The sequence below is a fragment of the Ornithorhynchus anatinus genome, chromosome 4 (genome assembly GCF_004115215.2).
Source record: "Ornithorhynchus anatinus isolate Pmale09 chromosome 4, mOrnAna1.pri.v4, whole genome shotgun sequence".
Lineage (NCBI taxonomy): Eukaryota > Metazoa > Chordata > Mammalia > Monotremata > Ornithorhynchidae > Ornithorhynchus > Ornithorhynchus anatinus.
The window spans coordinates 60,500,285-60,783,398 of record NC_041731.1 but is presented as its reverse complement, the minus strand read 5'-3'; the positions used below and the strand labels follow the sequence as shown (position 1 = coordinate 60,783,398).

General features: G+C 47.3%; 5 protein-coding genes and 3 non-coding genes across 14 annotated transcripts; 4 read left to right on the top strand and 4 right to left on the bottom strand.

Annotated features, from left to right (window-relative positions):
* Window positions 1–49,820: 49,820 nt before the first annotated feature.
* Window positions 49,821–82,295, bottom strand: POP1 (POP1 homolog, ribonuclease P/MRP subunit). The gene is made up of 16 exons (XM_029063954.2): window positions 82,145–82,295; window positions 76,131–76,332; window positions 74,470–74,637; window positions 74,062–74,237; window positions 72,668–72,916; window positions 71,278–71,365; window positions 69,118–69,305; window positions 68,145–68,416; window positions 67,911–68,004; window positions 66,792–66,903; window positions 65,274–65,393; window positions 61,253–61,368; window positions 57,575–57,766; window positions 56,805–56,959; window positions 51,656–51,982; window positions 49,821–50,706 (listed from the first exon to the last, which is right to left on the bottom strand). The coding sequence occupies exons 2-16, from the start codon at window positions 76,273–76,275 to the stop codon at window positions 50,082–50,084; spliced, it is 3,027 nt and encodes a 1,008-aa protein (XP_028919787.1). The 5' UTR covers window positions 76,276–76,332; window positions 82,145–82,295; the 3' UTR covers window positions 49,821–50,081.
* A 1,619-nt stretch (window positions 82,296–83,914) lies between these two features.
* LOC100074817 (2-iminobutanoate/2-iminopropanoate deaminase) lies at window positions 83,915–105,684 on the top strand. Of its 5 annotated transcripts, none has more exons than XM_007672289.4 (6): window positions 83,915–84,103; window positions 97,100–97,205; window positions 99,438–99,492; window positions 102,065–102,149; window positions 103,253–103,308; window positions 104,949–104,970. In XM_007672289.4, exons 1-5 carry the CDS (start codon window positions 84,039–84,041, stop codon window positions 103,263–103,265), a joined length of 324 nt encoding a protein of 107 aa, XP_007670479.1. In that variant the 5' UTR covers window positions 83,915–84,038; the 3' UTR covers window positions 103,266–103,308; window positions 104,949–104,970. The 5 variants fall into 5 exon arrangements, with proteins under 5 accessions (XP_007670479.1, XP_003431369.1, XP_001506391.1 ...); XM_003431321.5 differs by lacking the exons at window positions 102,065–102,149; window positions 104,949–104,970 and adding exons at window positions 102,178–102,246; window positions 105,134–105,684 and having other exon boundaries at window positions 83,917–84,103; XM_001506341.6 differs by lacking the exon at window positions 102,065–102,149 and adding an exon at window positions 102,178–102,246 and having other exon boundaries at window positions 83,917–84,103; window positions 104,949–105,684.
* Window positions 105,685–109,861: 4,177 nt separating this feature from the next.
* On the top strand, window positions 109,862–124,686 carry LOC100074929 (2-iminobutanoate/2-iminopropanoate deaminase-like). Its single transcript, XM_029061976.2, has 6 exons — window positions 109,862–109,990; window positions 116,298–116,403; window positions 118,818–118,872; window positions 119,798–119,866; window positions 120,525–120,580; window positions 124,045–124,686. Exons 1-6 carry the CDS (start codon window positions 109,926–109,928, stop codon window positions 124,099–124,101), a joined length of 408 nt encoding a protein of 135 aa, XP_028917809.1. The 5' UTR covers window positions 109,862–109,925; the 3' UTR covers window positions 124,102–124,686.
* Window positions 124,687–126,418: 1,732 nt separating this feature from the next.
* On the top strand, window positions 126,419–133,953 carry RPL30 (ribosomal protein L30). The gene is made up of 5 exons (XM_029061938.2): window positions 126,419–126,491; window positions 126,598–126,649; window positions 129,276–129,421; window positions 132,201–132,331; window positions 133,845–133,953. Exons 2-5 carry the CDS (start codon window positions 126,629–126,631, stop codon window positions 133,892–133,894), a joined length of 348 nt encoding a protein of 115 aa, XP_028917771.1. The 5' UTR covers window positions 126,419–126,491; window positions 126,598–126,628; the 3' UTR covers window positions 133,895–133,953.
* On the top strand, window positions 133,494–133,626 carry LOC114811734. Its single transcript, XR_003759430.1, has one exon. It is a non-coding gene; the product is annotated as a small nucleolar RNA SNORA72 (small nucleolar RNA).
* Window positions 133,954–136,032: 2,079 nt separating the features above from the next.
* MATN2 (matrilin 2) lies at window positions 136,033–278,387 on the bottom strand. 3 transcript variants are annotated; one of them, XM_029063440.2, is made up of 18 exons: window positions 277,642–278,387; window positions 267,620–267,787; window positions 229,426–229,995; window positions 222,014–222,136; window positions 205,545–205,667; window positions 194,454–194,576; window positions 186,417–186,539; window positions 179,711–179,833; window positions 173,776–173,898; window positions 169,588–169,710; window positions 165,118–165,240; window positions 158,593–158,715; window positions 150,359–150,772; window positions 145,120–145,272; window positions 140,329–140,400; window positions 140,038–140,169; window positions 138,977–139,075; window positions 136,033–136,736 (listed from the first exon to the last, which is right to left on the bottom strand). In XM_029063440.2, exons 2-18 carry the CDS (start codon window positions 267,756–267,758, stop codon window positions 136,681–136,683), a joined length of 2,742 nt encoding a protein of 913 aa, XP_028919273.1. In that variant the 5' UTR covers window positions 267,759–267,787; window positions 277,642–278,387; the 3' UTR covers window positions 136,033–136,680. The 3 variants fall into 3 exon arrangements, with proteins under 3 accessions (XP_028919273.1, XP_028919275.1, XP_028919274.1); XM_029063442.2 differs by having other exon boundaries at window positions 140,038–140,112; window positions 277,642–278,384; XM_029063441.2 differs by lacking the exon at window positions 277,642–278,387 and adding an exon at window positions 277,522–277,591.
* LOC114811454 lies at window positions 146,574–146,711 on the bottom strand. The gene has a single exon (XR_003759157.1). It is a non-coding gene; the product is annotated as a small nucleolar RNA SNORA7 (small nucleolar RNA).
* On the bottom strand, window positions 226,022–226,159 carry LOC114811784. The gene has a single exon (XR_003759480.1). It is a non-coding gene; the product is annotated as a small nucleolar RNA SNORA7 (small nucleolar RNA).
* Window positions 278,388–283,114: the final 4,727 nt, after the last annotated feature.

Here is a 283,114-nt window from a genome sequence, read left to right as displayed (position 1 = left end):
ACGGTAAAAATTGTTTCCCATAGGGTTTTAAAAAGTGATACTGTCTTTGAACCTTAGACACCACCTCAAATCACCTCAAATTTTGGGAAGCAAATTTCCTGAAATTATAATCTATACTATCCTTTCCCAAACTTTTTGTATCCTGTGTCAAAGAGGCTGCAGTGTGGCCCATTGGAAAGATCCTGGGCCTGGGAGACACAGTATTTGGCTTTTAATGGCAACTTGGCCACTTGTCTAATGTGTGACCTTGGATGAGTCACTTAATTTTTTCTGTGCTCCAGTTTCTTCATCTATAAATTGGGTATTAAATGCCTCTTCTCCTTCCCTCTTAGACTGTGAGCCCCATGAGTTATGGGGTGTCTTTTCCACCTGCTTATCTTGTATTTGACCCACTGCTTGGCACATGGTAAATTTTTAACAAATACCATTACTGTTATTTTTTATTATTATTGATGATGATAATAATAGTAAATTAATGGAATTTCCAACTGCCATGTGCAGTTTGGCTGCAGGGAGTTCCTGGGGATTTTTGAGCAAACCTCCCCTTTCCTTTCCCATCTCTGCTAGAAGAAGAAACTCCTTTAATTGCTTCTGGGAGTTTCCCAAGGTGCCTAAAATTCCTAAATGGAGGGAAGGGTGAGAGTCCTTTGTCTCCTCTCCCCACCTCCTAATAAATGGGTCACCTCCACCCTTCTACTATTAGTCAACCCACGGAATATCACCCAGCCAATTTTCTCCTCTTAGATAAGACCTGTTCCTTTAGGGAGTCTTGTCTTTTGCTGTCTAGTCATCTCCCACCCATAGTGACACCATGGACACATTCATTCATTCATTCATTCAATAGTATTTATTGAGCGCTTACTATGTGCAGAGCACTGTACTAAGCGCTTGGGATGAACAAGTCGGCAACAGATAGAGACGGTCCCTGCCGTTTGACGGGCTTACGGTCTAATCGGGGGAGACGGACAGACAAAAACAATGGCACTAAACAGCGTCAAGGGGAAGAACATCTCGTAAAAACTGATGGCAACTAAATAGAATCAAGGCGATGTACAATTCATTAACAAAATAAATAGGGTAACGAAAATATATACAGTCGAGCGGACGGGTACAGTGCCGTGGGGATGGGAAGGGAGAGGTGGAGGAGCAGAGGGAAAAGGGGAAAATGAGGCTTTAGTTGCGGAGAGGTAAAGGGGGGATGGCAGAGGGAGTAGAGGGGGAAGAGGAGCTCAGTCTGGGAACGCCTCTCGGAGGAGGTGATTTTTAAGTAAGGTTTTGAAGAGGGAAAGAGAATCAGTTTGGCGGAGGTGAGGAGGGAGGGCGTTCCGGGACCGGGGGAGGACGTGACCCGGGGGTCGACGGCGGGACGGGCGAGACCGAGGGACGGCGAGGAGGCGGGCGGCGGAGGAGCGGAGCGTGCGGGGTGGGCGGTAGAAAGAGAGAAGGGAGGAGAGGTAGGAAGGGGCAAGGTGATGGAGAGCCTTGAAGCCTAGAGTGAGGAGTTTTTGTTTGGAGCGGAGGTCGATAGGCAACCACTGGAGTTGTTTAAGAAGGGGAGTGACAGGCCCAGATCGTTTCTGCGGGAAGATGAGCCGGGCAGCGGAGTGAAGAATGGACCGGAGCGGGGCGAGAGAGGAGGAAGGGAGGTCAGAGAGAAGGCTGACACAGTAGTCTAGCCGGGATATAACGAGAGCCCGTAACAGTAAGGTAGCCGTCTGGGTGGACAGGAAAGGGCGGATCTTGGCGATATTGTAGAGGTGAAACCGGCAGGTCTCGGTAACGGATAGGATGTGTGGGGTGAACGAGAGGGACGAGTCAAGGATGACACCGAGATTGCGGGCCTGCGGGACGGGAAGGATGGTCGTGCCATCCACGGTGATGGAGAAGTCTGGGAGAGGACCGGGCTTGGGAGGGAAGATGAGGAGCTCAGTCTCGCTCATGTTGAGTTTTAGGTGGCGGGCCGACATCCAGATGGAGACATCCTGGAGGCGGGAGGAGATGCGAGCCTGAAGGGAGGGGGAGAGGACGGGGGCAGAGATGTAGATCTGCGTGTCATCTGCGTAGAGATGGTAGTCAAAGCCGTGAGAGCGGATGAGTTCACCGAGGGAGTGAGTGTAAATGGAGAACAGAAGAGGGCCAAGAACTGACCCTTGAGGAACTCCGACAGTTAAAGGATGGGAGGGGGAGGAGGCTCCGGCGTAGGAGACCGAGAATGATCGGCCAGAGAGGTGAGAGGAGAACCAGGAGAGGACAGAGTCCGTGAAGCCAAGGTGAGATAAGGTATGGAGGAGGAGGGGATGGTCGACGGTGTCAAAGGCAGCAGAGAGGTCAAGGAGGATCAGAATGGAGTAGGAGCCATTGGATTTGGCAAGAAGGAGGTCACGGGTGACCTTAGAGAGAGCAGTCTCGGTAGAGTGGAGGGGACGGAAGCCAGATCGGAGGGGGTCTGGGAGAGAATGGGAGTTAAGGAATTCTAGGCATCGATTGTAGACGACTCGTTCTAAGATTTTGGAAAGGAAGGGTAGTAGGGAGATAGGACGATAACTGGAGGGGGAAGTGGGGTCGAGAGCGGGTTTTTTTAGGATGGGGGAGACGTGGGCGTGTTTGAAGGCAGAGGGGAAGGAGCCCTTGGAGATGGAGTGGTTAAAAATAGAAGTTAAGGAAGGGAGGAGGGCAGGGGCGACGGTTTTAAGAAGGTGAGAGGGAATGGGGTCCGAGGCGCAGGTGGAGGGGGTGGCACTTGCGAGGAGGGAGGAGATCTCCTCTGAGGATACTGCAGGGAAGGATGGGAAAGTAGGGGAGGGGGTTGTTGGGGGGGAGGGGAGAGGCGGAGGGGTGACTTTGGGGAGCTCTACACATCTCTACAAGAACACCCCACCTCCATCTGCTATGGTTCTGGTAATTTATCCATAGAGTTTTCTTGGTAAAAATACGGAAATAGTTTACCATTGCCTCCTTCTGCGCAGTAAACTTAAGTCTCCAGCTTCGACTCTCTCCCATGCCGCCGCTGCCCAGCACAGGTGAGTTTTGACTTGTAGCAGATTGCCTGCCACTCTCTAGCCGCTGGCCAAGCTAGGAAGGGAATGGACAGGCCTCTGCTTGACTCTCCCTCCCATAGTCGAGACTGGTAGAGGATTGGAAATTCTCTAGGTGTGACTCTGAGAGGGAATCCTTTAGGGAGTGGATTATATAAATTAGTCATGTTTGGGATAATCTGTTTTTAACTGCCAATATAAAAAAATATTTCTTTTCTAAGATGCTATCTATGAACGGGGAGCCTAAGTAGGTGGGTGCTTACCTTTAGCATTCTGATCTGAAGAAGTAGGTTCTCATTATTACTAAAATTGCATGAAGAAATTGTTTTTTGCTCTGAAGGATGTGCGTCACACTTAGCAAGAAAAAATCTTTTTCCTAGCTGGAGAGATTGAGATTCCAGTTCTTCCCACTGCATTGTTAGAAAAAAAAAGTCATCTTCCATCATATATCAGTTGTTACAAATGCTTAATAATGGTAGCTTTTATTAAGCACTTGCTATGTGTCAAGTAATATACTAAGCTCTGGGTTGGATACACTGCCCTGCCACACAGTAAGCACGATTGAATGAATACAGATAATCAGATCAGACACAGTCCTAGTGGGAGGGAGAACAGGTCTTTAATTTTACAGATGCGGTACCTGAGGCATAGAGAAGTGACTTACCCAAGGTCACCCAGCAGACAAGTGGAGGAGCCAGGATGAGAACCTAAGTACTCTGACTCCCAGGCCCATTTTGTTTCCACTAGGCTTCACTGCTTTACTGCATTAGCATGGCCTACTGGATAGAGAACAGGCTGGGGAGTCAGAAGGACTGGATTCTAAGCTGGATTTACCACTTGTCTACTCTGTGACTTTGGGCAGGTCACTTCACTTTTCTAATGCCTCAGTTACCTCATCCGTAAAATGGGATTTAAGACTGAACCCCATAAGGGACAGGGATTGTGTCCAACCCAATTTGCTTGTATCCACCCCATTGCTCAGTACAGTGCCTGGCACATAGTAAATGCTTAGCAAAAACCACAAATAATTATAATAATTATCATTATTTTTATCCTTAGCAAATGACAAGTGAATAATAAATACGTGGAGAGTTTGCTTTTTCAACGAAAGATGTTAATAATCTTGAACTGCTGCCCTTGCAAAATGATTGTAAATAGGGAAAGAAATTCACCATTAAAATTTGCACATAGGGGTATTGAGCTCGAATATCAGTGAGACGTGTGAGAAAGGGGTGGAATTTTAAACTGAAGGAGGTATGTGAGTTCTGTTACAAGGCAAAATCCTCTAATCCCTGCCCCACAATTTGTATGTGAATTAAAATATCAGATTTAACCCAATGGTGTTACTTTCCTGGGGTTGTGATCCAGAGACAAATTTTCAGATGAGGAATATTTTCAATATGACATACCAAAAATAATTGCAATCCCAGGGTAGGCAAAAAGCTACTCTGTAAGGGTTTTAGAAATCCACTTCCACAAGCCTCCAAGTATTGAAAGGGAAGATTAAAATGAAATCTGTTCCAATCTTGGAAGAGACATCATGTATGGACTGCAGGATTAGCTGTAGTGCTTAGTACAGTGCTTGGCACATAGCAAGTGCTTAACAAGGAGTTGAGTGATCGGGATATGTAAGGATTTTGGCTCACCCTTTATGGTTTCTCTGTTTCTGGATTGTCTTTTCCTATTTAAACTAACAGAGAACGAATGTGCACGAAGCAGTGTGGTTTAGTGGATAGAGCACAGGCCTGGGAGTCGGAAAGACGTGGGGCCTAATCCCGGCTCTGCCACTTGTCTACTGTGTGACCTTGGGCAAGTCACTTCACTTCTCTGGGCCTCAGTTACCTCATCTGTAAAATGGGCATTAAGACTCCGAGCCTCATGTGGGACAGGGATTGTGTCCAACCTGATTAGCTTCTGTATACCCCAGAGGTCAGAACAGTGCTTGACATATAGTGAGCACTTAACAAATACCATCACCATCATCAGAAACAGTGGAAGAATGGTCTGGGATTTCGGTTTTGAAATAATGGAGTCTTTGCTTAAAGGAAACTAAAAGGGGGGTGGAATGGCATCATTATTTTGGTAGAGCTTTTCTCTCTCCTCTAGCTTAGCCTCTCAACCCCGTTCTTCTGGAATGGCCTCCCTGAACCCAAGTTCTGCATTTGAGGACAAGCTTTAGGGATGAGTAATAAACTAATTCCCCTTTAGCAGATTAAAATATAAGGCTTTTTACCTTCTGGTTATTTTCCAAGTGCGTGCTCTCTGTCCCTACAATTTTACACCCCTCTTACTAGTAGAACCAGTTAAAATGAGGAACTTACCATAAGCGGTGAGCCAGCTCGCTTTGGGCAGGGAACGTGTCTGCCAACTCTGTCGTATCGTATCACCGCAAGCGCTTCATACGGTGCTCTGCACGTAGTAAGCACTCTTTAAATACCATCGATTTAACTTCCCTGCATCCTGGAGAGAGTGTTCTGCAGCTCAGAGAGCATATGGGGTCCTACAGACGTGATAGGTTAGCAGTATCGATCAATCAGTTGTATTTGTTATTAGATTATGAGAAGCAGCGTGGCTCAGGGGAAAGAGCCTGGATGCGGGAGTCAGAGGTCCTGGGTTCTAATTCCAGCTCCGCCACTTGTCAGCTGTGTGACTTTGGGCAAGTCACCTCACTGACCCTCAGTTACCTCATCTGGAAAATGGGGATTAAGCCTGTGAGCCCCATGTGGGGCAACCTGAGTACCTTGTACCCCCCACCCGGCGCTTAGAACAGTGCTTGGCACATAGCACTTAAATGTCATCATCATTATTATTATTATTATTATTGAGCATTTACTTTGTGGGGAGCGCCGTACTAAGTGCCTTCGTTCAATTCAGTCATATTTATTGAACGCGTACTGTGTGTAGAGCATTTGGGAGAGGACAGTATAACAATAGACACATTCCCTGCCTACAACGAGCTTACAGTCTAGAGGATGAGATTACAGTCTGGAGGTTAGAGGTAAATGCTTGGAAGGGTACAATGCAGCAGAGTTTGTAGACATTCTTTTTGCACAGCAAGATCCCAGTCTGGAGGGTAAGACAGATGTTACTGTGAATAAACAAACTATGGATAGGTACATAAGTGCTGTGGGGCTGAGGGAGGAGTGAATAAAGGGTGCAAAGCCAAGTATAAGGGTAATGCAAAAAGATGGGGGAGAAGAGGAAATGAGGGCCTGGTCAGGAAGACTGCTTGGAGGAGATGTGTATTTTGTTGCTCTTGGCACAAAGGGCAACAGCAAGGGATAGCTCCAATTTTTCCAAGACCCAAATCACCCTTTGACTAATCAGTTAATCATATTTATTGAGCGCTTACTCTGCACAGAGCACTGTACTAAGCACTTGGAAGATTACAATTTATCAGAGTTGGGGGACATGTTCCCTGCCTACAGTGAGTTTACAGACTAGAGAAACCCCCCCCACTCATAGAAGTAAATTACTCTCAGAGCCCCCTAAATCCTACCCAACATAATGATCCTTCTGCAGCTCCCCCCAACTCTACCTCCCCAACCTACCAGAAGTTTTATTTTTATTTTTTTAATGGCATTTAATAATAATGTTGGTATTTGTTAAGCACTTACTATGTGCAGAGCACTGTTCTAAGCGCTGGGGTAGACACAGGGGAATCAGGTTGTGCCACGTGAGGCTCACAGTTAATCCCCATTTTACAGATGAGGGAACTGAGGCCCAGAGAAGTGAAGTGACTTGCCCACAGTCACACAGCTGACAAGTGGCAGAGCCGGAAGTCGAACCCATGACCTCTGACTCCGAAGCCCAGGCTCTTTCCACTGAGCCACGCTGCTTCCCCAGATTTGTTAAGTGCTTACTCTGTGTCAAGCACTGTTCTAAATGCCGGGGTAGATAGAAATCAATCTGGTAGGAAACAGTCTCACATGAGGCTCACAATCTAAGTAGAAGGGAGAAACAGTTGTAGAGGGTAGAGCCAAGGCCTGGGAGTCAGAAGGTCATGGGTCTAATCCCGGCTCTGCCACTTGTCTGCTGTGTGACCTTGGGCAAGTCACTTCACTTCTCTGGGCCTCAGTTCTCTCATCTGTAAACTGGGGATTGAGATGGTGAGCCCCACGTGGGACAGGGACCGACCAACCTGATTTGCTGGTATCCACCCCAGTGCTTAGTCGAGTGCCCCGCAAATAGTAGCGCTTAAAGAGCACAATTATTACTACTGCATCCCCATTTTTACAGCTGAGAAAACTGAGGCACAGACAAGTGGTGGGGTGGGGATTAGAATCCAGGTCCTCTGATTCCCTGCCCTTGTTGCACCACTTGTCAGTCAGCTTCCCACTCAGCAGACAGTCACCAAGCCGAACCCCAAGAACACCTGCTCCAGGAGAGTTTCCTGAACACCGGGATTCACTGCCGTGGCTCCGCCCCTTACCAGCTGTGTGACTTTGGGCAAGCAGCGTGGCTCAGTGGAAAGAGTCCAGGCTTTGGAGTCAGAGGTCATGGGTTCGAATCCCGGCTCTGCCACTCCTCAGCTGTGTGACTGTGGGCAAGTCACTTCACTTCTCCGGGCCTCAGTTCCCTCATCTGTAAAATGGGGATTAACTGTGAGCCTCTCGTGGGACGACCCGATGACCCTGTCTCTACCCCAGCGCTTAGAACAGTGCTCTGCACATAGTAAGCGCTTAACAAATACCAACATTATTATTATATAGTAAGCACTTAACGAATACCATCAGCAGGAGCAGCAGCAACCTCTTAGGGGCAACTGGAGCCTCGGTGGCTTGTAAGTAAGCCCACACCTCTGCTTATTGCTGTCTCTGATTACTTAGAGTCTGGAAATGGTGGGACTCAAGGGAGAGAGAGAGCGCTGTGACCCAGAAATGGTTAGGCCTAGAAATCCTGCAGCTTTGGGGTGCCGGACCCCTCCCGTCTTGCCGAGCCAAGCGAGAGGATTAGTTGCCGGGGATCCCGCTGAACCCGGAAAATACTGTTTTAATAAGGAGGGATGAATCCTCTCCCGTGTCGGGTCTTGTCGAGCGTCAGCGAGCGACAGCCCGAGGCTGTGACCGAAGGTAACGATCCCGGGGAACGCGCCCCAAAATTACACCGAGTTCTAGGCAAGATGGCTTTCTGTTCCAGGAAAGAATCTCCTAACTGGAGGAATTGGCAAGGGTACTCCGGCTTTGGTGGCTTAACTAAGTCAATCAGTTCCTAATGGATCCCAGCTCTAATGGACCGAAGCCACTTTACACATTTGAGAGGATAAGGCACAGATACACGGGATAATCCTTTCAGTATGTGCTAGGCCTACCTTGGGATCCTGTTCTCCGTCGTTCTAATTTGAAAACCATCTTCAGCAGTTTCCTAGGGCACCGGGCTACGTGCTCTCCGCCCTAAGGCCCTCTAAATACGAAACACCAGCGGAAAAGACCAGAATCTCCGTCTGCCTTTCATTCGGTCCAGAGGGCCCCCTTCCCCGGCTGGAGTCTTCTTGTCTGACTTATCCCTTCTCAAAGATCACGGGCCTGGGAGTCAGAGCATATGAGTTGTCATCCCGGCTCTTTCACGTGTCTGCTGTGCGATCTTGGGCAAGTCACTTTCACTCCTCTGGCCCTCAGTTCCCTCATCTGCAAATTGGGGATTAAGACTGTGAGCCCCACGTGGGACAGGAACTGTGCCCGACCTGATCACCTTATCTCTACCCCTGCGCTTAAAACATTTAGTCAGTCGTATTTACTGAGCGCTTACTGTGTGCAGAACACTGTAGTAAGTGCTTAGCACTGTACTAAGTGCTTGACACATTAGTAAGCCCTTTAATATCACAATCATTACTATTATTATAATTTAGTAACTCTGGCCTTGTCCTCCACGGTAATCTAGAGGCCAAACTTGTAATCCTTATTTTTGCACCTTTGAAGACTAACCTGATGTACTTGGAATTATGTACATAAGTGGAAAGAGCACGGGTCTGGGAGTCGGAGCACGTGCGTTCCAAACCCGGCTCCGCCACACGTCTGCTGCGTGACCTTGGACAACTCACTTCTCTGGGCCCAAGTTACCTCATCTGTAAAATGGGGATTAAGACTGTGAGCCCCATGTGGGACAGGGACTGTGTCTAAACTGCTTAGCTTGTCTTTGTACAGTGCTCTACACGTAGTAAGTGCTCAATAAAAGCCACTGATCAATGTACATATCCGTAATTTCTATTAATATGAATTTAATAATTCATATTAATGTCTGTTTCCCTCTCTTGATGGTAAGGACAGGGAATATGTCTACCAACTCTTATACTGTACTCTCCCAAGCGCTCAGTACAGTGCTTTGCACACAGTAAGTGCTCAGTAAATGATTGATTGAACTAACCTTACAGCCTTCAGTGCCGTACTTAACATAATTCAAATACACCTTCCTCAGCTTCTCAGTTGGAAGTGTAGTTAGCTGGCCTAGAATATCTTCCCTTCTCATATCAGACAGATAATTGCTGTCCCCCACTTCAAAGCCTTACAGAAGGCACATCTCCTCCCAAAAGCCTTCCCTGACTAAGCCCTCCTCTTCTCTTCTCCCACTCTCTTCAATATCGCCCTGACCAGCTCCCCTCATTCATCCTCCCTCCCAGCCCCACAGCATGTATGTATATATGTGTAGTTTATCCATTTATGTCTATTTATATCTGACTCCCCCTCTAGACTGTGAGCTCACTGTGGGCAGGGAATGTGTCTGTTGTGTATTGCACTCTCCCAAGCGCTTAGTACAGTGCTTTGCACACAGTAAGCGCCCAATAAATACGATTGAATGAATGAGTGTAGGAATCGAAAGTCCGAGGATCGCCTTGTTTGCTTGTTGAAAAGGATGACCCATGGGCCTTGCCTAACCAGACTGCTTTCACAATACATGCCAAATGAATAAAATGTTGGTGTTTGCTAAGCGCTTACTATGTGCGGAGCACTGTTCTAAGCACTGGGGGAGATACAGGGTCATCAGGTTGTCCCACATGAGGCTCACAGTCTTAATCCCCATTTTACAGATGAGGTCACTGAGGCCCAGAGAAGTGAAGTGACTTGCCCAAAGTCACACAGCTGACAAGCGGCAGAGCCGGGATTAGGACCCATGACCTCTGACTCCCAAGCCCGGGCTCTTTCCAATGAGCCACGCTGCTTCTCCTGTATATCAACCAAACTCTCCCGAAGAACCGCATCCTTAAATAATGATTGAAATATTTGGAAGGTACTAGGATTTGGGTTTTTTGTTTGTTTGGGGTGGGGGGGTGTCGATCAACTTACCAAAATGACTTTGAGTGTAGTGATGGGACAACTTCACCCACAAAATTGCTAAAAAAAAATCAAGAAAAATCAACAGTTTATACACAGTGAAAAATAGACTTAGGGACGATTTTGTAGGGCAGAAACTGAAGACATTAGGGGAAATGCCCTTCTTGATTTGGTTTCATTAAAACAAAAGATTGAGATGATTATAGGTAGGTAAATCAATGATAGCTTTCGAGTGCTAAGTCTGTATAGAGCACTGTACTAAGCACTTGGATGAATACAATAAAATAAGCTCCTTATGGGCAGAGAACATGTCTGCCCATCTCTGCCATATTGTGATCGCCCAAGTCTTTAGTACGCTGTTCCGAACACAACAAACTCTCAATAAATACCGTTGATTATTACGTGGCCCCGATCCTTGCCCTCAAGCAGCAAATTAATGGATGGATGGAAATATTAGTAAAAATTCCCAGAAAGTGCAAGCATATAGCATTCTAAGGAAAATAAAGAAAGCACCTGCTCTGAAATGAGCTTAGAAAGGATTTGGTGGTTACCGAGATTAGAGAATCCAAGAGATAAGGAAGCCCTTTAAACAACATGCTAAACATTAAATCAGCCAGAAAAGGAGCAAGGCAGGGGGCTGGGGGTGGGGGGAGGAAATGATCTAGTTGAATGTTGTCAGCAATACCTGTTTTAGAATTAGTAGGTTCTAGGACGGTGGCTGGAAGCTTTTAAAAGGAAGAATAATTATAATCATGGTACTTGTTAATATGTGCAAAGCACTGTGGTAGATACAGTTAATCAGGTTGGACACACTCCCTGTCCCACATGGGACTCACTGTCTCAATCCCCATTTTACAGATGAGGTAACTGACCATCTGCATTGGAGAGTTCAGGTTTAGATAGATATTAAATTCCTCAATGATCATGTCTACCAACTCTGCTGTTCCCTCCCAAGTGTTTATTACGGCGCTTTGCACACAGTAAGTGCACAATACCATTAATCGATCCATAGCTATCCCTGCCTGATGAAATCCCAGGACTGATGAGCAATTTTCCTCATCATCAACTAAGATATGAAGTCCTCACTGGGAATGGACTTAGTAAAATGCCAGGCACATAGTAAGTGCGCCCAGCCTCCTGTCTCCCTCACTTCAGTCTATTCTTCATTCCGCTGCCTGGATTATCTTTCTACAGAAACGTTCGGGGCCTGTCACCCCCATCCTCAAAAATCTCCAGTGGTTGCCCATCAACCTCCGTATCAAACAAAAGCTCCTCACTCTTGGCTTCAAAGCTCTCCATCACCTGGCCCTCTCCTACCTCACCTCCCTTCTCTCCTTCTACAGCCCACCCCGTACGCTCCCCTCCTCTGGTGCTAACCTTCTCAATGTGCTATTGATACCCGTTTACTTGTTTTGTTGTCTGTCTCCCCACTTCTAGACGGGGAGCCTGTTGTTGGGCAGGGATTGTCTCTATTTGTTGCCCAGTTGTACTTTCCCAGTGCTTAGGACAGTGCTCTGCCCATAATAAGTGCTCAATAAATACGATCGAATGAATCACAAATACCATTTTTTTTAAAAAACGGGCACCAGGCACTTTCTCGGTGTCGCACAGAAGTTAGAGCAGCTGAGCTCTGAGCCCCTGAGTTTAGCTTTAGCCACTCTGACCTCAAGAGTTCAGCGTGTGGGAAAGAGCCTCACATCCCAACGGTCATTTATTTTCCCGTTAGGACACAGGTCCCACCTTCAGGGATACCACAGGTAATAAGCAAAAATTGCCATCTTGTTCCACACTCAATGGAGAAAATCTACTTTCAAGGCAAACAATAGGACAATGCAGGAGCCAGGCCAGAGACATAGCTCATTCGCTTCCCTTGACATTACATATGCCACTTTCTAAAGCAAACCACCTGTTTCCTGCCCGAGCTTAAGCCCCCAAGCCTTTCCAGAGTTGCTCTGAAAGAGAAATTCATCCAAACCACTGTTGGAGAATGAGGGGCATAGCATTTTTTTTTTTCAATCCACATTTGTTGTGCTCATAGTTGTTCGCTCAGGAACGATGTGGAATCCGGGCTCATTTTCCACTGAAAGAAGGGAAAATAAAGACAGCACCAAATAAAAATAGATTCCACGGTGTTTCCTATTTATTCAGCTCCTCCTGCCCCAAAGCCTAGTCAGATGTCGCCATCGAATATCTGGGCAGAAGGCACCTTTCAAAAGAAAAAAAAACATGGAAAGAAGTGCCTTGGCTTTTTTCCTTTTCTTTTAAGTATTTGTTGAAGGGTTTCTATGTGCCAGGCACTGTTCTACGTACTGGGTTACAAGATAATCAGGATGGACACCATCCATGGAGCTCACAGCTTCAATCCCCATTTTCCAGATGAGGTAACTGAAGCACAGAGAAGTGACTTCCCTAAGGTCACTCAACAGATCCATGGTAGAGTCAGGATTGGAACCCAGGTCCTCTATCTCCCAGGCCCATGCTCTTTTCACTAGACTGCCCTGCTTCTAAATTACTTGCATCCCATTTTCATGTCTAAATGAATTGGACTTTCAGATTTTGTCATGTTCAATCTTAGTAGACAGGGAATGTGTACTTTTCCAATTGCTTAGTACAGTGATCTGCACAGAGTAAGTGCTCAATAAATGCTACTGATTGATTGATCGATTGAAAGTAGTGTGCTAAGAGCAGTCAAGCTGGAATCTAATCCTGATATTCTTCCTGATCGTGCAAACTTGAGACAGTCCTGACTATCTCTGCACCAAAATTTCACATCTGAAAAAAGGAACAGTACCAACATCAACCTCTGTTAGATGTAATAATGATGATAATAATAATAGTAATAATAATATCTGTTAAGCATTTAGCATGTGCTAAGCACAATAATTAGATCAAACACAATCTTTGTCCCACATGGGAGAATCCCAGTCTAAGTGGAAGGGAGAACAGGAATTTAATCCCCCTTTTCCAGATGAGGAAATGAAGGCACGGTGAATTTGAGTGACTTGGCCAAGGTCACCCAGCTGGCAAGTGGAGAAGTCTGGATTAGAACTTAGGTCCTCTGACTCCCAAGCTCTGTACTCTTTCCACTAGGCCACGTTGGTTCCCACAGTGTGGCTTAGCGGCAAGAGCACGGGCTTGGAAGTCAGAGGACGGGGTTTCTAATCCCGCCTCCACCGCTTGTCTGCTGTGTGGCTTTGGACAAGCCATTTCACTTCTCTGGGCCTCAGTTACCTCATCTGGAAAATGGGGATTAAGACTGTGAGCCCCACGTGGGATGACATGATTATCTTGGCACATAGTAAGCGCTTAACCAATACCATATTTATCATTATTATTATTATTATTATTATTATTATGAACAGCCCATGTAAAATGGCTTTGAAGAGGGAGTACTGAGCATCCTCAACTTGGTTTCAAGTTATATTGTTTCAACTTTACAACACTATCCAGTAGGCAAATGTAGATCCAGGGGAGCACGTGGGAGCTGGTGGGGGAAAGGAGGGCCAAAGTTTAAAGAAGACTGCAGGGTAAGGAAAGTGGTAGGGCCTAGAGAGGATGAGGAGGCAGAGGAGAGAGGGTAACCTGATCACCAGTGAGAGTCAACGGATCTGTTTCACTTCTTTTGTCTCTCTCTCAATCTAAATGCATTAAGATTAGAAGCAGCGTGGCCTAGTGGAACAAGTACGGGCCTGGGAGTCAGAAGGCCTGGGTCCTAATCCCAGCTCTGCCACTTGCCAGCTGTGTGACTGTGGGCAAGTCACTTAACTTCTCTGTGCCTCAGTTACCTCTTCCGTAAAATGGGGATGAAGCCTGTGAGCCCCACGTGGGACAACCTGATTCCCCTGTGTCTACCCCAGTGCTTAGAACAGTGCTCTGCACATAATAGGAAGCATTTAACAAGTACCAACATTATTAATCCCCACTTTGCCACTTGCCTAATGGAGTGACTTGGGAAAAGCCACTTAACTCCTCTTTGCCTCAGTTTCCTCAACTCCAAAATGGAGATTCAATGTCTGTTCTCCCTCTTACTTAGACCATGTGGGACAGGGACCGTGTCCAACTTGAATAACTCGTATCTACCCCAGTGCTTAGAACAGTGCTCGGCACATAGTAAGCACTTGATAAATGTAATAATAATAATAAATGTAGTCTTGTAAATAATAATAATAATGTTGGTATTTGTTAAGTGCTTATTGTGTGCCAAGCACTGTTCTAAGCGCTGGGGTAGCTACAGGGTAAGCAGGTTGTCTCACGTGAGGCTCACAGTCTTAATCCCCATTTTACAGACGAGGTAACTGAGGCCTAGAGAAGTGAAGTGACTTGGCCACGGTCACACATCTGACAAGTGGCAGAGCCGGGATTCGAACCCATGACCTCTAACAGTAACAATAATAAACGGTAAAGTCAGGATGTCAGATCTTTGTTAAGGGAGCACTCTCCCTTTTATGCCAATGTTCCTATGAGAAAGTTGGTTCTGACATAATAAAAGTAGTAATAATGATGATGGCATTTGTTAAGCGCTTACTATGTGCCAAGCACTGCTCTAAGCGCTGGGATCATACAAGATTATCAGGTTTTTCCACATGGGGCTCACAAGTATTTCAACTAAAGACAGTTTGCAGCAACCAAATGGGTCCCAAAAGTCTGAGGCATTTCCTAAGCCTACCAAAATACAAAGCAAATAAATAACAATCATGATATTCGTTAAGTACTTACTACGTGCCAGGTTCTGGACTGAGCGCTGGGGTGGATACCAACGAATTGGATTGGACACAGTCCCTGTCTCCCAGTCTCAATCCCCTTTTACAGATGAGATAACTGAGGCCCAGAAAAGTAAAGCGACTTGCCCAAAGCCACATGGCAGACGAGTGGCAGTGGCAGGATTAGGACCCATGACCTTCTGACTCCCAGGCCCACCTTCTATCCACTTCATCAAATGAGCCACCTCCATGACAGCAAAGACAACCCCAGAGTCCAATTAACGGGGAGCCTATAGCAAACAAAGACCATATAACCACCAAATCAGCCAACAGATACGGTCCTCCCCCATCACAGGAGCCTCAGTATTCGTTCAGACGTATTTATTGAGCGCTTATTATGTGCAGAGCACTGTACTAAGCACTTGGGAAAGTACAATACAACAATAAGCAGACGCTCTCGGTAGATGAGAGTGACGCGATCTGGGGAACCGTAATCTAGGCAGATTGCTAATTCTTTAAAACAGACAATTTTATATCCCTACTTGAAACCACTGGGCAGGCTGTGCCTCCGATGGCTGTTTGTTAAACGCTGATCTTCGGCATCTTCATGCGTGATATGTGCCTAATAGATTTCTTCATCCGGTGATCCCCGGACCTCGTGGAGGGTTATTTGGGCCATATAAAAAAACCTAATAATGGAAAGAAATGCTTATTCTTTGATCGAGGACGTTCTTAGCTACCAAAGAATTTGTTCTTCTAATTTATCAACAACATTCTGGCACTAAACCGTGGCTTGACTTTTTATGAGCGGCGGATGCTTCAGAAGAGAGTGTTTTACTTTCCGTAACGAAGGAAAGGAGAGAAATTTGTTTCTCAAGCTGCGTGAGACTAGCCATGTTCTTTCCACAAGTCCAGTTAAAAAACTGCTGTAGAAGACGCTTTTCCTATTGAAAAGCTTCCCACTGGTCATAGAAAAATGAAGTGGGGCTTCATAGCACCTTTATAGACAATCCCTGCGGGGGAAAGGCAGAAATTCTTGCTCTAGTTTTTCATCTGAGGCACAGCGGTCAAGTGACTGCCTCGTGGTCACACAGCAAATGGGTGGCAGACCAGAGGTGAGTCTGCACCCTTCCCAGACTTCCCTGGAGGAAAGAGATAATAATAATAATGATAATAATGTTGGTATTTGTTAAGCGCTTACTATGTGCAGAACACCGTTCTAAGCGCTGGGGTAGATCCAGGGTAATCAGGTCGTCCCACGTGAGGCTCACAGTTAATCCCCATTTTACAGATGAGGGAACTGAGGCACGGAGAAGTGAAGTGACTTGCCCACAGTCACACAGCTGACAAGTGGCAGAGCTGGGATTCGAACCCATGACCTCTGATTCCCAAGCCCGGGCTCTTTCCACTGAGCCACGCCGCTGTCATGGAGTTGTTTCTGCCATCCCTCAGTTTCCCCTCCAAGCATATGGGGCCTCCCACCTGGCCCTAGCTGAGAGGAAGAGTTACCGGGGAGGGCCAGGGTGCTGTCTGCAACAGGACCTCCGGCCAATCAATCAATCAATCAATCAGTGGAATTGATTGAGAAGCAGCAAGGCTTAGTGGATAGAGCACGGGACTGGGAGTCAGAAGGACCTGGGTTCTACTTCCCGCTCTGCCCCCAGTCTGCTGTGTGACCTGGGGCAAGTCACTTCACTTCTCTGGGCCTCAGTTACCTCATTTGCAAAACGGGGATAAGAATGCGAGACCCACCTGGGACAGGGACGGTGTCCAACCTGATTAACCTGTATCTACCCCAGCACTTATTTTAGTGCTTAACACATAGTAAGGGCTTAACATATACCATAATCATTAGTATTATAATATATATTATAATATTAATAGAATATTATAATAGTCATTATTATTGAACACTTAACTGTGCGCAGAAAACCGTACTAAGTGCTTGAAAGAGAACAACGCAATACAACAGAACACGGGATACAACAGGATACCACATAATGAGCTTACAGTGTCTCCAGGGTTGTGGGAAATAGAGCAGATGCAACTGCGGATCCTGCTGCACTGCAATTCCCAGCTCGCAGAAGGGGTGGGACCGGGAACTTGTTAAACAAGCAAGAAACCGCACCGACCCGCTTCGCCGGTTCTGGGCCTGCTTTCCCCTGTCCCAGCTTGGACAACCGCTCTCTTGTGGGAAAGTGGGGGTAAAAAAAAATAAAGGCACCATCTGCCTTTGGACTGGAAGCCGATACTGCTGAGAGAGAGGTTCCTTCTATGTGTAATCAATCAATCATGGCATTAACTGAGTGATTACTGTGTGTGCCGGATGGTTGGGAGAGAACAAGACAATAGAGTAAGTAGAAAAGATCCTTGCCTTCAAGGCGTTTATAATCGAGTAGCTGAGATGGGCATTATAAGAAATAATAATAGTATTTGTTAATCAGGCACTATATGCCGAGCACTATTCAAAGCAGTGGGGGAGATACAAGGCAATCACGTTGTCCCAAGTGGGGCTCACAGTCTTCATCTCCATTTTACAGATGAGGTAACAGGCACAGGGAAGTTAAAAGGCTCGCCCAAGGTCACACAGCACAGCCGGGATTAGAACCCACATCCTCTGACTCCCAAGCCCGCGCTCTTGCCACTAAGCCACACGAGGCAGCAAGAGCGCATAAGGATAAGCGCGTATTAAGTTCTGTGGGGACGGGCTACGAGTCAAAGTGCTTGAGGGGATGAACTGAAGTGCACGGGTGATGAAAAGGGTGAGGAAGTGAGAAATTAGTCAAAGAAGGCTTCTTGGAAGAGATGTGATTTTAGTAGGGCTTTGAAGGTGGGGAGAGTGGTGGGCTGAGAGGGAGGGTGATGGCAAGGGGTACGTGGCAAGAGAGATGAGATGGAGGCATAGGAAGTAGGTTGGCGTTAGAAGAGCGAAGTGTGCAGGCTGGGTCGCAGTGAGAGAGGAGCAAGGATCCGTGGGAAGGAGAGAGGTAATTGAATGTCTCAAAGCCAACTGTGGGGAGTTTCTGTTTGAGGTGGAGATGGATGGGCAACCCCTGGGGGCGTTTGAGGAGTGGGGACACGGGCACCCGATTCTTTTCTTAGAAAAATGGTGTGGGAGGCCAGAATAAAGTGGGGACCGGAGGGGGGAGAGGCCGGAGGCAGGGTGATCAGCGAGGAAGCAGAAACAGTAGACGAGGCAGGGTGTCACCAGTGTCTGGTCAAGCTGGTGGCAGTCGGGATGGAGAGGAAGGGAATTCGTTGTGAAGATCGAACCTACGGGATTAAGTAGATGAAGGACTATGCGGGTCGAAGGTGAGAGATGCGTCAAGGTTAATGCCACAGGTGGGCGCTCGGAAGAGGGCAGCAGCGTGGCTCAGTGGAAAAGAGCCTGGGCTTCGGAGTCAGAGGTCATGAGTTCGACTCCCGGCTCTGCCCCTTGTCAGCTGGGTGACTGTGGGCGAGTCACTTCGCTTCTCTGTGCCTCGGTTCCCTCATCTGTAAAACGGGGATTAACTGTGAGCCTCCCGTGGGACGACCCGATGACCCTGCATCTCCCCCAGCGCTCAGAACAGTGCTCTGCACGTAGTAAGCGCTTAACAAATACCAACATTATCATCCCCACTGCCGGGAGAGTCGGGAGGACAGGGTTTGGGTACGAAGATTAAGAGCTCCGTTTTGGCCACGACGAGCTTGAGGTGTCGAGACATCCAAATAGAGACGTCCTGAAGGCAGGAGGAAATTGAGAATGCAGAAAAGGACGGAGGTCGGGACCGAAGGGGCAGATTCGGGAGTCAGCCGCAAAGCGATGGCAGCCGAAGCAGAGAGAGCAAATCGACGGGTGCAGATGGAGAGGAGAGAGGGATCCAGAACTGAGGCCTGAGGGGTCCCCCACATTTATGGCATGGAGGGAGGGCAGAAGAAGAGCCAGTGAAAATAACCCAGCAGTGGTCAGAGAGGGAGGAAGAGAACCAGGCAAGACAGAGTCGGTAAAACCGAGATTAGACGGTGCTTCCGTGCGAAGGGGCGATCCTCAGTGAAAGAGTATGCTTAGAAGCTCTAGGAGGATAAGGATAAAATTAAGAATAAATAAATTATGGTATTTATTTGCTTATTATGTGCCAACCACTGGGGACTTGTCTTATACTGTCGAGTTATTTCCGATTCGCACTCTGATGAGAGGTGGACTCATCTCGCCCAGAACTCTCCACTCTCCATCTCCAACTGTTCTGTTAGTGTATCCACAGAGTTTTCTTGGTAAAAATGCAGAAGGGGTTTACCACTGCCTTCTTCTACACAATAAACTAGGGTTTCCACCCTCTACTCTCTCCCAGTGCTGCCGCTGCCCGGCACAGGTGAGTTTTGACTTGTAGCAGATTGTCTTGCGCTCGCTAGCCACTGGCCAAGCTCGGAATGGAATGGACAGGCCTCTGCTCGACTCTCCCTCCCGTAGTCGAGACTGGTAGAGGACTGGGAACTCTCCAGGTGCCTCCCTGAGAGGGGGAGCACTGGGGTAGATACAAGCGTATCGGATCGGACACGGTCCCCGTCCCACACGGGGCTCACGGTCTTAATCCCCGTTTTACAGATGAGGGAACTGAGGCACAGAGGAAGATGAATGACTTGCCCAAGGTCACACAGCAGACAGGTTGCCGAGCTAGGAGTAGAACCCAGGTCCTTCTGACTCCCAGGCCCGCCGCTGCTTCTCAAGGAAAAGAAAATCTCTGGGAGATTCCTCAGCAGGGACTGTTCTGCCCTCTGCCTTTTCACAATCCACTGCGGAACACAGCGCGCGCGTCGGTCAGGCTAAGGTTTGGAGACCTATTTGCTTCTTGCTAAAACCACTGGCAAACAGTATCAACATCAGCTGTGGTTTTTGTTAGATACTTCCTATGAGCCCAGCATTATACTAAGCGCTGGGGCAGATACAAGACAATCAGGTCCCACGTGGGGCTTACGGTCCGAGGAGAAGGGACAACAGGTATCGAATCCCCATTTTACAGATGAGGTAACTGAGGCCCAGAGCCGGGAGGCCACTTGCCCCGGGTCACAGAGCAGACGAGAAGGGGAGTCGGGATTAGAACCCGGGTCCTCTGACTCCAAGGCCCGTGTCTCCCCCCCAGGCCACGCTGCCGCTCAGGCAAAACCAAAAAGGTGTGGCCGGGGGGAGGTGCGATAGGAGTTTTATGCTCACAGAGACTGGATGAAGAGCTTCACCCCAGCACCCATATCCGCACCGAGGAATGAATCCAGCCCTTACAGGTTAGTGTTCTTCTCCCGCCCTGCCATCCCCACCGCACTTAAAACCTTGATAGTTCTTGGCATCCGGGAGGATAACTTGCCTTTCGTGGTGGTGAGCGTTTATATCACTCACCTGCAAAGAGATTTCTTTTTTTTCTGAAGGGCCTGCTTAAGCGCTTCCTCAGAGCACTCAACCACTAACATCTCTAGGAAGTCAGACCGTGCGGTGACCGGCTGCCGTAGAGAAAGAACGCCGCCTCCCTCCTCTCCCACACACTTGGTTCAAGCGTGAAGGGAGGAAAGGAAGAAATCGGGGTTGTCTGCTAGGCGGAAAATCCGTTTAGCTAAATTAGGAAGCTGACTAGCCGTCTTTCCCCGGGGTTGGCATGGAAACGAGATGGCAGCTCCGCAAAAACGGAAAACCGTATTTCAAAGAGCTGGATCGGGTAGACGCAGCAAGGCCGAGTCATCACCAGCCCAGTAATCAGTCCTGGGTAAGTGGTTCCTAACGGATGACCGGTCCTCGGTCACCCTTAGCCGGACGCGAATGCTGGTTGTCGCGGCATCCGTGGGACGCGTCCTAGCAGTCTCCACTAGGATTATCTCGACGCCACAGTCGAGTCCGGAACCTGGTTTGGAGGGCCAAATGGGATCGCATATCATTTGCATGTGACTTGCCAGAGCTCTGCCCATTTTCAAGTGGAAATGATTTTACTGCTAACCTTATGTGCTTGCTTTTTCTCTTCTCCATTTCCTCTCCCGCGCTCTCTCTGCCTCTACCTTGATTCCCCAACCTTAGTCCGTGTCCAGGGGAGGGGAAATTAAGGACCCTCTTAATTGCCTCTGACGGCCCTCTGACTCGGATGAGGGATTCCCCCCCCCCCCCAGGCTCAGCCTTCGCCCCAAATGTCCCCAGAAAGGAACAAGAAGCAGTGTTGCCTAGTGGATAGAGCACGGGCCTGGGAATCAGAAGGGACTGGGTTCTAATCCCTGCTCCGCCACTTGTCTGCCATGTGGCTTAGTGGGTAGAGCCCGGGCCTGGGCTCCAGAGGGACCTGGGTTCTAATCCCGGCTCTGCTACATGTCTGCTGTCTGACCTTGGGCAAATCACCTCACTTCTCTGTGCCTCAGTTACCTCATCTGTAAAATGGGGGTTAAGACTGTGAGCCCCCTGAGGGACAGGGCTGTGTCCAACCTCGTTAACTTGTATCTACTCCAGTCTTTAGCACAGTGTTTGGTACATAATAAGTGCTTAGCAAGTACCGTAATAATTATCATCATTCCATGGATTGTGTCCAACCTGATTAGCTTGTATCTAGAGAAGTAGCATGGCTCAGTAGAAAGAGCCCGGGCTTGGGAGTCAGAGGTCATGGGTTCGAATCCCCGCTCTGCCACTTGTCAGCCAGGTGACAGTGGGCAAGTCACTTCACTTCTCTGTGTGTCAGTTACCTCATCTGTAAAATGGGAATGAAGACTGTGAGCCTCATGTGGGACAACCTGATGACCCTGTATCTACCCCAGCGCTTAGAACGGTGTTCTGCACGTACTAAGCATTTAACAAATATCAACATTATTATTATTATTACCCCAGCAGCGCCTGGCACATAGTAAGTGCTTAGTAAGTACCATAATCATTATCATTACAGGGACTGGGTCCAACCAGATTAGCTTATATCTACCCCAGCATTTTGTACAGTGCTTAGCAGATAGTAAGTGATTAACAAATACCATAAAAGAAATGACGGGTAGAGCCCAAGAATAGGAAAGAGAAGCCTAGGGTAAAGGAGGTGATTCATTCATTCATTCAATCATATTTATTAAGCACTTACTGTGTGCAGAGCTCTGCACTAAGCGCTAGGGAAAGTACAGGCAGCAGCACAGCTCAGTGGAAAGAGCACGGGCTTGGGAGTCAGAGGTCGCGGGTTCTAATCCTGGCTCAGCCACTTGTCAGCTGGGTGACTTTGGGCAAGTCACTTCACCTCTCCGTGCAACCGTTCCCTCATCTGTAAACTGGGGATGAAGACTGTGAGCCTCACGTGGGACAACCTGATCACCTTGTATCTCCCCCAGCGCTTAGAACAGTGTTTGACACATAGTAAGTGCTTAACAAATACCATCATCATTATTATTATTACAATTCAACAATGAACAGTGACAATCTCTGCCCACAACGAGCTCACGGTCTAGAGATGGGGCGACAGACATCGATTCAAATATCTTCTCCGGGACTCTCCTTCCCCCAAACCGCCTGCGTTGCTCCTTCAGGGAGTAGTTGCAGAACCCGCTCGGCCCTTCCGTGGGCCCGAGCTGTCAGTTTTGGGGTTTTTTCTTTCTGAGAAAGAAGCGGGCTGGTTGCTGGCAGGGCGATTAGAGGGAAATCTCTCCGGTCAGCATGGCTAGAACAGACCCATTCTCTAGCCCCACAAGCTTCGAGGGGACAGTGGAGGCAGGCCGAGCCCCTGCCGCTGCCATCAGTCTATCGTTCCTAGACAGCCTCCGAGCCTGCAGGGTGAGGGCAAGGGCAGGACGGGGTCCTGTGGACAGTTTATTCCCTTCCCCATCCGTGAGCATCGGCTAGACTTGGGTCCGGTGTACAGCTCAAAGGGAAGCTCTGCTGGAAGCAGCGGGGCTCAGTGGAAAGAGCCCGGGCTTGGGAGTCAGAGGTCATGGGTTCGAATCCCGGCTCCGCCGCTTGCCAGCTGGGTGACTTTGGACAAGTCACTTCACTTCTCTGCGCCTCGGTTACCTCATCGGTAAAATGGGGATTAAAACTGTGAGCCCCGTGTGGGACTACCTGATCACCTTGTATCCCCCGGCGCTTCGAACAGTGCTCTGCACAGAGTAAGCGCTTAACAAATACCACCACTTATGCCTTAGTGGATAGAACACGGACCTGGGAGTCAGGAGGAGCTGATTCTCATCCCGACTCTTCCACGTGTCGGCTGTGTGTACTTGGGCGAGATACTTCACTTCTCTGGGCCTCACTTCCCTCATCTGTAAAATGGGGATTAAGACCGTGAGCCCCTTATGAAACAGGGATTGCCTCCTACCCGGTTAATTTACATCTACCCCAGTGCTTAGGACAGTGCTTGGCACATAGTAAGCACTTCACATGTACCTCTCTGTGTCTCACCTGTAAAATGGGGATTAAGACTGTGAGCCCCATGTGGGACAAAAAGTCTGTCCCAACTTGATTTGCTTGTATCTACCCCAGCGTTTAGTTCAGTGCCCGGCACATGGTGAGTGCTTAACGAATACCACAATTATTAATTACTGTTATTAGCAGTAGTCACTATTACTTAAGTCCAAAGTGACTCACTGAAAAGATTGCCACGTGGAGCTTCATGGTAACTGCTGTCATCCCTGCGCTAGAAACAAGCAGGAACACAACAAAAGGCACAGAGAGTTGAAAAAAAAACAAAAATCCTTCCCCTCCCCAGAACTCCCTCAGAAATGTTTATGGCGAGAATCCATCTCTGCGTCTGAATTCCCAGAAATTCATTACCTTCACTAAATTTCTGTTTAAACCTAAATCAACCACCCGTCACCCAGCTTGGGTGACGGCCCGGTACCCAGTAATAAAGGCAGGAGGTGTCAAAACCGCATGGTGTTCTCTCTGGGTCTTTTCTATATAAATATGGAAAATAGATATGCAGAAGAAAGCACTTGGCTCTACTGAGCAAATTAATGGTAACAGAGAGCATGCCTTGCTCCTCTCCCTATAAACCACCCAAGAATTTCTTCTTTCAAGAAACTCTATTATTCAAAAAAGTGGAAGAACATTATAATCTTCCTCTGTGTCATCACCGGTGGAACCTACCCACTATTCAAGCGTTCGTGCAAAACATCGTTTTCAGAACGAAGTACGAGGGATCGTTATACGTCGGTAAAAACCCCCAATTTAGGAAACTCACGCCTGTTCATTTAAAATTTATGGGACATACATACAGAAGCAGGGTGGGCCAGTGGGTAGAGCATGGGCCTGGAGTCAGAAGGACCTCAGTTCTAATCCCGCCTCTACCACTTGTCTGCTGTGTGACCCTGGGCAGGTCACTTCACTCCTCTGGACCTCCGTTAACTCATCTGTAAAATGGGGATTGAGACTGAACCCTATGTGGGGCAGAGACTGTGTCCAACGTGATTAGCTTGTATCTACCCCAGTACTCAGTGCCTTGCACGTAGAACTTAAACTATCACGAAGAAAAATTTAAAAATCTACCCCATTGTAGTTCAGTCTATAATTACTTTCTACTAAACCACACCCTTCAGTGTGAAAACACCCATGCACGGATTCCAGAGCGCGCACGCGCTCACACACACGACATCCCGGGTATGACACTCGGTTATTTTGTGGGCAGGGAGTGTGTTTGTTATACTGTGGTTATACTGTGTGCTCCACCCACAGTACATGCTCAATAAATACGATTAATTGATTGATTTGGGAGGACCGGATCCAGGGCCCAGACTTCGGGGTGCCGCCGGCAGGAGGAATTGGGGGGGCCTCTAAGACGCGAGCCCCTGCCAGCCATTATCTGGTCCTCACCTATGGCTGCCATCGCCCCTACGTTTCAAGAACTCAAGCTGGCCTCTCCTCTGCTCGGGGCAAGGGGGGAGAAGAATCAAGAAACGAGGGCATGCCCCATCCTAACGGCCCACTCAATCCGCGGAACACGTTTTGACCTTTGATTAGACTGTAAGCCCGTCATTGGGCAGGGACTGTCTCCATCTGTTGCCGATTTGTCCATTCCAAGCGCTTAGTACAGTGCTCTGCACATAGCGAGTGCTCAATAAACACTATTGAATGAATGAACTGGGAAGGATCACGGAAGTGCTTTCCCTTCCCAAAACAGTTGAGCTTCAAGTTCCCGAGGACAGAGAGATATTACGATGTGGCCTGGTGGAAAGAGTGGGAGTCAGAGGACCCGAGTCCTAAGCTCAACCTGCCGGCTGTGTGACGTTGGGTAACTTCTCTGAGCCTCAGTTTCCCCTCCTGTTAAATGGGGAGTCAAGAAGCAGCGTGGCCTAGCGGAAAGAGCGTAGGGCCGGGAGTCAAAGGACGTGGGTTCTAATCCTAGCTCCACTACGTATCTGCTGTGTGACCTTGGGCAAGTCACTTATTTTCTCTTCCGATGCAGGAAGACGATATTCCTTCATCTTCAGAGAGGGAATTCGTTACCTGTTCTCCCTCCTACCTAGATTGTGCGCTCCACGAGGGAACTGATTATATTGTTTCTACCCCAGCGCTTAGTACAGTGCTTGACACATCGTAAGCACTTTACAAATATCACAATAACAGTAATAATAATAATGTTGGAATTTAAGTCCTTACTATATGCCGAGCACCGTTCTAAGCGCTGGGGTAGATACAGGGCAATCAGGTTGTCCCACGTGGGGCTCATAGTCTTCATCCCCATTTTAGAGATGACGTAACTGGGGCACCGAGAAGTTAAGTGACTTGCCCAAAGTCACACGGCTGACAGGTGGCGGAGCTGCGATTTGAACCCATGACCTCTGACTCCTAAACCCGTGCTCTTTCCACTGAGCCACGCTGCTATTTTCCCTCATACTTAAACTGTGTTTCCTCTGTGGGACAGGGACTGTGCCTGACCTGATTATTTTGTATCTAATAATAATAATATTTGTAAAGTGCTTACTATGAGGCAGGCACTGTAATAAGCGCTGGGGTGGACACAAGCGAATGGGGTTGGACACAGTCCCCGTCCCACATGGGGCTCACGGTCTCAATCCCCCTTTTACAGATGAGGGACCCGAGGCCCAGAGAGGTGAAGCGATTTGCCCAAGGTCACACAGCAGACGAGTGGCAGAGCCGGGATTAGGACCCGTGACCTTCTGACTCCCAGGACCGAGCCCTATCCATTACAACCTACCGCTTCTCTACCCCAGTACTTAGCACAGAGTAAGCACTTAAAAAATACCATCAGTCAGCGTGGCTCAGTGGAAAGAGCCCGGGTTTGGGAGTCAGAGGTCATGAGTTCGAAACCCAGCTCTGCCACTTGTCAGCCGTGTGACTGTGGGCAAGTCACTTCACTTCTCTGGGCCTCAGTGACCTCATCTGTCAAATGGGGATTAACTGTGAGCCTCACGTGGGACAACCTGATTACCCTGTATCTCCCCCAGCGCTTAGAACAGTGCTCTGCACATAGTGAGTGCTTAACAAATACCAACATTATTATTACTATCATTACTATTGTCACTATCATTATTATTATTATTATCGAGCGGGGTGACAGCAATTCAGGGCTAAGCAGAAAACGAGCTCAGGGGTGGTTACACACAAGGAGGAGCAGAGTTTCCTATTCCCCTTCCTCAGTGTCGTGTGAGGAAAAGTGCTTGACGGCGGCCAAGGTCGGGTGTTGGCCGTTACTCGTTCCAGGGAAATCTGACACGGATCCATCGGAGATTAAGGCGCCAGTCGAACAATACCGCAGCAGTGCTCCAACGCCGGTCTCGCTATTTTTTTTTTTTCCTACGTCGTTACAACCGGACACCGGTTCACATTTCTGTTCTCTCGCTCGAGATGTGCGTGTGGAATCACGCACATATCTGTACCATATATAGTTACGCAGCTCGATAGAACTGCCGTTCTGTTTTGAACGCGGCATTTCTGTCCTTAGTAGGGGAAACTCTTTTTGCCCAGTGAAAGGTAATAATGTTGGTATTTGTTAAGCGCTTACTATGTGCAGAGCACTGTTCTAAGCGCTGGGGTAGATACAGGGTAATCGGGTCGTCCCACGTGAGGCTCCCAGTTAATCCCCGTTTGACAGATGAGGGAACTGAGGTACAGAGAAGTGAAGTGACTCTCCCACAGTCACACGGCTGACAAGTGGCAGAGCCGGGAGTCGAACCCATGACCTCTGACTCCCAAGACGGGGCTCTTTCCACTGAGCCACGCTGCAGAACGTCGAACCACAAGAACCCAGCGGCGGGTATCTCGGAGACTTTGGAGAGAAAGGAGTCGCCTCCTTAGGCCTTAGTAGGTTCAGCTTTTTTAAGAGGGACGAGAAAGGAGCTCCTTTCCCGTCGTTCTCGGAAAGCAAATGAGAGACTGAAGATGAGAGAGACAGTAATCTATTCTTGGGGAGGCGGCAGATGGAAAGAATAACTTTAAGCCGTGTGAGCCGGTTGCCTGGTTCACGTGAACAGGAGATGAACGGTAATTCCCAGTTGTGACCCGAAACTCCCCGAACTCAATAAAATCACTGCCTAGCGGGCCAGATGGAGCACGCTGAGGGACGAGCACTGGCCCAATTAAGGAGCTGAAGAGAGTGATTTATGAGCAAAACGAAAAGAATTAAACTAAGTGGAGCCTGGGCAGGAAGGCGGAGGAAAGGGAGGAGAGCAAAACCCCTCTTTCTGGCCGTTCCTCCGGGTGCCGGGGCTTAGGCTGTCCCGGGAGCGCTATGTGCCGGGCACTGTAGTGAGCGCTTACTGCCATTAAAACAACAAAAAAAGGGCTCTGGGGCCCAGCAGGATGTCGGAGCCGCCGACGGTGATCGAGCAGTTGCGTACGGAGGACGACCGGATGGCCCAGGACGGAGGCCGTGCTTTGACGAGGCATCAGGCCCGTCAGACCGTAAGCTCCTTGCGGGCAGGGATCGCATCTACTAATCTACTGTACCTTTCCAAGCGCTTAGTACAGTGTACCGCCCACAGAACGCGCTCAATAAACGCCGCTGATACTGTGCAAACAGTGAGAGATGTGGATCTGGTCTGGGTGGAGAGGGGATCTGGAGTACAGGAAGAGAAAATAGCCTACAGGAATCACGATAGGGAGCAATTTCTCTAAGGGAGAGGAGTAGAAAGAACACGGGCCGGGGAGTCAGAGGATCAGGATTCGAATCCGTCAGGTAATAATAATAATGTTGGTATTTGTTAAGCGCTTACTATGTGCCGAGCGCTGTTCTAAGCACTGGGGGAGACACAGGGGAATCAGGTTGTCCCACGTGGGGCTCACAGTCTTCACCCCCATTTTACAGATGAGGTAACTGAGGCACCGAGAAGTGAAGTGACTTGCCCACAGTCACTCAGCTGACAAGTGGCTGAGCCGGGATTCGAACCCATGACCTCTGACTCCAAAGCCCGTGCTCTTTCCACCGAGCCACGTACCCGTGGGCAAGGAATGTGTCTCCTACTCTTACACTGCACCGTCCCAAGTGCTCAGTACAGTGCTCACTTCCTTCATCTTCAAATTTAAAAAATAATAATAATAATAATAATGGTATTTGTTAAGCGCTTACTATGTGCCAGGTACTCTACTAAGCACTGGGGAAGCTTAATTCATTCATTCAATCGCATTTATCGAGCGCTTACTATGTGCAGAGCACTGTACTAGGCGCTTGGAATGTACAATTCGGCAACAGATAGAGACGATCCCTGCCCAACGACCGGTTCGGAGTTGGATACTGTCCCTATCCCGGGTGGGGCCCGTAGTTTCAATCCCCATTTTACAGGGGAGGTAACCGAGGCCCAGAGAAGTCAAGTGACTTTTCCAAGGTCACCCAACAGACAAGTGGCGGTGCTGGGATTAGACCTTCTGACTCCGAGGTCCATGTTCTATCCACTACTCCATGCCGCTTCTCGGGGATTCAATACCTGTTCTCCCTCCTACTTCGGCTGAGCCTCACGTGGGACCCGATCACCTTGTATCACCCCCAGCACTTAGTGAGAAGCAGCGCGGCTCAGTGGAAAGAGCCCGGGCTTCGGTGTCAGAGGTCATGGGTTCGACTCCCGGCTCTGCCGCTTGACAGCTGTGTGACTGTGGGCGAGTCACTTCACTTCTCTGGGCCTCAGTTACCTCATCTGTAAAACGGGGATCGACTGTGAGCCTCCCGTGGGACAACCTGATGACCCTGTATCTACCCTAGCGCTTAGAGCAGTGCTTTGCACGAACTAAGTGCTTAATAAATACCAACATCATTATTGTTATTATTACAGTGCTTGACGCACAGTAATCACTTAACGAATACCACGGTTATTATTAGGTGTACTAGATGAGCATTCGGCTACTGAAATGCTGAAGCGGACGATAAAGCGATGAGCCCCAGATTGGTTTCGGAAGCTATTCGGAAGGCGGGACTGCGGTGGGAGTGAGCGGCAAGCATTCATTCATTCAATAGTATTTATTGAGCGCTTACTATGTGCAGAGCACTGGACTAAGCGCTTGGAATGGACAGTGAAAGGTGGAACGAGAACCAGGGGATGTCAAGGCCAAAGAGGGGAGCTGATCCGATCAAACAAGGCTGAGAAGTGACCTAGACGCCAAACCAGTTCTCTCTTCCCCCTCTGTCCCAGAGAAGCAGTGTGATCTAGTGGATAGAGCACTGGTCTGGGAGTCAGAAAGGATCTGGATCCTAATCCCGGCTTTGTAAGCCCGTCAAAGGGCAGGGACTGTCTATCCGTTGCCGATTTGTCCATTCCGAGCGCTTAGTACAGTGCTCTGCACATAGTAAGCGCTCAATGAATACCATTGAATGATCTGCTGTATGACCTTGGGCAAGCCACTTCACTTCTCTGGACCTCAGTTCCCTCATCTACTAAATGGAGATGAAGACTGTGAGCCCCACGTGGGACATGGACTGAGTCCAATCTGATTAGTTTGTATCTACCCCAGGACTTGGTACAGTGCCTAAGAAGAAGCTTGGCTCAGTGGAAAGAGCCCGGGCTTGGGAGTCAGAGGTCATGGGTTCTAATCCCGGCTCCTCTGCTTGTCAGCTGTGGGACTTTGGGCAAGTCACTTCACTGGCCCTCAGTTACCTCATCTGTAAAATGGCGATGAAGACTTGTGAGGCCCACGTGGGACAACCTGATCACCTTGTATCTCCGCAACGTTTAGAACAATGCTTTGTACATAATAAGCGCTTAGCAAACACCACCATTATTATTAGTAAGTGCTTAACAAATACCATAACATCCCCCCTTGTCCTTTCCAAAAAACAACAGGGGAATTTCATCGGAGGAACTTCATTTGAGACGCAGCATGGCCTGGTGGACAGAGCTTGAGCTGGGGAGTCAGAAGGACCTGGGTTCTACTCCTGCCTCCTCCACTTATCTGCTGAGTGACCTTGGGCTAGTCACTTCGCTCCTCTGGCCTTAATTCCATCACCTGTAAAAGGGAGATTAAGACTGAGCCCCATGTGGGAAGTGGACCGTGTCCAACCTGATTAGCTTGCATCTGCCCCAGTGCTTAGTACAGTGCCTGGCACCCAGTAAGCGCTTAACAAATACTATCATTAGTATCATTATTTAATTCTTTGGCCAACACCTCCTGTGTCGCCTGAAGAGTTCTTGTTTTACCCCTTGGACAAGGAGCAGGAGGGTGAGAGGACTTCGGACGAACTCCGAGGTCGCGGAGTTCCCTGTGTGGATTCGACACGGCCCGCTCTCCGATTTCCGAATACTCCAAATGGCCGGTGGGCGAGTAGAGGTCGATCCAGAGACAGGACGGCAGGGTGCTGCAGGGCGGCAGCCGGAAAGCGTGGGCAGAGAGGGCAGACCCGTTTCTGAAGGCGCCGGACACTGCGGGTGGTAAGGAGGGTGGAGGAGCTGGAGACCGTCCTTCTCCGCACCCGCCCCTGGGAAGAGCTGTGTGGGCGCAGGCCGAGCTTTCTATCGCTACCCTCACCCACGGATAAGATCCGGATGCCGCTGGCGGCACCTTGGCAACTTATTAGACGACTATGGGGGCTTCTACGTTACAGTTCCTAGGGCAGAAGCCAGGCCAATATCCATGCTTCTTTAGGGAACCGTTCAGTCCAAATTTCCCCACTCCTCAAGAACATCCAGGGGCTGCCCATCCACCTCCACATCAGACAGAGACTCCTTACCGTCGGCTTTAAAGCAATCACCTTGTCCCCTCCTACCTCACCTCTCTGATTTCCTACCACGATCCAGCCCGCAGGCTTCACTCCTCTAATGCCGACCTTCTCACTCCATCTCGTCTATCCCGCTGCCGACCCCGTGGCCGCGTCCTGCCTGTGGCCCGGAATGCCCTCCGTCTTCTACCCGAAGATGATCACTCTCCCCGTCTTCAAAACCTTATTAAAAGCACATCTCCTCCAAGAGGCCTTTCCCACCTGAGTCTTCATTTCCTCTTCTCCTACTCCCTTCTGCGTCGCCCTTGCATTTCGATTTGCACCGTTTAATAAGCCCCCTAAACCCCCACGACACTTATGGATATATCCATAATTTATTAACATTAATGTCTGTCTCCCCTCTGGACTTTAAGCTCCTGGCAGGCAGGGAATGAGTCTACTAATTCTGTTATAATGTACTTTCCCAAGTGCTTAGTACAGTACTCTGCACCCATTAATAATGATAATAATGTTGGGATTTGTTAAGTGCCTACTATGTGCAGAGCACTGTTCCAAGCGCTGGGGTAGATACAGGGTCATCAGGTTGTCCCACCTGAGGCTCACAGTTAATCCCCATTTTACAGGTGAGGTAACAAGCACAGAGAAGTGAAGTGACTTGCCCACAGTCACACAGCTGACAAGTGGCGGAGCCGGGATTCGACCCATGACCTCTGACTCCGAAGCCTGGGATCTTTCCCCCGAGCCATGCATTAGGCACTCAAATCCCATTGATTGACTGGGAAAGAATTCCCATCCCAAACATCACCCACATTTAGTCCCCACTTCCTTTCCTTATTATGCCTGGCTCCATTACTGTTTTATCTATGGTCCAACCCCCTCAGAAACAGTGAATTACACGGTTCGTATATACCCCTCTAGGGTAATCGTCTTATTTTAAGATTTCAGCCAAGAGAGAGAACAGCCCCCAGAAAGCAGAGACTTATAACTTGTAACGTCTCCGTTCCAGGTACGACCCAAACCCCAGCAACCGGGAGGAACAGCCAAAGAGGAGTTTTGCTCTCCTCCCTGTTCTCTGCCTTCCTGTCCAGCCTCCACCTATTTTAATTGTTTTCTTATTGCTCATAAATCTCTCTCTTCAGCTCCTTAATTGGGCCAGTGGTGTAGTGGAGAGAGCAAGGGCCCGGGAGTCAGAAGGTCACGGGTTCTGATCCCAGCTCCTCCACTCGTCTGCTGTGTGTCCTGGGACAAGTGGCTTCACTTCTCTGGGCCTCGGTTATCTCAGCTGTAAAATGGGGATTGAGACTGTGAGCCCCATATGGGACAGGGACCATGTCAGTGCTCGACACATAGTAAGCGCTTAACAAACACGAACGTTATTATTATTATTATGTCCAACCCAAGTGCTTAGTAGAGTGCCTGGCACATAGTAAACGCTAAATAAATACCACAATATCTTTATTAGTAGTATTCCCTTCATGTGCTCCATTTAGCCCAGTACACAGTGATTCATTTTAGGGTTTAGGGAGTCCTCAGTCACAGCTGGGAATTAACGTCCATCTCCTGGTCTTCTCGGAGCACTTGCTGGATGCGGAGCACTGTACTGAGCACTTGGGAAAATCCAGTAGAATAGTTGGTAGACACAATTCCTGCCCACAAGGATCTTACAGTCTCACCAGCTGGATGCCTCATCGAGGCACAACATTCATAATAATACCAATGGATGGTATTTGTTAAGCACTCACTATTTGCTAAGCACCGTTCTAAGCACCGGGGTAGATACAGGGTGATCAGGTTGTCCCACGAGGGGCTCACACTTTTAATCCTCATTTACAGATGAGGTAACTGAGGCACAGAGAAGTGAAGTGACTTGGCCAAGGCCACACAGCAGACAAGTGGTGGAGGTGGGTTTAGAACCCATGTCCTCTGACTCTCAAGCTCGGGCTCTTTCCGCTGAACCATGCTGCTTCTTGGTCCATCCAGTCGCCCTCTCTTCCTTATACATCTTTTCCATCCCTACTAGCAGTGTTAATATCCTGCCTAGCTCCAGGGCACAGGTTTTATTTATTTTTTTTAAATGGTATTAAAGTGCTTACTACGTGCCAGACACTGAACTAACCACTGGGGTAGATATGCACCCGATTATCTAATTCCCCCGATTAGACTGTGCGCCCGTCAAAGGGCAGGGGCTGTCTCTATCTGTTACCGATTTGTACACTCCAAGCACTTAGTACAGTGCTCTGCACATAGTAAGCGCTCAATAAATACTTTTGAATGAATGAATGAATGCACTAATCAGGTTGGACACAGTCCACCTCCCACACTTGGGACTCACAGTCTTAATCCCCATTTTACAAATGAGGAGACTGAGGCACAGAGAAGTTAAGTGACTTGCCCAAAGCCACCCAGGCCCATAAATGGTGAAGCCGGGATTAGAACGCAGCTCCTTCTGACACCCAGGCCTGTGCTCTATTCACTAAACTGCTTTCCCTGCTTGTCTGCATTGTTCTCTCCTAAGTGCCTAAGCAATCAGTCAATCAACGGTATTTATTGAGCGCTTACTATGTGCAGAGCACTGTACTAAGCACTTGGGGGAGGACAATGCAAGAGGATCAGCAGACTCGTTCCCTGCCGCTAACGAGCTTACACTCTAGAGGTGAAGTGCTCAATAAATGCCACTGGCTGATTGACTATTCCAGTTCTGTGGCGAGGGCCTTAAAACTTTCATTCATTCATGTTTATTGAGCGCTTACTGTGTGCAGAGCACTGTACTAAACTCCTGGGAAAGTACAGCGATAAACAGTGACGTTCCCTGCTCGGGACAAGTTTACAGTCTAGAGTATGAGCCTGGGTCAATCCCGGAGAATCAAAAAACATAGGGAACTCCCGGGAAAGGTCACCTAGCGAATCCAGAGTGGATTATCACACCCGGCCCAAAGTTCTGTAGACAGATTGCAGTCTGGCAAACCACTCACAGTGCTCTGCCCATAGTAAGCGCTCAATAAATACTACTGAATGAACTAACTCTGCTGCAACGTAGGGGATAGGGCCGGGAAATAGCCAGCCCACGGTAGAAGTAATTTACGCTGGAGCCTGAGAAGCAGCGCGGCTCGGTCGCCAGAGCACAGTCCTGGGAGGCAGAAAGATCCCGCGTCTTAATCCCAGCCCTGCCACTTGCCTGCTGTGTGACCTTGGGCAAGTCACTTCACTTCTCCGGGCTTCAGTTACCGCATCTGGGTGATTGAGACTGTGAGCCCCCTTAATTAATCCAACCCGATAAGCTTAGGACGGTGCCTGGCACGTAGTAATCGCTTAAGAGACACGATAAATGTAAAGGTGCCACGGTCGATCACTAGGCTTAGGGGAGATAAAAAAAGTGAGAGGACTGTTACGACTGAAGTTTGTTAATAATTATAAATGGGGGATTTGTTCAGCGCTTACCGTGTGCCAGGCGCTGTACTAAGTGCGCGGGTGGATACAAGCAAATTGGGTTGGACCCGGTCCCTGACCCTTGTGGGGCTCACAGTCTCAATCCCCATTTTACAGATGAGGTAACTGAGGTCCAGACAAGCCAAGTGACTTACCCAAGGTCACACGGCAGACAGGTGGCAGAGGCAGGATTAGAGCCCATGACCTCTGACTAAAGAAATGTATTTATGTACGTGCATTAAACGTCTGTCTTTCCCCTAGACCGCGAGCTCACTGTGGGCAGGGAGTGTGTCTGTTGGTTGTTGTACTCTAAGTGTACAGCGCTTTGCACACAGCTGTCGTCTTATGCCGTCACGTCGTGTCCGACCCATAGCGACGCGACGGACACGTCTCTCCCAGAACGCCCCACCTCCATCCGCCATCGTGCTGGTAAGCGCTCAATAAGTACGATTGACTCCCAGGCCCGTGCTCTATCCACTTCTACGTGCCCCTTCCCCTGTTAGCAAGGGAGATAGATCCATTTTTTGGGACGTCTTTAGAAGGAAAGTCACCTACGTGGCTTGATTTAGAAGTTTATCCTGAAGGGTCAGTGGAGGATTACAGGATCTGTCTGTCAAGGCCCTCCAGCCAGTTCATTCTTCATTAATAATGTTGCTATTTGTTAAATGCTTACTATGTGCCGAGCACCGTTCTAAGCGCTGGGACAGATACAGGGTCATCAGGTTGTCCCACGTGAGGCTCACAGTCTTCATCCCCATTTTCCAGATGAGGTCACTGAGGCACAGAGAAGTGAAGTGACTTGCCCACAGTCACACACCTGACAAGTGGCAGAGCCGGGATAGATACAAGGTGATCAGGTTGTCCCACAGGAGGCTCACGGTCTTAATCCCTATCTTACGGATGAGGTAACCGAGGCACCGAGAAACTAAGTGACTTGCCCACAGTCACCCAGCTGACAGCGGCGGAGCTAGGATTCGAACCCGTGACCTCCGATTCCCAAGCCCTGGCTCTTTCCACTGAGCCAGGCTGCTTCTCTGCATTGCACTTGGGTTCAGTGGCTCTGCCACTTGGCAGCTGTGTGACCGTGGGCAAGTCACTTCACTTCTCTGCGCCTCAGTTCCCTCATCTGTCAAATGGGGATGAAGACTGGGAGCCTCACGTGGGACGACCTGACGACCCCGTGTCTGCCCCAGCGCTTAGAACAGTGCTCGGCCCATAGTAAGCGCTTAACAAATGCCAACATTATTAGTCAGTGGTCACATCCTCGTGAGCCCCCTTCTAGCCTGGGAGCCCGTCGTTGGGTAGGGATGGTCTCTGTTGCCGAATTGGACTTTCCAAGCGCTTAGGACAGTGCTCTGCACACAGTAAGCGCTCAATAAATAGCATTGAATGAATGAATGAGCTGCAAATCTACCGGTTTCTAGCTCAAGGGCCTGGTGCCACCTGGTGGCTCGATCTCCTAACTGCAACCAGTTTCCAACACATTGATTTGCATTTCAGTAACTCTCACCTTGCCCTTAATAATAATAATAATAATAATAATGTTGGGATTTGTTAAGCGTTTACTATGTGCAGAGCACCGTTCTAAGCTCTGGGTAATAATAATAATAATGATGTTGGTGTTTGTTAGGCGCTTACTATGTGCAGAGCACTGTTCTAAGCGCTGGGGTAATAATAATAATAATAATAATGTTGGTATTTGTTAAGCGCTTACTATGTGCAGAGCACTGTTCTAAGCGCTGGGGTAGACACAGGGGAATCAGGTTGTCCCACGTGGGGCTCACAGTCTTAATCCCCATTTTACAGATGAGGGAACTGAGGCCCAGAGAAGTGAAGTGACTTGCCCACAGTCACACAGCTGACAAGTGGCAGAGCCGGGATTCGAACCCATGACCTCTGACTCCCAAGCCCGGGCTCTTTCCACTGAGCCACGCTGCTTCTCAATCTGTCCTTATGCTTCCAATCAATCAGTGGTATTTACTGAGCGCTTACTATGTGCAAAGCACTGTACTAAGCACGTAGGAGATCATGGCGGGCTTGGCGGGCACATGCCCTGACAACAAGTTTAGAGTCTACAGTCCCCCTAGTACATCTGTACATCTTCTCAGTCAGAGAAGCAGTGTGGTTGAGTGGAAAGAGCCCGGGCTTGGGAGTCAGAGATCTTGGGTTCTAATCCTGCCTCCGCTGCTTGTCAGCTGGGTGACCTTGGGCAAGTCACTCCACTTTTCTGGGCCTCCGTGACCTCATCTGTAAAATGGGGATTAAGACTGAGAACCCCAGGTGGGACAACCTGATTACCTTATATCTACCCCAGCACTTAGTACAGTGTTTGGCACATAGTAAGTGCTTAAATACCATCATTATATTTATTGAGCGCTTACTGTGTGCAGAGCGCTAAACTAAGCCATTGGGAGAATATAGTGTAACCGAGTTGGTAGGCTTGTTGCCTGTCCACGATGAGCTTACAGGGTAGAGGATCACTCCTATAAAAACAGGACAAGATAACTTTCTGTTCCTCTGGAGCTTCATCCCTTTTTCACATGCAAGGAATTAAATGAACTCTCTGAATGGTGTCTTTTCATTCATTCGATGGTATTTATCGAGCACTTACCATGTGCAGAGCACTGTACTAAGCGCTTGCAACGTACAGTTCGGCAACAGATAGAGACAATCCCGGCCTGTCGGCGGGCTTACAGTCTAGTCGGGGGAGACGGACAAAAACAAGACAACTTAAAAACAATAAATAGAATCAAAGGGATGTACACCTCATTAACAAAATAAATAGGGTCATAAAAATATATACAAATGAGCACAGTGCTGGGGTTGGGGGAAGGGAGAGGGAAAGGGGGGAAAGGGGGCTTAGCTGAAGGGAGGTGAAGAGGGGGCAGAGAGGCAGCAGAGGGAAAGGGGGAAGCTCAGTCTGGGAAGGCCTCCTGGAGGAGGTGAGCTCTTTTCCCAGATGACAATATCCCCCGCTTCGTCTCCATCACCATCAACATCAAACACACCTGTGATAGTGAATGCCAACCTAAGAGTGACCACGTACACTCCTCTAATGCCAACCTACTCACCGTACCTCAATCTCGTCCATCTCGCCGCCGACCTCTCGCTCTTATCCCGACTCTGGCCTGGTACACCCTCCCTCTTCATAGCCGACAGTGACTCTCCCCCTTTTCAGAGCCTTACTGAAGGCACGTCTCCTCCACGGGGCCTTCCCTGACTCAGCCCTCATTTCCTCTTCTCCCATCCTTCTGCGTCGCCCCTGCACTTAGGCTTGCTCCCTTTATTCACTCCTCCATCAGTCCCACGGCACTTATGTAAATATCCATAAGTTATTTCTTTATATTAATCTCTGTCTCCCCCTCTAGACTGTAAGTCTCTTGTAATAATAACGTTGGTATTTGTTAAGCGCTTACTATGTGCAGAGCGCTGTTCTAAGCGCTGGGGGAGATACAGGGTAATCGGGTCGTCCCCCGTGAGGCTCACAGTTAATCCCCATTTGACAGATGAGGGAACTGAGGCACAGAGAAGTGACTTGCCCACAGTCACACAACTGACAAGTGGCAGAGCCGGGAGTCGAACCCATGACCTCTGACTCCGAAGCCCGGGCTCTTTCCACTGAGCCACGCTGCTTCCCCTAGCAGGGAAGATGTCTACTAACTCTGTTATACTGTACATTCCCACGCGGTTGATACGGAGCGGCTCTGCACACTGCAAGCTCTCCATAAAGGTGGTGGATTGATGTTAACAGATACAGTCCCAGCCTTGAGAGGATGGCAGTTGAAGCTATGGATGCATTTTAATTGACAGTGACATCCAAGGTTGGAGCTGTGGGCTTGACTAAAACCATGAGCCCTACGTGGGACAGGGACTGGGTCCAACCCGATTATCTCGTATCTACCCCTGCGCTCAGAACAGTGCCTGGCACATAGTGAGTGCTTAACAAATGCCATCATTATTATGGTTATTACAAGAGGCCAGGTTGCAACTAAATCATAGACCGGTTTAAGCAGCAAGCTCACCTTCCCTCCTCCTCTAAAATTGGCTCGGAATTTGGACGTTCCCAAACAACTGGACGGACCCTCCTAGCACTAAACACTAGAATAGTTGGAGTTACTTTCTTCTTCAAATTACATTTACAATCCAAGGGCTGATTTGGCTTTATAGGCCCAAATCTTAAAGGAAAGCATGTGCTGGGCCTCAAAAAGATCCAAGATCATGAAGAAAAACAAACTGGGGCTTAGTAAGGCAAATGGATGTCCGTCTGTCTCCCCTGATTAGACTGTGAGCCCGTCACTGGGCAGGGACTGTCTCTACCTGTTGCCGAATTGTACATTCCAAGCGCTTAGTACAGTGTTCTCCACATAGTAAGCGCTCAATAAATACTATCGAATGAATTTCTCTCCCAGAGGATGGATCCTTACAGAGTCACCAGTCCTAATTCTTCTCTTCTCTAAGACTGTTTGATTCTCTGTAGGATAATAATAATAATAATAATTACAATGATGATGGTATTTGTTAAACGCTTACTATTGCTAAGCACTGTTCTAAGCACTGTGGTAGTTACAAGGTAATCAGCTTGTCCCACGTGAGGCTCACAATCACCATTTTACAGATGAGGTAGCTGAGGCCCAGAGAAGTGAAGTGACTTGCCTGAAGTCACACAGCTGACAACTGGCGGATCCAGGATTAGAACCCATGACCTCTGACTCCCAAGCCGGTACTCTTTCCGCTAAGCCACGCTGCTTCTCCATTGGATAGGTGTCAAAAGAGAAGCAAAGAAAGAGTGGGATTCCTTTTGTATAGTTCATACCTTCATTCAGTCGTATTTACTGAGTGCTTACTGTGTGCAGAGCACTGTACTAAGCGCTTGGACTTAGCCCACGTTGTGAAGGTGGAACCGACAGGATTGAGTGATGGATTGAGTATGGGGGTGGAATCAGAGAGAGGAGTCAAGGAAAACAGCAAGGTTGCAGGCTTGTGAGACAGAGAGGATGGTGGTGCTACAGCGCTTATATAAATAGCTGTGATTTATTTATATTAATGTTTGGCTCCCCCTCTAGAGCCAAACATTAATATAATAATATAAAACAATATAAATATAATAATAATAGTGGTAATTGTTAAGCACTTACTATGTGCCAGTGTGCTAAGCACTGGGGAGGATACAAGTAAATGAGGTTGGACACAGTCCCTCTCCCACATGGGGCTCATTAATAATAATAATAATAATAATGTTGGTATTTGTTAAGCGCTTACTATGTGCCGAGCACTGTTCTAGGCGCTGGGGTAGATACAGGGTAATCAGGTTGTCCCACATAAGGCTCACAGTTAATCCCCATTTTACAGATGAGGGAACTGAGGCCCAGAGAAGTGAAGTGACTTGCCCACAGTCACACAGCTGACAAGTGGCAGAGCTGGGATTCGAACTCATGACCTCTGACTCCCAAGCCCGTGCTCTTTCCACTGAGCCACGCTGCTTCATTATAAGCCCCTGATCACTCAAGAAAAATGGGGTGTGCAGAGACAAAGACAGACACGCGCAGGGGATCTTCTGACTAGAATGGTGTACGAGAGGGATGATGCAGTGTCCAGTAAAGGGTCACCTTTCAGTATTCCCTCTCACACATAGTAAGCGCTTAACAAATACCAACATTATTATGATTAGAGTCCTTAGAACCACTCATGAAAGAGGAATAAGACGGGTACAGATCTAGACAGTTACACTCCTAACACTAGACTCCCCCCACCACCCCAACGCCCTCCAAGGCAGCCCCTGTCCACTGCTCCAGCTCTGGAGGGGCTAAGGAGGTGCAGGGTGACCCCCTGGACACGACTGGGGGTGCAAGGAGGATTGACCCATCTGTAGAATTAAGGACCCTGGACCTCAGTTCCACAGTCGAGTCGGACAGAAGCAGTTCCCTCCACAGAGACTTCGCCCCAGTTTGTCAAACCAGCCACAGCGTCGAGTGTGGCAGACCCCTTTGCTTACCTCTTCCTCTTGACGTAAGAGAAAGAGGGGGATTCCTCTTGTTTACATCTACATTGTTCTGAATCAGAACTACGCAAAAATCAGAGCCTTCCGTATAGCTCGGCACACAGTAAGCACTCAATAAGTACGATTATCCCATTTCCCCCACCATCACCTTCACTTAGAGATGGAAACGCAGCTCTTGATTTCACCTCTCCGTGGATATCAGCTGCTCTGGGTCTTCACTGAAGGGAGAAGAGTCCTCTTGACCGGGAAGTGTGGAGAGGTTCCTGCGGGGCTCGGAAATGAGCTGCTCCGTCTCTTCCCATCATCCGGACTCCTCGGACATCCCCCTCCAGAAGACTCTGAGGTGGGTTTAGGAAGCCCCCGAAAGCTCCAACCTGCTCGTCGTGCCTCACTTTCACCACATCCACCCTCGACCCACCCCACACACCCTCCAACCTGGAACTCCCCGCCATCCCAGTGGGCATAACAGTGGTCTCCCAAAACTTTAAAAGCCCTACGGAAATTGTTTCTTCTCCAAGAAGCCTTCCCTCTCTAAAACTCTCAACCCATCTCACACACTTTATTTTCCCTTCCTGCTCACCCATGCGTGTAATCCCACCCACTAAGCACGGCAGTTAGATACATACCCTTAAACTCAGTTGCTTCCCTTACCTGTACTGTATCACCTATCTTCCCCCCACCATTAAATTGATGCTGGACTTTGATTGAATGTGGATGACAAGCACAGCTGTAGGTGGAAAAGAAAGACACCATAATGAGAGCAGAGAAGTGGGGCCAGGTGTGCGGAGGTGAGCAGTCAGGGCTGTAGGGAACATGCCTGCTTCTTCTCTTATACTGTGACAAGGACTCAGTAGAGTGCTCTGCCCATAGTAAGCACTTAGCAATGCGAACGGAAGAACCCTTAGCAAGGTTACAAATTGTGGCAGAAGATAGGACATTCTGGAGAAAATAGATCCATAAAGTCACTGTGAATCGGCGGCCACTCAGCCACATTTGATAATAATTGCAGGAGGGAAGTGTGTCTCACAACTTCCACAGCCACGGAGAGAGGCCGGAGAACAAAGAGGCAATTTGAGGAGCCAGGAAGCCTTCCCAGATGGAGCGTTAGGTCCTTCATCCCAGTACCCACCCTCGCAAGGACTCGAAGGAGGTGAGAATAGGTGAGGGATGATACCCCACGCGGAACTACCCTGACCTAGAAGAGCTCTCAGCTACCAAGCCAGAAAACGGATTCAGGAATCCCCTAAACTCAACACTACCCCTTCACCAACCCCCTTCTTATCCTAAACTCAACAGATCCCGGCAATTACATTGATGCAAACACACTTATCTGTGACCAGGTGGAGGCTTATATAGGGCAGGAAGGCGGCAGGGCCCAGAAGCCACTAATCCCTCTGAATGGAAACATCTGGGGTAGAGAGCAGGTGCCCCTGGAGGAGGGCCCAGGGGCATCGTAGGAGAGGGAGATGTCTGTGGGAAGGATAGGATAAGGTAGGATCTCTAACAAAAAAGGGCTTTTGCAGAGAAACTCAAATTCCACACAGTTCCCTGGTGGGTCTCATCTCTAGCCTGACCCCACCCCATTTTGCCTCAGTTTCCTCCTCACAGTCCTCACACGCTGGCCACTGACACTGGACTCAAGGAATGGCCAGGGTAGCCTGGCCCTTCAGAGCAGACCACCACTCTCCCCACCTTCAGAGCCCACCTAAAATCATATCTGCTCCAACTAAGCCCTCATTTCCTCCATTTGTTCTCTTCTTCTTGGCTTCTGCCCTTGGATGGAATAGGCTAGTCGCATGAGGCCGATTCTCCCGTCATTTATTGCAACGTCTATCTTCCCCTAAAGCCTGTAAGCTCCTTAAAGTCAGCGACTATGTCTTCCAACTCTATTTCACTGTACTTTCCCAAGCTCTTACTGCTCTGCACAGAGTAAGCGCTCGATAAATTTGACTGATTGATAAATTTGTAATAATAATAATGTTGGTATCTGTTAAGCGCTTACTATGTGCCGAGCACTGTTCTAAGCGCTGGGGTAGATACGGGGTCATCAGGTTGTCCCCCGTGAGGCTCACAGTTAATCCCCATTTTACAGATGAGGGAACTGAGGCCCAGAGAAGTGAAGTGACTCGCCCACAGTCACACAGCTGACAAGTGGCAGAGCTGGAATTCGAACTCATGACCTCTGACTCCCAAGCCCGGGCTCTTTCCGCTGAGCACGCTGATTGTACCCAACATCTCAAGGTCAAATGCTAACTCGTGACCTCCTGAGCCAGCAGGCGGAACTCGGAAGTGAGGGTGGGATACCGCCCCCAAAACCAACACTGCCAGATTGACAGCCCAAGCTGGGAATACTGAAGGTGCCCCTTGCTCCCGTGTCAATCAAATTAAAATAAAATAAATAAATGTTGGTATTTGTTAAGCGCTTACTAGGTGCCAAGCACTGTTCTAAGTGCTGGGGTAAATACAAGGTAATCAGGTTGTCCCACATGGGGCTCACAGTCTTCATCCCCATTTTACAGATGAGGGAACTGGGGCACAGCGAAGTGAAGTGACTTACCCAAGGTCACACAGCTGACAAGTGACAGAGCTGGGATTAGAACCCATGACCTAATGTGGGTATTTGTTAAGCGCTTACTATGTGCCGAGCACTGTTCTAAGCGCTGGGGGAGATACAGGTTCATCAGCTTGTCCCACGTGGGGCTCACAGTCTTCATCCCCATTTTACAGATGAGGGAACTGGGGCCCAGAGAAGTGAAGTGACTTGCCCACAGTCACACAGCTGACAAGTGGCAGAGCTGGGATTCGAACTCATGACCTCTGACTCCCAAGCCCGTGCTCTTTTCACTGAGCCACGCTGCTTCTCTATAGGGACGGGGAGGGTAGAGATTGGATAAACTGAGGCCGGAAGCTGGAATGGCCTAAGAGCACAGGTGAAAAATCCCTGCCGCCTCTAACCTTCTGTGCAGAGGAACGGGGCTCGCAGCAGCCGGCTACGGGTCGCCTCTGTCCAGAGCGTGAGAAGGCCGCTCGGCCTGCACCGAGTGAGGAGCCGTGGGATGGGCGAGGGTCCCGTCCTGCTGAACGCTCATGGGGTTGGAAGCCAGATGCTTCGCCGTGGGTATGTAACGGATTTGATGCCTAAGTGGGTGCCTCCCGAGTGGGACGTGAACATGGTGGGAACTAGCCGCCTCACCAAATGCGAGTAACACCTAAGTGGGTAATGCCTAAGTGTACGTAACACTTAGGTAGGTCTAACAGATAAGTGTATGTAACGCTCAAGTGGGTTTAACACATAGGTTTATTTAACGCATAAGTGGATTCTTCCTGAGTGGGGCACGCACAGGGTGGGAGCTAGCCACCTCAGCACGTGCGAATTAATCATAAGTGGGCTCTGCCTGGGTGGGTCAGGGTGTCCGGCCACATGCGAGCGATATTCCTCCCGTTAGGGAAGCTCTAACACCATATTCCTCCCATTAGGGAAGCTCTAACACCATATTTCTCCCAAAAGGGAAGACTGATTTTTAGCATCTAAATAACCAAATAATCCAATTTGCCCCACGGAATAAATTTTATACAAAAACTCAGGCTCTCCATCCCCGGCCTCTCTCTCTCTCTCACCGCACCGATTCCAAACGAACCGTCTCCGGCGACGGGTGACAAGTGGATAAAAGCAAATTGGGTCAGACATAGTCCCTGTCCCACATGGGGCTCACAGTCTTAATTCCTAGGAGCCACAGAGAAGTGAAGTGACTTGCACAAGGCCACATGGACAAGTGGCGGAGCCGGGATTAGAACCCATGACTTACTGACTCCCAGGCCCGTGCTCTATCCATTACACCACATGTTCTCGTGGCTTAACTCTTGGACTACCTTCCGGTAGCTTGGGCGAAAATGCCGATTCCCTCTTTCCTTGTGAGAGGAGGCTGAATCTGTGGGTCTGGGGTCCTGGGCCCCCATTTCCAAACTGAGGCCGCATTGACTGAAGAGTCAGAAACCCCCCAGATGCAGTCATCGGCCTCAACTTGAGCAAGGCCGGGAATTGAGCCCCGCCGACGCCTCTCCTGTAATTGAGTCCGAAGATGGAGGCGGGGATTTCTGAGTGGCCTCGGGTGCTCCAGCTGGTGAAAATGTTCCTGGGGGAGTGCGGGATGCCGGCGGGTGACCTCGAGATCGGGCTCTGGTGGCTCAGACCGCCGGAGGCCATGGCTCAATCCAGGGGAGCCCCTTGGGTGACAGGGAGGTGACCCCCAGGACTATGGCCTAGACACGGCCTCCCCGCTCCTGCCTGCCTTCCTTTCTTTCTGGCTATGCCTATGTTTGAGCCTCAGACTCGGAGACCCTAAAATTCTGCTCCTCCAGACACAGGGCCCTCCTGATTTTGTTTTTATTTTGTGCAAGTGTGTTGACTTTTAACATTTCATCATTCCTGATGAGTCCGTCTCCAGTCCTTGCTCCCCACTTATGCTCTTAGACCGTGAGCCCTCCAGGTCTAAACCTCACCCGCGTCTTTTCGCCCGGCACGTGGATAGAGCAAGGGCCTGGGAGTCAGAAGGTCATGGGTTCTAATCTCTGCTCGGCCACTTGTCTGCTGTGTGACCTTGGGCAAGCCACTTTACTTCTCTGGGCCTTGGGTACCTCATCGGTAAAATGGGGATTGAGACTGTGAGCCCCACGTGGGACAGGGACTGTGTCCAACCCGATTTGCTTGTAACCACCCCAGCGCTTCGTATACTGCGTGGCACACAGTAAGCTCTTTACAGATACCGTAGTGATAATAATTATTATTATTAATACTAATACTGCAGTTGCTACTATGGTACAGCTCACAGCCCATCTCTTCCAGGAAGCCCACCCCGATAGACTCCACCCATCTTTCTCCCACCTCACCGTTATCTGTGGCCTCATGTCACGAGCCTGGCTCGGAGAGCTAGGAATCCTGGTTCACCAGTGACTGTACATAATAATATGTCGGTATTTGTTAAGTGCTTACTATGTGCAGAGCACTGTTCTAAGCGCTGGGGGAGATACAGGGTCATCAGGTTGTCCCCCGTGAGGCTCACGGTTAATCCCCATTTTACAGATGAGGTCACTGAGGCCCAGAGAAGTGACTTGCGCCGTCACACAGCTGACATGAGCCCTGACTCCAAAGCCCGTGCTCTTTCCACTGCGCCACGCTGAGCTACAGGCTAGAGGGGGAGACAGACATTATAAGTAAATAAATTACAGTTAAGTACAGGGTTTGGGTCCCTCTCAGGGTCACAACCGGAGAGTTTCCAGTCAGTACTCTACTAGTTTTGACTCCGGGAGGGAGAGTCAAGCAGAGGCCTACCCATTCCTAGCTTGGCCATTGGGTAGCGAGCGGAAAGCAACCTGCTACAAGTCAAAACTCCCCTGTGCTGGGCAGCAGCGGCAGGGAGAGAGTCGAGGGTGGAGACTCAAGTTGACTGCGTGGAAGGAGGCAGTGGTAAACCACTTCGGGATTCTGACCAAGAAAACTCTAGGGGTACACCACCAGAACGATGGCAGATGGCGGCGAGGCGTTCTGGAAGAGATGTGTCCATGGCGTCGCTATGGGTCGGAGATGACTCGACGGCATAAGACAGACGGGGTTTGGGTGGGAAGATAAAAACTTCCGTTTTAGATATCACAAACCGTGGGAGACGCCCGAGATGAGGGAGATATCAGAGCTCCAGACGAGGAAGAAATCAGAGGCGACGGAGATCCACACTGCACAGCGAAGATCCTATCCTCACGGCTGTGGTGACTCCGATAAGTCTGTGACCAGGTTAACGACTGGCAGGTCGCAACCTAGTCTATTCTTCGGCCACCTTCCCTCTTAGCTCCCTTGTGAACACAAGCGATGCTCGGGGAAGAGGGATGACCCAAAGGACAAGAATGATTTTGGGGTGGACCCTCCATCTTGTCTCTTCTGTGCCAACAAAGGTCAGGACAAGTCCTTTGGGGAGCATCCCGTTCGTTCCAGAAAGATCTCAGTACTCACCGTTGTTCTCTCGGCCCCCTCTGGACATCGATTAAGAAAATGTCCATCCCAAGAGAGAGGCTGATGTGTCTCTATTGGTCCTGCCCTGTGCACTTCTGGAATGGTGGATCTTAGCTCCAAAACACATTGGGAATAGTTACGTACCTTTCGGTCCATCATCCTTTATGCCGCACACAGTAATAGTAATAATGATGGTATTTATTAAGCTCAGTTCCAGGCACCGTGCTGGGGTGGACCCAATCGGGCTGGACCCAATCCCTGTCCCACGTGGGGCTCAGTTTTAATCCCCATTTTACAGACGAGGGAACTGAGGCCCAGAGAAGTCAAGTGCCTTGCCCAAGGTCACTCAGCCTTGGTGGAGTGGTGGAACCAGGATAAGAACCCCTGACCTGACTCCCAGGCCCGTGCTCTATCCACCGTGCCATTCTGCTTCTCTAGCTGCCCAATAAATACCAAGCAGCCGCTCCGTAAAGACTAAGTACTTAGGAAGGTACAACATAAGGAGACGTGGTCCCTGTCCTTCAGATTACACTCCCGCAGGGGAAACAGGTACCTGACGTATTCTAGTACTTCTTCCTCCTGGAAATTTTTAGTGTCCACGTGCCGTAGTGGGTTAGGGTTAGTGAATGCCCAAGTCTTTATGCAATGAGAGCATTGAAGTGGCAATTCTGCAGGGGGACTATGGTAGAGAGATGAAAGATTCACCACGACTGTCTCCTGGAGATGACTTATCTCAAGATTTAAAAGACGGAAGGCAACGGTTTGCCAAAGGAGAACACTGGGGATGAGTTTGAGGGTCAAAAGAAAAAGGGTAAGCAAGAGGATAGTGAGAGTGAGCGCACGGGAGGGGTCTGATGAGTAGCTCACCTCAAAAATGAAGTGTATGAGGAGAATAATGATGCTAGTGAGAATCTGTGGGACCATCTGGGATCTAAGGGAGAATTGTACATCGCCTCGATTCTATTTAGTTGCCATTGTTTTTACGAGATGTTCTTCCCCTCGACTCTATTTATCGCCATCGTTCTCGTCAGTCCGTCTCCCCCGATTAGACCGTAAGCCCGTCAAACGGCGGGGACCGTCTCTATCTGTTGCCGACTTGTTCATCCCAAGTGCTTAGTACAGTGCTCTGCACATAGTAAGCGCTCAATAAATACTATTGAATGAATGAACGAATGAGGACAGAACGGGAAGAGGATCCAACATTGGGGGCCACCCATGGGAAAGTGGAGAGAGGACGAGGAAGCGACCAAGGAAGAGGAGAGAGAGGCCAGAAGAGGAAATCCAGGAGCGGGCCGTGACGGGGAAATTGAGAGTGTGTAGGGTTCCCAGATGAACAGTACGGTCCACCGTGTCAGAAGCAGCTGAGAGGTCGAGAAAGACAGGATAGAACTGCAGCCTGACAGACTCGATGAGGAGGGATAGAACAGCAGCCTGACCGACTCGGTGAGGAGGCGGAGGAGGGAAGCCTAATGGATAGAGCACGGGCACTGGGGGCAGAAGGACCTGGGTTCTAATCCTGACTCTGCCACTTGTCTACCGTGTGACCTTGGGCAAGTTACTTCACTTTTCTGCGACTCGGTTACCTCGCCTGTAAAATGGGCGAACCCCAGGTGGGACAGGGACCTGTGTCCAATCTGATCAGCTTGTATTTTCCCCAGCGCTTAGAACAGTGCTTGACACATAGTAAGCCCTCAACAAATACCATCATTATTATCTTCGTTTTTATTATCATTAGGAGGAAGTAACCTGTCGTCTCAAAGTGTAGCTCGATTTTAGAGGGATTGAGGTGGTTGGAAAGAAAGCAGAGGCAGCTGGTATAAATGATCCATTCTCGGGTTTTGGACAGGAATGGTAGGAAGGGGATGGAATGAGCAGTAGTGGGGTGGGGGCGGACGGCGGGGTACAGGGTAGGGAATGTGTCTGCTATATTGTACTCTCCCAAGCGCTTAGTACAGTTCTCCGCACCCAGTAAGCGCTCAATAAATACGACTGACTGACCCAAACACGAAAATCATCCTTTTTACGGCCCCAGCCTGGTCACGCAGCTCCCACGGCTCTCCCAGAAGCGGGAGGCAGAGCCCGACAGCAGGACCGGCGCTGCAAAGAAGGCTGAGGCCCCGGAGGAAAGGAGAACTGGAACGGTGAGTCGACAGCCATACCGCTCCACTGGCCTGAAAATCCCGTTGGGGATCGTCAGAGCCGACGTGGACCTCACAGAACGCTCTTTTGCTCCAGTCTCTGAGGACAGGCCTATCAGCAGATAGTTCCATGGCAGAAGCTCCCCCCATTAGAGGGGCAGGCCGTTTTAAAATCTAGTTTTTACCTTCTGAAGAACTAGAAGCAGCCTAGAAGAGCCCGGGCCTAGGGAGTCGGAAGGTCATGGGTTCTAATCCCAGCTCCACTTGTCTGCTGGGTGGCCTCGGGCAAGTTACTTCACTTCTCTGTGCCTCGGTTCCCTCATCTGTAAAATGGGGATTGAGACTGGGAGCCCCACGTGGGACAATCTGATTATCTTGTATCCACCCCAGCGCTTAGACCAGTGCTTGGCACATAGCGCTAAACAAATGCCATTATCATCACTTAGTACAGTGCCTGGCGCATAGTAAATGCTTAATAAATACTATTATTATTATTCTGAGGTAGATACCCACAGAATATGGCTTTGATATACAACTGGCATCAGCACAAAAGGCACAGAGAAGATAATGTAAGTAGCTTCTGAATGTACATTCCAAATGTACATGCCGAACTGTCCATTCCAAGCGCTTAGTACAGTGCTCTGCACATAGTAAGCACTCAATAAATACTATTGAATGAATAGCTTCTGGGCCATCTACGGTCAGTTTTGGTGTAGGCAACAGAACTTCCAAATCGGGCTCTGAGATTCTGGCTTTTAGCATCAGCTGATTTCCTCCCACAGGTGAGGTGTGCTTTAAACTTAGCAGCAGCTTTTTGGCAAGTGGCATAAGCAAAGGATAAAAAATACTTTTCCCTTGAGGTAAGAGTGGCTAGACGTGCACTCATCACATCTGCAGTCAAACTGAAAAACTGAACAGACCCCCAAAATGAAATCAACTGCAGCTTATACCGACAGCCACGGGACCGGCAGGTCTTTCACTGGGGACCCATCCACCCGAAAGGGCGCGAGCCTTTTTGCCACTTACGCCAAAAGAAAATTATTCTTTCCGTTTTTTTCAGAAGACCGTGCTTACACAAAATAAGACAGCATCACTGAAATGCCTTCTGCTAGATTTAGCCAAAATCTTTTTAAATAGGATCTTAATAAATGAGGGGAGGGTCGGCAATCGGACACGTTCCTGAGCAATGTAAACATCTGACGCAACGTATATTTCCACTCATATAATACACCGCAAGGGTTTTCGTTCTATTTTCCAAGGGATTTCACACCGCATATGACAGTAAGAAGTCCTTAACTTGATATGGTTCCAGTTTGGGGTCTGCAGATTTTGCGATTCAAGCTCTCCCAAGCGCTTAATACAGTGCTCTGCACATAATAAGCGCTCGATAGATACCACTGACTCTGACTGTGGTGCCTGCCATCCTTTGTGTGTTCCCGTGACATTTATATTTCAATAGCAATTCTAGCAAATCTATACTGCAGAGAGGCAGGATTTCTCAGTAAGACCAACCCCCTCCTGTCTGTCGGTTGAGCCGACAGCAAAGAGAGCAGCCCAGTCACACTAACAAATCCCAACGCTTTGCCACAGCCGGCGGCCAGCGAGAAGTCTCCCTGAGTGACGAATCCGAGGAGAATCCTGGAGCAGTGGGAAGTCACGTCCGGGAGCGGGTCCGGCCACAGGCCGACGGTCAGGTCGTCGGCCTCCTCGGCCGCGTTTCCCCGTTTCTGCCGTCTCTCCGTTTTCTTCTGTTTCTTCTGCTTCAGGGCTCGGCCCTTGAACGGATCGCAGTGTTTGGATTCTTGAGGGCCGCAGTAGAGTCGATCTTCAGTCAGCTGAAGCAAGTCCTCCTCCGTCGGAATACAAATCATGGCGTGCAGCTCGGGGCTGCCCTTCTTGAGCAAAGACAGAGAGACCCACACGAGTGATCTCGGACGGCTGTTTGTGACCGTCAGGCAGGCTTCCTCAGTCAGCTCGGGCACAGCCGGTCTGGAAGTCTGTCGTGCCCCTTGGCGTCTCCCAGAGATAGGCTTGCACCAGGCCGCCAGCTGCTTCAGTAATTTCTTGCTCCTAGTCAAGATTAAAAAACAACAACAAAAAAGCCCCATTAGCTCACTGAAAACAGTAAACTCAAAAAAAACTTAAGTGCTGCCACAAACCTTTCACTGCGACTCTTGGGGAGGGACAGAAAAAGAGGGCGCCAGACGAGGTAGGGAAAGAATGAGAATTGGGAGGGGATATTCCAAGGAGAATGGAACAGGAGCTGGTGAGCAACTAGGGGACCGCAGGGAAAAAAAAAGGAGAAAATGACCCCGGAGATAAATGGATAGAAAAATAATCTGATGGAGAAAGACAACTAACGCCATCAGCTTTGGAGTGATTATTAAGTGAAGGTAGTTGAGGAAATCAAGTTGGGCCCCCAAAAAAGAGCCCTTAACAGAAAAGTTTAGGCAGTGTTGTTTGCACACAGACACCCACACACACCAACCCCCACCCCCGACCATAAAAACCTCAATCTAAAGACCAGAGGGATGCATCTTCACCCTCCATTTTCAACGAACAGCACCCCTAGCTATCCAACTGACATTTAAAAGTGGAAAGAGCTTTTTCCAAGAGTTAGAAGGGAACAAATTCAAGCGATTCAAAAGACACGTTCATAGGAAACATGCTCTTCAGGAACTAAGGCGAGGCTCTGGAGGGTATCGTTCTCCATGAGAACCACCCTTCCACAAAGCAGAGTAAATCATTCCCTTTCTCCTAAGCGTCTCAAGAATTCCACGTAAACTGGGGAGTAAGCATTCAAATGAGGTTGGAAATACACTTTGAAATACAATTAAAAAAAAAAGATCCGATAAGGAGCTGCTACTTTTCCCTCACCCAGTAATTTCGTTGAGCCATTAAAATACTGAGAACACCAAACCATATTCTGGCATTCATATTTTTAAGGCGTTATGTAAAATATCAAAGCACCGTGTAAGTAAAAATATCACGCTTCTGTGAGCAGGTCATTTTCACTAACCTAATAACATGAAAGAGGCTATCTGGGGTAGACCCATCATCCCTACAGGAGCCTTGAGACTCTGAATCCATTTGCTCCTCGGGTTCTGCGGGTTGGTTTTCAGATGTGCCCTCTTCCGAAGACGGCTTGGGTACGTGTTCCTGATGAGGACAAGACATAGGCTGCCTTCCGGATGGACTCTTCTCGCTCGCAGGCGATGACATCTCTATCGGTCCCACCTCGGTTTTGCTTCTCGCTTCCCAGTCTTGGGTGAGCTGTTCCCAGGGGCAGCGGAACGGTGTCAGAGTGCCATACTTGATATAATTCGCCCTCTTGGCAGGTGGGCGCCTAGCCAAAAGGAAATGAAGCGGAAACCAATTTTACATCGTGTGAGAATATTAAAACTTAAAGACGTCGCGCGTCTAGGCTTCTGATCGTAAAGACTGGTGATATTTAAGCAACGTACTCAGGACGAGAGGGAATAAGAAAAGTCCCCAGGGATCTTACAACTTAATAACAAGAAGCGGCGTGGCCTAGTGGAAAGGGCATGGGTTTGGGAGTCAGAGGATGTGGTTTCTAATCCCGGCTCTGCCACCTGGCTGCTGTATGACCTTGGGCAAGTCACTGCACTTCTCTGTAAAATGGGGGAAAGGACAGTGAGCCCTATGTGGGACAGGGATGGTGTCCAACCTGATTATCTTCTATTTATCCCAGCACTTAGTACAGTGCCTGGCACATAGTGTGAGCTTGTTATGGGCAGGGAATGTGTGTTTGTTGTTACATTGTACTCTCCCAAGCCCTTACTCCAGTGCTTTACACACAGTAAGCACTCAAAAACCACAAATGAATGAATGCTTAATAAAAACCACAATAATAAGGAGACAGGCAAACGAACAACTAAAGTACAAGAGCATGAATAACAAAAAACCACCAGAAATATATCTCAAACTCAATTTAACTCAAAGAACTGGCAAGTGACTCCTTGCCCCTTAGAAATATAACACGAACAGAAAGGAGACAAGCCATGTCTCACCTCCTCCTGTCTGGCTCCAGCCTAACCCGACAAGTACTAGTCGACGTTGCAGAGGGACTTTGCTGTGGCCAGGGAATGTGTCGGCTATATTGTACTCTCCCAAGCGTTTAGTACAGTGCTCTGCCCTCATTAAGCGCTCAATAAATAGCAAAGATTGAGAGGTAGTCTTCAGTGCTGCTGTCTGTCTTACCTTCTAGACTGTAAACTCTTTGTGGGCAGGGACCGTGTCTACCTACTCTGTTCTACTGTACTCTCCCAAGCATTTAGGGCGGTGCTCTACATACGGTAAGCGCTCAATAAGTACGTCTGACTGATTGAGAAGCAGGCTTCGTGTTGCCGTCTCTCTCCCCCTCTAGACCGTAAGCTCATTGTGGGCAGGGAACGTGTCTACCGACTCTGTTATACTGTACTCTCTCAAATCCTTTGCACACAGTAAGTGCTCAGTAAATATGTTTGATTGATACGTACCCCCGCACTCCAGGTGGGATTCCTTCCCGCAGCCAGAACCCAGCTGGTCCAGAACTTCCTCTCGAACCCCACAGTCACTCTCTTCCACACAGCCCTCAGCTTCATATTTATACTGACCATCTCAGTTCTACAGCGACCTGTCCCAAACTCTTCCTATTCTCCCAAGCGCTTAGTAAGGTGCTCTGCACACACTTAAGCGCTCAATAAATACCACAGATTGACTGATCGATCAAACCTGCCATCACCCCCCAATTCTGTCCTCACCTTCCAGACATCTCCGACTCTGGCTTCTTCCAATCCTGCTGTCCCCACCAAGTATTCCACACCTTTAACTCCCTCCTGAAGCCCCCGAGCCCCCTAAATCTTCTCTAAATTATGATGGATGACCTTGCCAACTGCTTTTTTTTGTTTAATTGGAATTATCAGGCATGAATTTCCCCAAGGTCCCTTCATCTCCTCACCACTCTACTACTCCCTTCTCTTTCTACTCCTTTCCATCTCGCAAGGTACCCCCGTCTGCTCTTAAAATTCACCTCACAGCTGCCTGACCCGTTCCTTTTCGCCTATTAAAAGCACTTGCTTCTACTCTCCTCCCTTACTGCTCTTTTCAACCTCTCACTCTTAAATAGCTCCTTTCCCTCTGCTTTCAAACACGCTCAAGTGTCCCCAAACCAAATAAGCCTTCCCAAAGTTTCAACCAGCTGTTGCCCCGCAATCTGCTCCCAGTTCTTTTAATCAAATCAATGGAACTTATTGAGCTTTTGCTGTACTGAGCACTCTGCATACAATCCATACATTTTCTTTACCACCTGCTCTCTTCTTGGACCACAATTACTTTCTTCACTGCACTCCACTGAGAATGCACCTCCGCAGGCACCAATAACCTCTTCGCAGACAATTTCAATGACCTCCATCATCTTTGACACAGTGGACCACTTCCTCCTGGACATCCAGTGAAAACTTGGGCTTCGCCAACCCAATGTTCACTTTGAACTCAACGGTCTTAGTGAATAAACTAACTCCATCTGCTCTGTCCCATTCTCACCTCCGCTTCCCCAGAACACTTCTGGTTACCAACTGTATTTACTGAGCACCTGCTGTGTGCAGGGCACTGTACTAGCATTATATGGCCAAACGACAGTTTCTTACTCAAAAACCAGGGTGGGCCAATTATGAGGTGGAGGCGATTATGTGAATAAATACCGTAATTCCCGCTCATTTAGAAGTAAAAAATCACCACTGGTAATCGGAAAGGGTGAAAACTGGCCACTGAGTGAACCTATATACGATTCATAGCTCAAGCTTTTAAAGCGGACGCGTGAATTCATTCCTTCAACTTAGGATAAAGGAAACTAGTTCCAACAGGGTCTTTCAAAAGACATTTCACAGCATTGTGAGGATGGAAAAAGACACCCACATATCTTTTAAGAAACTTCCAAGTCAAGTATTTTTAGATCCTCCACTTGCACCGTCCTGTTACTTGCAAGCAAAGACTGTATGCAAAAATTTACTTTTTTAAAAAAACCTTTGGAATAATGGAGCTTGTAGTCCATGTCTCCATTGTCTCATGCACGCCAATCTGATCACTGGCAAACATCTTGGGAAAAGGGGTCTGTGTTAGCTCGACTACCCATCTCTCTCATCTATCTCGCCACTGACCTTTCGCCCACATCCTGCCTCTGGCCTAAACACCCTCCCCCTCCTCATATCAGAAAGACAGTTGCCCTCCCCGCCTTCAGAGCATTATTGAAGGCACATCTCCTCCAAGGGGCCTTCCCGAAGCCCTCCTCTCCTCTTCTCCCACTCCCGTCTGCAACGCCCTGACTTGTTCCCTTCACTCATCCACCTTCCCAGCCCCACGGCACTTATGTATAGAGCTGTCCTTTATTTATGTATGCGTGTATATTAATGTCTTTCTCCCTCTCTAGACTGTGAGCTTACAATGGGCAGGGAATGTGTCTGTCACACTGCACTCTCCCAAGCACTTATTACAGTGGTTTGCACAGGATAAGGGCTCAATAAATAGGGCTGAAGGAATGAACGAACAAATACACATGCCAATGGAGATATTCAATCGCGCTTAATTATTTTGGGGGAGCAGGCAAAATCCCTTCAAAGGGAACACAGTAACAAAGACTCAGGGTAAACATGGCCTAGTGCCAAACGCACGGGCTTGGGAGTCAGAGATGTGGGTTCTGATCCCGGCTCGGCCACTTGTCTGCTGGGTGACTTTGGGGAGGTCACTCTACTTCTCTGTGCCACAGTTACCTCAACTGTAAAATGGAGATTAAGACTGAGAGCCCCGCGTGGGACAACCTGATTATCTTGTAACCACCCCTATGCTTAGAACAGTGCTTGGCACATAGTAAGCGTTTAACAGATATCATTATTATTATTTTTCCAAGGCCCAGGCTGATGATATAGAACCACAATACATTTTTGATTTCACTACAAGGGTAAAAAATTCCAGTTATTACTGGGTTTTACTGAACCTTGCCACATGTCTTTGTTGCTCCTTCCTAGCTCCCAGTGTGCACCTGGATGCCAGTCATTCCCCCGCCTCCCGTCCTCCCTTGTCAATTTCTATTTCTCAGTAACTGAGACATGCAGACGTGCTCTGCTCACACATTCCCGCTCTTGTTCGCTTCTTCCCCGGCCTTCTCCCTTTTCCCTCCAGGATTTCCGCAGGCTCAGAGAGCCGAGTGAAAAGTCATCCTCTTCAGCCAGGGCGGCAATCACATTTATTGTGCGCTCACAGCGTGCGGAGCACTGTACAAAAAGCTGGGGAGAGCCCAGTATAACAGAGTCGGCAGACACGTTCCCGGTGCACGGGAGCTTACAGTCCAGAGGGGACATCAGACGTAATATAAATAAATTATGTATATATGCGCACGTAAGTGATGCGCAAAGGTGACGCAGAAGGGAGTGGGAGAAGAGGAAATGCTTAGCTGGGGAAGGCCTCGGGGAGGAGACGTGCCTTCAACAAGTCTCTGAGGGTGGGGAGAGTAATGTTGGATATGAAGAGGGGGGGTGTTCCAGGCCAGAGTTGGGATTCCAAGTCTTTGCTCAGAGGTGAAGAGGACCCTTATATCACCGAACCGGTCCCCCAATTTTTGGCCCTGCTATAACACAGTTGCGGCCCCAGGTTGTCTCAGTCCCAGGCAGAACTTCAGATTCTACGAGAGCACTGAAATTTGGGGTGCTTCAGGTGGGAGAAAGGAGCATGAGCTATTTATCCTCAATATAAGCTATCTTTTCATCTAATTTTTAAGAACTAGGTCACCCTCTGCCAGCAAAATTTTGGAGATGGGGTTTATGGGTCCCATGGATCTTGAATGTCTGAGGCCAGGCAACAAGCAGCGGGTCAAATCCAGTTACATTCCAGTAAAAGGAAACACTCTCCCTTTAGTGGCTGCCTGTCTGCTGCACGAGTAAAAAAGGATGAGGTAACTACATATGTAAATGTTCTTCTTTGCCCTGGTATTATCTCCAGTCAAGTGTGGGATAGAAAGTCAAGACAAAGACGACCAGCCTGTTATCTAACCCCCCTCACCTAAGCCAGTCGGACTCTGTAGAGCTAGAACCTCAAGATCGCTCAAATGTCAGTTGGCTGATAATGATATCGCTTTTTAATAATTTTAAGGTTTTATCACATTTAAGTGGAGTTACCTTTTGTACTTTTCAAGAAGACTCCCTTCTTGCTCTTTGGCGAACCTCTTTCCAGCAGGGCAGTCTGGGCAGTCATTTGGTATATGAGGCGTCCCCTTATACAGAGAGTGTTTCAAACCTTCTTTTAACCCACCAACGCGTGCACCGCGATAGACCTAGAATGAACACCAGAAAAAGGTTCATGGAATTTACCACCCTGAAGTCAAAGCTTCACGCACAACACTGCCTTAAACTAACAACTGATCCTTCTCTAATTGTATTTAACTGAGTTTCCGTCACCAAGTTTTAAGGATTACCAGACTCAAGAAAGGACTAAATTCCAATGTTTATTTGCCTCTCATTAAAGATTATCATAGTTATTTTTATACCTCAGCTACGCAAAATAAGACAGCTATTCTCTTTTTAAGACAAATTTTACCAGTTGTTGACAAATCAATCCAGCAAATTTAACATAAAAATACAAGTGTGCTCTGTAGGCTTCCAAATTTTTTTTATGTCGTGAGGAATATACCAAAACGTTAAAGTATGTGATATTGCAAAATGGGAACTTTTAGAACTTCCCCAAACCTCAATATGTAGAATATGCCATTTGGCTGAACATCCTGAACAGAGATTAACTCTATGAAATGGGGATGACTTTTCCACAGAATCATTTATCTTGTTGTTTTCCCTTTTAGCCCTGAAGATCACTGAGGATGGAGATCTGACCTTATTTTAAATACATCTTTGATTTTATCAGTTCTTTCGGTAACTTGACAGGGGTAACTTACGAATGGGATCCAGAAAGCCATGCCCCAGCCTTTCGGAAGAAGTATATCCCAGCCACTTCCCCATCCTAACTGATCTTCGCCAGTTACTCGTCCTGGCTGTTGAATCAAAAGTACTGGAATCTTGGATTCTTGGGGACCTAACACAAGAGTCGAGCCAGGCACCAACAGTTCACTTCTCATTCGGTTTAAATCCTGAAGGGAGAAAAGAATTCACGATAACGTTCCTAGTCTTGACGGTTGGGCTTTCAGCCTCCGCTTATACTTTGAGCTGGCTCTTGCAGTGAGTGTTTATTGTCTGCTTGTACTAAGTAAACACATCTTGGTACATCCCTTTATGCCTCAATATTCCATTAATAATCCATTGGCTTTAGCAAATAAGGTGAGAAGAGTTAAGACATCATACACTAGCTCCAGTAAAAATCCCTCAGCACATCTTCAGAAGCCCCTAATTCACCAAGTCACCATTCTCCTATATTACCAATCCAGGGAGATAAGACAGAGCCCTGACATGACCTGGTCTTCCCTCGTGAGAAGCAGTGTAGCCTAGTGGAAAGAGATTGGGCATGGGAGCCAAAGGACCTGAGTCCTCAGCCCGGCTCCGCCTCGTACCTGTTGTGTGACCTTGGGCAAGTCACTTCACTTCTCTGGGCCTCAGTTCCCTCATCTGCAAAATGGGGATTCAAAATCTATTCTCCCTCCTACTTAAGAGTGTGAGCCCCAAGCGAGACCTGATTATCTTGTGTCTTCCCCAGGGCTCGGTACAGATCTTGGCACATAGCTTCACAAACACCATAGTGATGATGACAATGATGATGCTGATCTTCAGAGTATCAGATGAGCCTGCCCTGTGCTGGAGGTGAGGCCTTGTTCCCTTCTAGTGCTGCTGTTCTGCCCTTCTGATATTCCAGTGGGTCTCTCAATCATTTCTTATTTAAAAAAAAAAAACACACACATAAAGGTGTTCCCCAATTCTTATTGGCCTGAATCCCTCAAATGAAGAAGAGAGAAGGAAAGCAGCATGGTATAGTGGAGAGAGAGCACAGGCCTAGGAGTCAGAAGGTCATGGGTTCTAATCCCTCCTCTGCCACTTGTCTGCTTGTGACCTTGGGCAAGACACTTCACTGGGTCTCAGTTACCTCACCTGGAAAATGGGGATTGAGACTGTGAGCCGTACGTGGGATAGGGACTGTGCCCAACCCAATTTGCTTGTATGCACCCCAGTGCCTGGCATATAGTAAGCGCTCAACAAATGCCATTATCTTTATTATATTATTATTATCGAAATCCGAAACAATCTTGTGCCTCTTTAACCTAGCTGTGCAGACCAAGAGTGGGGCCGGTGGGCGACCAGGCCCCCAGAGATCTCTACGTCAACCAATCAAACGGTGAGCCCAAGGACACAGGGACTGTGTCCAATCTTATTATCCTGTACAACCCAAGTGTTTAGCACAGTACCCAGCACAGGATAAGTGCCTAATAAGTAAAATACAATAGTAATAATAATTGTAGTATTTGTTAAGTGCTTACTATGTGCCAGTCACTGTACTAGGTCTTGGGGTAGATATATGCAAATCAGGTTGGACTCAGTCCCTGTCCCACATAGGGATCTGGGTCTTAATCTCCATTTTAAAGATGCATGGAGAAGTAAAATGCCTTACCCAAGGTCACACAGCACACAAGTGGCAGAGCCAGAATTAGAACCCAGATCCTCTGACTCGTAGCCTGTGCTCTTTCCACTAAGCCAGGCTGCTACCATAGAAATACACAATTTCCTGAGAGCCTATTGTGTGTAGAGCACTATAACGGGCACTTGGTTCCTCAACAGAAAGGATCTGACAATCAAGTTAAGCTCAGTAGGCTGATTTAGTAAGAAATGGACTAGTCTTCAAGTTTAAAGAGATGAGAACGGTGAAAGCTGGGGAAAAAACAAAGAAAGTGGAAAAGCAATTACAGAGAAATGCTAAAGGACGGGGGGAATTTGCAGGTTATTTGGATTTGTAGCTGGCTGTGGTTTTGCCATACCCCAGCTGAATCCTAGGCTCGAGCCAATTCGCCCAGCTCCATGGAACTGGAGTTGACGGCTTATCCTCCCCTGGCTGGAGCCCTGGGAAAGGCCCGGGTGATCCCTAGTGCAGCGTTCTGACAATCCCTCAAGCAGTTTTCCAGTCCCAAGAGATGCTAAAAGGGACAGGCAGGATTAGGGATTTGGAGGAAGGAGTCTGGATGAAGGGTTGTGAGAGATGACCAAAGAAATCATAAGTCAATCGGGGAACTGATAAATGGAGTGCACTGTAGGTGAGGAATCCAATATAAGGTAACCGGCTAACTTCCTTTCATATAAATAGAACTGTCCTCACCATTTGGCATATCAGTTCTTTCCCTGATACTCCCGGCTAACGCTTTTCACGCCTCCTAACGCCCCAAGCCATGTCAACTTAACATCTACTTCTAGCACTGGTACATAAATAATAATTATTATTATTAGTAATAACAATAGTAGTGGTATTTGTTGAGTGTTTACTTTGTGCCAGGCACTGTACTAAGCGCTGGGGTGGATACAAGCAAATTGGATTGGACACAGTCCCTGTCCCACCTGGGGCTCCCAGTCACGATCTCCATTTTACAGATGAGGTAAGTGAGGCACAGAGAAGTGAAGTGACTTGTCCAAGGTCACACAACAGACAGGTGGCAGAGCCGGGATCCGAACCCATGACCTCATAACTCCCAGGCTCATGCTCTATCCACTATGTCTTGCTACTTCTCAATACAATCCCCAGCACCAGTGCATACGTATATTCAATTGCACAGTCTATTTTTTTTTTTTAATTGTCTCCCCATTACAGTGTTAGCTCATTACAGACAGGAACAGCCTATTCACAGGACTTAGTAATAGTACAATTGTCCAATTCAGGGAAATGCACACTCTGGACACACACATTGCTACTATATTACTACTACTACTACTAATAATAATTGTGGCATTTGTTAAGCACTCCCTACACGTCAAGCACTGTACTGAGCTGGGAACTGGGGTAGATTCAAGATAAATCAGGTCCTCCAAACGACTCACAGTCTAAGTAGGAGGGAGAACAACGATTGAATCCCCATTTTGCAGATGAGGGAACTGAAGCACAGAGAAGTTAAGTGATTTGCCTGAAGTCACACAAGCAGGTAAGTAGCAGAACTGAGATTATAACCTAGGTCCTCTGACTCCTGGGTCCGCACTCTTTCCACTAGGCCACGCTGCTTCTTTATATACTATAACAATGGCATGTCTACATCTGGAAATTCTATATTAGTCAGGGTTAATAAAGACTAATTAACAGTCTCGGTTCTCCTTCTGCCCAGTGTCATTCTCCTGGAATATGAGTTTTGGTTTAACTCAAAAAGAAATACAAATAATCTGCAGCATGAGAAGAAATTTCCCCCTCGGGACAATAAATCAATCACCTAAGCTACCTACAAGATATTCTCTTCTTGGAAAACAACAGCTCCAGGGAACCATATTTGCATGACAAATCACACTCTACACACCGCGCTGTCAGAAGACCGGCCGAGATTCTGAGTGAAGATCAGTTCCGTACCTTCTATAGAACTCTACTAAACTACGAAATGTGGAATAAGATGGATGAGTAGCCATCATCCATTTCCCTGCCAGAAGCCAATAGTACCAATCACCTGCTCCGAGATTTTATTCTCCGTGACACTTTTGCAGACCTCCTGGTCCCAAATAAAGCTCTGAGAGCACTCCACGGGCACACCCTCCAGAAGCAGTTTCCTAATTTTCTCTTGATCTATGAAAGAAAAAATAGCCTTCACAAACTGCAAGTTTTAGCTAGAAAGAAAGAAAAACCTGTTAGTGCTGTGGTAAGATGGATAGGAAGATCAAGAGTTACACCAAATTAGAAATTCTGAAGACTGAGAATGCCATGTCCGTAATCAGTAAAGGCAGTTCAATTTGTTGGGTTTTTTTTTTATTTCTTACAATGACTTCAGTTTTTCAAAATGTTTTACTAGATGGAAAAAGGCATCCTTCAAATGTACATGTAATATAATCTATTTTGTGATGGCACACAAACCAAAACCTTCCATTTTCTACCTAATCCAAATGCTGTTATATTTGCATGCGAACGTGCTTAAAAAAGCAGAAAGTAACCCCAGAGTAATGATTTGATTACAGTGAAAGCTTTTTCCCCCAGAAAACCCTAGAAACTGGCATCTCTGAAGGCAAATTCGGTAGACTGGCCCTTTTAAAGAAGGAATTGACCATGTTTGAGCCCTCCTAATGCTGCCCCCCTGGAATGATTGCTAATTTCATTTGCAAGGAATTTAGGAAAACTTCTTTAATCAGTGAGCTTCAGCAACAGGTTCAAATCAATAATCTTGTTCCTTTTCCACAAGTCTCTAATCCCCTGTGTGATTATGTAAGATTTCCTGCCGGAAAGCCCCAAATCTTTAAGATCTGGTACGGTTTATCAACCAGTTCACCCTTTTCTCACATCCATTCCTGAGTGGGATAAAGCTTTTACTATACTTATTGCCTATTCCTATAATAGGCAATTTGGAGCAACATTTTGTCTCCATAATAGCATTTAGGTCAAAATTGAGCTTTTATATCTTGTGCTGTTTACACAATCTATTATGCTTTGCTTCTCAAATCTTTGGAGAACAATTTTGACAAAACTCAGTATTTCTTACCTTCATTTATGCTAAGTGCTTTTTGATTGAAACCTACTAAAATGATTAAAAATAATCTACCCAATTCAACCTCAAGAGGCAAAGTACCCAACAGGAGATCAGATTATTCTGCACTTTGGCAGCAACAAAAGCGTATTTGGTGCAAAAGTCTGCTTTTCTGACAGTCTCTCAAAACAATGGCCCGTGTGTCTTAAGGTCCCTCAATCTGGCTCATCTTTTCCTGCTAAGGGACATAAAAAACGAAAACATTATTTGAGATTTTAGCTCCCAGGGCAAGCAATGGAAAACAGTCAGTTTGCATTTGTTCCCAACTATGGGAAAAGAGGCACAGAGAACGTTCGCTGCACAGTACATGGTGGGCAAAAACGCTGTGGATGACTGGGGGAGATTCAAGAAAGAAGGCAGGGAAAAAAAGAGTCTGATGGGGAATGCTGGGTGACTCAGGCTGAACATTGGAGATGTCAAGATAACCTCTTTAGGAAGACAAGGAAGGCCTCTCAGAAATCCTCTATCTCTAGTTGGTGCTGCTTCAGATTTGAGTGATGAAATCTTCATTTGTTATTTGTCTAGACCTCCAGACTCCTAAAATATTCCTCAATAAGTGGCTCTTAAATTAAGTGATTTTATTCCATTTTTACTCCTTTCCCCGACACAAACTCACAAGAGTATGAAAACCTTTGAGAGTGTTCGAACACTTTTCAAATGATGTTTCCAGGCAGAAAGACAAGGTGATTGGCAATTGACAAAATGTCCCACAAATCATTAGCATTAGATGTCAAATTTCAAGAATGCTAGTCACGCTAGCATGGATGAGTTCGGAATGAATGATGCAGAACCTGCCAAAAATTTCGTTGAGGCACTTGACTGCATCTGGAAGTTAAAGTTCCATCCAGGTGGACGGGAAATGCGGAAAATGTTGGTTCAAACTAAGAGCCAAAGAGGAATAGAAAAATCCGGGAAAAAAAAATCAACATTCCTAAAAATTAATTCAACTTCTATTACTGAAGATTGCTACTGAAATTTAATTTTTTTAGGTCTTTGGTGAAAGGGGAAACATGATATGGGAAAACAAAAGAATGGTTTTTGTTTTTTTTTTAACGGTGCTGAGGGAGAATAATAAAATCAAGGTTGGGTGTTTTGAATTCATTGGAAGTGTTTTCATTCAGTAAACTAGATAAAGGTAAAATGATCTTCCTGATAGTAAGAAACTGGGTTGCCTTGAAGATTTAAAAAAAAAAGAAACATTTTTAAGATAAGACATGCTTGGGCAGTTAACTTCTAGGGGTAGGTTGCAAACTGAGTGCTTTAAAAGTATTTGTACTAATTGCCCATTGAAACAGCAGTCCAAAATGCCAGGCCAGAGATATTTCCTACTAGTTAGCTATCTTAAATGGAGAATGCAGCCTTAAGAGTTGAAAAAGACTTGTAAAAATCAAACACATGATAAATATTTTAGAAAAGTTTGAAGAACAACAGGCAAGTCAATCAGACAAATACTTCTGGAGTATCTTCTTAGGAAAAATATCATTTTTTCAAATTCGTCCTGAGATCTTCCCACCCTGAAACATCTTAACTCCAAGAGCATGAAGCACAGAAGAGGAAAAAAATATGATACATAAGAATAAAGTAAATATTTCCCTATTGCCAAAGCAGATTCCTGATGCCAGCAGAACAAGCTAAACATTTGTTCATTATTTTTGGCAAGAACCGACGATACATTTATCTGGATCATAATCTCAGTGCTTAGCAGGACAATGGGTTCAGAACGAAATCAGCAAACATTTTAAGAACACTATGTGATTCCAAGTTTTGGATCACCAGGACGTTAAGATTCCTCAAGAAACTATTTCCCAGAATAGTTCTTTCAATCAAAGTTTTAACAACCAACTGTTCCAAAGTACTGCTATAGATTTAATAGGGCATAATTCACAACTATTTTCTTAGAAAAGCATACTATTTACTATCAGTGGAGATAGTATTTATGTGAAAATTTAATGTCAAAATCTTTACATGTTCAAGGAGATAATATGCTGTACGGAAATTCTGCTTCAGAGAAGGCTCTTCAGTGAGGTTTTGCCGGCAACAATGACAGTGAGATAGTTTCTCGGAAACCTTTGTTTTGGTTTTCCAGAGTCAAAACTGGAACTGTGAAGTCACAGTTAGGTTGATGTTCCTTCCAAAAGCTAGTAACTGCCTATATTTTAGGATAAAACCAATACAAGCTAAGTAGAGTTTGATGAAGTTGGAGGTTGATGACCTCACTACATAAAGGATCCTTAAAAGAGCAGACTGACAAGCATTTTATGGCCCATGGAGTGATGAATAATTTCAGGTTACTGTTAAAACCTCAGTGGCTCACTATACCCGACACTTAAAGTGTGATTTTTAATTTCTACACTCTGACCAATATCTAATGGCCCACAATGAAATTACTTACCTACAATATCCTCAAAACTCTTCTCTATCCAATGAGCACAACTCCGTTCTTGTGCAGTTTTGACTGAAAGTAAACTGTTTATCGCTCACGAAACAATAAATCATCTGACCATAATATGGCATTTAAACTTCCCCCCCGCCACACTTCTAAATAAACATGAATTTACCTCGATCTGCAAAACATTAATTTACATTTGATATACTGCAGCTGGATCCGCAGTTGAGCTCATTTCCCCAAACTAATATCTGGTGTCATTAAATCAACCAAAACCTCGAGCACCTAGGTTGGCCTTGCCAGGATTCGAACCTGGATCATCTGTATGGTTAGACAGAGGCTTCCATTGAGCACAAGACCAGCTGCAGGTGCAAATCCCTTCCTCAAAACTAAAAGCCTTGAAACCCAAAATTCTAACTAGAATTAGTACTCTAGAGTCAATTTATTTGGACAAAATATAGAGAAATCAGAAAAAGAGGAGGCGACTAGGCCAAGTCCATCATGCAGTAAATGTGGCCAGTACTGCTGAAAGTTCAAAAGGAAGTCTGCATATGCATTAAAGAACTTTACCTTGGGATTTTTCTGGATGGGGTAGAGCTTTGGACCTTTTTTGAGGTAAAGTCACTCGAGGATCTCCAACAGTCAGACCCAGTACACTACCTGCTGGAATTTCTGCTGGAGAGGCTATCCCTTTAAAGGAAAAAAAAAAGGGGGGGGGGGAGGCTGAATATCATTTGAATTAAACACATTCTACTTTGAACACTAGCTACCTCAGAAATTCTGACTGTAGAGAGAAAACATACCTTCCCAAATTAAATGATTTAATAACACCTGTCACCTATATTTCTCCCTGGAGTGAGAATGACAAAGTAGCTATAATCACTAGGGGGTTCTTTAAAGAAAAGGTCATATAAGTTCAAGCCAACACTATTAAATTGAAAGTTGTGGGGCTGAATGTCCCGAACAGTAGCATGCTTCATTATTTAATTACTTCTGTGTTTAACAGTTCAAATATTAGTTTCCTATAAGAAATGTCCATGCATTTCCCAAAACAAAAAACTTATAACAAAAAAATTAAAGAAATTAGCACGTTACACGATCAAATGGAATATGACTAGGTGTAAGTTATATACATGTCAATACTGTACAGAAATTAATTTTCAATTTTCATATCTGAATCAGAAAAAGGCAATTTGTGCTAACAGTCCAGAGATATCATTACCTACACTAAATAGCTCTGCTACGTTTTTTGCTTAATTAAAATGGGCTATAATCTCTTCACTCATTCAGTGGTATTTACTGAACCGTGTTCAGAGCACTGTTCATGGCATTTGGGAGAGTACAGTGCAAAGGTCATGGATTCTAGTCCCAGCTCTACCAACTTGTCTGCTGTGTGACCTTGGGCAAATCACTTCACTTCTTTATGCCTCAGTTACCTAATCTTTAAAAAAAGGACTAAGACTGTGAACCCTATGTGGGGACAGGTATTATGTCCAACCTGATCTGCTTGCATTTTCCCCCACAGCCCTTAGTATAGTGCCTGGCATATACTAAGTGCCTAACAAGTACCACAGTTATTATTATTATTAGAGTAGGGAGACATAATTCCTGCCCACTAGGAGTTTTCAAGGCTAGAGGGGGAGATAGACATTAAAATAAATTACGGTTGGATATGTACATAAGTGCTGTGGGGCTGGGGAGAATATCAAATGCTTAAGGGGATCAGAAAATACAGAAGGAAAGGTGAGAAGAAATGAGGGCTTAGGGAAGATGTGATTTTAGTAAAACTTTGAAAATGGGGAGATTCAAATTACTTCGAGGGAAAGCAAGTGCTTAATCCAAGGTAACCTTTACAGTGCACACAGTAGCACATAGTAAGCGCTTACCAGATACCATCATTTGCAGAACTATCTGAACGTGAAAGAACTGTAATAACTGGAATGAAAATTTTCAGTGGCATGATCACAAAATTATAATGGGTGACTACGTTACAGATAAATACAATAAAAACTCCTATTGTAGATATGCATGTGAAGATTAGTAAAAGTTCTTCGCTTCTTTCCTTTTCTAATATCCCCCCTTATATACCTCCCAGCAATTCAAAGATGGCTTCTTGACGGTGATGACGAGAAACGCCGTCAGGATTCTTACAGTTTCTGACCCACCAACTGTGAGGTGGTGTTTCTCCATCTCCGGCATCCTAAAAAAAAACCCCAAACCCTCAAGTTACTCAGTAATGTAATGGACTTTTGAGTAATGTGTCATGACAGGAGTCAAAATCTACCTGACCCATGGTTCCCAAATACTTTTTCCCCAAAGTATTCTGTCATACCAATGAGTGCTGATTGCTATTATACTAAAATTTACACGTGACACATCAATCGTATTTAATGTCTGTCTCGCCTTCTAGACTGTAAGCTTCTTGTGGCCAGGTCAATAGGCACGTACCCAGTCCGCAAGGAGCTTTCGAAAATAGTACCAGCCTTCTGCTCTGCTTCTTCTGGTTCCTAAACACCTCCTGTACCCGTCCGTGCCCCTTCTGAATCACCCAAGATTTTAAAATATTTCCATTTTAGGTTTCATTTATTCTTCCCTGTTCACGACTTTTGAACTTTGCTTTCCTTTCCTTGTTACTATTTCACATACTTGGTTTACTATGTTCTTTTCCCTCTCCCAGTCGTGTCAATTGAATTCTTGATTCTATTTAGTTGCCATTGTTTTTACGAGATGTTCTTCCCCTTGACGCTGTTTAGTGCCATTGTTCTCGTCTGTCCGTCTCCCCCGATTAGACCGTAAGCCCGTCAAACGGCAGGGACTGTCTCTATCTGTTGCCGACTTGTTCATCCCAAGCGCTTAGTACAGTGCTCTGCACATAGTAAGCACTCAATAAATACTATTGAATGAATGAATGAATTGAACTCAGCTACACATTTAAAACAAACCCTGGTATTCCTCACCCACTTCTTAAGTTAAACATTTTCCTTAAAACTCAAGACGAGAGGAGGATTTAGTACTATAAATGAGACCAAGTCAATTTCTTGGGGCAATTACACTAGCTTTTCTTTTTCTGAGGAGGCAAGCAAAGATCACATAATCATCCTAAAGTGGGGAAAGGAGATAGAGTACTGCCTGAGATGAAAATTTACTAGACTTCTGTAGTACTTCAGTGCAGGCCTTACAAGAAACAATGATTTTATATGTTCTTACCGTTTGGATAGAAGCGGCTTTCAGGGCTTCGGTAAGGACACAGTTAGAGAAGGGACCGATCAGACGATATCTGTTCATTTCCATTGTCAGATCGCTGGGGGAGAAAAATAAACATTTTACATTTGAACAGATCACTTCTGTGCAACCGAGTACAATGAATACAGGGTAAAAGACTGTTCTGGGAAGTTTCTTCGCGACCCAGGACTGACAACATCAAGTTCAACAGGTACAAACCTAATAGTAATTCCAGTAGTCTGAGATGTCCAAGAATATGGCTGAAGTGGATTTCTAGTTCCATCACCCACAATTTTTTTTGCTCGTTTAGCATTTTCCTCTGTTGTACCTTCCCTTTTCCTTTTCTTGCCAATGTTCTTAGTGACTTCAAATTGGCTTATCTTTTGAGGTGGTACCTCTGGAAGTGGCGTTATAATTGGTTCAGAGATACTGTCAACTACTTTAGTAGGTTCTTCACACTGACACACAGTTTTGATCTCAGCCAATATATCCTGTGGAAATAGTTCATTTTGAGATTAGGATTAGAATAATAAATTAGTTCATGTAGGGAAAAGAAAGGTTTACAATGAAAATAACTGAGCTGAACAAACTGTCTGTGTAAATTCTCAATTGGTCAATGTTTCACCCCTTCAAATTCTAAATGATTACAAAACCGGAACAGAGACTAAATAAAAACCATCACATTTTAATGTTTTACTACCCAGAAAGCATTCATATGTGCTGTTAAAGAGTTGGAGCAGATGTTCCCCAAAGGGGAAAGATATCAGTCAACTGCTGAGCAACAGAAAAATATTAAAGCTATGTTGACCACTACAGACACACAGGATAAATAGACACCAAATATATACTTTTTGGTATTTACTATCACACAGCTTCCAATAGTTCAACTTTTAAGCCATGAACATAGAGAATAATTTTATTTATAAATGAAAAAATTGAAAAGGTAAGACTGACGCCCTTATTTCCACTAGACTGTAAGCTCATTTTGGGCAGGGAATTTACCTACTAAAACTGCTGTACTCTCCCAAGCACTTAGCAAGCGCTCAATGCCACTGAACGATTCTAATGATTTGCCCTGATATCAAATTGTCATTTGTATTTGCATTTTGGGCTTTTATGATTTACACCAAAAGGAAAAAAAAATCAGAATTATTAAAACTAAATTGTGATAGAACAGAATGTAAAGACACACCTGTTTAAGAGTTGGATGAACCCAAATCCACAATTGCCTGGTTTCAGAAATAACCCCAGGGTCATCCAAGGGCTTCCAAACAAACGTAACAGGACCGAGCATTTCTTCAGGATATTTATCTGCCCGGTAAAGGGCTAGAGAGCCTTGGCGCTTTCCGGACAAACACTGAACAGCTGCAAAAGTCAGTCCTGAAATATGAAAATAAGAAACCATTCTTGAAGCAGCTATATTTCATTCCTCCAAATTTATAGAGAGGTAAAATGTTATATTTGTACACGCAGGAATATTAAACTAAAACCCCAAAACGCCCCATCAAAATAACAATCCTAGAACAGATAAATTGATGGCATTTATTGAGTGCTTAATTCAGGGCTCTGCCCACAGTGAGTGCTTGGGAAAGCAAAATAGAATAGAGTTGGTAGAAGTGATCCCAGTCCACAAGGAATTTACGGGCTAAAGGAAGACAGACACTAAAACAAATTAATTACTGAGAGGAGGAATAATAAGAGTATCGTATGAACAAAAGTTCTGAGGGGCCGGGGTGAGTGTTAAAGAGATACAAACCAAACGCGTCGGCAATGCAGAGGGGCGGGTGAATAGGAGAAATTAAGATTTAGTCCGGGAAGGTCTCTTAAAAGGTGTGATTTTGAGAGGTTTTTGAAGGTGAACTACTGGATATGAATGGGGAGGGACTTCCAGGCCAGAAGGAGGATGTGGGCAAGGGGTCGGTGGCAGATTAGAGGAGATGGGGGTACCGTGTAAATTGGTGTTAGAAGAGTGCTGTGTGCGGACTGGATTGAAGTAGGTCAGTGAGCTGAGGTAGGAAGGAGAGAGAGCTGATCGAGTCCCTCAGAACCGATGGTAAGGAGATTATGTTTGATGCGGAGGCGGTTGGGCAACGATTAGAGATTTTTGAGGCGAGGATCGGGACTGATCGTTTTTACAGAAAAATGGGCCACAGTGAAGCACGGAGTGGAAAGGGGAGAGACGGGAGGCAGGAAAGTCAGCAAGAAGACTGATACAGTAGTCAAGGTGGAAAATAAGTGCTTGGATTAGTGGGGAAGTAGTTTGGATGGAGATTCTAAAAATGTTGCGATGCTAAACTCATCGGCGTCAGGGAACGTGTCAACCTATTAGTACATTACACTCTCCCAAGGACTTAGTACAGTGCACTGCACAGAAAAAGCGCTCAAAAAATTCGACTGCTGGTAGAGCCGACAGTCCCTGTACCCTCGTGGTGGCGGTTTGCATCAAGAAGAAGGGGGTGGATTTTGAAGAGGTTGTGATGAAAAAACCAACAGGATTTGATGAATCCAATAAAGGAACTGAATGATCCAATAAATTGAATGATCCAATAAAGGAACTGAAAGAAAGCATTCTGGGCTGTGAGTTGGGGAAGACAATGGTTTAGTCAACAGTGATGGGAAAGGCAGGGACAGGAGAGGAAAGATGGTTTTAGTTTGGGATATGTTGGCCCTGAGGTGCAGGATGGACACCCATTTAGAGATGCCATGGAGGTAGGAGGAAATGAAAAGTTGTAAAAAAAATAATAATAATAATAAAAGGGGGGAGAAGGGCAGTGAGGTAAATTTGATAGTCAGTCATTCAAGTAGAGATGGTAGCTGAAACCATAGGCGGGAATAAGCTCTAGGGAGTGGGTGTTAATGGAGAATAGAAGGGGACCCAGAACTGACCCTTAAAGGATAAGCGCTCAATAAATACTATGAATTATTCATTCATTCAATAGCATTTATAGAGCACTTACTATGTGCAGAGCACTGTACTAAGCGCTTGGAATGGACAATTCCATTATAATAACAATAATAATGTTGGTATTTGTTAATTATGGGACTCACAGTTAGGGAATGGAAGACAGAAGAACCAGTGAAAGAAACAGAGGAGCTGGGTAGAATGCTCCAAACAGAGGGACTAGCCCAGCATAAGAGTGGAGAGTGAGGTAGAGCTTGAAGGGGATCTTGAGGAGTGAAGAACACACGCTTGGGAGAAGTGGGTGAAGAGATTGGATATCGAAGTTGGGGGGATGTTGGCAAAAGCCTTGAAGCTAACGGTAAGGCGTTTTCCTTGTTCCGGGGGAAATCTGTAATGACCGGAGGGCTGCAGAGCCACGACAGAGTCATTTCAAAGCACCACAGGTATTACCTGTGTCTGTGCTACAGATTCGAGCAAGTGCCTTTAGTATTTCTTCCTCTTTTCCATTCACCTCCAGGCAGCAGTAGTAAGACAAATCCTGTAAAAATATAGATATGCAGTGGGACAGATTTGGTTTTCTGGTGAAGTAGGACAGAAGTACTAAGCAAACTGTAATATTTAAAAAAACTACGCACAGCCATGGTGTTAACACGTGTAGTTTCGGCCATTTTTTACTGTATTTAATGCTTAGGTTTTGACGGAGCGCACCCCATTTTCCTAAAACGCCGGGGTTGCTTTCTTGCAAAACCTCTTTAAGTCGTAAGCTGTAGTATCTACTGTGTCTGACGTACTACTCATTTGCACAGACCATTACTTTGGCTAGCGTATCTCACGGTAAGCATGGTGGAATTTTGCCCAATTCCATAACCAGCAGCATGGCCTAATGAACAGAGCTCGGGCCTGGGAGTCAAAGGGACCTGGGTTCTAATCCTGGCTCTGCCACTTTGCTGTGTGGCCTTAGGTAAGTCACTTCACTTCTTTGGGCCTCAGTTCCCTCATCTGTAAAACGGGGATTGAGACTGTGAGCCCCTTGTGCGACAAGAACTGTAGCCAACCCCAGTGGCTCATCTGCCCCAGCACTTTGAACAGTGCCTGGTACGTAATGAGCACTTAAGTGTTGTAGAGAAATATCACAAAAAGTCAGCATTCTTATCCAAAAGAGAAGTGAAAATATCAGTCATGATAGAACATGGACTGCGTCCAGCCTGATTATCATTTCCCTACCCCAGCGCTTAGTACAGCGCCTGGCACATAGTAAGTGCTTTACAAATATCAGTAAAAAACAAAACAAAAAGATAAGTGTAACTTCTATTACTAGCAAACATATCTTTCCACTTTGAAACCAGCTGAAACTGAACTGGGGTGCTTTGGAACAACTAGTAACCTCTTGCAACAAAAAAAAATAATCGGGTTTTATCCCTAATGATTAATATCAGAACAGTTCTGATACCATCCTATATTAGAAAACTTTAATTTCTATCAAAATAAAAGGAAATATTTAGACTCTATCCAAGTAAAAGGAAATATTCAGAACCTTCCTTTAACCTCAAACATGTGCTTCATGCTTCCTTATTCCCTTATCCTTCACAGTCTTGTACGCACTTTTCAACTGCACAATTTCCTTTAGTAAGAAACCTATTATGTGAATGGGGACAAATGATAGTCAATTACTCATTGTTAGTTTAGCTAATCAAAACCTTAGCTACCTGTAAAAACTGGAATTGGCTCATTTAACCTAGTTCTAATATCCACATCTTTTTAATTTATCAGAACTGAGTCCTTGGAAAGATTATTGTCTTTCCGCTATTAGAGGAATCAAAAGCAAAGTGCAGGACCATACCTGAAGAAGGCACTGTTGTGTCATGGCTCGATAACAAGCTCTGTAGCTCTTAACTGTAGGACTATCTCCAAGGCAGTAACCCCACTTCTTCACCATATGAAATCTCTTTGCATGCCAAATATGGGTTTCTAACCACATATTCTTCTTTTGTCTACGATTAAACTCCAAAAGCAGGTTTGAGTGATGGCGTCGGGCCTTGCGGCATTTACTTTTCGAATGCTCTTTTTTCTGGTGTGCTGCTTTTTCTGCCTAAATGTGAAAAACGGTATTTTTCGGAGCAAGTTTAGAAGCATTACAAATTTGGCAGAAAGAATTTTGTCTTAAAAATCGTTTGTCTTTATAGTATACTAAAGTTTTACATCTCAAAAGCGCTTGAGTAATGACTATAAAGATCCACTAACAGTGCTGAGAATCTCAAAGTACCAACCATAGTACATGTGACAACTTGTTAAACTGGATTCTTCTAAGGGAAACAGTGTGGCCTAGAGGTAAAGAACACATGCCTGGAAGTCAGAGGACCTGGGTTCTAATCCCAGCTCCACCACTTGCCTGCTGTGTTCAATCATTCATTCAATCATATTTCCTGAGTGCTTACTCTGTGCAGAGCACTGTATTAAGCGCTTGGAATGTACAATTAGGCAACAGATGGAGACAATCCCTGCCCAGTGACGGGTTCGCAGTCTAAACGGGGGAGACGGACAGCAAAGCAAAACAGAACAAAACAAAGACAATGTCACGACTTCTTTGTTCCTCAGTTCCCTCAGCTGCAAAATGGGGATTCAGTACTTGTGGTCCCTCCTACTTTGAATCTCATGTGGGAACTGATTATCTTGTCTCTACTCCAGAACTTAACAGAGTGTTTGGCACAGAGTAAGTGCTTAAGAAATACCACAATTGTGATTAAAGATTCTTAGAAGTTAAGGATAAAGCAATCAAAACTGCTTTGGAATCAGACTTCATTTAGATTGTGAGCCCGTTATTGGGCAGGCATTGTCTCTATCTGTTGCCAAATTGTACATTCCAGGCACTTAGTACAGTGCTCTGCACAGAGTAAGCGCTCAATAAATACGATTGAATGAACTAGTAATTTCAAAAGAGACACTCTCACAATTTTATTCAGCTGCTAAATTGTTAATGTCCTACCTAACACCCTTAGGTAGGCCCAATTCATCTTTGTGTTAACTAAATCATTTTTCTGTTTCTTGCTTGACTAAGAGAAAATAAAGGTTTGCTTAAAACCAGGGTTCATTCACACCAGATTCCTGTGGTCAAAAAAAATAAATAAATCCCCAAGGTAACTGAAAAGATGAGCAAAGCTTCTATTTCCCTGAGCCTCGCTACCTAACTTCATCAGAAACGTGGGGACGTGTGGCTTGACTGCCTGACAACGGTACCTCTTTCTGGGCAATCTCACGCAGCCGTCTCGGAAGCCGCTTAATGTCATGGCTCATGGCCCGTCTTCTCATATGCCTGGGTAGAGTCTGGAAAACTAGGGAATTTGAAGACTTCTGCGTCACAGCCTTTAACATGGCACTGATTTCAGCCGCTCGGGCTTGAGCAAAAGTAGATGCTAGAAAGGAAATCATTTTATTCAGAATTCAAGGTTATACAGACAATATTAATGTTACACAAGTTATACGTCAGAGGTGGGAGAATCAACACGGGTTTACGCGATTGAGCAACGCAAATAACTAAGGGCACTAAGATTTTGAAGCAGTTGTTTATAATTTGCAGATTTTAATTTCTTAAACCACTTGACTATTTCAATCAAACCTTTTCAGGCTCCACTTCTTTACACTTACCGGTTATATACTTGGGTAATTCTTGAGATGTGCCTTGGCGTCCTCCTCTCCACCCTCCCTTTCCTTTTCCCTTCTCTCCTCTATAGTGTTCGACATTACAGAGATCAGAAGAGGGAGGCTGATGCGTTGACTTCTCCGGCTGATGCTGGGAAGTCCCGGAATGCAACTCTAGTAGATTTTTAAGAAGCAGTGACACAGAAAACAACTTAGTTTCTTCTAATACGGTTCATAAAAATCAACAGCAGCACATTATGGGTTTACATTGTACGAATCACTGTGCCACAGGCTGAAAAGAATCATAGCCGTTCATTCAAACCCATTTCTTGCCTAGTAGCTGACAATATAAAAAGGATGAGGACAGACATATATAAACTGAGCAAAAAACAAGAGGCATTTAGAAAAAAAAACATGACCGATTAATTTTCAGGTTATAAGCCACTCAACATGTAAATATGATTTTAAATTAAGATCTTTTCAGATCTCTTTTTGGGGTGAGATGGCCTACGGAATTTGTAACTTTTAGTCATTTTTAAACATTATTCAAGGGGCGGAAGAGCACCATACTTTGTTTTAAGTTTGTGGTAGTAATTCAATTTCCTTGAAAGGATCTCTCTTCATAAATATTTACTACCAGAAGTATTACAGCTTCTCTCAGAACAGTATAAATGGCAGCTTTGAAATTATGACTCATAAAATGCATTTTCTTCATCAGCGAATAAATTTACTCAATGTATGAGGGAGAGGCAATACATCGAGAAGAAAAAACATGTTGATGAAACAAAAATGTCTGGCATTGTCCAGATGGATTTTGCTGAAAGCAACTGAAAATTTCCTGTTGCCGAATTGTACATTCCAAGTGCTTAGTACAGTGCTCCGCACATAGTAAGCACTCAATAAATACTATTGAATGAATATACTCCTGCCTTCATTCATAGAGGACTCTGGGGTAAGGAAGAAGATAAGTTTTCTAGTGTAACTGCCCCTCTTGTTAATTTACAAAGTTTTAGGCTATTTTTGGCAACCTGGATACAATCAACTTGCAATTTTCTGTATGACCTTGGGTAAGTCACTTAAATTTTCTATGCTTCAGTTGCCTCATCTATTAAAAAAGGAAATTTAGACTGTGTGCGCCCCAAGTGGGATATGGACTGTATCTAACCTGATTATTTTGTATCTCCCCCGATGCTTAACTAATACTAAAAAACACTGCATTAAAGGGTGATGGAGAGAGCATGGATAAACTAAAATTGACAGTTAAGTGAAAAATCTTATTTGATCCAAACTCCCACCTTCAAAAAATATCCCCCTTAACTTGCCATCCTCTGAAGAAAGTGCTCTAGAATTGTAATAAGGCCAAAATGCCAACCGATGGTGAGGAGAGAAGAAAAAGCACAGGGTTTGTAGGATTCACAGCATGGAAAATCAGTCCCCGAAAAACTGAGGGCTGCAACGGAGCCTGGGCTCCCTCTCTGCCTAAAGGATAGCGAGTCGTCTTTTTGGAAGGACGGTCGAGGTGTTAAATGTTTGAGTTTCAGAAGATGCTGCAGGACCGATAACACAAGCTCGGGGGTTATGTTTGGTAACTGGCAAAGGAGCTACGAAGAGAGTTAGCAAAAAACCCAAAACTAAATAAAAATAACCACCAAAAAAGTATACCTTACCTTGCCTTTGTGATTGGAAAGATATGCCTCCCCCATTATGATGCTTTACTCCACTACTGTCAGCCCCTACACCAGAAGACAGAGTGACACTAGCAGGTTGGTTTCTCATTTTCTTGGCATGTTTCTTTTCTCTTGCCGTAGACATTGCTAAAGACCGAAGCAAACCAAGGCAGTCACGATGCGATTCAGCAGGGTTTTCTTCCTGTTGAAGTCGAAAAATGAAATCAAAATATAAACTAAACCCAAATGAATTTAGCATGACGATTTGATTCCTTGACATTATCGTTAGATGGTAAAAAATCCTTGAGGGCAGAGTTCATGTACACTAATTCTACTGTTCTCTCTCAAGTACAGTGTGGGCGGGGAATACGTCTGCTATACTGTACTCTCCCAAACGCTTAATACAGTGCTCTGCTCGGAGTAAGTGCTCAATAAATAGATTGATTGATTGTTCACACGCAGCAGGAACTCAATAGCTGGGACATCGATACTGCATTCCATTTCTGATTGTGCCTCCCCCTGAGACTTTGGATAAATCACCACCGTTTCTTGGTTCCTTCAAGTAAAAGAACAATTCATATTTCTCAATATCGTAGAGAGAATACAAAAAAAATTAGCCTGACCTACATCCCAAGATGCTCTGATGAACAAAGTCACTTCATAAAATAATAATCGGATATAGGGAAGCATGCAAGTCAGGGTAGAATCAGACCAAAGAAACCGTGGAGAAAAATGCAAAATGTCCACCAGAGAAGAGCTTGATTGAAGAAAATTCTGGAGGAATCCCAGACAGAAAGGCCATTTCTGGATCTGTTCACCCCACAAAAGAGAGTTAGACTAAAAAAATCCACTCCTTTAAGGCCTAAGAGGGTTAGGCTTCTACTTACAAGTGAACTCTTACCACGAAAGCTACATTAAATTCCTGCTAATGTTCTGCTGCCCTACTGCTCATACTGCTCCAGCACAAATAAATATTTATTAAATAAATAATTTTTAGCACAAATAATTACAACTCCAGCACAAATTTTCCTTACTGGCAGAGTTTTGCAAGAACACAATCCTTGTGGTATGGGAGAACTGGGAATACTTCCTTTATTGTAAGATCTCAATGGGGGAATCTCAAACATACTCAAATCGCTGTTTGAAGACTCCATCCTCAACTGCTCAAACTGCTCATCCCATCCTGTTCAGATTACAAGCTTCAACTGACAAGAGAATCCTCTAGTTATATCAGAATACTAAAATATTAACAGTAGTTTTCACATAGAGGTGCTTTATGGGTGATATGCAGATCACAACGATGCCAATGAGATTTCCTTGCTACAGTGAGATAAACTAGGACAGCATTTCAAATAAGTCAAAATACTGATTTGAGAATAAGACATTCTGGAACATACTTCTGCATCTCGAGTGAAGAAACTGTTGACCACTACCAATATGACTGCAATGCAGTAACCTGACTGCAGCAGAAACTCCTTGTTTCTTGGGACACTCAGCTCTGCCAGAATATATATTTTCAATACTCGTTTGGGCTGGAATACTGCTAGGAAATTAAGGAAACAATAACCCAACCAACCGAGCCTACTTATAAAATACTATAAAATCAGAAGACATGAAGTGTACATGCGTGCGGACGTGATATCTGAACTGTTGCCTGCTACTTGGCCTGTGAAAAGATCAAAAGACTAGGGAATCGGGAGAGCTGGGGTCTAATCGTGGCTCCTCCACTTGTGTACTGCGTGACCTGGGGCAAGTCAATGACTTTTTCTGTGCCTCAGTTTCCTCGCCTGTAAACTGAGGATTAAATACCTGTTTTACCTCCCCTAAAAGTGGGGCAGGAACGGTGAGAAGATCTATTAGATCTCCCTCGGTGCTCAGTACAGGGCTTGGCCTGGAGTAAGTGCTTGACACACCCCTGTAATTATAACTCCAGCGCAAATTTTCCTTAATGGCAAAGTTGTGCAAGAACACAATCCTTGTGGCATGGGAGAACTGGGAGTATTTCCTTTATTGTAAGGTCTCAAGGGGGAATCTAAAACATACTCAAATCGTTGTTTGACGACTCCATTCCTCATACCAAATCAACAAAACCTACCTTGGATCATGTCCAGTATTACACCCTTCATGTCCTTGAGATACCACAGTGTCATTTAACTCTTGGAAGAGGATCAGAGTCTACACTGAATTATGCTTAGGAAAATAATGGGAAAAGTATAACGCATTATTAACTCAATCAGATGTCAAGAATCATATAAATCATGATTTCTGTAGGTCAAAACAGTTTACATCTGAGATAAGCTTCATCCCTGTGACCTGTTGCTTTTGCTCCATATATGAATTAATCCTACCTTCCTTAAATTATTTTTCACAAGCACAACTAGTTTTTTAGTGTCTGCTACCAATCATTTAGCAAACACTAATAATAATGATAACGTTGGTATTTGTTAAGTGCTTACTATGTGCAGAGCACTGTTCTAAGCTCTGGGGGGAGATACAGGGTAATCAGGTTGTCCCACGTGGGCTCACGGTCTTAATCCCCATTTTACAGATTAGGGAACTGAGGCCCAGAGAAGTGAAGTGACTGGCCCACAGTCACACAGCTGACAAAGGGCAGAGCCGGGATTCGAACCCATGACCTCTGACTCCCCCGCCCGTGCTCTTTCCACTGAGCCACGATGAAAGGGGTGGAGCGCGATGAAGGGGAGGCGATAGAGGGGGTTGGGGGGTAATAAAGGGGGGACGATGATGGCGGCTGTAGGGCGATGAAGGGATTGGGGGGAGATGGAGGAGGGAAGACAAAAGGGGCGGGGAGGTGATGAAGCAGCGTGGCTCCGTGGAAAGAGCCCGGGCTTGGGAGTCAGAGGTCGTGGGTTCTAATCCCGACTCCGCCACTTGTCTGCTGCGTGACCTTGGGCAAGCCGCTTCACTTCTCTGGGCCTCAGCTCCCTCCTCTGGAATATGGGGATGAAAACTGTGAGCCCCGCGTGGGACAACCTGATTACCTCGTATCTCCCCCAGCGCTTAGGACAGTGCTTGACACATAATAAGTGCTTAACAAAAATCACTATTATTATTATTATGGAGAGGTGATAAAGGAGTGGAGGGGCGATGGGGCGGGGGGGGGGTGGGTTACGATAAGGGGGCAAGATGAAGGAGGCGGCGTGCAATGAGGCTGTGAGCGCCTTGTTGGGTACCGATTGCCTCTATTTGTTTCCAAACTGTACTTTCCAAGCACTTAGTACAATGCTCTGCACCTAGTAAGTGCTCAGTGGAAAAAGCCTGGGCTTAGGAGTCAGAGGTCGTCAGTTCTAATCCTGGCTCCGCCACCTGTCAGCTGTGTGACTTTGGGCCAGTCACTTCACTTCTCTGGGCCTCAGTTTCCTCATTTGTAAAATGGGGATGAAGACTGTGAGCCCCACGAGGGACAACCTGATCACCTTGTATCTCCCCCAGCGCTTAGAACAGTGCTTGGCACATGGTAAGCGCTTAACAAATACCATCATCATCAATAAATACGATGGGGTGAATGAATGAAGGGAGTGGGGTGTGATGAAGGAGAAGTGATAAAGGGGTGGAGGGACGACATTCATTCATTCAATCGTATTTATTGAGCGTTTACTGTGTGTACTAAGCGTTTGCAAAGTATAATTGGGCAACAGAGAGAGACCATCCCCCCCCAACAATGGGCTCACAGTCTAGAAGGGGGGGGGGGCACACAGCAAAACCAAAGACGTAGATAGGCATCAATACCATCAAAATAGATAAATTGAATCTATCAAAATAGATAAATAGAACAGCTAAATAGCGCTTAACAAGTGCCATCATTATTATTATTAAAAGGGGGAGACAGTACAACAAGGAGGCAGACGTCGATACCATCAAAATAGATGAACAGAATCAGAGATACATGCACATCATTAATATGTGCATCATTAATATGCTTCGCACCTAGTGAATGCTGAACAAATGCCATCATTATTATTATTAAAAGGGGAGACAGACAGCAGAACAAAACAGGGGGCGGGCGTCAATGTCAAGATAGACAAATAGAATCATAGACACCAGCGCATCAATAATATGTGCATCATTAATATGTTTTGCACATAGTAAGCGCTGAACAAATGCCATCCTTATTATTATTAAAAGGGAGAGACAGATGGCACAACAGAACGAGGCGGGTGTCGATACCATCAAAATAAACAGTATCACAAATACATGCACATCATTAATAGAGTGGCAAATACTCTATGCAAATATGCCCAGTGGTGTGGGGAGGGGCAGGGGGTTGAGCAGAGGGTGGGAGCAAGGGGATGGGGAGGGGAGGAGAGGCAGAGGGTCATCATTCATTCATTCATTCATTCATTCATTCAATTGTATTTATGGAACGCTGACTATGTGCAGAGCACTGAACTAAGCACTTGGAATGGTCAATCGGGCAACAGATAGAGACCATCCCTGCCCCATGACGGTCTCACAGTCTAAATGGGGGAGACTCATTCATTCATTCAATAGTACTGACTGAGCGCTTACTCTGTGCAGAGCACTGGACTAAGCGCTTGGGATGGACAATTGGGCCACAGAGAGAGAGCATCCCTGCCCCACGACAGGCTCACAGTCTAATCAGGGGACACTCATTCATTCAGTAGGATTTATTGATCCCTGACTATTCATTCTTTCATTCAATCGGATTTATTGAGCCCTGACTATTCATTCAGTAGGATTTATTGAGCCCTGACTATTCACTCATTCATTCAAGTCGGTTTTATTGAGCCCCGACTGTGTGCAGAGCACTGGCCGAAGCGTCTGGAATGGGCAATTGGGCAACAGAGAGACCCTCCCTGCCCCCCAACGGGCTCCCAGTCTAAATGGGGGACACTCATTCATTCAATAGGATTTATTGATCCCTGACTATTCATTCATTCAATAGGATTTACTGAGCCCTGACTATTCACTCATTCATTCAGTAGGATTTACTGATCCCTGACTATTCACTCATTCATTCAATAGGATTTATTGATCCCTGACGATTCACTCATTCATTCAATAAGATTTATTGAGCCCTGACGATTCACTCATTCATTCAAAAGGATTTATTGAGCCCTGTCGATTCCCTCATTTATTCAATAGGATTTATTGAGCCCTGACGATTCACTCATTCATTCAATAGGATTTACTGATCCCTGACGATTCACTCATTCATTCAATAAGATTTATTGATCCCTATTTACTCATTCATTCAATAGGATTTATTGTTCCCTGACTATTCATTCTTTCATTCAAATAGGATTTATTGAGCCCTGACTATTCACTCATTCATTCAATAGGATTTATCGATCCCTGACGATTCACTCATTCATTCAATAGGATTTATTGATCCCTGACGATTCACTCATTCATTCAATAGGATTTACTGATCCCTGACGATTCACTCATTCATTCAATAGGGTTTATTGATCCCTGACGATTCACTCATTCATTCAATAGGATTTATTGAGCCCTGACGATTCACTCGTTCATTCAGTGGGCTTACTGAGCCCTTAGTATGTGCAGAGCACCTGGAATGGACAGTTGGACATCAGAGAGAGACCCTCCCTACCCCATGTCGGGCTCCCAGCCTAAACGGGGGACACTCATTCATTCAATAGGATTTATTGATCCCTGACTATTCATTCAATGGGATTGAGAGCTGATTGCATGCAGAGCACTGGGCTGAGCGCTTGGAATGGACAACTGGGCAACAGAGAGGGACCATCCCTGCCCCAGGACGGGCTCCCAGCCTAAACGGGGGGGGGGAGACAATCAGCACAGCAAAACAAAACATCATGATAAATAGAATGAAGGGGAGGGACGCCTCATCGACAGAATAAAGCGGGTAATAAATAATACAGGGAAATGAGGATGATGCTGGGGGGGAGGGGCAGGGGGAAAGGGGGGGCTCAGCCTGGGAAGGCCTCCTGGAGGAGGTGAGCTGCACCTCCAGCTGCACCACCCAGCCAAGGGGCTCGGCCTCCTACCTCCCGAGGTGGTCGCCTTTCCTCTCGTCCTTGAGAGCCTCTTCGCAGGCCCCTCTTCTTCTTCTTCTTCGTCTCCTCCTCGTCCTGTCCTCCCCGCCTGGCCCAGCCACAACGTGCGCGGCCTCCCTGCAGCAAGACGCATGCGCCCTACGACCACCTCCCCCCCCACCCCGAGGCCGTCGGACTACAACTCCCACGATGCCGTGCGCGGCCGCCCGGCGACAGGACGCATGCGCCCTACGCTCATCTCTCTCCCTCGGATAGCGCCGGAAATACGGCTCCCAGGATGCCGTGCGCGGCCGCCAGGGGAGTAGCACGCATGCGCCTTACGAGGAGCTTCCTCCCTCGGCTATCGCCAGACTACGACTCCCACGATGCCGTGCGCGGCCGCCCGGCAGTAGCACGCATGCGCCCTACGAGGAGCTTCCTCCCCAGCCCCTCGGATATATCACCTGACTGCGGGCGCCCGGCGGCAAGACGCATGCGCCCCACGAGGATCTCCCTCCGTCGGAGAGCGCCAGACTACGGCTCCCATGATGCCGTGCGCGGCCGCCTAGAAGAAGGACGCATGCGCCTTAGAAGGCCCGCCTCGGATGCTACTAATAATGTTGGTATTTGATAAGCGCTTACTATGTGTAAAGGAGGAGGGATACAAGGTGATCAGGTGGGGCTCACAGTCTTCACGCCCATTTTACAGCTGAGGGAACTGAGTTGCCCACAGTCACAGAGCTGACAAATGACAGAGCCTGGATTAGAACCCATGACCTCTGACTCCCAAGCCCGGGCTCTTTCCACTAAGTCACGCTGCTTCTCTGACTCAGCTAACAGCTCCCCCCCCGCCCAGACTAACTACTTCTACCACGCCGTGCGCGGCCATTGAGCGGAAGGACGCATGCGCCCTAGAAGCCCCTCCTCGGACACTCGGACGCCCCGGACTACAACTCCCACAATGCCTTGCGCGGCCCAGCGGAAGGACGCATGCGCCCTAGAAGGCCCCCGTCGGCTGCCCCCGGACAACAGCTCCCACAATGCCGCGCGCAGCCGCTTATTAGCGGGACGCAGTAGAGAAGCAGCGTAGCTCAGGGGAAAGAGCCCGGGCTTGGGAGTCAGAGGTCACGGGTTCGAATCCCGGCTCTGCCACTTGTCAGCTGGGTGACTGTGGAGAAGTCACTTCACTTCTCTGGGCCTCAGTGACCTCATCTGGAAAATGGGGATGAAGACCGTGGTATTCCCCCCAGCGCTTAGAACAGAGCTTTACACATAGTAAGCGCTTACCAAATACCAACCTTATTATTATTAGAAGGCCCTCTTTGGCCACTTGGATGTCAGCCGACTAACAGCTCCCGCAAAGCTGTGGGCAGCCACTCAATAGCAGGACGCATGCGCCCTAGAAGATGCCCCCCGGACTAGAGCTCCCACAATGCCGTTCGCGACCTGTCATTAGCAGCACGCATGCGCCCTGGAAGGCCCCCTCGGCTGCCCCCGGACTAGAACTCCCACAATGCCGTTCGCGACCTGCCATTAGCAGCACGCATGCGCCCTAGAAGGCCCCCTCGGCTGCCCCCGGACTACAGCTCCCATAATGCCGCGCGCGGCTGCTCGGTCCTCGGATGCCCCGGACTACAGCTCCCACAATGCCATTCGCGACCTGCCATTATCAGAACGCATGCGCCCTAGAAGGCCCCCCCCTCGGCTGCCCCCGGACTACAACCCCCATAATGCCGCGCGCGGTCACCCGTCCCTCGGGTGCCGCCCGGACTACAGCTCCCACAATGCCGCGCGCGGCAGGGTCCCAGCCACTGGCACGTTGCAGCAGACGAGGGCTGAGCGAGTTGTGCAGCTGCAAGGGGGAGCTTAGGGAGGGATTTTTATTTCCTGATTTTCTTTTCCAGGCATGTCTTCCCTGATTAAGAAAGTGATCAGCACAGCGAAAGCTCCAGGAGCAATTGGACCCTACAGGTAATCATCATCCTAATAATGTTGGTATTTGTTAAGCGCTTACTAGGTGCAGAGCACTGTTCTAAGCGCTGGGGGAGATCCAGGGTCATCAGGTTAATCCCCATTTTACAGGTGAGGGAACTGAGGCCCAGAGAAGTGAAGTGACTTGCCCACAGGCCCACAGCTGACAAGGGATTCGAACCCATGACCTCTGACTCCCAAGCCCGGGCTCTTTCCACTGAGCCGCGCTGCTTCTCGGATCCATGTGCCGCCCTTGTGCATTCATTCAGTCGTATTTATTGAGCGCTGACTCTGTGCAAAATAATAATAATGGCATTTGTGGGGCGCTTACTATGTGCCAAGCCCTGTTCTGAGCGCTGGGGGCGGTGATACGAGGTGATCAGGTTGTCCCAAGTGGGGCTCTCAGTCTTCATCCCCATTTTCCAGATGAGGTCACTGAGGCCCAGAGAAGTGAAGCGACTTGCCCACAGTCACCCAGCTGACAAGGGGCAGAGTCGGGATTGGAACCCATGACCTCCGACTCCCAAGCTTGGGCTCTTTCCACTGAGCCACACTGCTTCTTTACTACTAAACGCTGGGGAAAGTACAGTGCAACGTGGGCATTAAGTACAGTATTACTCTTCTCATTTTCATTCGTTCATTCAGTAGTATTTATTGAGCGCTTACTGGGTGCAGAGCACTGGACTAAGCGCTTGGAAAGTACAGTTGGGCAACAGAGAGAGACAATCCCTGCCCCAAAACGGGCTCACAATCTAAAAGGGGGAGACAGACAACAAAACCAAACAAGTAGGCCGGCATCAATACCATCAAAATAGATAAATGGAATCATATATATATATATACATCAATAAAATAAATGGAGTAATAAATAATATAGACAAATATAGACAAGGGCTGAGGGGAGGGGAAGGGGGAAGAACAGAGGGAGGGAGGAGGAGCAGAGGGAAAGGGAGGGCTCAGTCTGGGAAGGCAGAATGAAAGGTGGTAGAGAAAAATCAATTAATCGGGGGTATTTGTTGAGCGCTATTTCCAGGGCATTGTCCTAAGCGCTTGGGCGAGTTCAATACAATGGTATTGAAGTGGTTTGTCTGACTGGTCTCCTTTGACTTAAGTTCTTAAAAGTAGGAGTCATTTTGGGAGTGGTGGTCTTATATCAAATAAGGAAAAATAAAGGTATTCTAGGAATCTAACCATATTTCTTTTGCATTTTTGTACTAATGATTTACAGGCGGAGGGGCAGAAGAGGCCGGGTTTATACTTTGCCCCCAAGCCACCAAGGCAATAAGCTAGTGGTTTCCCTGCCCTGCCTCTCCCCCGCCTCTTAAAAGTATTTGTTAATTAATTACGGTACTTCTTAAGTGCTTATTATGTGCCAAGCACTGTTCCAAGTGCTGGGGTAGATGCAGATTAATCAGGTTGGACACAGTCCCTAGCCCAAATTTGGCTCACCGTCTCAATCCCCATGTTTTACAGATGAGGTAAGTGAGGCCCAGGTAAGTGTAGTGACGTGCCCAGGGTCACAGAGCACAGTGCTCTGCACACAGTAAGCACTTAACAAATATGATGGCATGAATGAACAGCAGACAAGTGGCAGAACTGGGATTAGAACCCATGACCCTCTCACTCCCAGGCCCGTGCTCTGTCCACTACACTGTGCTGCTTATCAGTATTAAGCGCTTACTGTGTGTTAGGCACTGTTCTAAGCGCTGGGGTGCACACAAGGTAATCAGATTGGACACAGTCCCTGTCCCACATGGGGCTCCCAGTCTCAATCCCCATTTTACAGAGGAGGAAACTGAGGCCCAGAGAAGTGAAGTGGCTTGTCCAAGGTCACATGGCAGACAAGGGGCGGAACCGGGATTAGAACCCAGCTCCTTCCGACTCCTAGGCCCGGGCTCTATCCATGAGGCCGCCCTGCTTCTCGTCTTCGTAGAGGTGAGGAAAGGTGGGGGCAGGAAGGAAAAGGGAAAAGAGGACAGCAAGTAGGCATCCCTGGAACCCGAAGTTCCAGCCGAAATACAATCCAGAGCATCGTGGACATTAAAAGGAAAAGGAACTGGAGGAAAAATGCCCCTTCTGGCAAATTTCCCTCTTTGCCAGTAGATCCCTGTTCCCTTTTTAACTGGTAGATGGGCAAAAAATAAAGCCACTGTGACCAGCCAATCATCTGTAGGGACCCTGATTTCTACAATCTACCAAACTCCAAATTTTCAAGTCTCTGTGCCTTCAGAAAACATTTAATATTCTTGGTTTAGATAACCAGTGTATCTTTCCCTGCATTTTTTTAATGCTGTTTGCTAAGCGTTTGCTAGGTGTCCTATATCGAGCGCTGGGGTAGAGACAAGCTAATAAAGTGGGGCACGGTACCCGTTGCCCATGGGGTTCCTTCAATATTCATTCATTCAATAGTATTTACTGAGCGCTTACCATGTGCAGAGCACTGAACTAAACACTTGGAATGGCCAATTTGGCAACAGAAAGAGACAGTCCCTGCCCAATGATGGGCTCACAGTCTAATCTGGGAATGAGCTTTCTTGAATTTAGGATAAAAATCATTTAAATTGTGACCCAGGAAAGATAGTCAGGAACTACTAAGGAGGGAAGGGCTATGAATTGCCCCAAACCAGAGGGTTAATGAGGATTATTTTGCCCGTCTGGACAGAAGCCAGTCCTTTAAACAAGGGCTTCAAATACTGGGCGTATAATTAGTGAGGTGGGTGAGGGAACTAGAGGCTTCCTTATGCTGAGCCCATTCATTAGTTTCATTAGCTTCATCCCAGGCGATCGACTGGAAGTATTTATTGGGTGTCTACTGAGTGCCGAGCGCTATATTGAGCACTTGGGCGAGTGCAGTATAAGTAGCGAGGAGCAGCCTAGGGTAGCGGATCAGACACGGACTGGGAGTCAGAAGGCCACGGGTTCTAATCCCCGCCCTGCCACTTGTCTGCCGTGTGACCTCGGGCAAGTCACGTCACTTCCCCGTGCGTCCGTAAAATGGGGATTGAGACCGTGAGCTCTACGTGGGACAGGGACTGTGGCCAACCGGGGAAAAATTGTCAAATAACCTATGCAAAATAACCATTTGTAAAATACCCTATGCAGATCCTGGGACCTGGAATAACTGCCCCCCTTTGACCAATAAATGAAGTATTTGAGGGGCTTATCCCATTTTCAACCCTTTTTATGTAACTATAATAATAATAACAACGTGGTATTAAGCGGTTACTATGTGCCGAGTGTTGTTCTGAGCGTTGAGGAAAGTACAAGATAATCAGCTTAGATCCGGTTCCTGTCCCGTACAGGACTCACGGTCTAGGTCGGGTCTCTCTCCCTAGCACGTCTCGCATCTCAAGATTAATTGAGAAGCAGCGTGGCTTAATGGAAAGAGCCCGGGCTTGGGAGTCAGAGGTCATGGGTTCTAATCCCGACTCCGCCACCTGTCAGCTGTGTGACTTTGGGCCAGTCACTTCACTGGGCCTCAGTTCCCTCATCAGTAAAATGGGGATGAAGACTGTGAGCCCCACTGGGGGCAACCTGATCACCCTATATCCCCTCTTCCCCCCAGCGCTTAGAACAGTGCTTCGCACATAGTAAACGCTTACAAATGCCATCGTCATCATCATCAGTTGGATCGTAATGTTTTAGATAGGAAAGTCTAGTAGAACCACTCAAGTAGAATATCTCCCCGAGATTGAAGTCGACTGCAGTTTAACTTATGACGACTGGCTTCGGAAATAGAATCGAGAGTCACAGTGATAGACGCTGTCGAAAATCCAAATGCAGGGTGAAACGTACTCAGATTAATTGGGGCTGATATTAATTTGGATGATAGTTCCTTAGTTTGGTAAGGAGCTTCTGTGTGATGGGAAGGTGAAGAGGCAACCGCTGGAGGTTTCTGAGGAAGAGGGAGGTATGGACTGAACAGTTTCTCAGAAGAATGAAGCAAGGACTGGAAGGGGAGAGATGGGAGACGGAGATGAGTGAGAAGGCTGGTGCTTTAGGCAGCATGGGAAATAAGTGTTCGGATCAGAGTCGTAGCAGTTTGGATGGAAAAGAAAAGGCAGGATTTTCCTCCTCACCTCCACCAAACTAACTCTCCAAAGCCCTACTGAGAGCTCACCTCGTCCAGGAGGCCTTCCCAGCCTGAGCTTCCCCTTTTCCCTCTGCTCCCTCTCTGCCCCCCCTTCACCTCCCCTCAGCCAAGCCCCCTTTTCCCCCCTTTTCCCTCTGCTCCTCCCCCTCTCCCTTCCCCTCAGCACTGTGCTCATTTGTAGAGATTTTTATGACCCTATTTATTTAGTTAATGAGGTGTCCATCCGCTTGATTCTATTTATCATGATGATGTTGTCTTGTTTTTGCCCGTCCATCTGCCCCGATTAGACTGTGAACCCGTCATTGGGCAGGAATGGTCTCTATCTGTTGCCGAACTGTACATTCCTAGTGCTTAGTACAGTGTTCTGCACATAGTAAGGGCTCAATAAATACGATTGAATGAGTGAAGCACATAGTAAGCACTCAGATACGATTGAATGAGTGAAGCACATAGTAAGCACTCAATAAATACCATTAAATGAGCGAATGAATATTTGGTGAAAGTAGAACTGACAGGATTTCGGGGCAGGTTGAATGTGTGGGTCGAATGAGGGAGATGCCAAGGTTATGGGCTCGTGAGATGGGGAGGATAGCGCGTGGCTCAGTGGAAAGAGCCCGGGCTTTGGAGTCAGAGGTCATGGGTTCGAATCCCGGCTCCGCCACTTGTCAGCTGTGTGACTGTGGGCAAGTCACTTTGCTTCTCTGTGCCTCAGTTACCTCATCTGTAAAATGGGGATTCAGACTTTGAGCCCCACGTGGGACAACCCGATTCCCCTGTGTCTACCCCAGCGCTTAGAACAGTGGTCTGCACGTAGTAAGCGCTTAACAGATACCAACATTATTATTATTATTATAGCAGAGCTCTCTACAGCGATGGGAAGGACAGGGTTTAGGTGGGAAGATGAGGAGCTCTGTTTCTGACATGCTAAGTTTGAAGTGTCGGTTTCTCTTTCGTCCAAATTAGACATGTCTTTAGGGCAACAGATAGAGACAGTCCCTGCCCTTTGACGGGCTTACAGTCTAATCGGGGGAGACAGGCAGACAAGAACAATGGCAATAAATAGAGTCAAGGAGAAGAACATCTCATAAAAACAATGGCAAATAAATAGAATCAGGGTGATGTACATCTCATTAAACAAAATAAACAAAATAAACAGGCTGGAAAAGCCTACCAACTTGCTCCCCTTTTCTCCTAAGAAACAAACTGTAACACTGGGATCAAACTGTAGTCGATGGGACCAGGAGAAACCAAGATTCTGTACATTCCAAGCGCTTAGTACAGTGCTCTGCACATAGTAAGCGCTCAATAAATACTATTGAATGAATGAACGAATGACTGGAAGAAATGCAAAAGTGCAGAGAAGGAGAGAGGTCAGGGCTGGGGTTGTAGAATTGGGAATCATCTGTGTAGAGATGGCAGTTGAAGCTATGGGAGCGAATGAAAACATGGGTATAATAATAATAATGATGATTATGGTATTTGTTAAGCGCTTACTATGTTACCAGGCACTGTACAAAGTGCTGGGGTGGATACAAGCAAATGGGGTTGGACACAGATCCTGTCCCACGTGGGGCTCCCAGTCTCAAACCCCATTTTACAGAGGAGGGAACTGAGGCCCAGGGAAGTGAAGCGACTTGCCCAAGGTCACACGGCAGACAAGGGGCAGAACCGAGACTAGAACCCATGACCGGCTGACTCCCCGGCCTGCACTCTCGCCACTCCGCCGCGCTGCTTCTGGATGGAGACTGGAAGAAGATCCAGAGCTGAACTCTGTTCATTCAGTAGTATTTATTGAGCGCTTACTACGTGCAGAGCACTGTACTATGCTCTTGGAATGAACAAGTCGGCAACAGATAGAGACGGTCCCTGCCGTTTGACGGGCTTACGGTCTAGTCCCCAAGTCCCAGAGGAGGAGCCCGCAGAAGAGACTGAGAAGAAACGGCCGAAGAGATAGGAGGAGAGAAAACAGCGTGGCTCAGCGGAAAGAGCCCGGGCTTGGGAGGCAGAGGTCATGAGTTCCAATCCCGGCTCCGCCACTTGTCAGCTGTGTGGCTGTGGGCAAGTCACTTCACTTCTCTGGGCCTCAGTTACCTCATCTGGAAGATGAGGATGAAGACTGTGAGACAACCTGATGATCTTGTATCTACCCCAGCGCTTAGAACAGTGCTTGGTACCTAGTAAGTGCTTAACAAGTACCATCATTATTATAAATGTTGTGGGATTGAGGGTGGGGTGAATATCAGGAGGTTAAAGGATCCAGATCCAAGGGCCAGGGCAGTGCCAAAGGGGGACCTTAGTTGGGGAGAGAGAGGCCTCTTGAAAGAGATGTGAATTTAATGAGGTTTTGAATAATAATAATAATGTTGGTATTTGTTAAGCGCTTACTATGTGCAGAGCACTGTTCTAAGCGCTGGGTAGATACAGGGTCATCAGGTCGTCCCACGTGAGGCTCACAGTTAATCCCCGTTTTACAGATGAGGGAACTGAGGCCCAGAGAAGTGAAGCGACTTGCCCCCAGTCACACAGCTGCCAAGCGGCGGAGCCGGAATTCGAACCCGTGACCTCTGACTCCCAAGCCCGGGCTCTTTCCACTGAGCCACGCTGCTTGAAGGTGGGGAGGGTGGTGGTCTGTCGTATATGAAGGGAGGGGGAGTTCCAAACCAGAGGGAGGACACGGGCAAAAAGGTAGGTAGCAAAATAGACCAGATTGAGGTAGAGTCGACCCCCGGGCCACGTCCTCCCGCGGTCCCGGAACGCCCTCCCTCCTCACCTCCGCCAAACTGATTCTCTTCCCCTCTTCAAAACCCTACTTAAAACTCACCTCCTCCGAGAGGCCTTCCCAGACTGAGCTCCTCTTCTCCCTCTACTCCCTCTGCCACCCCCCCTTCACCTCTCCGCAGCTAAACCCTCTTCTCCCCCTTTCCCTCTGCTCCTCCCCCTCTCCCTTCCCATCCCCTCGGCACTGTACTCGTCCGCTCGACTGTATATATTTCCGTTACCCTATTTATTTTGTTAATGAATTGTACATCGCCTCGATTCTATTTAGTCGCCATCGGTTTTTACGAGATGTTCTTCCCCTCGACTCCATTTATCGCCATCGTTCTCGTCCGTCCGTCTCCCCCGATTAGACCGTGAGCCCGTCAAACGGCAGGGACCGTCTCTGTCTGTTGCCGACTTGTTCATCCCAAGCGCTTAGTACAGTGCTCTGCACATAGTAAGCGCTCAATAAATACTATTGAATGAATGAATGGAGTGAGTAGGTTGGCGTTAGGGGAACAAAACGGGCCGGCTTGGGCGTAGGAAAGGGCGAGCCGATTGATGTCGACTTTAAAGATGTCGGGAAAGAGTTGCCCGAGAGGGATGGGCAAACACCGGAGGTACCCGTGTGGGGAGACGTGGGCTAAATAGTTTTTTAGAAAAATGCTCCTTGTGGGCAGAGAAACGGGTCTACCAACTCTGTTGAATTGTATCCTCCCCGGCGTTTAGTACAGTGCTCTCCTCACTTTTATGTATCTATTTATATTAATGTCCGTCTCCCCCTCTAGACTGTGAGCTCGCTGTGGGCAGGAAGGTTGGTATTTGTTAAGCGCTTACTATGTGCTGAGCACTGTTCTAAGCGCGGGGGTGATACAGGGTCATCAGGTGGTCCCTCGTGAGGCTCACAGTCTTCATCCCCATTTTACAGATGAGGGAACTGAGGCCCAGAGAAGTGAAGTACTTGCTCCCAGTCACACAGCTGACAAGTGTTATTTTATTAAGTTTTATTGCTGTTGTTCTTGTCTGTCCATCTCCCCCGATTAGACCGTAAGCCCGTCAAAGGGCAGGGACCGTCTCTATCTGTTACCGCTTTGTCCATTCCAAGCGCTTAGTCCAGTGCTCTGCACATAGTAAGCGCTCAATAGATACTATTGAATGAATGAATGAAGTGACTGAGCTGGGATTCGAACCCATGTCCTCTGACTCCCAAGCCCGGGCTCTTTCCACTGAGCCACGTGGCTTCTGTGTCTGTTTATTGTTGCATCGTGCTCTCCCAAGAGCTTTGCACGGTGCTTTGCGCACAGTAAGCGCTCAATAAATACGACTGAATGAATGAAGTGCTCGCTGAAGGTGTTGGTCAGTGAGCGCTCAACATTTCTTTTAATATGTGAGAGTTAATAGTGAATCAGTCACCCTGATGACGAGGAGAATATCTTGGCCTTTGGTCTTCTTCACTTACTAGGAGCTCATTAGGGTTTTTTGTTTTGTTTTTGTTTCTTGCTGGTACTCGTTGAGCGCTAACTACGTGCCAGGCACCGTTCGAAGCGCCGGGGTAGGTACGAGCTAATCAGGTTGGACGCAGCCACGTGGGACTCACCGTCTTCATCCCTGTTTTACAGAGGAGGCAACTGAGGCCCAGAGAAGTGTGCCCAAGATTAGAGAAGCAGCGTGGCTGAGTGGAAAGAGCCCGGGCTTAGGAGTCAGAGGTCATGGGTTCGAATCCCAACTCAGTCACTTGGCAGCTGTGTGACTGTGGGCAAGTCACTTCACTTCTCTGTGCTTCAGTTCTCTCATCTGTAAAATGGGGATGAAGCCTGTGAGCCTCACGTGGGACAACCTGATACCCCTGTATCTACCCCAGCGCTTAGAACAGTGCTCTGCACCTAGTAAGCGCTTAACAAATACCAACATTATTATTATTATGAACAAATACCAACATTATTATCACATAGAAGACGTGTGGTAGAGCCAGGATTAGAACCCACGCCCTTACCATTGCCAAGCCTGAGCTCTATCCTCTAGGCCACGCTGCTTCAGGAAAGAAGAACATTTTATTAAATTAAGATGAGCTTCATTAGAATCATTAAGCTGCAAAGCTGACAGTAAAAGAGAAGAAATCTGCCAGGGAGAAGAAATCCACTTCCTAAGGGTTGATTCTTTTTTCTTTTTATTGGTTTAGAAATCTCATCTCTCCCTGGACGTAGAACACTTAGTGTTCTTAGGCCCAAAGTGGTAGAGAGCAGTGGTGCTATTACTAATTAGCCCTGCCCCTGATTAATTCAAACACGCCTTTAAAACCTTTGGAGAGTTCTGTGTTGTTTTTAACTTGTTCTCCGGGTGAGGTCAGGCCGGTGACCTAGAGTTGAGGACGCCGCCGGGAAGAACTGAAATCCGTTGAATTTGCTTTCCTCGGGAATAGAGTTCGGGGGGTGTTGCCGGCACTTGACCAATGGGCACATTGCAGTGTGACTGAGTTTTCGGAACGACACTGTTTTTGCACGAAGCGACATGAGGTGCATCTGCAATGTCCTGACGGTCCCTAAACAATTCTGCGATTGCTGCATTCCAACTGATTCTGTGAGATTTTCAGGCAGTAAGTAGATTTTCGGTGATATTTTACTGGCTTTTAGGCAGGTAGAAACCACACCCTTAGAATAATAATAAGGATAATAATAGTAATCATGGTGTCCGTTAAGCACTTACTACGTGCCAGGCCCTGTTCTAAGCGATGGGGTGGATACGAGCAAATGGAGTTGGACAGAGTCCCGGTCCCACGTGGGGCTCACAGTCCCAATCCCCATTTCACAGATGAGGGAACTGAGGCACGGAGAAGCGAAGTGACTTGCCCAAGGTCACACAGCAGACCCGGGAATCCTATGGAATATGGTGACCACTAGTTCACCCCTTCACTAAGGGGTAGGATTCATGCAGTACTAACCCCACCCTTTTTTTTTCCTCCCCTCCACATGGCTTGAACATGTGAGACTTGTTTATTTGTGTAATTCCAACGTAATTCTTGTGACATCCCAGGTTGAGCACTTTATGTGAGATTCTCAGCAAAAATCCACTGGGATTTTTTAGATTAATGTCCGTCTCCCCCTGTAGACTGTGAGCTCGCTGTGGGCAGGAATGTGTCCGTTTATTGTTAACGTTGTGCTCTCCCAAGAGCTTAGTACGGTGCTTTGCACACAGTAAGCGCTCAATAAATAGGACCGAATGTGAATCGTCACGCACCAAAAAGGAACGGGGAGGAAATAAAGATTAAGAATTTTTAAAGAATACAGGGTTTAGGTCTGTTACAATGCAGTGCACACGGCATGTTCTCAAAAAATGCTAGCTGATGATGACGACGGCACTGAACCTGAGAAGTTTATAGATTAACACAATTAAAGAGTTATCTATTTCGGGGCCAAAGTGAATCAGCTGATGTGATTTAGGAACTCTGAACCGAGCGGGTTCGAATCTTGTCGATCCCGCTGCTTCTTCAGCGTCAAGTGGGATTTCCCACTCACGCTGGCAGCGAAGGACAGTAGCACGCGTTGCCCCTCGGAGTATCGCAGAAGTGTTTGAGCGCAGCCTCTCTCCGAAAAGGCGCCTGCCTCCACCTCCCTCGTACGTCCTCGGAACTGTAGCCCGGCTGGAGAAATCCAATGTAACTGGAACGTGGGAAGAGGAATGAGAGTGTCAAGAACTGGGAATGGAGCTCAATATGTGACTCCAGACTGTAAGCTTGTTGTGGGCAAGGAACATGCCTACGAACTCTGTTGTATTATACTCACCCAAGTGCTTAGAACGGTGCTCTGCACCCAGAGAGGCAGCGTGGCTCAGTGGAAAGAGCCCGGGCTTTGGAGTCCGAGGTCATGAGTTCAAATCCCGGCTCGGCCACTTGCCAGCTGTGTGACTGTGGGCAAGTCGCTTCACTTCTCTGGGCCTCAGTTACCTCATCTGGAAAATGGGGATGAAGTCTGTGAGCCCCACGTGGGACAACCTGATTCCCCTGTGTCTACCCCAGCGCTTAGAACAGTGCTCTGCACATAGTAAGCGCTTAAATACCATCATTATTATTATTATTATTATTTTTAAGCGCTCAATAAATACCCTCGATGATGATGATATCGCTACTTGGATGTTCTCCCGTCACATCAAGTTTCTCGTGTCCAAAACAGAGCTCCGTATCTTCCCACCCAAACCCTGTCCACCCGCTGACTTTCCCATCACTGTAGACGGCACCACCGTCCTTCCTGTCTCAAAAGCCCATAACCTTGGTCTTACCCCTGAGTCCTCTTTCTCATCAATCCATCACTAAATCCTGTCGGTCCCACCTTCACAACATGGCTAAAATCCGCCCTTCCTTCTCCATCCAGAGTTAATGCAGTCCCTCATCCTCTCCCGCCTGGATTACTGCATCAGCCTCCTCGCTGACCTCCCGGCCTCCCGTCTCTCCCCACTCCAGTGCACACTTCATTCTGCTGCCCAGGTCATTTTTCTACAAAAACGTTCAGGACACGTCACCCTGCTCTTCAGAAAACTCCAGTGGTTGCCCATCCACCTCCGCATCAAACAAAAACTCCTCACCGTTGGCTTTAAAACACTCCATCACCTTGCCCCCTGCTACCTCACCTCGCTTCTCTCCTTCTACAACCGAGCCTAGGCACTCGGCTCCTGTAATGCTAACCTTCTCACCGTGCCTCGCTCTTGCCTGTCTCGCCGCCGACCCCTGGCCCACGTCCTGCCTCTGGCCTGGAACGCCCTCCCTCCTCAATTCCGACAGACAATTACTGTCTCCCCGACCCCCGCTTCAAAGCCTTATCGAAGGCCCATCTCCTCCAAGAGGCCTTCCCAGACTAAGCCCCACTTTTCCTCCTCTCCCACTCCCTTCTGCATCGCCCTGACTTGTTCCCTTTGCTTTTCCTCTCTCCCAGCCCCACAGCACTTAGGTACCTATCTGTCATTTTATTTATTTGTATTCATGTCTGCCTCTGCCCCGCTAAACTGAAAGCTCATCGTGGGCAGGGAATGTGTCTGTTTATTGTGGTTCCGTACACTCCCAAGCGTTTAGTACGGTGCTCTTTACACATTAAGCACTCAATAAATGAGATTGAATGAATGTTAACGCCCATAGATGATAATAATGTGGGTATTTAAGCGTATTATTACTATGTGCAGAGCACCGTTCTAAGCGCCGAGGTAGATACAGGGTCATCAGGTTGTCCCCCGTGAGGCCCACAGTCTTAATCCCCATTTTACAGATGAGGTCACTGAGGCACAGAGAAGTTAATGATAATGCCGGTATTTGTTAAGCGCTTACTACGTGCAGAGCACTGTTCTAAGCGCTCAGGTTGTCCCACGTGAGGCTCACAGTCTTAATCCCCATTTTACAGATGAGGTCACTGAGGCCCAGAGAAGTGAAGTGACTTGCCCACAGTCACACAGCTGGCAAGTGGCAGAGTCGGGATTCGAACCCATGACCTCTGACTCCCAAGAGACTAAGGGCATGAGAAGAGTTTCATATTAGTAGAAAATTAGGCTGATTTTAAACTTCATACAGTCTCAACTCTTGAATACTGTGACTGTGTCCCACCCGATTATCTTATATCCACCCTAGCACTGAGAACAGTGCCTGGCACATAGTTAAGGCTCATCGCGAACCATCGAAACAATAAAAAGGTAATCCGGTTGGACACAATCCATGACCCACGTGAAGCTCACAGTCCTAATCCCCGTTTTAGAGATGCGGTAACTGAAGCACAGAGAAGTTAAGTGACTTACCCAAGGCCATCCAGCAGACGAGTGTCGGAGGCATGATTAGACCCCAGGTCCTCACCTAGGCCTGTGCTCTTTCCACTACGCCGGACTGTTTTTACTCGATAAAGAAGTTGAATTAAGGAGTTATTAAGGAAAGTCCATTGCTCCAAGAATTTAGAGAAAGAGAACCTTCCCTTAATCAGAAGTTCACTAAGCGGTTATTTCCTTTATTTTCCAATCAGCTGCTTCAACCAGTTGGGAATACGGTGGCATTCAACAGATTAGGTTGACCACCCAATGGGTGGTCCTCGGTGTGGGGAAAAAAAAGAGTCTGTTCTTGGTGGACACCCAGCAAATGATTATATGTGTAATCTTGGGGATTGGATTTCTCTGGATTTCAGTCAAGCCGTCCTGGTAGACAAGACCATGTACATCTCCGGACAGATAGGCATGGACCCGGCGAACGGACAACTGGTACCCGGAGGGGTGGTGGAAGAAGCTAAGCAGGTAAAACCCTTTCCAAACCCAATTGGAATTTTCCCCGTTCCGGTGCCTTTTATTCCCAAATAGGATTCCCAGAGTCTGTTCCCCCCGAGGTAGAGACCAGTGTGAACTGGGATGTCTCCTCCGCCCTTGACGAGGTGGACCACAGACAGCAAAGTACCGGTGAAATGTGTGCAGCTGATGTAACGTACACCCATCAATTAATCAATGTTGGTATTTGTTAAGCGCTTACTATGTGCAGAGCACTGTTCTAAGCGCTGGGGGAGATACGGGGTCATCAGGTTGTCCCACGTGAGGCTCAAAGTCTTAATCCCCATTTTACAGACGAGGTAACGGAGGCCCGGAGAAGTTAAGCGACTTGCCCACGGTCACACAGCTGACAAGTGGTAGGACCGGGTTTCGAACCCATGACCTGTGCCTGCCAAACCCGTGCTCTTTCCACTGAGCCACGCTGCTTCTCCAACTTTGCCACAGTTGACTGATCGCAATCAATCAGTCATATTTATTGAGCACTCACGGTGTGCAGACAGCCGTACCGAGTGCTTGGAAGAGTATAAAAGAGTGGGTAGACCTGTTCCCTGCCCACAACGAGCTTTTAATCTGGACACGGACATTCATGTAATTAAATAAATTTCAGATAGGTACATGAGTGCTGTGGGGCTGGGCGGGGAGGGGAATGAATGAAAGGAGCAAGTCAGGGTGACGCAGAAGGGAGTGGGGGAAAAGGAAATGAGGGTGCAGTCAGGGAAGGCCTCTTGGAGGAGATGGGCCTTCGCTAATGTTCATCCCCTCGATTCTATTTATTGCTGTTGTTCTCGTCTGTCCGTCTCCCCCGATTAGACTTAAGCCCGTCTAAGGGCAGGGACTGTCTCTGTCTGTTACCGATTTGTCCATTCCAGGCGCTTAGTGCAGTGCTCTGCACATAGTAAGCGCTCAATAAATACTATTGAGTGAGTGATCAGGCTTTGAAGGTGGGGAGAGTCATCGTCCGTTGGCTATGAGGGGGGGCGGGTGTCCCAGGCCAGAGGCAGGACGTGGGCAAGAGGTTGGTGGCAAGGTAGATGAGATCGGGGCACACTGTACAGCCCGCACTGTCGTAGGAAAGCAGCGAGGTGAGCTAGGAAGGGGCAAGGTGATTGGAGTGCTTTAAAACCTATGACAGGTAAATGGGAAAATTATCTTCCTTCAATCAAGCAGATAAATTGGGGAAGTTAGATCAGAGGAGGGTTTGAATGGCGATGTCGCTTGGCAGAGCCTTCAAGGAAGCAGAGTGACATTGTGGCTAGAGCCCGGGCCTGAGAGTCAGAAGGTCATGGGTTCTAATCCCGGCTCCACCCCTTGTCTGCTGGGTGAACCCGGGCAAGCGACTTCACTTCTCTGGGCTTCGGTTCCCTCATCTGTAGAAGGGGGGTTGAGACTGTGAGCCCCACGTGGGACACGGTGCATGTCCAACCCGATTTGCCTGTATCCACCCCGGCGCTTAGTACAGTGCCCGGCACGAAATAAGTGCTTAACGAATACCGTAATAATTCTCATCATATCAGGAATGTGAGGGAGAGTCAGCAAATTGGTCTCGATGGAGTATAGAGAGCAGCAGGGTAATAAGAAAAATAGTAATAGTGGTGTTTGTTAAGCGCTTACCGTGTGCCTGGCACTGTTCTCAGGTTGGACGCAGTCCCTGTCCCACGTGGGGCTCACAGTCTCAATCCCCATTCTACAGATGAGGGAACTGAGGCCCAGAGAAGTGAAGTGACTTCCCCGAGGTCACACAGCACACCCGGGAACCCTGGGTCTCGCCACCGACCCCTTTCCCACATCCTCCCCGTAGCCTGGAACTTCCTCCCCCTCCGCATGTGCCAGACCTCCACTCTCTCCACCTTCAAAGCGCGGTTAAGCGCTCGTCTTCTCCACGAAGCCTTCCCTGATTAGCCCTCTCTTCCCCGGCTCGCTCACCCTTCTGCGTCATCTCTACACCCGGATCTGTGACCTTTGGACGTTGTACTTTCACCCCACCCCTAACCCCACGGCACTTAGGTACGTATCTTTAAATTATTTCTTATAAATTATTTATTCATATTAATGTCTGCCTATCAGCCCATTATGGGCCGGGAACGTGTCCGCTACTTCAGTGGTACGGTACGCTAGCGAGCGCCTAGAACAGTGCACTGCTCTTAGAAAGCGCTCAGTAAATACCACTGATTGATCAGTGTCTTGCCTTTTTATTTTGTACCGCAGGCTCTTAGCAATATGGGAGAAATTCTGAAAGCTGCAGACTGTGACTTCAGCAACGGTGAGTTAATCGACTGCTTTTCTGTACGCCTGTTGGAAAGTTGTAATTTTGGAGAAGGCTAGCCGTTCTAGGGACTTTGAAAATGGGAGATATTTAAAATCCAGTTCAGTGCTCTGCACGCTGTAGGCACTCCAGAAATATCGACTGATGTGTATACACCCGAGTGTGAACTTACAAGGATGTAACATTTCCCGACAAAGTGCGTAGAGAGGATGATGTTTCCACTGAAAAACCGCTTTCTTTGTATTCAGAATTGGGCTAGGGTACCGTGGTATGGCATGCTTTCAAGCACCCTGGGGCTTTTTTCTTTCCATCCTTTATTACAGATTTTTCAGGGATTCACTACTTTGGGAGTAGTTCCCAAGTATTATGGGGGCTATCGATAATCAATCGGTGGTATTTATCGAGTGCTTACCGTGTGCAGAGCACTCTACTGTGCGCTTAGGGAGAGTAATAACAGTAACCATAGTTGTGGTTTTTGTTAAGTGCTTAGTACGTGCCAGGCACCGTGCTAAGCAGTGGGGTGGATACAAGCAAATGGAGTTGGGCGCACGGTCTCCATCCCCGTTTTACCGATGAGAGGACTGAGACACAGAGATGTGAAGCGATTTGCCCAAGGCCACGCGGCGGACAGGTGGCGGAGCCGGGATTAGAACCCATGACCTTCTGCCTCCCGGGCCCGTGCTCCGTCCACCGCACTGGGTTGGGCAGACGCATTCCCTGCCTACTACGAACTTACAGCAGTGACAGGGACTGCCGACATTCCCACCTCTGCCGAGCTCCTTTTTCGTGGGCCTTCCCAAGGAAGTGAGAATGCAAGAGGGCCCGGCAAATAGTATGGAGTATTCATACAATAGTATTTATTGAGCGCTTACTCTGTGCAGAGCACTGTACTAAGCGCTTGGAATGGACAGTGCGGCAACAAATTGGAGTAGTAGGCGGGGAGTGGAGGAGGGAAACCGACCGGGGCCTTGGGCTCCTCTGGACCGTCCAAAGAGCCGGCAAGAAGCAGCTCCACGCTCCTCAAGCCAGGACTTAAGGGAGTTGAAAAGCGTGGCGGCATTCATTCATTCATTTGATTATTGAGCGCTTACTGTGTGCAGAGCACTGTACTAAGCCCTTGGGAGAGTATAGAGCAACAACAAACGGACGCATTCCCTGTCCACAGCGAGCTCACGGTCTAGAGGGAGAGACAGTAATATGAATAAATCAGATACGTACATAAGCGCCGTGGGGATGGGAGGGAGGATGGATAATAGTAATAGTAGTAATAATGTCGATATTTGTTAAGCGCTTACTGTGTGCAGAGCACTGTTCTAAGTGCTGGGGGAGTCACAGGGTCATCAGGTTGTCCCTCGTGAGGCTCACAGTCTTCATCCCCATTTGACAGATGAGGGAACTGAGGCCCAGAGAAGTGAAGTCCGTTGCCCCACTCCAAGCGCTTAGTACAGAGCTCTGCACATAGTAAGCGCTCAATAAATGCTATTGCATGAATGAATGAAGTGACTTGCCCACAGTCACACAGCTGCCAAGTGGCGGAGCCGGGATTCGAACCCACGACCTCTGACTCCCAAGCCCGGGCTCTTTCCACTGAGCCACGCCGCTTCTCAAAAAAGCAGTTACTGTGTGCAAAGCACTCTCCTAAGCACTGGGGGCGGGGGGGATACGGGATGATCAGACTGTCCCACGTGGGGCTCGCAGTTTAAATCCCCATTTTCCAGCTGAGGGAACTGAGGCCCAGGGAAGCGAAGTGACTTGCCCACAGTCACCCAGCTGGCAAGCGGCGGAGCCGGGATTAGAACCCGTGACCTCTGACTCCCAAGCCCGGGCTCTTGCCACCGAGCCACGCTGCTTCTCTGTGAAGGCGGCAGGCAGGATGACGCAGAAGGGGGTGGGAGTGGGGGGTGGGGGGTTCAGTCAGGGAAGGCTTCTTGGAGGAGAGGGGTCTTCAGTAAGGCCTTGAAGAGGCGGAGAACAATGATCCGTCTGACATGAGGAGGGAGGCCGTTCCAGGCCAGGGGCGGGACGTGGGCGACGGGTCGGCGGAGCGAGATCGCCGAGATGGATGTCGTCAGCGGAGCTCGTCCTCTAGACTCTAAGCTCACGGCGGGCAAGGAATGTGTCTGTTATATTGTTGTATTATACTCTCCCGAGCCGTTAGTGCAGTGCTCTGCGCACGGGAAGCGCTCGATAAGCACGAATGAATGAAATGAGTAATAATAATAATAATAATGTCGGTATTGGTTAAGCGCTTCCTATGTGCAGAGCACTATTCTAAGCTCTGGGGTGGATGCGGGGTCATCGGGTTGTCCCATGTGAGGCTCCCAGTCTTCATCCCCATTTTACAGATGAGGGAACTGAGGCCCCGAGAAGTGAAGTGACTTGCCCACAGTCACGCAGCTGACAAGCGGCAGAGCCGGGATTGGAACCCACGGCCTCTGACTCCCAAGCCCGGGCTCTTGCCACTGAGCCACGCTGCTTCTCTGGTAGAGTGCTCTGCACACAGTAAGCGCTCCATACGTATGATCGATGCGGGGAGGAGCTGTGAGGGTACAACCTCTCCTTTTTATAGGCAGAGAAGTGATTCTTGCTCTTTCACACGCCGCGGAATTTCACTCCCGTTTCCAAAAGTGGATCGGACCACACATCCAGGCCCGGTAATAACCTCTTTTTTATGTCTTCCAGTGGTAAAGACGACAGTTTTACTGGCAGATATAAATGACTTCAATGCAGTAAATGAAATATATAAGCAGTGTAAGTCAACTTTTGGTTACATTAAGTCATTCAGAATTCTGTCATTTTCTCATAAAGGGATAATAAGTACAGGTTGGGAATGCATATGACCGATCTGTCTCCGCCCTTCTTCTTTTTCCCTTCTTTACAGCCCCAGAAAGAAATAATTCCTTTTTGCACCTTTATTATTATTATTCATTATTTCCATTATCGCAGCAGCAGATCTTTTAGAGAGAAAACGTCTTCTGACCCGGTCTCCTTTTGTTCGTTTTGATCCCTCCCCGTCAAGTTGCATCGTCTGCCATCCTTCCCGTCGTGGAATCTGTCGAATAACAATTCTACAACTGACCGGTCCACACGCGTCCCGAGTTCGTAGGCTACAGTTATGACCCCGTGCAGCTTTCTTCCACCCAGATTGAAGCGCTTGCCACGTGCCGGGCACTGTACTAAGCGCTGAGGTGGATCCAAGCTAATGGAGTGGCACACGGTCCACGTCCCACACGGGGCTCACGGTCTTAATCCCCGTTTTACAAATGAGGCAACTGAGGCACAGGGGCGTTACGTGACTCGCCCAAGGTCGCTTAGGCAGTTGGCAGAGCCGGGATTAGAACCCGGGTCCTCGTGCCTCCCGGGCCCCGGGCCCTATCACGCTGCTTCTCGACGCCCACGATACGGGCAGTGGATTGAAATGGAATGAAAAAATAAGCTTCATTTCAGATTTACAAGGAAAGCGGTAATAACGAAAGAACACACGACTGCAGGAAGTATCTTGCACAACAGATATTTATGGGCCTGAAAACGACGATATTTACATGAGACTCATCCAGTTTACTGAATAGGACGGACGCTACTTTTTCACGCTTCACGTTTAACGGGGGGGCGGGGCGTGTCGGTTGTAGTCTCCCGGGGGCTTAGTACAATGCGCTGCACGCAGAAAGCACTGAATAAATATCGTCGAATGAATGAGTGAACAGCAATACAGTTGTGACTCCGACCCGTCTTCTGACGTGAAACTTTTAAAATCTAGATTTCAAGAGTAGTTTCCCGGCGAGAGCTGCATATCAGGTGGCTGCTTTGCCTAAAGTAAGTACCACTTGCCGTCTGCCAGAAATCACGAAAAATGGTAACTCCCTCCAGCTAATTTTTTGTTTATGACTTAATCCGGAGACGCTTCTTACCCCATGTTTTTAATGACTATTTTGTTTTCCATTGAGAAGAGGTTTCCCTGGTTCTTTTGGACACTTCTTCCAGCGCTTCCCATAGTAGGAGGAGCTATTTTTATCCTGCCATTAATAGGGAGGGTAATTCCTGTGGGGGGCGAAGGGGGCAAAGACCAGAGATTTTTTTTTCCTCAAGCGACCGACTCTTCTGTAAGCAGCGTGGCTCAGTGGAAAGAACCTGGGCTTGGGAGTCAGAGGTCGTGGGTTCGAATCCCCGATCCGCCACTTGTCAGCTGTGTGAATGTGGGCAAGTCACTTCACTTCTCTGGGCCTCAGTTCCCTCATCTGGAAAATGGGGATTGACCGTGAGCCTCACGTGGGACAACCTGACGACCCTGTATCTCCCCCAGCGCTTAGAACAGTGCTCGGCACATAGTAAGTGCTTAACAAATACCAACATTATTATTATTATTATTATTATTGTTATCTCTGGCTGATTACCCTGTATCTACCCCAGCGCTTAGAACAGTGCTCTGCACATAGTAAGCACTTAAATACCAACGTTGTTATTATTATCATCTCTGGCTGATGACCCTGTATCTACCCCAGCACTTAGAACAGTGCCCTGCACATTGTAAGCACTTAACAAATGCCAACATTATTATTGTTATTATTATTATTTTTATCTCTGGCTGGCTTTCGACAAATGTACATGACAAAATGGAATCCGTTTTCGTTTTCCGACAATTCCCACAGTTTCCTACAATCTCTGAATTATCTCTTCCTTCTCACCACATCTCCTTCGAGTCTCTAATCATTTTTCACCCTGGGTTCCCCACCCCACCCCAGTTCTCGGTCCCTCCGTCCATCTTTCGGTATCAGAAACCGTTCGTTGTTTCCATTCCATTTTCTTTCCCTTACAAAGCTATAGCTGCTGCTAATTGCGAGGTGTATTAAGCACTCGTTGCCAAGTACTGTACTAAGTGCTTAGGGTAGATATTCAGTAGTATTTACTGAGCGCTTACTATGTGCAGAGCACTGTACTAAGCGCTTGGAATGAACAAATGGGTAACAGATAGAGACGGTCCCTGCCCTTTGACGGGCGCACGGTCTAATCGGGGAGCCGGACAGACAAGGACGATAGCAATAAATAGAATCAAGGGGGTGGACATCTCATTAAAACAATAGCAGATAGATAGATATGAGATAATCGGATCAGTCCGTGTCCCTTGTAGGGTATCTTACCCCCATTTTACAAAGGAAGGAATTGAGGGCAAGTGACTTACCTAAGGTCACGAAACAGGCAAGCGATAGAGCTGGGGATAGACCCCAGGTCTCTTGACTTCCAAACCCGTGCTCTTTCCACTCCGCCACACTCCCTAGGGTGCTTTATTTGAAGTTAGACATAAAATCCTACATCAGAAGGACATTTGCTTTCTAAGAGCTGCGTTACAAAACTGAAATCACTGGAATGGGGAAGCATTGCATTCCATTTGGGGTTGAGAGCTGGGAACGTTCGTTTTTACGGAATCATTCATAGCCTGTTTCGTCGTTTCCCCACAGGGAGGCCGTGTCGAGATCGAAGCGATAGCCGTCACCAAAGCTAGACTTTAAGCCGCGTCTTTGTCTGTGTTGCCAGTTATAGTTGGTTCAGGATCACTGTAGTTAGGAAAAAAAAGTACTCTAATTGGGGCAGTTGATTGGGGGGGGGGAGTTTAAACCTTAATAAAATGCTATTTTCTTGACAGATAGGCTTCGAACGTACAGTGAGTGGAAAATTTGTCGAAACCATTGCCTGAAGAGTTTGCGATACGCACGGACGCGGTACTTCAAAGTCAAAACTAGGTTATTTAAAGTACCCGTCACCCTTTACTGTGCCAAATGAACCGAGGCAGAGAAGCGAGGGATATGGGAAGAATGCGTTTTCCCAGGAATTCTGCACTCCCGGCAAGCTCTCGGATGGAAAAGATAACACATAAGGAGTTACCTCCACTTAATTTAGTGACTTGGACAGTATTCGATGGGAAATCAACAAGCTGGATATCAGTTTCGAGAAGTCCAGCAAGAAATTCATATTAACCTGTTAACCGGTTTCAACGTATTCAGAAGTTTTCTAAATTACATGAAAAACTAGTAGCTTCCTTTTGGAGGGTTCTCCCCCTCTGGTAGACTAACCTCTAGAATTCCGTTTTGAAATGTAGTGTTTTCAATTAAAAAAAAAAACAACACACTGATGAAAACCTGTGGGTTTTAAAAAATGTTTTTCTAATGGAAATAAAAATAAGCACATTCAAACTTGGGTTGGTGTGTGGTTCATTTACAGATGACTGAATCTTTCATAATAAGGTGACAGTTGGACTTGAGCAACACCGCGGGGCTCAGCGGAAGGAGGCCGGGCTTAGGACTCAGAGGTCGTGGGTTCTAATCCCGGCTCCGCCACCTATCAGCTGTGTGAATTTAGGCAAGTCACTTCACGTCTCTGGGCCTCAGTGACCTCATCTGGAAAATGGGGATGAAGACTGTGAGCCCCACGTGGGACAACCCGATCACCTCGTATCGACCCCAGTGCTTAGAACAGTGCTTTGCGCCCAGTAAAGCGCTTAACAAATGCCATGATGATTATTATCCGAAGCATTTAAGTACCAGTCGTTCTTTTGTATGTCTCCTGCTCAAAGATACGTAGATCCAGGTCGCTGCCAGATAGGGTGTATCATCTCTGACAAGTCATTCATTCGTTCAGTCGTATTTATTGAGCGCTTACTGGGCGCAGAGCGCTGTACTAAGCGCTTGGAACGTACAATTTGGCGACAGATAGAGACGTTCCCTGCCCGAAGACGGGCTCATGCTGAATCGAGGTTTGAACTACGGTCTTGGAGCAGCCTGTGGTCTCAGTGGAAAGAGCCCGGGCTTCGGAGTCAGAGGTCATGGGTTCAAATCCCGGCTCGGCCACTTGCCAGCTGTGTGACTGTGGGCAAGTCGCTTCACTTCTCTGTGCCTCAGTTACCTCATCTGTAAAATGGGGATGAAGTCTGTGAGCCCCACGTGGGACAACCTGATTCCCCTGTGTCTACCCCAGCGCTTAGAACAGTGCCCTGCACATAGTAAGCGCTTAACAAGTACCATCATTATTGTTTGACGATGCCAGAGTTCTCGGGGATGTGGACGTGCAAACCGAGCGCCTCCTCTAGACTGTAAGTTTCTTACGGGCAGGGAACGTGGCTACCAACTCTCGTTGGTAGTACGATAGGGAGGGTATGATATATACTCTCCCAAGCGCTTAGTACAGTGCTCTGCAAAGCAGCGTGGCTCAGTGGAAAAAGCCCGGGCTTGGGCGTCAGGGGTCGTGAGTTCTAATCCCGGCTGCGCTTTGGGAAAGTCACTTCACTGCTCTGGGCCTCAGTTCCCTCATCTGGAAAATGGGGACTAAGACTGTGAGCCCCACGTGGGACAGCCTGAGTACCTTGCATCTACCCCAATGCTTAGAACAGTGCTTGGCACCTAAGTGCTTAATGATGTTGGTATCCGTTAAGCGCTTCCTATGTGCAGAGCACTGTTCTAAGCGCTGGGGCAGATACAGGGGCATCAGGTTTTCCCACGTGAGGCTCACAGTTAATCCCCATTTTACAGATGAGGGAACTGAGGCCCAGAGAAGTGAAGTGACTCGCCCCCCAGTCACCCAGCTGACAAGTGGCAGAGGCGGGAGTCGAACCCATGACCTCTGACTCCGAAGCCCGGGCCCTTTCCACTGAGCCACGCTGCTTCCCCTGAAAATGCCATTATTATTATTATTACTACTACTAATAAATATGATCGATTACAGTTGTGTCTGCGAGTCCCTATGACTGTCTGCTCTCTGAGTCCAGCGGCTCGCTCTGAAGCCGTGGGACTCCCCCTTGGAGCAGAGCAGTCTGAATCTATGTGGTATTTAAGTGCTTATTATGTGCCAGGCACTGTACTGAGCGCTAGGGTGGACACAAGCAAATCGGGTTGGAGGCCGGTCCCACGTGGGGCCCACGGTCTCGATCCTCAATTTACAGAAGAGGGAACTGAGGCACAGAGAAGTGAAATGACTCGCCCAAGGTCACACAGCGGACAAGTGGTCGAACCGGGATGCTTTTTTCCATTTCTCACCACCCTCCCTGTAGACCTAGGGCTTGTGGCCTAGTGGAGGGAAAAGGGGCCTGGGAGTCGTGAGGACCTGGGTTCTAATCGCCGCTCCGCCCCTTGTCCGCTGTGTGACCTTGGGCAAGTCACTCAACTTCTCCGTGCCTCAGTTACCTCATCTGTAAGATGGGGATCGAGATTGTGAGCCCCACCTGGGGCAAGGATGGGGTCCCACCTGATTACCTTGTATCTACCCCAGCGTTTAGAACAGCGGTCATTCATTCATTCAATAGTATTTATTGAGCGCCTCCTATGTGCAGAGCACTGGACTAAGCGCTTGGAATGGACAATTGGGCAGCAGATAGAGACCATCCCGGCCCAGTGACGGGCTCCCAGTCTAATCGGTCGGCACATAGTAAGCGCTTAACAGATGGGAAGCGGCGTGGCTCAGTGGAAAGAGCCCGGGCTTGGGAGTCAGAGGTCATGGGTTCGACTCCCGGCTCCGCCGCTCGTCAGCTGTGTGACTGTGGGCGAGTCACTTCACTTCTCTGTGCCTCAGTTCCCTCATCTGTAAAATGGGGATTAGCTGTGAGCCTCACGTGGGACGACCTGATTCCCCTGTATCTACCCCAGCGCTTAGAACAGTGCTCTGCACCTAGTAAACGCTTAACAAATACCAACATTATTATTATTATGCCACAATGACGATGATTATTATAATTATTAGAAGCAACGAGACCTGGTGGAAAGAGCACAGCCCCTCTCCTTGCCCGCTGGGTCACCTGGGGCCAGTCCCTTCCCTGTACCTCCGTTATTATTATTATCAGTCGTATTTATTAAGCGCTTCGGTGTGCAAAGCACTGTACCGAGCACCACACAACAGAACCTCAGACGGCTTCCCGGCCCTCAGCTGCCTCAACTGTAAAATGGGGAGTAGGATTGTGAGCCCCAGGTGGGCTAGGGATTGGGTCCAACCTGATTGGCGGGCATCTGGCCCAGCCGTTTAGTACAGTGCCTTGTGCATAGTAAGCGCCTAACAGTTACCAAAGTGTGTGGGGGGAGCATTGGGGGAAGCAGCGTGGCTCAGTGGAAAGAGCCCGGGCTCGAGAGTCGGAGGTCATGGGTTCGAATCCCAGCTCTGCCACTTGTCAGCTGGGTTACTGTGGGCAAGTCACTTCACTGGGCCTCAGTTCCCTCATCTGGAAAATGGGGATGAAGACTGTGAGCCTCACGTGGGACCACCCGATGACCCTGTATCTCCCCCAGCGCTTAGAACAGTGCTCTGCACCTAGTAAGCGCTTAACAAATACCAACATTATTATCATTATCATCGGCTGTGTGACTGTGGGCCACTCACTTCACTTCTCTGGGCCTCAGTCCCTCATCTGTCAAATGGGGATGAAGACTTTGAGCCTCACGTGGGGCAACCTGATGACCCTGTCTCTCCCCCAGCGCTTAGAACAGTGCTCTGCACCTAGTCAGCGCTTAACAAATACCAACATTATTATCGTTATTGTCAGCTGTGTGACTGTGGGCAAGTCACTTTACTTCTCTGGGCCTCAGTCCCTCATCTGTCAAATGGGGAGGAAGACTGTGAGCCTCACGTGGGGCAACCTGATGACCCTGTCTCTCCCCCAGCGCTTAGAACAGTGCTCTGCACCTAGTAAGCGCTTAACAAATACCAACATCATTATTATTATTATTATTGTCAGCTGTGTGACTGTGGGCAAGTCACTTCACCTCTCTGGGCCTCAGTCCCTCATCTGTCAAATGGGGAGGAAGACTGGGAGCCTCACGTGGGGCAACCTGATGACCCTGTCTCTCCCCCAGCGCTTAGAACAGTGCTCTGCACCTAGTAAGAGTTTAACAAATACCAACATTATTATTATTATCATTGGCTGTGTGACTGTGGGCAAGTCACTTCACCTCTCTGGGCCTCAGTTCCCTCATCTGGAAAATGGGGATGAAGACTGTGAGCCTCCCGTGGGGCAAACTGATGACCCTGTCTCTCCCCCAGCGCTTAGAACAGTGCTCCGCACCTAGTCAGCGCTTAACAAATACCAACATTATTATCGTTATCGTCAGCTGTGTGACTGTGGGCCAGTCACTTCACTTCTCTGGGCCTCAGTCCCTCATCTGTCCAATGGGGAGGAAGACTGGGAGCCTCACGTGGGACCACCTGATGACCCTGTAGGTGCCCCAGCGCTTAGAACAGTGCTGTGCACCTAGTAGGCGTTTAACAAATACCATCATGATTATCATGATGATGATTTTTGTCCTGGTCTCCCTCCACAAGGAAAAACTACAATCCCCATAATGCCGTGCGAGCCCGCCGCACTGCGCATGCTCCGGCCCAGAGCCTGGGAGCCTTGGATTAAATCCCCCTGCAGAGAAGGAGCTCATTGCTCCTGCAGCCTGCTCAAAGTGCTCCCCACCATGACCTCCCTCTCCAAAAAGGTGCTCAGCACCGACAAGGCCCCGAGAGCAATCGGCCCTTACAGGTAATGCAACTTTAGAGTGGCCTAATAGGGCCACTGTTATAATAGGTGTTATAATAGGTATCATAATAGGGTGTTAATGTATTGCATTCATTTAATCTTATTTATTGGGCCCTTCTGCGTGCAGGGCCCTGTGTTAAGCGCTTGGGAAAGTAGTGCAGCCATCAACAGTGCCCGCAATGAGCTCACTGTCTACAGGGGGGGAGGCAGTCATCAGTACAAATAAATACAATGACAGATATGTGTATAATAACAATAATGATGATGGTATTGGTTAAGCGCTTACTCTGTGTATAATAATAATAATGATGGTATTGGTTAAGCGCTTACTCTGTGTATAACAATAATGATGATGGTATTGGTTAAGCGCTTACTCTGTGTATAATAATAATGATGATGGTATTGGTTAAGCGCTTTACTCTGTGTATAACAATAATGATGATGGTATTGGTTAAGCGCTTACTCTGTGTATAACAATAATAATAATAATAATGATGGTATTGGTTAAGCGCTTACCCTTTGTGTAATAATAATGATGATGATGGTATTTGTTAAGCGCTTACCCTTTGTATAATAGTAATGATGATGATGGTATTTGTTAAGTGCTTACCCTTTGTATAATAATAATGATGATGATGGTATTTGTTAAGTGCTTACTCTTTGTATAATAATAATGATGATGATGGTATTTGTTAAGCGCATATTGTTTGTTAAGAGAAGCAGCGTGGCTCAGTGGAAAGAGCACAGGCTTGGGAGTCAGAGGTCATGAGTTCGAATGCCGGCTCTGCCACTTGACAGCTGTGTGACTGTGGGAAAGTCACTTAACTTCTCTGGGCCTCACTTACCTCATCTGTAAAATGGGGATTAACTGTGAGCCTCACGTGGGACAACCTGATTCCCCTGTATCTACCCCAGCACTTAGAACAGTGCTCGGCACATAGTAAGCGCTTAACAAATACCAACATTATTATTATTATTATTAAGCGCTTACTCTGTGTATAATAATAATGATGATGGTATTTGTTAAGCGCTTACTATGTGTATAATAATAATAATGATGATGGTATTTTTTAAGCGCTTACTATGTGTATAATAATGATGATAGTATTTGTTAAGCGCTTACTATGTGCATAATAATAATGATGATGATGGTATTTGTTAAGCGCTTACTATGTGTATAATAATAATAATGATGATGGTATTTGTTAAGCACTTAATATGTGCAGAACACTGTTCTAAGCGCTGAGGGAGATAGAGAAGCAGTGTGGCTCAGTGGAAAGAGCATGGGCTTGGGAGTCAGAGGTCTTGTGTTCTAATCCCGGCGATGCCACTTGTCTGCTGTGGGACCTTGGGCAAGGCACTTCACTTCTCTGGGCCTCAGTTATCTCATCGGCAAAAATGGGGATTAAAAAACGTGAGCCCCACGTGGGACAATCTGATTATCCTTTACCCCAGCGCTTAGAACAGTGCTCTACTCAGAGTAAGCGCTTAACAAATACCATAATAATTATTATCATTACAGGGTAAGTGCTGTGGGGCTGGGAGGGGGAAGAGCCCTTACTATGTGCCGAGCACTGTTCTAAGCGCTGGAGTAGACACAAGGGAATCAGGTTGTCCCACATGGGGCTCACAGTTTTAATCCCCATTTTACAGATGGGGTAACTGAGGCACCGAGAAGTTAAGTGACTTGCCCAAAGTCACACAGCTGACAAGTGGCCAAGCCGGGTTTCGAACCCATGACCTCTGACTCCAAAGCCCGTGCTCTTTCCACTGAGCCACGCTGCTTCTCTAGGTCCCTGCCCAATTCATTTCCAGAGAAATCCCTCTTCAATTGCCTTCAGAAGTTCTAGGGTGCCTAAGAATAATAGTAATTGTGGAGTTTGTTAAGCACTTCCTATGTGCCAGGCACTGTACCGAGCGCTGGGGTAGAGAAGCAGCGTGGCTTAGTGGAAAAAGCCCGGGCTGAGGAGTCAGAGGTCGTGGGTTCAAATCCCGGCCCCGCTGCCTGTCGGCTGTGTGACTTTGGGCGACTCACTTAACTTCTCTGGGCCTCAGTTCCCTCATCTATAAAATGGGGATTAAGACTGTGAGCCCCACGTGGGACAACCTGATCACTTTGTATCCCCCCCAGTGCTTAGAACAGTGCTTTGCACATAGTAAGGGCTTAACAAATGCCATCGTTATTATTATTATTATATAAGCAAATCAGGTTGGACACAATCCCTGTCCCACCCGGGGCTCACAGTCTCCATTCCCATTTTACAGATGAGGCACAGAGAAGTGAAGTGACTTGCCCAAGGCCACACAGCAGAAAAGTGGCAGAGCAGGGATTAGGACCTGCGACCTTTGACTCCCAGGCCTGGGCTCTATAACAATAATAATAATAATGATGGCATTTGTTAAGCGCTTACTATAGCGCTAAGCACCGGGGGAGATACAAGGTAATCAGGTTGTCCCACGTGGGGCTCACAGTCTTCATCCCCATTTTCCAGATGAGGTAACTGACGCACAGAGAAGTTAAGTGATTTGCCCAAAGTCACACAGCTTGACAAGTGGTGGAGCCGGGATTAGAACCCGTGACCTCTGACTCCCAACCCCGGGCTCTTTTCACTGAGCCACGCTGAGGCCAGGACAGCACAAGGTCCCAGGTGCGCCTCAGTTGGGCATCAGACTCTATTAAAAATTCAGTATACTAGGGACGGAAGGACCATTTTAACACTTAGTGAGTAAGCGTAATAATAATAGTATTTGTAAAGCGCTTACTATTTGCCGAGCACTGTACTAAACGCTGGGGTAGATACAAGATAATCAGGTCCCGTAGTCTACATAGGAGGGGGAACAGGTTTTGAATCCCCATTTTGCAGACGAGGGAACTGAGGCAAAGAGAAGTTAAGTGACTTGTCCACGGTCACACCGCAGATACGTCACCCAGCCGGGGTTCGAACCCAGGTCCTCTTAACTCCCAGGCCTCTTTCCCCTAGGCCACGCGGCTTCTCGTTTCTGTGCTTACAAGTTTTCTTTGCATAATTTGGATGAAACGTGAGGGAATGTTATTCCCACGACACCATTCTGTTGCTAGTATAAACTGACACACTAGTTTGAGGGTAAGAAGAAACATTTTGGGCACATTTCATTAACAAATACCATAAAAAAAATGCGTGTGGGCCAAGGTTTGACAGACACCGTTATGCTCGCCAGCTTCTGCCTCAGCCTTATTGTGCTCGGCATACGGTACTTTGTTTTCCTTTGTGTCCTCTAGATTGTAAGCTCATTGTGGGCAGGGAACGTGTCTCTTTTTTGTCCAATTTTACTTCCCAAGTGCTCAGTGCAGTGCTTTGCCCACAATCAGCGCTTAATAAATACGATCGAATCAATGAATGAACTCGGAAACTTTGCATTATTTAATATAGTAAAATAGCAATGAATGCAACGCGTGAAACATAATATTAACGGTGTACCTATTCACACTAGAGGAATCTCTTTCAAAAATGTCAGGCGTGGTTGAAACAATAAAACCATTTAATTCTTAAACCCTGAAAGACAATGGTCTCCCTCATCCCCTACTAGTGACTGAATAGACAGAAGAAGCAGCGTGGCTTGTTGGCAAGAGTCCGGGCTTGGGAGTCAGAGGACGTGGATTTTAATCCCGGCTCCGCCGCCCGTCTGCTGTGTGACCTTGGGCAAATCATTTCACTTCTCTGTGCCTCAGTTACCTCAACTGTAAAATGGCAGAACCAGGATGAGAACCCAAGGTCGTCTGTCTCCCAGGCCCTTACTCTTTCCACCAGGCCAAGCTGCTTCGTTTAATGGACAAACTCTTGCACCACAAGCAGATAATTCTGTGTACCTGCACTCCTATCAGTAAAACTATTGACAAACAGGACTCTGAACTGCATTCTCCCTCCCCCCCAAACCCCAGCCCCCTCCTGCTATTTTGCCGAGAAGAAGCGCGGCTCAGTGGAAAGAGCCCGGGCTTGGGAGTCAGAGGTCATGGGTTCGACTCCCGGCTCTGCCACTTGTCAGCTGTGCGACTGTGGGCGAGTCACTTCACTTCTCTGGGCCTCAGTTCCCTCATCTATAAAATGGGGGTGAAGACTGTGAGCGTCACGGGGGACAACCCGATTACCCTGTATCTACCCCAGCGCTTAGAACAGTGCTTGGCACATAGTAAGCGCTTAACGAATGCCAACGGTATGATTATTTTGTGGTAGAACAATACTTGTTTAAAGGCCCCCCTTTTTCTTCCCTTCCCCCATTTTCGATCGTAGAATGGAAGGCAGCGTCTTTGGCACGTGACTTTTGAATATGAGTTTTGGGACATTAATAGTCTGAAATCCCTGCTCAGAAAACCGGACTTTGAGGCCAGGTGTCCTCTAATAGAGGTGCTTTCTCACTATATTTACAGAGAACTGTTAGGAAAGCTATTGGAAAAACTAGGAGGGATCAAAATCAGATGAACTTTGTCCTTGGCAAAGGAGTGCAACAGTTTGGTCAGTTAATTAACCACTCGGCCCACGGTCAACCAAACTGAGAGAGCAACTGCGGGAAGCGGCCTGGCCTAGTGGGTAGATCACGGACCTGGGAGTCAAAGGACCTGGGTTCTGATCCCGACTCCGCCGCTTGTCTGCTTTGTGACCTTGGACAAGTCGCTTCACTTCTCTGGGCCTCAGTTACCTCTGCTGTAAAATGAGGATTAAGACCGTGAGCCCCATGTGGCTCACCTCTGGCCCACATCCTCCCGCCGTCCTGGAATGCCCTCCCTCCTCACGTCCGCCAAACTAACTCTCTTCCCCTCTTCAAAGCCCTACTGAGAGCTCACCTCCTCCGAGAGGCCTTCCCAGACTGAGCTCCCCCCCTTTTCCCCCTGCCCTTCCCCCTTTCCCCCTTCCCCTCAGCTGAACCCCTTTCCCTCTGCTCCCTTTCTCATCCCCTCCCCACCCCACTCTCTGCTCCTCCCCCTTCCCCTCCCCTCAGCACTGTGCTCATTTGTATATATTATTTATTACCCTATTTATTTTGTTAATAAGGTCTACATCCCCTTGATTGTATTTATCTTGATGATGTTGTCTTGTATTTATTTGTTCTGTTTGGCTTTGCTGTCCGTCTCCCCCGATTAGACTGTGAGCCTGTCGTTGGGCAGGGGAGGTCTCTCTCTGTTGCCGAATTGTCCATTCCAAGCGCTTAGTACAGTGCTCTGCACGTAGTAAGCGCTCAATAAATACTATTGAATGAATGAATGTGGGACAGGGACTGCATCCAAACTGATTAGCTTGTATCTACCCCAACACTTAGAACAGTGCTTGACACATAGTAAGCACACAATAAATAGCATCATTATTAGAAAGTGGGAGAAGATTTCAAGTCTCGTGTAACGAAATGGATTCATACTCAGAGGACCTGGGTTCCAATCCCGGTTCTGCCATTTGCCGGGTTGCTGAGGTAGCCGAGGCACAGAGAAGTTAAGTGGGTTGCCCAGGGTCACGCAGCAGACAGGTGGGATTAGAACCCACGTCTTCTGACTCCCGAGGCCGTGCTCTTTCCGCTAAGCCCTGCTGCTTCCACCCCAGCGCTTAATACAGTGCCTGGCACATAGTAAACGCTTAACAGATACCGTCAGAAAGAGTTATCTCTTGATGGCCGCAGTCTTTTGGTGTGGAGATATCTTCCTAAACACCGTGGATGACCAGAGGATCTGTCCTTCCTCTCTTTCCCCTGGTTCTCTGGTGATGCTGCTGGTGGGAAGTGCTAGTTTATGCAATAATTCATTCAGTCGTATTTATTGAGCGCTTACTGTGCGCGGAGCGCTGTACTAAGCGTTGGGAAAGTACAATTCAGCAACAAATAGAGACAATCCCTACCCAACAACGGGCTCGCAGTCTAGAACAACTGGCTCACAGTGAGATGAGGGAATGGGCTGAGGTGGGCGGATCAACTTGGGCTCTGGTTTTTTATCGCCACCTCCCTCTGCGATATCGCTGCACCCCCAGGAAGGCCAGGCACGGTGTGGGAATCAATCAGCGGCGTTTACTGAGCGTTCCCTTTGTGCGGAGCACTGTATTGAGCACTTGGGAGAGTACAATAAAGTGGGTAGACACGGGAGGAGACGGGGGATGGGGTGGATGGGAGACGTCGCAAACCGGGTGCCTCTCATTCCTGGTGAAAAAATGTTTAAATTTGGTCTTTAAAGATGTAAATATCTGACATTTCCTTAATGTCACAGAAAAAAAAGAAGATTTATAGCTTTTTATTCCTGAACTCTTGACTTTGAATTTTAAGTATTCCTTTTCTCTTGGATTTTTCTCGATTTCAGCCAAGGAATACTGATCGACCGGACCCTGTATATCTCGGGGCAAGTGGGCCGGGATCCTTCAAGCGGAAAGCTCGTATCCGGAGGGTTGGTGGAAGAAGTTAAACAGGTAAAATAGCCCACTCTCTGCCCAGCAAGAAATTCCTGGGTGAAGTTTTTTTAATGCTGAACTTATAGTCAGAATTAGGTACATTGAATAGCCCAACTTTTCTGGCACTTGGTAAGTGTTCACTATGTGCCAAGCACTGTATTAGGCGCTGGGGTGTATACAGGCAGATCGGTGTGGACTAAGTCCCTGTGCCACTTGGGGGTCACAGTCTTTTATTCATTCATGAATTCAATTCAGTCGTATTTATTGAGCGTTTATACTGTGTTCATCGGCAGCATGGCTCAGTGGATAGAGCACAAGTGTGGTCATTCATTCATTCAGTCATATTTATTGAGCACTTACTGTGTGCAGAGCACTGGACTAAGCGCTTGGAATGTACAGTTCGGCAGCAGAGAGAGACAATCCCTGCCCGACAATCATGGGTTCGATTCCCGGCTCTGCCGCTTGTCAGCTGCGTGACTGTGGGCAAGTCACTTCACTTCTCTGTGCCTCAGTTCTCTCATCTGTAAAATGGGGATGAAGACTGTGAGCCTCACTAAGGACAACCTGACTACCCTATATCTCCCCCAGCGCTTAGAACAGTGCTCTGCATATAGTAAGTGCTTAACAAATACCAACATTATTATTATTATTATTATTATTATTAAAAAGGGGAGTCAGAAAGCAAAAGGTTCAAATCCCGACTCCGCCACATGTCGGCTGTGTGACCTTGGGCAAGTCACTTAACTTCACTGGGCCTCAGTTCATTTGTAAAACGGGGATTAAGCACGTGACTCCCATAGCGGATGGGGACTGTGTCCAACTTGATTAACTTGTATCTACCCCAGAGTTTAGAACAGTACTTGGCACATGGTAAGCGCTTAATAAGTAACATAATTTTTATTTAATAGATGAGGTAAAACTGAGGCCTAGGGAAGTGACTTGCCCATGGTCACACAGCAGACATTTATGACCAAGTACAATGGAATCGCAGTCATCAAAGAACATATTCAAGCGGGACCTGTTTAAAATGAGCTCCCGTCCAATAACAGCTCAGCATTACAAGCAAATCGGGTTGGACACAGCCCCTGTCCCACGTGGGGCTCACAGTCTTCATCCCCATTTTACAGAGGAAGTAACTGAGGCCCAGAGAAGTAAAGTAACTTGCCCAAGGTCACACAGCAGACACGCGGAGGAGCGGAGATAAGGATAAGGATCAGCTCTGGCCTGGGGAGGACTCAGGAGGCCGTCGCCCTCCTTGGCCCCGAGTCCCTGGATATCTTTGTCAGCTGGATGACTTTGGGCAAGTCGCTTAACTTCTCTGGGCCTCAGTCACCTCCTCTGTAAAATGGGGATGAAGACTGTGAGCCCCATGTGGGACAACCTGATTATCTTGTACCCCCTCAGCACTTAGAACAGTGCTTTGCACATAGTAAGCGCTTAACAAATGCCGTTATTATTATCAAAGGCTCTCTGTTGCTGAATTGTCCATTCCCGGTGCTTAGTCCAGTGCTCTGTACTCAGTAAGCGCTCAGTGTGAGCCAGTCATGGGGCAGGGATGGTCTCTATCTGTTGCCGAATTGTACATTCCAAGTGTTTAGTACAGTGCTCTGCACATAGTGGGCGCTTGGTAAATACGATTGAATGAATGACACCGCCCCCAGCCCCCGCCGCCCAACACTCAATTCCCGGGCCTTATTTTCAAAAAATCTGGATGATGTTGTCTTATCTTGATGATGTTGTCTTGTTTTTGTTTTGTTCTGTTTTGCTTTGCTGTCTGTCTCGCCCGTTTAGACTGCGAGCCCGTCATGGGGCAGGGATGGACTCTATCTGTTGCCGGATTGTACGTTCCAAGCGCTTACTACAGTGCCGTGCACATAGTAGACGCTCAGTAAATACTATTGAATGAATGAATAAAAGCTGAAAGACCGATCATGCTGGTCTCATTTTATCCGGGCCCCATGGTACTGGAAAAGGTTTTGTCAGTCATTTTGTGAGAACTCGAGAAGACTCTTCTTGTACTGATCATCTCTCAGGTCGTACTACAACTGAATCAATCACTGCCAATCAAGAAACTCAATCAACGGTATTTCTTGAGCCCTTACTATGGGCCGGGCACCGTACGCATCGCGGGAGAGTACAATACAACAGAGTTAGCGGACATTTTCTCTAGCCACAGTGAGAGAAGGCGAGGCGAGAATTACAGTTACACATCACTGAATTCAGCCGAATGTCTTCCCAGCAAACTTTCTTGGGAATGGGGATGGAATGTGGATGAAAGACTAGGCGTCAGTGTTGTAGGCCTTTTCCTTCTTTTATTATCATTTTAAGGAAGGTATCAATTTACAAAGTTTTAGGAGGAACTCGATCTGAAGAGAGATTCTGATTTTACCTTTAGCGTTAATGCTTTACCGCTCTGTGCTTTGCGTCTGCAGGCTCTCACTAATGTGGGAGAAATTCTGAAAACCGCCGGTTGTGACTTCAGCAATGGTGAGTGACTTGATAATACACTGCACTATTGAGGAGAGATAATAATTCTGGGATTTGTTAGTCACTTACTATGTGCTAGGCTCTGTACTAAGTCCTGGGGTGGATACGAGCAAATGGGGTTGGACAGAGTCCCTATCTCACGCGGGGCTCACAGTCTCAAACCTCAATTTACAGATGAGGTAACTGGGGCACAGAGAAGCGAAGTGACTTGCTCAAGGCCACACAGCAGACAAGAGGAGGAGGCAGGACTAGAACATACGTTTCAAAATTGGAGAGAGATTGAGTATAAGAGATGTATAAGAGATCTCAGGGTCGTTCCTGGAGTGTTTCCAGGACTCTACCAGTCTCAATTCTCGGAGGCAGAGTCGAGGAGAGGCCTGTCCTTTCCATTCCTAGCTCGGGCAGTGGCTAGCGAGCGGCAGGCAAATCTGCAACAAGTCAAAACTCACCCGTGCTGCGCAGCGGCGGCACGGGAGAGAGTCGAGGGCGGAGACTCAGGTTTACTGCGTGGAAGAAGGCAAGGGTAAACCACTTCCTTATTTTTCCCAAGAAAACTCTGTGGATCCACTACCGGAACGATGGCAGATGGAGGTGGGGCGTGGGAGAGATCTGTCCATGGCGTCGTTATGGGTCGGACACGACTCGACAGCATTAGACAACAATAAGAGAGGTTTATAAATGGCTCATCATTCTATAAAAGGGGCGTTTCTCCATTTCACTTTCAAAATTATAGTGGGTGCTATAATTTTAATCAATCAGTCATATTTTCTGCGCGCTTACCGTATGCAGAGCTCTGAACTGAACGCTTGAGAGAGTAAACTATAACAATTTTTCAGACGTGTTCCCTGCCCACGATGAGCTTACAGGCTTAGAGAGGGCCGGGCCCAATAATAACGTGTGTGTGTGTGTCTGTGTGTGTCTTTAGTGGTAAAGACTACTGTCTTGTTGGCTGACATCAATGACTTCAGTGCTTTTAATGATGTCTACAAGCAGTGTAAGTAAACAGTTTTTTCTAGTTCACATGCAATCATTCAGATTTGTGCTTCTAAGAATCAGATCATCATATCACCTGAGACTTCATAATCCACGACCTTTCTCTGAAAATCTTGGTTTTCCGTACCAAAATTGATCTAAAACACTAAAAAAAAGGGATGTTCCTTCTGTATGTGCATTGTGACTCTAACAGTAATCGCTTTTAATTTCTAAACCACTCTACTCACAGGCCTCCAGTTCTTAAACCCAAATTGCAGTAGCACAGTGCTCAGCGCTTAGAACAGTGCCTGGCACATAGTAAGCGCTTAACAAATGCCATAAAAAAAGAGCCAGAAGTGAAATGAAAATGGATAAAATGTGTTTTCCCCTTTATCCCTGAATGAACTTTGACCTTTCTCAAAGGAAGTAAGTAAAATTTCATTTGAGGCACAATATTTCTCAAATAATCCGGTTGCTCTCTAAGGCTTATTAGCATGGCTTTATCTTTATTTTTATTCACTGTGTGATCCCATCGATCAGTGTTATTTATTGAGCACTTACAGTGTGCTGAGCACTATACTAAACATTTTGGGAAGTACGGTACAATAGAGTCGAGAGACGCGATCACTGCCGCTGGTACGTTGTTGCTCCTCAGTAATTTTGAAACTGTTTTTGTTTAGTTTTCAAGGGAAGTTTTCCAGCCAGATCTGCTTACCAGGTTGCTGCTTTGCCCCTAGTAAGTAACAACTGTAAAATCTAATAATACATTTACATTTGCCCTCAGAACTTTTTGTCATTCATTCAATTCAGTCATTTGTTGAGCCTTTAGAGTGTGCAGAGCACTGTACTAAGTGCTTGGGAGAGTACAATATAACAATGTATTGTTGTTTCAGCTGCCTTTGATACCGTGAACCTTCTCCTGGAAACGCTATCCAACCTCAGCTTCACTGATCCTGTCCTCTCCCGGTTCTCTTATTTCTCTGGCCGTTCATTCTCGGTCTCCTTTGCGGGCTTCTCCTCTGCCTCCCACCTCCTAAATGTGGGGGTCCCTCAAGGTTCAGTTCTGAGTCCCTTTCTATTCTCCATATCCACCCACCCCCATGGAGAATTCATTCATTATAACCTCTGTGTGGATGATCCCCAAATCTCCATCTCCAGCCCTGATCTCGCTCCCTCTCTGCAGTCTCGCATTTCCTCTTGGCTTCAAGTCATCTCTACTTGGATGGCCTCCCGTCACATCAAGATTAACATATCCAAAACTGATCTTCCCACACAAACCCTGTCCTCCCCCTGACTTTCCCATCACTGTTAGACGGCACCGCCACCCTGGCTGTCCCACAGGCCCGTAACCCTGGCGTTCTTGACTCCTGTCTCTCATTCAACCCACCTATTCAAACTATCACTAAGTTCTGTCAGTCCCACCTTCACAACATTGCTAAAATCTGCCCTTTCCTCTTCATGCAGAGTGCTACCATGTAAAAACAATCACTCATCCTCTCCCGCCTGGATTACTGGATCAGCCTCCTTGCTGTCCTCTCGGCCTCCTGTCTCTCCCCCCTCCAGTCCGTATTTCACTCTGCTGCCCGGATCATTTTTCTACAAAAACGTTCAGTACATGTCACCCCGCTCTTCAAAAATCTCCCGTGGTTGCCCATCCACCTCCACATCAAACAAAAGTTCCTCGCCAATGACTTTAAAGCGGTCAATCACCTTGCCCCCTGTATCTCACCTTGCTACTCTTCTTCTACAACCCAGTCCTCACTCTTCTCTCCTCTAGTGCCAACCTTCTCACTGTGCCTTGTTCTCGCCTGTCTCGGCGCTGACCCCTGGCCCACGTCCTGCCTCTGGCCTGGAGCTCCCTCCCTTCTCAAATCTGACAGACAATGACTCTCCCCTCCTTCAAAGCCTTACTGAAGGCACATCTCCTCCAAGAGGCCTTCCCAGACTAGCCCTCCCCCCCCGTTTTCCTCCTCTTCCACTCCCTTCTGAATCATCCCAACTTGTTCCCTTTGCTTTTCTTCTCTCCCAGCCCCCCAGCACTTATGTACATATCTGTCATTTATTTATTTGTACTGATGTCTCTTTCCCTCCTGTAGACTGTAATCTCGTTGTGGGCAGGGATTGTGACTGTTTATTGTTGTATTGTGCTTTCCCAAGCACTTAGTACAATGCTCTGCACACAGTAAACACACAGTAAATACGATTGAATGAATTCAGTCGTATTTATTCGATTGACTGACTGAAGCACACCCTTCCAAGACCACTGAAAATCATCCTCCTGTCCATTAAAAATACATTTCACCGCTGCGGATGTACCAAAATTAAAGAGCGTGGCCTTGGGTCTTTATCACTGCGGGGATAAGGGAAAACAAAAAATTCAAAGAACCCTGACAGTGCACCTGGGTCATATCCGACACTCCCCGTCCCAAGACTAGTTCTTGACTCCCAAACACCTCATGGCCACCCCTTCTCCTCGTCCTCCCTCTGGTCTGGAACTCCCTCCCTCTTCTTATAAAATAGAACGCTACTCTCCCCACCATCCAAGCCCTACTTAAAATACATCTCTTCCAAGAGGCTGCCCCTGACTGAACCCTCATTTTCCCTATTCTCCCTTCCCTTCCGAGTCACTTTTGCACTTGGATCTGGACTCCTTAAGCACTTGATGGTCACCCCACTCTCAGCCCCGCAGCACTTACGTACACATCCCTCTGCTCTGCCATCTCCCCTGTCAGTAATTTATTTTTAACATCTGTCTGTAAACTGCTTGCGGGCAGGAGTCGTGTCTGCCAACTCTGTTGTACAGACTCTTTAGGCAGGAGAAGCAAGGTGGTCTAGTGGGAAGAGCGTGGGTTTGGAGAGGACCTGGGTTCTGATCCTGGCTCTGCCAATTTCTTGCTGTGTGACCTTTGGCAAGTCTCTGAGCTTCTCTGTGTCGCAGTTTCCTCAACTGATTGCCTGATTAAATACTTTACTTACTACCCTTGCTTACATAGTGCTTACATAGTGCTTACTATGTGCCAGGCACTGTTCTAAGTGCCGGGGTAGATACAAGTGATCAGGTTGAACGCAGTCCCCATCCCACATGGGGCTCACAGTCTTAATCCCCGTTTTACAGAAGAGGCAACTGATTAAATTAAATACCTGATTGCCCCCCTATTTAGCTTGTGAGCCCATGTGGGACAGAGAGTCTGTCCAAGCTGATTAATTTGTATCCTCCCCAGGACTTAGAACAATGCTTGATATATAGTCAGCGTGTAACAAATACCATAAAAATATTATTAATAATAATAATAAAGAAAGCATTCAATAGATACTATTGATTCTCAGTTGGAATATTTGAGAAGGACTAGATAGTGAAAATCACATGTTATTTGGTTTATTGGGGATACTCTGTCCTTTAGGGACTGTTATCAGTGACAGTGAATGAGACAACTGTTTTTCCTTTTTTGAGGAAGGGCTGTATTCCTCGGTGCTCATCTGGGTTAAATTGGAGGTTCAGCTATTTCCAATAAATACCCTCACTCGATTCTAGTGGTAGCATCCGTTTTCATGTTCTATTCTTTCTGCTGTATCTGAAATTTCTTTTTTTTTTTTTGCCTTGTCGTCTGTTCCCTGCCTCACTCACACCCCACCTCTCTCATTCTCATCTCCTTGGTTGTTTTTACCCCTTGACTTTTAGCATCTGGTTTTAATTCCCTTGCTCCCATTTATGTATTTCCCTTCCACTTGCATTTAGAACAATTCATTTGCTGCTTGGTTCCTTGGGAGTATTTTGGTTTGATTTTTTTTGTTTGTTTTAATTGAAGCGTTCATTGTCCTGAGCCTTCTGTTTTTTCTTTTAAATGGAATCTGTTAAGTGCTTACAACTTAGAAGCAGCATGGCGTAGTGGATAGAGTGCAGGCCTGGGAGTCAAAAGGCCATGGGTTCTAATCCCGGCTCCGCCACTTGTCTGCTGAGTGATCTTGAGCAAGTCACTACACCTCTCTGGGCCTCAGTTACCTCTTCTGTAAAATGGGGGTTAAGACTGTGAGCCCCAAGTGGGACGGGGACTGTGTTCAACCTGATCGCCTTGTATCTACCCCGGCACTTAGAACAGTGCCTGGCACATGGTAAGCGCTTAACAAATACCATTAAAAACAAACAAACCAAAGAACCTCTTTGTTCATTTCTGTTCTACTTGCCTGACCATTTTCTCACAGGGAGCACGCCTTGAGATTGAAGCAGTGGCTGTCCAGGGGCCTCTCACATGCGTCTGACTGAGAATGGACAAAAGCTTCATTGGCAGGTTCCGCTGCAAAAACCTAGGGAGCCATGCAGTTTTTCATTTCTTTTCTAGTTTCCGTAGTTGCTTTTGATGATTCTCCTGAAGTGCCACTTGAATGATCGATCGATAAAGCTGGACATCCAGTGAGTAGTGGGGGAAAACACTAGGCCGTAAGCTCCCTCTAGATTGTGAGCTCGTCGTGGGCGGGTGACGTGTCTACCAACTCGGCTGCATCGTATTCTCCCAAGCGCTTAGGACAGTGCTCTGCACCCAGGACGAGTTCAATAAATACGATTGCCTGAAAATAGATTGGGGATTTGAATTCGAGGTTAAGACTGACGCTTCAACTTCTTCACCCAACCCACCTTTCCTATTTGTCTCTCATTTTGGCCTGAGGGCTTGTGGTGTTTAGCGAGCACCGGGACGGAAGTAGAATTGGGCTCGGGTGGATTATCACCAGACGAGTATCCGCGGTTCGTCTTTTATTGGTGGATGACCCGCTAGCCGTAATTCTACTCGACAGCCGCACCTGTTGCCCAGAACCTTTTCCTTGAATTATTTTTCTTTTCTTGCCGTGGCCACCGTGTGATTTTGTTGGCCCTCTGTCCCGTAGTTCCCACATTCCCTCCCGCTCCTTCCCGTCCTCTTGGGGCCCCCTACTCCGTAGCAGAACCCGCCCTGTGTTTTGTTTTTTGTTTTTTCCCGTCATATCCACTGCCCCAGTCCCTTCTCTGCCACGTGGCTTTCCTATAGCCCCACCCTGCCTAGGACCTTCAGAGCTGCAAGGAAGCAGGGACAGCGCAGTCCCAGGAAAAGTGGGGAAAAAGAGAGTGGAAGTGAGAAAGGGAGTAACAGCAATCCTCCTCTCCCACTTGACCCCATCTCTGCCCTTCTCTGGCTTCAGCACAAACCAGGAGTGAGCGACAGGGCAGTTAAAAAGGTTCAAAGGACAATTTCTTTTTTTAAAAAAAACCTGTTTATGATGGCAGGGTACTGCCCTGATTGGGGTGGAGGGCACAGGGGAGGCCGGGGCTGGAGGAGACATCGCAGGGCATAAGCTTGACCAGGTCTGCGTGTGGACCCGGCGGGGCATTAATGTCTGCCTCCCCGCCTCTGGACTGTAAACTCACTGTGGGCAGGGAATGTATCTGTTTATTGTTGTTTTCGTTCAGTCATTCATTCAGTAGTATGTATTGAGTGCTTACTGTGTGCAAAGCTCTGTACTTAGCACTTGGGAGGGTACGAGAAGCAGCATGGCTCAGCGGAAAGAGCACGGGCTTTGGAGTCAGGGCTCATGAGTTCGAATCCCAGCTCTGCCACTTGTCGGCTGTGTGACTGTGGGCAAGTCACTTAACTTCTCTGTGCCTCAGTTCCCTCATCTGTAAAATGGGGATGAAGACTGTGAGCCCCACGTGGGACAACCTGATTCCCCTGTGTTTACCCCAGCGCTTAGAACAGTGCTCTGCACATAGTAAGCGCTTAACAAATACTAACATTATCATTATTAGTATTATTATAGTGCTCTGCACCTAGTTGGAGCTCAGTAAATATGAGTGAGTGCTTAGTACAGTGCGCTGCACCTAGTAAGCGTTCAGTAAATGAGTGAGTGCTTAGCACAGTGCCCTGCACCTAATCAGCGCTCAGTAAATCCGAATGAGTGCTTAGCGCAGTGCTGTGCACCTAGTAGGCGCTCAGTAAGTCCGAATGAACGTTTAGCACAGTGCAGCGCACCTAGCGAGCGCTCAACAAATGCCACTGAGGCGGAGCAGCGAGGCCCGGGAGAGAAAGCAAGGGGCGCGCATGCGCGCTGCCAGGAGGGCCCCCCCCCGCCCTCTGGCGGCGCGCATGCGCTGCCAGGAGTTTTCCTCCCCCGCCCTCTGGAGGCGCGCATGCGCGCTGCCAGGAGGCCCCCCCCACGCCCTCTGGCGGCGCGCATGCGCTGCCAGGAGTTTTCCTCCCCCGCCCTCTGGAGGCGCGCATGCGCGCTGCCAGGAGGCCCCCCCCACGCCCTCTGGCGGCGCGCATGCGCTGCCAGGAGTTTTCTCCCCCGCCCTCTGGAGGCGCGCATGCGCGCTGCCAGGAGGCGCCCCCCGCCCTCTGGAGGCGCGCATGCGCGCTGCCAGGAGGCGCCCCCCGCCCTCTGGCGGCGCGCATGCGCTACCAGGAGTTCCCCCCGCCCTCTGGAGTCGCGCATGCGCGCTGCCAGGAGGCCCCCCCCGCCGTCTGGGCGGAAGACGGGCGTGCGTGGCGGCGTGCGTGGCGTCGTGCGTCGTGCGCGGCGGCGTCGGCGAAGTCTCGCGAGAGGGTGCCGGCCGCCCCTCAAAGGCCTTTCCCGAGGGGAGAGGCCTCCTTTTCCTGGCGGCCATCTTAGCGCTGAGGCGGGTGAGTGAAGGGCCGGGCCGGGCCCCCCCCCCCCCCCGCCGTCGTCCTCCCTCGTCGTCCTCCTCGCCGTCGTCCTCAGCCCGGCCCGCTTCTCTCTGTGTTGCAGGTGGGGGCCGCTCCGGAGCCAAGCCGGGAAGATGGTGGCCGCCAAGAAGACGGTGAGTGGCGGCCCGGGACCCGCCGCCGCCTCCCCCCCCCCCCTCACCTCCCTCTTCCTCCTCACCACGATCATCACAATTATTCTAGCAGCCGTTTAAGCACTTGCCATGCGCCCGGCGCTGCGCTGAGCGCCGGGGATGGGGAACCACGTCATCAGGCTGTCCCCCCTCCATCCCCATTTTACAGATGAGGGCACTGAGGCCCCCGAGAAGAAAAAAAAAAAGAAACCTGCTGTAGGCGCTGGGGCTGGGATGCCACGTGATCAGGCGGTCCCCACTTCATCCCCATTTTACGGATGAGGGCACTGAGGCCCCCGAGGATAAAATAAAATCATAGTGTTGGGGGCGGCGTCTATGGTGTGCCAAGCCCTGCTGTAAGCGTTGGGGCGGGAGGCCACGTGATCAGGCGGTCCCCACGTGGGGCGCCCAGGCTTCATCCATCCCCATTTTACAGATGAGGGCACTGAGGCCCCCGAGAATAAAAAAACTATGATAATAGTGTTTGGGGAAGCGTTTACTAGGTGCGAAGCACCGCTCTAAGCGCTGGGGGTGGGAGGCCACGTGATCAGGCGGTCCCCACGTGGGGCGCCCAGGCTTCATCCATCCCCATTTTACAGATGAGGGCACTGAGGCTCCCGAGAATTTAAAAATAATGACAACAGTGTTTGGGGCGGCGTTTACGGTGTGCGAAGCACTGCTCTAAGCGCTGGGGGTGGGAGGCCACGTGATCAGGCGGTCCCCACCTGGGGCGCCCAGGCTTCATCCATCCCCATTTTACAGATGAGGGCACTGAGGCCCCGAGAATAAAATCAGAGTGTTTGGAGAAGTGTTTATGATGTGCCAAGCACTGTTGGAAGCACTGGGGGCGGGAGGCCACGTGATCAGGCTGCCCCCCCCCCCCCCGTGGGGCTTCCAAGCTTCATCCATCCCCATTTTACAGATGAGGGCGCTGAGGCCCCAGAGAATAAAAGAATAATAACAATAGCGTTTGGTGAAGCGTTTATGATGTGCCAAGCACTGTTGGAAGCACTGGGGGCGGGATACCACGTGATCAGGCTGTCCCCCGTGGGATTCCCTCTCTCCATCCCTCCCCCATTTTAATAATAATAATAATAATGTTGGTATTTAAGCACTTACTACGTGCAGAGCACTGTTCTGAGCGCTGGGGGAGATACAGGGTCCTCGGGTTGTCCCACGTGAGGCCCACCGTGAACCCCCATCTTCCAGATGAGGTCACCGAGGCCCGGAGAAGTGACGTGACTTGCCCAAGGCCACCCAGCTGTCGAGCGGCAGAGGCGGGATTCGAACCCACGCCCTCGGGCTCCCAAGCCGGGGCTCTTGCCACTGAGCCCCGGCTGCTTCTCCACCAAGCCACCGCGGCTCAGATGAGGGCCCTGAGGCCCAGAGAATAGAAGAATCGTCCCGGTGGTACTTGTTGAGCACTTGCCACGTGCCAAGCACTGTGGTAAGCGCTGGGGGCGGGATGAGGCCCTCCTTCCTCAAATCCCCCCACTCCGAAACCTGATTGAAGGCCCGTCTCCTCCAGGAAGCCCTCCTCTTCTCCCCCTCCTGCGCCGCTCTCACTTTCCCCTTCATCCTCCCGTCCCCTCAGCCCAGTGTGGCTCAGTGGAAAGGGCCCGGGCTTGGGAGTCAGAGGTCCTGGGTTCGAATCCCGGCTCTGCCACTCGTCAGCCGTGTGACCGTGGGTAAGTCACTTCACTTCTCTGTGCCTCAGTTCGCTCATCTGGAAAATGGGGATTAACTGTGAGCCTCACGTGGGACAACTTGATGACCCTGTATCTCCCCCAGCGCTTAGAACAGTGCTCTGCACATAGTAAGCGCTTAACAAGTACCAACATTATTATTATTATTATGTCACTTAACATAAGTGGAGAAGCAGCGTGGCGCAGTGGAAAGAGCACGGGCTTTGGAGTCAGGGCTCATGAGTTCGAATCCCAGCTCTGCCACTTGTCCGCTGTGTGACTGTGGGCAAGTCACTTAACGTCTCTGTGCCTCAGTTCCCTCATCTGTAAAATGGGGATTAAGACTGTGAGCCTCACGTGGGACAACCTGATGACCCTGTGTCTACCCCAGCGCTTAGAACAGTGCTCGGCACATAGTAAGCGCTTAACAAATACCAACATTATTATTATTATTATAACGGATTTCTTCATTTACTGATATCAGTATCTCCCCCTCCAGACTGAGAGTTCGTGGGGGGCAGCAATATAGCAGTCGGTACTCTCCCAAAGCGTCTAGTTATGAGAAGCAGCGTGGCTCAGTGGAAAGAGCACGGGCTTTGGAGTCAGAGGTCACGGGTTCAAATCCCAGCTCGGCAGCTTGTCAGCTGTGTGACTTTGGGCAAGTCACTTCACTTCTCGGTGCCTCAGTTCCCTCATCTGTAAAATGGGGATTAAGACTGTGAGCCCCACGTGGGACAACCCGATTCCCCTGTGTCTACCCCAGCGCTTAGAACAGTGCTCGGCACATAGTAAGCGCTTAACAAATACCAACATTATTATTATTATTAGTCCGGTGCTCTGCGCACAGTACGCGCCGGATAAATAGGATCGGGGGGGGAATGAGCGAGAAGCTCGGGGCCCTGAGACGCCGCCTTGTCTTGCAGAAAAAGTCGCTGGAGTCCATTAACTCCAGGCTCCAGCTGGTCATGAAAAGCGGCAAGTACGTGCTGGGCTACAAACAGACGCTGAAAATGATCAGGCAAGGCAAAGCCAAACTGGTCATCCTGGCCAACAACTGCCCGGCTTTAAGGTAAGTTGGCGTCTCGCCTGCCCCGGGGGGCTGGTGCGGTAATCGGGAAGGTGGCCGTGGCTCCCATCTGTGCAGAGCGCTGTACTGAGCACTGCGGGGAGGACGCTAGAACCAGGGACAGATGTGTCTCCCGTCCCCGTGAGCTTACGGTCTAAAGGAACGGGCAGGGTGAACGCGCAGTAGACACTTGTCTACTTGTCCGGGTAAATTCAGTCGTGTTTATTGAGCGCTTAATAATAATAATAATGTGGGTATTTGTTAAGCGCTTACTATGTGCGGAGCACTGTTCCAAGCGCTGGGGTTGATACAGGGGAATCAGGTTGTCCCACATGGGGCTCACAGTCTTCATCCCCGTTTTACAGATGAGGGAACTGAGGCCCAGAGAAGTGAAGTGACTTGCCCACAGCAGAGCACTGTACTAAGCGCTTGGATCGTACAATTCGGCAACAGAGACAATCCCCGCCCAGTGACGGACTTAGGGTCTAATAAAGCGGGTGAAAGGCCGCAAGAATTCCATGTGGCTGCCCAGGTTGGGCATTTATTTTCCCAAGAGCTTTGCTCTTTTTCTTTTTTGGCGTATAATAATGACGACGACGGTACTTGTTAAGAGCTTACTCTGTGCCAAGCTCTGTTAATAATGTTGGTATTTGTTAAGCGCTTACTATGTGCCGAGCACTGTTCTAAGCGCTGGGGTAGACACAGGGGAATCAGGTTGTCCCACGTGGGGCTCACAGTCTTCATCCCCATTTTACAGATGAGGTCACTGAGGCCCAGAGGAAGGGGAGTGACTGGCCCAAAGTCACACAGCTGACAAGTAGAGAAGCAGCGTGGCTCAGTGGAAAGAGCCCGGGCTTGGGCGTCGGAGGTCATGAGTCTGAATCCCGGCTCTGCCACCTGTCAGCTGTGTGACTTTGGTCAAATCACTTAACTTCTCTGGGCCTCAGTGACCTCATCTGGAAAATGGGGATTAAGATCGTGAGCCTCACGTGGGACAACCTGATTAGCCGGTAAATCTACCCCAGCGCTTGGAACAGTGCTCTGCACATAGTAAGCGCTTAACAAATACCAACATTTTTAAGTGGCGGAATCAGGATTGGAACCCATGACCTCTGACTCCCAAGCCCGGGCTCTTTCCACTGAGTCACATTGCTTCTCATATATATATATATATACACACACACATATATATTCTCATATACGCATATACTCATAACCACCATAAAGCACATTTCCATCACCAGATGAGAAGACACCCAAAGTCTCAAATGTAATAAACTAAAGAACGTTAGAATCCGTGTAAGAGTCGTTAAAACCCGTCATTAGCAAACTGCCCCTAGCCATTATCAATCAGTATTGATCGAGTACTTGGTTCTGGGCGGAAAGTGCCCCGCTCAATTCTTGGGCGAGTGCAGCAGAGTCAGTACACAGTCCTTGATTGAAAGTAATTTACAGTCGAGTGGGGCGGGACAGTAAAACGAAGCAACGGCGTTTAAAATCTGTACTTGAGCGGCGGAGGGAAGGGGATCGGCACCTAAGTGAAAAGGGGCGACGATTCAAGTGCCTGGGCGATGCTGCGGAGGGTTGGGGAATGAAAGATTAGTCAGGGAAGGCTCCCTGGAGGTGTTTTTTTTTTTTTTTAAAAAGGGTTTGAAGATGGGGAGAGTGGTGCTCCGTCAGATTTGAAGCGGGAAGGAGTTCCAGAGAGAGTAGAGAAGCAGCGTGGCTCAGTGGAAAGAGCGCGGGCTTTGGAGTCAGAGGTCATGGGTTCGAATCCCGGCTCGGCCGCTTGTCAGCTGTGTGACTTTGGGCAAGTCACTTAACCTCTCGGTGCCTCAGTTACCTCATCTGTAAAATGGGGATTAAGATTGTGAGCCCCACGTGGGACAACCCGATTCCCCTGTGTCTACCCCAGCGCTTAGAACAGTGCTCGGCACATAGCAAGCGCTTAACAGATACCAACATTATTATTATTATTCATAGAAGTCCTCTAGGGACATCTAATAGTCCTAGGCCGATGCCTACTTGTCTCCCCTCTCCCCGCGTCTGCCAGAGCGCAGCCGTCCCCATCTTCCTCAGAACTCAGCTTTTCTAGGAAACCACCCCTGATTTAACGTAACAACAGTTCTCTAGGTTTGTATAGTGCCTTTTTCCCCAAAGCAGTCTCGTACCGCGTCGGTTTTGCCCTCGCAATAACCCTCCTGAAGTAGTTAGGAAGGGCAGTGAGTGCAGTCCCCATTGTGCAGATGAGGAAACTGAGGTAGAGGGAGGTCAAGGGACTGGCCAGAGTCACCCAACAGTGCTGCTGGCAGGGCTTAGATTGGAACCTGGGCCCCCTGACTTGGACAGTGATGTGCCCTTGTGTGGATGTATATTTGGATGTAGATGGAGTCGACGTTTCCAATTCCATCTTGTTGCCCCGATGGATTTGTTCCACTTCCTGTACTCCGTCTTCTCCCCCCTCAACCCTCTATTTGTCTCTCTCCCCCCCAGACAGATTGAAGGGCAGATTGTGTCTTCTGTTTTCACTCCTCTAAGTGCCCAGTACAGTGTTTCACACTTAGATGTTCAACAGATACTGGTGATTGATTCCTCCCATTTGGCTCCCCTCACAATCCCTTCGGCCGTTCCTTAGTCAGGGTTTCCTACTGCCCAAGACGAATACTCTCGTTTTCCCAAAGCCCTGCAGAAACGATGCGCCCGGCCGAGGTTTGCCTCAGACCTCCGTCGGGCGGCACTGACCTTTTCCAACCGAGCACCGTTTTCTTTCTTCCACCCTCAGAAAATCAGAGATCGAGTACTACGCTATGTTGGCCAAGACCGGGGTCCATCATTACAGTGGCAACAATATCGAATTGGGCACAGCGTGCGGAAAATACTACAGAGTTTGCACTCTAGCGATCATCGATCCAGGTAAGGTTCCGTTCACCGTCCACTCCGCCGTAGCCGTAACCAGGAATGACACTTTAAAGGAGGAGTATTCACCTCTGGGTCGATGGTCATCAGATGGGATGCTCTGACACATGTAAAATCAGGGGATGAGGTGTCTTAGATTACTAGAGAGAAAGTTTGGGTCAACACATAAACCAAAAAGGTTAAAAAGGGGGGGGACTTCTCAGAATGTTAGAATTAGCTAATTGCCGAGGGCAGATGAATGATGTTGGATCGCGGAAGAAAATACATTTTATTATGTTGTGGGGAACTGAGTGTAAAAATTACTGGAGACAATTAAGTTGATTTTTCCAAGTATATTTGGAACACCTAGAATGCTGGATCGTGTTCGTCTTATTATTCAATCAGTGGTTTTAAGTGATTACTGTGCCACAGAGCACTGTACTAAGCTCTTGGAAGACTACAATACAACTGACTTAGCAGGCACTCTCCCTGCCCACGCCGAGCTTATTAACCCTAGTTGAACTTCCCTGGGTAAAAATGGGAAATTGGGGTGAAAATAAGGGACCAGGAAAAGGGAAATGTACCGAGGGGGAAGCAGAGGTGGGACACCTTGCACGATATTCTCAGATGGCAAGGTCGTTGAGGCCAGAAAGCAATTTAGCACCTCAGTGCACCTGGCTGTCTTAGACTGTAAGAGGTGGACCTGGTGACCCTCAGGTCCTCTGTCATTCAGTCCTATTTATCGAGTGCTCACTGTGTGACGAGCATTCCGCCCGGTGCTCTGGGAGAGCACATTGTACAATAATTCCTGTCTATTAATACGTGTATTGGGCTGATAGTTGTTGGTTTCGCTGATCAGAGTACTGGCTTAGCCCAGGGGGCCATGATTTCATGTAGGTTTGGCCACGTGCGGGAAATGAGGCCCATCCGATGGCAGCGGTGGTACGAACTCATCCTTGGTGTCCACAGCTCCAGCCGTAACCCCTTCAAGTGGAGAGGGGACCCTTCCCCCACTCCCCCGCCTGCTAGGGGTGGGATCCCATTCATCACACAGTATTTGCACGTAACTGAACCGGAGATCTTTTTCAAATGGGAGATGCAGTTGTATTAAGATGCAAGTGGAAGCGCTGAAATAATGAGGGTATTTTCCGCGGGCGGGGCGCTCGTCGTTCAGATGGTTCTGCGAATATTCTCGCTGGCCTGATATGCCCGTGATCAGGTCAGGCTAGACATTCGCTATATTGAGACCCAGCATTGTGTCCCCGGGATTAGTCCTTGCCCTAATCCTGGTTTTGCAAATGCTGGTGACAAATTTAAGGCCGTGTCTCCGTGTCCCCCGTCCTCCTAAAGCCATCCAAGGTCTTAGTTGTCATTGGAGGAAGAGGAAGTAGGAATAATCATTCCCCTAGCTTCAAATAGCCATCCTACTGCCAAAGAATCTGAACTGGTATCTGCAGTTCAGAGCAACCCCTCGACAGTTTCACTGACTGCCTCTAAATGGATTGTTAATTTCCTTTTCCTTTCTTTCCAGGTGATTCCGATATCATTAGGAGCATGCCAGAACAGACCAGTGAAAAGTAAACCTGACAAAAAAAACAACAACGTGCTCTTTAATAAAACGGGGCCAGGCTTGTATTCAAGTGCGTGTTTTCTTTTTAAAGTAAACGGGTAGAGAGAAGTGAGGCAACAAGCCCACTCAACCGATAGTATTTAGGGCTCACTCTGTGCAAAGCACTGTTCTAAGCATCTGGAAGGGTGCAATAGGCAGTACTGATTGCCGCCTTCAGTGATCTTACATCCTAGCTTTTGGTATCTACCGACGAAGGTGAGGGAAGAATTGATCAATCAGTGCCATTTATCGTGTGCTTACTACGTGCAGACCACTGAACTGAGCTTGGGAGAGGGCAGTATAACAATTAAGCGGACACATACAGTGCTCGGCACATAGTAAGCGCTCAATAAATACTATTGAATGAATGGATTCCCTGCCCGTGACGAGCTTACAGTCTCCAGGACCAAACAGAAGATGGGACTCCAACTGAAGCCCCAGGCAGATTTGTGGGCCCAACTCCGATGCACTGAAAATGGTCTTGACCGAATCATTCGATGGTATCTATTGAGCCCTTACCGAGGGTAAGTAGTTGGTAGCCGTGATCCCTGCCCAGGAGGAGCATACGGTCAAGGCGGGGAGAAAGGCATTAAAATAAGTTACACGTGTGGGAAATATTGGAGCAGAAGGGCTGAGCCCTTGAGCGTGTAGTGGCAAAGGAGAAGGGGGATGGGAGATGAGTGCTTAGCCAGGGGAGGTGGGGAGAGGGGTGATCTGTCAGATACGGAGGGAAGAGGGTAGTGAGATAAGGTCCAGGCGCAGAGCAAGTTGTCGAGTAAGAGATGGAGGATTTTGCCACGGTAAAATGGTGCTGCCGGTGGTAATAGGAAAGTCGGGGGGAAGGACGGGAAACGAGTTCTGGCATCTATCTGTAGCCCAGATGGGTGTGTGAACTCTTCCCAGAGCAGCTCAGCGAGTGTCGACGGAGGTTTCGAGAAGAAAAAAGGAAATGAGTCCTCCCGTGAGGCAATCAAATCATTAAACTGCAGACTGGGTGTGAAGCGGAGGAGCAGGCTGGATACTTCTGATGCAAAGCCTGAACGTTTAACAAGACTTGTGAAAAGCAACATGGCCTAGTGAATAGAACACGGGCCTGGGAGTTCTCAGCCACTCCCTGATCTGCCACCTGCCAGTCTGGGTGACCTTGGCTAAGTCACTTCTGTGCCCCAGTTGTCTGAAAAATGGGGGTTAAGGGTGTGAGCCTGTTGCTGGGTAGGGATTGTCGTTATCTGTTGCCAAATTGTACTTTCCAAGCGCTCAGTACAGTGCTCTGCACACAGTAAGCGCTCAAATGAATGAATATAGGCAGGGTCTGTTCAACCTGACTAGCTTTTCTCTACATTGGTGCCTGACACATAAGGCTTAGATAGTGCAAGCGTGGCTCAGTGGAAAGAGCCTGGGCTTCGGAGTCAGAGGTCGTGGGTTCGACTCCCGGCTCTGCCGCTTGTCAGCTGTGTGACTGTGGGCAAGTCACTTCACTTCTCTGTGCCTCAGTGACCTCATCTGTAAAATGGGGATGAAGACTGTGAGCCTCATGTGGGACAACCCGATGACCCTGTATCTACCCCAGCGCTTAGAACAGTGCTCTGCACATAGCGCTTAACAAATGCCAACATTATTATTCTTTATCAAATGTTAATTTTGCCCAAGGTGGGGAAATGATGTAATTGAGGTCATTTAGGGACAAATCCCCGTTGGCTTCTTGGAGCAGGTAAGGAGATGTTTTTATCTTCCCCGTTTCTCTCGATTTGTCTAAGGACTTCATTGAAGTAGGTAGAGCTGACCCTCGAGAGATGACGCTGTGGAGGAGGAGGTGTAAAGAGTTGGGAAGGGAGGGGAAAATGTATATGCTGGTAGCGGGACGCAGTCTTTTTTTGGAGGGGTGACTTTCTGCTGAGGTATCTAGTCTTTTGGGACTAACTCCGCAAGCTAACTAGAAGGTTGATGCAGTCTGGTCAAGGAACAGATTATCAGCCTTAGTGGGTTTAATAAGCTGTTGTGGAGTCTGCTGGCAGGGGTGGGGGGGGATGTTTTTAATGCTTTATTTTACAATGTTAATATTTCATGCATTTTAGAGCTTGGGTAAAGAATACCATATAGAACATCGGACTTTTAAGTAATAGACTCTTCCCCCAGTTTAATTGAATATAAAATTCCCAACTTTGTTATGCAGGTATACATGACCAACGATTTTGAAAGTGAGTTTATGCATATATATTTATCAAGTTAGAGTCCAATACAAAATACCACACTGTCACTATTTCTACCTACAGGCAATGCTCTAGGGTATTACCAAGACTAACACGGTTTATTTTCTAGTCGGAATAAGGCCGTACCACTCGCTTTAAGGCATCAATAGGCAGTTACACAAAAAGATGTCCGGGATAATACAAAATACCTTTTAAAATGTCCACCAACACATTTTACAAAAGAATAGTATTTTGCTGCCTAGCTTATTCTCACTTCTGTTGAATCCTATGTAGAACTGTGTGCAGTCGATACATATTCATTCATTCGATCTTACTTACTGGGCGCTTACTGTGTGCAGAGCACTGTACTAAGCGCTCGGAAAGTACAATCCGGCATATGTTTGTACAAGTCGGTCTCTTATTGTGCCTCTTCATCGCTGAACGTAAAACTGAATTGACTCTCTTGTCTAAGTACTGCATGTGTTAAACCCACTTGTTAGCTGCAAAAATTCTGAATTCCTCACCCATATACTTAAGCTTTTATATATAAATATGGAGTCTTCACTTCTTCATCTGTATCTCAAGCGATTTTCCAAAACTTCCATTCTCTTTGTCATTTCTTCTAGTAAGTCGCATTAAGGAAAGAGGTATCTGGGCACATTCTACTGCCTTCATTCACATATAGGTATACTTACCCCTGCATGATAATGTAAGTTTGCCATTTGTCTTTGAAAAGGGAGGGAAACCTGGAGAAGCGGCATGACCCAGTGGATAGGCGCAGAGGCTTGAGACTCAGGGAGAGCTGGGTTCTAATCCCGGCTACGCCACTTGGCTGTGTGACCTTGGGCAAGTCACTTAACTTCTGTGCCTCAGTTCCCTCATCTGAATACGGGGATTTAGACCGCGAACCCCACGTGGGATATGCACCGGGTCCAGTCGGATCAACTTGTACCTCCGCCACTGCCTAGTACCCGGTAATTGCTCAACAAATACCAACGAGAAGAAAAGGTACTCCAACTTTCAGAACTTTTCATTCTGCAACACTAAAGGGACCATGAGACTGGCCTCTCTCCTGAATGGAGCGTGAGGAGCATGCATGAACATGTATGTGACGGCCCGGGACCTATCAAGGCTGTGTATAGGCCAAGGAAATCAAGCTAAATAATATCCCGCACCAGGTGTGCTGAAGTGAGTGGAAGAATATTGAATCAGAGCTGGGAATTACCCTATTTACTTAGGGAACAGTCACAGCTTTCAAAAAGGTAATTACTGCATGCTGTTCCTTAAAGCGGCTGGCAGAGGGGCCTCAACTAAAATTAAATAGTGGACAGGTATCAGATATTGGACTTGAAGCAGGTGGGATCATTTGTGAAATTAACTGGTCTCCATGATAGAAGGATCCTTCCATTATGGAGAACTGCTTGAATAAATTCCTCAGTCTGAGTTTTAGCAGCAGACTGTCTAATCCTGGGTGCCTATTTAAAAGATTCCTGCTGTCGTGCTTGCAGCTGATTAAAACCCAGGTGAAAGAAAAAGGACCATCCTTTCAGACGTCGATCCTCTTTAAGCTTCCCTCAAATACACTCTCTTCGAGCGGAGGGAGAAGGTGTAAAGAGTCAAAGTGTTAGAAATGGGTCTCCTTTAGCTGGGATGGTCGATGATGAAAATTGTATTTGTTCAGCACTTACTAGCTGCCAGGGTCTCTACAAAGCTCTGGAGTGGATAGAAGTTAATTAAGTTGGACACAGTCCCCGGTCTCTCACAGAGTTTACGCTATCCACTGGGCCATGCTGCCTCTCTAATGGACTGGGGTCCCCTCCTTGGGCCCAGCTGGTAGGAATTCATTCATTCTCGGGGCGGGTAGGGGGTCCCGCGCTATTGCGAGGGGAGACGTATGAAGCAGCCTGGCGTGGCTAGAGCCCGGACCTGGGAGTCGGAAGGTCGTGGGTTCTAATCCCAACTCGGCCACTTGTCTGCTGTGTGACCTTGGGCAGGTCACCTTCACTTCCCCGGACCTCAGCTCATCTGCAAAGGGGATTGAGAGTGTGAGCCCCATGTGGGAGAGGGACTCTGTCCAACCGGACCTGCTTGTATCCGTCCCAGCGCTTAATATAGAGCACGGCACATAGGAAGCGCTTCAGTACCACTCTTATTACTATTATTATGCTTCCCTGCTTTTGCACTTGCGGATCCCTTCTGTCCCAAGTGGTCAGTGCTGAGGTTATTGGCTGGGGGGGGTGCTGCAGGAAGCAGTCTCCCACCCCCCATCCCAGTTGCCAACACTGCCCCAGGAAAGGGGTCCCTTGAAGATGGAGGTAGGCCCCTCAGTTTACCTCTCTTAGCTCTGCCCCTGGGGCGGAGAACTCCTTTCTGCTGTTTGACCTTTGACAGATGACTTCTCTGCGCCTCAGTTACCTCATCTGCAAAATAGGGATTATGGTTCCCCAGCCCTATGTGGGACAGGGACTGTCCAACCCGATTAGCTTGAAGCAGCGTGGCTCAGTGGCAAGAGCACGGGCTTTGGAGTCAGAGGTCATGGGTTCCAATCCCTGGTCCGCCACTTAGCTGTGTGACTGTGGGCAAGTCACTTCACTTCTCTGTGCCTCAGTTACCTCATCTGGAAAATGGGGATTAAGACTGTGAGCCCCACGTGGGACAACCTGATTCCCTTGTGTCTACCCCAGCGCTTAGAACAGTGCTCTGCACATAGTAAGCGCTTAACAAATACCAACATTATTATTACCCCAGTGCTGAGCACAGTGCCTGGCACCCAATAAGGCCTTTACAAACTCCATCATAATAATCCTTTCAAGTCCATCTGTGGAGCTCAGACCACTGCAAAGTAGAAGTACCAGAAAAGGATATGCTGCTGCGTTAATCTTCTTACTTCTTCATTCGCGTAGTTCTGGAATGTTATGAGGTTTTCACATTTGCACTGGTCTTGCTTTTCTTCTGAACGGCTTCCTGAAAAAGAGAGATATCGGTTTATGGAGGGGCCCTCGAACAAAACAATCAATCGGTGGAATTTATTGAGCGTGGGTGGAGCTCTGTACTAAGCACTTGGTAAAGTAATAATAATAATGTTGGCATTTGTTAAGCGCTTACTGTGTGGCGAGAACTGTTCTAAGCGCTGGGGTAGACACAAGGGAATCAGGTTGTCCCACGTGGGGCTCACAGGCTTAATCCCCATTTTACAGACGGGGTAGCTGAGGCACCGAGAAGTGCAGTGACTTGCCCAAAGTCACACAGCTGACAAATGGCCGAGCCGGGATTTGAACCCATGACCTCTGACTCCAAAGCCCGTGCTCTTTCCACTGAGCCACGCTGCTTCTCTACAATACGGTAGAGCTGGTCGACTCAATCCCTGTCTCTAAGGGAGTTTCATGAGCCGAAAAAAACAGGCCCCACTGAGGAAATTAGACCACACAGTCTAACTTTTTATGTGCCCAACAGTCATAAATATTTATCGAGCACCTACTGTATGCAGAGCACTGTCCTAAGGCCCTGGGCGAGTACATTAAAACAGACACATAACCTTCCCACAGCGAGCTTACAGTTTCCATGCAGCTAGGCACAATCAAATAAATTCTGAGAACAAACTACGGACTTTCGGAAGCAGCTTTCCCGAAGGACAAGGAGAGAGTTTGCCCCATGCCTACCCCCATCTTCTTGTCCCTCCGTCCTTCTCCCTGACTCCTCTCCCGACTGCTTCCTTTCCCTTCCCTCTCGCTAATCGCGTCCACCAACTAAAGCGAGGGCTGAGGTGAATAATAATAAGAATGATGGTATTTGTTAAGCGCTTACTATGTGCAGAGCACTGTTCTAAGCGCTGGGGGAGATGCTTAAATCAGGTTGCCCCACGTGGGGCTCACAGTCTTCAGCCTAACCGTCTCTTCACTCCGCCCCCCTCGGCGGCCTCCAGTTACCTGAGGATTTAGCGTGGGTAAGTCTCACTGCTGACTGTGAAAGGCTCTCATCCTCGAACAGGTATCTGTGCTGCACTGCAAAATTAGAACAGGAAAGTAGATCTTGGATCGATAGGGTGACTGGCTCAAATTCTGGAAGAGACCACCCAGACATAAATGCAATTGCTAATGGCCGTGGAGAGCAGGGAGAGCAAGCCCATCTAATGACGGGGTCCGGTACGTGGGCGCCTTGTTTCAAAAGTTCCTTAAAAAACAACGGAGACTGTATTTTTGCGCTCGCAAAATACGTACCTGAAGACTGTTGAGCCATCTTGTAAAGGGTTCCTGCTGACGAGTCTTTGTGTTGATCTGAGTTTTCCAGAGCTGGGTGGAGAGATTACCAAAGGTGAGAGAAGCAGCATGACGGAGTGGATAGAGCACGGGTCTGGGAGTTAAAAGGTCGTGTGTTCTAATCCTGACTCTGCCCCTTGTCTGCTGGGTGACCTTAGGCAGGTCATTTCACTTTTCTGCGCCTCAGTTCCCTCATCTGTAAAACGGGGATTGAGACTGTGAGCCCCACGTGGGACAGGGACTGGGTCAACTCGATTTACTTCATTCAATAGTATTTATTGAGTGCTTCCTATGTGCAGTCCACTGTACTAAGCACTTGGAATGGACAATTCGACAACGGATAGAGACAATGCCTGCCTAGTGAAGGGCTCACCGTCTCCATCCCAGGACTTAGTACAGTGCCTGGCACATAGTACGCACTTAACAAATACCATCATTAAAGGTTGAGAATTGTACTTTCCAAGCACTTAGTACAGTGCTCTGCACACAGTATGCGCTCAATAAATACGATTGAATGAATGAACCTGAGGCCAAATGCTAGATCCTGGAGAATTATGCTACCTGCTCACCAAGGGTGTGTGCTCACCTCAGTTCCTGGTCAACAGACCAATAATTTGGAGGGTGATTGTTATATTTGTTAAGGGCTTACTCTGTGCCATGCACTGGAATAAATAGAAAAAATAATCAGATTAGACATAGGCCCTGTCCCACATGGGGCTTGCAGTTTAATAGGACAGAACAATAATGTTGGTATTTGTTAAGCGCTTACTATGTGCAGAGCACTGTTGTAAGCGCTGGGGGAGTTACAGGGTCACCAGGTTGTCCCACGTGAGGCTCACAGTTAATCCCCATTTTACAGATGAGGGAACTGAGGCACAGAGAAGTGAAGTGACTTGCCCACGGTCACGCAGCTGACAGGTGGCAGAACCAGGATTTGAACCCATGACCTCTGACTCCCAAGCCCGGGCTCTTTCCACTGAGCCATTGAATCTCCAGTTTACAGAGGAGGAAACTGAAGCACAGAGATGTGAAGCAACTTGTCCAAATTGACACAGCGGCCAAGGGGTGGAGCCAGGTTTGGAACCCAGTACCCCTGACTTTGCTCTTTCTACTGGGCCATGCTGCTTTCTGTGGATCTCACGCCTAGGAATTTTGGAGCTCAGAAGTCTTCCCCTAGGAGTTGCTTGAGGCTACTCTTCGGTGCTTTAAATTTTCACTTCTTTTAAAGAACAGCCAGTCTCCCAGTAGCTAGAGACGGATGTGACCAAGAAAATTTGCTTGAGGGTACTCTTCTGTGCTTTAAATTTTTACTTCTTTTAAAGAATAGCCAGTCCCCCAGTAGCTAGAGACGGATGTGACCAAGAAAGTTCTTTCCTTCCCCAAATTGTTTTTCTTAAAAAGGATGATCCTCTATAGATTCTTGGTCCTCAAGTCTCAGATCAAACAGTTTAATTACAATAGGATGGCCGAGTAGATAGAGCATGGGACCGGGAGGAAGGACCTGGACTCTAAACCCAGCTCTGCCACTCGTCTGCTCTGTGACCTGGAGTAAGTCATTTCGCTTCTCGGCCTCAGTTCCCTCATCTGTAAAATGGGATTAAGACTGGGAGCCCCACGAGGGACAGAGACTGTGTCCAACCTGACTAGCTTCAATCTACAGGCTGGAACAGTGCCTGGCGCATATTAAGTGCTCAACAAATGCCTTAAAAAAAAATGCCAGCAGCTTACACAGTTCTACTCTCTATTCCTTAGCAATCCCTAGGGCATAGAACGTCCTGAACGATTAGACGGGCGGCGAGTGCGAAGTCTAGGGGAAGGATCTGTTTATGTCCCAAACCGATCAGACTGTAAGCCCGTCGATTAGACCGTAAGCCCGTCAAACGGCAGGGACCGTCTCTATCTGTTGCCGACTGGTTCATCCCAAGCGCTTAGTACAGTGCTCTGCACATAGTAAGCGCTCAATAAATACTATTGAATGAATTTACCTCCAAAGGGACAACCACCTAGGACCAACGCTGTGGGTGTGGAGCCCCAGGAGGTGAGAGTTGCTGCAGTCTGAGCTGCCCACCTCAGCCAGATTTGTCAGAATTCATGCTGGGCCTGCGCCGCCCTGCAGAAAAGAACCGTGCTCTTTCCTCTAGGTCAACAGCAGGGCTATGAAAGTCCCAAGTTATTGGTGTGAAACCTCCCTTTAGGTCTCACTCCCAAAGGAACTGGGTGGCTTAACATCACCACCCCCATTTCCCTCTGCAGACCAGAGGGTAGAACATGGGCTTGGAAGTCAGAAGGACCTGGGTTCTGGTTCCGGCTTTGCCCCTCGTCTGCTGTGGGACCTTGGGCAAGGCACGTAACTTCTCTGGGCCTCCGTTCCCTCATCTGTAAAATGGGGATTAAGACTGTGAGCCCTACGTGGGCCAGGGACTATGCCCAAACCGACTTGCCTGTATCCACCCCAGCACTGAGTACAGTGCCTGGCACGTAGTAAGTGCTTAACAAATAGCATAATAATAACTGTTATTTTTACATAGATTCCTAGTAGATTCGATTAAATCACTTTGGGTGGAATTTTGAATGGATGAAGCTGGAGAGGAGAGAAAGGAAGTGAGGGCTAATGATGGGTTAGGGCTGTGGATGTTTGTTGTGAGAACTAAACCCTAGGGAAAAGGACACATGCTTAATTCCTGCTCCTTGGAGACAAACGGCAAAACCCAAGGCCACTAATGATTATGCTGTTCATTTGTTCATTCAATCGTACTGATTGAGCGCTTACTGCTGTGATACTCCCAAACTCACCTCCTCCAAGAGGCCTTCCCAGACTGAGCTCCTCTTCTCCCTCTACTCCCTCTGCCACCCCCCCCCTTCACCTCTCCGCAGCTAAACCCTCTTTTTCCCCTTTTCCCTCTGCTCCTCCACCTCTCCCTTCCCATCCCCACGGCACTGTACTCGTCCGCTCGACTGTATATATTTCCGTTACCCTATTTATTTTGTTAATGAATTGTACATCGCCTCGATTCTATTTAGTCGCCATCGGTTTTTACGAGATGTTCTTCCCCTCGACTCTATGTATCGCCATCGTTCTCGTCCGTCCGTCTCCCCCGATCAGACCGTGAGCCCGTCAAACGGCGGGGACCGTCTCTGTCTGTTGCCGACTTGTTCATTCCAAGCGCTTAGGGCAGTGCTCTGCACATAGTAAGCGCTCAATAAATACTATTAAATACTATTGAATGAATGAGCGGCTGGGTGAGTCAATATTTCCTGGAACCCTCTCTACTGCCCCACTCCATTTTTTTGGTATTATAGTCTGAATGCACCAGTCTACAATAATTGTGCTATCTGTTCATCGCTTACCTTCTGCCAAACACTGTATTAAGTGCCAGGATAGATATAAGTTAATGAGATCAGATAGAGTCCCTGACCTACATGGGACTCGCAGGCTGAGTAGAAAGAAGAGCTGACCTTGAATCCCCATTTTACATTACAGCGAAGTGAAGTGACTTGCCCAAGGCCACACAGCAGGCAAGTGGCAGAGCCAGGATTAAAACCCAGGTCCTCTGCCTTCCAGGCCCTTGCTCCGTCCTCTCCCTCTGCACTTAAACTAAAATGGGTGTTACTGTACCACCACTAGCTTACTTCTTGATTTCTTTGCTCGAGACAATTTCTCCTCCCCGCCCTGCTTTTCCCGAAGTCTGATCTCCTGCCTCCCTCTCTCTCGCTGGGGGAGCACTTTTCTGAATCCACCGAGCACCGTGGTGGTCTTGACACAGCGCGGGTGTCGGGGCAGTGATTCCTCGTCCGTGGCGCAGGGACCGTACAGTCAATTGGAGAAGGCAGAGGGCCTCAAGCGCCTAGCCGTGCCGGAGGTTGGGGACGAGGAGCGGAGCGGCGAGTGGCTTTTCCCATCCGCCTCAATGCCCAGTCTGCCCTCAATTGCTCCCACTTTGAAGGTTGCTGTTCTGCAGGGGAAGCAGCATGGCCTAGTGGGTAGAGCCCGGGCCCGGGAGTCAGAAGGACCCGGGTTTTAATCCCGGCTCCCACACTGGGCCAGCCACTTCACTTCTTTGGGCCCCTGTTACCCCATCTGGAAATTGGGGATGAAGACCGTGAGCCCCAGGTGGGACAGGGATTGCGTCCGAGCTAATCAGGTTGCTTAAATGGTGCTTGACCCATATGATAATAATGAAAATGATGGTGTTTGTTAAGCGCTTACTGCGTGCAAAGCACCGTTCTAAGCGCTGGGGTGGATACAAGGTGATCATGTTGTCCCACGTGGGGCTCCCAGTCTTCATCCCCATTTTCCAGATGAGGGAACTGAGGCCCAGGGAAGTGAAGTGATTTGCCCAAAGACACACAGCTGACAAGTGGCGGGGCCGGGATTTAATAATAATAATAATAATAATAATGTTGGTATCTGTTAAGCGCTTACTATGTGCAGAGCACTGTTCTAAGCGCTGGGGTAGATACAGGGTCATCAGGTTGACCCACGTGAGGCTCACAGTTAATCCCCGTTTTACAGACGAGGTCACTGAGGCCCAGAGAAGTGAAGTGACTTGCCCACAGCCACACAGCTGACAAGTGGCAGAGCCGGGAGTCGAACCCATGACCTCTGACTTCCCAGCCCGGGCTCTTTGCGCTGAGCCACGCTGAGAGCGCTTAACTGTCGTCGTCATCATTAGTACGGGCAGCGATTTGTCGTGCGTCTACAGACAGAGCTATGTTTCCAACTTATCTGTGGATTGTAGTAACAGACTGTACCTTCGCAGATTCCTTTCTTGAGTTTATCACTTATCTCTCCCATCGTGCTGAAGTCCTCGGCATAGAAGAGGTGCTTCTCTGGAGGTTCGGACGCTATCTCCAGCAGTTCTTCTTCGATGGCCTTTCCGACCCCGACAGCGTAGATGGTGATTCCTGGGCGTACGTGAAAACATGATCAAGATCCCACCCGCGGAAGGCAGGAGTCACCCGCTCCGCTTCCGAACCGACCCAGTGACCGTGTCCTTCTTCTGAGGTCGTATTCGTTCATTCGCTCAATCGAAATTATGGAGCGCTTACTGCGTGCAGAGCGCTGTGCTCAGCGCTTGGAAAGGACAGTTCGGCAACAGATAGAGACCATCCCTACACGACAACGGGCTCAAAGTCTAGAAGGGGGGAGGACGCATCAAAACAAGTAGACAGGCATCAATAGCATCGATATAAATAAAATCATAGACATATATGCATCATTGATTAAATAGAATGATAAATATGTATATACACAAGTGCTGTGGGGCAGGGAGGGGGGTAGAGCAGAAGGAGGGAGTGGGGGCGATGGGGAGGAGGAGCGGAGGAAAAGGGGGAAGGCCTCCTGGAGGAGGTGAGCTTTCAGTAGGGCTTTGAAGAGGGGAAGAGAATGAGTTTGGCGGAGGTGAGGGGGGAGGGCGGTCCGGGACCGCGGGAGGACGCGGCCCGGGGGTCGACGGCGGGACGGGCGAGACCGAGGGACGGGGAGGAGGTGGGCGGCGGAGGAGCGGAGCCTGCGGGGTGGGCGGTAGAAAGAGAGAAGCGAGGTGAGGTAGGAGGGGGCAAGGGGATGGAGAGCTTTGAAGCCAAGAGTGAGGAGTTTTTGCTTGATACGGAGGTCGACAGGCGACCACTGGAGATTTTTGAGGAGGGGGGGTGACAGGCCCAGAGCGTTTCTGTAGAAAGATAATCCGGGCAGCAGAATGAAGTAGGGACCCAAGTGGGGAGAGAGAGGAGGTTGGGGGAATTATGCCCAGCTTCTTGGTCCTAATGCTACTACTCCCGTCCAAGCCTGGGGCTTTCAACCCAGGGCAAAACCAAGAGAGTATGAGCCGGCAGAGCTACGTCTAGCCTGCTTCAGGAAAACTAGGGAGATGCATTCAGGTGAGAAGGAAAAGGGGAGAAATCGCTCCTTAAGGAACTGAATCACAAATCATGCAACTCCAGATTTCACTACGACTGAAGGTTCTCCCGGCACTTACATGTCGCGTCTTATGCCGTCGAGTAGTCTCCGACCCGTAGCGACGCCACGGACACATCTCTCCCAGAACGCCCCACCTCCATGTGCCATCGTTCTGGTAGTGTGTCCAGAGAATTTTCTTGGTCAAAATGTGGGAGCGGTTTACCGTCGCCTCCTTCCACGCAGTAAACTTGAGTCTCAGCCCTCGACTCTCTCCCGTGCCGCCGCTGCCCAGCACGGGGGAGTTTTGACTTGTAGCAGGTGGCCTTCCACTCGCTAGCCACTGGCCAAGCTAGGAATGGAATGGACGGGCCTCCGCTCGACTCTCCCTCCCGTAGCGGAGACTGGGAGAGCACTGGAAACTCTCCGGGTGCCATCCTGAAAGGGGGCCCTTACATACCTAAATATAATTTAATGTCCGTCTCCCTCTCTTGACTGTAAGCTGTGACTAAAGGCTCTCCTGGCATTATATACAATAAATATATTTTAATGACAATCTCCCTCTCTAGACCGTTAGCTCCTGGTGGACACTTCCCAAGCGCTTAGTGCAGTGCACTCTGCACTCAGTAAATGCCACTGATTGATAAGTTTTGGCTTTAGAGCACATTAAGTTTTCCCCAAACTCCCTCGAAATAAACGTAATCTTCACCCACTCCCCTTCTCATTCAGAAGTGATAGGTTCGTAGTTTCATTCTAATTGTAGGAATCTGCTTGCATCTCTGTCTACAACTGTCAGGTTGACCAAGTCGTTAGAATGGATAAGAAAATAGCAGCTAAAAAGGCCTTATTTATATTGCTGTCTGTCTCCCTCCCGCAAACCCCCTGCCCCGGACCGTGAGCCGGCTGCGGGCAGGGATTGTCACTGTTTATTGTCGTATTGTTCTTTCCCAAGTGCTTAGTACAGCGCTCTGCACACGGTAGGCGCTTAATAAATTCGACCGAATGAATGACCCAGATCGCTGAAGTTGAACTTTGCCGTAAGGCCAACAGTAGGGTACGTGTAGAGTACACTCTTGCATACCTGTGAGCTTACCCCTAAAAAGGATGACTGCCACTTTAAGAACACCACAACTAAATAAAAATTATATGAGATCTTTGATTTCTGATGAGAAAGCGGGCACGTGTATACCCCAGGTCAATCTGCAAAAGTCGGGGGCTGGTTCATCAGTTTATGGGGTCGGTATCTCGGGCCCTTTGCTTCTCTTATTCTCTGTGATTTCACCGCTCCACAAAACCAACGATATAGTGGGCAGGAAGTGAGACACACATCGGTTCACTTTGCTGTCTGCTAACATCTGCGCTTAAGTTTAGTCATTTGCACCCACTGTTTCCACTTCCTCTCCAATTTTCTCCTTGACCCCCCCGCAGTCTGGCTTCCCCGCCCTTCACTCCACAGAAACCCCACCTTTCTAAGGTCACCAGTGATGTCTTTCTTGCCGAATTCAACGGCCCCTACTCCATCCTAATCCTCCTTGAGCGTCCTGCTGCCTTTGACGCCGTGGACCACCCTCTTCTTGAGACATCGTCCGACTTGGGTTTCACCGAAGCTGTCCTCTCTTTGTTCTCTTCCTATCTCTCTGGCCAGTCCTTCTTTGGCCTCCCACCTTCTTACTCTGGGAGCCCCTTCCATTCAGTTCTGGGTCCCCTTCCATTCTCCACTTCCACGCGCTTCCCTGGGCCACTCACTCGCTCCCACGGCTTCCACTACCACCAATGCGCGGATAATTCCCGATTCCACATCTCCAGCCTCGATTTCTCTCCTGGACATCTCTACTTGGATGTCCCTCCATCTCCTCAGGCAGGGCGTGCCGAAACGCAACTACTCACGTTCCCACCCGAACTCCGCCCTCCCCGCGTCTTTCCCGTCGCTGTAGACGATACCACCGTGACGATGCCACCATCCTCCCTATCTCCCGAGCCTGTAACGTTGACATTATCCTCATCTTTCTCATTCAATCTGCCTATTCGATCTGTCACCTAATCCTGTCCGCTCTACCTTCGTAACATCTCCGGAATCTGCCCTCTCCTCTCCTTCTGAATTGCTACCAAGCTGATCCAAACCCATCACGTGAAAGGCACATCTCCTCCAAGCCTTCCCTGACTAAGCCCTCCTCTCCTCTTCTCCCACTCCCTTCTGCACCGCTCTCGCTTGCCCCTCTATTCATCCTCCCTCCCATCCCCACAGCACGTATGTATACATCTGTAATTCGTTTCCCTATTTCTTTATAATTAATGTCCGCCTCCCCCTCTAGACTGTAATAATAATAATAATAATAATGTTGGTATTTGTTAAGCGCTTACTATGTGCCGAGCACTCTTCTAACCTCTGGGGTGGATACGGGGTAATCGGGTTGTCCCACGTGAGGCTCACAGTCTTCATCCCCATTTGACAGATGAGGGAACTGAGACAAGGAGAAGTGAAGTGACTTGCCCACAGCTGTGAGTGGCGGAGCCGGGATTAATAATAATAATAATAATAATATTGGTATTTGTTAAGCGCTCACTAGGTGCAGAGCACTGTTCTAAGCGCTGGGGGAGATAAAAGGTAATCAGGTTGTCCCACATGAGGCTCACAGTCGTAATCCCCATTTTACAGATGAGGGAACGGGCACAGAGAAGTGAAGTGGCTTGCCCACAGTCACACAGCTGACAAGTGGCAGAGCCGGGATTCGAACCCATGACCTCTGACTCCCAAGCCCGGGCTCTTTCCACTGAGCCACGCTGCTTCTCTGTGAGCTTGTTGTGGGCAGGAATGTGTCTGTTGTTATATTGTACTCTCCCAAACACTTAGTACAGCGCTTGGCGCATAGTGAGCGCTCTATAAATACGATTCAACAAATGCCCGTCTACTTGTTTGGTTTCGTTGACTGTCTCCCTTTCTAGACTGTGAGCCTATTGTTGGGTAGGGACTGTCTCTATCTGTTGCCCAATTGTACTTTCCAAGCGCTTAGTACAGTGCTCTGCACACAGTAAGCGCTCAATAAATACCACTGAACGAATGAATGACTCACATTCCGCCCTGGCATCGGTTTTCCCAGGTCCAGATGGTCCTGCGATTTGGGGGGAGTGGCACGAACTCTATTTGGTCACTAGAGGCCCTTTTAGTTCCAGACATATTTTTGTCTTAAATAATGGCATATCGGTCTGGAAAAGTTCATGCAGCATCTCAAGCATCTCGCTCCCGCTTTTAGGGCACGGTGCTCGCTCCAGCCGGCTCCGGTCCTGCGGATTTTAATAATTTTAATTTTCAGGGAGCACCAGCGACTCGACTGCCCAGGATCGCCATTCTCCTCTAGACGTTGCGCCCCTTGTGGGTAGGGAGTGTGTCGGTTTATTGTCGTAGCGTACACTCCCGTGCGCTTAGTACAGTACATATTTACTATTTTATTATTCTATTTATATCTGATGTGTCTTTTAGCTGTAATTCCATTTGTACGGACGCTATCGATGCCTGTCTATTTGTTCTGTGGTCTGTCTCCCCCCTCCTAGGCGGCGAGCCCCTTGTTGGCTAGGGGACGGTCTCTATCTTCTCTATCGGAGAAGCAGCGTGGCTCAGCGGAAAGAGCCCGGGCTTGGGAGTCAGAGGTCATGGGTTCGAATGCCGGCTCCGCCACTCGTCAGCTGGGTGACTTCGGGCCAAGTCACTTCACTTCTCCGTGCCTCAGTTCCCTCATCTGGAAAATGGGGATTAACTGTGAGCCTCACGTGGGACAACCCGACTCCCCTGTATCTCCCCCAGCGCTTACAACAGTGCTCGGCACAGAGTAAGCGTTTAACAAATACCAACATCATCTGTTGCCGAACCGTACTTTCCAAGCGCTCAGTCCACTGCTCGGCACACAGGAAGCGCTGGATAAATACGACCGAATGAACAGGAAGCGCTTGGTGAATACGACCGAATGAATGACCGTCGCCCCGTCTGGTCCGTAAGGTCGCCGTGGGCAGGGAATACGTCTCTTCCACTGACCTCTCCCAAGCGCTCAGTACAGCGCTCCGCACGCGGTAAGGGCTCAATAAACGTGATGGAAAGAATACCGTTCTGCTTCGCTTTGTCGGCCCACTCCGAGACGTCGTCTTGAGCCCGTCCGTCCGTGACGGCGATGGCCACTCTGGGCACCCCCGCCGACGGGGGCCGGGCCCCTTCGGCTTCGGTGAAACTCCTCTCGAACATCTGCTTCAGGGCCATCCCCGTCATGGAGCCCTTCCCCATGTATCTCATGTGAGCCACGGCTTTCTTCATGTCCCTGGCCGAGCCGAAATCCCGCAGGGTGAACTCGGTCCGGACGTGAGTAGAGTACTGGAGCAGACCCACGCGGGCTGCGTGGGGGGAAACCTCCAGGGAATCCAAGATCCCGGCGACGAACCGTTTCACGACCTCGAAGTTCTCTTCTCCGAGGCTCTTGGACCCGTCGATGACGAACACCAAGTCGACGGGGCCTTCGGTGCATTCTGCGGGGATTGAATCAGAGGCGGGGAGAGGAAACGGCCTGTCATTGGTCTTCTGAAATAATAATAATAATAACGTTGGGATCTGTGAAGCGCTTACCGTGTGCCGAGCACTGTTCTAAGCGCTGGGGGAGATCCAAGTTAATCGGGTTGCCCCACGTGGGGCTCCCAGTCTTCAGCCCCGTTTCACAGATGAGGTAACCGAGGCCCAGAGAAGTGAAGTGACTTGCCCAAACTCACACAGCTGACAAGCGGCGGCGCCGGGATTAGAACCCATGACCTCTGACTCCCAAGCCCAAGCGTACGGACAGTCGAGGGAAGGCACATCTCCTCCGAGAGGCCTTCCCTGACTAAGCCCTCCTTTCCTCTTCTGCGTCACCCTGACCTGCTCCCTTTATTCATCCTCCCTCCCAGCCCCACAGCACTTATGTACAGAAATGTCATTTTTTCATATTAATGTCTATCTCCCTCTCTGGACTGTAAACTCGCTGGGGACCGCGAATAAGTCTGTTTATTGTTATATTGTACTCTCTCAAGCAGTTAGTACAGTGCTCCGCATAATGACAATGTTGGTATCTGTTAAGCGCTTACTATGTGCCGAGCACTGTTCTAAGCGCTGGGGTAGACACAGGGGAATCGGGTCGTCCCACGTGGGGCGCACAGCCTTCATCCCCATTTTACAGATGAGGTCACTGAGGCACCGAGAAGTGAAGTGACTTGCCCAAAGTCACACAGCTGACAAATGGCCGAGCCGGGATTCGAACCCATGACCTCTGACTCCAAAGCCCACGCTCTTTCCACTGAGCCACGCTGCTTCTCTGCATACACAAAATACTCAATAAATATGACTGAATGAAGGAATGAGCAATCTGAGGCGAAGCTGCGTGATTTAGTGGAAAGAGCACGGGTCTGGGAGTAAGAGGCCCTGGGTTCTAATAATAACGTTGGTATTTGTTAAGCGCTTACTATGTGCAGAGCACTGTTCTAAGCGCTGGGGGAGATCCAAGTTAATCGGGTTGTCCCACGCGGGGCTCCCAGTCTTCAGCCCCGTTTTACAGATGAGGTAACTGAGGCCCAGAGCAGTGACGTGACTTGCCCACAGTCACACAGCTGACAAGTGGCTGAGTCGGGATTCGAACCCATGACCTCTGACTCCAAAGCCCGTGCTCCTTCAACTGAGCCACGCTGCTTCTCATAATAACGTTGGTGGGTGTTCGTTGAGCGCTTACTATGTGCAGAGCACTAAGCGCCGGGGTAGACACAGGGTAATCGGGTTGTCCCTCGTGGGGCTCAGAGTCTTCACCCCCATTTTGCAGATGAGGTCACTGAGGCCCAGAGAAGTGAAGTGACTTGCCCACAGTCACACAGCTGACAAGGGGCAGAGGCGGGATTCGAACCCATGACCTGGGACTCCCGAGCCTGGGCTCTTTCCACTGAGCCACGCTGCTTCTCTAATCCCAGCTCTGCCGCTTGCCTGCCGTGTGACCTTGGGCAAGTCCCTTCACTGTATCTCAGTTCTCTCCTCGGCTAAAGGGGGATGCAATAGCTGTTTTCCCGCCTCCTCGTTCTGGGAACCTCTAATGGTGGGGAGTAGCATGGCTTAGTGGAAAGAGCACGGGCCTGGAAGTCAGAAGGTCATGGGTTCTGATCCCGGCTCCACCACGTGTCTGCTGTGGGACCTAGGGCAAGTCACTTCAATTCTCTGGGCCTCGGTTCTCTCATCTGTAAAATGGGGCTTAAGACTGTGAGCCCCTTATGAAACAGGGACTGCCTCCAATCTGGTTAATTTATATCTACCCCAGGGCTTGGCACATAGTAAGCGCTTAACAGGTCCTTCTCTGTGTCTCAGTTCCCTCTTCTGTAAAATGGGGATTAAGCGCTTAGTACAGTGCTCTGCACAGAGTAAGCGCTCAGTAAATACTACTGAATGAATGAAGGCTGCGAGCCCCGTGTAGGAATATGTCCAACCCGATTTGCTTGTATCTACCTCGGCGCTTAGTACGGTGCCTGGCACAGAGTAAGTGCTTTATAAATACCACAGTTATCATTATTTAAGTGCTTTATGAATACCACAGTTATCATTATTATCATCTTGTATCTACCCCAGTCCTTAGTACAGTGCTTGGCACACAGTAACCACTTAAATGCCACAATTACGATTATTATTAGAGCAACCTGAGACCATCTCCTCTCTTAGGACGCGCTTCCTCTTTTTCCATTTACAAATGGGACTAATAAAGACTATGCGGGAGAGGCAGAAAGGGCGATGAAAATGAGTTTAGATTATCCAGCTGAACCTCGGACACGATTCTCGGCTAGGAATCAAGCAGAAGTATTCATTTTTTAAAAAAAGATGGTATTTGTTAAGTGCCTACTCTGTGCCAGGCATTGTACTAAGCAGCTAATCAGATTGGACACAGTCCACATCCCACATGGGGCTCACAGTCTTAATCTCCATTTTACAGATGAGGTCACTGAGGCCCAGGAACATGAAGTGACTTGACCGAGGTCCCACAGCAGACAAGTGGCGGAGCCAGGATTAGAACCCGGGTCCTCTGACTCCCAGGCCTGTGCTCTATCCATTAGGCCACACTGCTTCTCATTGAATTGCTAAGCATCATACTAAACAGTTGGGCGAATTCAACAGTACTTCATTCAATTTATCTTGATGATGATGTTTTGTTCTGTTCTGTCGTCTCTCTCCCCCGTTTAGACCGTGAGCCCGTCACTGGGCAGGGATTGTCTCTACCTGTTGCCCAGTTGTCCATTCCAAGCGCTTAGTCCAGTGCTCTGCACATAGTAAGCGCTCAATAAATACTACTGAATGAATGAACAGTAGCAAGAGACGTGTTCCTTGTCCTCAGCGAACTTAAAAAGGGGTGGGAGACAAAATTACTTTACAAACAATGAAAATGGGAGGAAGGATAAAAATAGAGTAGGAAGGATTGCACATATCAAGATGAAATAGCTGAATAATTTAAGGTACAAGCTCCTTGTAGGCAGGGAAAGTGTCTACCAGCTCTGTTCTATTGGACTCTCCCAAGTGGTCAGTACAGTGCTCTGCACACAGTAAGCGCTCAATAAATACATTTGATTGATTGAAAAATAAGCATGCATTTGTAAGGGCTGAGAACAGGCAGAAAATACCTAAGTATTGAGGATGGTGTGGGGATGATGCAATGAGTTTATTGGGAGTTAATCAGGGTGGGATTTCTGGAGGGTTTTGAAGGAAGGGAAAGGTACGGCGAGGTGGACTGGAGGGGTGGGAGAAGGTCCCGGTCTGGGGGACCAAAAAAAACAACAGCTGAGAACACAGTCATGTTTTAAATGGGAAAAGATACCGCCCCCAAACCTCGCGGAACACCAGATGTATAAACTATTTCAGTAATCCTCTACTTCCTGCTGCAAAGGGGCCTCGACAAAGCTGTCTCATCATAAAACTAATCTTGGGTAGGTGTTCTTTAAAAGGTACTAAGACACCTTCACTGTGGATCCAAAGGTGAAAACGATTCTACTGAAGACACTTTATCTCCTTTATGGCCCCACGGGGACCTTGATAATTACCCGTTTCACCTAATTAAATATTCTTCTAACTATAAAGCTAATAATAATGATGTTGGTATTTGTTAAGCGCTTACTATGTGCAGAGCACCGTTCTAAGCGCTGGGGTAGATACAGGGTCATCAGGTTGTCCCATGTGAGGATCCTCATTTTACAGATGAGGGAACCGAGGCCCAGAGAAATGAAGTGACTTGCCCAAGGTCACACAGCTGACAAGTGGCAGAGCTGGGATTCGAACCCATGACCTCTGACTCCCAAGCCCGGGCTCTATCCGCTGAGCCACGCTGCTTCAGTTGACGGGGCCTAGTAATAAATAATCATTGTCAGTCGAACTTGTCCTACCCAGAGTCGTTGGACCTTTCTTTATCGGGTCCTCAGAAGTTGAATTTTCCACAAGAGTATGCCAGTGTCTATCCCATCTATTGTAGCCTCCCAAGCGCTTAGTACAGTGCTCTGCACGCAGTAAGCGCTCCAATAAGCACCACTGATTGAATGATTTCCTTCATGGCGTTTCAAATAATCTGAGAGAGCATAGTCTTTGAATATATTGTGATTTAATACTGGTGTCCACATCCAGCGCTTAGAACAGTGCTCGGCACACAGTAAGCGCCGAACAAATACCGTCATTATTTCCATAAACACGGGGTTCCACAAATACACCCTTGTGCTTTTTAATGGTATTGGTTAAGCTCTTACTATGTTCGAGGGACTGTACTAAGCACTGGGGTAAATCATGTTAGACACCGGCCATGTCCCTCATGAGGCTCAGTGTCTTAATTCCAATATTTTAACGTTGCTATTTGTTAAGCGCTTACTATGTTCAGAGCACCGTTCTAAGCGCTGGGGTAGACACAGGGTCATCAGGTTGTCCCACATGAGGCTCACAATCTTCATCCCCATTTTACAGATGAGGGAAATGAGGCACAGAGAAGTTAAGTGACTTGCCCACAGTCACCCAGCTGACAGGTGGCAGAGCTGGGATTCGAACAAATGACCTCTGACGCCCAAGCCCGGGCTCTTTCCACCGAGGCACAGAAAAGTGAACTGCCTTGCCCCAGGTCACACAGCAGACCGGTATTAGAAACCAGGTCCTCCGACTCCCAGTCCTGTGCTCTTTCCACTAGGCCGTGTTGCTTTTCTTTTGTGACGAGTAAATATCAAGAAAATGGAGATCAAATCCTGTCCTTTAGACTGCAAGCGTCATGTGGGCAGGGATCGTGCCTACCCAATTCTATTGTACTATATAATAATAATAATAATGTTGGTATCTGTTAAGCGCTTCCTATGTGCAGAGCACAGTTCTAAGCGTTGGGGTAGATACAGGGTAATCGGGTTGTCCCACGTGAGGCTCACAGTCTTCATCCCCATTTTACAGATGAGGGAACTGAGGCGCAGAGAAGTGAAGTGACTTGCCCACAGTCACCCAGCTGACAAGTGGCGGAGCCGGGATTCGAACCCATGACCTCTGACGCCCAAACCCGGGCTCTTTCCACTGAGCCACGCTGCTACTATATATAGTACAGTGCTCGGCATTCAGCAAGCGCTCAGTAAATACCACTGATTACTTAAGCTGACCGAGTGCCCCATGAATCCTGCCATTTTTCAGAAAACACAAAGGGAGGCCGGTATCGAGAGAAGAGCCCAAACTCAGCCAAAACTATAAATCAAAATAGAGAGTATTTGACAACGCTAATTTTATTTGGCGAACTAAGTCAACATTTGTTGAACCTCGCCTACACACGCATGCTTCACTGAGTAATTCATAGGGCTGATGGGGACAACTGAGAAGCAGCGTGGCGCAGTGGAAAGAGCACGGGCTTTGGAGTCAGGGCTCATGAGTTCGAATCCCAGCTCTGCCACTTGTCAGCTGTGTGACTGTGGGCAAGTCACTTAACTTCTCGGTGCCTCAGTTCCCTCATCTGTAAAATGGGGATTAAGACTGTGAACCCCACGTGGGACAACCTGATTCCCCTGTGTTTACCCCAGCGCTTAGAACAGTGCTCTGCACATAGTAAGCGCTTAACAAATACAAATACCAACTGTGAGCCCGTCCCTGGGCAGGGATTGTCTCTATCATCTGTTGCCAAATTATCCATTCCAAGTGCTTAGTACAGTGCTCTGCACAAAGTAAGCGCTCAAATGCGATCGAATGAATGAATGGATCATTTTTCCTCTCCCCAGACTATTACCTGGGGAAATTTAATACAATTTAAGAAAACAATGAGGTCCCGTTTCAGGACTCTTTCAGTAGTATTTATTGAGCACTTACTATGTGCAGAGCACTGTACTAAGCGCTTGGAATATAATAATAATAATGTTGGTATCTGTTAAGCGCTTACTATGGGCCGAGCACTGTTCTAAGCGCTGGGGTAGACACAAGGGAAACAGGTTGTCCCACGTGGGGCTCACAGTCTTCATCCCCATTTGACAGATGAGGTCACTGAGGCACAGAGAAGTGAAGTGACTTGCCCAAAGTCACGCAGCTGACAAGTGGCCGAGCCGGGAGTCGAACTCACGACCTCTGACTCCGAAGCCCAGGCTCTTTTCCACTGAGCCACGCTGCTTCCCAATATATATACAATTATACGCACTATAATTGTACATATGTATACACTTACATATAATTATTTACATAATTAATTACATATACATATAACATATACAATTCGGCAACAGACTCTTGCACTCGTAACCTCCCACTGTACTTCTGTCCATGTGGATTCACCCATTTTACTAGAGTTATTCTACTTACAATTTAAGAGGGAACATAATCCCACAATTTGCAGAGCAAAGGCTTCCATCTCTGTATATCTGTGCGCGTGCGTGTCTGTCTCCCGTTGAACTGTCAACACCCTGTGAGCAGCGACTGTGTCTTCCACCATTTTCGTACTTCTCGAGTGTTTTGCACGGGGCTCTGCACGCAGTCTGGGCTAAGAAACACTACCGACCGATTGACTGGCTGAGCTAGGTGACGCAGTAGGGTTTCGCTATCGGCCATTCGAGAAGGCCGAGCGCTTCTTTCCCCAAGTGCGCCTAGGCGGAGCAGTGAGGCTAGAAACCGGGTAGTCTTTTGATGTTTTTTCAGTCCTCTACCCTCCTGCCTCTGGCCCATTAGTCTTCCCTCTCTCCCGGAATGGCCACTCCGCTTAGGTTTTCCAAATCCCGTTCCTCCCCTATTTCAAATCCCTTCACAAATTCTTCTTTCCCAGGCATGCCATCCTGCTAGCCCCCTCATCCCTCGAATGAACCTATCTTCCTTTATTAGTTCTCTATGTCTACATTCTCATAAACAGTCACCATTTAGATCTTTTTTTTTAAAAAAAAAAATGGTATTTGTTAAGCACTTACTATGTGCCGGACACTATTCTAAGCGCTGGGGAAGATACGAGGTAATCAGGTTGGACACAGTCCATGTCCCACGTGAGGCTTACAGTCGTAATCCTCATTTTACAGATGAGGTAACTGAGGAGTGAAGTGACTCGCCTAAGGTCACACGGCAGACAAGTGGTGGAGCTGGGACTAGAACCCAGGTCCTTCTGACTCCTAAGCCCGTGCTCTATCCATAAGGTCACACCGTCTCCTCCACTAAGTCCCCGAGGGACAGAATTGCGTCTCACCTATTTCGAACATTCTCCACGCGTTTCTTTCGGGGATCTACGCATTGAAGACGCTCAGCGTCCTTCTGGTAGTGATGATTTAGTGGCCAACTTCAAACTACATTTAAGTTCTTGTACTTGGGCCAACAGGAGAAGGTTTGAATCCACCTTAACGGATTTCAAAAATACTGAGGTGTTTTTTACGGCCACTCCGGTTCCTATTTAATTCCAGATTTGTATTAAAAAGCACCCGCTCCCTGGGGTTTTACAGCAGTCTTCCGACTTAGAGAGGCTCGTGAGGGGCGCCCTCGAACTCCGGAAAATGAAGAGGTTCCAAGCGCTGCCGCTTTGATCCTAATCTCGGGGGCCCTTTAGGAAAAGAGGTGAGCAGAAACCTATTTCCTTGGAGGTGCCGGTGTTCCCACTTGAGCCCGGGAAGGAAAGACGGTCACTCTGACTGGTTTCGTCTTTCCAAGCCAACTATGCTTATTTTCTCTTTAATAACTGCTAAGTAGAAGGGCCTAGCCAACTCTGCAATGGGATAGGATGTGTTTCTTGAGCTTCGCTTTTATTATTTTTGGATGGATTCATCTCCTTTCATAAAATCCAAGAGAGCGGTTGATTCTAAAGTAAATAAATACGTAGAATCAAGCTCAAATGACTTACTTCTGCACCGCTTCCCATCCTCGGCTAAGACGAATTCCTCTCGGCATTTGCAGATGTAGGAGTCGGCATTATTAACGCAAATGTGTTCGCAGCCGTGGTTAACCGATCTGCAGACATCCTTCCCTGAGGACGATGAAGGGAGTTGAAACAATTCCATTAATGCGGCGAATTAACAGTTACGTAATATCGCAAGAGGCTTATAGAAGTTTCTCGGTTACATAACGCCGTAACAGGATTATAGAAGTTTTTTCTTAGGCACACCGATTCCGTCAGATTTTCCTGCGGTGTATTTCCTGTTCCCGCCTGCCTAAACCTTAGGCGAGAGCTGTAATGAAGGTCTATCGCTTGTCCTCTGAATTCTCAAGTTTTCTGTTAAAGAGAACTCTACCCGCTTCCCCGCCCCACAGCACAGTGTCTATCTGTACGTATTTACTATTCTATTTATTAACGATGTGTGTATATAATTCTGTTTATCTATTTTGATGCTATCGATGCCTGTCTACTTATTTTGTTTTGTTGACTGTCTCCCCCTTCTAGACTTGTGAGCCCGTTGTTGGGTAGGGATTATCTCCGTTGCCGAACTGTACTTTCCAAGCGCTTAGTAGAGTGCTGTGCACACAGTAAGTGCTCAATAAATACGATCGAATGAATGAAGAGTTGGGAGTAAGCGCAACTTACTTGGCCAAAGGGGGGGAAATTTAAATACTGATTTTTATGGTATTTGTTAAGCGCCTACTACCCGCCAGGGACCCTACTAAGAGCTGAGGCAGATACAAGCGAATCAGGTCGGACACAGTGTCCCACATTGGGCGCTCAGTATATTTTTTTTATGGCATTTGTTAAGAGCTTACTAGGTGTCAGGCACTTTACTAAGTGCTGGGGTAGACACAGAGTTGGTCACGGTCCACGGCCCACATGGGGTTCACAATCTTTATCCCCATTTTACAGATGATCATCATCGGTGGTATTTATTGAGTGTTTACTATCGATCAGTGTGCAGAGATGAGGTAACTGAGGCCCAGAGAAGTGAAGTGACTTGCCCAAGGTCACACAGCAGACAAGGGGTGGAGCCAGGATTAGAACGCAGGTCCTTCTGACTCCAGGCCCGTGCTCTAACCACTAGGCCCCGCTGCTCCTTCAACTACTTGTTGGGTGGCCTTGATTCTCCCAAGACCATGGAGCCTTGTTAGGGAATCTTGTATAGGATTCTGTTATTCCTTAATAATAATAATAACAACGTTGGTATTTGTTAAGCGCTTACTATGTGCAGAGCACTATTCCAAGCGCTGGGGGAGATACAGGGTACCCAGATTGTCCCACGTGAGGTCACAGTCTTAATCCTCATTTTACAGATGAGGTAACTGAGGCACAGAGAAGTTAATAATAATAATGTTGATATTTGTTAAGCGCTTACTATGTGCAGAGCACTGTTCTAAATTAAGTGACTTGCCCACAGTCACACAGTCGACAAGTGGTACATGAGGTCACAGTCTTAATCCTCATTTTACAGAGGAGGTAACTGAGGCACAGAGAAGTTAATAATAATGTTGATATTTGTTAAGCGCTTACTACGTGCAGAGCACTGTTCTAAGTTAAGTGACTTGCCCACAGTCACACAGTCGACAAGTGGTAGACCCGGGATTCGAACCCATGACCTCTGACTCCCAAGCCCGGGTTCTTTCCACTGAGCCGCGCTGCTTCTTTCCGGAAATATCCGCAGCAGCCCCCCCAGATCAGAGTTGCAGAGTTGGCTAGGCCCTTCTACTTAGCAGTTACTAAAGAGAAAATAATAGCCGCTACCTATTCTTTTTAATTGAATCGCATTTATTGAGCACTTAGTGCGTGCAAAGCCCTGTTCTTTTGCCAACTGCTCATCACAGGAGGGCACCTACGAGGTGTGGAGATGTGAAGCTGCCATGGAAGTTCCTTTTAGGAACCCAGAAGGGTAGAGCAGACGGAGTCCTCTCGGCAGAGAAGGACGGAAGGCGCCGTATGGAACAAGACATTTGGGGGCTCCAGGACTCCTTCAAAACCCCTTTCCTGAAGGGTTCCCCAAGACACCGCGAACGTGTGAAGCAGCGTGGCCCTGTGGAAAGAGCCTGGGCCTGGGATTTAGAGGACCTGGGTTCTAATTCCCACTCTGTCACTTGTCTGCCTGGTTACCGTGGGCAAGTCACTTATCTTGTCTGTGCCTCAGTTCCCTCACCCGCCGCCTGTGTAGACTGTGAGCCAGCCCCATGTGGGACAGGGACTTTGTCTGAACTAATAATAATACTAACGTTGGTATTTTTTAAGCGCCGTGTGCAGAGCACTGTTCTAAGCGCTGGGGGTAGATACAGGGTAATCAGGTTGTCCTGCATGAGACTCACAGTCGATCCCCATTTTACAGACGAGGGAACTGAGGCACAGAGAAGTGAAGTGACTTGCCCACAGTCACACAGCTGACAAGTGGCAGAGCCGGGATTGGAACCCATGAACTCTGAGTCCCAAGTCTGGGCTCTTTCAACTGAGCCACGCTGCTTCTCTAATAACCAATAACTAATAGAACCAATAACTCTCTAATAACTAATAACCATATATCTACCCCAAGAGAAGCAGCATGGCCTAGTGGCAAGAACAGGGGCTTGGGAGTCAGAGGATATGGGTTCTAATCCCGCCCCACCACTTGTCTGCTGTGTGACCTTCGGCAAGTCACTTAACTTCTCTGTGCCTCCGCTACTCCATCTGCAAAATGGGGATGAAGACTGTGAGCCCCATGTGGGACGACCTGATGACCTTGTATCTACCCCAGCGCTTAGAACAGTGCTTGGCACATAGTAAGCGCTTAACAAATACCGTAATTATTATTGTGATTATTACCCCAGTGCTGAGAACAGTGCCTGGCACTTAGTAAGGGTGTAGCAAATACTCTTATGATTATTATTAATAGCAGCAGTAGAAATAATAATAATAATAATGATATTTGTAAAGTGTTTACTATGTGCCAGACACTGTACTCAGCACTGGTGTAGACACAAGCAAATTGGTGTGGGACACGGTCTCTGTCCCATGTGGGGCTCACCATCTCAACCCCCATTTTACAGATGAGGGAGTTGAGGCTCAGAGAAGCAAAGTGACTTGCGCAAGGTCACACAGCAGACAAGCGGCAGAGCCAGGATTAGAACCCACGACCTTCTGACTCCCAGGCCTGTGCTCTATCCACTAGGCCGTGCTGCTTAGTTGCAGGGTGGGGTGAGGGGGGAGGCCCTCACCTTGCTATGCCTGATCCCCACCACGCTATCCCTGAGGACTTGGGGAAGCAGCATGGCCTCACATAATAATAATAATAATAATACCGGTATTTGTTAAGCACTTACTGCGTGCAAAGCACTGTTCTAAGCGCTGGGGGGCTACAAGGTGATCAGGTCGTCCCACGTGGGGCTCCCGGTCTTCATCCCCATTTTCCAGATGAGGGAACTGAGGCCCAGAGAAGTGAAGTGACTTGCCCGAAGTCGCCCAGCTGACAAGCGGCCGAGCCGGGATTAGAACCCACGACCTCTGACTCCCAAGCCCGGGCTCTTTCCACTGAGCCACGCTGCTTCCCCATGGCCATAGGCCCGGGGGTCTGGAGCCCTGCAGTTGAATCCTGGCTCATCACATGCACACAGTGTGCGGGAGGCTTTAGAAAGCGTGGCCCCAAACCGGTGACGTTCATCCGTGGCTCAGTGGAAAGAGCCCGGGCTTTGGAGTCAGAGGTCATGGGTTCGAAACCCGGCTCTGCCACTTGTCAGCTGGGCGACTTCGGGCAAGTCACTTCACTTCTCTGGGCCTCAGTTCCCTCATCTGGAAAATGGGGATGAAGACCGGGAGCCCCACGTGGGACAACCTGATTCCCCTGTGTCTACCCCAGCGCTTAGAACAGTGCTCTGCACGTAGCAAGCGCTTAACAGATACCAACATTATTATTATTATCCCATAAACGCGATGGAGTCAGGAAACGTAATTTTCATTCCCTACCCATTCGGGTGAAAAGATCGTCTCGATTCAAGACTAGTGGCTTCTGCCCCACTTTCCATCCCCTATTCCTCTGAGCTCTTGCAACCATATGAATCGCCACCGTTAACGCAAATGTGTACAGATTTGCAGACATCTCGCCCTGAGGACGACGGAGCGAGTTAGAACGGTTTCGCGAACCTAGACTCACCCACACCGAGCGCCACGGCACCCAAGCCATGACCATCGTCACTTATCATTTTTTAAGCACCCACATTATGCTCAGGACTGTGTGGGGTGAGGAGGTTGCAGCAAGAAGCGCAACATAGAAAGAAATCACCGATTATTTTCAATCCTCCTAATGCGTTTCCTCCCGTCTTCGTAAATTCGTATCGGCTTTAAAGTCGTCTCTAGTCTCCCCCTTCTAGACTGTGAGCCCGTCGTTGGGCAGGGGTCGTCTCTCTCTGCTGCCGAATTGTACTTCCCGAGCGCTTAGTACAGTGCTCTGCACACAGGAAGCGCTCCATAGATACGATTGAACGACTAATCCTTTTTGAGTTTTCTGGGCATGGAAGAGAGACCCCGGAACGGTTTAGGCTTAGCACTCGCAAATTCGTGAAGCGTTTCATATTTTTCATCCCCTTGATTCTATTACTATTGTTTTCGTCCGTCTCCCCGGGTTAGACCGTAAGCCCGTCAAAGGGCAGGGACCGTCTCTATCTGTTACCGATCTGTCCATTCTAAGCGCTTAGTACAGTGCTCCGCACATAGTAAGCGCTCAATAAATACTATTGAATGAATGAATGAACTCTGCGGTGGAGGGAGCTTCGTCTTGGATTCGGGTGAATCTTTGGCGATGCCTCCTCATTCATTCAGTCGTATTTCTTGAATGCTTCCTGTGTTCAGAGCACTGTACTAAGCGCTGGGGAGTGTACAACAGAATACTAAACCCACATTCCCCGCCCACAGTGAGCTTACAGTCTAGAGAGGGAGGCTGATGTGGTGTACATATCTGTAATTTATTTATAATTACAGGGTTTCCAATACTCTGCCAAGTCTCGGTTAGGGGAGGGCGGGTCAAGCGGAGTCCATTCCACTCCTAGCTCGGGTAGTGGCTAGCAAGTGGAAGACAATCTGCTACGGGTTAAAACTCCCCCGTGCTGGGCAGCGGCGGCACGGGAGAGAGTCGAGGGCGGAGACTCGAGTTTACTGCGCGGAAGGCGGCAATGGTCAACCGCTTCCGGATTTCTACCGAGAAAACTCCCTGGAGACACCGCCAGAACGATGGCAGATGGAGGCGGGGCGGTCTGGGAGAGATGCGTCCACGGCGTCGCTATGGGTCGGGGACGACTCGACGGCATAAGACAAGACATAAGGGCCGGGAGGGGGGAAGAGCAGAGGGAGCAAGTCAGGGCGACGCAGAAGGGAGTGGGAGATGAGGAAAAGTGGGGCTTAATCTGGGAAGGCCTCTTGGAGGAGCTGGGCCTTCGATAAGGCTTCGAAGGTGGGGGAGAATCATCGTTCATTCATTCAATCGTATTTATTGAGCGCTTACTATGTGCAGAGCACTGTACTAAGCGCTTGGGATGAACAAGTCGGCAACAGATAGAGACGGTCCCTGCCGTTTGACGGGCTTACGGTCTAATCGGGGGAGACGGACGGACGAGAACGATGGCAATAAACAGCGTCAAGGGGGAATAATAATGTTGGTATTTGTTTGTTAAGCGCTTACTAGGTGCAGAGCACCGTTCTAAGCGCTGGGGGAGACATGGGGGAATCAGGTTGTCCCACATGGGGCTCACAGTCTTAATCCCCATTTTACAGATGGGGTAACTGAGGCCCAGAGAAGTTAAGTGACTCGCCCACAGTCACACAGCTGACAAGTGACAGAGCTGGGAATCGTCTGTTGGATTTGAGGAGGGAGGGTGTTCCAGGCCAGAGGCGAGACGTGGGCCAGGGGTCGACTGAGAGATGGACGAGATCGCGGTACAGTGAGAAGGTCGGCTTAGACGACAGAAGTGTTTGGGCTGGGTTTTAGTAGGGGAGTTAGCGAGGTGAGGTAGGAGGGGGCGAGGTGAGGTAGGAGGGGGCAAGGTGATTGAGTGCTTTAAAGCCAATGGTGAGGAGTTTCTGTCTGATGCAGATGTGGTTGAGCAACCACTGGAGTTTCCTGATGTCTTTCGGCCACAGTTTCCTCGATTATATGTCTTTAAGCAGCTCTCTTTTATAAGTGACTAAGTGCTATTATTAGCGGTCTGGGTATTAGGCTTCACCCTCTTAAGACTGTGACTCTCTGAAGGACGAACACTGTGTACGAATGGATTTTCAAAGCGGTACATACTAGCCGCTTAATACCACTAATTAAATAATATTTTGACAAGATATATAAATTAAGAATTAGAGGTCACTCAGACAATTTCTAATCGAACAACATTAAATCTTTTAACTTTCCATCTAAGGTCCAGTTCTTCAACCTAGGTGGAATTCAGATGAAAGGTTTCATCAGGAAGTCGTACGGTTAGGGATAGGGAGATGGAGTTAATTCAAACTTACTTCTGCAACTCTTCCCATCCTCCTGGAGAGCATAACCTTCCAAGCAATGACATTCGTAAGAATCTTCGCGGCTCACACACGAATGTTCGCAACCATGGTGGCTCAAAGCGCAAGGGTCCAACTCTGAGGGTCCCGTTGGAGTTACGGAAACGGAGGGGAGAGAAACGAGTCACATATTAGCAGCGATGCTGCCTGGAATAGAAATTAAAGACGTACGTGCGATGCATGGACCACGGGATATCTTTGCGAGTGAGGAAATCTTAGCGTGACATTCTCCATTTCTGTGGGGAGAAGCCAGGAAGTGACTTTCATATCTAAACCGGAATGGCGGAATAGCTTAAAGAGAAAATGGAGTATACGAGCTGAACTGCAAGGCATTTATTGGTACGGAAAACTTCCCTGTATACTTCCTAATTCATCTCAGCAGCGTGCCTCAGTGGAAAGAGCCTGGGCTTCGGAGTCAGAGGTCGTGGGTTCGACTCCCGGCTCTGCCACTTGTCAGCTGGGCGACCGTGGGCGAGTCACTTCACTTCTCTGTGCCGCAGTGACCTCATCTGTCAAATGGGGATTAACTGTGAGCCTCACGCGGGACAACCTGATGACCCTGTATCTCCCCCAGCGCTTAGAACAGTGCTCTGCACATAGTAAGCGCTTAATAAATACCAACATTATTATTATCTCAGATTTTTACTAGGCTCAGGGATGCTCTGAACCAGCTGGCCTGCAAAGGAGCACAACAGCTGAGAGAAGATATTTCAGGAGAGTAATAAACAACTGAGAGCTCCAAAATGAACACGGATCTTCAGTGGAGATGAGAAGGCTCCTATCTGCCAAGTCAGAGAAGCAGTGTGGCCTAGTAGCCCTGGTCTGGGAGTCGGAGGATCGGGGTTCTAAGCCACTCACCTGCTGTGACACCTGGGGCAAGTCATGTAACTTCTCTGCGCCTCAGTTTCCTCAACTGCAAAATGGGGATTGAAAACGTATTCTCTCTCCTACTTAGACTGTGAGCCCCAGATGGGACAGGGACTAGGTCTGACCTCATTATCTTGTATCTACTCCCACCCTTAGACTAGTGATTGACACATAGAAAGTGCTTAACAAATACCAGAAATAATAATAATGATAATAAAAGGAGTACGGGAAACTTGGGTATTAATCACTTCCCTGTGTCAACTTTGTGCCTCAGTTTCCTCATCTGTAAAGTGGGGATTAAAAATCAAATTTTTAAGGGTATTTGTAAAGCGCCTATTGTGTGCCAGGCACTGTACTAAGCGCTGGGGTGGTTACAAGATTGTCAAGTTGGCTTTTAGAGGGTCAGATCGAAATTATGTCTTTGTAGGAATTCTACTTATTTATAGGAGAAGCAACGTGGCTCAGTGGAAAGAGCCCGGGTTTGGAAGTCAGAGGACGTGGGTCCTAATCCCGGCTCTGCTACTTGTCTTCTGGGTACCCTTGGGCAAGTCACTTCACTTCACTGGGCCTCAGTTACCTCATCTGGAAAATGAGGATGAAGCTCATGTGAGCCCCATGTGGGAAATCCTGATTACCTTGAAACTACCCCAGAGTTTAGAACAGTGCTTGGCACATAGTAAGTGCTTACCAAATACCATAATAATTATTATTATTTGTTAATAGCAATGGTAATGGTGGTATTTGTTAAGCGCTTACTATGTGCCAAGCACCAAGCTGTGTGTTGGGTTAGATACGAAATAATCAGATCAGACCAGTCCTTGTCCCACACGGGACTCACTGTCCAAGGAACCTTGTAGGAAAGAGCGCAAGTCTTAATCCTTTACCCCCTACATTATTTCCCCAATTAATTCCCAGCATCTGAAGTCAAATCCAACAGCCATCTCTAGCATTTTTTAAAATGGTACTCGCTTAAGGGCTTATTATGTGCCAGGCACTGTACCAAACGCTGGGGTAGATACAAGCTAATCAGGTTGGACACAGTCTATGTCGTTCCCCCCTTCATGGAGCTCACAAGTCTTAATCCCCATTGTAACGTTGAGGGAACTGAGGCACAGAGCAGTGAAGTGACTTGACCAAAGTCACACAGCAGACACATGGTGGAGGCAGGATTAGAACCCTGGTCCTTCTGACTTCCGGGCCTGTGCTCTATCCACTAAGCCACACTGCTTCTCTACCTACTTATACCCATTCCTTACCATATATGTATATGAACATTTTCAATGTACATTCAATTACTCTCATTATTATGTTATTTGTTAAGTGCGTGCAATGTAATAATAATAATGCTAGCATTTGTTAAACGCTTACTATGTGCAGAGCACTGTTCTAAGCGCTGGGGCGGATACAGGGTAATCAGTTTGTCCCACGTGAGGCTCACAGTTAATCCCCATTTTACAGACGAGGTAACTGAGGCACAGAGAAATTAAGCGACTTGCCCGCAGTCACACAGCTGACGAGCGGCAGAGCCGGGATTCGAACCCATGACCTCTGACTCCCAAGCCCGGGCTCTTGCCACTGAGCCACGCTGCTTCTCTTGTATCAAACACTGTTCTAGCCCTGGGGTAGATACAATGAATCGGGTTAGACACATCCCTTGTCCCTCAAGGGGCTCACAGTCTAAGTTGGAAGGAGAACAGGAATTCTCATTTTACAGTTGAGGAAACTACGGCAGGGAGAAGGTAAGTCACTTCCCCAGTGTCGTCCAGTAGGCAACTGGGATTACAACCCAAGTCTTTTTGACTCCCAGGCCTATGCTCGTTACTCTAGGCAATGCTGCTCCTCATTCTTTGAGTATTCTGCTTGTAAATATTACTTTGGCTGTCTCCCCCATTAGAACGTAAGCCTCTTGCGAGCGGGGAATGTGTCATCTGCTTGTTTGGTATCTCCCAAACCCTTCGTGCTGGGTACTGCACCCAGTAGATGCACAATAAAGGCCATTACTATAATTACTATTGCTACTAATAATCCCTGTGGTGTTTATTAAGCACCCACTAGGCGCAGAGCGCTGTATAAGCACTGCGGCGGATTCAAGACGCGGTCCTTATCCCACACGGGGTTCACAATCTAAATAGGAAGGAGAACGGGGATTTAACCCCTCAATTTACAGTTGAGGAAACTAAGGCACAGAGAAGTTAAGTGGCTTGCCCAAGACCCACCTAGCTGGCGAAGTAGGGATTTAGAACTAAACTGCCTTAGGTCAGCTCTACCTTAAAATGCAGGCTATTCCCCTCATCTGCCTTACGCAGAAATCCCTCAGAATGAGCTCAAAATGACAGAAGTCAGGACATATGGCTTGGTGTCATTTGACAAAGCCTGAGGAAATATACGCCCAATCTTCATTCAGTCGTATTTATTGAGCACTTACTGTATGCAGAGCACTGTACTAAGTGCTTGGAAAGTACGATCCGGCAAGTTAACTGTAGCTGAACGGTGACTCCGGTGTGCTATTACCGGATAGATCGGCTAAAGTGAGTCCTCCTGGGACCGGACGGGAAAGGCTGACGGAGTATTTCTCAGGGACACGTGTGCACACCGCTCTCTCATTCATTCAGTAGTATTTATTGAGCGCTTACTATGTGCAGAGCACTGGACTAAGCGCTTGGAATGGACAAATCGGTAACAGATAGAGACAGTCCCTGCCCTTTGACGGGCTTACAGTCTCTCGGAGGCAACCCCCTCAGCCGATCAAGTCGGTCAATCGTATTTGTTGAACGCTTACTCTGTGCAGAGCACCGTACTAAGCACTTGGGAGAGGACAAGGTAACAATAAACGGACACAGTCCCTACCCGCAAGTAGCTTACAGTCTAGAGCGGGAGACAGACATTAATATAAACAAATTCATACCATATTCCACAACCTCAGATGTACATTCAAGCCATTAAAGTAAAAATTCAATTTTAACTGCAACTACTAGAACTAGAATTGAGAAGCAGCAGCGTCTAGTGGATAAAGCATAGGTCTGGGAGTCTGAGCGACCTGGGTTTTAATGCCGGCTCTGCCTCTTGTCTGTTGTGTGACCTTGGTTAAGTCGGTTAACTTCTCTCTGCCTCGTTTACCTCATCCATAAAATGGGGATTACTTCTCTGAGCCCAATGTGGGACAACGGCTGTGTCCAAATCGATTAGCTTGTATCTACCCCACCGCTTAGTATAGTGTCTGACACATAATAAGCACTTAAATGTTATTAAAAAAAACAAACTTCCCTCACACCGGTGTCATCACTGTGGCTCTTTCCAAGGGAAGGCTAAGCAGACCAATAAGACAATAAATGATCAAATTAAGCCACCACTAACAGGTCATTTCTTAGAATTAGACTGATGGAATAGGGGCTGAGAGAGTGAGTTACCTTTACGTGGGAAGTAATTCAATCCTATTTAATAGTACGAAGAAACCCACACAGATTCTCAAATATGGTAAATTCTGTAGGTAGGCATAATCCGTAGCATTTCCCGTTTTCCCCGAAGCCATAGTCTCAGCTGACCTGAATGAAAACTTACTCTTGCAGGTTTTTCCATCACTGTGAAGCATATAGCCCTCAGAGCACTGGCAAACAAAAGATTTATCAGTGTTTATACAGAAATGTTCACAATCGTGATTGTTCAAGAGGCAGTAGTCCACTCCTGCAAAACCAATCAGCACAGAAGAGTCATATATGAAAGGGGTCAAAGTATTTATAAGACAACCAAAAGAAAAGTGAGATGACTCGTTATGGGAAATGAACCTAGGAGAGTAAAGCATTCCATATCCCCCTGATAGAATATACCAGGGCATACCTGGCACATGGTGAGCGATTAACAAATCCTATTATTATTATTGCTAATAAAAGATAACGGTTTAACATTTTACAAGATCAGTTCGGCGGGGCCGGATCTGCAAAGATCAACCGACGATATTTACTGAGCGTTTACCGAGTGCAGAGCACTGTACTAAGTACTTGGGAGAGTACAAGCTTCAAGCTTGGCTTCAAAGCTCTCCATCCCCTTGACCCCTCCTACCTCGCCTCCCTTCTCTCTTCCTACCGCCCACCCGGCACGCTCCGCTCCTCCGCCGCCCACCTCCTCGCCGTCCCCCGTTCCCGCCTATCCCGCCGTCGACCCCTGGCCCTCATCCTGCCGCGGTCCCGGAACGTCCTCCCTCCTCACCTCCGCCAAACTAATTCTCTTCCCCTCTTCAAAGCCCTACTGAGAGCTCACCTCCTCCAGGAGGCCTTCCCAGACTGAGCTTCCCCTTTTCCCTCTGCTCCTTCCCCCCTCGCCCCCCGGCTCTTTCCCCTTCCCCTTCCCTCAGCACTGTGCTTATTTGTATATATTATTACCCTATTTATTTTGTTAATGAGGTGTATATCTCCATGATTCTATTTATCTTGATGATGTTGTCTTTTGTTTTGTTCTGGTTTGCTTTGCTGTCTGTCTCCTCCGTTTAGACCGTGAGCCCATTACTGGGCAGGGATTGTCTCTCTCTGTTGCCGGATTGTCCATTCCAAGCGCTTAGTACAGTGCTCTGCACATAGTAACTGCTCCATAAATACTACCGAATGAATGTCCAATACAACCGAGGTGGTGGACATGATTCCCGCCCACAAGAAGTTTACAGTTGATAGGGAGTGGCAGACCTTAAAATAAATTACATTAAGCGGAAATAGTAGAATAATAATGTTGGTATTTGTTAAGCGCTTACTATGTGCAGAGCACTGTTCTAAGCGCTGGGGTAGATACAGGGTAATCAGGTTGTCCCTCGTGAGGCTCCCAGTCTTAATCCCCATTTTCCAGATGAGGGAACTGAGACACCTAGAAGTGAAGTGACTTGCCCACAGTCACACAGCTGACAAGTGGCAGAGCCGGGATTCCCAAGTGACTCCCAAGCCCGGGCTCTTTCCACTGAGCCGTGCTTGGGGGCTGAAGTGAGAAGCGAAGTATTTAAAGGATTCACAGTCCAGTTCACAGTTGATGAGAGGGTGGATGGGGAGAGAGAGGGCTTAGACTGGGAAGGTTTCTTGGAGGAGATGTGATTTTAGGAGGTTAAGGTGGTGAGCTGTTGGAAATGAAGATCCACCAGGCCCAAGGGAGAACGCGGGCAAGGGGTTGGTGAGGGGATAGACGAGATCAAAGTACAGAGATCAGCTCGGTGTTGGAGAAGCGGAGCGAGCGGATTGGGATTGTAGTAAGGGATAAGCAAAATTAGGTAGTGAGGGGGAGGGCTGACAATGCCTTAAGCTGATAAGCCATCTATCTATTCTGGTGCTCATCTTATACATAAAATATATATATATACACACACACACACATGCTGGGAAACAGCAAGGCATAGTGGATAGAGCACAAGCCTGGGAGTCAGAAAGAAAGCCTGGGAGTCAGCAAGACCTGGGTTCTAATCCCAGCTCCGCCACTCGTCTGCTGTGTGACCTTGGGCAAGTCATTTCACTCAGTTTCCTCATCTGTAAAATGGGGATCAAAACTGGGAGTCCAATGTGGAACAGGGACCGTATCCAACCTGATTATCTTGCATCTACCCCAGCACTTAGAACGGTGCCTGTCACGTAGTAAGTGCTTAACAAATACCATTAAAAAAAATACAAACATTTCAAAACTTAAATGACTACTTTACTGTTTCATTTGATTCATAAAGTTATCAATCAATCAATCAATCAGTCATCACTCCAAGAGTCAAAACCGTTGCTATTTTGGGATAGCACCGACTGAATGCTAATGAATGGAATTTCATACGGAAAGTGTCATATGGAAATTGTCGGATGTCAATTATACCTACTGAAGAGTAAAAAAATCACATCAAATAACGAATGTTAATGAGTTTTAAGTGAAGAGGTCAATGGAAATAATACTATTTCCTGGTGTTGCTATCCCTCTCAGGGTCGCACCTGGAGAGTTTCCAGTCCTCTACCAGTCTTGGCTACGGGAGGGAGGGTCAAGCAGAGGCCTGTCCATTCCATTCCTAGCTCGGGCAATGGTTAGCGAGTGGCAGGCCATCTGCTACAAGTCAAAACTCCCCCGTGCTGGGCAGCAGCGGCACGGGAGAGAGTCGAGGGTGGAGCCTCGGGTTTACCGCACGGAAGGCGGCAGTGGTAAACTGTTTCCGTATTTTTATGAAGAAAACTGTATACATCCACTACCAGAACGATTGCAGATGGAGAGCGGGGCGTTCTGGCGGAGAGGCGTCTGTGGTGTCGCTATGGGTCGGAAACGACTAGATGACTTGAGACAAGTTTGCCATCTGCTAGGTTGAGCAATTTTGGGCTCTAGTGTTTCATTCGTGTCCATCTCCTGATTTAGCGGTCATCTTTTCTGTAGTTATTCCAATATCAAACTTTCAAGACCACGAGACTCTCGATCAGCTTTCTTCCATCCTTACCTTGCTGATTTCCTGCAACAAACTGGCCTGAACATGTCACTCCTCTAATGCCAAACTACTGACTGTACCTCGATCTTGTCTATCACACTGTCGCCTACTCACCCACATCCTCCCTCTGGCCTGGCATAGCCTAGTGGCAAGAGCACTGGCTTGGGAGTCAGAGGACATGGGTTCTAATCCCGCCTCCACCACTTGCCTGCTGTGTGACCTTGGGCAAGTCACTTCACCTCTCTGGGCCTCAGTTACCTCATCCGCAAAATGGGGATTAAGACTGTGAGCCCCATGTTGGACAACCTGATTACCTTGTATCTACCCCAGCACTTAGAACAGTGTTTGGCACAAAGTAAGCACTTAAATATCATAATTATTATTATTACTCATATATGACAGACCATCAATCTCCCCACCTTCATAGCCCAACTAAATTCACAACTTCCCCAAGAGGCCTTTCCTGAATAAGCCCTCATTTCTCTTACTCCCTCTCCCTTCCGCATTGCCTACTCATTTGGATCTGTGTGTTTGGCACAGAGTAAGCGCTTAACAAATACCATTATTATTCTTTAAGCAGTTGATATTCACCTCACCTTTCATTCCACAGCATTTATGCATATATCCTTAATTTAGTTTAGTATCTGTGTCCCTCTCTAAGCTGTAAATTCCTTGTGGTTAGGGAAGGGATCTCTCAACTCTATTGTATTGTGCTCTCCCAAGCATTTACTACAGTGCTCTGCACACAGCAAACATTCAATTAATACCATTTATAGTGCCTTGCACATAGTAAGAGCTCAATAAATATGACTGATTGATATTTGGGTGCACTGGAATTGATACGCTGTTAGCGGTTCCTATCTGTAATCTATGTGCAGGGTATATTTTATAGTATCATATTTAGTCATATAGTTGTTCCCACCACATAATTTCCTCCCCCTCCCCTCCCCCACAACAATTTTTAAGGAAGAATTAAAATATCTTTTCTTAAATTTTAGTAGTGGCATGTGCTGGGATAGGAAGAAAGGTAGGGTCAGGACCTCCGGATAAGTGCCTCCTCCTTTTCTTCTCCTTTTTCTCCTGCTCCCCTATTGCTTGACTTAATTCCGGGGCAATAGTCCTTCACCTATTTTCAGGCTGCTAAATTTATATAAAAATTGGGTAATTGGGGGGGAGAAAAAACTTCCCTAGTACTCCACACCCCAGGAGTGTCTGAGAAGGCATAGGCTCTAAGGGTAATCTGACTGACCTTGCAGTTCATACAGCTCTTCTCTTTACCAACCCCAGGAATTCTACCCCCACCAGAGTGAGGGGAGCAGAAGGAGACTCACGTGAACAGGTTTTGAGGTCGTCATTAATGACAAATCCTTCCGAGCACTGACAGAGGTACGACAGGTCCGTGTTCAGGCACAGTTGCTCACAGCCATGGTTGTTCTCTGCACAGTGATCCACCCCTAAGCTCGTTTCAGGGAACAAGAGAAAGGAAAAAAACCCCAATAACAATGAGGAATTGAAAACAAACCAGGAGGTTGGTCCACTCTTACAGTTCATTAACAATCAAAGTAGGCAGAAGCTCTCCCTTCCCTTTAAATCAACCCGTCCTAAGAAAATCCATCCATTTCCCCTTTTCATTAATTTCTCAAAAGGAAAACATTCTCATTTCACATATCTGAAGAACAACACCAAGAGCATCTGATGCTGAATCAAACTACTTTTAAAAGAATCCATCTGTGTTGAATGAATAATGATGCTGATCATAATAATAACGGTATTTGTTAGGTGCTCACTATGTGCCAGGCACTGTACTAAACAGTGGGGTGGATACAAGCAAATTGGATTGGACAAGTCCCTGTACCACAACAAGCTCACAGTCTTAATCCCCATTTTTCAGAGGAGGGAACTGAGACACAGAGAGCAAAGTGACTTGCTCAAGGTCATACAGCAGAAAAGTGGAGGAGCCGGGATTAAATAAAATAAATTTTGGTGTTTGTTAAGCGCTTACTATGTGCAAAGCACTGTTCTAAGCTCTGGGGGGGATATAAGGTGATCAGGTTGTCCCAGGTGGGGCTCACAGTCTTAATCCCCATTTTACAGATGAGGGAACTGAGGCTCAGAGAAGTGAAGTGACTTGCCCAAAGTCACACAGCTGCCAAGTGGCAGAGCCGGGATTAGAACCCGTGACCTCTGACCCCCCAGCCCGGGATCTTTCCACTGAGCCACGCTGCTTCTCAGATGAATGTTGGCAGACGATTACAGACCAGACAGATGGATCTGGGCTGGGCTCATCAAGGAAGGGCCTAGAGCAAAGGTTTTGAGAGACAGGCAAAACCCAAAACCGGGGCAGACGCTGTGCGCACTGCAGGCTCGTTGGCCTTCTAGGGGCTGGGCTTTGAGGCTGTAGGATATGGAAGTGAGGTCACAGCTACCTGCTGTTCATTCAATAAATACTAAATAAATAAATTCATTCAATAAATACTATTGAATGATTGAATGGATGCTATGTGACCTTCGACAAGTCACTTTACATCCCTGTGCCTCAGTTCCCTCATCTGCAAAACGAGGTTTCGATATCTGTCCTCCTTCCTACTTAGACTGTGAGGGGGTCTGATTATCTTGAATCTACCCCAGTGCTTAGTACAGTGCTTGGCATATAGTAAGCACTTAACAAATACCACAGTTATTATTAGTTCCTGCTCGCCTTTTTTAGGTACCTCCAGACAGGGGCATCATCTCTGACTATGGAGACCAACTAACAACAGCAGTCACCCAGAAAAACGGGCAGCAGTGGTTCGGTTTAGATTCCGGTTTCTTAGGGAAAACCTTCACTTGGGGAAGAAAACAGTCAGGTCAAACACAGTCCCTGTCCCACATGGAACTCAAAGCCTAAATCATTCAGGCTTTGGGAGGCCTGGATTTTGAAAGCCTGCCCTCACTGTACCTTGCTACTTTAGGAAAACAATGGGAAGCAATTTTTTAATGAAGATAAATCTGTGCCTAACCCCTCGTATTTAAAAAAACCAAACTTTCCTTCCTGAACTTTTATGGTTCACACTGAAGAGATGTACTGTTCTTATTCACAATTTACCACTGTCCCCCAGAGCATTTGCAGATGTGTGACCTAGCTGGGTTAATGGGCACAGGCCTGTGGCTATCAGTAATGACACAAAAAATCCTTTTTGCACAGGACGGGACACTGGGCTCCTTTTCTCCCGGCCCAGGAATCCTTCCAGATTTGTCATTCCTGGTTCCTAACCCTATTAGCCTGAATGACTGAAGCGGAGTTTGTGACTTGCAAAAACTGCAGTGAGTTCCAGTTGGCAAATCCCACAATTTTCCATGAGTTCACATCATCAAATGGAGCTTTTGTTGCTAGCTTATTATACTGGAGAATGAAGAAAATACTTAAAAAATTTTTAAAAAATCAACTCCTACCCCGCAAAGCCCCACTGACATCCATTTGAGCCGAAGCAACTCCCAAGGGATGAATAGCTCTCGCACCAGACTTGATTTCTTCTTTTCATTTTCAAACAGATACGCTTCGGCAGGGTTTGGGAATGGGAGAACTGCAGGGTATATCAAGTTGGTGGGGGTGGGAGGGAGATTATGACCCCCCAAACTGAGCCCTTTTCCCTGGTTGATATTCCCTCCCCTCCCTGCCGTTCCCGTTTTGATGGGAGCATCGGGCCAGAACACATGCCCACGGGGAAGAGCGACTGGGAAAGAAAGCCTGCCAAACCTCAGTCAGACCACTGCAGAGCCGGGCCTGAGCGTGTGCTCATGGAAATCTGCTGCTGCAATTACGGCGACCGCAGGCCAGACCACCGTGACACCATCTTTGCTTTGACCCATCTCCCTCTCTCCAAAGGGAATTCTCAGCCTCATCGCACGGCCAAACCACCACCAGATGGACAAATGGGAAAGCATAGAGGCAGAGGTGCTTTCCCGTGCCTCTTGCCATCTCCCCTCCTTTTTTAATGGTATTTGTTAGGTGTTTGCTATGTGTGCCGGGGTAGATACGAGCTAGTCGGGTTGGACACGGTCCCCGTCCCCCGTGGGGCTCACCGTCTCAATCCCCATTTTTAGAAGCAGCGTGGCTTAGTGGAAAGAGCAGGGGCTTGGGAGTCAGAGGTCGTGAGTTCTATTCCCGGCTCCGCCACTTGTCAGCTGTGTGACTTTGGTCAAATCACTTAACTTCTCTGTGCCTCAGTGACCTCATCTGTAAAATGGGGATTAAGACCGTGAGCCCCCCGCGGGACAACCTGATTATCTTGTATCTACCCCAGTGCTTAGAACAGAGCTTGGCACATAGTAAGCACTTTATAAACACCATCATTATTATTATTATTTTTCAGATGAGGTAACTGAGGCACAGAGAAGTGAAGTGACTTGCCCAAAGTCACCCAGCATGCAAGTGACAGAGGTGGGATTAGAACTAGGTCCTTCTGACTCCCAGGCTTGTGTTCCACCTACTAGGCTTCTCCCTTTTCCCCTCCCATCTTTTACTTTCTGGATTTAATCATCTGCACAAATCAGCCTAAATTATGAATTAATGAAGCACTCTGAATGCAATTAGACCAGATGCTTTGGCTCAGTTCAAGGGAACGTTCCCTGATTATTCCCCCTCCACCTTAACTAGAAACGGCCTGGCGTAGTGGATAGAGTACGGGCCTGGGAGTCAGAAGGTCTTGGGTTCCAATCCCTGCTCCGCCACTTGTCTGCTGTATGACCTTGGGCATAGTTCACTTCACTGTGCCTCAGTTACCTCATCTGTAAAATGAGGATTGAGACTGCGAATCCCCATGTGGGACAGGGACTATGTTCAACCTGATTAGCCTGTATCCACCCCAGCGCTTAATACGGTGCCTGACATATAATAAGCGCTTAAAAAATACCAGCATTATTATCTGCCCAGCCATTTTCTCTCCTCGGCCCTCCCTCCGTTCCCTCTTCACTTTGCTAATGACTAGGATTTTTGTTCATAATAATTGCATTTGTTACGTGCTTACTATGTGTCAAATACTGTACTAGGCACTGGGGTGGATACAAGCAAACCGGGTTGGACACAGTCCCTTTGGGGCTCCAAGTCTCAATCCCTATTTCACAGACGAGGTAACCGAGGCACAGAGAAGTGAAGCGACTTGCCCAAGTTCACACAGCAGACTTGTGGCAGAGCCGGGATTAGAAACCATGACCTGATGACTCCTAGGCCCGTGCTTTATCCACTATGCCGTGCTGCTTTCTAGCCATTAGCCAGCTGGCTGACGGAATTAGCTTTTGAGAGACAAAATAGAAAATCCACACTCGTCCACCATATCTATTTGGAGGGCTTAATTTTTATTTTCAACAGTCCTATGGCAGCTTAAATCTTGGCTAATCCCTGGAATGCTTCCTGCAGGCCCCATTTTGGGCTTGGGAGGCAATGGTGCAATTCCCGTGAGCCTTCTAGGAGAAGACCCGTTAGGTCTTGGGAAGGCTGGGACACTGTGTAAAGCAATGATGCCATTTGAAGTCCCTTTGAACCCCCAATCCTTCAGGGCGACCTCTGTCCTGCTCTGCCAGGTGCTGTACTAAGCAGCATGGAAGCAGCACGGCGTAGCGGATACGGCACGGGCCTGGGAGTCAGAAGGTCATGGGTTCTAATCCCAGCTCTCCTCCTTGTCTGCTGTGTGGCCCTGGGCAAGGCACTTCACTTCTCTGGGCCCCAGTTACTTTATCTGTAAAATGGGGATTAAGACTGTCAGCCCTACACAGGACAGGGACTGTGTCCGACCCGAAATGCTTGCGTCTGCCCCAGCGCTTAGTATGGTGCCTGGAACGTAGTAATACCAAATTATTTAACAAATACCATTATTATTGTTATTTCTAAGTGCTGGGGTAGATACAAGTTCATCAGGTTGGACAGAGTCCACGTCCCATATGGCGGTCACAGCTTTAATCCCCATTTGATAGATGAGGTGACTGGGGTGGATTATTCACCAAAACCCCAGGGTCAGGGCTGGCCTGCCTCTTGTCTCCAAGCGGGAGAGACTCGGGGAGTCAATTCAGCTATAGTTTCTCTATCGGGCAAGTGAATGATTAAAAAAGGTCTCGTTGCTTGAAGCAGAAGCAGCCAAAGGGTGTGAAGCGGGTAAGTAGATTGGCAGAGAGATGCAGATGCATGGCACAGTGGAGAGAGCACGGGCCTGGGAGTCAGAAGGTCATGAGTTCTAATCCTGCTGTGTGGCCACGGGCAAGTTGCTTCACTTCTCTGGGTCTCAGTTACCTCATCTGGAAAATGGAGATTGAGACTGTGAGCCCCAGGTGGGACAGGGACTGTGTCCAACCTGATTAGCTTGTATCCACCCTAGCGCTTAGTACAGTGCTTGGCCCACAGAGCTTAACAAAGACCACAATTATTATTATCATTAGGCCAAGTAGAGGGGAGAACGTGGGTTTGTCCTCTCACCCACACCATTCAGGCTAACTAGAGTCTATTCACACAGTCTCTGCTTGGGGTTGGGAGGGGGCAGCTGTTTTTAAATTTTCCTTCCCTCCCCCCAGGCCCAGCCTCCCGGTTGCCACCCCACGAGCCAGTGGCCTCCCTTGCTTGCTGTCTGAAGCCAGCTCTGTCACCCAGCAAACACACGCTTCAGCCCCCAACATTCCCATCGAGGCCAGAGTCAGGCCCTTTTGCTCCTCAGAGGAATAACAACAATGATAATAACAATAATAATTGTAGTATTTAAGTGCTTACTATGTGTCAAACACTGTACTAAGTGCTAGGGAGGTTCAAGATAAGTCAAGACACAGTCTCTGTCCTCTCCAGGGCTCACAGTCTTAGTAGGAGGGAGCGCGGGTATTGAATCCCCATTTTACAGATGAAGTAACTGAGGCACAGAGAAGTGAAACGGCTTTCCCAAGGTCACCCAGAGAGCACGTGGCAGAGCCGGGATTGGAACGACCTCCAGGCGGTTGTTCTTTCCACTATGCCACGTGGCTATGAAGGGGGCTCCTATTTCTATCTATCTATTCTATTTATTGCCATCGTTCTCGTCTGTCCAACTCCCCCGATTAGACCGTGCGCCCGTCAAAGGGCAGGGACTGTCTCTATCTGTTACCGATCTGTACATTCCAAGCGCTTAGTACAGTGCTCTGCACATAGCAAGCGCTCAATAAATACTATTGAATGAATGAATGAATGAATAACATCCCCAAGCTCCTCTAGGCCCTAAAAACACAACCCTGGCAGTCAGAAACTAGCCGTCCTCGCTCGGGAGACGCACTCACTTCTGCACGTCTTGCCGTTGGGGTTCAGGACGTAGCCAGGGTGACATCTGCAGTAGAATGCCTCCTCGGTGTTGACGCATTCATGCTCACAACCGTGTCTCCCCAGAGCGCAGTAGTTGATCCCTGCGGAGAATCAGACCAACGGGTCACTATCATCATCGCTAGGTGGGTGGGGATGAGGAGGTGGGAGCGGGGGAAGGTCCACAGAAAAGGGGAAGCAAACTGACCAAACACAACGAGTCAGTGTCCGATTTCTGAATCCTAGGGAAATGGAGCATGGAAGAATCTAATCGTCATTTCTCTACGTGCATTCTAGGGCAACTGTCCGTAATCTGATGTGATTTCTCATTGATAAGCAAGAAGACATTCGCTGTGATTCTCCTTATTCTAAATCAGTGCTGAATATGTGTAAATATACACTTATGCTACTTGTGTATTCTATGTTTCTCTAATTTTTTTTTATGGTATTTGTTAAGTGCTCACTATGTGCCAGACATCATTCTAAGCGCTGGACTAGATACCGGCTAATCAGGCTGGACACGGTCCCTGTCCCAGGTGGGCTCACAAACTTAATCTCCATTTTACAGATGAGGGAACCGAGGCCCCGAGGAGTTAGGTGACGTGCCCAGTGTCACTTAGCAGCTCAGTGGCAGAGACAGGATTAGAACCCAGGTCTTTCTGACTCCCAGGCCCATGCTCTGTCTACTAGGCCATGCTGCTTTTCCTAGGTAACATATATACATGTGTTACATGCTCTGTCTACTAGGCCACGCTGCTTCTCCTAGGTATATGTTGTCAGGTAACATATATACGTGTTACATTGTACTCTCCCAAGCTCTTAGTACAGTGCTCTGCACACAGTCAGCTCTCAATTAAATGAATGAGCGAGTATATACGCGGAGTTGGGACTGAGATAGCTATTCAGGGTTGTCCATTTAATGTCCCCCAAACTGGAAACTCCTTGAGGGCAGGAAATACGTACAACTAAAATCACTGTAAACCACTAACGTCTTGTCCAGTTTTGTGCAACCTGAAAACGCGGTTAGTTTTGAGGTTGGTGATGATGGTGCTCTTGCAGATGTGTCCATCTATCTTGCCCACGCATATTTCTCATCGCATTCTCTGGCTCTTCACTCACCCACTCGACATCCTGGCCGTCGAAGGCCGAACCGTTCAGTGTTCAGAAATTAGCATCCCAGATGAGGACCGGGAGATGTATGCTCCACCCCGGAGGAAAATAGGTCACTCTTGAATTCTCCCAGACTCCTGCTTGGCTCTGGACCTGGAAAGGTCATCAGCTGTCAAGCGGAAAGGTGCACTGCCTTGGCCAGTTGAGGAACATTGGACAAACGAGAAGGTTCCGGTCTCGGCTAAAGTGGAAAGTGGAAGAAGGGACCCCCATTCCGTAGTGCTGCAGAGAGTGTAAATCTGTACTCTGATCGTCAGCCAGAGCTCTGAAACTATCCACGATTGGACTTCTCGCTATGATTCAGTCGTCTGGGCCGCAACGACTGTTTCCACTGCAGTCTGAAACAATAATCACAGAACTGTACGAGATGATAAATTGCACCAAGGGAGGAAGAGAAAACAATTGCTGGACCACTGGGAGACTTTTCCTTCACGTGGTTTTGTCTGTGACTTTTTGCCTTGAAGGGTGGAGAGGCAAAAGGGATACAGGTCCTTTTGGTCTGGACAAGGCTCCACACTCATTTTGCTCCAGATTAAAAATAAATGTCCAGGCTCTCTTCATCTCATTTGTATTGCTATGGTCACTGGAGACATCTCAGGGTTCTTCTAATGGGGTTGAATATTTCCAGTTTTGATTTGTTACCTTGGCCACAGACTACTCCGGAGAAATAATAATAGCGATGGTATTCGTTAAGCATTCACTACGTGCCAGGCACTGTACTAAACGCTGGGGTGGATACAAGCAAATTGGGTTAGACACAGTCCCTGTTCCAGGTGGGGCTCACAGTCTCAAGCCCCATTTTCCAGGTGACGTAACTGAGGCCCAGAGAAGTGAAGTGACTTTCCCAAGGTCACCCAGCAGACGAGTGGCAGAACCGGAATTAGAATCCACGACCGAAAGCTTTCAGCTGAAAGCCGAAGGCTGGGCGAGGCACCCACGTTTGCTTCCAGCTGATATTCACAATTAGCCAACATCGATCCATCAGTGGTATTAAGCGCGTGGGAGACAAGACAGAATTAGGATAAATATTCCCTGCCTATGATGAGTTTATGAGCTCCGAAAGCACAACACTCCACCACTCAAAAGTCTCACAAGAGCTGCCCATTCCTCTCAGCTTCATGCAGAAACTCCTTCCTTAAAGCACTTTATCAGTTCTCTCTCCCCCAGCCTACACATCCTCACACTTCTCCCACTACACCCCATATCACATGCTTTATTTCTTTCACGCCAACCTACTCCCTGGGCCTCATTCTTGTCTCTCCTTCCACTGACCCTCTCCCCGTTCACACCCAGCAGATCGTGGCTCTCCGCAGTTTCAAAGTCAGTCTGAAATCACATCCTACGGGAAGTTTCCCTGATTAAGCTCTCATCTCCCCGTTTTATACATCCCTGACAACTGCTACTTCAGAATTTCTGCCTCTCCCAAGACCTTAGAAGCGCACAGCTCTCCAGTAGCATTTACAGATACATCTTAATACTCTATTGCTTCATGGCACAATGGACAGGGTCCGGGCCTAGGAGTCAGAAGGTCATGGGTTCTAATCCCTGCTCTGCCATTTGTCTGCTGCGTGACCTTGAACAAGTCACTTCACTTCTCTGTGCCTCAGTTACCTCATCTGTAAAATGGGGATTAAGACAGTGAACCCCATGTGAGGCAGAGACTCTTTTCAACCTAATTTGCTTGTACCCACCCCAGCGCTTAGTACAGTGCCTGGCACATAGTAAGCACTTAACAAGTACCATAATTATTATTATTATATTAGTGTCTGTCTTCCTTGCTAGATTATAAACTCCTTGAGGCCAGTCAGTTGTTCAGTCGGTCAATCATACTTATCGAGCGCTCTCTGAGCGCCGAGCAGCAAACTAAGCACTTGGGAGAGTCTGCTATTACAGAGTAGCAGAGGTCATGTCTGTTATACTCTCCCAAGTACTAAATATAGTGCTCGGCACACAGTAAGTTTTCAATAAATATTATTGATCATTTGAGTGATAAATGAAGCTGCATTCGGTGGAATTCAGGACTACAGCCCGGAACTAAATATCGGGTAACAGACAAAGAGGAGAATCACCGTTCTCTGCGTACGGATCCAAGTCAATCATATTTATTAACATCTACCTGATGTAATGCATTACCCCAGGCACTAAAAGCACAGTTCTAAAGGAGGGACATGCAAACTTTTAACTTCAGAGCAAGATACCTTGGATAAAGAGGCAAAATCTGCAACCGCATTTATCCAATCACTTATCCCACGCCGCCTTGATTACCGTATCAGCCTTCCTTGCTGATCTCCCAGCCTCTTCCCACTCCGGTCCATATTTCACTCTGCCGCTCAGATCATTTTTCTACAGAAACGTTCAGGCCATGTTTCCCCTCTCCTCAACAAGCTCCAGTGGTTGCCTACCCATCTCCACATCCAACAGAAACTCCTCACAGTTGGCTTCAAAGCAGTCAATTGCCTCCTCCTACCTCATCTCGCTAGTCTCCTGCTATATCCGAGCCCGTACACTTCATTTCTCTAATGCCAACCTACTCATCGTATCTCTGTCTCTTCTATCTCGTCGCCGACCCCTCGCCCTCGTCCTGCCTCTGGCCTGGACCTCCTCAAACCTGACAGACAATTACTCCTTTCTCCTTCAAAATCTTATTGAAGGCACGTCTCCTCCAAGAGGCCTTCCCTGACTAAGCCCTCCTTTCCTCATTCATCTCCCTATTCCTTCTGTGTCACCCTGACTTGTTCCCTTTATTCATCCCCTCTCCCAGCCCCAAAGCACTTATGTACATATCTGTCATTTATTCATATTGATGTCTGTCTCCCCCCTCTAGACTGTAAGCTCACTGTGGGCAGGGAATGTGTCCGTTATATTGTTGTATTGTACTCTCCCAAGCGCTTAGTACAGTGCTCTGCACACGGTAAGCACTCAATACGACTAACGGCTGCAGTGTTGACCCAAGGGGAGTTTCTTCTGTTTTATGTGATAAGCCCGACATGCATATCCCGGCTCTGCCGCTTGTCAGCTGTGTGACTTTGGGCAAGTCACTTCACTTCTCTGTGCCTCAGTTATCTCATCTGTAAAATGGGGATTAAGACCGTGAGCCCCACGTAGGACAAACCTGATCACCTTGTATCCTCTCCGGGGCTTAGAACAGTGCTTTGCACATAGTAAGCGCTTAACAAATGCCTTCATTATTATTATTAGTCTGTGGGACCACTGTGTCTGTCTGAGCTGAACCTGATCTGTTCCCAGGTATAAGCATTACTCTCACAAATAATTGGAACGGTGGAAAATTTCCACACCTGTAGAAGACTTCCCTTGGGTGCACAAGAGCCATTTGCTCCTCTGGAAAAAGGTGCAAATTTTGCTAGTCTGGAGAACTTAAAGGGGGGTGTGTGTGTGTGTCCATCCTAGCGGAAAACATCTGATTTAATAAAATAATAATTTTGGTATTTGTTAAGTGCTTACTGTTAAGTGCTTACAAGCACCGTTCTAAGTGCTGGGGTAGATACAGGGTAATCAGGTTGTCCCACATGGGGCTCACAGTCTTCATCCCCATTTCACAGATGAGGTACCTGAGGCACCGAGAAATGAAGTGACTTGCCCAAAGTCACCCAGCTGACAAGTGGCAGAGCCAGGATTGGAACCTATGACTCTGGTTCCTAAGCCTGTGCTCTTTCCACTAAGCCACACTGCTTCTATTTTCCTACCTGGTGGATTATGTCCATAGTGGTCCGTGGGGAGTGAAGAGGGCAGAAATCAGATTGAAGGAAGTCGAGAAGGCAGTTGCAGGAAAGGAAGTGGAGTCAGAGGGTACATACAACCCATTATAGGAGTTTGGGCAGGAAAAGGAGCAGGGAGATGAGGTGATAACTGGAGGGTACAGTGGGATCCAGAATACGAAGTGAGATAATCATCAGTTCACATTTAAAACTTCAAAACTGATGGAAATAAAGGTGTAAATTAAATAACATGCTGCCAGAATACTGTAATTCTCATCTACAAAAAAAAAAAAAGGCATGTGACCTAGTCACACATTTCCCACAAGTCAAAAAGCGGGCATTAGGCACTCAATAAATGCTATTAGTAATGCTGATGATGGAATCCTGTCCCAAGAAGTCTTTGAAAACAGAGCTTCCAGCTCTGGCTCTTAAACTCCCGTCTGAATGTCACAGCTCTGGAATTCACCCCTCCATAAGAGAGTTCTGTTCACTTAGGAAGGAGGGACTACGGGAGCCAAAATTGGCTGTGCGAAGCTGACGGGACACTGTTTGTAATTAAAGGCACAACCCAGGATCTGGGATATTGGAAAGACCTCCTCACCGCTCACCAAATCCTAGAAACATTTTATTTTCAGAAAACATTCAAGAGTTCCTCAAGCTATATCGGCTCCTAATCTCCCAGAGAAGCCGCATGGTTTAGTGGAAAGTGGAACATTATCGATTAGACTGTAAGCCCATCAGTGGGCAGGGACTGTCTCTATCTGTTACCGATTTGTACATTCCAAGTGCTTAGTACAGTGCTCTGCACATAGGAAGCGCTCAATAAATACTATTGAATGAATGAATTGTCTCTGTTGTCGAATTGTACATTCCAAGCGCTTAGTACAGTGCTCTGCACATAGTAAGTGCTCAATAATTACTATTGAATGAATGAATGAAAGTGGCTTGGGAGTCAGAGGACGTGAGTTCTAATCCCGACTCCTCCCCTTGTCTGCTGTGTAACCCTGGGCAAGTCACTTCACTTCTCTGTGCCTCAGTTACCTCATCTGTAAAATGGGGATTAAAAATGTGAGCCCCACGTGGGACAACCCGATTACCCTGTATTTACCCCAGTGCTTGAAACAGTGCTTGGCACGTAGTAAGCATTTAAATATCATAATTATTATTATTACTAATCACTCTGCAAGCAATATGAAGCTCTGTACCTCCAGCAGCTCAAGGGGGTAAGCCCATAATAATAATAATAATAATAATAATGGCATTTGTTAAGTGCTTACTATGCCAGGCACTGCATTAAGCGCTGGAGTGGATACAAACAAATTTGGTTGGAAACAGTCCTTGTCCCCCCACGGGGCTCACAATCTTAATCCCCATTTTGCAGAGGAGGTCTCTGAGGCCCAGTGAAGTGACTTGCCCCAGATCACACAGCAGACAAGTGGCAGAGCTGGGATTAGAACTCAGGTCTTTCGGACTCCCAGGCACTAGACCAACTGGTAAATGCTAAAACACAAACCACACACCAGCTACTGGGGACCTGTTAACTGGCCCCTAAATACGCTCCCCCAGGCCAAGCGGTGAGGAGGGAGAAACAGGCCCTGGAAAAGCAGCCCCCGAAAAAGTCTTGAGCCAAACCACAGCTGCTCTTCTTTCAAGAAACAGATCTGTGGGAGCCACTTATTCCTTGGGGGCAACGGGTCAGGAGGTTTAAATCATCTTCGAGTTTCTTTAGGATAACAAGAGCAAGGACAGCCACCTGCATAGCAGGACAGGCCAACCAGCTGCAATCTGCAAGACAACTTACTTCTGCAGGTTTTCTTATCTGGGTTCAGGGTGAACCCTTTCAGGCAGCGACAGGAATAGGAGTCGTCCGTATTAATACACTCTTGCTGACAGCCATGATCCTGGGTGGCACAGTAATCTAATTCTGGGAAACAAGAAACGAAGCGAAGAAAGATTGATATGATATTTGAAAACCAAGCAACTCCCTGTTAACGAACAGCGTTCTTCGATAACCTGTGTTTTTAGCCAATTAATTATAACTGTTGAACACTTAAGTGTGTGCAGAGCACTGCTTTAAACTCTTGGGAGAGTTCAGTATAACACAGTTAGTAGACTCATATCCTGCCCACAAGGAGTTTACAGTCTAGATGGGAAAACAGACGATAATATAAATGATGGCTATGTATATACGTATTGTGGGGTGGAGGGTAGGGTGAATAAAGGGTGCAAATCAATTTAATATGTATTTTGGCTAGAATGGAATTAGGGGTTACTCTTTTTTTTGTGTGGTATTTGTTAAGTGCTTCCTAGGCACTGGGGTAGACACAAGATAATCAGGTTAGATAAAGTCTTAGAAGTAGCAGAGCCAGGATTAGAACCCAGGTCCTCTGACTTCCAGGCCCATGTTCTATCGACTGGCTATGGTGCTTCTCTGACGATGCGCACCTGAGTGAGCTTGTCCTCTCTGAATTTTCAGAGCAACTGCACAGGTGCGTGGATGAGTAGAAGCAGCGTGGCTCAGTGGAAAGAGCCCGGGCTTGGGAGTCAGAGGTCATGGGTTCGAATCCCAGCTCTGCCACTTGTCAGCTGGGTGACTGTGGGCAAGTCACTTAACTTCTCTGTGCCTCAGTTCCCTCATCTGTAAAATGGGGATTAACTGTGAGCCTCACGTGGGACAACCTGATGACCCTGTATCTCCCCCAGTGCTTAGCACATAGTAAGCGCTTAACAAATACCAACATTATTATTAATATTATTATGAGTACTCCAACATAAGTGTTCCTTAGTGCAAGGACCTGCAAGAACAGTCCCTCACCCTCCACCGTGTTTTAAGAGATCAGACTATTCACTTAGAGCCTCTCTGGGGTTGTTTTCAAAGGGAAGGGTAAGGTTTAGGGTTAATGAGATTTTCCCCAATTATCAGGGAAACCAGCCTCTCCTACTCAATAAAGGTGGTGGGAGGTGCTTACACACCTCCGCCCTCCCCACACACAAATAAAAGATGAAGGGACTAGGTGTTTCTGTGGAAACCTGGAATTCTAAGATATAAACCCATTTAAATTTCCTATGACATTCCAAGCAAGTTTGGCTTATTTTCCTCCAAAGCCAACCAAACTCATGGGGACAACTTTAGTCCTTTTCATATGTAAGAAGTTGGATAAATGCTAAATAATAAATTAGGTAAATATGTAAATTATGGTACAGGAGAAAGCCCCTTCCCAAGCAAGCTGACTGGGATGGAGGCCAGATCAAACAAAAAGGAAGAGTTAGGATGATTGAATAAAATTGAGTTTGGCTCTTTTGAGTCATCCCATATCCAATTTTGTCCAGTTACATAAATGTTTCTTTGGATTATTCAAACTAGCCTCGGTTTAGATAACTGGTCTGTCCAGAGCATCGATGCTGGCGTAAAGGATTTGCTACTGCATCTACAACAAACCTATTAGTTGACATTTACAACCAAAGCGCTGCTGGCTCGTAGAGAGACAGCATGGCGCCGTGGCTAGACCACAGGCCTGGGAGGCAGGAGATCATGGATTCTAACGCCGGCTCCGCCATTTGTCTATTGTATGACCTTGGGCAGATCATTTCACTTCTGTGGGCCTCACTTACCTTCATCTGTAAAACGGGAATTGAGACCGTGAGCCCCATGTGGGGCAAGGACCGCGTCCAACCCGATTTGCTCGTATCCACCCCAGTTCTCGGTACAGTGACCGGCACATAATAAGCGCTTAACAAATACCCCCATTATTATTGACATTGTAAACCTACAGGTCAGGTTTGAAATACTCAGACTTTCTAGGAATAAAGGCAGAAGGACCAGCTAACCATTTATCTTGTGAAGACCACTGCTACGGTCTACTGGTTAGGAGCAGGCAGCAAATAATCCTTCAAGGGAGACCTCAAAAACTATTTCCCTGTCAGTGCTGTGGTGTGAAGGGCTCATATTTCTTTCCACGTTACAGTTCTGCGGCTACTGGGCCGCAAAGACCGAATCAGCGGGCGTTGCCTAGATACGGGCATAGGCTGAGCTCGCTCATTCATTCATATTTATTGAGCACTTACTGTGTGCAGAACACTATACTAAGCGCTTGAGAGAACACAATATTAGAGTTAACAGACACATTCCCTGCCCACAACGAACTTACGGTCTAGAGAGTTTACAGTCTAGCGGAGGGGGGTCCAACCTCACTGGATCTAACTGGCTTCCAAATGTCACAGTAGGGCAAACTAGACTGTAAGATCGGTTGCGTGCAGGGAATGTGTTCTCTTGTACTCTTCCAAACAGTTAGTACAGTGCTCTGCTCACAGTAAGCGCTCAATAAATATGATCGACTGACTAGGGCAATGAGGCGGCACTAGGAAGAGGATCCGAGAAGGAGCAGCTACTAAGTGTCATGAGGGAGGGAATCATTCATTCAGTTGTATTTACTGAGTGGTTACTGTGTGCAGAGCACTGTACTAAGCCCTTGGGAGAGAACAATACAACAATAAACCAACACATTCCCTGACAGAGAAGTAGCAGCTACTAGTCAACTAATCAACATGTCGAAAACTGAGCTCTTTATCTTCCCTTCCAAACCCGGTCCTTTCCCTGACTTCCCTGTCCCTGTGGACGGCACCATCATCCTTCCCGTCTCACAGGCTCGCAACCTTGGTGTCGTCCTCGACTCGGCTCTCTCCTTCACCCGACCCATCCTATCCGTCACCGACACCTGCCGGTCTCACCTTCACAGTATCGCCAAGATCCGCCCTTTCCTCTCCACCCAAACAACCATCGTGCTGGTACAAGCTCCCATAATACCCCGGCTGGATGACTGTGTCAGCCTCCTCTCTGATCTCCCTTCCTCCTGTCTCTCCCCGCTCCGGTCTATTCTTCATTCTGCTTCCCGGATCATCTTCCTACAGAAACGGTCTGGGCATGTCACTCCCCTCCTAAAAAACCTCCAGTGGTTGCCTATCAACGACGTGAAACAAAAACTCCTCACTCTTGGCTTCAAAGGTCTCCATCCCCTTGCCCTCTCCTACCTCACCTCCCTTCTCTCTTTCTACTGCCCACCCTGTACACCCTGCTCCTCTGCCGCTCACCTCCTCACGGTACCCCATTCCCGCCTGTCCTGCCGCCGACCCCTGAAGGCCCTCCCTCCTCACCTCCACCATACTAACTCTCTTCCCCTCTTCAAAGCTCTACTGAGAGCTCACCTCCTCCAAGAGGCCTTCCCAGACTGAGCTCCCCCTTTCCCTCCACTCCCCTTCCCTTCCCCCCACCCTCTGCTCCTCCCCCTTCCCTTCCCCCCAGCACTGTGATCATTTGTATACATTATTTATTACTCTATTTATTTTGTAAATGAAGTGTGTATCTCCTTGATTCTATTTATCTTGATGATGTCGTCTTGTTTTGTTCTGTTTGGCTTTGCTGTCTCCCCCGTTTAGACTGTGAGTCCGTCACTGGGCCGGGATTGTCTCTGTTGCCGAATTGTACATCCCAAGCGCTTAGTACAGTGCTCTACACATAGCAAGTGCTCAATAAATACTATTGAACGAATGAATGAAATTGGGCAGGACTCTCCCACTGTCTCCTCTCTCCCTTTCCCTCTGCTCAGGGCCTGCTGGCATCTGGCAAAAGAGGAATTACAGACAATGAGGTGGGTATTGCATGTTCAGGGACGATTTATGTGATCGTCATCACCATCAGTAGAAAACACGTCTGCCAAATCTGTTATAGTGTACTCTCCTAAGCACTTGGTATAGTGATCTGCAACCAGTAATAATAATAATAATGGCATGCGTTAAGAGCTTACTATATGCCAAGCACTGTACTAAGTGCTGGAGTGGATAGAAGATCGTCAGGTCCCACATGGGACTCACGGTCTAAGTAGGAGGGAGCACAGATACTAAATCCAGGGCTCAGTACAATGCTTGGCACATAGTAAGCACTTCACAAGTGCCATTTAAAAAAAAGAATCCCCATTTTGCGGAGGAGGGAACTGAGGCACAGAGGCATTAAAGCCCAAGATCACACAGCAAGCATATGGCAGGGCCCGGGGTTAGAACCCAGGTCCTCTGACTCCCAAACCCATGCTCTTTCCCGTAGGCCACACCACTTCCCTATTTGTATTATGTAGCGTGGCTCAGTGGAAAGAGCCCGGCCTTTGGAGTCAGAGTTCATGGGTTCGAATCCCGGCTCGGCCACTTGTCAGCTGTGTGACTTTGGGCGAGTCACTTAACTTCTCTGTGCCTCAGTTCCCTCATCTGGAAAATGGGGATTAAGACTGTGAGCCCCACGTGGGACAACCCGATTCCCCTGTGTCTACCCCAGCGCTTAGAACAGTGCTCGGCACATAGTAAGCGCTTAACAAATACCAACATTATGTGCCAGACACTGTATTAAGCACTGGGATAGAGACAAGCTAATCACGAACCCTATGGGGCTCTTGGTCTTAATCCCCATTTTACAGATAAGGTAACTGAGGTGCAGGAAAGTTAAGTGATTTGCTCAAGTCACTTTAGTGTTCCCACCACTTGTCTGCTGGGTGTCCTTGGGCAAGTTACTCAACTTCTCTGTCCCTGAGTTACCTCATCTGTAAAACTGGGATTAAGACTAGGATCCCCATGTGGGACAATGACTGTGCCCCACCTAATTAGTTTGTGCCTATCCCAGTGCTTAGTACAGTGCCTAGCACATAGTAAGCATTTAACAATACCATTAAAAAAAGTGATAGAGCTGGGATTAACTTGGATTAATTGCATTGGATTGGATTAATTGGATTGGATTAATAATAATGTTGGTATTTGTTAAGCGCTTTCTATGTGCCGAGCACTGTTCTAAGCACTGGGGTAGACATAGGGGAATCAGGTTGTCCCGCGTGGGGCTCACAGTCTTAATCCCCATTTTACAGATGAGGGAAATGAGGCACAGAGAAGTTAAGTGACTTGCCCACAGTCACACAGCCGACAAGTGGCAGAGCTGGGATTCGAACTCATGAGCCCTGACTCCAAAGCCCGTGCTCTTTCCACTGAGCCACGCTGCTTCTCTAATTAATCCCTTAATTAGAGATTAGAGATTAGAGATTAATCCCTTGTGGGCTGGGCACCCGTATCTTAATTTCATTTAATTACTCCAGAGTTTAGTACAGTGCTTTTTTATTGTAAACTCTCAACAAATTCTTGTAATACTATTACTGTTATTAATAACAATAAAAGAATGAGAGGATTGATACAAGTGATGTGCATAAGGAAATAAATGAAAGGGGAGTCAGGGATGACAGGAATCGAGAGTATGTGAGGAAGGTGTCATTGTTCATTCAATCATATTTATTGAGCACTTACTGTGTGTAGAGAGCTGTACTAATCACTTGGGAAGAGTACAATACAGCAATAAACAGACATTTCCTTGTTGATGGCAATGTGAAAGTTATTAATCAGTCAGTGGCATTTGTTGAGCACTTCCTATACACACAGGTTAAGCACTTTGTTGAGTACGATAGAGTTGGCAGACATGATCCTTGCCCATGTGGATTTATCACCCTACTTATTTTGTTAATGAGATGTACATCCCCTCGATTCTATTTATTGCTATTGGTTTTGTCTGTCTGACTCCCCCGATTAGACTGCGAGCCCATCGATGGGCAGGGATTGTCTCTGTTGCCGAACTGTCCATTCCAAGCGCTTAGTACAGTGCTCTGCACATAGTAAGCGCTCAATAAATACTATTGAATGAATGAATGAATGAATGTGGAGCTTGCAGTCTTCAGGAACGGGATCTAGTGGGAAAGCACTGCTTATTTTTACAAGTTAGAACAGACCAACATCAGAAGTCAGAGGATACTTTTTCCCAAACCTAGCACAAAGAAAGGAATCAGGCACTTTAGCCTGGTAATTCAACAGGATCCTGCTTGACAAGGGGGAAGGAGAGCGATATCCTGCTCTGCACCCAGTAAGCGCTCAATAAATATGATTGAATGAATATCAACACCACTCTGGCAGGTTCTTTTCGGTTTAAACCGTGTCTCTGCATCTCTGAAGTAGAAGACCTGGAATGACTGAGATGAGCTTCCAGGGGCATTGACAAGTCTATTCTCCATCTACACCCACTCTCTTGGAGAATTCATTTGCTCCCACGGCTTCAATACCACCTCTAGGCAGATACATCTACATAAGTCTACATCTCCAGCCCCGATCTCTCTCCCTGTCTGCAGTCGCATATGCAGTCTCATATTTCCTCTTGCCTCCAAGACATCTCTACTTGGATGTCCTCCCATCGCCGCAAGCTTAACATATCCAAAACAGAACTCCTTATCTTCCCAGTCCAATCCTTTCCCATCACCCACATGACTTTCCCATCACTGTAGATGGCACCACCATCCTTTCTGTCTCACAAGCCTGTAACCTCGGTATCATCCTTGACTCCTCACTCTCATTCGACCCGCCTATTCAATCCATCATTAAATCCTGTCTGTCCCACCTTCGCATCATCGCTAAAGTCTGCCTTTTCCTCTCCATCCAAACTGCTACTGTGTTGGTATAGTCGCTCATCCTCTCCCACCTGGATTTCTGCATCAGCCTCCTGCTGACCTCCAAACCTTCCGTCTCTCCCCACTCCAGTCCACATTTCTCTCTGCCTCCTGCATCATTTTTCTACAAAAACTTTCAGGATATGTCACCCCACTCCTCAAAAATCTCCATTCGTTGCCCATCCACCTCCACATCAAACAAGAACATCTCACCATTGGCTTTAAAGCAGTCCACCACCTTGCCCCCTCCTACCTCACCTCACTATTCTCCTACTACAACCCAGCCGGTAAACTTCGCTCCTCTAGGGCTAACCCTTTTACTATGCCTCCATCTCGCCTATCTCACTGCCGACCCCTTGTCCATGTCCTGCCTCTGGCCTGAAATTCCCTCCCACGTCAAATCCGACAGACAATTACTCTCCCCTCCTTCAGAGCCTTAATGAAGGCACATCTCCAAGAGGCCTTCCCAGTCTAAACTCCCTCTTTCGTCTTCTCCCACTCCTTCTGCACTGCCCTGACTTGCTCTCTTTGTCCTTCCCCACTCCCAGCTCTACAACTCTCATGTACAGATCTGTCATTTATTTATTTCTATTGTCTGAGTCTACCCCTCTAGACTGTAAACTTGTGGGCAGGGAACATGTCTCTTTATTCTTGTATTGTACTCTCCCGAGTGCTTAGTACAGTGCTCTGCACACAGTAAGCGCTCAATAAATATGAGTTCATGAATGAAAAGAGTTCATCACAATAATTCACTGCTACTTACTGAGTGCTCAAGTGTGCAAAGTACTGTACTAAATGCTTGGGAGAGTACAATACAATGCAGTTAGACATGTTCCCTGCCCAGAAAGAGCTTACAGTCTAGAGGAGCTTATGAAAAGGTACATGCACAGATAATAAAATACAATTTTTCACCACCTGGACAGGGGATGGAGAAACAAAGATATTTCTCTTTTCTTGAAGGCGGTCAATCATATTTATTGAGTGCTTACTGTGTGCAGAGCACTGTACTAAGTGCTTGGGAGAGTACAATACAACAATAAACAGACACATTCCCTGTCCTCAACAAGCTTAGAGTCTAGATGGGGAGACAGACGCTAATAAAAATAAAAAAAAAATGACAGATATGTACATAAGTGCTGGAGGGCTGGGAGGGAGGATGAATAAAAGGGAGCGAGTCAGGGCGATGCAGAAGGGAATGGGAGAACAGCGATCATCTCTAATAATTCTACTGTACTCTCCCAAGCCCTTACTACAGTGCTCTGAAGGTGTTCAGTAAATTTTACTGATTCCTTTCCTTCCACCTTCCCCGCACCAAAATAACTTACTGCTGCATGTTCTTTGGTCGGGGTTCAAGACAAACCCTTGATGGCATTTACACTGGTAGGAATTATCTGCGTTCACACACTCGTGTTGACAGCCGTGGTTTTCTGAAGAGCAGTAATCTACAACTGAATAAAACAAAAAAGGGGAGAGAAATGAAGATGTTGAGTTCAACCGGCAACTGGATCAGAAATGTCTAACGCTTATGTGCACCATCTGTGAAGACCACAGCATAATGAGACCAAATGTTGCATTTGACACATTAATGGGCTAGTCGTGTAAACCCCGACCCCCAAAACAGACATCCTGCGGGTCAACTTCTCATCAAACAGCTTGAAATCCTTCTTCGTTCTTCCTCTGCTCACCAGTCTGAAATCTATCTTTGCTAGTCTTTTGCACAACCCTGTAATGATGAGCATATATGAGTTCATTTTTTTTGCTGGAGACCTACATATAGCACACCTCTAAATGATAGTCTGTAAAAAAGAGTTTATTTTACTTGTTTTTCCTCCAGTTCTTACAGATCTGTCACAGAGAGGGATGGTTTGGGCTTTCTTTCAAAGGTAATCCTTAGGTTCGAACCACAAAGCTTCCCTTTAAGATAATGAAACTACCCATTCTTAGTATCTTGTAGTCCTCTAGACTGTAAGCTCCTTGTGGGCTGGGAACATGTCTACCAACCTTTTTTTTTATGGTATTTGTTAAGCACTTAGTATGTGCCAGGCACTGTTCTAAGTGTTGGGGTAGGTACAAGGTAATCAGGTTGGACACAGTTCCTGTCCCACATGGGGCTCACAATCTTAATTCCCCCATTTTACAGATGAGGTAACCGAGGCACAGAAGAGTGAATTTATTTGCCCAAGGTCCACAGCAGACAAGTGGTGGAGACGGGATTAGAACCCAGGTCCTTCTGATTCCCAGACCCATGCTCTATCTACCTGGTAATGCTGCTTCTCTGTTGCATCGTACTCTCTCAAGTACTTAGTACTGCGGAAAGAGCCTGGGCTTCGGAGTCAGAGGTCATGGGTTCGACTCCCGGCTCTGCCACTTGTCAGCTGTGTGACTGTGGGCGAGTCACTTCACTTCTCTGGGCCTCAGTTACCTCATCTGTAAAATGGGGATTAAGACTGTGAGCCTCACGTGGGACAACCGGATTACCCTGCATCTACCCCAGTGCTTAGAACAGTGCTCTGCACATAGTAAGCGCTTAACAAATACCAACATTATTATGAAACCCTCAATAAATACCGCCAATTGATTGATTAGGGTCTCAGGCACCAGTGGGAAAAAGGACAGACACTCTTCCCATCTATTTCGCTTTACAATGAAACACACTCAAATAAATTCCCAACCAAAGAGCCCAGCAGTCTTGGTCACTCTAAATATTAATCACAATGTACTGGCCTTTCTCTGGTATTCTTTCAGATGCCAACAGATAATAATAATTATAATTGTGGTATTTGTTAAGCATTTACTCTGTGCCAGGCACTGAACTAAGCACTGCGGTAGATCCAAGGTAATGGGGTTGGACACAATACTTGTCCCATAGAGGGATCACAGTCTTAATCACGTGTACTCATGCTTAGAGATGTCAACTCTTCATTTTGAGTGGAGAGCTTTAAAAGAGGTAGGGATTTTTTATTTTTGTGCAGGGGGAGAGATGAGGAACGGGAGGAGACAGACTTCAAGGAGCTAATGGGGATAAAACTACCAGTTTGGGTCTTTTCGGCCTGACTGGAAACTCTCGGGTCTTGTCAGAGACTTGGGATGAGAAAATCTGGACGTCCAACTGAGGAAGACTTCCATAAAACAAGGAAGGGCTCTATCTGATTTGCTTGTATCCACCCCAGCACTTAGTACAGTGCCTGGCACATAGTAAGCACTTAACAAATGCACTTAGCACAGTGCTCTGCACATAGTAAGTGCTCAATAAATACTACTGAATGAAATGCCATAATTATTATTATTAGTATCCCACCATTCATCTGGTCCCCCGAGTCACAGTCTCTCCGTCTCCAGCGAAGCCCACCCCTTCACAGCCAGAGGGGAAAAGCAATCTCCTGGTGCCCTTGAGGGCTTGGTAACTGTGACGCTCCCAACACTCACCAAGTCCTCAGAGTTACTCTGATCTTGGGCAAGTCACTTAACTTCTCGGTGCCTCAGTTACCTCATCTATAAAATGGGGATTAACTGTGAGCCTCACATGGGACAACCTGATTACCCTGTGTCTACCCCAGCATTTAGAACAGTGCTCTCCACATAGTAAGTGCTTAACGAATAGCAACGTCATTATTATTATTATTATCATTATTTTGACATCTGGCATTTGAGTCACCTCACCTGCCTAGAAGAAAAAAAAACTTCCTTCCCAAATGAACTACCTTCCTAAAGAACAAATCGATCAATCACTGATATTGGGGAAGCACTGGGGAAGCAACGTGGCCTAGTGGATAGAGCACGGAACTGGGAGTCAAAAGGTCCTGAGTTCTAATTCCGACTTCATCACTTGTCTGCTGTGTGACCTTGGGCAAACCACTTCACCTTTCTGTGCCTCAGTTATCTCATTTGTAAAATGGAGATTGAGAATGGGAGCCCCATGGGGGACAGGGGCTTTGACTAACCCAATTTGTTTGTATCCACTCCAATGCTTAGTACACTGCCTGGAACATAGTAAATGAGGATGGGGATGAAGACTGTGAGCCCCATGTGGGACAGGAGGCAGGAAGGTCAGCGAGAAGGCCGAAACAGGAGTCAAGGCAGGATATTAATCAACATAGTAGCAGTTTGGATGGAGAGAAAGGGCAATTTTAGCCACGTTCTGAAGATACAACCGACACGATTTGGTGATAGATGAATATGTGGATTGAATGAAAGAGATGAGTCAAGGATAATACCAAGGTGAAAGGCTAGGGAGATCATGAGGAGAGTTGTGCTGTCTACACTGATGGGAAGGATTTGGAGAAGTCAGCGATATGCTGAAACATCTGAAGCATTTTAAAAACATACATTCTACATAAAATGCTCATTAAATGTGGTGGGGTTTTTCTATGGTATTTGTTTAGCACTTACTATGTGTCAGGCACTGTGCTAAGCACAGGGATAGTAGATACAAGATAATCAGGTTGGACACAGTCCTTGTCCCACTTAGGACTCACAGTCTTAATCCACATTTTACAGATGAGGTAACAGGTACAGAGAAGTGAAGTGACTTGCCTAAGGTCACACAGCAGACAAGTGGAGGGAACAAGATTAAAACCCAAGTCCTGGGACCACACTACTTCTCACTGATTCCCCCCGTTACTTCTCCCATCCCCAAACTTGCCTAAAACACAATTTATCTGGCACTAAACCGAGCAGGTTTGGCCAGATCGTCATCATCATCAGTGGTATTTATCGAGCACTTACTATGTGCGGAGCACTGAGCTAAACGTTTGGGAAAGTACAATGAAACAGAGTCAACAGACAGATTCCCTGCCCACAAGCACTTAGTACAGTGTCTAGCACATAGTAAGCGCTTAACAAATTCCATAATTATTAAGGAGTTTACAGTCTATGTTCTCTGAGGGTTTCTGTGCTCCTACTGAGGCCCTTCTTGCCGGGACTGTGAGGAGGGTAGTGGCCACAAGTATAAGAGGGGTTAATTTCTACAGGAACTTGGAGAAACCCAGAACTAGGAACTCCAGGGACAGATGCTAAAAAGCAAGATCGATACAATGATGACACCTCTCTAAAGAGGCACGTTATAGGGATGCAACGTTCCGCTTAAATAACAGTGATTTATGGGGCTTTTCCGCACCACATTTGTCAGCTGGGTAGAAAAGAAGCAAAGGTGGGGAATTGAGTGAACGAATGAATGGCAGAACGATCGGCTGAAATGGTTCTTCTAAAGGTGGACTCATCCATCTTTGAGACAGTGAAGATTAAGGTTTTCCAAATTCACTGGAATAATACACCTACTCCTTGCCTCTTTTCTCCTCCAGCAGATATTCTGTGCCTTTGCTAACTTCCTTCAATCATAAAAAATCATACTCATGTCAACTGACTTGGACCCAGCCAGGGCTAGTCTGGTTCCATACTTCAACCGCACCTGGATTTTCCCAGGACTCAATTCTTTCTCAGAATAAACTCTTATGTAATTTTTCTCTTGCAACTTGTCAGCATTTCCCTTAAGGCACACAAAAAAGTTTTCTTATTATTATTTTGCTTCAACTCACAGAAGTTGAAACCAAAGGACCTGGATTGGGTGTCTGTCCATGTTGTAAGAAATAATTCAGCAAGCTGGAAAAGGCATTTTTATTACAAGGTAACGTAAACTTGAGATTTAAATCTCAGGATATTAAATTCCATCACATTCCCCTGATTCCAGTAGGGATTCATCTGCATCCTGCATCACAGTAGCAGAAACAGAGAACTTTTTTAGAAGAAACATATGGATTCTAAAGGCTGCTGATGCTCAAATAACAGTGACAGATCCAGTGTTACAATCCCAACTCTGCTACTTGTCTGCTGTGTGATCTTGGGCAAGTCACTTAGCTTCTCTGGGCCTCAGTTACCTCATCTGTAAAATGGGGTTAAGACTGTGAGCCCCACATGGGACAACCTGATGACCTTGCATCTACCCTAGTGCTTAGAACAGTGCTTGGCACATAGGAAGCGCTTAACAGATACCATTATTATTATTATTATATTATTATTACAAGAAAGAACCCTTACTTAAAGTCATTTCTGAAGCGAACACAGAGACTTTTCATTTGTGGGTTTTGTTCACTTTACTTTCTGTTTCACAATATGAGGGAAAGAAAAACCAGCATATGACAGGGAACCCATATTTATGGGATCATCATCATCAACAACAGTGGTATTCATTGAGAAGAAGCAGAAGAAGAAGACAGAGAAGCAGCGTGGCTCAGTGGAAAGAGCACGGGCCTGGGGAGTCAGAGGTCATGGGTTCTAATCCCGGATCACTTCTCTGTGCCTCAGTTATCTCATCTGTAAAATGGGGATTAAGACTGTGAGCCCCACGTGGGACAATGAGATCAGTTTATATGCCCCCCGCGTTTAGAACAGCGCTTTGCACATAGTAAGCACTTAACAAATACCATCATTAGAGAAGCACGAGCCCCACGAGGGACAACCTGATCGCCTTGTATCTACCCCAGTGCTTGGCACATAGTAAGCGCTTAACAAATACCATCATTATTATTATTATTAATGAGCACTTACTATGAGCACTGGACTGAGCACTAGGGAGACGACAATACAACAGAGTTCATTCATTCATTCATTCAATCGCATTTATTGAGTGCTTACTGCCAACACTGTACTAAGCACTTGGAAAGTACAATAGACCAATAAAGTCTGACAATCCCTGCCCACAACAGGCTTACAGTCTAGAGCGGGAGACAGACATTAAGATAAATAAATAATTTATAACATACAATTTGAAGATATGGTAAAGGTGGCGTTGACTTTTGCTACTGCTGAAGGGGCTGGATTCCCTCCAGGGAGATGCAGAGCTGGGCAACATAGGAAAGAAATGGGCGGCCAATGTGTCTTTTGCTCCTGTTGTACTTTCCCAAGCACTCAGTATAGTCTGCCACACTAAGTAGTGGCTTAATAAGCCACTTCACGGTTCTGGGCCTCAGTTACCTCATCTATAAAATGGGGATTAAGACTGTGAGCCCCATGTGGGACAACCTCATTACCTTGTATCTACCCCAGTGCTTAGAACAGTGCTTGGCACATGGTAAGCCCTTAAAAAATATCATCATTATTATCATTAGTACCATTACTATACCTATTAATGCTTGATTTCAATAGGGTTGACTCCATTTGTGGTATTGTCCTTTCCGAATAAGAAAGAGTAAGTAGACTTGGCAGGAATTTCTTTTTCCATCTCTCCTCTCATATGTCCACACATATGCCTACACCCACTGGGCAAGTTACTTCATTTCTCTGTGCCTCAGTTCCCTCATCTGTAAAATGGGGATTAATTCCTTGAGCCCTATGTGTGACATGGACTGTGTCCAGCCTGATTAGTTTGTAACTACCCCACCGCTCAGTACTGTAATAATCATAATAATTTTGGTATTTGTTAAGCGCTTACTATGTGCCGAGCACTGTTCTAAGCGCTGGGGTAGGTACAGGGTAATCAGGTTGGCCTACATGAAGCTCACAGTCTTAATCTCCATTTTATAGATGAGGTAAGTGAGGCACCGAGAAGTTAAGTGACTTGCCCAAAGTCACAAAGCTGACAGATGGCGGAGCCGGGATTAGAACCCATGACCTCTGACTCCCAAGCCTGTGCTCTTGCCACTGAGCCACACTGCTTCAAACCCACCCCACTGCATAGTATAGTACATACAGTAGTACACAGTACTTTGCACACAGTAAACGCTCAATAAATGCGACAATGAATGAAGGAATGGCTTAGGTGTAGTTAGAATATTATTTTTTTCCTATTATGCGGGTGATTCCTTTTACCAGGATTTACTTCCTGGTATAAAACCTCCTGCCAAAAGAGTGAGAACTTGGCTGAAGATCCCCTTTAGGAAAGGCAAATATCCCACCCGCTCCCCACCTAATGAAGGAACACTTTCCTGGCAGAGAGAAAGGGAGCGATGAGAAGAGCTTTGCAAGCAGAAATGGTGATAGACCATCCATTAGGGTCGGGGCCCGGAGGATGGGAGGAAATTGTCAACTATTTCACATACTTGATTCAACTCCTACCATACTGTACAAAGACATGTTTGACAGACAAAGTTTAAAGTCCAAAAGATCCAGAAATTCCTCCCTTCTGAGGCAAGGCTAATGGAAAAAAAGAACTGTTTCGGGAGGACAGGCATTTAAGAGTCAGCAACCCATACACTGACCAGTTCAGGCGTGGAAGCTCATAATTGCATCTAATTGGCTGCATCGGCCTTGATATCCTGGTAAAAGGAATCACTCACATAATAGGAACAAAATAATATTCTAACTACGCCTAAGCCATTCCTTCATCCATTCATTGTCGCATTTATTGAGGCTGCAGATGTGGGGGTGAATGCCCGTGAAACTCCTCAGCCGTCAAATGGAAATACCATAACCACGGGCATCCATGACATCAGGGACAAGAGGTTAAACTACAGAGAACCGGACCTGAGCCTGCCAGCCGATCTCTACTAAAATGGGAAGAAACATTTCTCCAGCAAGGAGAGAAATGAGTCAGTGGCGAGGGAAAAACTAAAGTCAAATTCATGCAAACGGTAAAAAGATGGAGATTGAAGGGCTTGAATTTGAACAGAGACCATGGTCGTAAATCTGGAATAGGAGCCAATACCAGCGAGCCGCTATTATGGAAGTCGTAGCCACCAGAAAATCAGCTTGGGCTTATCTTCTGACGTGGTGGAGGCGGGAGGGGAGAGGCCCACTTAGTCTTTTACAGCAGGGAAAGACTAATCCATGACCAGTCATCCTACATTAGGAGGTAATGCTGCATATCGTACTCACTGGTCTGGTCACCCCGGGTGTTGTCACAAAAATCCGGCTTTTGGCTGAGGTGGCCATGATAGTGGCAAGTCCAGTATAGAGAGAGGCCACAGAGGGAAGATGAAAATCTACAGCTGATGTAGGTACCATCAGCTGCCAGGAGCTCCTGGGGCACAGCCAGTAATAGTAATAACTGTGCAATTTAAGTGCTTACTATGTGCCAGACACTGTACTAAGCGCTGGGACGAATACAAGCAAATCAGGTTGGACACAGTCCCTGTCCCATGTGGGGCTCACAGTCTCAATCTCCATTTTAAAGATGAGGTAACTGAATCCCAGAGGAGTGAAGTGACTTGCCGAATGTCACACGGCAGACAAGTGGCAGATCTGGGTTTAGAACCCATGACCCTCAGACTCCCAGGTCCGTGCTCTATCCACTCCTCCTTCTCTGCAGCTACTGGGGACAACTGCATCAACTGTAGTTCCTTTTTCCTATTTGTCTCTGCTGCCAAAGACATCTGTTTCGGAGAGTAGGCATTTCTCAGAGTGGGAATTTGAGAAGTGTGTCTGTGTGAGTGTGAATGTGTGTCTGCCTCCGATCGATCCATCAGTGGTACTTATTGGGTCCTTACTGTGTGCGGAGCACTGTACTAAGCACTTGGGAGAGTCTAATACAACAGGGTTGGTAGATGCATTCCCTGCTCACAGTGAGGTCTGAGTGTGCTCTGTGTCTGTCTCCCCGCTTTAGACTGTAAGCATGGGTTGGCTTGAGTTGCCAACTCTATTGCAGTATAGTGTTGTTCTGCACACAGTGAGCACTCAATAAATCATACATAGGTTGATTAACTGTTCCCTCTAGACTGTAAGCTCAGTGTTGGCAGGGAATGTGGCTACCAACTCTGTTATATTGTAGTACAGTGTTCCTCACACAGTAAGCACTCAATAAATACTTATATAGACTGTTCCCTCTAGACTGTAAGCTCAGAGTGGGCAGCGAATGCATCGACCAATTCTTTTATGTTGTGCTTTCCCAAGGGCTTAGTACAGTGCTCTGAACACACTAAGCACTCAATAAATATGATCGATTTCTTGATGGGGGTCCCTCTTTTTCTCTATTTTTCCTGACTTTCACACAATTTCCCTCTCCCATGCCTCCCAACGCCATATTATAGGACTATTGCCCCAACTTTTGGGAAGCTCTGCTCTTATCCCCTGCCGAGTTCCGGAAAATAAACAGGGAACCAAACCCCTTAGACAGGGAATCCATAGCTGCTGATTTAGCCCTTTGGAGGAAGAACCTGGCAGGGGTCCCGTGTAAGTCTTAAAACTACAGACTTTACTAGCAGTTCCCTCCGAGTATCCTGGGACTGAAGGAAAACCTGTGTCATAGCAGCAGCCCTGACTCCTCAGGCAGGCCTTGGAAAGTCATCAGCCTTCTGCTAGGATTCCCTCTCTTCTCTTCCCCTCCCACGTCCACTCCCACACCTTGTCCGATTTTGTTGGAAACAGACCTGAGAGGAAGCTTGGCCCAGAGGATTAGAACATGATGCTGAGATCGTAATGGTGAGGCTTCTCTGGTCTGGTCATTGCACAGTCTCCAGGAGGCCTAGAAAGGCCTCCTGCCCATCAGTGACCAGGGAGGGAGGACAGTGGAGTGGGAAGACAGGCAGAAATGGTGCCCAATAGCACAAATCTCATCTATCTCACCACCAACCTCTCGCCCGTGTCTTCCCTCTGGCCTGGAACACCTCTCCCCCCGCCCCACCTTCTCTAACAATTACCCAAAACCTTATTGAAGACACGTCTCCCCCAAGAGGTCTTCCCTGACTAAACCCTCCTTTCCTCTTCTCCCACTCCCTTTTCCGTCACCCTGACTTGCTCCCTTCATTCAACGCCCCCTCCCAGCCTCACAGCACTTACGTACACATCTATAATTTATTTATATTAATGTCTGTCTCCCCCTCTAGTCTGTAAGCTCGTTGTGAGCAGGGAATGTGTCTCTTGTTATAGTGTACTCTCCCAAGAGCTTAGTACAGCGCTCTGCACATGGTAAGCACTCAATAAACACAACTGATTCAGATAAACTCATCACTGGGGCTCCCAGAGGGGTTCGAGACCTGTTCTCCCATTCTCCCACCCGTCTTCACGACCGAGAAGTCCGGCAAGACAGAAACTTCCTTGTTTTCTATGATGTGCCACCTGAATGTATTGGAAAAAAAACAAAACAACCTCTAGGCTGTCCAGGGAGTCCTTGAAGCTACAAAAGTCAGAGACTTTGCAGTTGCTGAGTCATTGCTGTTTTCTCACTTTTGGAAATTATTGAAAAGAATCTTTCTTGTATTGTTACATTTTTCAATACAGCAATGTCTTTCTAACGCTTTTATCTGCAGCATGAACACAAGAAGCAGAGAGAAGCAGGAGAACAAAGAGAAGCACTGTGACCTCGTGGATAGAGCACAGGTCCGGGAGTTGGAAAGACCTGGGTTCTAATCCCAGCTCCACCACCTATCTGCTGTGTGACCTTGGAAGCCACTTCACTTCTCTGTGTCTCAGTTTCCTGGGGATTATGGCTGTGAATTCCACGTGGGAATCACATGTGGGACTGGACTGTGTCCAATCTGAATAATTTATATCTATCCCAGAGCTTAGAACAGAGCCTGGCACATAAGTACGTAAATACCACAAAAGCTGTGTGACTTTGGGCAAGTCACTTAACTTCTCGGTGCCTCAGTTACCTCATCTGTAAAATGGGGATTAAGTCTGTGAGCCCCACGTGGGACAACCTGATTCCCCTGTGTCTACCCCAGCGCTTAGAACAGTGCTCGGCACATAGTAAGCACTTAACAAATACCGACATTATTAAATAGAGAAGCAGCGTGGCTCAGTGGAAAGAGCATGGGCTTTGGAGTCAGGGCTCATGAGTTCGAATCCCAGCTAGCCACTTGTCGGCTGTGTGACTGTGGGCAAGTCACTTAACTTCTCTGTGCCTCAGTTCCCTCATCTGTAAAATGGGGATTAAGACTGTGAGCCCCACGTGGGACAACCTGATTCCCCTATGTCTACCCCAGCGCTTAGAACAGTGCTCCTGAACCAAAGGAGGCATTTAAACTCCCTCTTCAACCCTTGCTGGATCCACTTAGATGGCGTTCCACCCTTCCACTGCCACGTTCTTCGGACGGAAACCCAACCCAAAGATACGATATTTCAATAACTCTTCCTGAGGTGGTTCTGATCCCTGTCGACAGTCCAGCATACGTTATGGAAAAGTTCATCATCAACCACCCATATATAAAACAGACACTCCCGCTCTCTTCCGGATCGAGTTATACTGAATAGACTCTATGGCTAGAAAATAATTTCCTGGTCGCGAATAGGTGAGACAGTTCCACTTTTCAAGTTCTTTCATCAGAGGAGGATTCCAAGGTAGGGAAAATAGGGCAAAGTAGTTATTAGCTAAGCTCCAGAAAACCCACCCTAGAATATAATACCATAACCAAGGGACCAAAAGTACCGGTTTGTTAGAAGAGAAACAGTCTTCCAGCCTCTCTCTTTTCACAATCTTCAGCTCTATATCTCTTTATCAACTTGAGTTAATAAAGATGATGTTGATGTTTAGAGTGAATACTTACTAACGCATCTCTTTCCATCTTCGCCGAGCGTGTAACCGTCAAAACACTGGCAGACGTAGGAACCAGGCATGTTCACACAGATCTGCTCGCAGGCATGGTTCTGTTCCTCACACAGGTCCTGAGCTGAAAAAAAACAAAAACATGAGTTCATTACAATAAGTCTCGTCCCTAAAGGGATTTCAAAGCACAGACAAGTAGAATGAACCGGAAAATTCCACCCAGGGATTTACTCAGTCATATTATTGTCCCCATTTTGCAGGTGGAGAACCTGAGTGAGGGATCACTAAGCAGGCTTAGTGGAAAGAGCCCGGGCTTGGGAGTCAGAAGTCATGGGCTCAAATCCCGGCTCTGCGACTGTGGGCAAGTCACTTCACTTCTCTCTGCCTCAGTTCCCTCATCTGTAAAATGGGGATTAACTGTGAGCCTCACGTGGGACAACCTGATTCTCCTGTATCTACCCCAGCACTTAGAACAGTGCTCTGCACATAGTAAGTGCTTAACAAATACCAACATTATTATTATTCATTCTCTGGCCCAGCCCCAGCCATTTTTTAATATATATATGGTATTTTTTTAGCGCTTACTTGTGCCAGGCACTATACTAAGTGCTGGTTTAGATGCATGCTAATCAGTTCAGCTCTCACATGGGCTCATAGTCTTTATCCCCATTTTACAGATGAAGTAGCAGAGGTCCAGAGAAGTGAAGAGACTTGCCCAAGGTCACAGAGCAGATAAGTGGTGGTGCTGGGATTAGAACCCAGGTCCTCTGACTCCCAGGCCCGGGATCTATCCACTAGACCACACTGCTTCTCCATCAGTGTCAACAGCAGTCTAAAGACCGAGCTTCTGCCCGTCAAGCTTACAGGGCCGTCCTGAGAGAAACTGAACACTGAAGTGTGCTTTTTGGGGTGTTGCCATGGCCCACTATCAGTAATAATTATGAGGATGAAGGCAATCGTAATAATGATAATTTTGGCTTTAAGCACTCACTCTGTGCCAAGCACTGCACTCTCTAACCAACCAATTCCCAAATTTTCTTCTCCAGCCCTGATCACTCTCTGACCCTGCAGTCCTACATTTCATTCTGCCTTTAGGACATCTCTTCCATATGTCCCGTTGACCCCTCAAAAATCAACATGTCCCAAACAGAAATCCTTCACCGCCCGTCAAAACCATGTCCCAAAATGATTCTCCCATCACTACAGACAACACTACCATCCTTCCTATCTCACGAGCACATAATCTTGGTATTATCCTCAGTTCATTTCTCTCATTCAACTTCATATTTAGCCTGTAACTAAATCCTGTTGGTTCTTCCTTCATAACATCTCTAGAATCTGCCCCTTTCTTGCCATCCAAATTGCTACTATGATGATTCAAGCACTTATATCCTGCCTTGACTACCACTTTGGCCACCTTGCTGATCTCCCTGCCTCTCGTCTCTAATAGTAATGATGATGGCATTTGTTAAGCGCTTACTATGTGGCAAGCACGGTTCTAAGTCCTGGGATAGATACAAGATTACCAGGTTGTCCTACATGGGGCTCACGGTCTTCATCCCCACTTTACAGATGAGGTATCTGAAGCTCAGAGAAGTTTAGCGACTTGCCCAAAGTCACATAGCTGACAGGTGACAGCCAGGATTAGAACCCACGACCTCTGACTCCCAAGCCCGAGCTCTTTCCACTAAGCCATGATGCTTCTTCTTTTTGAGTCCATACTTCACTCCGTTTGGATTATTTTTCTACAAAAATTGTTCAGTCCGCATGTCCCTCCTCAAAAACCCATCCATCTTGCATGAAACTCCTGACCGTTGACTTTTAGGCACTTAATTGATGGTATTTATTGAGCACTTACTGCGAGCAGGGCACTGTACTCAAGCAGCTCTTGCCACCACCAGCTGTGCTTATCTTCCTCTATCACCCAGCCACCCTCTAACATCAGCCTCCGCACAGCACCCTGATCTCATCTATTTTGCTGACGTCCCCTTGCTCAAGTCTTCCCTCTGGCCTGGAACTCCCTCCCCTGCAGTCCACCACACTGCCCACCATCAAAGACGTCCAAAAAATCATATCTCCTACAGACTCCTTTCCTGACTGACCCCTCATTTCCCTTTCTCCATCTCTTTTGCATCCTGATTTTCCCAAGCTTAAGCTCCTTGAGGTCAGGAATAGTGACTACCAAATCTTTTGATCTGTACTCTCTTTAGGCTTAGTACAGTTCTCTGCACATAGTAAGCGCTCAATAGATACCACTGACAGATTGATAAATTAAGTGTTGGGGTAAATGACGACAATCAGATACAGTCCCTGTCCCACAGAGGGCTCGAGGTCGAAGTTGAAGAGAGAACAGCTATTTGAAACCCCATTTTACAGATGAAGAAACTGAGACATAGAGAGATAAAATGACTTACCCAAGGTCATAAAACTGGCAAGTGGTAAATTTGGGATTAGTAGTCAGAAGGACCTGGGTTCTAATCTCGACTCCGCCACTTGTCTGCTGTGTGACCTTGGGCAAGTCACTTCTCTGTGCCTCATTCTCCTCATCTGTAAATTGGGGATTGAGATTGAGAGGCCTACATGGAACAGGGACTGTGTCCAACCCAATTACCTTGTATCTGCCCCAGCGATTGGTTCAGTACCTGGCACATACTAAGCACTTAACAAAAACCACAGTTATTATTAGCAGTTGTGTTAGTACATTGCTCTGCGACTAGTAAGTGCTCAATAAATCCTACTGATTAAGTCTTACTGGGCGCAGAGCTGGGAAAGAATATACAGGATTCAATGCCTGTTCAATCAGTACTATTTAGTGAGCTCTTTCTGTGTGCAGAACACTGTATTAAGTGCTTGGAAGACTGCAGAATCGGATTCTGCCCACAAGAAGCTTACAGATTTGAGTCTTAATTTCCCCCATTTGCTCTCCCCTCTTCATCGCCTATGAACCCAGATCTGTACCCCTTAGGTATTTGATATTCACCCCATTCTCAGCCCTTCAGCACTTACATAACCCTATACTTTCCCATTTTCCCTGTTTGTAATTTATCGTACTCTTGGTCAACAGTTCTAATCTGTAAGCTCCTTGTGGGCAGGATTGTGCCTTCCAACTGTTGTATTCTACTCTACCAAGCACTTAGTACAGTGTTCTACACAGAGTAAGCGCTCAATAAATGTCTTCGATTGAACAGGCAGTGGATCCTGTTTACTTTTTCGCGGTGTTTAGACAAGGACTCTGCCTTTGAGGGGGCTCACAGTCCGACCCAGGTCCTCTGATTCCCAGGCTTGTGATCTTTCCCTAGGCCACACCGCTTCACTGCTTGCATGAGGCTGCCAATAGACCCCTGTTTTCTTCTAGTGGAAGGGACAATTAACATTACTTTCTAACAGGCTTTTCAGGCCTCCGTTCCGGCCCTGCTCTTGACATCGTTCCTTCAGCCCAGAGACAACAGCAGAGGAGAAGGGCAAATAGTTGGAAGGTGTCGGGGCTAAGGAAAGGCAAAGGAATTTGGGTAGGGCACTTGGTTGGGAGCCCAATGTGCCGATGTGGCGTTTGAACTGGCTGTTGTTTTTGCAATGTGAGGCCATGGGGGATGCTGTCTGTGAGGAGTTTAGACTCTTGGTGTGTGGCTCTTTCTCAAATCCATGACAGATTAGCTGTCTGGGCCTTCACAATCTGCAGAGCATCGATCCCAGGATGCAGCAGAGATCAGAGCCAGCTCTGCTTGCAGAGGTCTGTCGGAGCCAGGGACTGGGCTTGGACCTGCAGAAGTTAGAAGGGAAGGCGGCGGGTGGGACGGGGGGGGGGGGGGGGAAGGAAGGGGTATTTGTGGAAAGTCTCCACCCTTGCCCTCTCATTCAGAATAACACCCTGGGGAGCCAGTGTTCCATTGCTAAATGCCAATCAAAACTTTACAGGTCTCACCTCTTCCTGCCTCTCTTCCCTTTGGAGTTTTACATTTCCCTTTTTGGGATGCATCCAGCTTTCCGCCTGTCTTTTTCACCTTTGCCCCTCTCCTGCCCCCGACTTTTGAGCTCTAAGTATCCCCTTGTTTCCTGTTCTTTGCCTGGTTGTTTGACTTTGATTGTTTATGAATGTGCCCTTTCCAATTCTTAGGAGACTTTTCTCCCTGCCCATTCATCCCCTCCTTCCAACATGGCTTCCCATCTTTGGCTAATAATAAAAATTCTGTTTAAATGCTTACAATGTGCTGATTGTGAAATCTTAGGCAAGTCACTTAACTTCTCTGTGCCTCAGTATCTTCATCTATAAATGAGGACTCACTGCCTCTTCAATCAATGGTATTTACTGAGCGCTTACTGTATGCAGAGCACTGTACTAAGCACTTGGTTAGATCAAGAATCATGTTGGACAGTCTCCTGTCCCACATTAGGCTCTCAGTCTAAGGGGGAGGGCTCCTCTCGAGCCAACAAACTCTCTGTATCTCAATCTCACCTATCTCTTACTGACCCCCTCGTCCACATCGTACCTCTGGCCTGGAACCTTTCCCCCTTCATATCCGACAGACTAATACTCTTCCAAACTTCAAAACCTTCCTCTAAAATCACATTCCCTCCAAGAGAAGCAACATAAGATTCTAATCCCGGCCTCTCAACTTACCTTCTGTGTGACCTTGGGCAAATCACTTAACTTTTCTGTGCTTCAGTTACCTTATCAGTAAAATGGGGAGTAAGACCGTGAGCTCTATGCGGGACAGGGATCGGATCCAACCCGATTATCTTGTATCTTCCCCAGAGCTTAGTACGGTGCCTGGCACAAAGTAAGTGCTTAGCAAATATCATTTAAACAACAACAACAAAAAGAGGGCTTACCTAAACCCTCATTTTTTCTATTCTCCCTCCCCTCTCCCTCACCTATGCACTCTGATCTGTACCCCCAAGTACTAGATATGAACTCCATCCTCAACCCTAAGGCCCTTACGTACATATCCCTATACTTTCCCATTTCCCCTATCTGTAATTAATTGTAATGTCGGTCAATGACTCTAGTCCGTAAGCTCTTTGTGGGCAGGTTTGTGTTTTCCAACTCTATTGTATGTATTTCATTCATTTAATAGTATTTATTGAGCACTATGTGCAGAGCACTGTATTAAGCGCTTGGAATGTACAATTCGGCAACAGAGAGAGACAATCCCTGCTCAATAACGGGCTCACAGCCTAAATGACTCTCCCAAGTGTGTATTACAGTGCTCTGCACACAGTTAAGCGCTCAGTAAATATCAGTGATGTGAACAGGCTGTGAATCCTCAATTTACAGATGAGGAAGCCGAGGCACAGAGAAATTATGTGACTTGCCCAAGTTTTCACGGCTAGCAAGTGGTGGAGCTGAGATTAGAACTCAAGCCTTTTGTCTTCAGTGCTCAATAAATAACCACTGATTAATTTCCAGTTATTAGCGACTCACTTTTACCTGGGCTTTTGCTCCAGCTCCTCTGCTCACCAGGTTTTGGTCCTCTCTCAGTCCCCCATTCCTGTCTTCCTTTCCCAGAATTCCCACCTGCCCCACTCATGTACCCTCTGTTCATTCGCTTCTTTCTCTCTGTCAATCTGCTTTCTCTCTACGTTCAGGTTCCTTGCCATCTCAGCCTGTGATTTTGGCACACTTCTCCTTATGCCGAGCACATTTGCAGACAGATGCTGAAGGCTACTGTTACATTCACTGATGGCTCCGCACTAAGGGGGAGGAAGTTACACTGCAGTTTAAAAACGGGAATAAACCAGAAGTGTCTGGGAGCCCAGCTTTAATAAATGCATTTGCGCATCTGGAATTTGCTTTGACTTTCAAAAAGACACCAGCTTTGCCTGTCTCACATATAACCAGAAAGCAGATCAATGCTTAAAGGCAGCCTTGGAAAGGTCTGGGGCTGTGGATTTACCGGTAAAGTAGTTCAGTCTCAGCACTAAGCAGTGTGTCATGGCTGAGAAGCAGCATGGCCTACTGGAAAGAACACAGACTGGGGAGTTGGAGGACCTGGGTTCTCATCTGGGCTCCGCCATTTGACTGTGTGACCTTGGGAAAGTCACTTCATTTCTGTAGATTTCATTTGTCTCATCTGTAAAATGGGGTTTAAGACTGTGAACTCCATGTAGGGCGGGGGTTGTGTCCCTCTTTACCCTGTAACTACCCCAGTGTTTAAACAGTGCCTGGCATATAGAAAGCTCTTAACCAATACCACAGTTATTATTATTAGGTGTTACTTTGGACTCTTCAGTCACCGTCTCGCTTCCATGTTCACCACTAAACAGTGTCATCTTTGAAACAAAGGTTTTTGAAAAGCAGCAGGGCGTACCGGATAGAGTACGGGCCTGGAAATCAGAAGGTCACGGGTTCTAATCCCAGCTCTGCCACTTGTCTGATATGTGACCTTGGGCAAGTCACTTAACTTCTCTGTGCCTCAGTTACCACGTCTGTCAAATGGGGACTGGCAGTGTGAGCCCCATGCAGTGCAGGGATTGTGTCCAACCCAATTTGCTTGTATCCACCCCATCTCGTAATGCAGTGCCTGGCACATAGTAAGCACTTAAATACCAGAATTATTATTAATAACAAAAGACAAAATATGCATCTTGGCATCCCAGGAGTGTTCGATTCACATTTTGGAAAGATTGATCATTCAAGGTTATTGCTCTACATCCAGTAAGCATTCAATAAATACCATTGATCAACTGATTGATCAATTACTTCCACAGAGAAAAACTTCTTCTCAACTCCCCAGGCTGGACAAATTAGGAATCTGGGGGTCCCCAAGCCAATTTGGTGGCTGCTAAGGGATGTCAGTATGCAGACTGCTTATTACTGGGGCCTGACTGGATTCTGAGGACCCTTCATCAAGATGGATATTGGGCTCCCCATAAACAAGTTCCTTGTCCGCTTTGACTGCGCTCTCAATTCTGTCTTGATGGGACTACCTTTCTAGCAGCACGCTATAATTTATCATTTCCTTGGCAAAATGCAATAGTAATAATAATGATTTGGGTATTTGTTATGGTCATTCATTCATTCAATCATATTTATTGAGCACTTACCATGTGCAGAGCACTGTACTAAGCACTTGGGAGAGTACATTACAACAAAAACAGACACATTCCCTGTCCACAACAGGGAGGAGGGGAGCCAGAGATAAATACAAATAAACAAATGAAACTATGTACATAAGTGCTGTGAGGCTGGGCTGGTAGATGAGCAAGGGAGCAAGTCAAGGCAACACAGAAGGGAGAAGAGGAAAGCGGGGGCTTAGATTGGGAAAGCCTCTTGGAGGAGATGTGCCTTCAATAAGGCTTTGAAGAGGGGGAGAGTAATTGTCTGTCAGATTTGAGGATGGAGGCCATTCCAGGCCAGAGGCAGGTCATGGGCTAGAAGTCAGTGGTGAGATAGGCGAGACGGAAGCACACTGAGAAGGTTAATACTAGCGGAGTGAATTATTCAGGTTGGGTTGTAGAAGGAGAATTGCTAGGTGAGGTAGGAGGGAGCAACGTGGTGGACTGCTTTAAAGCCCATAGTGAGGAGTTTTTGTTTGATGTGGAGGTGGATGAGCAACCACTGGAGTTTTTTGAGGTGTGGGGTGAAATGTCCTGAACATTTTTGAAGAAAACTGATCTGGGCAGCAGAGTGAAGTATGGACTGGAGAGGGCAGACAGGCAGCTGAGAGGTGGGCAAGGAGGCTGATGCAATAATCCAGGAGGGATAGGATGAGTGATTACATTAACCTGACAGCACTTTGGATGGAGAGGAAAGGGCAGATTTTAGCAGTTGTGGAGGTGGGACTGACGGTATTTAGTGATAGTTTGAATAAGTGGATTGGATGACAGCGAGGAGTCAAGGATAACTCCAAGGTTACGGGCTTGTGAGACAGGAAGGATGGTGGTGCCATCTACAGTGATGGGCAAGTCATGGGGAGGACAGGGTTTGGGTGGGGAGATAAGGAGTTCTGTTTTGGATATAACAATGATGGTATTTGTTAAGCACTTACTATGTGCAAAGCACTGTTCTAAGTGCTGGGGAGATACAAGATATGTTAAGCTTGAGGTGATGGAAGGACATCCAAGTAGAGATGTCTAGAAGGCAAGAGGAAATGCAGAAAGGGAGAGAAATCAGGGCTGGAGATGTAGTTTTAGGTATCATCTGCGCAGAGGTTGTAGTTGAAGCCACGGGAGTGAATGAGTTCTCCATGGGAATGGGTGTAGATGGAAAATAGAAGAGGGTCCAGAATTGAACCTTGAGGAACTCCCACAATTAGAGGGTGGGAGACAGAGGAGGAGGCCGCGAAGGAGAGTGAGAATGAATGTCCAGAGAGACGAGGAAAACCATGAGAGGACAGAGTCAGTGAGGTCAAGGTTGGATAATGTTTCCAAGAGAGGGGGCTGGTCCTCGGTGTTGAAGAAAGCTGAGAGGTCTAGGACGATTAACATGGAGTGGAGGCCATTGGATTAGGCAAGAAAGAGATCATTGGTGACCTCTGAGAGGGTAGTTAATGTGGAGTGAAGGGGATAGAAGCCACATTAGAGGGGGCCAAGGAGAGAATTGGAGGAAAGGAATTTGAGAAAGTGGGTGTAGATAACTCATTCAAAGAGTTTGGAGAGGGATGGTAGGATGGAGATGGGGCAATAACAGGAGGGAGCCGCGGGGTTGAGGGAGGGTTTTTTTTAGGATAGGTGAGACATGGGCATATTTGAAAACAGTGTGGAAGAAGCCACTGAAGAGTGAACAGTTGAAGATGGCTGTTTGGAGGAAAGAAGGGAAGGGGCGAGAGTTTTGCTAAGGTGCAAAGGAATGGGGTCAGATGCACAGGTGGAGAGGATTACTATGTGCTTAAGCACTGTACTAAGCACTGGGGTAGATACCTGATAACCAGATCCCACATGGTGCTCACATTCTAAGTAGGAGGGAGAACAGATAGTGAGCCTCCATTTTACAGATGAGGGAACTAAGATGAAGAGAAGTTAAGTGACTTGCCCGAGGTCGCCCAGACGACAAGTGGAGGAGCTGGAATTAAAATTCAAGTACTTTGACTCCCCGGCCCGCGCTCTTTCCACTAGGCCACGCTGCTTCCCAATACAATATCCAATGGGCATTCACTGGAAATAATAATGGTAATTGTGGTATTCATGTGCCCAGCACCAGAGTTGATACAAATTAATCAATTGGACATAGTCTCCAAGTCACAGAGAGCTCATAGGCCAAATAAGAGGGACAGAAGGAAAACCTGACAGTTGGCTTTAACTGTGTTTGTCCTAGAACTCTGTTTCACAACTTAGGTATATATGACCTCGGGGATTTGTACAAGCCTACAAGAAAAAAAAAGGAGAGATTAGCTAGATTAAATAAATACACTATAATGAATACAGAATGGAATTCTGAGAAAACACCAGAACTGTGTTTCCAGCAACAGGCAATTCCATCAGACACTGACACAGATGTTTGTCAAATGATAGCTCATGTTTTTGAAAATACACCAATCTGCTTCCTGACTGGTGCAAATTCCATTTTTCTTGGCCATTAAAAATATGCGGGGCCAAATAATTTGGACTCCATCCCAGTAGGTGAGAGTGGATCCATCACCGTTACACTCCGGACAATATGGTCATTCCTCCGCTCTCTTCTGAGGGGGCTTCACCCGTCTCCCGCTCCCCCTGACTCAAAGGGAAAGGGGCAGGAATCGGCCTGCCTTTTTGTCCCCCAATACCACCCCACCCCCATCACCCCTCACGTTCTCTACCACCCGCAAAATTCACTTCTATCACCCACTTCTGCTTCTAATCGGTATCACCTACCCACGTCTAGTCCCATTGCCACTTTTCCAAGTCACTTAGATGTCATTTTTATACTTCTCCTCTCCTAAACTAATCTTCAAGAACTTTTTTTTAATGATATTTGTTAAGCACTTACTATGTGCCAGGCACTGTACTAAGCTTTGGGGTAGATACAAGCTGATCAAAATGGATGCAGTCCATGTCCCACATGGGGCTCACAGCCTTAACCCTCATTTCACAGACGAGGTAACTGAGGCTCAGAGAAGTTAAGTGAATTGCTCAAAGTCACCCAGCAGACAAGTGGAGGAGCTGGAATTAGAACTCATGTCCTCCGACTCCCAGGTTTGGGCTCTATCCACTAGGCCAGGCTGCTTCTCTGGGAATTGGTAATTCTGGGGTTGATTTGCAACCAATAGCGCTTGGGAAATAGTCACATGAGAACCCAGTGCAAAGTATTGCTCATTTGGCTGACACTGATTTGTGTTGCTTCAGAAGCTTTGCCGACCTTTGCAGAATTTTAAACAAGCAAAAATCCAAGGCATTGCTACCAACAGTCACTAAAGCTATTCTAGAATTTAGATGAAAACACATCTGTCCATTTACCACAGTAAGTGGGGAGAAGATGGCAATTTGGGTAGCCACAGAGATCCCCGACTGGCTCTCTGCCATCGCAGCCTGGGAGGCCTGGAAGAATATGTTTCCTACTTCAAGTTGTCTCAGTCCCTTGTGTCTCATCATCATCATCATCATCAGTGGTATTTATTGAGCGCTTAGTGTGTGCAGAGCACTGTACTAACTGGGTGAGTATAATACAATTAAGCTGGTAGACACATTCCCTGCCCACAACACCCTTAGAGCCTCCTATTTACCCTTTGTTCTTCCCAATCTCCCTCCCTCTCTCCCAACCCCTCTCTTTGCAGAACTCTCCCAAGCACTTAATAATAATAATGACGGCATTCATTAACCACTTACTATGTGCCTAGCACTGATCTAAGCTCTGGGGTAGATAAGTTAATCAAGTTGGACCCAGTCTTAATCCCCATTTTACAGATTTGCCCAAGGTCACACAGCAGGCAAGTGTTGGAGCTGGGATTAGGACCCAGGGTCTTTTGAGTCCCAGGTCCATGCTCTATCCACTAGGCCATTGTAGAGTGCTGGGCACACAGTGAGCACTCAGTAAGTATGATTGACTGATTGAAAGGTTCCACCTTCCACTATGATTGCTGAACGTATCTTTAGGGAGTTGTGTTTGTGCTTTTGTGAGTGGATCTGTCTCATTTTGTGGATATGAGAGGATGTGTGTTTAGGTCTTTCTGAAGAAAATTATCCACACACTCCTCTCCCCTGACTAGAGAGGAGAGTGTTCCTTAAATGACAATTCCAGAGAAGCTACAGTTCTAAGAGAAAAAAAAAAACAAACGCCTGCAACCTGTTCAGCAGAAAATACCAAAAAGGCAAAACGGACTAAACCCCTAGAGATATAGGCTGGCTGAAATATATATACACTGAAACCTCCCACCATATCAATGGTTGGCTTGCCACAAATCAAAACTGAGGAAATGACCTCTTGCCTTGAATCCTGGATGGAAAGCCACTAAATTCATTCAGCAAGAGAAAATGAAGGCTTCTGCAAAGAATGGAAGCAGTTAAAGGCATTTTGCATGGGGCTTGGGGGACAGAAGAGTATAGGTAGTACCCACCCCCATCCTACACACAGGATTCTCTCCCTCTTGAATATAAAATTGTTTCTGGAAGCTAGGAAAAAGGTAACATTTTTAAAACTGCTTTTGGTATGCAGCAATACATCAGTGGTATTCACTGAGCACTTACTGGATGCAGAACACCATACTAAGTGCTTGGGAGAATACAACAGAGGAGGTAGGCACATTCCCCGTCCACGATGAGCTCAGGCCTGCTTTTTAGAAAACACAATAAAATCTTTTCCCATTGAGAGAGAAGGGAACAGGGTGAAGACGGCATGCAAGAGAAAAGAGCAGAACGTGGTGTCTGGTGTAGAAAAGTGCGATTACACAAGGCTTTCTTTTTCCCCCATTTTTTGAGTGCAGAATTCAGACACTAAAGGGGAAAATGAGCCTTGAATTTTATATGCAGAGTTAATCTCCTGCCCATTCTGAATCTCCTTCTGTATACAGAACTGGAAGGTGAGGAGAAAGTTCCAGTTTCCAGGCCTTATCGTTGGCCTTAGGGCCTCACTGGGCAGGCAGAAGGGGGAGAATAGGGCAAACGCCCCAGGTGTTTGGCTAAATGAGGCAGACCCAACTGAGGAGCCCCACCCCCGTAGCCTCGGAAGGTCCATTTTCTGCCCAGGCTGGGGCTCTTTTGGGATGCAGTGTTGCTCTGGCCCGGAGAAGACAAAGGGCCAAGCCAGATACCCTGGCAAGCGTCTTGGTGGTCTATAGGGTATTGAGGGGCGTCTCTGGGTCTTGGTGGTCTATACGGTATTGAGGGGAGTCTCCGGTCCCAAGGCAGGCTTCATCCTGACAGGAAACTGGCCCAGGCTGGGATGGGCCACAGAGCCGGGCCCCTCGCTCTCCCCTAAACCTCTTCAGCCTGTGCCTGACTTCCTCTGGTGACCTGCTGGCAGGAATCTCACATCTGAACTGTGTGGGTTGGGGAAGTGGAGGTACAGTGGCAGAGCGGCGGACTGAACTCACCCTACTCTACAACATGTGACATCACCTGTCATAACGACATCGCCTGGGCCCTACCTACAGGACTGGCTAACTCTGTCTGTGACCGAGAAAGTCCCCGAGGGAACCAATCTCAGGGTGGCTGGCTGTTCAAGGTGGTCATCTCATAGGAGGAGCAGCATGGCCTCGTGGATAGAGCATGGGTCTGGAAGTCAAAAGGTCTGGGTTCTAATCCCAGCTCCAACACTCGTCTGCTGTGTGACCTTGGGCAAGTCACTTCACTTTTCTGTGTCTCAGTTCCTTCATCTGTAAAATGGGGATTAAGACTGTGAGCCCCACGTGGGACAACCTGATCACCTTGTATCTACCCCAGTGCGTAGAACAGTGCCTGGCACATAGTAAGCTCTTAACAAATACCATTATTATTATTATTATTTTTATGGTAAAGTTCTAGAATTACACTGACTGCCTGCCTTAACTGACCCAAGGAAGAACACTGCTCCTTGGAATAGTAAATGCCCGACATCTACAAATTCACTTTGTCATTTGCTAAGGGTGGGTACTGCCTTGTGGTTACAATCTACCCCATTTTTTCCTGAACTCTGAGGAAACAATCACATGGAAGACCAATCCCTCCTGTGAACAACAGAAGCCCCAGTTTGGGGGCTTAGCCTTGGGAGCGGGAGGCAGTGCGTGATGGGGATGGGAGGCAACAGGGCTGGGTCTTGGGTATAATACTCATTGCTAGGGACAATATTTGGGGTAGAGAGGGAGCACAGAGTTATCCAACACCCCCATCCGCCCTCTGAAGCACAACTTCTTTAGTCTTTGATCCCAACTGTCTTCGGAGCACCACTCCTTCACCACCTCCACAGAACCTACAATCAGTCACCAGACCCCAGACCCACCTTAACCCCCACCACAGCCACTACTGGGTTACAAACAGCTCCAGCCATTTTAAAAAATAATAGTGATGGTATTTGTTACACGCTTACTTTGTGCCAAGCACTGTTCTAAGCAATGGGGTAGACACAAGGTGATCAGGTTGTCCCATGTGGGGCTCACAAGTCTTCACCCCCATTTTCCAGATGAGGCAACTGAGGCACAGAGAAGTGAAGTGACTTGTCACACAGCTGACAAGCGGTGGAGCCGGGATTAGGACCCACGATTTAAAGAGAGGAATGGGCCTACTTCCCCTTCCCCACCCCCAAGTGGGCTTTTTTTCTGAGGAGAAGATGAGGAGAATTTTGGCTTAGGGAACGGGGGTTACCAGAGAACTCTACTCTGCCCACCCTAACCCTCCACTCTACCCACATATTATAAACACATGATTCCTCTCTATGGAGAGAAGTGGGTCTCTTGGGGGCCCTGTATAATGGATCCCATGCTGAAATGCTTTATGTGTAATTGTACCTCTGCCCTTTGTAATATGGGTTAACTCATACTGGCCAGAGCATTAATCTTTTGCCTAACCTTTGGGCCCAGGCCTGAAAAGAGGATTAATAGTTTCTATCTATATACCTTCTTATTTCAGAAATCATCGAATCATCTCGGTCCCGTCACACCTCGAAACAGAACCTAAAGCATTAAGTCTAAGAAAACGATAAAGGATAATCTTCACACATAAGAATGGAGAAAAGAATGAAAAACAAATAAATAGAACAACCTCCAGGAACTTGTTAATGAAGACAGTTTCTACCTATATGTTTTTTCATTTTAGAAATCATCAAATCAACTCAGTCACAGCATACCGCTAAACAGAAATGAGAAAAAGATAATAGTTCTTCACACATCAGAACGGAGAAAAGAATGTAAAAAAAATAAATAGAACAACCCCTAGGAACTAGTTAATGAAGACAGGTTCATTCATTCATTCAATAGTATTTATTGAGGGCTTACTATTCATTCAATAGTATTTATTGAGCACTTACTATGTGCAGAGCACTGTACTAAGCACTTGGTATGTACAATTCAGCAACAGAGACAATCCCTGCCCATTGACAGGTTAAAATTCTCTGGAATGAAATGATACCAAGAGCAAGGTTTGAAATCACCTGGCACTGGCAGATAGGTTATGGAAGGTTATGCCAAACAGTCAATCAATTGGATTCATTGAGCACTTACTGTGTGCAGAGTACTGGATTAAGCACTTGGGAGCATACATCAATGACATTTAATAATAATGTTGGTATTTGTTAAGCACTTACTATGTGCAGAGCACTGTTTTAAGCTACATACATACAGGGTAATCAGGTTGTCCCACGTGAGGCTCACAGTCTGAAGGAACTGAGGCACAGAGAAGTTAAGTGACTTGCACACAGTCACAGAGCTGACAAGTGGCAGAGCCGGCATTCGAACCCGTGACCTCTGACTCCCAAGCCTGTGTTCGTTTCACTGAGCCATGGACATTCATTGAGCACTTGCTACGTACGTAGCACTGGATTGGAGATACAATACAGTGGAGTTGGCAGATACGTTCCCTAACTACAAGGAGCTTACAATCTATAGGGGAAGACAGATATTATAGATAGGTATAATCTTTGAGGCGATTACTTTTTAGAATCTAGTTGTGGGGAAGTCCCCTGATATTGCGCCCTCGAGTGAAGTGAGATAAGGGCTGACGGCTCAGTGGAAAGAGCCCAGGCTTGGAAGTCAGAGGTCATGGGTTCTAATCCCGGCTCCGCCACTTGTCAGCTGTGTAACTTTGGGCAAGTCACTTCACTTCTCTGGGCCTCAGTTACCTCATCTATAAAATGGGGATTAAGACAGTGAGCCTCATGTGGGACAGCCTGATCACCTTGTATCCCCCCCAGCGCTTAGAACAGTGCTTTGCATATAGTAAGCGCTTAACAAAATACGACTAAATAAGGATGTGGAAGGAAGATGGAAACACCCATTTTCAACTCACACGAATACCCTGTCTCCAACAGATTCCACCACCAATACATGGAACTGAACGGAGACACTGAGACAGGAGAAGCAATGTAGCCTAGTGGATGAGTACAAGCCTGGGAGTCAGAAGGCCCTGGGTTCTAATCCCAGCGCTCCCACTTGTTTGCTGTGCGACAATGGGCAAATCACTTCACTTCTCTGGGCCTCAGTTTCCTCATCTGTAAAATGGTGGTGAAGGTTGTGAGCCCCATGGAAACTTGTTCCATAAAAATAACTAAATGAATACTGGGCCAACTGGTCAAATTGGGTATCCTTCAACCTAGAGTGGTCAGCCTCCTACTCAGAGTCAAATACCAGACAGATGAACCACGATCATCTCAGTGGGACATATAATCAATCAATCAATCGTATTTACTAAGCGCTTTCTGTGAGCAGAGCACTCTGATAAATGCTTGGGAGAGTACAATATAACAAACACATTCCCTTCCCCTAATGAGCTTAGAGTCTAGAGGGATGATGAGAGATGGTCACCAAAATGTCCAGGGCGGAAGTTATTGAAGGCTTTATATATCATACGTTGGCTTAATTTAATTAACAGGTTTGCCTATAAAAATAAGCAAACCACCAGACACCCCTCCCTGAGGTGGGGATTCTGCGGTGTATTTTGCACACATTTTCCTGACGGAGATTCAAAGCGGAAACATATCCCTGAGAGAAACCAAAAAACGTTTAGGTTGAAAATGGCTCTACTCAGCAGGCCGGGCAAATATCCACAATGTGAGTCCCAAGCCAGAACTCCTCGGGTGGGGCCGTCTCTATGAAATCACCAGGTGGAGCAGACGGGGAGTTTAACAGCCAGCCACCTCTGTCCCCCCCGTCTATGCCTCCCTCTCCGGGAAAGAGGAGGCGGCGTCACAGGCCCCAGAGCCAACACTCATCCCAGTGGAGTGGTTGGACTCCGGACAAGAAGACGGACGGGGCCCCGTCATCTTGCCGCCCCCATTTTGGTCTGCGGAGGGCCCGGCTCGGGTTGACCTAGAAATTCCAGTTTTTGCGAGGCTCTAGGGAGTCGGGAGGGAAACGGAGGGGAGCGGAAGAGGCGAAGATGGGACGAGGAAGAGAAGAAAGAAAGTTTCGATAAATTAGGAAAAGATCTTACTTCTGCAAGTCATCTGGTCTGAGTTCAGGATGTATCCTTGTTTGCACTTGCAAAGATAGGAGCCGGGAGTGTTGACGCAGAAGTGAGCACATCTGTGCTCCAAAATGCTGCATATATGGGGCACTGAAAGGAAAAGAAAGAGAGAGTGAAAGCACGTTATAACAATCATTAGTTATCCCATATTCTGATCGCCTTTCTCAGTGCATAATGCAGTTGGAATTGAGGGTCACACACTCTTCTTTTCAGTCATAGGCACATCCATAGGTAAATATTAATCAAACAAAGGTATTGAGCACTTACTGTGACCAAGTACAACTCCTCCAAAAGGGCTTCCTGGACTAACCTCTTTATTTCCCCATTCACCTTCCTCTCTGCAACGACAAGGCTCTTAGGTATGTACCCCTTAAGTACTTTGATATTCATCCTGGCTCCGCGGCACCTATATAAATATTCTTATACTCTACTGTTTCTCTATCCCTAATCCTTCTCCCCTGGTAGACCGTAAGCTCTTGTGGTTGGAGATCCGGCCTACCAACTCTGTTGTATTGTGCTTTCCCAAGCATAATACAGTGCTCTGCACACAATAACTGCTCAATAAATACCACTGATTAATACAATGCGGAATTGATAGACAGGCTCCCTACCCATATCGAACTTATATCACCATCAGTGACTTCTTCAAGTATGAAAGATCACTATATATATAAAATTTGTTACCCATTCATGACTTATATACCTATAAAGGCATATTGTGATACATAGATATAGACAGTGCATGGTAGCAGTTTGAAAAAAGAAGTTTTAATCTGTGTACTACTTTTTCATTAGGAGATTCCAGTGTAAAACAAGTCAGTGCAATACAGTTTTAAATGCAAAAGAAAAATAGAAACCAGTTTTACAGCAGCAAACTTTTAGTTTTTTTGTATAATTCTAACCGAAAGGTTTTTTATATACACATTTCTACACGAGTAACTATGCTTTAGTCACCAAGAGTTTTAAAAAGTATGTCCGAATCTGGGTATAAGATCTTTTAGCTATTGGTTTATTGCTAAATTAGTATAAACAGTGTACAGATTTGGGAAGGAATCCCACACCAAGAAATAAAAAGCCTAAGTAGAGCTTCAGCTTTATGATGCTAAAATACTGAGCATGTGTTTCGAGTCTTATGAACAATCAAGTTAAACTGAGATGGTAACAAACATCGCTATAGAAAAAATTGATTTCCCAGAAAGAGTGCAAATTCACATTTTCCCTCTACTTCTAGTAACTGATTACATGCTTGGAATAAAAATCTCCTTAACTGACTGTTGCAGTGGAATGAATCAGAGTCTATTTGAAGGAGAAAATTTTAAAGGAATGCGCTCAATGTCTGTACTTCTGATGTAGATCGTTTTGGAAGAGTAAATAGGGAGATTCTTCTACCATCATCCATTCTGGGGGCTTAAGTAAGCTACTGTTTGAGTTGGATTCTTCCAGGTGTTCACTGCTGGGAAGGAGATAAGATATTTGTTTGCCTTAGTTTTCAACCAGTGTGTCAGCAGTGATTTCTACAGGCAGTGGCGGTTTCCAAAAGAGAGGCCAGCTCAGTGAGTCTGTGACTCAGACCTTGCTGCAAAGTGGGAACAACCGCACTGCTCTAACTCCAGAGAGAATTAAAAAAAAGCTTTTTTAAAAAAAAAAACCAAACCTGAATTTCTAATTGACAGCTCTCAGAAGCTGTGTCCATCTGGCCCACACTTGAGGACTCTGCCTGGCTTGGAGCTTCCAGACCAGAGAGAAGCAGCGTGGACTAGTGGATAGAGCCCGAACCGGGAATCAGAAGGACCTGGGTTCTAATCCCTGCTCCGCTACTTGTCTGCTGTGTGACCTTGGGCAGGTCGCTTCATTTCTCTGGGCCTCTCAGTTACCTCATCTGTAAAGTGGGAATTAAGATGGTGAGGTCCATGTGGGACAGAAACAGCATCCGACCTGATTACTTTGTATCTACCCCAGCACCTAGAACAGTGCCAGGCACATAGTAAGCGCTTAACAAATAGCACAAAAAAAGAAAGGATCCCGTGACTGCCAGGCACTTTTCCTTCCTTTAATTTGCAGCTGAGGGGCACTCTACACGATGGTTCCAATCCTCGCCCTGGAAAACCTTTTCATTGAATTTTCTGCATTCGCTCCACCCTCCCATCAACCCTGCCCCTCACTCAACCAACACTCCTTTGAATATTTCATTCACTGACATACTGATTGAGCACTGTGTAGTAAGCACTGTACTAAGCACTTGGGAGAGTACAATATAACAACAGACACATTCCCTGCCCACAGCAAGCTTGCAGTCTAGACATTTTTAAGTTTCTCCCGGTGGCTCCCCTGTTCACCCCCAACACACACACAAACACACCTCATAACCCAAACTTGCTCCGTGTGGCTTAGGTATTTTTTAGCTAGTGGGCTGGGGTTTTGAGTGACCCTGTCTCTTCCGGGCTTAGGTGTCCCTCGGAGCCCATGTAGTTGGATTCCCCCATGATTGCAGGACAGCTGGGATGGGGTGTCAGTGGTCCCAGACCTGATCCTCAACCTGGTCCTGGGAGTTGGATCCATCTAGGGATCCATAAGCAGGGAAGGGATGGGGGGACACACAAAAAAAGTGAGCATGTGGGGCAGATTGGGCTTAGAAGGTAGACAGGGTTTAGGGCCAGCCCTGGGTGGGCTGGTGGACAGCAGAGAAGACATGGAGAGGGAGGATTAGAGTCGTTGAATGGAGAATGGGGAGAGTGAGGCTGGGAAGGGGGTGAGGGGAATAATGAAAAATAAATACAAAGACTCAAACAAAAGGCGAGGTGCTTCACCCAATTATATACAGTGTGAGGGTAACAGGAAACAGCACGGTGTAGTGAATAGAGCATGGGCCAGGGAGTCAGAAGGTCATGGGTTCTAAATCCCGGCTCTGCTACTTGTCTGCTGTGTGACTTGGGTCAAGTCACTTTGCTTCTCTGGGCCTCAGTTATCTCATCTGTAAAACAGGGATTAAGACTGGGAGCCCAACGTGGGAGAGAGACTGCGTCCAACCCGATTTTCTTGTATTCACCCACAGTGCCAGGCACATAGTCACCGCTTAAATACCGGAGTTGTTATTCTTACAATCATTATTATGATTATTAGGAAGAAAAGATGACTTTGGCCAATCTCTTTCCTCGAGGCAAAAACGGGCCAGAAGGAAGAATAACCGGAAGGAGAAAGAAGAGCCAGGGATCTCTAGCTATGGTATGGCCAGAGAGCCTGAGCTGTTACAACAGGTGAGGGAAGAGAAAAGTAGCAGAGGTGGCCTCTGGGGAGAGATTTGAAAAGCGGAGGGGCCAAGGGCTGACATAAGGGAATTTCTTTGGGCACAGGAGCACTGACAGTGACAGTGGAGGGAGAGGGACAGGGCCTGAAACAAGGGCAGAACAACCAAGCTCAAGCCAATCAATTAATCTTTTTATGGCATTTGCTAAGTGCTTACTAATTACCAGGCACCGTACTAGAGAAGCAGTGTGGCTCAGTGGAAAAGAGCCTGGGCTTCGGAGTCAGAGGTCATGAGTTGGACTCCCGGCTATGCCACTTGTCAGCTGGGTGGCTGTGGGCAAGTCACTTCACTTCTCTGGGCCTCAGTTACCTCATCTGTAAAATGGGGATTCACTGTGAGCCTCACGTGGGACAACCTGATTACCCTGTATCTACCCCAGCGCTTAGAACAGTGCTCTGCACATAGTAAGCGCTTAACAAATACCAACATTATTATTATTATTAAGTGCTGGGGTCTTGTCTTATGCCATTAACTACCCATAACAACACCACGGACACACCTCTCCCAGAATGTCCCTCACTCCATCTGTAATCGTTCTGGTAACGTATCCATAGAGTTTTCTTCGTAAAAATACGGCAGCTGTTTACCACTGCTGCCTTCCACGCGGTCAACTCGAGTCTCCGCCCTCGACTCTCTCTCATGCCGCTGCTGCCCAGCACGGGTGAGTTTTGACTTGTAGCAGATGGCCTGCCACTCGCTAGCCACTGGCCGAGCTAGGAATGGAATGGACAGGCCTCTGCTTGACTCTCCCTCCCATAACCGAGTCTGGTAGCATACTGGAAACTCTCCAGGTGCGATGCTGAGAGGGAGAGTGCTGGGGTAGATATAAGATAATCGATTTAGATACAATCCATGTCCTACATGAGGCTCACAATCTTAACCCGCATTTTACAGATGAGGTAACCAAGGCATAGAGAAGTGACTTGCCCAAGGTCACACACCAGACAAGTGGTGGAGCCGGAATTAGAACCCAGGTCCTTCTGACTCCCAGGTCTTTGTTCCACCCACTAGGCCATGATACTTCCCAGTAATGGTATTTTTATTAACTATGGTATTACTATTGTTATTCTTGGTTTTTATTGAGCGCTTACTGTGTACAGAGCCCTAAACTAACTGCTGGGGCAGCGTGGCTCAGTGGAAAGAGCCCGGGCTTTGGAGTCAGAGGTCATGGGTTTGAATCCCGGCTCTGCCACTTGTCAGCTGTGTGACTGTGGGCAAGTCACTTCACTTCTCTGTGCCTCAGTTACCTCATCTGTATAATGGGGATTAACTGTGAGCCTCCATGTGGGCAACCTAATTACCCTGTATCCCCCAGCGCTTAGAACAGTGCTCTGCCCATAGTAAGCGCTTAACAAATACCAACATTATTATTATTACAATACAACAGAGTGAGTAGACACATTCCCTGCCACAAGGAGCTAGAAGGGGAGACAGGCATTCAAATAAATTACAGAAAAGGGAAATGGCAGAAACTCCTCTCTCTCCTAATCTTCCGGACGACAGCTTTCCCCATCTTCGATATCCTCAAGGTCCCACCTCGTCCAGTAAGATTTTTCCTTCCAATCCATCAGCCACCTCTAACACTTTCAAGTTTACCTAGACTCTCCTTCAGCATTTGATTGTACAATTGATTTATTTATTCCAATTTCCCGATTTCCAAATATTCTTCAGGCTGTTTCCTCCATTTGAGTAAGCTCCTTGTGGACAGAGTTTGTATTTCACGCTTTTGTTATACTTTCCCAAGTGCTTATTACAGTGTCCAGTGTACCCCGTGGATGCTCAATAAGGTACCTCTATTGCTATTACTATTATTAAAGGGTGTTTGGTAGAAAATTACTGAAAAAACTTTCTGTAAAGACTAAGTTCTGAGGAAGTCACTCTTAAACAAAAGGTGTTTTTAGAAAATTACCGCGAAAATCTTACTTAGGACTGTAAGTTCTTCAGGAGTCGCTACTATTCAACAAAGGGTGCTTTTAGAAAATACTGAAAAAACCTTATGTAAAAACTGTAAATTCTGCAGAAGTCATTTGAAGCAATAAACCTCAAAAACATTTCTGTTGTGTTCTACAAGATGACAGTTTTCCAGGCCACTTAAATCCTTTTAAATGATACCACAAAACACTGCTGGCCCTGTGGAGTTCCATACATCTGGGCGCCTTCCAAACAACAAGCAGAAAATAGCCTACTTTAATTGTGAGTATAGTGTGTGTGTGTTTGTTGGGCGGGGGTGCTATGCGTGGGGTTGAATGTGTGCACATGTGTGTGGGGGCATGTGTGTGTTTAATCTTTGGTCTTTGGAAAGAAAACGAGACTTGAGTTCTTGCTTGCTTTTTTTTTTAGCAATTTGTGAACTGAGAAGGTCCAGATGGTTTTCTTTCTCACGGAGGTTTACACAGTTCCCTGAAATGGTTTGCTCAGGTTCACTGGGCCTGGTCTGCCATATTCCTACCTCGCCAACCTCTGAGTGCCGGGACTGAATCCCGATCAGGGTTATTAGGAAATGGGAACATCGCACATCATTATTAGGAAGTGGGAACATCGTCAAGAGGGCGAGGGCTCAGATCGCCCAGCTAAAGGGGACCAAGGAATATTTGGAGAACTGAAAATCCGTACAACAGAACAAAAGGGAGTTAGGCGTGCGGGGTGGGGCCTAGGTTTATCTGACAGTCACTCCCCCACCTTTAAAGTCTTATTTAAGGCACATCTCCTCCAAAAGGCTTTCCCTGACTAAGCCGTCCTTTCCTCTTCTCCCACTCCCTTCTGCATCACCCTGACTTGCTCGCTTTTATCATCCCCCCTCCCAGCCCCATAGCACTTACATACATATCTGTCATTTCTTTATATTAATGCCCGTCTCCCCCTCCAGACTGTAAGCTCGTCATGGGCAGGGAATGTGTTGTTTATTGTAATACTGTTTTCTCCCAAGGGCTTAGTACAGTGCTCTGCACACAGTAAGCACTCAATAAATATTATTGACTGGATTTTCTGCACCTCTGGCACCATCCTTGCTCTCCAAATCCTTTCTTTGCAATTTTGAGAGGATCCTCAGAGGGCATCAACTTGCCACCTCTTCCCTCCCTCCTGACCGCAGCCATTCCTGACAGCTGAAGGCATGCGGGACGGACACGGAGCTGCCCACTTACTAGAATCCCCCTCAGTTGGGCATCTCTCTCCATCCCAATGGCTTTGTCATTCTACCATAGCTGTGGCTAGAAGTGGGTCTTCGATTCTGAAATTCTGCCCCTCTGGCCACAACACCCTGCTGATTTTTCTTTTTATTTTGTCCTTGTATATGTTGTTTTGGTGTTTCACTCTCTCATTTCACCACAAGCCTCTTATGGACAGGGATCAGGTCTACCAGCTCTATTGTATTGCACTCTCCCAAGCACTTAGTATTATGCTCTGCACACAGTAAGCATTCAGTAAATACCATTTTTTTGTGAATGCTAAACCTGATTAGGTTTAATCAGATTGGACACAGTCCCTGTCCCACATGGAGCTCACAATCTTAAACCCCATTTTCCAGATGAGGTATCTGAGGCCCAGACAAGTGATCTGCCCAAGGTCACACAGTAGACAAGTGGCAGAGCTTAGAACCCAGGTTCTTCTGACTCCCAGGCCAGTGCTCTATCCATTAGGCCATATTGCTTCTCTGATGACTGACTCACATCCCCTCTCCCCCATTATATGTTTTTAGATACTGAGTTGCCTGAGGGCCAGGAACTGTGTCTAATTCCCACCTGTGTATTCGTCCCAGTGCTTAGCACAGTGGTCTGCACCTAGAAAGTGTCCAATAATTATCACTGTAAGCACTGCCCTGATTTACTCCTTTATTCATCCCCCCTCCCAGCCCTACATTAATTATGTACATATCTGTCATTTATTTATTTACTTATAATAATGTCTGTCTCCCCCTCCAGACTTTAGGCTCATTATGGGCAGGGAATGTGTCTGTTTATTGTTATTATACTCTCCCAAGCTCTCAGTACAGCGCTCTGCACACAGTAAGCGTTCAATAAATCTGACAATGAACGAACGACGCCCCCGGGACAGAACAAAGGGAGACCTCCCTTACCACACAACTTGTTCTGGAACACGGAGGTCAGCGACTCGATCTGGCTGAAGTTGGCCACCAGAAAGACGTGGTCTTGGTGGGGCTTGCTCCCGATGGATTTCAGGGTATTGTAGTCCACCTGCCCGACTCCTATGGCGAAGATGAGAATGCCCGAGTTCCGCGCCTTGGCGGCCACCTCTGCCACGGGATCCTGGGGCCTCCCGTCCGTCACGATCATGATGATCCGGGGGACGTTCTCCCTCAGGGGCCGGGCCCCCTCGCTCTCCGAGAAGGCGATGTTCACCGCGTACTGGATGGCCAGCCCGGTCATAGTGCCGGTCCCCAGGCGCTTCATCACCTTGACCGCCCTCTCCACTTCCGACTTGCGCCCGTAGGTCTTGAGGGAGAACTCGTTTTTGACCGTGCTGCCGTACTGGATGAGGCCCACGCGCGTGACGTCGGGGGCGACGTCCAGGAACTGCAGGATGGTGACGATGAATTCCTTCACCTTCTCGAAGTCATGGGGGCGCACGCTGCGGGAGCTGTCGATGACGAAGATCAGGTCCAAGCGCTTGCTGTCGCAAGAGCTCTCTAAGAGAATGTGGGGAAAAGACAGGTGTTGGAATAATAATAATAATGATAACAGTGATGGTAACTGTGTTATTTGTTAAGTGCTCACTATGGGGACTGTTCTTACTTTTCTCAAGCTCACTGTTCTAAGTGCTGGGGGTGGAAGCGAGTTAATCAGTTTGGACACAGTCCAGGCTCCACATGGGGTTCACAGTCTTAACCCCCATTTTACTGATGAGGTAACTGAAGCATGGAAAAGGCAAGGTCATACAGCAGAGAAAGGGCGGAGCCAGGACTAGAACCCAGAACCATCTGACCCCCAGGCCCGTGCTCTACCTACTAGACCACACTGCTTCTCCAAGCAAACCCTATACAGTCATCATCTAGCAGCACGGCCTAGCGGATGGCCTGTTAGTCACAGGACCTAGGTTCTAATCCGGGCTCTGCCACTTCTCTGCTGTGTGACCTTGGGCAAGTTACTTCACTTCCTCATTTACCACATCTGGAGAACAGGATTAAGTCTGTGAGCTCGCTGTGGGGCAGGGACTGTTTCCAACCTGATTAGCTTGAATCTCCCCCAAATACTATAATTATTTATTACTATTGATTGAGTATTCTAGGACATGGTTTAGGGATTAGTCATTGAATCCCAGGGCTGGATGGGATGTGTGGGACCCGTCACTTGCGACAACCAAGCCAGGCAGCAGCCCTCCCAGTTTCAGGAGGTGGGAGCGCCGCCGCTGGGGGAAATTACATTTTCATCTTGGCTGAGCAGCGCTGGACCCCTGCTGACACTCCTGGGGCAGAAGGGGGATGGAAGCTAATAGGGGGCAAAGACCTGCTCTCATCATCATCTTTGTCTTCCCCTCTCCCACATGGTAGGGGAGTGCACATATTACACTTACACATCTGAAGGCAAGGACTTTTTGGCTACACTTGCCATACTTGATCGCAGTTCTGTCTCTAAGGGACCCCAGATCCATGCTGAAGGGAGGGGGAAGGGGAGTGAAAGAGAGGGTGATAGAGGGAGGGGGAGGGAAAAAGAGAGGCAGGGGAAGGAAAAGAGAGATGGGGAAGGGGAAAGGAAAGAGAGACAGGGAAAGAGATGGGGAGGGAAAGAAAGAGAGAGGAAGGGAGAGAAAGGGATGGAGGAAGAGAGAAAGGGAGAGAGGAAGGGAGGGAGAAAGAGGAAGAGAGAGACAAAGAGAAAGGGAGAGAAAAAGAGAAAGGGAGAAAGAGGGAGAGAGGGAGGGAGGGAAAAAGAAAGAGAGGTAGAGGAGGGGAAGGAAGAGAGGGAGGGAAAGAGAGAAAGAGAGAGGAGGGAGGGTTAAGGAGAGGGGAAAGGAAATGGGGAGAAAAGGGAAGTGGGAGAGTGGGAGGGGCCGGGCGAGGAGGATTGATGACCCTGGGCTATAATTAAGCTCTCTTAGCAACTCCAAGCTGTCAGCAGTGGGGGCAAGGGGGATTTTGGAGTTGAAAAGGATGGGGAAAAGTGACAGATGAGAGGAAAGGTGTTGGTGAAATCCTAGCATCTCCCTTCCAAGAGAGACTCCCAGACTGGGGAGAATTCCCTCGATTTACGCGCTGACAACTGGCTAGAGGGAAGGGGCTTCTCCTGAGCCCTCTTCTGGAGCCCGGGCCACGCAGCTGCAGGGAAGACAACGGAGCGCCAAGAATCACATAGTGTGCACAGTCATAAAAAAAAAGAAATGGAAAGGACCTATTAGGTCATCTTGTCCGTCCTGGATGCCAAAGCTGGATTGTTCCTTCAAGTTCTCCCTCAGTTGATTGTTCCAGCCTGTCAGGAAGGTGGCTCGCCCCTGTAGATTCTGTGGTGTTTTTGGCCTGGCCTCAGACTAGCTTAGACTGAGCCCCAGAATGAGGCCAAGAGCATGTGGGGACAACAGGGCACACTCGAATGGGCCACCCTGAGCCCTGGGGCTCCAGCTGCCGCCCCACCAGCCCCCGGCATGAAGAGGTCCTAAATGAGCAAGCATTGCCAACCACCTCTGGGACAGCTGACTCAGTTCCCCCTCTTTCTCACCCCTGGCAGGGGAAGCAAATGGGGACATAGTGTCTTGGGATTGGACTGGAGGCAAGGAATCCAGTTTTCTTCCTCCTCCTCACATGGCTATTCTGGAGTCCCACACCCCATCCTGTCCCTTGTTAAACTGGAATCCTGGAGAAACTCCTCAACACCACCTTCTCCACTGAATTAAACTCCCTTGAGCCCCTTGTTGGGCAGAGATTGTCTATCTGTTGCCAGACTGTACATTCCAAGTGCTTAGTACAGTGTTCTGCACAGTAAGTGCTCAATAAAGGAATGAATGCTCGCCTATCTCTGTGCCAATCTGTACCACTAACCTGCAACCTTGAATCACCTCTACAGTATGCTTCTTCCAAGCCTGTGCTTCAAGCTCCAGGTGGACCTTGTTCATCTTAAATTCCTCCTCATCTGCTTTATGTCCTCTTTTCTCCCCTGTCCCCTCACCCCACCTCCAGCCACAATACTTCTCCATCCTTACTGATTCTCATGACCATTGCTTGCACCAACTGATTCAGACTTTAAACTCACTCCTCAAACCTCTTGTCTTCCCTGAGGAGGCTTCCCTGACCTGGCTATGTAATGCATTGATAAAATTAAAACATCGGGCATGATGTCTCTAAAAATCTCCCTCGTTCCTCTCCAGGCCCCTCTTGTACCTCCCAATCTCTATCATTGGGAGGTGCCCCTAGAGGCTCAATCCCCTCATCAATCAATCAATATTATTTACTGAGCTTTTACTGTCTGTAGAACACGCAGTGCAACAGAGTTGGTAGACACATTCTCTGATCACAATGAGCTTAGCGTCTACAGGGGAAGACATAATAATAATGTTGGTATTTAAGCGCTTACTCTGTGCAGAGCACTGTTCTAAGCGCTGGGGTAGATACAGGGTCATCAGGTTGTCCCACGTGAGGCTCACAGTTAATCCCCATTTCACAGATGAGGTAACTGAGGCACAGAGAAGTTAAATGACTTGCCCATACACTGATATAAGTGAACTGTGGATGTGCCTCTAAGTGCTGTGGGATTGAGGGTGGGGTGAATACAAGTACCTAAAGGGCACAGATTCAAGTGCATGGAGAACGTAGGATAGGGAACTGGGGAAAAGAGGGCTTAATCGGGGAAGGCCTCTTGGAGGAGATGTGACTTTAATCAGCCTTTGAAGGTGGGGAGAGTAATTGTCGGATTTGAGGAGGGAGAGCTTTCCAGATCAGAGGAAAGGGGTCAGCGACAAGATGAATGAGATTCATTCATTCATTCAATAGTATTTATTGAGCGCTTACTATGTGCAGAGCACTGTACTAAGCGCTTGGGATGAACAAGTCGGCAACAGACAGAGACAGTCCCTGCCGTTTGACGGGCTTACAGTCTAATCGGGGGAGACGGACAGACAAGAACAATGGCACTAAGAGATCAAGGCACAGTGAGCAAGTGGGCACTAAGGGAGTGAATTGTGTGGGCTGGGCTGTGATAGGAGATCAGTGAGGTAAAGTAGGAGGGGTGCTTTAAAGCCTATGGTAAGGAGTTTCTGTTTGATGTAGCGGTAGATGGGTAACTACAGTAAATTTTTGAGGAGTGGGGAGACAAGGCCTAAATGTTTTCGGTTTTTTTTTAGAAAAATGATCAGGGCAGTATAAGGAAGGATGGACTGGATTAGAGAGAGACAGGGAGGTCTGTGAGGAGGCAGATGCAGTAATCATTATTATTACATTATTATTAGAGAAGCAGCGTGGCTCAGTGGAAAGAGCCCGGGCTTGGGACTCAGAGGTCATGGGTTCGAATCCCGGCTCTGCCACTTGGCAGCTGTGTGACTGTGGGCTAGTCACTTCACTTCTCTGGGCCTCAGTTACCTCATCTGTAAAATGGGGATTAACTGTGAGCCTCATGTGGGACAACCTGATTACCCTGAATCTACCCCAGCACTTAGAACGGTGCTCTGCACATAGTCAGCACTTAACAAATACCAACATTATTATTATTCGTCAAGGCGGGAGAGGACAGGTGCTTGGATCAGCAGAATAACAGTTTGGATGGAAAGGAAAGGGCAGATTTTGGTGATGTTGTGAAGGTAGAAATGACAGGATTTGGGGACAGATGGAATATGTGGGTAGCATGAGAGAGCTAATACCAAGGATATTATACCAATATATACCAAGCTAATATCAAGGATAATACAAAGGGCTTTTTTTTTTTTTTTACAAGATTTAAGTGATTTCTTTGTGCCAGGCACTGTATGATGTACTGGAGTAGATACAAGATAATCAGGTTGGATACAGTTCCTGTCCCGCATAGGGCTCCCAATCTTAATCCCCTTTTACAGATGAGGTAATTGAGGCCCAGAGAAGTGAAGTAACTTGCCCCAGATCACAGAGCATATAAGTGCCGGAACCAGCATTAGAACCCAGGTCCCTCTGACTCCCAGGCCCGTGCTCTAACCACTATGGCATACTGCTTGGTGTGGGCACTCCCTGGCCCCTATTTCTTTAAACCCAATTATCCAACACCCAGATATCCGCACCCCTTTTTTCTCTGGCATAGGTAGGGTTGGGGAGAATGTCCAGGGCCCACATTCCCCTGCCCAAATCCCCCACAGTCTCTGTTACCGAGATCCATCTCCCAACCTTGGGATGCCATTATCATTATTATTGCATTTGCTGAGCACTTATTCCGTGTCAAGCACTGTGCTAAACTAAGCATTGGGGTAGATACAAGATAATCCATTTGGACACTGTTCCTATCCCAAGTTGTGCTCAAGGTCTTAATCCCCATTTTATAGACGAGGTAACAGGCAGGGAAAAGTCAGGAAATTTGCCCAAGGTCACATGGCAGCAAATGGTGGAGGCAGGTTTAGAACCCAGGTCCCTTGATTCGCCGCCCCGTGCTCTTTCCACCAGGCCATGCTGTTTCTCAGTAGTATTTCTTGAGCACTCGCTTTCAGGTAAAGTATCTATTCTAAAATCCACTCACTCCCATGCATTCTTTTATTCCATACCGCGGGCGTTGGGAATAGTAATAATGATAATAATAGTAACATGTTTACTGCTTACTATGTGCCAAGCACTATGCTAAGGGCTCGTGTAGGTACAAGACATTCAGGTCGGACTCTGTCCCTTTCCCAAATGTGACTCAGTCTGAGAGAGAGGGAAAACATGATGCTGAATTCCCCTTTAACAGATGAGGAATTTGAAGAACAGAGAAGTTAAATGACTTACCCAGCAAGGTCACACAACAGACAGCGGAGCCGGGATTAGAACTCAAATCCTCTGCCACCCATGACCGTGAACTAGACCACGAAACAAGAACCATGCTGCTTAAGTCAGGGAGAGGGGCCCTCCCAACATGACTTCTTCTCTCTCCATCTAGGATTTCCCAGCTTTTTCTTCCAGGTCTTTGACCAATGAGCAAGGAAGCACTTGTGGATATCTAATAAAATGCTGTCTTGACCATAAGATGACTGCATGAATTTACACATACAGAACCCCCAGTGCTTTTGAATTCAAAAAGGCGTATGCAAGGGTCTCATATTCTTCCAGAGGGTGTTGAACCAAAGCCAGAATAAGCAGAAGCAACATTCTTACTCTAATGGAATACAGACCTGCAGAACCATTGAATTACTTTTTCTCCTCCCACTGTCTTGGGGAGCTAAGTATGCCGTGCTCTTGGTAAAGGAAATAGTTTGAGGTAATTACATTGTAAATATATTATTTGTAATGGTATTTGTTAGGCGCTATGTGCCGAACCCTGTGAGCCAGGATAGATAATTAGGTTGGACACAGTCCCTGCCCCACAAGGGGCTCACAGTCTAAATATATCTGAATGACATAGAAGGGGGAGGTCACTCAATTATGGGGGACTATTGTTTTAACTCCATCATGCGTGGGCTTCAGTTGGGAAGTATCCTTTTTGTTTTTAAGGGTATTTGTTAAGTGCTTACTATATGCCAGGCACTGTACTAAGTGCTGGGGTAGATACAAGCTAATCAGGTTGGGCACAGTCCATGTCTCACATGGGGGACACAGTTTTAATTCCTATTTTACAGATGAGATAATTGAGGCACAACAAGCGAATTGACTTGCCCAAGGTCACATAGCAGACAAGTGGCGGAACCAGCATTAGAACCCAGGTCCTTCTGACTCTCAGGCCTGTACTCTATCCGCTAGTCCATGTTGCTTCTAACCTACCTCCCTCAGGTTCTTCAAACTAAAACTATTAATACTCTATTTTAGAGAGGTACAGCAGGGGTGAGACAGAATAGACATGAAAAGTTTACAGATGTTGGTGAGCGGGAGGGGCCGGCAATGAAAAGAATGTAGACACACCAAGGCTCAGTGGCTGGGTCTGTCCAGAACAAACTCTGCAACCGAACACTGAACTTCAAGCTATCAGTGGCGAGAAATACGCCACGCAGTTGTACCCCTGTTCCTGGAACCACAGAACAGCCTCGCTTCTTGCTTATTCTTGGAATTCTGATATTATTAATGTCCATCTACTTGACAGACTGAATTTTGGGCTTTTGCATCCCCCCCAAACCCCATCCTGTACTTCAATACCTGTCCGTTGCGCTGAGGTCTGGGTATTCTCACAGTGTGGCCTAAAAAGGAGCATGGCCTAGTGGAAAGAACACAGTTGGGGGAGTCAGAGGTCCTGGCTTGTAATTCCAGCCCTACCACTTCTCTGCTGTGTGACCTTGGAGAAGTCACTTCACTTCTCTGGGCCTCAGTTTCCTCCTCTGTAAAATGGGGATTAAGACTGTGAGGACCGTGTGGGGCAGGAGTGTGTCCAACCTAATTACCTTGTATCTACCCTAGTGCTTCCCCTCTCAGCGTCGCATATGGAGAGTTTCCAATAATCTATCAATTTCGGTTATAGGAGGGAGAGTCAAGCAGAGGCCTGTCCATTCCATTCCTAGTTTGGGCAGTAACTACAATCTGCTACAAGTCAAAACTCACCCGTGCTGGACAGTAGCAGCACGGGAGAGAGTTGAGGGCAGAGATTCGAGTTTACTTTACTTTACTTTACCTTACTATTACGGGCTCTCGTTATATCCCGGCTAGACTACTGTGTCAGCCTTCTCTCTGACCTCCCTTCCTCCTCTCTCGCCCCGCTCCGGTCTATTCTTCACTCCGCTGCCCGGCTCATCTTCCCGCAGAAACGATCTGGGCATGTCACTCCCCTTCTTAAACAACTCCAGTGGTTGCCTATCGACCTCCGCTCCAAACAAAAACTCCTCACTCTAGGCTTCGAGGCTCTCCGTCACCTCGCCCCTTCCTACCTCTCCTCCCTTCTCTCTTTCTACCGCCCACCCCGCACGCTCCGCTCCCCCGCCGCCCACCTCCTCACCGTCCCTCGGTCTCGCCCGTCCCGCCGTCGACCCCCGGGCCGCGTCCTCCCGCGGTCCCGGAACGCCCTCCCTCCTCACCTCCGCCAAACTGATTCTCTTTCCCTCTTCAAAACCCTACTTAAAACTCACCTCCTCTGAGAGGCCTTCCCAGACTGAGCTCCTCTTCCCCCTCTACTCCCTCTGCCATCCCCCCTTTACCTCTCCGCGGCTAAAGCCTCATTTTCCCCTTTTCCCTCTGCTCCTCCACCTCTCCCTTCCCATCCCCACGGCACTGTACTCGTCCGCTCGACTGTATATATTTTCGTTACCCTATTTATTTTGTTAATGAATTGTACATCGCCTCGATTCTATTTAGTCGCCATCGGTTTTTACGAGATGTTCTTCCCCTTGACGCTGTTTATCGCCATCGTTCTCGTCTGTCCGTCTCCACCGATTAGACCGTAAGCCCGTCAGACGGCAGGGACTGTCTCTATCTGTTGCCGACTTGTTCATCCCAAGCGCTTAGTACAGTGCTCTGCACATAGTAAGCGCTCAATAAATACTATTGAATGAGTTTACTGCGTGGAAGAAGGCCATGGTAAACCGGGTCCGTAATTTTACCAAGAAAACTGTGTGGATCCGCTACCAGAACGATTGCAGATGGAAAGCGGGGCGTTCTGGGAGAGAGGTGTCCGTGGTGTCGCTATGGGTCGGAAACGACTCAACAGCATAAGACAAGACCAGTCTTGACTACAGGAGGGAGAGTCGAGCAGATGCATGCCCATTCTATTCCTAGCTTGGCCAGTGGCTGGCAAGTGGAAGGCAACCTGCTACAAGGCAAAACTCACCTGTGCTGGGTAAAAATGTTGGTATTTGTTAAGCGCTTACTATAATGCAGAGCACTGTTCTAAGCGCTGGGGAAGATACAGGTTAATCAGGTTGTCCCACGTGAGGCTCACAGTTCACCCCCATTTTACAGATGAGGGAACTGAGGCGCAGTGAAGTGACTTGCCCACAGTCATACAGCTGACAAGTGGCAGAGCCGGGATTTGAACCCATGAACTCTGACTCCCAAGTCCGGGCTCTTTCCATCATTATTATACCATCATTATTATTAGTGCTTAGTACAGAGCCTGGAACATAGTAAGCACTTAAATACCACAATTATTATTATTATTATTTGGCAGACTCCCAGGTCAAACAAGAGGCCAGTAGTGCAAACAATAGATTCCATCCTACCACTGAGAGACCAACTGCCAATTGATTTTTCAAGAAACTATAAAGTTGTGTGTCTTCTACTTTTTATAACAAACATCCATGGTGTGCACAGGTGATGGACTTGCACACATAACCTCTCTCCACAAGGAAGGAGGTTCGCTGTTTGTTGTTGTACTCTCCCAAGAGCTTAGTACAGTGCTTTGCACACAGTAAGTGCTCAATAAATACGACTGAATGAAGACGTTGTTGGAGTGCTACGGAGAAAGGGCGTCCCAGACCACCCGGGCAGAAAAGGAAGGAGAAAATGTGGAGAGAAACACACACAGAGGTGTAGGAGGAAAAGAAATACACGGCCTTTCACTTCCAGGCCCGGGCCATGGTTTTTACCAGCTGATTCCCACCTGGATAAGTGAGGAGAACCAATGAGAGGAAAAAGTAGTGTGCTAGCCAGCAGCAGGAAATCTTGTATAAAAGAATACAGTCAGAGAAAGGAAATTCATTCATTCAACTGTATTTTCTGAGAGCTTACTGTGTGAGGAGCACTGTACTAAGTGTTTGGAAGAGTCTTGTCTTGTGTTATGCAGCGTGGCTTCGTGAAAAGAGTATGGGCTTGGGAGTCAGAAGACCTGGGTTCTAACCCCTGCTCTGCCACTTAATAATAATAATATGGTGGTATTTGTTAAGCACTTACTATGTGCAAAGCACTGTTCTAAGCACTGAGGGGATACAAGGTGATCAGGTTGCCCCTGTGGGGCTCACAGTCTTAATCCCCATTTTACAGATGAGGCCAATGAGGCCCAGAGAAGTGAAGTGACTTGCCCAAATGTCACACAGCTGGTGAGCGGAGGAGCCGGGATTACAACCCATGTCCTCTGACTCCCAAGCCCAGGCTCTTTCCACTGAGCCATGCTGCTTCACTTGTCTGCTCTGTGACCTTGGGCAAGCTGCTTTAACTTCTCTGTACCTCGGTTACCTCATCTGTAAAATGGGGATAAACTTTGAGCCCCCCCCACGGGACAACCTGATCACTTCATATCTACCCTAGCGCTTAGAACAGTGCTCAGAACATAGTAAGTGCCTAATAAATACCATTATCATTATTGTTATTTATGCTGTCGTGTAGTCTCTGACTCGTAGAGACTCAGTGGGCACATCTCTCCCAGAACGCCCCCATCTCCATCTGCCATCGTTGTGGTACCGTATCCATTGAGTTTTACACAATATAACAATAAACACATTCCCTGCCCACAACGGGCTTACAGTGTAGAGGTGGAGACAGATATTAATATAAATAAATATATTACAGATATAATAAGTTACAGTTTGAATTGTACTCTCCCAAGCCCTTAGGACAGTGCTCTGCACATAGTAAGTGCTCAGTAGAGAGCAGTGATTGATCTCGGGGATTTGGAAGGAAACCTTTTCAGGTGTTCGTTCCAGAGTGATGGAGCCGGAAGGCTCCAAGTCTCAGATGTAGACTGTCCAGAGAGAGCCCTCAAAGAGAAGTATAAACGACTCTAGGATATATAAAATTATATTAATTTGTATCCGAGGTAGTTGGAAATGCCTAATCTTAGGACAAGGTGGTTTGTAAAGGATTTCTTATTGCGTTAGCAGACTAAGTAACATTACATTCTTTGTAATGTTACATAGAGAAGCAGAGTAGCCTAATAGTATTGGTATTTTCTAAGCGCTTACTATGTGCAGAGCACTGTTCTAAGCACTGGGGTAGATACAGGGTCCAAGTTGTCCCACGTGAGGCTCACAGTTAACCCCCATTTTACAGATGAGGTAACTGAGGCACAGAGAAGTTAAGTGACTTGCCCATAGTCACACGGAGAGAGCACAGGCTTGGGAGTCAGAGGACCCAGAATCAAATGCCGGGTCTATCGATTGCTGTTTGATCTGGGCAAGTCACTTAACTTTTTTTGTGCCTCAGTTTTCTCATCTGTAAAAAATGGGGATTAAATACCTGTTCTTCTTAGACTGTGAGCCCCAAGTGGGACAGTGACTGTGTCCAACCTGATTAGGACCTCAAGGAAGAGGAGGAGGAAGAGGAAGAACAAAAGGAGGAAGAGGAGAAGAATATGACTTTGTACGCTATATATTAAAACCTGGTATAACTCAAATATATGGGCAGATGAGGAAGGGGAACAAGGAACTAAGCTTGCAGAACAAAAAGTGCTGCTTGAGTATAAATGAGGAGGGAAGGCCGATAAAACCTCTCCCAGCTCCAACCAATAGTCCTCTAAAGGTAGAGATCTGTTGGCATTGGCAGTGAATTCAGGGGCCTGGGTTTTAGTGAATATGGGATGTGGACCTCTAATGACCGTCTCCAGTTCCAGAAAGGGAAAAATCCCATGGGATTTTGGATCCTGAGACTCATCAGGCATCCAAAAGCTCTCTCTTTCTAGTGGGAGAACTCGTGGACTCCCAACAGTTATACCCATTCCTATAAAAGATGGGGCCAAGACCAGGATGGGGTTATGACAAGGGCTGGGGGGAGATGCACTAGCCGTGCTTCGTCTTAACTAGCCCCCTCAACACACTAATAATAATAATAATGTTGGTATTTGTTAAACGCTTACTATGTGCAGAGCACTGTTCTAAGCGCTGGGGGAGATACAGGGTAATCAGGTTGTTCCACATAGGGCTCACAGTCTTCATCCCCCATTTTACAGATGAGGTAACTGAGGCACAGAGAAGTGAAGTGACGCCCACAGTCACACAGCTGACAAGTGGCAGAGCGGGGATTCGAACCCACGACCTCTGACTCCCAAGCTCGGGCTCTTCCCACTGAGCCACACTGCTTCTCTCACTACTTACCGACAGCCAATCAGGGGTCTTTCTCGGCCCCCTCAACACTTACCTGACAGAAAGCCAGTGAGGGTCCTTCGTGACGACTCAGAAGATTACACCCTAGAAGCAGCATGGCCTATTGGCAAGAGCACAGACTTGGGAATCAGAGGTCGTGAGTTCTAATCCTGGCTCTGCTACCTGTTTAATGTGTGACCTTAGGCAAGTCACTTCTCTGGGCCTCCATTCCCTCATCTGGAAAATGGGGATTAAGACAATGAACCCCATGTGTGACAGGTACCGTGATCAACCTGATCACCTTGTATCTACCCCAGTGCTTAGAACAGTGCTTGGCACATAGTAAGCACTTAACAAGCAGCATGAAGCAGCTTGTTGCTCGAGCTTGCTGCTTGAGAAGCAGCGTGGCTCAATGGCAAGAGCCCGGGCTTGGGAGTCAGAGGTCATGTGTTCAAATCCTGACTCTGCCACTTGTCAGCTGTGTGACTGTGGGCAAGTCACTTCACTTCTCAGTGCCTCAGTTAACTCATCTGTAAAATGGGGATTAACTGTGAGCCTCACGTAGGACAACCTGATTCCCCTGTATCTCCCCAAGCACTTAGAACAGTGCTCTGCACCTAATAAGCACTTAACACATACCACCATTATTATTATTATTATTATTATTAACAAATGCCATAATTAGCATCTAAATCAAGCAGTTTCAATTTGCCACCTGTAACAGAGTCAGAATATATGAGCCAGCTTTCTAAATTCCGAGCCCATCAAGGTTGGACAATTCCTTCATGGAAGAGCTTTCCCCATCTATAAAGAAGGGCTAACTGGGAAGTGCCTCTCAAGACAGTGACCTGAATGGCGGGGTGGGGGGGTGAATGAAAGGGAAAGGAATCATTTTCATGATTTCGTTCCACTCACCTGCAAAAATATGCTGAAAATGCATATTTAAAATGTGTTTGGCAGTTTCTCTTCAAACTGAATTTGAACCAGGTTCAGAAATGCAGTGGAGGGGAGGAGTAGACCACCTCACACCTTCCCAATCCAACACTGATCCATATTAACCAGACACTTAGAAGTTTTGGAGTGATAATTGGTCTAATACCATAATTTTCTTTGGAAACAACACATTCTAATGATCAAGAAAAACAGACACCGAACAGACAGAGAAAGAAAAATAAAGGAAAAAGAAAAAAATCCTGCCACATCACATAAGCTGGAGCAGGATGACTCTATCGACTACTAAATGAATTTACAAGCAGGGAGACGCTGAATGAAACTCCGCAACTGTGGTTTCCAGGATCCCAGACAATTTTCTTTGCAAGAGTGCCAAAGAGGAAGCTGCCCCATCTTAGCCCAAGGGGAAACAGTTTTCACTGAACCACATTTCTTTGCGGAGTGAAGCCACAGCTTCTGAAAAATACTATTCACTGTCTTTCCAATGGTGGGCTGCGCATCAAGGGATAAAAATCTCCCTCAATTAGTAAACAGAACTACTGGCTGGGCCTGAAACGTGAAACCTTTTTATTTTTGGGTCATCTCTCTTCTCCACTCTCTAAACTGTAAATTCATTATGGGCAGGGAACGTGTCCACTAATTCAAAGAGCTTAGTACAGTGCTCTGCACAATAAATATGGGCTCAATAAATATGAATGACTGATTGAATAATCCACTTATTTTGGCCTGGCTTCTCAAGAGAGCATGTCAAGCAGGTTGGATATTGTTCTGCACAAAAAGGGAACTAAAAAATGTTTCTATTTTGAAATGACCCACCACAAAATAAAAGCTTTTATCATGGAGAAATGGTACAGAAAGCATACAGAGGAATCAGTCAATTTTTTCTGTTTGCAGAGTATTGAAGGAGGTAGTCAGATTTGAAAAAGAAAAACTTGGCACAAGGGTGGGAATTTGGTTTTGTTCGTAAAAAATGCCTCTTCTATCTCGATAGATTTTGCTACCTAAGTCAGGACAAGTAGACAAACGCCTGTGACTGAAAATGAAACACAAGACAAAGAATAGACTTGGGGATGAAATGATAGAAAGTCTCCATCGTCCAGTATATCATCGGATAGAAAGTTTTGCTTTTTCTCAGTGCATTAGTGACTATCTGGTGTGGAAGGTGTCCTCTGTTTTCCAAAAGATGACAGTAATGGAGATCTGACAGAGAACATGGCTGAGTCACTTCAGTACTGAACCACAGCTTCTCCCTATTAATATTAATAATGTTGATATTTGTTAAGCACTTACTATGTGCAGAGCATTGTTTTAAGCGCTGGGTTAGATGCAGGGGAATCAGGTTGTCCCATGTGAGGCTCACAGTCTTAATCCTCATTTTACAGAGGAGGTAACTGAGGCACAGAGAAGTTAAGTGTTCCCCACAGTCATACAGCTGACAAGTGGCAGATCAGGGATCGAACCCATGACCTCCGACACCCAAGCCCGGGCTCTTTCCACTGAGCCACGATGCTTCTCTATTCGGCTGAGTTGTGTAATTTCTTTTGGAGTTTATCTCCACCTCTCGTTGGGGATTGTGTCTTCTGATTTTATCGTACTCGGCAGGGACCGTCTCTATCTGTTGCCGACTTGTTCGTTCCAAGCGCTTAGTACAGTGCTCTGCACATAGTAAGCACCCAATAAATACTATTGAATTAATGTGGGTGGTATAGTGCACTGCACACCAGTAGGTGCTCAATAAATACTATTGCTTGATGTCTTTCTTGCTTACAAAGCCTGGTCCTCTCGATTGTTTTTACTCTTGACTAATATCTTCAATCCCACTGCCCGCTCCTATCTTGCCTCGCTGCTCTCTGACTACAACCCAGCCCACACACTTCCCTCCTCTAATGCCAACCTACTGGCTACACCCAGATCTCGTTTATCTCGCTGCCGACCTCTCACCCACGTCCTGCCTCTGGCCTGGAACACCCTTCCTCTTCCTACCTGAAGATGATCACTCTCCCCACCATCAAAGCCTTATTGAAGGTACATTTCCTTCAAAAGGACCTCCCTAAACCCTCATTTCTTCTTCTCCCCTTCCCTTCTGTGTTGCTCTGGCACTTGAATTTGCTTCCTTTATTCACCCCTCCCTTGTCCCCACAGAACTTACGTACGTGTCCGCAATTTATTTTTTTAATTAAGGTCTGTCTTCCCCTCTAGACTGTAAGCTCGTTGTGGACAGAGAACATGCCTACCAACTCTGTTGTATTGTACTCTCCCAAGCGCTGAGTACGGTGCTCTGTACACAGTAAGCTCTCAATAAATTAGACTCGATTAGACTGTAAGCCCGTCAAAGGGCAGGGACCGTCTCTGTTGCCGATTGTACATTCCAAGCGCTTAGTACAGTGCTCTGCACAAAGTAAGCGCTCAATAAATACTATTGAATGAATAAATAGGATTGATTCTAAATGCCTCAGCTCTTGAGGGGAAACTCCTGGATCACCCTTAATGGCCGCAGAAATGGTGGAGAGAACGGCATAGCACGGTGGAAAGAGCACAGGCCTTGGAGTTAGAGGATCCGGGTTTTAATCCTAGCTCTGCTTTCTTGCAAGCTGTATGACGTGGGCAAGTCACTGAACTTCTCCGTGCCTTGTTTTCCTCATGTGTAAAATGGGGATTTAGTACTGTTTTCCGCCTTAGACTATGACCGTTGTGTAGGAGAGGGACTGTGCCCAACCTGATTAACTTCTGTTTACCCCAGTGTTTAGTACAGTGTTTGGCACATAATAACCACCTAAATACCACAATTATCATTATTATTATTCTGTGCCTCACCACACATGGGTGTTCTGGCAGCCACCTGAAGCACCTGTGAACACACCTGGCATACTCTATTAATTAAGCACTAACTCCCCACTCAAATGGGGATTAAGACAGTGAGCCACCTGTGGGACAGGGACTGTGTCCAACCTGATTAACTTGTATCTACCCCAGCGCTCAGTACAGTGCCTGACATATAGTAAACGCTTAACAAATACCATAAATAAACCAGACCGTGGCAAAACATCTTTTCCATTCTCCACTTTCAGTCCCTTCTATTTATCTATCAGCAGCCCTTTATGTATCCTGCCTCACAAACTCAGCTCCTATCTCTTCACTTGACTCCTCGCCAACGCCTTTCGACTTTCCATTTGCCTATGTATCCCCTCTGATATTTAGTTTCCTCTGTTCTTATTTAACTTGGCACGTTCAATACCTTTGTAAAACACTTTAGCTAATGCAATATGCATAAAGAAAGTTGAGCCAGAAATTCAAGCCATTACTGCTTAAACATAATACTCCGTTTAGTCATTTCGGATGATTCCATTAGGAGCACTAACAGCCAATGTTAATGTTGCTAAGGAAACCAGAAATCTCATGTTTATTATTCTTCCTAGCCTTGGTAACTTCGATGCCCACGTCTTTCTACAGCAGACAAAATAATTAAAGATAATTTAATAAAATAGGCTCTTCGGAACAAAGGGTGTTCCTTTGAGATGACATCATCAAATAGTACTGATTGGGCATCACCTGCATTTAGTACTGTGCTCAACAAAGAAGGCAAATAGATTTATTTTCTCTACTCCCTGAAACTGCAAGGAAAACAGAGACCAACAATGCAGGCACAAATGACGTACCTGAGAAGCAATGTGGCCTAATGGAAGGAGCACGGGCCTGGGAGTCAGAGGACCCGAGTTCTATTTTCGGCTCTGCCACTTGTCTGCTGTTTAACCTCGGGCTAGTCTCTTACCTTCTCTGTGCCTCAGTTCCCTCATCTAGAAAATGGGGTATAAATATCCATTCTCCCCACTACTTAGATTGTGAGCCTCATGTGGGACCTGATTAACTGGTACCTACCCCAGCGTTCAGTACAGTTCTTGGCACATAGTAAGTGCTTAACAAATACCACAATTATTATCATCATTGTTACAGGGAGGTCCTTATCATGGGTGCTATTCTTGAAGAACCTTATGTTATGGGAAAATTGGGTTATAGCCACCACTGATTCAATGAGAATGAATAATTCAGGCTGTACGTGGTTCGAAGACACACGCAGACAACTTTTTTGATAGAAATCCTACATCCGTCTACCTCTTGCAGAGCATTTTATTCCCTTTCTCCCCATTGCTATTTGACTGCATTAAATTTCCTAAAGACTGTAAGCTCCTTGCAGGCAGGGATTGTGTTTACCAATTCTATTTTATTGTATCTTCCCAAGCATTTAGTACAGTGCTCAGCATACAGTAAGTGCACTACTCTCCTACTACAACCCAGCCCGCACACTTTGCTCCTCTAATGCTAACCTCCTCATTGTACCTCCATCTCGCCTATCTTGCCACCGATCCCTGACCCATGTCCTGCCTGCCTCTGGTCTCGAACACCCTCCCTCCTCAAATCCGACAATTACAATGATTCTCCCCCTCTTCGAAGGCTTATTGAAGACTCATCTCCTCGAAGAAGCCTTCCCTAAGCCCTCCTGAGGTTCTTCTTCTCCTGTTCCCTTCTGTAACACTCTGACTTGTTCCCTTTGTTCGTCCCCCCTTCCCAGGCCCACAGCTCTTTTGTACATATCTGTCAATTTTTTTTTATATTAATGTCTATCCCTCGGGACTATATGCTCGTTGTGGGCAGGGAACGTGTCTGTTTATTGTTACGTTGTACTCTCCCAACTGCTTAGTTCAGTGCTCTGCACACGGTGAGTGCTCAATGAATACGATTGAATACGTTTTCAATGAACACCACTGACTGAATGAAATACCATAAAGCTACCAATACACAAAGCACGGTCCAGGACAGCTGAGAAGCTCAGTAGCACCCTGCCTTGACTGACGCTTGAACACTGACAGACCCAAACTCACAACCATTTTTTCCTGCCCCAAATCTACTTGCATCTGCTTGTGGATTGTGTTATATCAGAACATATTCATTGTGTGAGAAGGACGGTCCTGCTTCTCTCATTCTATTATATTCAAATCAGGGAATGGAACATGCATTATAGCCACACTGTCTGTCGCTAGCGATACAGATAAATATGGAAGACTCATTTTCTTTCTCGCAGTGTAAGACAAAAATCTCAAACAGTCTTTAGAAAGAACGGATTGGATCAGAAGACATTTCACCTTTCGTAAAAAATGTAAAAAATATTCTGTCTCTGCAGAGCAAAATAATTTTAAAGTACTTGTTAAATGCTTACTATGTGCCAGGCACTGTACTAAGCGCTGGGATAGATACGAGCTAATCAAGGGGGACATAGTCCCTGTCCCACAGGTTGCTCATAGTGTGATTCCCCATTTTACAGAGGTAATTTAGGCACAGAGAAGTTTATTGACTTACCCAAGGTCACACAGCAAATGGCAGTGCTGGGATTAGAACCAAGGTTCTTCTGACTCTCTATTCACCAGAGCACGCTGCTTCTGGTTTTTTTTCCCCTGAAAACCCTGGAATTCATTAAATTTTGCTATAGAATATATGTAATAATAATAATGATGGGATTTGTTAAGTGCTTACTATGTGCAAAGCACTGTTCTAAGCGCTGGGGTTGATACAAGGTAATCAGGTTGTCCCATGTGGGGCTCACAGTCAATCTCCATTTTACAGATGAGGTAACTGAGGCACAGAGTAGTGAAGTGACTTGCCCAAAGTCACACAGCTGATAAGTGGCAGAGCTGGGATTAGAACCCACGATCTCTGACCCCCAAGCCCGTGCTCTTTCCCCTAAGCCACACTACTTCTTGTTTATAATTAAAAAATAACCTAGGAAACACAGAATAGATGAGCTGAACTTCAGTAAATGGGTGTGTGATTTTTTTTATAGCATTTGTAAAGCACTTACTGTGTGACGGGCACTTTACTAGGTGCTGCGGTAGGTACAAGTTAATCAGGTTGGACGGAGTCTCTGTCCCAAATAAGGCTCACACAGTTTTTATCCCCATTTTACAGATGAGGTAACTGAGGCACAGAGAAGTGAAGTTCTTTGTCCAAGTTCACACAGCAGACACGAGCAGTGCTGGAATTAGAACCCAGTTCCTTCTGACTTCCAGGCCCATGCTCTCTTCACTAGGCTGCGTTGCTTTTTTTTATGGTATTTGTTCTGCACTATGTGCCAAGCACTGTACTAAGCGCTGGGATACTTACAAGCTAATCGGATTGGATGTAGTTCATGCCCCACATGGGGCTCACAGTCTTAATCCCCATTTTACAGATGAAATGACTGAGGCCCAGAGAAGTGAAGTGACCTGCCCCTGGTCACAAGCAGTCACGTGGGAGAGCAGGGATTAGAACCCAGGTCCTTCTGACTTCCAGGCCCATGCTCTACCCACTGAGCCACACTGCTCCGAGACCTAGGTTGACTATTGCCAAAGGGAAGGCTATTGCAGTGGGTCTTCCTGAACCCATCTTACTCAGAGAAAAACAAAAGAAAATAGAAAAGAAACCTAGCAATATACAAAATAGCCCCGTTGACTATTCTTAGCAATCACCTATTCAAGCTGACTTGACTCTCTGCGCCTTAACTACTAGTTAACTCAAAATATATCTCGAGGAAGTTTAGATTTCAAATCAAGGCTCTGCAAGGTTGGTGAGACAGGAGGTGGACAGGGAACGTGTTTGCTAATTCTTCCGTAGCGTACTCTCCCAAGTGCTTCGTACAGTGCTCGGTGCAGACTAAGAGCTCAATAAATACCCTTGAGAGATTGAGGCAAAAATAAAAACAGTGCCGGATGCTGCAAAAAAACCAAGGAACATCAGCTTCTCAGGATAATTTTAAAACTTCTGCCCTAAAGGTGGGGATGGGAGAGTCATTTGGTAGCCAACTCAAGAGGGACATGGCCACAGAATAGTTAGGGCCCTTTGGGCCACTCAAGCACCCGCAAAATGGCCTCCACCTGGGGAAACCAGATGTTCTGGCAAGAAAGGTGGAGGGAACTTGTCCACTCAGGCCTGAGACTTTAGAGAAGCAGCGTGGCGCAGTGGCAAGAGCCCGGGCTTGGGAGTCAGAGGTCATGGGTTCGACTCCCGGCTCTGCCACTTGTCAGCTGGGTGACTGTGGGCAAGTCACTTCTCTGTTCTCAGTTACCTCATCTGTAAAATGGGGATTAACTGCGAGCCTCACGTGGGACAACCTGACTACCTTGTATCTCCCCCAGTGCTTAGAACAGTGCTCTGCACATAGTAAGCGCTTAACCAATACCAACATTATTATTATTATTAGTCCCGGAAACCCCTGCAAGCCTCAAGAATAGCCACGCTCACACAAAAGGGGAGAAATCACACCTCTTCCATTAGGGTTTCCCTGAAGCTTGTTAGCAGCGTAATGTAGTGGATAGAGCACGGGCCTGAGAGTCAGAAGGCCATAGGTTCTAATCCCCCCACTGCCACTTGTCTGCTGTGTGACCCTAGGCAAGTCACTTTACTCCTCTATGCTTCAGTTATCTCAGCAGTAAAATGGGGATCGATACTGGGGACAGGGGATTGTGTCCAAACCAATTAGCTTGTATCCACCCCAGCACTTAGTACAGGGCCTGGCACATAGTAAGTGCTTATCAAATGCCACAATAATTATTATTATTTTTATGGTATTCTTAAGTGCTTACTATATGCCAGGCACTGTTCTAAGCACTGATGACGATAATCAGGTTGGACACAGTCACTGTTCCACATGGGGCTCAGTCTTAATCCCAATTTTATAGGTGAAGTAACTGAGGTCCAGAGAAGTAAAGTGACTTACCCAAGGCCACACAGCTATAATAATTATAATAATAATGATGGAATTTGTTAAGCGCTTACTATGTGCCAGCCACTGTACTAAGCATTGGGGTGGTTACAAGCAAATCAAGTTGGACACAGTCCCTGTCCCTTGTGGGGCTCACAGTCTCAAGCCCCATTTTACAGATGAGATCAATGAGGCACAGAAAAGTGAAGTGACTTGCCCAAGGTCACCCAGCAGACAAGTGACAGATCTGGAATTAGAACTCGGGTCTTTCTGACTCCCAGGCCTGTGCTCTATACACTAGGCCTCACTGCTTGGGAATGTATCCGCTATATTGTTCTCTCCCAAGTGCTTTGTAGAGTGTTCTGCACACAAAAAGCACCCAAATAGGACAGATGAAACGGTTGATTAGTTTTTCTTCTCCCCATGTCAAAATGTCACCACTCAGCACTTAAAATAATCATAATTAATAGCAATTATGGCATTTGCTAAGAGCTTGCCATTATGTCAAGCACTAGTCCAAGCATTAGGGTACATACAATATATGCAGATTGGACACAGTCATTCATTCATTGAATGGTATTTATTGAGCACGTACTGAGTTCGGAGCACTGTACTAATCACTTGGGAAAGTGCAATACACGATAAAGAGTCATTCCATGTAGTACACAGTGTTAAGTAGGAGGGAAAACAGCACTGCACCCCAATTTTACAGATGAGGAAACTGAGGCACAGGGAAGTGAAATGACTTGCCCAAGGCCACATAGCGGGCAAATGGCGAAGCCGAGATTAGAACCCAGATCCTCTGATTCCCAAGTCTGAGGCCAAGCCACTATTTTAGAATTCACAATTCTCCCTAGTATTTTTGTACCGATCAATTTACCATGTCCAACCTGATTTACTTCTATTCATTCATTCAATAGTATTTACTGAGCACTTACTATGTGCAGAGCACTGTACTAAGCGCTTGGAATGGACAATTCGGCAAAAGATGGAGACAATCCCTGCCCAATGACGGGCTCACAGTCTAAACCGGGGAGACAGCGGAGCAAAACAGAACAAGACAAAAACAAGACAACATCAAGATAAATAGAATCAAGGAGATATACACCTCATTAACAAAATAGGGTAATAAATAATATATACAAATGAGCACAGTGCTGAGGGGAGGGGAAGGGGGAAGAGCAGAGGGTGGAGTGGAGGGGAGAGGGAGCAGAGGGAAAGGGGGGGCTCAGTCTGGGAAGGCCTTTTGGAGGAGGTGAGCTCTCAGTAGGGAGCTGTATCCACCTCAATACTTAGTATAGTGCCTGGCACATAGAAAACACTTAGCAAATACCACAATTATTATTATTACCATTATTAATTATATTTTCACAGCCTGCCAGAGCGTCAACTCCTTGAGAGCTGGGATTGCAACTTTTACCTCTCTGGGATGCTCCCAAGCACTCCATATACTGCTTTGAAAATGGCAGGTATTCAGTGAATATTAATCAACTGACCCATACCTCAGACGCAACCCCAAAGGTGTTCAGAAATAATTTCTTGAGAAACTGTATCATTAAATCTTCAGTGATGATCAGCTGCTGGCAATTCAAGGACCTTCCCTTGAGTTAAGGACTGCTCGAGTGTCTGAAATTGCACCTTCCAAGTAAATCATACCTGGAATAAGGGATACACTCAGGATATTTGGGTTGCTTTTCTCTGCTTTACTTTCTCTTTAAAAGGGAAGCTTGTAAATCCTGATTAAGTCAGTCAGTCAATTATATTTACTGATGGCTTACTGTGTTTAGAGCACTGTTCTAAGTGCTTGGGAGAGTGTAAAAATACAACAGACACTATTATTCAAATAATACTATTCATTCTCGACCAATGTGTTCGCAGAACTGTACTGAGCACTTGGGAGAGTACTATTAAGGTCAAAGATTCAAACCCAGCCCTCGGGATCTTGCCATCAGATAGGGGGTGAGGAAGGCAGACCTCAAATTATTCATCATTTTTTATGGTATTTGTTAAACGCTGATGTGCCAAGCACTGTTCTGAGTGCTGGGGTAGATACAAAAATAATCAGGTTAGACACAGTCCCTGTCCTATGTGGGGCTCACAGCCTAGATGCTAGGGAGTAGAATTTAACCCCCATTTTACAGACGAGGAAATGGAGGCACAGAGAAGTTAAGTGACTTCTTAACTTCCAACAGCAGAAAAATGGCAGTGCTGGAATTAGAACCCACGTCTTCTGACTCTTAGGCCCGTGCTTTCTGCATTAGGCCACGCCGATAAATTCTTGCCTACCTGCTGCCCCGCCCCCAGAGCTTTGAGGATTGGAGAAAAACCACATGGGGTAGGTTTGTAGACTAGGGAAAATTGGGATTGGGTTTCATAAGGATGGGGTTTAGAGGAGGGAAGAGTGTTGACAGGGACAGGCCGAGTAAAGGGAAAGGAAGAGGCTTCCCCGGGTGACGGGTGGAGAACAGAAGGCAGAGAGCAGTAAAGTGACTTGCCCGAGGTCACAGGGCCGACAAGAAGTAGAGATGGGATTAGAAACCAAGGCCTTTTGATTTTCAGGCTCTTGTTCTATGCATTACACCATGCCATTCTCCCTCAACTGGAGCAGAGAGCATCCCCTACAGCACCTCTCCTCGCGTGGGCCCCGAGGAAGAGACTTTTGTCTCGGGGTGAATAGAGTGGCCTCTTCTCAGGGTCGTACTTAGAGGGTCTCCAGTCCTCTACCAGTCTCGACTCGGGGCGGGAGAGTCAAGCAGAGGCCTGCCCATTCCATTCCTAGCTTGGGCAGTGGCTAGCGAGAGGAAGGCAATCTGCTACAAGTCAAAACTCCCCTGTGCTGCTCAGCGGCGGCACGGGCGAGAGTCGACGGTAGAGATTCAAGTTAACTGCATGGGAGGAGGCAATAGTAAACTACTTCCATATTTTTACCAAGAATATTCTATGGATCCACCACCAGGACAATTGTAAATGGAGGTGGGGAGTTCTGGGAGAGGTGCATCCATGGTGCCGTTATGGGTCGGAGATGACTCCACGGCATAAAACAAGAATAGAGTGGCCCGAAGGGAGGAGGAGGAGTCAAGAGAAGCCTCGCCATGACCAAGTGGTACTTCCTGGCATGGCTTTCCCATCTCTGCCCCCGCCCCCAGCCTCCTTTTTATTTTTGCCTCTAATTGCACATCTGAGAGCAGATGGGGTAGGGAAGGAAGGGGAGGAGTGAGGAAGGGGGTGGTTGCCCCCAAGTGACACCCAACCCTGTAGCAAGGCAGCATCTTGGTGGGTAAACACACACGCACACAGGTCCACACAGTTCACCTCTGTTCTTCAGAGATTTCTGACTTTCCATTTCACTCAATCCCCAAACATCAGGCCCACTTTTCCCTTCCTCTACACTATCTCCTCCAACCAAATAATAAACAGGATTCCTCCTTGAGGCACTGAGATAGGTGATGTCGTGACTGGCCCTGAAAGAGAGAAAATGGCTGCGGCTGCTTGGATTTTAAAGGAACAATCTCGTACCCTGTTGGGATGAACTCTCAGACGTGTAGGCTCCTTTCCCCACAGTTTAAAAGGAATGTTCCTCTTTAAGAGGCAGATATGCCATCACGGGCTGATTTACGGTTTTGAGAATTATCTTTATTATCTTTATAATGCCAAGGTCAAGAGGGAATGCAATTCGGGGTGGGGAGGGAAGCCTGCTGAGATTCTCCCCTCCCCACACCCATCACGCACAAGGTCTCTGGGCTGAAGCCCCTCTTGCTCCTGCATTAATCCAACTCTGCCTCTGACTCACTGCAATAAATCAGACAAACTGCAGCTGGGTGGACCATCCAAACATCCCGGAGATTGGAGTTCAAAATGAACGGGAAATGAGTTTATTCCAGCCAGGGTGTGAAACCTAAATCTAAGAACTCTGCAAAAGAACACTTAGCTCAAAGACAGGTTCCAGTAAAGCCATCTGGAGGACTGATTTATAGGTCAAGATTACAGACGCTCAAATGCGCCTGTTTGGCCAAATGAAGGTTAAATTGGGTGGGTTGCTAGAACGTTCTTGCAAAGACCTAGTGGGTGTGAACATCAAAGAGGGAGAAGAATCGTTATATCTAAACCAGGTGCTAGGGGAGAGATGATGGATGGGATGGGTGGAAGTGAGAGAAACAAAATGAAACTGAGAAAAGAAAAACTTGCACTACTCTGCTGAAAGTGTCACTCTGAAAACATTACCGATCAAACCCCCGGGCCCTCTGTCACGGGAAGTTATCGGAACACTCTCCCTTGACCTCTTTCAAACCCGGCAGGCTTAAGAATCAGCCATCAAATGGAAGGGCAAATCCTGACCAAGCCAGAGTAGGGCCACGGGCTTTGGAGGAGATTTTCCATCTCTGGCCTTGCAACCGCGCTTTCTGAAGACCAAGAAAATTTCAGCTTTATTGAAAATTTCACCTTTATTCTTGCCCCCAATTAGAAGGCCACTGCTATTTTGGTGCCCTCTCACCTCTGAAAGCAGGGAGGAGAATGGGAGCTGATGTTGGCTTCCTTAGGAGGGAACAGACTACTTCCCCGACTTCCTTGCCTGACTGAGCAGTGCTTGGGCCAACACGCTCTTCGGGCGTTACCTAACACTGATGCAGGAAGAAAATTTCTGCAGGGTCTTTCCTGGGATTACTGACTTTGGGGAGTTAGTAAGGGCCCAAGGTTAAAGGAAGATCCACCAGGATATTCATTTTTAGTCATAATTTGTAACCATCTAACAAATAAATAAAACACACACACACACATATTATTCTGTATTTCCCTTCCTTCACTTCCCAACTCTGAGTTCCCTTCAAGCAGCCGGGCTTGGCAGTCAGAGGTCATGGGTTCGAATCCCAGCTCTGCCACCTGTCAGCTGTGTGACTGTGGGCAAGTCACTTCACTTCTCTGGGCCTCAGTTACCTCATTTGTAAAATGGCGATCAACTGTGAGCCTCACGTGGGACAACCTGATTACCCTGTATCTACCCCAGCGCTTAGAACAGTGCTCGGCACATACTAAGCACTTAATAAATACCAACATTATTATTATTATTACCCTCTTCCTAGCTTAGTCTCGTCTCCCTTTTCCTCTTGAGTAGCCTCCCTCCTGCATTCCTCCTAGCCTTCTCCTTTTCCCCTCAGAGACTGAATTGAGACTTTCAAAGACATCCTAATCAATTAATCAATCAATGCTATTTATTGAACACTTACTGGGTGCAGAGCACTGTACTAAGCACTTGGCAAAGTACAGTATAATAGAGTTGGTAAATGTGATCCCTACATTCAATCATATTGAATGGGTGTTTACTATGTGCAGAGCACTGTACTAAGCACTTGGGAGAGGTCAATACAATGGACTTGGTAGACATATTTATTGAACACTTACTGTGTGCCGAGCACTGTACTAAGTGCTTGGGAGAGTATACTATAACAGTACAACAGAGTTGGCAATCACGTTCCCTGTCCATAATGAGCTTACAGTCTAAAGAGACAAGCATTAAAATAAATAATAAATTACAGGTATGCACATAACTGCTCTGGAGCTGAGGGTGGAGTGAATATCAAGTCCTTAGAGGATACAAATCCAAGACAGAGAAGGGAGAGGGAAAGGGCTTAATTGTGGAAGGTTGTTTGGAGGAGATGTGATTTTAGAAGACTGTGAGGGAGGGAAGAGTGATAGTCTGTCAGTTAACAATAATAGTAATAATAATAATAATAACAATGACGATATTTGTTAAGCACTTACTATGCATCAAGCACTGTTTTAAGTACTGTGGGAGATAGAAGTTAATCAGGTTGGGCACAGTCCGTGTCCCACATGGAGCTCACAGCACAAATCCCTATTTTACAGCTGAGGTAACTGAGGCACAGAAAAGTGAAGTGACTTGCCCAAGGTCACACAGCCGATAAGTGGGGGAGCTTGGATTAAAACACAGGTCCTTCTGACACCCAGGCCCAGGCTCTATCCACTAGGCTGCTTCTCTATGGCATTTGAAGGGGGAGGGAGTTCCAGGACAGGGAGAGGACTTGGGCAAGAGGTTGGTAGCGAGACTGATGAGATCGAGTAGAGTAAGTTGATATCAGAGAAGCAGCGTGGCTCAGTGGAAAGAGCCCGGGCTTGGGAGTACATGGGTTCCAATCCCAGCTCTGCCACTTGTCAGCTGTGTGACTGTGGGCAAGTCATTTAACTTCTCTGTGCCTCAGTTCCCTCATCTGTAAAATGGGGATCAACTGTGAGTCTCACGTGGGACAACCTGATTACCTGTATCTAACCCAGCGCTTAGAACAGTGCTCTGCACATAGTAAGCGCTTAACAAATATCAACATTATTATTTGGAGTGAAGTGAGAGGGCTGGGTTGTAGTAGGAAATCACTGAGGTAAGATTAAAGGGGGGCAAGCTGATTGAGTGTTTCCAAGCTGATGGTAAGGAGTTTCTGTTGGAAGTGGAGATGGTTGGGCAACCCCTAGAGGTTCTTGAGGAGTGGGGAGATGTGGACTGAGTTTTTTTTGGAAAAATGATCCAGGCAGCAGAGTGAAATACGGAGTGGAGAGGGAAGAGATAGGAGGCAGTGAGGTCAATGAGGAGGCTGATGCAGTAGTCAAGATGGGAAATGATAAATCCTTAAGTCAGTGTGATAGCAGTTTGGCTGGAGAGGAAAGGCTGGATTCTAGAGATGCTGTGAAGTTTGAACCGACAGGATTTTATGACTGAATGAAAGAGATGAGCCAAAGATAATGCCAAGGTTACGGGCTTGTGAGACAGGGAGGATGGAGGTGCTGTCTGTAGTGACGGGGAAGACAGCTGGGAAGATAGAAATTGAGCGGGAAGATGAGGAGTTCTATTTTGGCTATGTTAAGTTTGAGGTGTCGGTGAAACATCCAAGTAGAGATGTCCCGAAGGTGGGAGGAAATGTGAGACTGCAGAGAAGGAGAGAGAGGTCAGGGCTGGAGAGGAAGATTTGGTCATCATCTGTTTAGAGATGGTAGTTGAAGCTATGGGAGCAAATGAGTTCTCCAAGAAAGTGGATGTAGATGGAGACTAGAAGGGGACCCAGAACTGAGCCTTGAGAGAATTCCCAGGAAAGCAGAAGAGGAGCCTGAGAAAGAGACTGAGAATGAGCATTCAGAGAACTAGGAGGAGAAGCAGGAAAGGGCCGCGTCAGTGAAGAGAGCGCCGTGGTCCGCAGCGGTGAAAACAGCTATGGGGTTGGGGATAAGGATGGAGTAGAGGCCGTTGGATTTGTCAAGAAGGAGATCATTAGTGAACTTGGAGAGGGCGGTTTCTGAGGAATGAAGGAGGCAGAAGCCAGATTAGAGGGGGTCAAGCGGAGAACTGGAAAATAGGAAGAACTCACTCAAGGAGTTTAGAGAGGAATGGTAGGGGGAGATGAGGCAATAACTGGAGGGAGCACCAGAGATTGTGCATAGGAGCTGAGGAAGTGTACCATGGAGGTGATCCCAGGCTGTGGGTTAATGGTTCAAGATTGGCAGGGGATAGAGGATCGAATGAGTGGAGCTCAGTGCAGATGGTGTTGAGGATGTAGATTTTTGGGTTAAGAGAAGATAGTTCAGTCATAGAGACCAAATGGGACATGATGACTTTAGAAAATTGGAGGAGGTCAAAAGATTGGCCGTCTCTGTGGGAGAACAGGATTTTTGAGAATTGGGTGTGAGGGAGAGAAGGCGGCAGGTGAGGAGGTTATGTTGGATAGAGGAATTTCTGAGTTAGTGAGGGTACACTGACTAGAGCTGATGAAGTACAGTGCTCTGCACCCAGTAAGCACTTAATAAATATGAATGAACGAGATCAAGCTTGTGTGTTCAAGTTGGTGAGAAAGTGGGATGGGGTGGAACAGGAGGAAAGTGGAGTTGAGGTGTGAGGGGGACTGAGCAGCGGAGGATCATAGGGAACATCACATGAACACCAAAGTCTCCAGAGACCAATGTAGGAATGGAGAAAGAGAGAAGTAATGTGAGAAAGAGATCCAAATGGTTCAGAAAGTTGGAGGTAGGACCTGAGAGATGGTAGGTGACTGTGACTAGTACCTGGAGTCGTTGGTTAAAGGCGGATGATTTGGGCTTCAACGAATCTATCATTTTTCAGTGCTTACTATGTGCAGAGCACTGTACTAAAGGCTTGGGAGTATACATCAGAACTAACAGACACGTCCCCTGTCCGAAATGAGTTTATGGGAAAGGTAGGAATGGTGCAAAAGCGGTGCTGGGAGTGAGAACTCCTCTCCTTACTCGGTGAGTCTTTGGGAGTGGGAGATGAGGCCTCCATTAAAGAGAAGGGGAGACCGTGTCACTTGGTGAGAGCCAAGTTTCAGGGATGGTAAGGAGGAGCAGTGACTGGGTCAGGAACAGGTCAAGGATGAAGGGAAGCTAGTACTGCGGGATTGGGGTGAGTACCCAAGCGCTTAAGGGGTACAAGTCAAGTCCACAATCGGCTCAGAAGAGAGGGCAGATGGAGAAATAAAGAGCTAAAGAAGACCCCCTTGGGAGAAGGCAGGTGTAAGTGGTTTCTGGCTTCCTGTCAGGGCTGAAATCCCAGCCCGGATCTACAGAGTTGGGGATTTGGCTAGGAGAGTCCTCCTCCCAATCACCATTTGGTCAAGTTTCATGCTTTGGTTTTCACAGAATCCAAGCCAGGATACTAGACCTGCCAGCAGCAGTCAAGTTTCATGCTTTGGTTTCTACAGAATCCATGCCAGGACATAAGGCCAGCCAGGACCATTTGCCAAGGGGACAACGGATACCTACACCTATTTTCTGCTGTGCTCCTCTTGCCTCTATGGGTATTTTAGCTTTTGTGAGTGGCTGTGAGACCTTTCAGGGATCAAATAATATTATTTTTTGAGTGTGGCACTCAGTTCTCTAGACCATGAGCTCATTGTAGGCAGGGGATGTGTCTGTGGTTATATTGCACTCTCCCAAGCGCTCAGTTAAGTGCTTTGCACAGAGTGAGCGCTCAATTAACACGATTGAATGAATGAGCACTGTACTTAGTCCTTGGGAGAGTACAATAACAGCGCAACGGAGTTAGTAGACACAGTCCCTGCACTCAATGAGCTTACCGTCTAGAGAAGGGAAGGAGAGCTGACAGAACCTGCAGGAGCTCCTGGAAGACAGTCGAAGGCAGCCAGATTTTTCTATCTCAGGCCAGATGGTTGACTTTCCACGGGAAATGCAACCCTTTCAAAAGAAAGCATTTTACTGTATCAACATCCAGACTCCGTGACTCCATCCCCAAAAGGGCCCCCTCCAACCAGACTCCTGCTTACTAAAAAAAAACTCAACAGACTAGTCCCAGCTGGATTCATGAATCACTTCTCTTATTCGTTCAAGGGAAAATTGGTACACTTTATAGAACCAGAACAACTCATTAAGGAGCAGAACAGCTAGAATTTAGCAGAGAAGCAACTGGAGCCGCTGCCCTAGATCAAAGGAAAAGAGCAGCCAGTCGGGCTGTGCCTGGGAGATAATAATAATAATAATAATTATGGTATTTGTGAAGCGCTTACTATGTGCTTAGCACTGGGTTCTAAGCACTGTGGTAGATACAGGGTAATCAGATTGTTCCATGTGGGGCTCACATTTTTTAATCCCCATTTTTATAGATGAGGAACCTGAGGCACAGAGAAGTTAAGTGACTTGCCCAAGGTCACGCAGCAGACAAGTGGCAAAACCGGGATTAGAACCCATGACCTCTGAGTCCCAAATCTGTGCTCTCGCCACTAGGCTATGTAGTAAATACCACTGATTGATTGATGATATATCTAGCCAGGCCTAGGTTTAGTTTGAGGAAGGTAAGGAGAGCAGGAGTAAAGGAGAAAAGGAGAGAGGGAAAGAGTGAAAGAAAGAGAGGAAACACAAATGTATAAGAGGAGGGTGTTGAAGAAGCTATTGGGTGGGAAAGTTCTGAACTTTTATGTTTATCTGATCTCAAACACTGTGTCAGATCTCCAAGCATTAATCATAGGAGAAGAATCAACTAGAAATGTTGATTTTACACACGAATGACACCATAAGAGTGAAAACATATGCTTTCATAGGAACATAAGGACTGATTCAGCCTGATCACCATCAGCGTCATTGGGAATCCAATGTGATCCTCAATATGGAGTTACTGTGGGGGTCTAGAATTCAGAGATGGGAATTCAGAGAAGTAGCATGGCCAAGTGGAAAGAGCAGAGGCTTGGGAATCAGTGGATCTGGGTTCTAATCCCGACCTTGCCCTTTGTCTTCTGGGTGACCTTAGAGAAGTCAATTTCTCTGTCCCTCAGTTCCTTCACCTGCAAAACATGGATTCAATATCTGTTGTCCCTCCTACTTAGACTATGAGCCCCAAGTGGAACCTGATTATCCTGTATCTACACCAGGGCTCAGTACGGTGCTTGGCACATAGTAAGCGACGAATACTACTATTATTATTATAACAATCAGAGATATATGTCATCCTTGAAATGCAAAAGTACCTGAAAATACTCATTAAAGTGTTTTCAAGCCTCTCCTGAATTTTATAAAAGTAAAACTGAAGTCTGAACTTTAAAGACTTGGTGGGCTCGGGTTACTTTGTATTTGTGAGTGACCACTCGTATTTTTCACCCAGTCTCTAGGATGGTGATGTGACTTGATTAACTGAATCATCTTCACAGGTTAATTTCATCTCTACCAAGAAGACCAATCAATCATATTTATTAAGCACTTATCGTGCACAGAGCACTATACTGAACGCTGGAGAGACTATAACAGACACATTCCCTGCCCACAACGCGTTTACAGTCTAGATGGGGAGGCAGACATTAACATAAATAAATTATGGATATGTAGAGAAGCAACGTGGCTCAGTGGAAAGAGCCCAGGCTTGGGAGTCATAGGTCATGGGTTCGAATCCTGGATCTGCCACATGTCAGCTGTGTGACCTCGGGCAAGTCACTTAACTTCTCTGTGCCTCAGTTACCTCATCTGTAAAATGGGGATTAACTGTGAGCCCCATGTGGGACAACCCGATTACCCTGTACCTACCCCAGTGCTTAGAACAGTGCTCTGCACATAGTAAGCACTTAACAAATACCAACATTATTATTACTTAAGTGTTGTGGGGCTGGGAAGGGGGATGAATAAAGGAAATAAGTCAGGGAGATGCAGAAGGGAGTGGAATAAAAGGAAAGGAGGGCTTAGTTAGGGAAGGTGTCTTGGAGTAGATGGGCCTTCAATAAGGCTTTGAAGGAGAGAGTAATTGTCTGTTGGATATGAAGAGGGAAGCCATTTCAGACCAGAGGCAGAATGTGAGTGAGAGGCTGGCATTGGGATACACAAAATTAAGGCACAGTGAGTAGGTTGGCACCAGAGGAGTGAAGTGTGCAGGCTGGGCTGGAGTAGGAGAGCGTCAAGGCGAGGAAGGAGGGGACAAGGTAATTGAATGCTTTCAAGTCGCGGGTAAGGAATTTCTGTTCGATGTGGAGGTGGATGGGCAACCACTGGAGGTTCTTGAGGAGTGGGGAAACATGGACTGAATGTTTTTGGAGAAAAATGATCTGGGCAGCAGGATGAAGGAAGGACTGGAGTGGGGACAATTGGGAGGCAGGGAGTTCAGCAAGGAGGCTGATCCAGTAATCAAGGTGGGATAAAATAAATGCTTGGATTAACATGGTAGTAGTTTGGAATGGGAGGAAAGGGTGGATTTTAGTTGGGTTGTGAAGGTTGAACCGACAGGATTTAGTGATAGATTAAGTGTGTGGGTTGAATGAGAGAGAGAGGAGTCAAGGGTAATGACTAGGTTATAGGCTTCTGAGACAGGAAGGATGGTGGTGCTGTCTACAGTGATGGGAAAGTTAGAGAAATGACTGGGTTTGGGTGGGAAGATAAAGAGTTCTGTTTTTGACATATTAAGTTTGAGGTAACAGCAGAACATCCAAGTAGAGATGTCTTGAGTTCAGAGGAAATGTGAGTCTGCAGAGTCGGAGAGAGATCGAGGCTGGAGATGTAGATTTGGGAATCATGACCACAATCTTTTTTGAATCTTACCACCAGAAGAACTTTATCCTTAGTCTTCAAATGCATGAAGTTATTCATTTTCATCCCACTGGTCCTTCTATTCCAACTGAGGAACAAAGCTTGATTTATACAGCTAATTGATAGCCACGTACTATCGTGCATCCACGGAGAGTGAAAGTCAGGTTTTTATCAGTCAATCACATTTATCGAGCACTTACTGTGTGGAGAGGACTATATTAAGCACTTGGGAAAGTACAGTACTACAGAGAATACTACTAATTCCCTGCCCACAAGGAGCTTACAGTCTAGAAGGGGGACCTTTTCATCTTTCCATCTCAATGCTATTCGAACAGCAGCGCACACCAAATTGTAACGGCACCCCTTTAATAAAAGAAGGCACAAAGGGCTTCAACTCCCCAAATGCAGTAGTATCTTGGGAACTGGGCAGCAGAAACTGGTTGGATGGAGGGAAAATAAGGAAGCTGGACAATAGTCACAGATAGCAGTCAGAATTCCTGGAAGGAACTGGGGTTGACTGGGGGAGGGAACCAAGGGAGAGAAGGGAGATACAAGTGACAAGCAGAGGGAAAAAAACTAACAGAAAGCATCTGGGCTGCTATAAATGTGAATGTTAAGCTAGGGTAAGAAAATGTGAAGGGAGAAGAAAGGGTAGGGAAAAAGCAAACGGAGAAATTCAAGTAATAATCCTGGCTATTGAAGCGTTGTCCATCTGGATTATCCTGAGTTCCATTCGGGGAGCTTGGGTGGAGATATTTGAAGAGCTATGTTCCCTGAGGGGATAAAATATTCTCTTTTCTAAGACACTGGATGGTTAGGGTTTATGCAGGGTGGATCTACACCACTGACAAAAAATGCAGCAGATAGCACAAACTTCCCTACCACAGGGTTGGTAGCATCTGGATACCAGATCAGATGTCCCAGCAACTCCTAACCAGGGACAAGACTATATGTCTCACATTTAAAACCTGAAGGGTATTCTGACAATGAGTTCAAAACTCTAAAATATCAACTTTCCCTTACCGGTCAAAATGGTGAGGGAGGGAAAGGAACTATACTTTTTTTCTATGGTATTTGTTAAGCCCTTACTATGTGCCAGGCACTCAACTAGTCTTGTTGTCAACTAGACAACAACTAGACAACTCAACTTGTCGGCTGTGTGACTGTGGGCAAGTCACTTAACTTCTCTGTGCCTCAGTTCCCTCATCTGTAAAATGGGGATGAAGACTGTGAGCCCCACGTGGGACAACCTGATTCCCCTATGTCTACCCCAGCGCTTAGAACAGTGCTCGGCACATAGTAAGCGCTTAACAAATACCAACATTATTATTATTATTAACTAAGCACTGGGGTAGATACAAGCTAATCAGGTTGAATACAGTCCGGGTCCCACATGGGGCTCACAGTCTTAATTCCCATTTTACAGAGGAGGGAACTGAGGCGCAGAGAAGTTAAGTGACTTGCCCAAGGTCACACAGCAAATGAGCGGCCAAGCCAGGATTAGAACCAGGTCCTTCTAACTCCCAGGCCTGTGGTCTATTCACTAGGCTAATATTCCATAAGCCATTCCAACTTTTCAAACCACAGACTATTTAGAACACTTTTACTTGCTTGGAGGAAAAATACTACAGCCTTACCATTCAGAGTCAACTCTTGGTTATCTGCTTTAATCAATCATATTTATCGAAAGCTTATTACGTGCAAAGCACTGTAATAAGCGCTTGGGAGAGAACAATAACAGAGTTGATAGACACATTCCTAGCCCACAAAGAGCTTACAGTCTAGAGGGGAGACAGACATTGATATAAATGACAGATGTGTAAATGCTGTAGGGCTGAGGGTGGGGAGAATAAAGGGTGCAGAGCCAAGTCCCAGGACAATGCAGAAGGGAATGGGACTGAATATAGCATGGACCTGGGAGGCAGAGGGACCTGGGTTCTAGTCTTGAGTCTGCCACTTGAGTGCTGTGTGACCTTGGGCAAGGCACTTTACTTCTCTGGGCCTCGATTACCTCATCTGTGAAATGGGGATTAAGACTGTGAGGCCCATGTGGGACAAGGACTGTGTCCAAACTGATTACCCTGTATCTACCCTAGCGCTTAGGTCAGTTACTAGCACATAGTAAGCACTTAAATACCATAAACCAATACAAAAAGAGGAAAGGAGGGCTTAGTCGGAGACGTCTCTTGGAGGAGTGCGCCTTCAATAAGGCTTTGAAGGCGGAAAGAGCGATCGTCTTTAGTGAAGAAGAAATTCAGGAAAGTGGCTCGGAACCACATGGGCCGCAAGGAGAAGCCTGAAGGAATCACTAGAATTGCCTTCAAATCCTGGAAGTGGAAAAAAGTCAGAGAGAAGATGGCTCTGAAAATGTTTGCTCCCTAAGAGAGTGGATAATCCATTACCATTTATTCTAGAGTTAATGACATCTGGATATGAGGTTTAAGACCAAGAAACAAGGGAAGGCATATTCATCACTGATATAAGTAACTACTTTTCAGTCATATCCGTGATTCTCTTACTAACCTACAAGAGGTTAGCACATGAATATCTGCATCTACAGCTTGATCATATATACTATTCATCACCACTTTAATAGTCAACAGCTGGAAATTATCACCAGCACTTTGACCCTACTCCAGATGCTTTATAAATGAAAAATGAGCCAGTGAGAAACAGGGAAGAAAAAAATCAAACAGACCGGCCCACAACATTGCCGATTTATTGTTTATAGTGTTATGACAATTCTACTCTGTTTTTTAACCTTAATCAAAAGCAAACACAAAACCCTCTTTCAGACCTACGTAGCTAAATAAACCCTGAGTAATTTCAATGTGGGTGAGGAATGCTAAAGCAGATCAACTCCTTGGAAACAAAAAAGTGAGATTTGACCCACGGAATTGTGGAAAAATGCATAAATGAAGAAAGGCAAACAATCACAGATGTAAAACCCTGTGTTCTGAAATTTGGGAAGCCTGTGCCATTTGCCTGCTGTGTGACCTTGGACGAGTCACTCATCTTCTCTATGCCTCAGTTTCCTCAATTGTAAAATGGGGAGTCAATTCCTGTTCTCCCTCCTTCTTAGACTGTGAACGCTGTGTAAGATAGGGACTGTATCCGAGCTGACTAATCTGTACTTTTCCCAGCACTTAGAATAGTGCTCGACACTAGTACATATTACTGAATACCATGATTATTATGTGCACACATATCCTAGCCAACTTTTAGTTTCTTGGTCAGTGTGTGTATGAAGGTAAATAATATACGTTCAACCCACCTACCAGAACATACCAAATTTTGCTTGCACAAACAGCAACGTAGTGATTAGAGATGATGACGATGATGAAGTCCGTAATCTTGGCGGTACCCTTGACTCCTCTCTCTCATTCAACCCACAAATTCAATCCATCTCCAAATCCTATCGGTTCCCCTTCCCGACATCGCTAAAATCTCCACCCACCTTCCCAACATCGCTAAACTCTCCACCCACCTTCTCGACATCGCTAAAATCTCCACCCTTTCCTCTCCATCCATACTTGAACCACGTTAGCACAATCACTCAGCTTATTCCTCCTGAATTATTGCATCAGCCCCCTTGCTGACCTCCCAACCTCCTGCCTCTCCCCACTCCAGTCCACATTTCACTCTGCTCTTGGATCATTTTTCTACAAAAAACGTTCTGGACTTGTCACCCCACTCCTCAAAAAACTCCAGTGGTTGCCCATCTATCTCCTATCAAACAAAACCGCCTCTCCATTGGCTTTAAAGCACTCCATCTTCATTTCCCCTCCTACCTCACCTCGCTTTTCTCCTTCTACAACCCAGCCCTCACACTTCGCTCTTCAGTGCTAACCTTCTCACTGTGCCTCCATCTCAACCGCCTCACCGCTGACCCCTCGCCCACGTCCTGCCTCTGATCTGGAACGCCCTCCCTCCTCTAATCTGACAACCACTCTACCCCGCTTCAAAGCCTTACGGAATTTCCATCTCCTCCATGAGGCCTTCCCAGACTAAACCCTGCTTTTTCTCATCTCCCACTTCCTTCTGTGTCATCATGACTAGCTCCCTTTGCTCTTCCCCCGCTCCCAGCCCCAAAACACTTATGTACCTATGTCATTTTATTTACTCATATTGATGTCTGTCTCTCCCACTCTAGACTCTGAGCTTGTTGTGGGCAGGAAATGTCACTGTTTATTATTATACTGTACTTTTCCGGTGCTTAGTACAGTGCTCTGCACACAGTAAGTGCTCAATAATTATGAATGAATGATATTATTATTAATAACAACACCAGAGATATTTCTTAAGTGACTATTATATACCAAACACTGCAGTAACCACAGATAGACTCATAATAATCAGGTTGGACACAATCTCTGTCCCACATGGGGTTCACATCCTGAGCCCAAAGCACGAACATTCAACTGCTGCAAATGAGTTCTAAATACAGTCTTCCCTGCCTAAATTCTCATCTCACCCCATTCATGCTCCCTTTTGCTCCACCTATGCAATTGGGTCCTTATCCCTTAAACAATTACTCCCATTCTCACACCACAACGTTTATGTACAGATCCTTATACTATGCTGTTTCCCCTTGCCTGTAGCTTATTTAAATGTCTGCTTCCTCAACTAGACTGTAAGGTCCTTGAGAGCAGGGATCATGTCTTTCTGTTTATTATACTTTCTCAAACTCTCAGTACAGTGCCCGGCACACAGCAAGTGCTCAGTGTCACCGTTTGACTGGGAAGGAGCATGGGCTAGTGGAAAGACCATGGGCCTGGGAGTCAGAAGAACTGGGTTCTAATCCCATCTCTGCCACTTACCCGCTTAAGTAACTTGGGCAAGTTACTTAACATCTCTGTGCCTCAGTTTCCCCATCTTTAAAATGGAGATCCAACATCTATGCGCCTTTACTACTTAGACTGTGAGTTCCATGTGGGACCTGATTATCTTGTATCTACCCCAGTGCTTAGTACAGTGCTTGACACATAGTAAGTGCCTAACAAATGCCACTATTATTATTACTACATGTAACCTGTAAATCTCTCTGCTTTACAGTCTCCCACTAACCCTTTCCCCTTTACCAAAAGTCCAGTCCATTTTTCACTAGTGATACAGAACTGACAGTCAAAGCTGAACCTTCTGACCTAGAAAGCTAATTGCCCAACCATGTGTTAAAAAAAAATAAAAATAGAAAATTGAACTGAGAAGGGCAGCATGCCTTTCAGGAGGCTGTACTGAGCATATGGAACAGTGATCTAGATTTCACCTTCAGGAAAGAAGGGTGATAGTATGGGAACATGTCTGTGTGACTTTAGGCAAGTCACTTGATTTCTCTGTGCCTCGGTTACCTCATCTGTAAAATGGGGATGAAGACTGTGAGCCCCACATGGGGCAACCTGATCACCTTTGAGATCACAATTTGAGAGAGAAAAGTCACAAGTCACAATTTGAGAGAGAAAAGGTGTACATAAATGCATTAGGTTATAAGAGGACTTTCTACTGTTTTCTGGCAAAGTGCAGCCTACCACTAACTTACCGAGTAAAGCCATCTGGGGGTGGATCGCCAGGCTTCTTCTTCTTGAAAATGGCCACCGGAAATGGTTTTCTCTGCCAACAGTCGACTGGAGAAGAATTCCAAAGAACAGAAGAAAGCAGCCCACCATCAATTTCCCCATTTTCACTGAATCAGATGGGCAATCTCAGCCTGTGACAAAGAAAGGGAATCAGTCAATCAATCGATGATCACAATAATAATAATACTGTAATTATGGTACTAGTTAAGCACTATGTGCCAAGCAATGTTCTAAGCACTGGGGAAGATACAAGCTAATCAGGTTGGACACAGTCCCTGTCCCACATGGGGCTCACACTCCTAATCCCCATTTTACAGAGGAGGGAACTGAGGCCCAGAGAAGTGAAGTGACATAGCCAAGGTCACACGGCAGACCTGTGGCAGAGCCGGTATTAGAACCCAGGGCCTTCCGACTCCCAGATCCATGCTCGAGCCACCAAACCACCCTGCTTCTAACGGCAGGTGGCCCGGCACTGACTGCTCTGGTGTCGTGCCCGCCTCTCCCCGCCACCCTCCGCCGGCTCTTGGTCACTCGCTTATTGAGCACTTACTGTGTGTAGAGCACTGTAGTAAGTGCTTGGGAAGGTACGATACATTACAGTTAGTAAACACAATCCCTGTCCACAAGAAGCTTATCTTCTATTTTGGAATGCTGTAAAACTTTTATAGATATTGTGATCTATATCTGTGTGACTGCCATTTTTCTCTCACTTTCCCTTTCATATTTTCAAAATTTACTTAAAATAAGTTTTATATATAAAGCCTGAGGAAGCAGAAGAGATTGAGTTCTAGATCTCTCTGATCTTGGAATACAAAGAGGTGGCCTTCATAGTTGGAATTTTTAATCACATGCCTCTTTACTCTCAAAGGCTAACTATGATATACTAAATGAAGAATTACATTCTGAAATTTCTTTTCAATTAAGAAAGTCAGTCACTCAGTCCGTCAACATTATTGAATGCCAACTAGACACTGTGGGAGTTGCAGAGGAAGTAAAGGACAATGGTTCTTTCCTCTCCAAGAGTTTATAATCTAACGAGGGAGACAGGATGAACATGGATATATAGCTAGAAACACAAAGAGAAACAAATGTAGGCCCAATTAATTCTAGAAGTGTGGAAAGATATACACGGTTAACTGCAGCAATGTGGAAATACACGTTTAGGAGCACTTACGTGAGCAACTATAGGGCAGGGATCATGTCTATGAACTCTATCGTACTCTCCTAAATGCTCTCCAATCATATTTATTGAGCACTTACTGCATATAGAGGATTAAACTAAGCACTTGGAAGAGTGCAATATAACAGACAAGCAGCATGGCCTAGAGGAAAGACCATGGGCCTTGGAGTCAGAGGACCTGGATTCTAATTCTGCCTCTGCCACTTGCCTGCTGTGTGACCTTGGGCAAGTCACTTCACTTCTCTATGCCTGAGTTCCCTCATCCGCAAAATGGAGTTTAAGACCGCAACCTCCACGTGGGACATGGACTGTGTCCAAACTGGTTGTCTACCCCAGTGCTTAATATATTGCTTAACGCACAGCAGGCACTTAAATAGTAGACATGGGGGAGCCAGGGTTAGAACCCAGGTCTTTGGACTCCCAGGCCCGTGATCTTTTCACGAGGTCATGCTGCTTCTCTTTTCACCAGTTTCTTCAGCCAGCATGCTTCTGGCTACTTGCAAAAAGATTAGGGACATTTTTCTATATATTTTGGCAGATTAGTATTGCCTAAACTTCTCATATTTTCACGATTCACCTGGGTTCTGATCCTTGCTCCTCCACTTGTCTTCTGTGTGACCTTGGGCAAGTCACTTCACTGGGCCTCAGTTCCCTCATTTGTAAATTGGGGATGAAGACTGAGCCCTATGTGAGCCCCATTTAACTATTATTCTAGTATAATAAATCTGTCAGAGAAAGGTCCAGGATTAGCAAGAGTTGGAAAGAATTCCTTTCATTTATTCAACTGTTTCTGTCAACTGCTAAAGTGTACCCCTGGAATGAGATGCTGGGTACCCTCAATCATTATTGAAGAATTAAAAATCTACTTTCCGGTGTTCCCAATAGCAAACTTCTCCCTGGAAACAACAATCTAAGAATGCAGTTACTGTTTTTAAGCAACTAAAATAATGATGTGTTAATATTTTCTTTCTTCTGAGTAAAGAGTTGAATTTATCTTTCCCAGACTCACCACATTACGAGGTAGGTAAGCGGCAGGGTAGCATAACGTTTATTTCATAGAATGGGCAATAAGCCCCATATGTAAAATTAAAACTTTTATTCCATGAGAAATGAAGAAAAACAAGGAGTTGAAATCGGTCAGTACAAGTCAAAGTGCTGAGTCCATTTTTCTTTTGCCAGTTCTCCAGGAATTGTGAGTTAAAACATTTCACTGTAAGAAGGCTTTTTATTGTTTAATGGCATTTGTTTACCACTTACTAAGTGTCAAGCACTAGTGTTTACGACTTACTAAGGGTCAAGATAATCAGGTTAGACACAATCCATGTTCCACATGGGGCTCTCAGTTTTAATCCCCATTTTACAGGTGAAGTAACAGGCACAGAGAAACTGAGCACCTTGCCCAAGGTCACACAGCAGATGAGTGGCAGAACCAGGATTAGCACCCAGGTCCTTCTGACTCGAGCTCTATCCATTGATCAATTCAATACTGAGGGCATCATCACAATCCCCCTGCTGATGGGTTCCACAAATCATCTCTACAGTAAATTGTTGCTGCTTATGATCAGGTGTATTGATTGAGCATTTACCAGGCGCAGAGCACTGTACTAAGAGCTTGGGAGAGTACAGTGGAATGGAGTTACTAAACACATTCCCTGCCCACCGCAAGCTTACGGTCTAGAGGGGGAGACAGACACTAATATACATAAGTTATGGATGTATATATAAGTGCTACGGGGCGGAGGGAGGGGTGAATTCAGAATGCCGATCCAAATATAAGGGCAACACGCAAGGGAGCGGGAGAAGAGGAAATTAGGGCTTAGTCAGGAAGGGATCTTGGAGGAGAGCTGAAGAGACTGTGGAGCTATCATTCCAGAAATGACTAGATTTTAGTAGCAACAGGATATGCTGAATTTACTATGGGGAGGATTGGGCCAGGGAAAATTGGCCTGACAACAACTCTTTGGAGACCGTTTCCCCTCAGCGCTGGGAATGCCACAATCTCCCTTTGCCCAGCCCTGCTAATAATCAGGGTAGCAGTATCTCTTATTGTCATTTTGAATGGTTTTCCTCTGAATCTAACAGCTACCAACCGGTCACTGTCAGAATTTTATCCGATAGCCGTCATGGCAATTTTCTTCGCCATGATTCCGGCGACGCCATTTCTTCTTTTTTCAGCTTGAGCAGAGAAGTATATGATGTGCTCATTCAATTGGAAACACCCAACACCAGTCCATTTCAGTTGGCTTATTCGTAGGGTATCGATCTTCAATAGGGTATCGATACTGGACTATTTCCAGCTTTCCCTGGTTCATACTCTGAGACATCGTCTGTTCGTCCCCGGTAGCTCGTTGAGTGCTTTCCTACCTGAGGGGCTCATCATCAGAGAAGCAGCCTGGCTTAGTAGAAAGAGCCCGGGCTTCGGAGTCTGAGGTCGTGGGTTCTAATCCCAGCTTCGCCGCTTGTCAGCCTTGTGACTTTGGGTAAGTCACTTAACTTCTCTGTGCCTCAGTTACCTCTTCTGAAAAATGGGGATTAAGACTGAGCCCCACGTGGGACAGCCTGATAACCTTGTACCTACCCCAGAGCTTAGAACAGCGCTTGACACATAGTAAGCACTTAATAAATATCACCATCGTTATCTTCTAGCACTAGTAGTTGTTCTGGTATTTGTACCACAGAGTTTTCTTGGTAAAAATACAGAAACAGTTTGCCATCGCCTCCTTCCGCACAGTGAAAACTTGAGTTTCTGCCGTTGTCTTTGATGAACATTTTGATCATTTGATCATCTACCTTTGACTCTTTCCCAGGCCACTGCTGCCCAGGACAGGTGAATCCACTTTGACGCTTCAGCTTAGACCTTTCCATTATGGGTAACCCTAGCGAGAGTATCTCTCAATGGCATAGCTCTAAACTTCACTGGTATACACAAACTCTCCAGGCACGGTAAGGCGTCGATTCATAGGAGAATAAAGTTAGATCACCTTTACACCGTCTTGCTGAAAATCAGGCAACTGGCTTTGATAGGCTTCCCCTGTTGAGGTGTTTCAGGCAGCTGGAGAGCAATCGATTAAAGTCCTTGCCAAGCTATGTTCATTCATTCAGTAGTATTTATCGAGCGCTTACTATGTGCAGAGCACTGTACTAGGCGCTTGGAATGTACAATTTGGCAACAGATAGAGACGATCCCTGCCCATTGACGGGCTTACAGTCTAATCGGGGGAGACAGACAAAAACAATAGCAATAAATAGAATTAAGGGGATATACATCTCATTAACAAAATAAATAGGGTAATAAAAATATATACAAATGAGCGGACGAGCAAAGTGCTGAGGGGAAGGAAGAGGGCGAGGAGCAGAGGGAAAGGGGGGGGGAAAAGGGGGCTTAGCTGAGGGGAGGTGAAAGGGGGGCAGAGATGGAGCAGAGGGAAAAGGGAAGCTCAGTCTGGGAGGGTCTCTTGGAGGAGGTGAGCTCTCAGTAGGGCTTTGCAGAGGAGAAGTGAGTTAGTTTGGCGGAGGTGAGGAGGGAGGGCGTTCCAGGACGGCGGGAGGACATGGGACAGGTGGCCAACCACTCAGTGGCTGATTGGAAGAGATCAGTTTATGTTCCAATACGGAAGAAAGGAGATCCAACTAAATGGGACAATTATCATACAGTTTCCTTGATCTCACACGCCAGGTGGTATTGCTAAAAGTTATACGGCATCGAATGGAGACCTATTTGGAACATGCATTGCCCGACATTCAAGCAGGATTCCGGAAAGGACGAGGGACACGAGATATTCTTGCTGATGTCCGTTGGATAATTGAAAGGGCAAGAGAATATCAAAAAGAAGTCAGCATGTGCTTTTGATTGCAGTAAGGTCTTTATGTAGATCGTGAGAAGCTCTGGAGCACATTCAGGAAAATGGCGTGCAGTACCATATAATTGCATTAATATGGAATCTGTATGCCGAACAGGAGGCTACATTAAGAACAGAATATGGAGAAACAGATTTGTGTAAGACAAGGATGCATCTTATCGCCTTATCTGCTCATCCTTTATACCGAATACATAATGAGAGGAGCCGGGCTGGATGAAGACAAAAGGGGAGTAAAGATTGGAGGAAGAAATATCCATCATTATGCTGATGATACTCCCTTACTAGCGGAAAGTGAAGAAGATTTGAAGGGCTTATTATTAAAAGTTAAGGAACAGAGAGAGAACGTGGGACTGCATTTGAATGACAAGAAAACAAAGATCATGACAACTGGAAGTTGTAACACATTTGTAGTGGACGGAGAGAAGATTGAAATAGTTGACTATTTTTCTCTCCTGGGATTGATAATCAATAGTAAAGGAACTACTAGTCAAGAAATACACCAAAGGTTAACATTAGGAAGACTTGCTGTGAAAAGCCTGGAAGAAGGTCAGAAAACATACTGACATAAGTGCTATAAAAATACAAATCATCAATTCTATGGTGTTTCCAGTGACAACGTATGGATCTGAAAGCTGGACAGAGAAAAAACAGGATAGAAAGAACATTGATTCTTTTGAAATGTGATGCTGGAAAAGACTTTTGCTAATAATAATAATAATAATGTTGGTATTTGTTAAGCGCTTACTATGTGCCGAGCACTGTTCTAAGCGCTGGGGTAGACACAGGGGAATCAGGTTGTCCCACGTGGGGCTCACAGTCTTCATCCCCATTTTACAGATGAGGTAACTGAGGCCCAGAGAAGTGAAGTGACTTGCCCACAGTCACACAGCTGACAAGTGGCAGACCTGGGATTCGAACTCATGACCTCTGACTCCAAAGCCCAGGCTCTTTCCACTGAGCCACGTGCACTGCCTGAAAAACAAGCAAATGGATTCTGGAGCAAGTTAAACCAAAGTGGTCCTTGGAAGGCCAAATGACTCGACTTGGATTAGTACATTTTAGATGCATAATCAGGAGGGCTAATTCTCCCGAGAAGACACTAATGCTAGGAAAAGTCCAGGGAAAACGCGGAAGAGGCAGACAGGCAGCTAGATGGATAGAGACCATAACAACGATAACGGAAGAACTGTTAGAAAGGTTGCGGATTATGGCAGAGGACAGGACCTTCTGGAGAAAGTATATCCATCGAGTCGCTATGAATTGGAAATGACTCTACGGCACTTAATAATGTCAAGAAATATGCTGAAGATTAACGTTAGGAAGACTCGCTATGAAGAGCAAGTCAGTTTAAGCACTAAATACGATGGAATGAATGAATCCCTTCCCAACTCCTGGAGAAACTGCCAGATCGAGTCTTCTTCAGTCCCCCACCTCACCTTCACCCCCGGGGTTTCCGTGACTGTGATGTCCTCCCAAGTGCAGCGAAGAAAAGCCCCCGACCCAGGACCCTTTGCTTCTAACCCACCAAATCCTCTCTCGCTTTTATCAATCTAATCAATCAGTGGCAATTATTATTTGCAGATCACTGTACTAAGTGGTCAGGGAGAGTACAATATGACAGAATTAGCAGACACGTTCCCTGCCGGGATTGCAGTTTTCAGCACGGGTCTGGGAGTCGGAAGGTCACGGGTTCTTATCCTACCTCTGCCACTTGTCTGCTATGTGACCTTAGGCAAATCATTTTGCTTCTCCGGGCCTCAGTTCCCTCATCTGTAAAATGGGGATTGAGACCGTGAGCCCCTCGTGGGACAGGATCTGGGTCCAACCCGATTAGCTTGTATCCACCCCGGTGCTTAGAACAGTGCCTGGTACATAGTAAGTGCTTAAGTACAATCATCATTATTACTATCATTTTTAGTGTGGGAGTTGGATCCCGGCTCTGCCACTTGTCTGCTGTGTAACCTTGGGCAAGCCACTTAACTTCTCTGTGCCTCAGTTAACTCATCTGTAAAATGGGGATTAAGACTGTGAGCCCCATGTGGGACAAACTGATTACCTTGTCCTCCCCAGTGCTTAGAACAGTGCTTGGCACATAATAAAGGCTTAACAAATGCCATTATTATTATTATTACCTCATCTGTAAAATGGGGATTAAAACTGTGAGTCCCATATGGGACAACCTGATTACTTTATATCTACCCCAGCGCTGAGAACAATGCTTGGCACATAGTAAGCGCTTTCTGCCAATCACTTTTCCCCCCTTCAAACTCCTACTGAAGGCACACCTCCTCCAAGACGCCTTCCCAGAATAAGCCCCCTTTTTTTGTCAGCTCCCCTCCCTTCTGCATCACCTTGACTCTCTCCCTTTGCTCTCTCCCCCACACCGCCACTTACGTATCTATGTATAGATCTATAATTCCATCTATTTATATGTGTATATATTTAACATAAAGTTTTAACACACTTGAGGTGGACGGAGAGATTGAAATAGTTGACTGTTTTTCTCTCATGGGATTGATAATCAATAGTAAAGGAACTAGTAGTCAAGAAATATGCCAAAGGTTAACATTAAAAAGACTTTCTATGAAGAGCCTGGAAAAAGGTCAGGAAACATGCTGATATAAGTGCTGTAAAAATACAAATCGTCAATTCTATGGTGTTTCCAGTGACAAGGTATGGATCTGAAAGCTGGACAGTGAAAACGGGATAGAAAGAAAATAGATTCTTAATTAATTGATTGATTAATATATCTATAGTCCATCTATTTATATTTTAATTGTTTTGATGTCCGCCTCCCCCCGCCCGCAGATCGTGAACCCGTTATGGGCAGGGTTTGTCTCTCTTTATTGCTATACTGTACTTTCCAAGCACTTAGTAGCAGTGTGGCTCAGTAGAAAGAGCTCGGGCTTCGGAGTCAGAGGTCATGGGTTCGACTCCCTGCTCTGCCACTTGTCAGCTGTGTGACTGCGGGCAAGTCACTTCACTTCTCTGTGCCTGTTACCTCATCCCCTCGGCACCGTACTCGTCCGCTCAACTGTATATATCTTCATTACCCTATTAATTTTGTTAATGAGATGTACATCATCCTGATTCGATTTATTTGCTATTGTTTTAATGAGATGTTCTTCCCCTCGATTCTATTTATTGCCATCGTTCTTGTCTGTCCGTCTCCCCCGATTAGACCGTGAGCCCGTCAAAGGGCGGGGACCGTCTCTATCTGTTACCGATTTGTACATTCCAAGCGCTTAGTACAGTGCTCTGCACACAGTAAGCGCTCAATAAATACTATTGAATGAATGAATAAAATGGGGATTAACTGTGAGCCTCACGTGGGACAACCTGATTACCCCCGGTATCTACCCCAGCGTTTAGAACAGTGCTCTGCACCTAGTAAGCGCTTAACAAAAACCAACATTACCATTAGTACAATGCTCTGCACCCAGTAGGAGCTCAATAAATACGCTCGAACGAATGGCTGATGGAACAAATATCAGCCGCTTAGACCGTGAGCCCGTCTTTGGGTGGGGATGGTCTCTGAGCCGAATTGTCCATTCCAAGCGCTTAGTACGGTGCTCTGCACATAGTAAGCGCTCAATAAATACTATTGAATGATTTATTATTATTTTTATTAACTAGGGCAGTGTTTCTCAGGGCCCAGAGGCGGCAGGGAGCAGCTGGGCCTTGGGGTCCCCGTCCAGGCCCCGGGTGCCCATGTGTCCCCGGTCTCGAGGCGGCCGGCAGGGGGCGCCTCCCTGGTCCAAACCCGCGTTCTATTAATTCAGCCTTTCATTCAATGGTATTTATTGAGCGCTCACTGTGTGCAGAGCACTGTGCTAAGCGCTTGGAAAGTATAATTCAGCAATAGAGACGATCCCTACCCAGCAACGGGCTCACCGTCTAGAAGGGGGGAGAACAAGTAGGCAGGCATCGATAGCATCAATGTAAATAAAGGGAATTATAGATATAGGCACGTCATTTAAAAAAGAAAGAGAATTCTGGAGCTATAGAAGTGTGCACCGTGCTGTGGGGAGGGGAAGGGGGAAGAGCAGAGGGTGAGAGAGGAACAAGGCCGGAGGGGAGGAGGGCGGGGGAGAGGGCGGGGGTCCGGCCGGGATCAACTCTGGGGGCTACTTCTTCTACACCGAAGGGCAGACCCTGGACCACAGTGTCTCTTTCCTCCCCTCCACCCCCCAGCCGTCCTCCTCCTCTGGACCTCCCTGTCCCCCCAGATCCTCCCTGTCCCCCCTCCAGCCTCCTTGTCCACCCCCCAGATCTCCCTGTCCCCCCTCCAGCCTCCCTGTGTCCCCCCCAGATCTCCCTGTCCCCCCTCCAGCCTCCCTCCCTGTGTCCCCCCACATCTCCCTGTCCCCCCCAGACCTCCCTGTCCCCCCCCCGACCTCCCTGTCCCCCCCACGACCTCCCTGTCCCCCCCGACCTCCCTGTCCCCCCCCCGACCTCCCTGTCCCCCCCCCGACCTCCCTGTCCCCCCCCACATCTCCCTGTCCCCCCAGACCTCCCTGTCCCCCCCACATCTCCCTGTCCCCCCAGACCTCCCTGCCCCCCCCAGACCTCCCTGTCCCCCCAGACCTCCCTGTCCCCCCACATCTTCCTCTCCCCCCCATCTCCCTGTCCCCCCCCATCTCCCTGTCCCCCCCCCCCCCCATCTCCCTGTCCCCCCCACATCTCCCTGTCCCCCTTTGGCCTCCTTGAGCCCGTTGCGGGCGGGAATTCTCTCTCTAGTCCCGAACTGTCCTTTCCCAAGCGCTTAGTCCAGTGCTCTGCACACAGCAAGCGCTCCATAAATACGAATGAATGACCGACTTACTGACTGACCGACTGTCCCCCCCGGACCTCCCTGTCCCCGGCCCGGAGGAGGGTCAGCCAGGGTCCGCTCCTCTCTCCTGCTCGGACGAGGCAGGGCCAGGACGGCCAGAGCACAACTCACCTGCAGCCTCTACCGCTCCTCCTCCTCCTCCTGCAGCCTCTGCTCCGCCTCCTGCAGCCTCTATTTCTCCCGTAGCCTCTGTTCCTGCTGCTGCAGCCTCTGCCCTACAGTTTCTACTGCTCCTGCAGCTTCTGCTCCAGCTGCAGCCTCTACCGCTCCTGCAGCCTCTGCCCCTGCTGCAGCCTGTACCTCTCCTGCTGCAGCCTCTACCTCTCCTGCTGCAGCCTCTGCCCCTGCTGCAGCCTCAGCCCTTGCTGCAGCCTCAGCCCTTGCTGCAGCCTCTACTGCTCCTGCTGCAGCCTCTACCTCTCCTGCTGCAGCCTCTGCCCCTGCTGCAGCCTCTGCCGCTCCTGCAGCCTCAGCCCTTGCTGCAGCCTCTACTGCTCCTGCAGCCTCTGCCCCTGCTGCAGCCTCTGCTCCTGCTGCAGCCTCTACCTTTCCTGCTGCCGCCTCTACTGCTCTTGCAGCCTCAGCCCTTGCTGCAGCCTCTACTGCTCCTGCAGCCTCTGCCCCTGCTGCAGCCTCTACCTTTCCTGCTGCCGCCTCTACTGCTCCTGCAGCCTCTGCCCCTCCTGCTGCAGCCTCTGATCCTCCTGCAGCCTCCGCTGTCTGTGCAGAGGGAGAGCGGAGCCCCCCGGGCCGCCCTGTCCCGGCTTCCCGGAGAGCAGCGAACAGCCCCTGTGGCCCTGTCTGGACGCCCCAAATCCCATCCCGCAATAGCGCGGAGCCTCCCTGTCCTGGCGCCGGCGGCCCAGCGCTAAGCGGGAGGGGACGGGGCGGGCTGGGCCTCGGCGAGGGGCGGGGCAGCGCCTACACTCGGCACAGACTCCTCATCCTCATCATCCTGCTATTCCTGCACTCATCCCATCGTATTTACTGAGCGCTTACTGTGTGCAGAGCCCTGGCCTAAGCGCCTGTTTAAGCTCTTGCTATAACGTTGGCATTTATGAAGCGCTTACTAGGTGCCAAGCACTGTTCTAAGCGCCGGGGGGGATACAAGGTGATCGGGTTGTCCCACGTGGGGCTCCCAGTCTTCATCCCCTCTTCCCCTTAATTCCGATTAATCCCCTTTAATCGCTGCTTACTATGTGCCGGGCACTGTCCCAAGCTCCGGGGTAGATACCAAGTAAGCAGTCTGTCCCACCTGGGGCTCCCAGTCTTCATCCCCTTTTTGCGGATGAGGGAACTGAGGCCCAGAAACTAATAATAATAATGACGATGGCATTGGTTAAGCCTTTACTATGTGCGAAGCACTGGTCTAAGCGCTGGGGGGATACAAGGTGATCAGGTCGTCCCACGTGGGGCTCACAGTCTTCATCCCCTTTTTGCGCATGAGAGAACTGAGGCCCAGAAAATAATAATAATAATAATGACGATGGCATTTGTTAAGCCCTTACAATGTGCAAAGCACTGTTCTAAGCGCTGGGGGGATACAAGGTGATCAGGTTGTCCCACGTGAGGCTCACAGTCTTCATCCCCTTTTTACGGATGAGGGAACTGAGGCCCAGAGAATAATAATAACGACGATGGCATTGGTTAAGCCCTTACTATGTGCAAAGCACTGTTCTAAGCGCTGGTGGGGATACAGGGTGAGCAGGTTGTCCCACATGGGCCTCACAGTCTTCATCCCCTTTTTACGGATGAGGGAACTGGGGCCCAGAGAAGTGAAGTGACTTGCCCAAAGTTACACAGCTGACAAGCGGCAGAGCGGGGATTAGAACCCACACCCTCTGACTACCAAGACAGGGTTCTTGCCACTAAGCCACACTGCTTCTCCTATTTGTTACGTGGTTACTATATGCCAGGCACTGTGTTAACCTCTGGGGCGGATACAAGCAAAGCGAGTTGCGCCCAGTCCCCGTCCCACGTGGACCTCACAGTCTCCATCCCCATTTTACAGCAGAGGCAACTGAGATCCAGAGAAATGAAGGGACTTTTCCAAGGTCACACAGCACACAAGTGGTGGAGGCAGGATTAGAACCTATGATCTTCTGACTTCCAGACCTTACTTATTATATTATTATTATTATGGCATTTGTGAAGCACTTACTATGTACCAAGCACTGTTCTAAGCGCTGGGGTAGATACAAGATAATGAGGTTGTCCCACATGGGGCTCACAGCGCTAATCCCTATTTTACAGATGAAGTAACTGAGGCCCAGAAAAGGGAAGTGACTTGCCCCAAAGTCACACAGCTGATAAGTGGCAGAGCCGGGATTAGAATCCACAATCTCTGTCTCCCGTGCTCGTGCCACTAAGCCACGCTGCTTCCCCATCTAATAATAGTGTTGGTATTCGTTAAGCGCTTACTATGTGCAGAGCACTGTTCTAAGCGCTGGGGTAGACACAGGGGAATCAAGTTGTCCCACGTGGGGCTCACAGTCTTCATCCCCATTTTACAGATGAGGGAACTGAGGCCCAGAGAAGTGAAGTGACTCGCCCACAGTCACACAGCTGACAAGTGGCAGAGCCGGGAGTCGAACCGATGACCTCTGACTCCAAAGCCCCTGCTCTTTCCACTGAGCCACACTACTTCTCTACTACTCCACACTATATAACGGACACATTCCCTGACCATATTGAATTTCCAGCCTAGAGTGGTTCCCTCCTTACCTAGAGATGCAGAATCAGGGACACTTGGCTTCCTTTTCCTCACGGAAAGGGGAAGTGGGGCCAAGAGGCTAGAGGGGTGGGCACCTCTCCCTGGCCCTAAACTCAGCTGCACCTCATACTGACCCACACGGACACTACGATGCCCATTACTCCTCATTTCCCCAATGCCAGGTCTCCCACCAGGCATCTTTTATTCATTCAATAGTATCTATTGAGCGCTTACTATGTGCAGAGCACTGTACTAAGCGCTTGGAATGGACAAATCGGCAACAGATGGAGACAATCCCTGCCCACTGATGGGCTTAGAGTCTAATCGGGGGAGACCGACAAAAACAAGGGCAATAAATAGAATCAAGGGGGTGTACATCTCATTAAAACAATAGCAATAAATAGAATCGAGGTGATGTACATCTCATTAACAAATTCCTACCCCAAGGAATTTGCAATCCAGAGATGCTGCCGGTACATTTTGAGTAGGGAAGGGGCTTGGAGGAAGCAAGGGAAGGGACAGGTAGGCCTTGAACAGTTAAACAGCCCCACCTGGAGACTTCTCAGCCAGCTGGGAAGCCCTCCGGTCTTATCCGACAACTGGGATGGGTGAGTCGGTGAGCCTTGCTCACAAAGCTATAGGGGCGAGAACAGTGGCTTCGGTCCTCAGCTGGAGAACTGGGAGATATCAGTCTAATCACCCCTAAACAGTGGCACCTGGGGGTTCAGTTAAACCTGGTGAATATTAAGCGGAGGAATAACGTCCGAGCAGAACGTTAGGCAGCTCTGTTGGGCTGGGCCTGAAGGGAGATCCAGAGAGGAGCTAGAAGATTCGAGCCTCAACCCCCATGAATGAGTTTCTGGGAAAGTAGTTGCAAGGTGTCGCGGTGCCCGAGTGGGGCAATATGAGCTCCAGCTGCAGCTGTGGTGCCAAACCCTGTGCTGAGGGGTGAGAAGCAGCGTCAGCTAGTGGAAAGAGCATGGGCCTAGGAGACAGAGGATCGGAGAAATTAGCATGGCATATTGGATAGAGCCCGGGCCTGGCAGTCAAAAGGTCATGAGTTCTAATCCCGGTTCCACCACTTGTCTGTTGTGTGGCCTTAGGCAAGTCACTTGACTTCTCTGGGCTTGTTACCTCATCTGTAAAATGGGGGTTAAGACTGTGAGACCCATAGGGGACAGGGACTGTGCCCAACCTGATGGTTCACTGCAGCGCTTAGCACACATAGTGGCACCTAGTAAGCACTTAAATACCACAGTTATTATCTGGGTTCCAATCTTGCCTCTGCTGCCTGTCTGCTGTGTGATCCTTGGGCAAGTCACTTCACTTCTTTACCTCATTTCTCTCACCTGTAAAATGGAGATTAAGATCATGAGCCCCATGCGGGACATGCGCCGTGCCCGATCTGATGATCTTGTGTCTACCCCAGAGCTTCGTACAGTGCTCTTCTCGTAGTAAATGCTCAATAAATACCACTGAGGATGATAAGGTGAACCGGGTAAAGCCAACCAGGCCCTTCCCCCCATCCCACCCCCAGCCTGTAAGTTCATCGTGGGCAGGGAATTTGTCTGTTTATTGTATCGTACTCTTCCAACCAAGTTTAGAACAGTCCTCGGAATATAGTAAGCACTTAAAAAATACCACCATCATCATCATTCAGTACAGTGCTCTGCATGCAGTAAGTGCTCAAGAACTACGATTGAATAAAGAATTTATTGATGCCATTAAAATCCTTGTTCAAGAGGCACTACCTACCAACAGGACCTTGAGGGCAGGGATTGTGTCTAGGAGAAGCAGCATGATGTAGTAGATAGAGCATGAGTCTGGGAGTCCAAAGGACCTGGGTTCTAAACCTGACTCTGCCACTTATCTGCTGTGTGACCTTGGACAAGTCACTTTACTTCTCTGTGCCTCAGTACCCTGAAAAATGGGAATTGAGACTGTGAGCCCCACTTAAGTTACCAAAGGCACACCTCCTCCAAGAGGCCTTCCCAGACTAGCCCCACTTTTCCTCATTTCCCACTCCCTTCTGCGTCACCCTGGCTTACTTCCTTTGCTCATCCCCCCCTCCTCCCTGCCCCACAGCACTTATGCATATATCTGTCATTTTATTTATTCATATTGATGTCTGTTTATTTGTATTGATGTCCATCTCCCCCCGCCTTTTAGACTGTGAGCTTGCCGTGGGCAGGGATGGTCTTTATTGCTGTATTATATTTTCCCAAGTGTTTAGTACAGTGCTCTGCAAACAATAAGCACTCAATAAATACATCTGAAGGACTGAATGACAGGGACTGTGTCCAACCGATCGGCACAGTGTGTGGCGCTTAGTAAGCCCTGAATAATACTAATTGTGGCATTTATTTTGTTATTATTATTACATTGCATTGTACTATTTCAGGAGCTGTCAGTCAGTCATATTTGTTCAGTGCTTTCTGAGTGCAGAGCTCTGTATTCGGCTCAGTGGAAAGAGCCCGGGCTTGGGAGTCAGAGGTCGTGGGTTCTAATCTAATCTAATCTAATCCCCTCCCCCCCACCAACCCCCTCCCCTACTTTCCCATCCTTCCCTGCAGTATCCTCAGAGGAGATCTCCTCCCTCCTCGCAAGTGCCACCCCCTCCACCTGCGCCTCGGACCCCATTCCCTCTCACCTTCTTAAAACCGTCGCCCCTGCCCTCCTCCCTTCCTTAACTTCTATTTTTAACCACTCAATCTCCAAGGGCTCCTTCCCCTCTGCCTTCAAACACGCCCACGTCTCCCCCATCCTAAAAAAACCCACTCTCGACCCCACTTCCCCCTCCAGTTATCGTCCTATCTCCCTGCTACCATTCCTTTCCAAAATCCTAGAACGAGTCGTCTACAATCGATGCCT

Bases quoted from the DNA above. Each gene is read 5' to 3' on its own strand.
- LOC100074929 (XM_029061976.2), top strand. From the start codon at position 109,926: ATGACCTCCCTCTCCAAAAAGGTGCTCAGCACCGACAAGGCCCCGAGA. The intron at 109,991-116,297 runs GTAATGCAACTT...TCTCGATTTCAG, and splicing joins AGAGCAATCGGCCCTTACAG to CCAAGGAATACTGATCGACC. The intron at 119,867-120,524 runs GTAAGTAAACAG...GTTTTTGTTTAG, and splicing joins TAATGATGTCTACAAGCAGT to TTTTCAAGGGAAGTTTTCCA.
- RPL30 (XM_029061938.2), top strand. From the start codon at position 126,629: ATGGTGGCCGCCAAGAAGACG. The intron at 126,650-129,275 runs GTGAGTGGCGGC...CTTGTCTTGCAG, and splicing joins TGGTGGCCGCCAAGAAGACG to AAAAAGTCGCTGGAGTCCAT. The intron at 132,332-133,844 runs GTAAGGTTCCGT...CTTTCTTTCCAG, and splicing joins TCTAGCGATCATCGATCCAG to GTGATTCCGATATCATTAGG.
- MATN2 (XM_029063440.2), bottom strand. From the start codon at position 267,758: ATGGGGAAATTGATGGTGGGCTGCTTTCTTCTGTTCTTTGGAATTCTT. The intron at 205,668-222,013 runs GTAAGATCTTTT...GTTTTTTTTCAG, and splicing joins AGACCAGATGACTTGCAGAA to CTCAGGACCTGTGTGAGGAA. The intron at 139,076-140,037 runs GTAACTGGAGGC...TCTCTTTTTCAG, and splicing joins TACCCACGCTAAATCCTCAG to GAAGCCGTTCAGAAGAAAAG.
- POP1 (XM_029063954.2), bottom strand. From the start codon at position 76,275: ATGTCTACGGCAAGAGAAAAGAAACATGCCAAGAAAATGAGAAACCAA. The intron at 69,306-71,277 runs GTAATACCTGTG...TTCATATTTCAG, and splicing joins AATCTGTAGCACAGACACAG to GACTGACTTTTGCAGCTGTT. The intron at 61,369-65,273 runs GTAAAGTTCTTT...TTTCTTTCATAG, and splicing joins CCATCCAGAAAAATCCCAAG to ATCAAGAGAAAATTAGGAAA.
- LOC100074817 (XM_003431321.5), top strand. From the start codon at position 84,039: ATGTCTTCCCTGATTAAGAAAGTGATCAGCACAGCGAAAGCTCCAGGA. The intron at 84,104-97,099 runs GTAATCATCATC...TCTGGATTTCAG, and splicing joins GGAGCAATTGGACCCTACAG to TCAAGCCGTCCTGGTAGACA. The intron at 102,247-103,252 runs GTAAGTCAACTT...TTTAAAATCTAG, and splicing joins AAATGAAATATATAAGCAGT to ATTTCAAGAGTAGTTTCCCG.